The sequence below is a fragment of the Corvus moneduloides genome, chromosome 4 (assembly GCF_009650955.1).
Source record: "Corvus moneduloides isolate bCorMon1 chromosome 4, bCorMon1.pri, whole genome shotgun sequence".
Taxonomy (NCBI): Eukaryota; Metazoa; Chordata; class Aves; order Passeriformes; family Corvidae; genus Corvus; species Corvus moneduloides.
Genome location: NC_045479.1, coordinates 10,599,627 through 10,843,419, shown reverse-complemented (window position 1 = coordinate 10,843,419; position 243,793 = coordinate 10,599,627). Strand labels below are relative to the sequence as shown.

The 243,793-nt window shown below is 46.0% G+C and overlaps 1 protein-coding gene across 3 annotated transcripts; it reads right to left on the bottom strand.

Moving 5' to 3' along the window:
* Positions 1-2,066: 2,066 nt before the first annotated feature.
* On the bottom strand, positions 2,067-125,721 carry FAR2 (fatty acyl-CoA reductase 2). Of its 3 annotated transcripts, none has more exons than XM_032106201.1 (12): positions 125,615-125,721; positions 65,129-65,354; positions 31,094-31,269; positions 28,060-28,239; positions 23,232-23,409; positions 22,063-22,107; positions 17,227-17,345; positions 16,099-16,166; positions 12,615-12,786; positions 8,656-8,785; positions 7,676-7,803; positions 2,067-6,692 (listed from the first exon to the last, which is right to left on the bottom strand). In XM_032106201.1, exons 2-12 carry the CDS (start codon positions 65,315-65,317, stop codon positions 6,530-6,532), a joined length of 1,548 nt encoding a protein of 515 aa, XP_031962092.1. In that variant the 5' UTR covers positions 65,318-65,354; positions 125,615-125,721; the 3' UTR covers positions 2,067-6,529. The 3 variants fall into 3 exon arrangements, with proteins under 3 accessions (XP_031962092.1, XP_031962094.1, XP_031962093.1); XM_032106203.1 differs by lacking the exon at positions 125,615-125,721 and adding an exon at positions 125,159-125,265; XM_032106202.1 differs by lacking the exon at positions 125,615-125,721 and adding an exon at positions 92,109-92,202.
* Positions 125,722-243,793: the final 118,072 nt, after the last annotated feature.

Here is a 243,793-nt window from a genome sequence, read left to right as displayed (position 1 = left end):
AGTCATTGTTGAGCAAGTTAATGCTGTTTACACTTTCAAGTAGCCAGTTTTATTTATTACTCTACAATTACAATTGTGTTTTTACTTTATACAGCTGTAAATTTTTCATTGATTCCTCAAGTTCCATGATGCCTCCATTTTTAAAAGCCTGAGGCAAAGAGAAAGACAAATTTTAATTCACCTGCCTTTTGCTGGAAGACTTTGCCATACTATAAACTTTCTATTACTTTAGGTCAAAACCTAACTGCCAGAGGCACTGGGGTACTTGTCTGAATTTTGGGGGCTCTTCAGTGTCTTGCACAGCACATACTCAGTGACAAATGACAGTGGCAGTGGACCTGTGGTATCAGCAGCAAAACTGTGTGCGCCTCAAATCTTGCCTGTTTACTGATCCAAATACAGTTCCAACCTCTTTCTACAAACATTTCTGCTGGCGTTTTCACCAGCCCTGATTTCTCTGGTCAGTTTCTATACATTTAATCCAGTGTTTCATTTCTTGCAGCAGCTTTTCCCAGGTTAACCCAGTGGTTCTCAAGGGTTTGTATTCTCTGGAGTGGTTATGAGCCCCAGTTGGAGAGGAGGAGCTTGCAGTGAGAACTGAATCAGAAATGCAGAGGTCAGGGCACAAGCTGAGGTGGGAGCTCCTGTTTGAAAGCCCTCTGCTTACCTTGTTCAGGAAAAACTGGGAAAAGGTGGATCACACTGGCAGCTTCAGAGCTACTGCCTTGATCCCCTCTTGCCTAATATTTATAGAAGATGCATTTCTTACTCTGTACTTTTGCTGTGGCTTTTACATCTGGGGCTGGGTGTTATGTGCTGCTTCCCCAGGAGAAGCAAATCACCTCTGCGACTACAGTGAAGGCAGCTGCAGGAATTTGTATCATCGAGGCACTTGCGGCAAGAGACGAGTGTGTGCCCCTCTCCTGGCTCTGGATGGGCTCTGGGTTAATTCAGCCTCCTTTGCTGTGGTATCCATTCCATAGGTAGGGCCTGAGTCCAGAAATCCAATTTATCACTGTTCCACAGCACATTTCACAGCCAAATAATCCTGGGAGTTATGAAGTAGGACCTGTGGGGTCAGTTCTTAATGAACACCAGTTGTCCTTAGATGAGGGAGATGGGGAAAATTGAAAATTGGCTGGGATGCCTTCCCTTGAGAGCTGGTGCTTATTCTGTTGTGTGACCTACGGTCTATCAGCTAAGGACTTGTCCTACATTACATCACTCCCCCCCCTCCCTTTTTGCTTCCCTTAAAAAATGAAGATAAATGCATTTTCCCTCATTTATTTAATAGATTATTTGCCTTGATAATACTGTGCAATTAAAATGTCAGAAGAAAAACTTTAAATATTGAAGTCTGCAGGTTGCCCTTTATGTCTGTTCTTTGGAAAGAACTCCAACTTTCTTGCTGATGGCTTTAATTCATTGATGCACCTTAATGGAAAATTGATTTTTTTTCTCCATAAAGATCACACTTACATATAAAAAAGGGAAAATGATATTTTAAGGAAAGATTTGCTAACAAAATGGAAGTTACATCTTTGATGTATGCCCTGGATTTCAGGATTGGAAATAATTTTCATTAAGGAAAGGGTCATGATAATGCTGTGTCTTTTCCTCTCCTTAAAGTCTGCTATATTGCAAGGAAGTGAGAAATAATTACTAGACATTATCTACTCCTGCTTGACAGGAAACTAACAGAATGAGGTGAGGTCTCTATACTTAAAAACTAAAAATTTGGGGTAACATACTCAGGTACAAATGGGATGTTGTTCAGGGAAGTTGGCTGGGTTACTCCCAATTTTCCTTTGCTGCAGACCTGTCCCTGTGAGCTTCCACAGGACACTCACCACAGCAGGACCTTTCCAGTCTTCTGTATCTGGGTTAAAAAGTCTCATTGTCACAACTTTCAAAACTTGGGTTTCCCTCCTGTAGGTGGGGCTGCCGTTCCACCAACAGCGGTGCTGCAGATGTGAGCAGATGTGCTGGAGAGGCAGCCTCTGCTCAGCTGCGATGGCCAGCAAGTAACCACCTCCTCTAGCACACCAAGCAGTGCAAAGTGACCATAGCTTTAAAATATTTTGTTTTATTAAATGTTTCAAATAACATAAACATCATATTAACAATTTTATGGCTGAGGTTCATGTAATTTGTGGTTTGATAATTTTAACTGATTTGAGAGCTCAAAAGATTACGCCTTAACATTAGAAACTCTGTAATTAAGATTTTTAACAGGAAGTTGTCTCATAGCTAACAAGAGGATAGAAATAGCAGATAGAACCGTAGAAACTCTGGACAGTGGAAGAGTACACATTTTACTATAAACTGGGGTCTGCCAAGATCATGTAAGGACAAGAAACCTTTTGTAAGTGGCTTCATGTTCATCTGAAAAAACAATTCATAGTTGGCTTTTATGCAATAGAGAAAAGTGGGATAGTACATCTTTAATTATTCCCCAAATATGCTTTACTTTTTGGATTTTACTGCTCTTAAGTAAATCTGTACCACTTTCATACCAGTATTTAGCACCATGTAATGGGGTGTTCACCACTTACCTTCTGGGGAATGTTATTTGCTCTGTGCTAGAATAAGGGGTCCAATTGTACTAGAATTGTACAGAAAGTTCATCCTTGCTTTCAGCGGTAGAACATCAACGCTGGAAGAGCAACAGCATGCTTTCAACCATGAAGCTGTAGCTTATTTACAAACAAAAGGATGCCCCCCTCCCTCTTTTCCCAGTTGCTTATTCATGATAACGACTCCATTAACAACTACAGGTTAGGTTCCCTTTACACTGGAAATGAGGGTATGTTTTAATTGCTTTGTTGTGAACTGAAGTGGAACAGGGCACGCCAAACAAGCACAGCCTGGCATTTCAGGATGAGCTCCACTGCTTTTACCCCATCTGTTGTCTGGTGCTGGAAGATGCAGCTGTACACACAGGCAGATGTACTCATGTTTCCTTAGAAAATGTAAAAGAACGTTTCTGCAGGAGGTGGGTAATGGGCCAACAACCTGTGATTTATCAGTGTGTCTGTTACCCCTCCCTCCCTACTGTGGAAGAATTGTTTCTTAACAAGGAACAGAGGAGGGTGGAGGGGTAAGAAATTTTATTTTATAAGTAACAGACATGCTGGAGATAAACAGCTTTGGTTGTCACTCAAAAGGCAGCTAAAACATGGATTAATTGTAGGGATTTGCTGTGGTTTGTTTGTTATCGCTGTTAATTAAAAAAAGATACTTGTTAATTGCAAGCTTCTGCCCATTGCTGACAGTGAAATGATACTCAGTGTTTTCTTTCAGATGTTTTCCCCAAGGCTTGGGTTTCTTCAGAGCACAAACAAATCCACTGAGGAGCACAAAGTAAACCATCAAACATCAGCCACTGCTTGAGGTGAGAACAAGTTCTTATGCCCAGCTCCCTGTGCTGACAGTCACAACTGGCACTGAAGGGCGACTGCCACACATCAGCCCCCACACTGAGGCTTTCTGAAATATGTCTGTGCTTCAGACAATCACCTGGAAATATCTCAAGCCACAAGAAAATGGATTAAAGATTCAAGTGCCCCTGCATGTTACGTGTGTGTTAAGTTAACAGCTTGATCCGCCCCAGGCAAGGCCAGAGCTCTGGAGCCAGCTGCTGGCAATGCTGTGTGGGCTACGAAAGGTCTCCAGAAGAGCAGACACCATCTGCAACAGCTCTGTTTTTCCAACCCAAGCAGCTCCTGCTGGTTTTTCAGGACTGAGTAGCTGCTTTTCTGTGGCTGTTTCTTTCAGCAAAATGCTGAAGAGCCTTAAAATGCCACACCACCATTGTTCTGAGTGAAGCACCTGTTTGTGTGTTCAGAAGACCACATCTGGATATGCTCAGCGGAGCAAAAAATACACCTCAGACTTGTTGGGACAATACAGCCTGTGCACACAATTGTGAATGCCTACAGGCATATTGTCAGGAATGCCTGGCACAAGTAGGGAAGGGGAAGGAAAGGTGGGACACTTTATTCTCAGGAGAGCTGACTGATGTAGGTGTAGCAGCTCTGAACCTTTGACTTTGACTTTTCTGAGACCCGAACTTTTGTCTGTCACGTGCACAGCCCAAAACTTACGATCCCCTTTACTGTTGCTTCCCTTTATCCATAAGGCAGGCACTTGAAAAGACTTTTCAGGATATGAGTTGAAAGTATTTCCTAATGTTTGAGTGGAAGTTAGCTTCCAAGTGATTCCAAGTTTTGGTTTGCTTTTTTTTAGCCTTTCCTATGGGAGGACTGCAAGCTGCCTGATGACCTGATTATGTAACTGAGGAAATGCACTCTTCCTGGAAGAATCCCTGCAGCAACCTGCCTCAGCTCCACCAAGGTAGCGAAGTACAATGCCAAAACCTTCACCAAAATGTTGCTGTGGCAGCACTGGACAGGGAGCATGGGTTCCCAGCCCCTGAACGGACAGCTCCAGGTTTCCCAGACGGTGACACCTCGCAGAGCACGCCCTGAAGCTGAAAAAGGAACACTTAACGACCAGTTTCACTAAGGAAGCACATTTCCAAGGCAAGAACTTCAGAAATTTGCATCTTTGTAAACTGGGTGCTTGATCCATTTAAGCACAGATCGAAAGTCAGTCGTGTGTGACAAACACAGAGGTCTGTGGCAGGCAGTGCCAGAGCCCTGCCATCCTGGATGCCATACTTCTGGTCAGGTTCTGCTGCAGGCATCCTTTAGCAATTGCTTGGAACAAGACCTCTGGGGCATACGGGGGAAGATTAATTCCTTGCACGTTTAAAAAGATTTCTGAACCAGCTTGAAGGCCTCAGATATAAATACACTGTCATAATTTGCTCTTGCCTTCACTGCCAAAACCAAGTATAATTTTTGAGGAATGCCAGGTTTGTAAATATTCTGCTTTTCCCAGCTCACAAAAGAGCAACTGTGTCACTTTGTTGTGTTTTTTGTGTAGCATTACTTTTTCAGACAGCTGGCATGACACAAGACTAGAAAAACTGGGTGCTGCATTGTTTCAAAATCTAGCTGCTTTGAAGACTGATCATCTTAAAAGTGCTTATTCACTGTTATCTGAATAAAAAATATTTCAGGGTTAGATTTGAAAAAATCTAACAAAAATCTGAAAATCTGACAACACAGTAATTTGTTGCTGTTGTTGCACCAGCTACTTTGAAGAAGTCTCTTTCTCTCTGCCCCCACAGGAAATTTATAATTCACTACAAGAAACAAGGATCTCCAACAGCCATGAGCATTGGGAAGGTCCTTGGCTTCCTTTCTAAATCGCAATTTAATTCTATAATTCTGAAAAATTAAATTCTGAAAAATCTAAATTGCAGAAAAAAGTGTGTTACTGTCATAGTGCATGACTGTTCTGACGGAGAAGTCAAAGAATCACAGAGCTGTTTAGGTCAGAAAAGACCTTTAAGATCATCAACTCCAATATTTAACCTATTCTTAACAAAAGCAAGTTTCAGACTTTTTAATGCCTCCTGACAGGAGTGGCAGCAGAACAGGCCAAATGATGTTTCTTCCATGTGTGTCTTTACACTTTGTTTGCCAGTGGAAATGATCAACTGCAAAGTGATTTAGCTGTAATGAAAGCTCAGTATCAGTTTTGAGCTACAGGGAGAGAGATTTCCTGCAGGGGAAAAAAAGACCTATGCCTCAAAAGTAATGAAGAGTTTCTGTATTCTTCTTCCAATTTTTAAGAAGTCTTCTCTTCATTCTCAGGGTTAATACAGCATTTTTCAAGATCCCAAAAATGTTCCAAGTAAATGTGATAAATGCAAGACCAGGAATTTTTTAATAGACTGAAACGTTAACCACAGGGAGAAAAGAAGACCTCTCTGTAAGAAAGCAGCTTGTGAGTGAGCAGAGTTAACACAGGCGCATGAATTCTATGTGTGTCTTCAGGTATGGCTTGAAAGCATCAGTCCTCAGCAGCAATACAAGATCTGAAAACTGTTCCATGTGTTCACTGGCCTCATGTGACTGATCTTTCCCCCTCCTAAGTTTTGAAAAACTGAGAAGGTGCAATTTGTTTTTTCAATAAGGTACCATTTCACTGAATGAGAATGAAGGAGCAGCTGCTTTAGGAAGACCACTTACAGGTTAATTTCCTTGGCTGGGTCTTCTCTGGTGGCATCCTTTTCTTTCAAGGTCATGCTTTAAATTTGCCTCTTTTGAGGAAGAAGATGGGATTAAGATAGCCTAAGGAGTAGTACGTGGGAAGACAATAACTTTGGTTAATCCTTACTCCTGCACATCAGACTCTAGATGGGGGGTCCCAGCTTGACCTGTTCCTAAAGCTTCAGTTATGGCTTTAAAAATCGGCCTGGTCCTATGGAAGAAAAGACCACCATGTATTAAAGCATTAGTTAAATTAAAAAGGTGAGCATGTAACAGTGCACAATAAATCACAGCTGCTGTTGGAGGGAGTGGATTTTTCTGCTACTTTCAGACCCCAATGCCCACAGTTGCTGATTAGAGGAGATGGAGGTCCTTCTGAAGAGGCTGGTTGCTGACGGATGGCTTCAGTGCCTGAGGGTGCTGGATGCCCTGAAGTAGGACAGGAACTTGTAGCAGAGGCTGACCACAAAGTACCAGATGTTTCGAGCCATCTGAGACCTCGCGATGAAGATGCGCCAGATGATCACGAGGAGGGTGGTGTTGAACGCGTATCGGATGTTCCTCAGCCTGGGAAAGAGGCATCTTATCAAGAAACACACAAACAACAACCAGCCCCCTCCATTTCCTACAGTGAAATTCAGGAACAAATCCTATACACAAGTGGCCCTTGGGCTTTTTGCCATTCCTGTTTTAGCAGAGACGCTGTGCAGGAGTCCTTGGTCTTGCCAAGGACTGTTCTGAAGCTGGTGCACAGGGAATAGTTCATGGGACAGGTGGAATAGCTGTACTGGAATTCTTTCTTTTTCTGTACACGCAATTTCAAACCAGAGCAAAGTCACGTGGAGAGGTTTTTCTTTAGGACAGTCTGTGCCCAATACTTTCTGCTTTGGTTTCCTATATTGGCTATTTCTCACTTTGCAGGATTTGGGGCAGGCTAGAGACAACTTCACAGGAGTTGATGAGCAAGGTTCTCATATTTGGGTGAAACCTTGTCTTTAGAGCTGTGAAATTACATAACAATCATAAATGGCCTTCACTGTTGCAACACTGCAGCATTGGCATTTTTTGTTTTTTGGGGGGGGAGTGGGTTAGTTTACAGCATCAATTTCAGTGGTACTACTGAGTTTTTCAGATCCTCATGATCCTATCTTCTTTCTGTAAAGCAAAAGTTTCTGCAGTTCTCTTAATTCTCATGTTCCCAGTGCTTGACCAAGGGAAAAAAGACACCTAAAGACCTCAAGATTTGTTTCATTTTTATGAAAGCCCTTTTTATCACTGCACCACAGCACACCATCTGAGGCAGTTAGTAGTCCATTCCTGAGGTCCTTATAAACCTCCTAAAAATGATCCATGAGCGAGGAATTTGTTTAGGATTCCTTGCTATGGCAAACTATTCCCTTAGTCTACCTTTGTAAATACTGACAAACCGCTGCGATAAGAAGTAAGTTATTTATCTCCATTTTAACCAATACTAATTTTGCAACATAGCTAGAATTATTTTCCCCAAAGGTAGCCAGGAGCTCCTAACCTTGTCCCTGGGTGTGACTTACTTCCGTAGATGCTGCTTTGCTGCTGGAATGCCAGCCATGTCCTCATTTAGCAAGTACTTCTTAGCACCTATGCAGTAGCTCTCGATGTACTCTGACCAGTGCAGCTGGCGAACATCGAAGTTGTATAACTGGGATTTAAAGACAAAGAGCAAAAGTTGAACACCAGAGTTCAAAACCAGTTCACTTGAAGCATCAATTCTTCATTGATCTCTTTTCCTGACAAGGTCCTCTCTCTGAGATTCTCAAAGCCACCGAGTTCCCAAGCACTGCCAGACTGTGTTTCACAGCTGCTGATTAATGTTCCACCCAGCTGGGAATCTGGGCAAAGCAAGCAGAAATGTAGTGGTAGTTGGCAGAAAATAAAGGTGTTTATTTTACAGGTAGCAACTTTTCTATAAACACATGTATTTGCACACACACACACACACACACACACGTAGAATCATGGAAGAAAAATGGCATTCCACACAGGCAAACAGATTCAAATTAAAACTTCCACAATTTTAACGTGTCACTAGAATTATGTGTAAATAAATTAACTGGATATTGAGTCAACAGGTGCCTCTTCATTAGTGTTACTCTCAGCTGTGCTGCATTTTCTTTTGGCAGCTAGATCAACAGAAGTCCAGGAAATGGGTCACTTTGGTGTTTGACATAAACTTGTTGCAGAGCCAACTACCCCAGTTCATTTTAGGTGCTCATACTGGACAAATTGTTAGCAAGCTCTCAGGCATCTGTCTGCCTCTTACAGCAAAGAAAGGCTTTGTAGAGAGGAAGAAGTTTTCACAGAGTAGGTTGGGTTGGAAGGGACCTGAAAACATTCTCCTGTAATAAACAGAAAGCTACTGAAATAAATTATTTCAGCTTAAAATCAATTCCAATCATCTAGATATCATTTAAAAGCTCAACAATACCCCAAAAACAATTGCTGCAGATGAACAGAATCTGAGATTAGCAACCCATATTCAAGACATATCTACCTTTTTGTCCTCTGTGTTAAGGTGACTCATTAGCATATTCATATTATCTGAAGACCAGTTCCAGGACTGGGTGGAGAAATACTGCAGGAGTGTCATAGACTTGTGCAGCCGATTGATGATCTTCATCATTCTGAAACAAGGGGGAGCAGCAGAGGTGAGCAGAAGTCTGACCTTATGCAGAAGCTGTTCATTTGCATTTTCACCAGTCCAGGTGAATAAGCACTGCAATTCCTCCTGAGCACTGCCCTGCTGCTCACTCGGCTGAGAACTTGCTCAGCAAGTCTGAACTGCTCCAGCTGAGCTCTCCAGCCTACAGCTACCCAGCTTCTATTGTTGGCTCCAACACGGGTGCAAATTTGTTTGCCACTGATGTCCAACTCAATGGTCTGACCTAAACAAGGGCTGGAAGCTGCATCTACCTCATGTACCACTGTGGAGGGAAGAGCCTGTGTGAGCTAGGATGAAGTCTGCACCACAAAGGTGCAGTGCTTCTGTTCCCAAGGTGGATACTTCTCTTTCAGCCACAGGAATTCTCTTCTGCTCCCAAGCCTGAGTTGTGTACTGAAGCAAGGCTCTGATTTTTGGCATTAGCTCCAGTACAGCAGGGACCACATCCGCAGTATGGACACTGAGGTCAGAAGTCATTTGCTCAACTTTGGTTTTCAGACAGAACCAAAGAATCACAGAATGGTTTGGGTTGGAAGGGATGTTAAAGATAATCTCGTTTCAACCCCTGCCACGGGCAGGGACACCTTCCACTATCCCAGGCTGCTCAGAGCCCCATCCAACCTGTCCTTGGACACTGCCAGGGATGGGGCAGGCACAGCTTCTCTGGGCAACCTGTGCCAGGGCCTCAGCACCCTCAGAGGGAAGAATTTCCTCCTACCTAATCTAAATGTACTTTCTTTCAGTTTGAAACCATTACCCCTCATCCTATGATTATGATCCATTATAGAGTCCCTCCCCTTTTTTCCCACTGGTCTGCTTTGTAAGTACTGAAAAACTGTTGTTAGGTTTCCCTGGTGCCTTCTCTTTCCACGCTCAATGGTCCTGGCTCTCTCAACCCGTCCTCAGAGGAGAGGTGCTCCAGCCCTCTTGACCATCTTTATTAAGGCCCTCCTCTGGACCCACTCCAACAGCTCCAGGTCTTTGGTGGCTTGCTTCAGGGACATAACTGCTTAAGGACTTGGAAATGTAGGTTCAGGTCCTCTCATGTATCTTGGCCTTTTCTTACTAATTTTTTTATATAACAGTGGATGACAGTACTGCTGTCCTACCCTGCAGGATTATTTTAGTTGTCCTAGTGGTCATGAGTACAAAAGGCCTCTGGCAGTTGTTTTAAAGTGTGATGTACAGGGCTCAGTCAATTTTAAGAGGACACCACATCCTCTCAGACTGGGTAAGGGCAAGAGAAAGCATTAAAAGGCCGATTTTTGTGGAAAACAGAGCTGTTTTCATGCGAAATTTTGAGCTGTCCAGAGGGTAACACAGTTGCTGTGACAAATAAAAGGCAGCAGTCTGGGGGAGAATGGTGCCAGGCTGGCCTCTCCCCACGCAGACGTGACTGCCACGGCAATAAGCCCTCAGCAGAGCACAGAAAGACACAATGAGTTCATCAGCTCAGAGCAGAACTGTGCAACTCACCCAAAGCAACTGGAAAGAGCACTAAAACCTTAGATAGGCACTCCTTCTTAAAGTGGCTTTCATTTTAGAAGCAAAGCAGACCATCAGATTAAAGGAACCTTCATTCTGAATAATTACGTGCATGTTGACTGAATGCAGTTTATCTGAACTGCTTTAAAATTATTTCAGATTAATCTTCCTGTGTAGGGCAAGCACCATGGGGCAAAGCTTTGTGACTATTTTAATACATTTTAGGAACTTGGGAAAAAAAGTATGCAGCTAGATTGCAAAGATCTGAAGCTGCCCCTCAAGCTGAGTCCCCAAAATCTTTAAAGTGTTTAGGACTAATGGAAACTGCCAAAAAAAGAAAGGATAAGAGAATCAACTCTTTAATGTATCTGGAAAAAATTCTTCCCTGTGAGGATACTGAGGCCCTGGCACAGGTTGCCCAGAGAAGCTGTGGCTGCCCCATCCCTGGAAGTGCCCAAGGCCAGGTTGGATGGGGCTCTGAGCAAGCTGGGATAGTGGAAGGTGTCCCTGCCCGGGGCAGGGGTGGAACTGGATGATCTTTTAAGGTTCATTCCCATCTAAAGCAGTCTGTGATTCTATGATCTGAAGAGGTGTGTGTAAAAACAGTGTTTCATGTCAACTGCCTGAGCTCAAATGTTGTGACCGCTTTCCAAACACTGACTAATAATTAGTGCGAAGGAAAGGTCTTCTGAAAAACATCGACTGAGTAGAAACATGGCAAAGATTTCTTACAGAAAGCCTCATCCTCTGCTGTGGAGGAACTGAGAGGAATAAATTTATAAGTATTAGCTCTCACTGTAACCACACTTCAGACGTGCATTTTGTCTTCCAGAAAACTGTTTACAGCAATGATTTCTGTATTTGCTCCCATACAGAGCCTCGCACAAGCAGATCCTCAGGTGAGACAGGACTGCCCCAGGAGACTACTAAGGACATAAACCACATTATGCTCACAGTCATGGATGGATGTGCAGCACTCAAAGAAACCATTTAGGGCAGTTTTGCTTGACATCTGGTAATTTATGTGAAACGAGTTTACACCTAAATAAGTCTCTCTTTTTATTATTTGATGTGGTTTACTGCCCTTGGACCATAAAGGTCTGATAATCAGGCAGCTGAGAAAAGAAGAAACAATGAGCTACTACTGTGCTTTCTACCACACTGCCGCAATACCTGGATGAGCTGAAGTAGTGTGTAAAAAGAAAAGGAGAATTACATTAAAAAAAAAAACAAACCAAAAACTTGGAAAACTCACAGCTTCATTGGTGAGTCACCTCTGCTGAGGTTGCAAATCTTAAAAGTTCAGAAGATCATGCTGAGGTCTGTTTGACATTTAACTACAGCATTGCAGGCAGTGTCCACTGGTTAATTATGCCAATCAACTTCATGAAAAGAAATGTCAATTTTAATGGCAGTGCCAAGACCTTACTGCTGCCCATTTCAACAAAGACTGGATATTCCAGCTTCATTTTCAGTTTACCTCTGTTTCTAGGGTAATTCTTTCCTCCTGGATAACTGGAAGTCTTTTAATGGACCAATCTGCCTCCGTAGCAGAATGTCAGGGATAAATCAGAGCAATGCCAGGGATTTCCTTGCAAACGCTGAAACCAGCTTTCTAGCTAGCAGAGGAGCACAAGAGCAGCTGACATCCACACGGTGCTGGCATCCTGTTCTCACATTGCACAATAAATCCTGCTCTGTGGTGGCAGGGAGTAAAGGAGGACAATGTCTGGAGTAATGTTACTTACAAGAGGATTCCTTCTACATGGGACATGGATACTGGTGTTCCTCCAAGCCATACCACTGCCAGGGCTCAAATACCCCCTGTAACAGTGAACTGCCCTCCTAAACACAATTAGAATTTAATCATACTCAGAAACAGCTGCTTCCTAGATTTCAGGGCTGGAAACAGCTACTTAGGCATCTGATTTATGGGGGAAAAAATACTAACTGGTATGTTCTAAACCTTGCCAGTCTCAAGTCCTTATGCAAGCTCATGCCAAATAGGGGTGATCCCACTGGAAAGCTGAAGTGGTAGAGATCTGGATACAGAGAAGACAGAGGACTACCAGTCCTCCTCTGCCTTGGGAAGCTATGAAGTGTGTAAAACTGAGTTCAAAAGATGTTCTGTTCTCCAGGTGGTGGGAAGGGCGCAAGCCCTAGGCTGTGCTTAGCTACAGCTATGCATTTTCCTCATTTTCCTCAAGACAAGGGAACGGGAAGAAGCTCAAGGATTCCAGTTCTCATTGCTGGTTCAAGCTCTGCTCTCCACAGGAGTGCAGGAGGCTGAGGGCACCATTCCTTACCTGGGCTTTCTCCCCGTGAGCCTCATGTACAGGTCGTAGAGGATGGCAGGTGCCTTGTGGCTGACAGTGATCCAGTACTGGTTTATCAAGTAGCTGGAGGTCATGTGAGCGTTGGGTGTTCGGAAGGCCTGCTCCAGAGGGTTTCTTTTGAACGTGGACATGACGTACTGCCCTGCAAGGGAACAGGCATTTCTCACTGGCAATCACTTCCAGCTGGCCACAACCACGGTGCAGCACAGCCCAAGTTATTGCACTTCACACCTCCAGCCCATAGCTCTCTGAACTGTGTCACCAGAGCTTGGACATGCTTTTGTCCCTTCTGCCATGACAATTGATGGCTCCATCTATTGTCTATTTGAAACCCAATCCTGCTCCAGATGTAACAGTGGCAGAGAAAAACCTTGCCAAAGCACCAAAACATAAAGGAGGAAAAGCAGGCAGCTCTAGGAGCTTCAAGGAGCTGCAGTTCTTCTTTCACCTGCAGCAGATGTTAAAGAAATTGGTAAGCACTAACATTTCTTTAGATCACTGAAAGCAAACTTTGATCTGCTAGCATAGAATAAAAATGACATTTCTAATTTTCAATCAGATTTTCCAAAGGGCTGATGTCTGAGTTAGTCTGTGGCTTACACACACAGGGTGATACCTTTAAAAAGACTTCATTACATCCTTTCAGACCACATCTGAACCACCACCACGTCTCCCTGTTTTCAGAAGACCTCTGGATGCTCTAAGGCAGCAAACTGTCTGGCATTCTTAACTTGAAAACAAACGATAGGGTGGGAATCTCCCATTCCCTTTGCATGTTAAGGCACAAAATATGCTGGGTCTGAGCTCTGCCAATGGCAGAGTGCCACAAATTGCCATCTAGACGTGCATATCTGGGGCATTTGCATATTGCAGAGGCTTAATAGAACTGCAGTAGATAAGTATAAGACTGTCATCCTAGGGACTGATAAACAGATGGTGCTCCTATTCCTGAGCACCAGTGAGCTCAAGAAAGAAGAATATGTGGGCTTTTTTCACTTTTTAAAAAATTGATTTGAGAGTTAACGACATAAGTCTGTGCTCATATTATAGTTTAGTCTCTAAGCTTATGTTACAAATAGAAAATCAGATGAGAATTTGCAAGCCACAAGAAACATCCAGATCATCCTCAGATAAGCAGATTCCTATCATAACATTCAGACAGGACTCTCCAGTGTCTGTGGTCAGCTCATTACTGCACTTCAGGTAGTGACTTCTTCTAAGAACCCCAAACCAGAACTTTGTCACCTCTAGAAGCTACTGCAACAACTTAGTGGGTGGGTGGTCTTTCCCCTCCAACCTCAACACAAAAATGCAGCAGCAAATCCTACAGCTCAAAGGCAGGTTCTGCAGGGGGGAGAATCAGACACAGGTCTCACTCAGTTAGACTATCAAGAATAAATTGAACCTCATTTTTGCCACACTGAACACCATTTTCCAGCCTGTTTTAGGGTTTCGTTTTGAGGAGAAACTGCAAGAAGTACTTCACAAAGTCAGACTAACCAGATTCACACTGCAGCAAAGCAGAATGTGCTTCTTCAAATTAAAATTTAGTTGTTTGACCACATCTTTGTAACAGCAGGGAAAGTAATAAGAAAGTAAGGAAAAAAAAAAGCCCAAGGCATAGCATTATTTGGAAAAGAAATCAGTTAAGGTTCCTTTTAACACTAGGAGTTTTTATTTGTGTCTGGAGAGCTTTAGAAGGAACTGCCTTGCAATGAATGTTTAGGTATAAACTCTCTTCTAGGTATCTTTCTCTTCCCTCCCTCCCTCCAAGCTCATCACCTTGGTACTCAAAGCGTCACCATCTCAGTCACTTCTGTTCCCAACCCTCGGTATCCTCAGCCCAATCCAGCCTCAATTTCTCTGTTTGATCCTTCTCCCCATGAAAAATCCTTACTCTGTTGTGTCCACCTGTGACTCCTACAGCAGGTCCTGGTGTCACCTGGCCTAACCAGGTAGCCCAGGCACTCCCCTCTGCAAACCCCATGTTTGCTTTGCATTAAAATGCTCAGTCCCGTGCCAGCTGACTCCCATTCCCCTCCCTGGTTTCTCAGCAGCTTCCAGACACTCAGGACCCTCCACCCTGGTGACCAGTCACACACCCTGACTCCTTGAACAGAATTATGTCTATTCCCAAAAAGAAGTTGGTAGGAGACTGAATTGAGGATTCAGACTGGATGACTGCAGTCGTAACATTGTGACGCAGTAAATCTTTCCCAAACTCATTTCTTCAGCCATGCAACATCTCTAAAGGCAAAATTTTTCACTTTAATGCTCCCTCCTGATTCTCTGCAGCATGCTGCTCTCAGGAAAACCATGGCTACAACATGTGGTACAAAGAGCTTCATAGTGTCACCCAAGGAGAAAATTTTGCCTTCAGTCTCATCACACAGCTGAGCTGCTCATGGAAGCTGCTGCTGCTGCACCCAGGTGATTTCATGGCTAAATTCACAGTTATAAGCAGAGGAACAGAATAAAATCAAAGACAATGCACTAATACGTTGCTGTTTTCATCAGTAAATTTACACTGAAAAAGGGTTAAGAAAGGCAAACCTCAGAGAGTGGTGCTATGGTGGCTTTTGCTGAAGTAGCAGCTGAAGAGCTTTGCACCCACTCCTGTGAAAAAGCCACAGAAGATTTGTGACTAACCACATTTTATCTCTCATTTAAAAAAAAAAAAAAGCCAGGAACTGGGTGTGATGTTCTCAGCACTCAGCCAATTGCTGAAACCTCCTCCCTGCTAGGCCACTTGATCAAATATCATGGTTAAGACAATTATTCTGTAAATGCAATTATGGTCTGATTCTCTGCTGACTTAGTTTGCCATGTAAATAATGCAAGGAGAAAAGCAAAGCCAAGGCTGAGAGATGGAGTATTTAAAGCACAAAGATATGAATGCAGGGGCAACAGAAAGTAAACCAGGCCCTGTACATCTGTCCATGAATGTACTGACTGTACACAGTATTTCACAGTATACAGCTGAAACAAATTCTGCTGCTTGGCTTCAGCATGAGTTTTTCTCTGCAAGGGTGTCAGAATCTGTCTCCCTTTCTTTCACCCCTGCCTCCCTTGAAGAAAAGTCAGCCATGAAAATAATTTGATTTTTTTTCCACTGACAAAACTCACGATCAAAATACAAACTGTTCTTGAAGCCCACGTGTTATCTCAGTGTTTTCCTCCTCAAGTGCACACCTGTTATTTCTGTTCAGAATTTTCTGATGGGCAAGAAAGACCACTTCACCTCCATAATATCACAGAATCCTAGAGTGGTTTGGTTTGTAAGTGCCCTTTTCCTCACAGGACCCTCATCCACAGCAGCTGGGCCCCCCAAAATGCAGTTTGAATGGCAGACACTGAATGCCACCTAAACAGTGGAAACAATTCTTCAAAGCCTGTTTGATATCTGACAGTGCAAGGAACACTGTGGATGTTCTCCATTTAAATGAGACCTTACCCATTTCTCCCCAGAAGAAAGGGTTGATTCCCCCTGTTGTGCAGTTGTACACCAACAAGTTTTTTGGTCTGGAAAACAGAAAGAAGTATTATTTTGAGAAGTGAAGAAAAAGTCCATTTCTTAGGGAAGGGATTACAAAATCAATCAATTTCAAGAAAATTCCCAGTTTAATACCAAACAAAGTCTGGGTTTTGTGGTGTGGAACTAAACATGGATCACACTGGTTTTATTTCTTTCTTCAACATAAGTCAAGAATTAATCAAACAGTTTTCTTGACCTAAGCCTGCCTTGCCAAGGGTGTCAAGTGATGGCATCAATACAGCATTTTTCTTACTGTATACTTGAAAACTGCACAGTTTTAATCTGGTGGTTTTCTTAATAATGCTTTGAGGGGAAAGCTGGTGAGCTGCTTTTCAAGGTCCTTTTAGGATCCTTATTTAGCTTACTGGATGTAGCTCTACTCTCAGCTCAGAGGGCATACTCTGTCTTTCAAAGTAAAACACTTCTGCCTTTTATTTGCCTGGGTTTGATCTCTCAAGAGCTGCATAAACCTCCAGAATAATGCATGTGGTTTATTCTCTGTACTCCTACCTAATGATTAAACACCAGGCCAGAGGTTCACAGGACAGGAAAAGAGCCTAAATCCTTAATGTCACTTCTGCATACCCTTCTCAACAATGCAAAGAAGGGATATTTTTTTAGATCATATAACCTGTAAGCCCATAATATATTTATATTGTGCAGTGTTTCCAAAGGAAAACACACAGAGCTTTTTTACCAAGAAAACTCCTGAAGACTCTTGAAAAGCAACTCAGTGAAAAGGAGGCCCAAAAAACCACTGCTGCAAAGCTCTTGGCCTTCAGAAGAGTGACTTCTGAGAGGCAAGAAACAGGTTCTCACCCATAGCTTTAGAGATTTCCTAACTCCAAACCCTGCCTTTATTGCTTCTTCTACACTTTCAGTCCTTGCCCACCCACAGGGAGGAAATGCCAACCAGAAAATTAATCAACCAGCCTCTTGCATGGGTTTTTAATCAGCTCCTGGTTCCCTTTAAAGTGCTGGTGAAGGGACCAAACATTCCAGGTGTGTGGCCAAACAGGAATGCCACGCAGAGGGATGCCCTCCCACCTGTGCACAGCCGTGTACCACCCGGCTGCCAGCGTCAGGTTGATGGCGACGTCGACGGGAATCATGTCTGCCACTGCTTCGTTGTTGGCAATGACGGTCCTCAGGATCCCCTTGCCTGCCTGTGGGACACAGGGAGACAGGGAAACAGTCACCCACTTCAGGCTGGGCTGTGATTCAACTGGCAGGACTCCAGCAGCGTGCACTGGGGACAGGCCAGCATGGTAGCAGTTTTTTCTGCTGCCGATTATTTGGTTTCTGTGACAACAAAGAAGGATCTCCTGCGGACCCCGCTGTCCTGCACTGTCAGAGGAAGCCTGGAAACATGATGATGCCTGTGCTGTGTACAGTAAGAAAAGCTGGGGCTCTTAATTTAACTCATTATGAAAGAAATACCTTATGAAAGAAATGTATCTGAATTTGCTGATGTGAAATTCCCAGTGATGCCTGAAAGTTACAGGCATCTGAGTGTCCCTCAGAGACTGCAGTCACTTTGGAAATGACACCAGTGGGCTTTTTGAAAAGTTGATTACCTTTCCTTTGGATGTATTCACATTCTCCTCTTTTCCATAGCTGTCTCTTAAGCACAAAGATACAGTCAAAGGATGGCCCCTGCCTTGAAGGGCACATCACCCACCAAAAGTCAGTAAAAGGAATCAGTGGAAATACTAACAACCAAAAAGAAGAAATAGGCAAGAACAAAAAATGTTCACCTTGGTTTGGTTGGAAGTGCATTTGTCAGGGGATCAGTCTCCCCAAAATAATATACATTTAACCTGAATGCTTATCAAGGGGTTTCCGTGATGACCAATCAGGCTTTGGAGGTTCCACAGGAGAGACATGGCAACAGCATGGCAGACTGGATCAGAGAGGCCAAGGCAAAATACAGAAATATGGGGGTGAAATGGGGTGAAGGAACTTTACTTGGTGTGTCAGGGATGAGGGCTGAACAGAGCACCTAAGAAACCCCACGTGGCAGAGTCAAGGTTGCAATCAAGTTATTTCTCACGTGGGAAACAATGCAGTGAAGCTGACGAAAAAGCTTTCCTCTCAGGGAAAAACCTGAGAGGATAAAAGTGCTGGTGCAGCAAGGAAGGAAAAACACTCCTGTAATTTAGATCTGTGCAAAAGCAGAGGGACAGACTGAGTAAAGGAGCAAAAGAACATCTGCTACAGATCCATCAATATTTAAAAGTTAGGGCAAAGGAAACGTTACAGCTTTTCTTAAATTATTTTCATACAATCTGAAACTCCAATTTCATTTTAAAATAGATTAAGTTTTTCTACAGCAACTAAACAGGAAGTACCTAGCTGTGGAAAACCTCTTGCCTGAAGTCTGAGGAGACAGAAAATGTCATTAAAAAGCATTTAAGACTTGCTATTAACTTGTAAAGCACATGCCATTGGCTAGTGGTCATTGGTGGATTTTAAGGGACACTGTATCTGCTCTTTGGGAGGTGTTTATCTCTTGGGGTCTTTTTGGTTGGCCGTCCTCCTCATCCTTTCCCCTTCTGCAGTAAGATGCGTTTGCTACACTTCACAGATTGCAAGTAAGGGAATACCACTTCTGACTGATTTAATTTTCAGGAACTAAGACTTCTGAGCAGTCCCATCTCATCCTTGGTGCATCTGGCAGAGGGATCACAGACTCTGACACAGACAACAGTGCAAGATTCCCACATGGCTCACTCAATCCCTCTCAAACCTGCGTCATGCATTAACTTCTGCTGCCATGGTTAGGCTCAGACATTAAAATTTAACTTGCAACATCACTATGATTTTCTGTGGGTTCTCACTACCAGGTTTTTTCCAAGGGGGGAAAAAGAAAATGTCAGAAAGAAACAAAAGAGGCAACCAAGCTCAGCTCTGAATTTTCCACTGCTGTGAACACATGCCCACTAGAGACCACTGTGTGATCAACTATCACATTTTCACAGGTACACTAAAGACCTTTTGGAGGTCTTCAAAATGAGGATGTTTGATGGATCTGCTGCAAAATGTATTCAGAGCAGCATGTGATGGTCATACACACATAGATGATTTCAAGATTTCCTATGTTTTGTATTTAACAAAGGCTTCAGGTTTAATTTTTTGTAGGTTACTTATTACATTGAAAATGGTTCAGTGGTACTTTCATCAGGTATGGCTTGGTTTCTATCTGTAGATGCTGACATTTTTCTCTTTAGTGAAATAGAAGCTACAGCAAAGTGAAGCCTCCAAAATAATTTCCTGCTCAGAGTCTGATGTTTCTGGACAGCCTTTCAGCTGAGGTGCTTTGAGGCCAATCACTTGTCCAGACCACAAATGAAACCAGTTGTGCCCTACAGCTTCACTGCCTTGCAGGGAGGAAGGTCTTTGCTTGTAATAGGGAACAGTGAGACAAAATGCCTTAATTACACTCCAGCAGAAATGTAATTAATTTCATTTTGTTCCTCAATCAACAAACACAGCTCCCCACAGCAGCTGGAGCAACTGTAGGCAAAAGAAACATAATTAGATTATCAAGAACAACTTGGACTCCCATATTTAATGAATATTTAAAAGAAATGTGTCTGTTTATGGAATGAAATGATCAAACACTGCGACTGAAGAAAAAGTCTTTGCAAGGTTTGGAGTCCAAATTCTGCCCAAGTGACATCAAAGATCATCTGAACCAAGTCTGAATCTGGGGGATGTTCTCCCTATAGGATGAGCTTGGTTAGAAGTCCAAAGTGAGTATTTTGGTACGGAGGGACACTTCAAATGCCCAAAACCAAACCACCAAAACCACTTCCCTTTTGTTTTTTCAACACTTAATTAAAGCAAGTAAAGCTACTCATCTAATAACCACAGTTTAAAATACATTTGGCCAGGAGAGCTGGTTGTACTGACATGAAATCAAACTAATGCATCACTCAGATGTTCAAGGGTTCAGTTTCAAACAACTCACCACATTCAAGCACATTAATTCATGTACTTATTAATTCCCCCCCTCCAGAAGCAAAAAGTCTCTTGGGTCCCTAATAACAAACACTTTCCCCTTCTGGAAAACATCCCAAACAACTTTGTCTCTACACCCTGCATCCATTGTCATTGTTTTCTGTCTTTTTCTTGGCTAACTCTCAATGTAGTTACAGACCACATTTCATCACCCAAGAGCTCAGTGTAGATGACATGAATACTGAAAAACCTCAGAGCTTCAATCCTGGACCAAAAAATGCCATCTCTTTTTCAAATCTCAGCGCAAGTCTCCTCTTTTATATAAAAAGAGAAGCTACTTCCCACAGTGACCCTAGAATCTCCTAATCTTTGCTTTCCATGGACCTAACTTGGATCTAAAGATACAGGCTGCATCTGCATACAAAACCTGGCCCAAGGTTTCTTGCAAACCAGTTCTGGATAAATTTTGTGACAGACAGCATCAAAAGTTATGATTAAAAAAAATAAACAACAAAACCAAAACCAAACCAAAACAACAAACAAACAAACAAACAACAAGCAAACAACAACAAAAAATTGTGTCATTATAAAAGTTAAAACCTGACACATGAAAATGTAAGGAATGGAAATGCAAAATTAAGGAAATGCAAAACTTTCCTTGATCTTGATACCATCATGAAAGAACCCAGAAACCAGCACAAGATGCTGGGACCAGAGCAGAGAGGCAGTACAAGCTTCTTGAGTCATCACCAAGGAATAGAAGGCTTTTTTTTTAAGAAACTGTGACATAATTAGAAGTCAATAATTTGTGAACAAATAGTGAATGCCTCTGAAATGTACAGGTGGGGTTCAGATGAAAGCATTATCTGGGATATACACACTACTTGTCCTGTGCATTCCATAACTGTAATGGCTTCTATTTAAGCTCTATTTCAGATACAAATAAGCTTTTTTAACAAGACGATATTTGGATTTTATTCTGCTCTCCATGATTGCAGACCACTAATCCTTTTATACGCTGCACCAGGCTGATTTCAACATAGTTTTGACAAAATAATGAAGTTGGCCAACTCATACATGAACATAAATATCTGCCCAGAGCTATACAGCATTATGGATCGACAAAGAGACCTAAGGCAGTGATTTTAGTTCAGAAAAAAAAAATACAAGGCAGGAGAAAAGGTATGCAACTTTATTCTTTTCATGTATTAATTGTAATGATTATTTTTACCTACAGGAAATATTTTATCAAGTTACTATTTATTATTTACACCAGTGTTAGAAAAAAATATAGTGAATTATCCATCTGACTGGCAGAGTCTGAATCAATCACACACATTATTTAGGTGTAGTCTGTACAGGGAGAAATCCTGTACAAAGCAGTGGCAAGTGGAAGCCAGAATCTTTGGTATTGTGGAGGGATAACAAGTTATAGCAGTGGATTTAGAAACAATAAACACAGAGCCAAATGAAAGGATAAATACTGCTGCCTTGTATTGACAGAGTGGTAACCTGGCCTGAAAAATAAAGTTGTGTTAAAAGATTCAAGCTGTGACACCCATGAATTACCCCCATTTCAAGGATACATCTTCTGCCTTTTCTTTGAAAATTTGGCCAAATGTGTCCAAACCTTTAGTTTGTTTTCAAAGTTTTTAGAAACTGCAATTCACATTTAGTGAACCAGCAACAGGAATACTCTCGCAGTGTCCTTTTCTGAGCTCAGCACAAACCGACCATCCTCTGGATCCTACCAGCTGACAGGGGCGTTGCAAGTGTGTGACATCTTTCTCCCAGACTTAGAAAACTCCTGTGGCCCTTTACTGCACACAGTTTCTAAGGGGGGCTGTAGAGTAACATCAGAATTGCTACTCTAGTAACTCACTCTGCTTTAAGGGGAGCTTAAATAGTAACCAGACGTACCGCAATAAATATTCCGCTGGTCCCATTGAAGTTGTCAATCCAACCCTGTAGAAAAGAAGAATCATTAGTGTTCCCTTCAAAGATATGTTGCTTACACAGGCTTTGAAATGATGACAGTGGTGTGGTGTACACAAAGAAGGAAGAAGACACCAGTTTAGATGGATGCCAGCCCATCTGGGACAGCTGCCAGGACGCCAGCCAGTACCAGGGGATGCACTGCCTGCAATTTACTTGTCAACAACAGAATCTAAGTTTGTTCTTAGAAACCACTTCTTTCCTATTCCCTGGCCTCAGGAATAAAATCTGGCTTTAAACACCACAGTGCCTCAGTGCTGCCACACTTGCTGAAAACAGCTGGAGCGATATTTACCCTTGACAGACAACATGCAGCTGTCACCGAGAGTGATTTGATCACTCCCAACTAAGTTCTACAGCAAGAAAGAAAAAAAACCCAAAACCAAACCAAACCACACCACTCCTTTTGAATCCCATCCTACTTCAGGTGAGGGAATCTGCCACTTGTGGGAGCTGGAGTTCAGAGCAGTGATGAGCTGTTTGACCTGGAACAGGTTGTGACACCAAACAGAGCTCTTTGTCTTTCCAAGATGGGGATCTTGGCCCAGAGCCTTGGCTGTATCTCAGCCACCTCTGGCACACTTCAGGCTGCATGAAAGCCAAAGGTGACTTTGTGTTGCCTTTCCAATTTGGCTGCAATATTAGGGCACATTATTCCTACCAGTATATTTAGCTTAATGAATTATCTCACTGCAAAGTACAGCTGCATTTAATTACTGAGTGCCTGACATTTTTACTTTAACCAGAATGCACCAGAGTATGACTGACCCTCAGATCCCATGTTTTGAGCACAGAAACTCCCTTGGTGTGCCTGAATGGACAATCAGGTGCAAGTCCAGCATTTTGCACCGTAACCATCCCAACTCTTGTTATTATTGCTTAAATGTGGTCTTTACACAGGAATTCTTCCTGAAGATGCTGAAGAAGGCTTTCCGTTCTACTCCAGCACAGGTTCTCCACCTCTTCCACACACTTTCCTATGAACTGGACACCAGTTTCTCAAGACACTGCTACAAGGAGGGACAGGTTCCTGACTACCACAGCTCCAACTGCATCCAAAGGCTCTCAGTAGGGAATTGTGTATTCATGCTTACTGGGAAAGGCTCATGCCAGCTGGCTCCCACGATGGATGGCCTGATGATAGCAATGTTCAAGTTTCCTTTCTCTTGCTGAATCAGGTACTCTGACAAGGCTTTGGTGTAGGTGTAAGTGTTGGGCCACTCCCCAAGCAGCTTGGGTGTGATGTCTTGAATGATGGATTCATCCAACCACCTACAAGACACAAGGAGAACATCATCATCCACCGTGCAGGGAGAGAAAAAGACTCGGACAAAGCAAACCAGTGAGACAGGAATCCTCACCTGAAACAGAGGATAAGCCAGTCAAAGCTATTTAAGGTTTGGATTTATAACAGCTCTGTGGGAGAAGGTTACTTTTGTCTTCGAGGTGCAAAATAAACCCTGGTGAGCTTCATGCTAAAATGCCTGGCTCCAATTCAGGTACCTCTGCAAACTCACTTTAGAGCAACCTCTTGCATGGTTAATGCTTCACTGCAATCTGTTACATAAATATTGCCATGGTCCAGAGCCTGGAATCCCACTAGGCAGTGCTCATCCTCAGCCAACACAGTCCCTGTATACTCCCAAACATGTTCCTGGATATTCTGGGTAACCTTGAGTTAGCAAGTCATGTAACAATACAAAGGTCTCAAAAGCTGGAACAACATCCTACAGGGATATTATTCCAGCAGTGGATTTCCATCATTTACAGTGTTAGATGCTCCTTCTAGCAGGCTTTCCACAAGTTTGTTTACACAGGAAACTGTTGGTGCTTTAAAAAAACCAACCAAAACCAAACCACCAAAAAAAACCCCAAAGAACTCTGCCAAGTTGTTTTTTATTTTTAAGGTATTCAAGTACCTTATCCACCAGAAGCAGTTATGCAGATAGCTTTCAAAAAGAAGCCCTTACCCACCATGGAGCTGCAGGAAGGGCCTAAAGCCCAAAGGCTCTTCCCTGGCACAGCAACAGGACCTCACAGGTCCTGCCAGCAGCTCTGTCTGAAGGACAGGAACTGGCTGTGCTTCCAGAGCCCTCGCACACCACTGCCAGTCCCTGACAGGCTCTCAGCAGCCTGGCGTTACACCACGGAATCGAAGATTAGCTCCTGTGATCCAATTTGTAATTAAGTCAACAGACTTACAGCTCAGTCTGAACGTGGGGATTCTTCCTGGGGGCACTGCAAGGATACTGCTTCCTGCAGATCCTCACTTCACCCCTCCCTGTCTTGCATTTCAGAACAAGGCAGAGGTCAAGGGGAGAGAAATATGATGCTGACTCACACCTGAGGAATTGCTTGATCCTGTCAACCCTGCAAAGACCTGGTGGCTCAGGTGGCACAGCACTTTTCAGATGGCTCTCATTGGGCACAGATGGAAAATTGTTGTGTGAGAAAACACTGATTCACAGGAGAGGGCTGGATGCAGCAAATCTCTCAGTTTTAGAATGCATTAAAAATCTGACAATTTGTAGTATATAGAATTTTTTTCTTTAAATAAAAAAGCCCTATGGAGGCACAAACACCTTCCTTTGCAAGTCTGGTCCAAAGCTGCAGAAACAAGGCAGAAGAAAACATTTAAACATAAAATACGAACTATGCAGAGGTTTCAAGCAGCACATAATATTGACATAATTTGCAAAGCCTGCTTAGGCAGCCACTGAACCTCAGGGTCTCAGCTAAACTGCTGTTGTTTGAATCTGTAGCTAATTACGAGCCTACCAAAAGGAGAGGGCTATTTCTGCAGAGCCTGGAGGAAGACTAAGTTCATTTGGGAACTTGGGTTAAGCTGTGTGCAAGTTTTTTTCCCCTTCTCTTTTGTTTTTTTTTTTCTTTTCATAATAGGGGATGCAGGTTTGCATTCTCACAAAGCAAAGCCAGGTGTAGAAGTACAGAGGCAATTTCCGCACGCCCTCATCCTTCCAGAGAGGTCTCTGTATTACCTAAGGACCTGTCCCAAGGTACCAGCCTGCCAGGTGATTTGATAGACCAACATTCCCATCAGGGGAGCTGCGCTGACAGTTCAGCAAGGAGAACTGCTCTGTGACCTACTTGGAAGATTCTGGAATGCTAACTCACAAAAGCTGCTGCTTCTGCTCACTGCTGCAGTTGCCCCTTCCTAGCAAATGATGCAAATTAAACAATTAATAACTTCTCCATTATATGCACCAAATTACTCTGCTACAGGAAAACACAATTTTTTGTGTTAATGGCTTTGCATTAGTAAGAACCTTTCTTGTAAGCAATGATGAATCTCTATTTTCTGCAGCAACTAAACTTCAGCTTCAGCTGAGGCTTCGCTGTGTGCTGTGTTCCTTACCTCAGCACACCCTTCAAAGCTGATTTCCTTCAGCTTCAGATTAAGGCAAACCATGCTTGATGCAGCAGATTATATGTTTCCCCTATTGGCCTGGCAGCACTTAGAAGTGTGACTTTTGGTTTACACAGCTTAAGCCTCAGGGTTTACTTGCAGGTTAAATATCAGAATACTGAAACAGGAAGATGTAACAGGAGGATAAGAACAGAAAAAGAAACAGCTGGGAGTCCTCCTTGAGATTTCAGGTGAATAAGTAATCATAAGCATATATCAAGTGCATGGCCAAAAGCACTGTTAAATGTTATTGTGTCCAGTTGTTCGATTACCCCTCTTAAAGCATTTGCAGAGCAGCACTTTAAGACAAGGGCTGGTTGTGAACGGAATCATCCACAGCTGGCTGATGCAAAACATAACCTGTATTTCTCCCCATTTTTGAAGGCAGTTTGTATTTCCTTGTCTGCTTCCCCTCCCTCCCCTTTGAAGGTAAAATTCTGATACCTGTTACCTGTTACTCCCCTCTCTCTGAAACCTTCTGTACCCTGATATCCACACACTATTTCTTTCACTTAGATGGCAAATATTAAAGGTGCATCTCAAGTATCATCCCCTCTGCTGCATTTTCAAGCTATGATACATAAATTCTTAGTGTTTTATATGAAGCAGCTGAAGTAACAACCCCTGAGGTGGCCAGGCCCTTCTCCACACTTCTGATTAGCAATCTGTGACTGTACAGACTGTGCTGCAGTCTTTTCTTCAATTTGAGCCATCAACACTAATTGTTTTCAGAGTTGCAAGTGATGGTAAGCTTTTTGGGACAGTGAAATGGAGTCTTGACAGTGATGAACTCCAAAGGACATTATAAAACTGAGTCAGTGGGCAAAAAGGTGACAGAGCAGCTTCACTTTTAGGGAAAAGCAGTCTATCAGAACTGGTGTTAGAGTTTGCTGAGCTCAGAACTGGCAACTGTAGCTCAGCAAAAGCTCTTGAATCACAGCTGACAGCTCTGAAATCTCCATGTCAGTGAGTAGCAGCAGACAAAAAAAAAAAAAAAAATCGATGAAATGCTGCACATCATCAGGTACTGAGAACGAGACCAGCGGTGTAATTTGGAAGCTACTTAAATAGAACTTTGAGTGACCACACCTTGAGTACTGCATGAAGTTCTGTCTGACCCCCACACCTCAGGGAGGGAGTAGAGTTAAAGAACAGGTAGAGAGGAAGGACAACTAAAATCACCACAAAGACACATCCATCAGCACATGAGCAAACAGTAAAAAGGCTGAGACTCTTCAGGTTTCTGTGAGGGGAACAGAAAAGAGTATCCAGGCTGGTGCAGTTACCCTAAATAGCATCTCTCAGTGACACTCTTGAGGGCAAGATATTGGGCCAGGCAGCCCATTGCTCTAATGCACTAAGACATTTCTCAAGTTTTTATCATGCTCCACTTACTGAATAAATGATAAATGATTGATGACTACTAGCTGGAAGTAAACATATCCAAGAATATGAGCTACTAGAGAAATTCAAACAGAAAATACCAGTTTGTACTAACTTTTCTGGAGTAGCGTTTAGACAGTTAAATTGTTTCTTAAGACAAACTTTTTTTTTTTTTTAAATAAAAAATCAGCAGTTCTCTTAGTGGGCATTAATTGCTTTCATCTTCCATTACCCTAAATCAAGAAGATGAAAGATTTTATACCAGCTCTTTGGGTTAATAGTTCACAGATCAGTTGCTTATATTAACCACTAGCAAATGAATAAAAACACATTAACAGTTGTAGGAAAATTCTCCTAAGGAGAATGTTACCTGGGGCCTTTATCAGCTGATTTTGTTATTCTTTCTAATTACTCTTTGTTTTAGTAAATTCAGTTAACCAAGCTTTCTTTGTTGTTTCATCAAAGCCCTGTATTCTTGTCTGCGTTGAGAGGACATAGCCTCATTCTGTGCCAGGAGAGGTTCAGGTGGAAATCAGAAAGATTTTCTTCACTGAAAAGGTGGTCAGGCATTGGAAGGGGCTGCCCAGGGACATGGTGGAGTCACCAACCCTGTAACTGTTCAAAACCCAACAGGACGTGGCACTCAGTGCTCTGGTTTAGTTGACAAGGTGGTGATCAGTCAAAGTTTGGACTTGGTGATCTTAGAGGTCTTTTCCAACCTAAATGATTCACATCCAACTGTCTAAAAAAGCCTGTTTCTTACTCATCCCCATATAACTACAGCTAAATACCACAGGATTTCTGAAAGAAGTGGAAACAACATTGGAAAGCTGAAGAGATGAAAGAAATAAGGCATATGAACAAAATGAGTTCTTCCTAAGGCAGCAGCAGAACTGAGCGTTACAGAAACCAGCAACTCCACTCCTGGCAGAAAATACACTGCTGCAGAACTTAATACTGGACTCTCATGAAATCAGTGTCTTTAAAAGAACACAAACAGCAGTAACAGCAACTCTGAACAGAAATCCCACCCCGTTCTGTGAACAGCTCCCAGGTCTACCACAGGATGAAGGGAAGCCAACACTGGAAGGGGCAATGCAGTTCTTACTTACTCTACTAAATCAAAGAGCTTCTGGGGCTCGGCTGGGGGTGGGTAGATGATCTCCTCGATGCATTTCCGGACGCAGTTTGCATAGGCAGTGGAGATGTGGATGAAGGCCTCGAGGTTCCGCATCTGCCGGGCCAGCTCGAGGAGCCGCTGCGTGCCCATCACGTTCAGCTGCAGGGCATGTCTAAGGAACGCAGAGAAAACAAGCAAAAGGCATTTCACTGGGAAGAATGTATGAAGGCTGAGTCTTAGCCAAACCTCATCACGGAAAGGGAAGGCAGGGAAGGGCAGGGGACATGGTGGAGCAGAAAGTGTCAGTGAAATGCAAGTGTGAAACCAACTTTCAGAGCAATCCTGTTGGATTCACTGTTCTGAACACTGAATGTCTCTCAAATATTTTTACTCATTTTGAAGGGTTACAAGTAACTCTTCAATACCATCTCTAAATGTGACACATTGGCCACCCCTCCCTGGAACATGTATTTCTAACCATTGAGGCACTGTGGTTCCTACGGAACCCATTCAGTGTTCTCTGGAGGGACCACTGCTAAATCAGATGAACACATGGTTTCAGAAAGCGAGAAAGGGTCCTCGGGCCCAGAAAAACAGATTCATAGCCTCAAAGAATGGCCTGGCTTGGAAGGGACCTTAACGATTATCCAGCCATGGAGAGGGACACCTTCCACCAAACGAGGTTGCTCAGAACTCCATCCAACCTGGCCTTGGACACTTCCAGGGATGGGGCAGCCACAGCTTCTCTGGGCAACCTGTGCCAGGGCCTCAGGACCCTTACAGTAAGGAATTTCCTCCTAATATTTAATCTAAACCCACTCTCATTCAGTTTGAAGCTATTCATAATCAAAGAAACACAATTAGAGATAACAGCCTAAATTCCCAAGGAATGGAGACAAGAACTAATAAGCATAAGAGAAAGAATACCCTGGTTAGCAAGGCTGACCTTCAAGCACCCAGCATAGCTAGAAGTTGTCCTAGAGACAATCTGCAACAGATCTCAGCCAGCAGACTCTGTTGCATGCTTTGTACTGTCAAAAAACCACTTTCCTGCACAGAAGGGAAAAGGCTCAGGAATATGCAATCTGCTCAGCCCAGGAGTAGAAGCTTTCAAAGACATGTACAATGTTAGGAATTATGCCACCAAGCACAGTGTACACTAAAAAACCTTAATTATGTTGAAGAGAAATTGTAAATAGTCCAAAGGAATGAAAACATCAGCTAGAGTAGGATCTGTATTTGCATCACAGTATCTAAACCTAGAGATACTTTTCTCATTACATGCTGCTATTAAAGAATAGCATTTTCTGTCGATTTCTATTTCCTCCTGCCCTTCTAGCAGGATGAATACTTCTACTGAGCTACCCTTCAGACAAGAGTTACCTTTCCATGCACACTTCTGTTTGACTGCATCCCTTCTGAGAAGTGGTGATGAGAACTGTGCTCATAATTTGGGCCTAGCACAGATTTCTGCTGAGTTGCTCAGAGCTCCTTTAGCCTTCAAAGGAAATATCATCTAACCCTGGTGGTTTGTTATTTGTTTTGTCATCCTTTATTTTTTTCTATTTCTATTAAAACAGCATCTATTAATATTTCAGTGTAACACAACTTCTGAGATTTCTGCCCTCCAGAGTTCCATCTGGAGAATTCCCTAAATGTGCTGCATGTTGATGCCAAGAATTCATTTAGTGTCTCCATTGCTGCTTTTCCAGTATCTTCACAGCAATGCTTTTGCCCCTTCCTTATCTATTGGCTTTACATATTCTGTTGTAATCTTTGAGCTTCTGCCATGTTGAAAAAATAATTTTATTTGTGTAATCATCAAATTGCTGCTCGAAATTCTTAACTAAGCAGCAATATTGTGCTTTCACATTTAACTTGTTAAAACTTTTACCCATCTGATATATTTTATTATTCACTCAGGAATAATTTGATTTGAAGAACTTCTCATATTTTGCCTTCTAATCATCATTTTCCTTGTTCTGTTAGAGAGATTTTGACCGATCACATACAATCAGTCCTTAAATAGTTTCTACACTGCCTGAAAGCTGATGACCTTTTAAACTTCTTACTAGCTATCCTCCTTATTAAAAATGTGGTTTCCCTTTGATGTTTCATGCCACTGAGACTTATTTTTAAAGTGGGTTCATTTGTGCATTGATTTAAGAACATTTATGGCTACTTATGTACTGGCTCAAGATTACATCAAGAGCTGCTTCCTTTCTGGTGTTTCTCTAATTAGTTGTTCTAAAAAGCAGACATTTATGGTTCACATAGTGGATATCTATTTAGCCTATGAGCAAATAAAGATTGATATCATGAATTGTGTTTTCTACTCTCACAGATTTAATGTTTTTCAAAAGAACTGTGAGGATCTGGCAATGCAGATCATCCACCTTGGTTTGTTGAACTGGACAATCTGCACAGAAGCACTTACACATCTAATCTTGTTTCAGGGGCTTATTTCTGCTGGTTTTTCTTAATGGGAAAAGCCTGCCTGGACAGGCACTCCCAAGGGAACTCCTTCAGAAACTGAGCACTTATTGTAAACACTTAATTACAGTGAGAGCTGGGTGTTTTAAAGGTTGTGATGGGCTGTTTTCTCAAACCACAGCTCATTTCCTTCTCCAGCTACCCAGTGACAAAGAAAGGCCATTAACAACACCAACGTTAGAGACAGACACAATTTCACTTCAAGCTGTCTCCAGCTCTGTCAAAACATCTCCCTGTTGACCTAAGCCACCCTCTTCCCCACCCCAGTTTTAGGTCATACTTAACTCCCTTACAGTATTACAAGCCAATCTTGCAGTTCTTCCCTCTGTTCCCATGGGGATGTGCCAAGACAGTTTGACGTGCACACGCACACGACATTTTCGGGGCACTCCCCCTGCATGTTCAGTGCAGAACCATGTGGAGCATGAACATGGAGTGGGGAATTAGCACTGCAGACATGCGAGGGGATGCTCTGAGCAGTGCCATGGTGCATCCTGGATCACGCTCAGCAAACACAGGGAAGCAGGACGTACTTGAGGGGTTCGTCAAAGCGAACTGTGGCTGCACAGTGGAAGACAACATTGACCCGGGTCAGAAGCTCTTCCTCGTCTTCAGCACTGATGGCCAGCTTGGGCTGAGTGAGTTCAGCATTAATAGGCTTAATCTTCTCGTGGAAATTAGGGCAATCTTCTCGGACCCTGTCAAAGACCTTGAAGCACAAACAGAGAGAGATCAGGGACAGAATTAGGCTGCTGAGATCGCTTTGATTAGCAGCCAGTCTGATTACATCAATCAATGCAACTGGCACAAAAGAGAATTCCTGACTGGGAGGACACGGGTGACATGATAAAATAGTCCATTCACTTGTTCCCTCCCAGGAGAAACAGAACAAAAATATAGGGGGTAAATGCATTGCTCTGAAGAGATTAATGAATCTTCTCTGCCACCACTCATTTCCTTGGACAGCCATCGAAATTCCTCTATGTCCATATTTCCTGCAACCACTTGCTACTTGACCTTGAAGACTGCCTGTAGGACCAAAACAGGAGCTAAAGAGCAGGAGGGCAGAGTACAGAGCGGGAAAGCCTGTGCAGCATTACACTCAAGCCAGATGGTTCTACAAAGGACTTGCAGAGAGGAGGAGAATTGGACACATTCTTGCTCCTCCTCCTCTTCCTTTGCAGCTCCTTGTCTACTGTCACCCTGCTCCTGTCAGAGGAGTCCAGTGAGGGACCTGCTTTTGGGATGGAAGGATGGGGCATCTCAGGAAGCCCCACTGCTGAAGCTGTTGAGTGCCACCAGCAGTTTTGCTGCACTGAACATGTATGCAGCTGGCTGGCCTCTCAAGCCATCTTTCCAGCCCTTTTTTTCCTACTAATATGAGCCACAGCTCTTTCCAAGACATATTTCTGCACAGCATTATTATATTTGAGCCATTTCAGCTGAATTAATAGAAACTGTTAAGTCCAAAAAAAAACCTTCCCTTTTTTTTTTTTTTGGAGGGGGGGTGGAGCAGAGTGACAACACAAAAGGTAGAAAGAATCAATAGACTAGAAAGGCTGTGGGATCTGAAGAGGTATAATCTAGATTCCAAAGGATAATCACACCTCCAAAGTAACAAGTCTAGTGACAGGAACACCTAATACTGGGAGAGATTACTGAGGGATGCAAAGGACACATCACACCACCTTTGGACACCTTTAAGAGTTGTCTAAGCAAGCAGTGACAGGAAAGGCAGGGAACAGCTGAACCTGCCTTGGGGCAGGAGGGTGGACCAGCTGATTTTTCAGTAGCTCTGTGTTTTTGGGGTGTTTCCCCTCTGTAGCCTACTCACCCATAACACCGAGTTTGGAAATATCTTTGCTACCATGGCCTCTTGTTTTCCTAGAGATTCTTTTGCCTCTGATGTGCCCGGTGCTTACATACGAGCAGAAATTGTCTGACATAAACTAAACACACTAAGAGACACATGAAAGATTAAATTGATCCCAATAGCAGTATTTTTTTTTTTTTTGGACTAAGGGATTACCATCTTTCTGCTTATCTGACAAGCAGCATATCTAGATAAACCTTGAGGTTCTTAGGGATAAGAGGTGACAAGAGAATCATTAGCCTTCCCCATTATGCACCATACTCTGTACTTATTTTAAATTGCCACACAGCTGCACATCCTTCAGAAACCTGAAATTTTAGCCCAAGTTAGGACAAGACAAAGCCATTTCACTGTTCTCAGCTGCACCTGAGCGCACACATTTTTCATCAGTGTGGCTAGGCCAGAAAACAGATCTGTAGACAGAGAGTTATTCATGGGCAAAGGTGTTGGTGAGAGCTAGCTGGACTGCAGGAACTGAATTCCCAGGCACCAACAGCCTTAATGTCTGCAAAAGCTGGTTTTTTAACAAGATACTACACTGGCTCTCCAAATATGCATCATCTCATGAGGGATCACATGCCAGCAAACCCTGATGGGACACAAAATGGAAAGGTTTCTCAGAGAACCCACATGAGCTATTTTGTGGGATTCTCAGGAATACTAGTTTGTATTTGTTTGTTCTGTTGCAAAGAGAGTGCAAAATGCCACAAAATGGGAGTTATTTTCTACTTGTTTGGTATAAATAATGCAAAGGCAGAGAAAGAATGAATCAGCCCTTTACTTTTCAGTCACGGCTTATAAAGTAAGAGTAGTATTTCTGCAGTGCCAGCCTTGGACAGCTAAATTCTTCCTACATCTCCTCCTGACATTCCCTCTGCAGATAATGTCCCCTTCAGCTTCTGTGCCTGCTGCTACCACGTGCCACTCAGCTGCTGCAGTTTTTCATCCCCTCCAATGATTCACTGCATTCCTCTGAAGGATGAAGGCAATTTCTAAATGCAAGCTCACAAGTCAGCACATTGCTTTGGAAACCTTCTGCACCACAGGAACATTCAGTACATTGTCAACATTAAATCAGATAACGGGAGCAGCTGTTTAATCAAAGTCTGCTGCTTCTTTTATGGAAGCTGAAGGTTTCAGACTTGTCAGTGCTTTACAGGGAAATGAAGGAAGATTTAAAGGGAAAACAAATGCAGCTTATTTTATACTGCTTCCTGCAGTTCAAGGAGTACTTAACATAAAGATGATGCTTAGTCTGAAGGTGAACTGTAATTGCATCTCTAAATTCTGATGAACTCACCAAGAACATAAATAATAAATCCCCAGTAACTGTGTGAGGCCTAAGGATTGTTCTGTCTTTTCTTTTTAGAAGCCATCTGCCAATATGAAATACAGTCAGTGCACTGGCCTGATGTTGGAATTACATGAAAACACTGGCCAGGTCAGCAGGGATACAGGAATTGCCACAAAATTACAGTGAAGAGAAAGGAAAGGGCTTTGACTTCAAGTTGTCCAGTATTAATGAAATGGAGGGAAATCAGTAATAACATTACTGAGCATCCTAATGCATTGCAGGGACAGCACTGCTGCCTTTCCCAAACCAACAAATGAATCTAGTAGCTGCTATTCTCATTTTTAACCTCAAAATAGGATCCAAGTTCAGCATGGGCTGTGCTGTCCCTCAACAGAGAGGAGAATTTCTTATTTCTCATTTTATAATCAGGCAATTCCCATTTAGAATACTAGTCAAATCTCTGTGTTTTCACTTTACTCTGTCAAAAATGTGAAAACAGGACGTCTTTCTCCCAACATTCTAGTTGAGTGTGTTTGATGGACACTTTCCCTATTCCTGCCCTCCTAAGCTCTGACCTCCCTTTCCAAAGGACATCTGCAGCTCTTGGTGTTCCCTGCTCTTGCCTTAAAGCACATAATAATTCAGAGAGGTTTCTGCCTACCATCCCTTCAATCAGAAATTTTTCCATGCCACAAAGATACAAAAACCTCAAAGAAAGGGCAAATTGCACATCTATGGAACAGCACAGCTGAAAAATAAAGGAAGCACTGAACAGAGCAAAATGCCAACGGCTTCGCATCTTCCTCAGGCGGCATTTTCAGTGAAGCAAATACAAACTAATGAAAAGCAGAGTGCCTAAGCCATGGTCCACTTTAAAAAAGGAACTTGCACAAGTCTGGTCTTGTAAAAGCCTTTCAAAGGCCTGGGTAGTCCTTTCTTTCTTGGACAGCACTCCCGGATCTCCCCCTACCCCATCAGGCACTGGTGACCGACCCAGAAAGCATCAAGTTTTTAAGTGTGGCCAAGAAAGGCAACCTTTTTTCCTCAGGTGTGTTTAATAGGTGCCAGGAAATCAGGCTTCTCTAGGAGGATTGTAACTTACAATCTAGGAGGATTGATGTAACTTACATTATAACATGAACATTGCAAGGCATTACTGTATGACAACCTTTAAAACGGAGAAAATCCAGAGAATTCCCACAAAATGGAACTCCTATATGACAAACCAATGAGAACATTAAGGTTGAGGGAGCTCAATTAAAAAAAAAAAAAAAAAAGAAAGAAAAAAGGTAAAAAGCTTTTGATGTGTTTGTCTTGATCTGTTCAACTTCTGCTGTGTGTGACATCAAAGGATTTTTACCTCCCTTTATCCTTTCAATTAAGGTGCACTTTGGTGCCCACATTACTCGTGATCCTCTTCATGATCACATTCTCTGCTTTCTGCCTCAGAAGGAGGACAGGGTGAGTATGGAAGCACAGGACCTCTGTGGAGGTGGTTCCACAGGACCAGGTGGAAACCTCTCAGATAAATGGAAGGGACTGCTTAGCATGATTCAGGAGATTATAGGCAAGAATTGCTCCCTGTAAAGGAAATACATAATTTATCCTAAGAGAGACACAGGCCAAAGGGTAAAATATTGTGGCAAGAAAAAGGCATTCACTGGCTGTGTGGAACAATTTTAAACCCAGGTGTTTGAAATCCCTCTTCTGAACAGAGCATTGGTGTACAAATGCAGGGGAACAGCCTATATATAAATACACAAAATAACAACCCCCAGGGTGTGCATCTATCCCTCAGTGATTTCAATGACAGCATCATAAATATACAAGTGATCATCACAAATTTACACTACTGAAGGTACCAAAGTCATGAAAACAACTCTAAAAAAACCACCTGATGTCTGCAGTTTAGTCCTGCTGAAAGGGTTTATCAAGTCTGATAAACTTGTGTTTGCTGTTGATAAAATCCTCCAATACATTTAAGAAAGGAAGGTACACGCCTATTTTAGAATTGCCATTGTAGCAAATTTGAGATAGACCAGGGCAGCTTCTTGACATAAAGTAATTAGCCAGCAATTAATCTTCAGCCTGGTAGATTTCCAGCAATAAACACCAGGATTATTCAGTCAAGAAATGTGTGAAAATGCAGGTCAGGAAGCTTTAATTGGAATAGAGCTTTTTTCCCCCCCCTTTTTGCACTCTTTGCCTCATTTCCTCTTCAGAAAATTGCTTTTAAGCACAGTTCTTCTCAAGGCAAATAAAGCGTAATTCACCTCATCAGTTGGAAAGCAGGCAGCAGAGCATTCCTCATTACAGAAAAACAAATGGCTTATGCTTCAATTCAGAGCTATTACCTTCCCCTGAGCAGAGCTAATGTAGTAGAAATACAGGACCCACCACCAACATCTAGTAAACAAAGCAGCTGATTATTTAAAGATGAAGACTACAGAAACAAAGAGAGATACAGACTCAGTACAGGTCAGCTAAGACTAATATGTATATCCAGCTATTTGGGATGTGGTTTTGAATAGCCAGTTTCCTTGAAAATTGGCTGCTGACCAAGCCTGCTGTTTTCTAGCAAGAATACTCAAATTACACGCCAGTGAATCTGGAACACTTTCCGAGTCAGATGCCATAGACAGGAGTATGAGGGATTTGAGAGACATGGAAAAGCTTTCCATGGTTTCTAGTGCCATCTTATAGGTGGGTGGACAAGTCATGGATAGAAGATGGAGCTTTCTGATGTTTATCACAGATGTTCCTGGTGCCCCTGGGTGGTACTTCGAGATCAGGATCAGTGTTTAATGGGGAAGAATGTAAGTGCAGAGAAGAAGGACGGCAACACTTGGAGCTTTTCCTACAGGAACCACTGAAAATATTTCTTCCCACACATTTTCCAGGACTGTTTTCCTTCTCATCCTTCTCCATAACTATGCCCCAGCGAGGCCATAGGTCAGTAGGAGTCAATTCCCAAGGATGTCAGCAGTCACAACCGGAGTCAGATCCCTGTCCCCTTCCTCAGTTCCTGCCTTGCAGAATTAATTACCACTGGCTTTGAGAATCACTGAATGGACTTGGAAATGTCAGTAAGTATAAAGTTATCCAGACATGGGATCTTTATCTGCTTTTCCATACCCATTGCCTTAATCACAGATCTTTGACGTTTCACTGCCAGATTCTCTTGGATACCAGGGAACTTCAGGAGTGTTTGCTGACTTCCTGAGGATAACCAGCCAGGACTAAGGGCTGTGTCAAACACAGACTCTTGGAGATGTTGTTAGATATGACCAAGAAAGACTTGAAAAGATATTTAAAGAAATTACCAAAAATTACTTTCCCACTTGAGAGCATATTGGCTGTCACACAGACACAGAGGAGGCAGCACTGTATAAAACACAGTGCTGGGATGGAATACCAAGTTTTGTTTCAAGGACAAAACATCTGGGCCATTCAGCTCCTACAAGTACATGCACTCCTCTGAACTTGTGTCCCTCCAAAGAGCTCTTCCAAAGGAATGGCAACCTAGGGTGAGTGTCCTGTGCTTCCATACTCACCCTGTCCTCCTTCTGAGGCAGAAAGCAGAGAATGTGATCATGAAGAGGATCACGAGTAATGTGGGCACCAAAGTGCACCTTAATTGAAAGGATAAAGGGAGGTAAAAATCCTTTGATGTCACACACAGCAGAAGTTGAACAGATCAAGACAAACACATCAAACATTCGGAGCTACTCAAATAAAAGACAGAGATTCTTCAAACATTGCAGGGAGAGGGCACTCAAGTGTAGAGAGCTGAACATGTGCAAAACAAGTACAATAGAACAATAATTCACTCTTTTAGCATGAACTGTGCTAGAAGATTAACAGAAAGAACAAGTCACTGGTCACATGTGAGGAGTTAGCCTGGAACAGGGGCTTTTCCCAATAGATGCACCACCTGTGGCCATGATGTCTTGGAAGATAAGAAAGCTTTCTGGCATGAGTGCGAGCCATTTCCTGCCAGCTGGTCTCAGGGACTGAAATTCATGCCAAGAATATTCAATTTATGGATGTGTAAAACAGTACAATCAATTAAAGATAGAAGTTTTGCAGGAGGTTCCTGGAATGTGTTGATGAGAACTTCCTTCTCCAAATAACAGAGGAGTCAGTGAGGAGAGGTGCTGTGCCGGACCTTACTCTCAGCAACCTGTTGCTCTCATCAACATATCAGATTGACTATTCTTGGAAATTCCTCCCTGTGAGGGTGCTGAGGCCCTGGCACAGGTTGCCCAGAGAAGCTGTGGCTGCCCCACCCCTGGAAGTGTTCCAGGCCAGGCTGGATGGGGCTTGGAGCAACCTGGGGTAGTGGAAGGTGTCCCTGCCCATGGCAGGGGGTTGGAATGAGATGAGCTTTAAGGTCCCTTCCAACCTAAACCATTTGATGATTTTATCATTGGCCTAGGACAATTTCTCATTTCAGCATTTTTCTTTTGTGCTCACATCTGACACAAATATTTTGACCTTCTGATGTCATCCCACATATATTTTTGTTATCTTCGTTATTACAACGTAATTTTTTGAGTGGTGCTTAAAAGCCCTAAGTTGGGGTACCCCAGCCTTTTAAATACCTGCCTTTTTTCCTTGCTTAGGAAAAGCACTTAATTAGGAGCATATTCCCACAGCCAGGCTACAGGCAGCACACACAGTGAGAAAACAAACTGGGAGATTATCAGAAGCTAATGCAATTTAGAAGACCAACAGGAAGAGCAGGGACACTACTAGAAGTGAGAGCCCTTGCAAACAAGAGACCAATCCAGTGAAGAAGAAAACAGTTGATATTCTAAGAAAACATCTAAGAATGGATGTCTTAACCACTGTAAACCGATTTTCTGTAGTGTCACTATTCCAAGCAAGCAAGGAAGCAGCAAGTTACAAGTAATCCTTGATTTCCATCCAAGAAGCCTTCAGCTTAGGGAAATTAAAACTTCTTTAAGAAGATAGAACCATCTGTCCAAATAGTGTCAGCTACTTACAGCACAGTCTGGCTCTCCAGTGCCCCTGCTACTGGAGACAAACTGTAATCAATGCCTCTTATTATGGCCAGTTCTCAGAAGAATCCATAGAAACCTTTTGGATATGGTTGCAAAAGCCCCTCTGGAATCACAGCTCAAACCTTCTCTCTGAATCCAACCTCTTTGCATGTTATTCAAAACATGGACTCCTTTTTAATAATGCTTGGCTCAATTAGTTCTGCCCATAATGAACATTCTTAAAATTCACCAATTCCTGGCCATGGGTAAAAACAACAACAACAAAGTTACAAAAAAAACTAATTCCACTGAACTTTGGCAAATTATGTGGATGTAAAGGAAAGGCAGATTTGTCCCAGGAAGTCTGCAGCAGCCTTTTGGCATGCAGACTCCCTTTTCCAGTCGCTTGGGTCTCATCAAGCAGGAGGTGTTGCCTTATTTCACAACAAAGATACCTGCTGTCAGGAGGGCCATTTCCCGTCAGCCTGCCATAGTAACACGTCTGCCAGGAGCAGATGTCGCTCACTTCCCTGTACAAAGATCAGAGTGCTGCCACAGATGGCTCAGCTACACCCTCTGAAATGTTTCTCCCTCTCCTGCCATTGCAGTTGCACCCCAGTAGAATGTTCTGACAGGCCTGATGGTAAAAGACAAGTCAGATGATATTTCACACACCCTGCAAGACTGTTCCTCTTTAAGGCAGGGAAAGATGAGTTTTGTTTGCAGTCAGGTAGGAGTTTATCTGTGTTTTGTTATTTTGAGGTTTGTTTGTTTGTTTGGTGGGTTCTTTTGGGGTTTTGTTTTGGTTTTTTTAAACAACAGAGAAATTCAGGTATTTTAGTATGGAAAGAAACACGCACACATTTTAAACAGGATCAAGAAAGCCATATCAAGTGTCCTTAAGCCAGGCTCAGGTTTTAGCTTGCCCTGGCATCTCAGAGAGTGTTGAAGGGTAATCAACAAGCCGCACTTACCGTCTCTGACACTCTACTAATTCTTCTACCTAAAGCCAGAATGTTAGAACTTTCTGAGCACAGGATTTGTGGCTCAAGACATCTTTCACACTGACATGCAGTTTTCAATACATCTATAAAGAGAAAAGTTACTTTTCTCTGCAGGTATACTTTACACTCATGCTGCTTCCAAGGGAGACCAAAGAGGATAATCCACATAAGCTGAGCTGGAATTCATGTTTGCTGCCTTTAGCTTCCAGCTCTAGATTGAACCAATTAATTTTATGTTACCCAGTCCATACAAGGGAGAAAAGTGAGCACTTGGGCTAAGTATGCTACAGGTGTAACAAATCACTTGCCCATGTGTCACCAGAATAAGCAACATTTCCAACTAGGTTAAACTGTGCAGGGCCAGGAGTTGGATTGGATGATCCTTGCAGGCCCTTTCCAACTCAGGTTATTCTACAATTCTATGATTTTATGAACAACAAGAAGTTGTTCGTACACAAAAGCCTCCCCATCTGTCTGAGCAGGGATTACCAGTAATGAGCCTGTGTCCTTCGCCCTGGTCCCATGAAGTTATAAATTCCTTTAATGCTTTAATCTACCAGTGAAAAACCCTGGCAGAAGGAGTGGAGGAGAAACAAACAGAACATACCCCAACTCACCATCCTGAGGTACAGAAATGCACCTCTCACCCCACACAAATAAGAATACACAGTGTTCTGCAAATACTGCTTGCATGAGGCTATACTATACATCCTAACTACATATTTAACTGAGGGAAGTACAACTCATTTCTCCACCTGTCCTGCTACAGTCAGTGGAGACAGCCCAAGGGTTTCCCAGATTCCCTGGGGAAAAAAACGAACCCAGTAGTTAAAGATCTGCCCCAAACTACGTGATTGTAAAGTTAGGATCTCTAGGGCAAACAGTACAGCTACCACAGTGTGATAAGGTGTATGCAGGAGGTCCTGATGGAGCACCAAGAAATGCTGCTGCTGGGAATGAGGAAAGCAATTAAAACAGCTCAAGGACAACAACCTGCATGAGCACAAAAACAGAGTGTGAAAAACGGGTTACTCTGGTGCTGTGTTATGCAGGCTATGCACAAGAGGAGAAACAGCTTGTGCTTAATTAGAACTGGGTAGAAGAGTCAAGACTAAAATGAAATTTTCTTAGTGAGTGAATATGGTAAACAATATGATGCCAGTATGATACTGGTAGAGGAGTTTTGTGGTGCAAAGTCTTCCAAAGTCATCTGTACCCAGGCAACCATGTAAATAAAACTATCAAGAATAAAACACATAAAACAAATCAAGACTGCCTGAGTAACAGCACTGAAAAAATCCACCAAATCTGAGAATGAATGCAGCAGAAATGCGACAAACTAGGAAAAAAATGTAACTGGGGACAGACTGTTTACTGGAGAGGAGTTTGGATAGAGAAAATGAGGTGCAAGGTGGTCCAAAAACCAAACATCTGAAAATAGAAAACAGGAAGATATAAAATCAGGTACAGAATAAAAGAGGACAGGGTTTTTTTTGTCAGTGAGAGTGGGGACACCTACAGATGGTGATGAATCCAAGTCCACAGTGATGTTGAAAGGACCCCTATTGGATAACCTGCTGGAGCTCCCATCACGTCTTCATCTGAAAAGACTTGGTGTGAGACAGTGGAGAAAGGGGGGGATTGACTCGAAGTGGGAAGGGAGATAGATTTATAACTCAACAGAAGTTAGATGTGATTCATAATAATTATAATGATAATTAGCAGCTTTATAGTTGTGTGTGCTTTTAGATTAGCTATCATTTAATTGCTTTATTAGTCTCTTAGCAGTGTATTACTTAATTTAAAATCATCATAATCTCTTAATTCAGGTTTATGTCTCAAGCCTGGACCCTGAAGGGGAGAGTCAGGCTCATAAAGTAACCTATGGCTACCTGCTTTGGCTTACCAGCCTGAAAGACCAGCTCTATCCTTCAATCAACAGGGACAGCCTTCAACCCAAATCCAGATGGATGCTCAGCCTCACACCCAGCCAGTCTCTGTCTCCATCCTCCCACCAAATGACACCTGTAATTCCAAAGCACTTGCAACAGAATGAGAAAACACTGATCTTGGTGTTCTCGGATGTTCTGCGCTCAGCTCATGACATTTCTGCTTCTCACACTTGCACAGGAAAATGACAAGTCCACTGGTGTGTTTTGATCTAAGAGAGATTCTGGAATTGTTTCCTGGTGTCATCCCTGTCAGTCTGAGGGAACAACAGCATGAATGGATCTTCACCACTGAAGCTGTAACTGTGATGGGAGGACTCTTGTACCCCACTGGTCCTCCACCTTCCTCTGTGCTTTTCTTTTGCAGAACATTTTTTTGGTATTGCCATATCACTGAATCTCCACCTCTTTGGGACCCTTTGTACCACCCACCAGTCAGGGTCCCCCGAGCAGCTGTATGGGGTGCCCAAGCAGGAAAGGAGAAATATTTCTGTGCTGCAGCTGCAGAAAATGATCTCTGAAGTGGCACATGCCCCACTGGTGAACCTGTGTCTTGTATTCTCCAGTAGTATCCGGGTTAATGGCCAAGTACCTCACACACAGATTCCTCTAACTTCAGAGATACGCTGCTTTCAGACTCATTTTTACAGCAAAAAGCTTTTAGCTCACCAGGTCAGCAGAACTATGAGGAAAAGACAAGGAAAATCCTAGTCCATGCAATTTTCCTTATGTGGAACATGGCAACTCACCCCTTTCAAATGAAAGGCATTCAGATTTGGCATCTTCTCTCGGGGGGTAATAGCACAGCTATTATCTCCCCATCATTTGCCCAATTCATCACTCACAGCATTTTAATTTTGTCTAATTAAAAGAGTGCAAAAACATACTAAACCAAGAATATCTTCTTCCCTTTTACACTGGAAGAGATGACTCTCCAAAACACCTTCCTCCAAAACTCCTTCCCTCCCACATGCCTAAAAGCATCACCTGAAAAGGTTCAATTTATATAATAATATCTGATCATCCCTCTCTGAACCAAGAGAAATAACAACTAATATACAATGCTAGAGCCATCTGTGTCCTATAGGGTATGAAGATCAGTGATGTGCCAACATACAAACAGCAGCTCAGGAGATCATCTCCAAGATTAAAGCCCAATTTCAAAGGGATGCTAATCTACATTTATGATTGCAGCCATGGAAATCTGCATTTCCTTGCACATTGCTCAAAAGCCCTTACCAATTTAGGTATGATTTTACCAGGACAGATTCCATTTCTGAAACATTACTGCAGGATGTTTTGTATTGGATAGCTCATAGCCCTACAGTTTAATATCAGTTATTGTAGCTAAGAATGGTTCAGAGCATGTACAGTCATTTATTTTTAAAATGGACGTTTTTACTGTAATGCCAAAGGGAAGGAGAATTTAAGTCTCAGACTGCTTAGGACTGCTTCTATTAAACCCAAGTGAAACTCTGCCTTGTCTGCTACATTTTTAGTAGCAGTAGCAGAGTGTCCCGGACTACTGGTTACCATAAGAGGTTGGGAATTCCCTACTACATTGCAGTCAGCCCTGAACTGAAAAGTCTGCCATACATATGGACTCTTAAATCATCTCCCTTGAGCTGTGCTGGGTCTGCAGGCCAAACAGACCTAAAATCACATTTCAGTCAATATAGCTATCAAATGAGTGCTGGAAAAATACTGCCACATAAGAAAGGGCCTCTTCATCGAACCACTTTCAGTTGTCATGCTGGTAAAATTGAGATGCTAACTCCCAGCTGGTGGGACTGTTAAACACCCTGAAAATGAAACATCAGCATATCAAATGGCTGACAAGGAGCTCTTAAGAGATTATTCATGACTGAGCAGTAGTCCACAGAGCTGGGTACTTCTTTTGTAGAGGAAAACCTGTTTTCATGGGGAGAGACTTTAATTCACCCACCCAGAAATTGTTCTGTATTGGTCATGAAAGTCGTTATCAGCACCAACAACTAAACCATGACCTTTTAGGGGTGTGTTTTTATAAACACTAGTGGACTGAAATGAGCTTAAGTGAAGAATTTGTCCCTTCCAACTGTACATATTGGTGGGTCTTCCATCCTTAATGGTTCCTACCTTCAAGCAGACAGACCGAAAGTTTTACATTTTTATTTCATTCTGAGTTTTGAGTGCCTGGTTTTCTGCCCTTTTGTGCCCAATGATAAATACATTAGCATTTGAAAAAGAACTAGCTTAGAGAATCCCCTCCATAAGAGAGCTATTAAAAAGCAATTTCTTTACCAGGGAGAAATACTGCTGTCAAGCATACAACAGGCAGCCTTGCTTCATCGTTCATTTTTGTGTTTGTATTATGGTTATTTTTCCTATTTCTATTCATCAGCAAATCAGCTTGATAGATTAATTCTTTTCTGAGAGTCGGTCTTAGTCACTGGAGTCTGTTCACCAAGAACCATCTGTTCCCCAAGATTTCCCTCCCACACACCATGGCAGAATCACGCCTACAACCAGTTTCTCCTATTAGGAAAGAAACGCCTGTAACAATCTGGGTGACATGAGTCCCCCGGGAGACAACACAAGAACCTGTAACTTTGTTCATCGTTATTATAAAGCAGTACCCATTACTCAAGGACTGACTCTGGAGGGTAAGTGAACCTGTCTACCCCTTCCCTCCCACTCTCTTGCTGCAGTACCAAAAGGTCACGACCTGTCCAAGAAATGGGAATGGGGAGAGACTGGATGATGCTGTGGCAGCCCTTCTCTCCCTTCCACAGCCTGGGCCCCGATTTCATGGAGTGTGTTTATGTGCAAGTTAGGGGTGATGCTCCTCAAATTCCTTCCTCTGCCTCCAACCCTTTCATGATCATGCAGACGTCTCCTAATCTTTCTGACTCCAACTCATCCCATCTACCCTACCTAAGTAGGTGTCTGGGAGAGTTTAATCAGGTTAAACTGAACGAGCTAACTGATCACCCCACATCAAATCCATGACATCTGCCAAGTAACAGCAATGCAGTGGGAGCCTCATCCCAAGTGCAGGATGCAGACAGGCAGAAACTGGACTGTAGCCTGTGCCAGGCATTCCAAGACCAGAATCAAGTGCACCCTGGGTAGCTGTCACCTTCACTTCTGTCACTCAAGCAAGCAGCCAAATTGCCAAATTGCAGGAGGAGAGAGCAAGTAAATACACACCTTGCCTTCCACAGAAAAGACTCTCTCCTGGGAAGGACTGAGAAAGGGAATTGCTCGTTTCAGGTTAAAGACAGCACTTCTCTTCCCTCTCACCTATACAACATTTTCCCTCAGTCCCTGAAGTGACCTGCTGAACCAACTCCCTGGAGGCATGCTGCTCATCTCTTTTAACAAAAGGTTCATCTTTTCAGAACAGAAATGGCTTTTCTTGCCACTTCCTCTTTTCAGTGCTACAGCTCAGAAGTCCTGGCACCTTCCCAGTGCACGGGCTCGGCTGTGCCCTTGGAGCTGGAATCCATCTAGCCTTGCTGGCAGAATAAAAACTAACGAAAAGAAGTGAAAAGGACCAGTGAGTTAATTAAATACAGCTCCTGTCAGAGAATGGGAGAACAAAAGCAGGTGTAGGCAAAGAAATTATCCAGGGGCATAAGAACTACCACGCAGGAGCAGAGCAAAGATGTATTTGATTTGAGCCACCATCTGACATGAGCTACAAGAAATGTTGCAAAGAAAGACATAATTCAGCAAATTACATCGCCCCAGTCAGGTCTCATCATGGTTTATAGGAGGAAGGGAGTGGTTTAAGTGTTTCATTTACAACATTATCCTCTATATATATTAAAATATGTATTTTTAGCCATACAAATGTTAGGACAGCTTAAAGCCTCATTTCATTGACTAAACATCATACGTAATTAATTTTAAAATCTAGCTATTATTTAGCAAAATACTCTTTCCTTCTTCAGTGCTGAATTACTTTCACTGAACGTTCCCTTTCCTGGACACTGAGCTTATCTTACTTCGGGTTTCTTTATTTTTAGCACAGATGTCTCTCACCACTCTGGTTTCATGTTCTGCTGATTCCCCTGATGCCAGGGATTTGAACATCTATTAGTACCCGAACAATCTGCAGACACAAAGCTGACTGCTTTCCTAGAGAGCACCAGCACTCCAAGGAACTCACTGCTTCCATGGCTGCGCATGGGAAGCAAACTGGAAGAGGATGGACTCAAAGTTATAGCACTGACCAGGGAATGATACTGATTAAATGTCCCTCAACCTTCCAGATTAGATATCAGGCAGAAGGGAGAGAAGGGTAACTAAAGGTCTACAGACATGTATTTTGGATTTCGAATCGGGGTTTTTTTATTAAATATTCCATTAATACCTAACTACTGCATAGCCTTCTTCATCAGTAAGTTCTTCAATAAAGAAGAGGCATGTAATTTTTCACATGAGAAAACAGACACACAGATTTGAAGTGACTTACCCAAGGTCACACAAGTGGAAGAAGAACCTAGCTGTTTTAAAGCCCTTTAGAAGGCAATATGCCTTCCTTAACCAAGTGCTTCTTTCCTGAGAGCTGCCTTTTGAGGGCCAAATTAACATCAAAATTTTGGCACTGACTCAAAGCCTAATCTATGTTTAAAAAAAAAAATACAGCACACATTTAGTCTTGGGAATATTATCTCTCTGTAACTGGATCATAAGAAATTGTGTTTAATAAAGGCAAGATTCATTGGGTGAATAGTAAAAAACTGGGTAACAGGCTTGTGGAAAAATCTGCTTTTTTTTTCCAGAGGTGGTAGGGTCCATGTGCTCTCCTCTGACATTGTTCATTGCTTTACAGTCCTGTGCTGGGAGAGTACAGGTCCCCAGGGAGAAGGAAGGGAGAAGCACACAGGTGAGGCAGGGGAATGCCAGCCTCAGAGAGTACCAACCCTGGGAAAAGATGAACTGGAGAATGCCTCTTGCCTCCAAGCAGGCTGGGAACATCACTCTTTCCAGCTCCAAGCTTACAAAGAAGGAGGATACAAACATAACTGCTTTGCTCTTGATGCCTTTCCTACCCACCATAAACTGCTTTTGACCCATTGTAATCAGGAGCTAACATTCATCTGGAGGAAAGCTGCCCAGAGGTAGCAATCTTGATGTGTCCACAGAGTTAACATGGATAGGAAACAGAAATTGCCATTTGGTGATCCAGGGGTTTTATCTAAACCAAAGGAAAGCAATAAAAACTGTCCTCAGAGGACACATCTGAAGAGTGAGTGATGTGTGACCAAAGCAGAGGGTGGTAAATGGGAAAAACTGATGGACAGCAACTAAGGTAGAAAATCAGAAGAATCTTCTCTGCAATGCACTGATGAGCACAGAGGCAGCTGCGTCAACTCTCGTTTGATGCAGCACAGACCCCAAATCAGTGCTGAAATGGTACATGAAAAACTCTGACAGGAACAGTCCCAGATCTCAAAAGCACCTATTCCAGAGCTTTTCACAGAGTCTATTTTGTGCAGATGGATGGGTAGCACACAACTGGGTGAGGTTAAATGTATACCACCGCTATGAACAGCAGGAGGGGAGCAGCGCCTCGGGATTGCTGCTGCTTGTTTTTCCATGTCCGCTTCAGCAGCAGGTTAATTTTTATCACAGACATAAGCAAGGCTTCAGTTTAGCCACACCTCTGAGCCTCTGGCACAAAAAATGTTTGGTCTTAAATAGTTGCTCAGCCATCCCCTGCTCTTATTCCAAATAATGAACCCATCACATTCTCTAAAATCTGGATCCTTCCAGGGAAACTAACATTACACTTTATTTTGACAATTTACATACCAGTGAATTTCTTCTGCAACTGATTCTGTCCAGCACAAAGGGTAATTTCACAGCATGTATTTCTGTGTAAAAGTTGGGACTTCTACCTGAATCATCTGCTTTCTCCCACTGTTACTGGAGAAATGTTCACCTTTGAATCAAACCAATGTACAGATTCACAGGAACACAGAAACATACCCCATGTGCACCTACTTCAGGTTATGCCCCACTATTTAAAATACACAATGGCACACATGGAGAGTTAATATCGCACACAGCTGGCTTCTCAGTTAAATTGAAAATTTAACATGAGAGAATTTGGTTTTCAGCCCGGTTTCCTAGGAAACATTTCCAGCTACTATTGGTGGAGGCTACAGGTTGACTGTCAAGCCCACTATTTCCTTTGTTCCCAGTCCATCAGCTTGATTTCTTTTATCATCTGGTCTTCCCTACTGAAATACATCTAATATAGGGGGAAGGGTTTCTTAACACATGCAAAATAATCAGTATTTCCCAAACAGCCTCCCCAAAAGAGAGACACAAAGCAGCAGCAGTGATTAAAGAAGAACAAATGAAATGAAGTTATTTGAATTAATTTATAATGTGATATCCAGATTTGTATATGTTCGAGTCTGCACAGTGTTGATAAATATCTGCTAGAGATAATCTACAATTTTACTATTTATCCCTAACAAACAGATGGGCTTCTGCGTTGCCATTTACAACAGCATAAACACATTCTGAAAACAAAAACGAAACAAGGAAGAATTCAGAAATATGTGCACAGGTTTTTAACTGAATGTCCTGTACTTAGGTGAGATTTTATTACCCTTTAGAACACCTGCATGTTCTACAATTAAAGCATTACAGACAACGAGCACTGTAAAAAATCAATCCCCAGTGTCACTGCTCTTTGAAGACAAGAGGGAAAACACACTGGAGTGTATCTACAGGAGAGAAAACAGGTCCCAGCCTCACAGACAGGCACGGACCTGGGCACGGTGCCTTGGTCTGGAACCTTCCTGGCTTTGTCTCTTACCAAAAAAAGTGATTGCTCCAGAGAAAGAGAAGGCAGCTGGGTATTTTCATGCACACAGAAATAAACCCTTGCTTGCAGCGCTTAATGAAGTCATGCAGACTCAAAGATACATCACTGCTTCTGTTTCCACTTCTGTTGTGACTCGTGTTTCTGCTCGCTCTTTCTTTGTGCTTTGGCAGGGAAAAATATGGGCAACTCTGGTGGTTCCCTTCCTCTTCCCTGGTGGGAGGAGACTGGACCCCTCCCTTCTTCCCAGGACATTCACATGAGCTCAGACTGCAGTATTTTTGCAGCTCTTCTACCTGTTCCAAACCCACTGTAGTGGCAGGTTGGTATGGGTCTTTTTAAGGATGCTATTAATAACATCCTTCAGAACTAGAGAAAATTTCTAAGAGCTATTCCCTTTATGCCCACGATACCCGGTCTCCCTCCTCAGCTGTTTCAGTCATAAAAAATGGGCATACAAGCAGGTATTGCTTTTGTGGGGTTTTTTTTTGTTTAACAGACAACATTTCCAGTGTCCTTCCGTCGTACTTTACGGGACTCCTTCAGCTCATGCACCCAGTAATGATTAAGGCAATCAGGAGCAGAGATTAAAGACAGTGCTTTATGTTAATAACTGGGTGATGACCCAGGCCTAATAACCTCAGAACTGGAGCAAGACGTGCCCTGCTTGTGTAGAAAGCACAAACACCGCTGCTGCTACGAGCTGAACCTGCCCTTGTGAAATGGCCTCCTTGATTCCCACAGAGCAACGCTTGGTCCGTGAATTTTCCCTTTAGATGTCCATGATTTTGGATTATGAGGATAAAGGTGAAACTTTTCCAATCATGCCATTGAAACAGGAATGCCAGAGCACTGAAAGGGCTCGCCCTTGTCTCCTGAGCTAAACTACCTGGAGATATCACACTGTTACAAAAAAACTGGGTAGCACAAGAGCAGTGTAATCGTTTGATACTAATCAACACTGAAATTGTTGGAGAAATAAAAAGCTGTCATTCACTTAGAGCCTGCAGCAAAACTCGCCTAGTTGATAGGGAACATTACAAAGGTTCATTTATTTTATGCATTTCAGTTCTCAGCATGACACACCTTCTATCCAGGGATGTGAATGTATTTGTAGTGTACCTCAGGAGATGAATGTCCATCAACAAATTCCAGTGTTTATTTATGGTTAATATTTCACAGCAATAAACATTAAATACATTCCTATTTGATAAGATAACAATCTGAGGCCAACACCTTCCCTTTCAAGGCTCCCAGTAAAGTGATAACCTTTGAAACATATCAGCTGCCTCATGTAAAAACTGAGAACTGTCTCCACCAAGCAACTCAATAACTGATCTGTATCTTTATGACTACAACTTCTCATTATGGAGATAGAGATACCACCCAAACCACTTCAGTAAGATACAAGCAAACGTGGCATTAGCTCAGCATATCAAGACACTGATATGAGGAAGTTCTGCTGGCAAGTCCTCCCAGGTGGACAAATCCCAAACCACAGAGCATTTTTCTGGTTGGTATCCATGGGCTGGCATGGCTAATATTCCTGCAGTGCACCTCAGCTATGAACTTGAAGAGAGGCACACAGAAAACACAAGAATAAGAGAATATATAGTTAATCCCATTTGGGAAAAGGGCAGACTTTTCAGGAAGGAAAAAGGAATAAGAGGTTTGTATTATGCTGAGAGGAAGAAAGGATATACAGAGGGGTATGGAATAAAGGACTTTGCTTCCTAAAGGGAGATGGCCTTTAAGATCACCTGGTCTAGTGAAGGGTGTCCCTGCATGGCAGAGGGCTGGAATGAGATGAGCTTGAAGGTCCTTTCCAACCCAAACCATGCCATGATGACTCTATGGCTTTCCTTCTGAACATCCTATCAGCTATCAGACTATCAACTGTGCAGCACAGGCCAGCCCAAATCCAAGATACAAGATGTAATCTCATTTTCAGCTTTCTTTGACTACACCTAAAGTCCAGATTGCTGGTAGGAAAAGAGTGCAGCTCTACCACCCTGCTTAAAAGGTGACATCTGAAACTGGGAAAGGGGAGCTGTGGAGGTACATGTTGGTGAGGAAAGAGGATCAGGAAGCACTGTTGGCCACCACCCAAATGTGGTGGTGATCCATTTTAACTGGAACACATAGTTATCAGGTCCTGAATCTCAGCAAATTCACCTCTGGTTTTTCCCCTTTCTGCATCTGAGATGATGTGCTAAAATGGCAAAGAATTTACTTACTGTTGACTGTAGTTGCTGAGGAACATGGGAGGGACAGGTGACTGGACAATTCTGGGAGCTGAAGGAGGTATATGAAGATGGGATCAAGCAGGTCATGGCTGTAAGGATCTGCAGATCATGAAACAGAAAGGAGCAGTAGAGCTGCACAATGGATTTGGGTCAGAGCTGACCTGGAAAAGGTGCAGCTGGAATTGCTGATGACTGAGTGATGTTCTGATCAAAACCTTCCCTGGAGGTTTCTGGGGCTAGTGGAAAGTGGGGAAATGGGTTGCTAGGCCCCAGGGCAGCAAATCCTGTCTGTCAGAAAGAAATGGACGAAATAATAGGGGAAGGGCAGAAAGAATGATAATCTTCCAAGCTTCAAAAGGAAGGGCTGAAGGGTAGAATTCTGGAAGGATGACAAAATGATTTACTGCTTCCATGCCCTATGGAAGCTCAAGGTCTCCATGCTGCTAAGAATGGTTACTGTCCTCTCACTCAATGTACTGAGCACATAAAAAATTTGACAGGGAAGAATCTAATTACCATTCCCTAAAGGCTCAGAGATCCTCCATTGATAAAACTCCATCAAAATCATACAGGCACTACATTAACAATTCTGAATTGCAGCAAACTTGATTTATTCTGTATTCTTTTCCTGTTCAGGCTGCAGTGCAGAGTCCGGACGCCCTTTAGACATTACAACAGAACCCAGCCCATTGCCTTTGATCAGTTTGTATTCCTGCCCAGCATGAAACAGAAACAAGCAAAATCAGCACTCAGAATTTGTGGAGACATGAATCTTTTAAAGGATCAGGTTTAATGGGTTAAAAACATTAGAATGAGACTCATATCTACGTGCCACAACATATTTTTAGCACATATAAGCCTTCATGTACAAGAATTTTCCCTCCCTCTGAACTTCTATGCCTCGATCTCCTGTGCATCCTTTCTTAGTGTAAATCCTTTAAACGGATTATCTTTAAAGAACCACTTATTTGATGCTAGGAAGAGATGCCAAAGCAGTATTTTGGCAGTTGTTTATGAAGTGATTAAGATCTTCTATTTTTTCTATGCAGATATAATAAAGGATGGCCATTTATTTTGCTAATTGATACGAAATGTAAGGACTAGAACTTTAAATTGATGGAAAGACAGAAATCAAAACCTGACTGTCCTTTCTTCAGTGGACAATGAAAGAGCCCCATGCAGAGAAAATCCCGTCCTTGAGGGATGTGTATGGTGACAACATGCAGGAGATGGATGAATCCAAAAGGATGCAGAAGAACAAAAGAGTCTTGTGTCTCAGTCCTTTGAGCAAGTCTGTATTTTCCCTGCTTATCTTTCTGGATACACCCAGTGATGTTACACATCCCTCTTCAAATTCTTATCTACAATACAGGTTTTCTCCGCAGGCTATTTCTATGTTTCACCACACTCTTTATGACATTAATAGTTACATGTACATGTATTTACTGCTCTCTGCCCTTTCTGGAAAACAAAACAAAACAAAAACACAAACAACCAACCCCCTCGAAACAAAACAAACAAACAAAAAACCCCAAACCTATCTCAGCTTTTCTACTACCTTGAAAACAATAAAATAGCAAACCCTATTTTCACAGAGGAAGCCCTTGGGTATCTCAGAGAAGGCATGTTGTGGGATTAGGCCTTACCTTTCAAAAAGATGCATCACTTTCCTGATACATATATGTGGAGAGAATGTGACATGGGAAGTAGTCCAGTGAAAATGACATTTTACAAGAAGAAGTTACAAGCCCCACCTCCGTGTTCTTAGAAACTCGGGTAACTTGGATAGTGTACCTGGAAAGCTGAGCTGCACCTTGGGCACGAAGTTTGGTAGAGAAACCAGCTGGCAAGAGCATATTTGAACAAGCAGCCACATGAATGAGCTCTCAAACACATTCTGGGTATCTCTGGCAGTGCAACGTGGAATTCTGTGGCTGTGCTAGAACTTCTACCCACAGCATGAGAACAGATTTCATAGCTTAAGTATTCTACCTAGGGAAGATGAACCCTGCTCTTACAAGCCTTTGGGTTAAAAAAACCAGAACTCATGAGACACAAGCTCCTTGCTTGCTTTCTGCTGACACAGAGCAAATAAACCTTGCTCCAGGAAAATGCCTAAGCAGGTATTTTATTTAAAGCATGGCTGTTGAAATGGGAACTCACTGCAAGTTTCCTATGAGCTTTTGACACACTGCATCAGGAAGCCACACATCTGGTTCATCCCACATTAAAGAGGGAAAACGATTCTCATTTATTTGACAGAAGGGGTAACTGATTAATCTAGATATTTAAACAGTTGTTCTGAAGGAATAATATGAAGCTTTGATGTATCTCACATCTTCTCAAGTCCTTCTTCAGATTCTTCATAGGCCTCCTTTAGGCACTGGAAGGGCTTTGTCCTTCCTAATCTGCTCCCTGGGTGGTTGAAATCCCCCATGAGGACCAGGGATTGTGGATGTGAATATTAAGTGCTGTTAATGGCACTGCCTCCGTTTTAATCCCTTTGCTGCCAGCCACTTGCTTGCTTCACTATCACCAAGTGCAGTAGTTCCTGGGACTTAGAACACCCTGCCAGGACATGCTGAGACAGCTGAAGCGCTTCGCTCACTAAGGTTTGTTTAGGGACTGACCTCTGGAACACCGAAACTTCTTTGTAATGAACACTGCCCGGCAGAGGCAGGAGAGTAAAAGCCAAAGGATGTATAAAAAGACTAGGAAAGCTACCAGAACTCAGGAGCTCAGAGATCCAGAGCCTGTTTCCCTTCTCCAGCTTCCTAAATTAGGTATTTCTTAGCACTGCCAGGTGTCAGTAGAGACATAGTGGCATAAAGAATGCACTACAACCTGGAGGTTTGGGTTTTTTGCTCGGTTTGGGATTTTTGTTTTTTTAAGGTGCTAAACAAGGTAAGTTCCCAGATAAACTCTTAGGGAATTCTGCTTATAAGTGACCTCCAGGCAAAGCATGAACCATTAAACTCTTGCAGTCTGAATGTCCAGCCAGGTTTCTTTTCCTCACCTTGACCATAACACCTTTATCTGCATGTTGGCAATCTGATGGAGACAATGCTGACAGCTTTGCTTTTGTCAAGGTAAATGATATCCACAGCTTTCCCTCATCCACAGATTCAGTCATTTTATCACAGAACAGGACCAGATTGGTCCAGCTAAACATATCAAGGGTCAATCACAGAATCATGGAAGCGACTTTAAAGATCAGGGGTGGGGCAGCCACAGCTTCTCTGGGCAACCTGTGCCAGGGCCTCAGCACCCTCACAGGGAAGAATGTCTTCTCAATATCCAATCTAAACCTTCTCTGTTTCAGTTTAAAACTGTTCCCCTTGTCCTGTCACCCCAGGCCCTTGTCAATAGTGTCTCTCCATCTTTCTTGCAGGCTCCCTTCAGGTACTGGAAGGCTGCAATTAGGTCACCTTCTCTTTTCCAAATCCACGCTGACCTTCAAGTCACTCCCTTTTCCTTCATGTACCCAGAAATGTCAAGAAAATTCACTCTGTGATTTTTTTTTTTCAGGGACAGAAGCGAAACTGCCTGAAGCTGCAGCTGCCTGAGTTGTCCCTCTTGCCCTTTCTGACAATGGGTGAAGCATTTGCCCTTTTTTCCAGCCATAAGTGTCCTCTAGAATGTAGAAATCCTGGAGGCTTCTGAAAGAAATGGAATACATAGTCCTTCATGCTCTCTTTACAGCCCTGGGAAAGAAATTTGCTGCAAAACATACCTCCACATAGAGTTCTACTAAAGTCAGCTTCCTGGAGATCAAAGCAAGGGCAGCAGCTTGGGAACTGCCCACATCCAACAGGGAGTCAACCATCAGGGAGACAGCGTGCCTCCAGGCATGGATACAGCACAGCAAAGAACACATTAGCTTTTTGAACAGGTTATTGCCTTTCTGCAAGCAACCTCCCCAAGCAGAAATCTACCCATAAAAATGTTTTTCCCTCCTCCACCACTGACAATCTTGTCACACTTTGTATGGAAATGCCCTTCCCAGTGCTGAAATTATTTGTGGGTGGACAGTTCCGGTGGTTAATTCCTTGGGTGTGGGCACACATGCAACGCCAGAAGTGGCACAGTTGTATTCACCTGGTCTTCTGAAACATGAGCTTATCACTTGAAGAATGATAAACCCTTTTCTTACCCTCCTGCATCTCTATTGTTGTGTTCTCACAGCCTGCTTTATACTTGAACACCTTGAATAATGAGTGAGGTACTTCTAAAAAAGGTTTAAAGAGGTCAGACTGAGAGCTGTTACAGAAAGGATCATGAAACATTTGAGTGAAGGTGTAATTACCCATACTTACAGTGTGTGTGTGTCTTAGCAGATTTTGATATATCTTTAATAAATAAAACATTAATATAAACTTCAGACAAGTTCAGAGCCCTCTGGACACCCTAATTTTTAAAGATGCATTCACTAACAAAAAGAGGACCTAAATAACTTATTCTGGCTTCATCCAACAGGGAAATTTTCAATGTAGTGGAAAAAACTGTCAACTTAATACAAAATTTTGCTGTAATTTAGAGCTCTAGTTCTGCCATTATAAAAATAAAAAATGAAATAGTTAAAAATAAGTTGTTACTTTGGAAGAGATCACCTCAAAATATTTTGGCATTTGGGGCTTTTTTAGGGCCCTGGGGTTGGAGCTCTACCACAGCAATCAAGGTAATTCAAGGAAAAAGTCCATTTTGCCTGTCCTTACCCATATTTTCTTTGCCAAAAAACATTTGGGAGGCATTTTTTTTCCACTCCCAACTAGGAAGGTACTGACTGTTCACTGTAAACATTTTATTATACAGATGAAGTACCTGTAGTTTTATACACAACTGTAATCACAATAACACCCAGCTTGGAGCCAGATCCAGGCTTCTGTTTTGCTGAGCTCACCAGATTGAAGGCTTTAAAACACATTTTAGTGTTTTGCAGATACAAAACCAAAATAAAAGACCTTTTTCCCTAAACTAAGCTATGAAATCCCACTTTTAAGGTGAGATGGCAACACAAGGAGACAACCGGCAGAGACAAGAAGAAGGCACACAATAATAGAGATCAAAAGTACACACACAGTTAGTTAGTATCAAAGGTTTGTTTGGTTTTTAAACAAGCCACAAGTCAGTGCTTGTTTTTGTTATTCATATTTGTTATTTCTACTGCAGCAGTGCCCAGAAGTCCCATCCAGACATCCCATGGTCAGTCCCTCCTTTTAAATCTTGATGCAATCACACTGACTATCCCAAAGCTTCATGTATGAGAAGGAGATCACTCCAAGTTTTCTCTCTCATCTAAATCATGCCCATAAATAATAAGCCACACACTTGGCAAAACCAATTCAGATTGTACCAACACAAGGCAAGTTTCTGGGGCAGCCACTTTGGCACAACCACCTTGAATTTTGGATAAAACAGACCCAAACTGCAGCACAAGACTGATGCACCACTGAAGACACATCAACATTCTCCAATAACAAGTGAAAGCTTATAGTAACTGAACATATATAGGGTCAAAAATCAGTCTAATGATAATTTTTGATAGAATGAATAAAGCATGCCCTGATTTTAAAAATATTTAGCTAGATTAGCAACCCTTTCCCTCTCCAGATCAAACACAAATCAGGCCAGAACAGCAGGCTCTGGACAACCACCTCCACAGACCAGAGTGCGGCAGTGAATCACCCCTGTTGCCAGAATTAATAGGATTTCCCTCTGCAGTCAGACCAGCTCGTTCTGGGAGTCTGGCTGCAGTTAGTTTGTGCTGTTCACAGTCACACCATCGTTCACATTTAACTATGAATGGAAGAGCTGTTTCGCTTCAAGAAGCAAAATTAATTTACAACACCAATAATACTCTCACTCCCAGATCCCTTAAAAGAAAACAAAAGGCCTAATACAAGCCCCCAGAAAATTACCAAAGCCCAATTTTCAGGCTTGGGTTCCTTGGCACAATTCAGACATTTCGATTTGTGTATGCAACAACGCGAGTCAGAACTTCACAGTTTTTTAAAGCAATCTCCCTAGAATTTGGCAGCTCTTATAGGTCTGGTAAACATAATAAAAACAGCAGGTTGGATTTGCCAGAGTAAACTGCAGTCAAAGGTGACCTTCAGACAACTTTAAAGCTGTGTGATCCTCTGGAGGATGGATTTTGGGATCAATTGTAGGACACCCAGAAGATCAAAAGTTCTGGATTGTGAATATCAAGATGCACCACTGTGTCACAAGCAGGAGCTCTCTCAAAGGCCCAAAGGCTCAGAGTATTCCCCTCCCTTCTCCCCAGTATTTCCACAAATTTGTTTATCCATGTGCTAGTCAGGGATCAGGTTTTTACAGGGAAGTCAAAACAGAAGGTTAAAGATTCTGCCCCACTATATTTAGGATTTCTTCTTAAACTGCTGTGTTTTGTTCACAGCAAACTTTATTTCTTTGCAGGGTCTTGGAAGGCCAGAGTTCAATTTAGGAAAACAGAAAAGCTTCCTTTAAGAAAAAAAAACATTGAAGAAATAGCTGAGGATGGAATGGAATAAAATCAGGCACAAAGAACAAAACGTGAGTCAACTTTACATTGTGCTGAATGACCAAATAGCAAACTCTGCTTTTTGGGTGCTGACTGATGGCTCCATTGCCAACCCATTCCAGAAAAAGATGAGCCTGTGTTTTCTTAACTAAGATTTGCAGGCCCTCAGAGGTTGTTTGAGGTTAGTTGTCCTCATTCAGCCCCAATTCCAAGATGAGAACCCATGCCTGCAGATGAGCTGTGGTACAGGAGCAGCTCCGTCGGTGTCCAGAGCAGTTCTGAAGTGCAACAGCCCAAAAAGGAATTGTGCCAACTCGCACACATCAAGAGCCAAGTCCCGGGCTCCAGCAAAATGACAAACATTGTTTAAAAACATGTTTGCTGAAGGCCTTGTTGGTGAATGGGTCACTTGGCAAAACTGTGAACACAAGGCATGCTGTGCAGCTGCCTAAAAGCTCAGCTCTCCCATGTGCCTGAGCAAAACCAGGATTCAGGAGAAATCGGCAGCTTACAAAGGATGCCCAACAGGACTTCTCTAATGATGTTGCTCCATGGCCTTGCTGCCAGCAAAAGCTGCCAGGAAATGGCTCTGACTTCTGTTACTGGTGTAAAACTCTCAAGCCTGCGTAGGAAAGTTTTTCCTCTTCAACGCTCTTTGTTCTTTTCCCATCCTCTTTGAAAATGCCATGCTGGACTCCTCCATCCCTCTAACACACACTCTCCCACTTCCTCGACTTTTTCCTTTAGGACATGTAGACAGCAGTGGTGGTGATGCTGAAAGTTTTCTCCTGGCAAGGAGACCTGGAAAGGCACAACGTTCTGGATGGAGAGATCTCTGATTGGCACAAAAGTAAATTTTGTGGATTAGAGAATCTAAAGCTTCCGTTTAGTCACTTGAAAAAAAAAATCTAACATTAGGATACTATTTCCATCTCCAACTTAGCACACAAGGTCAAGTTCAGAAGCAATCACATGGGAAAAGAGGTGGGAAATCACATGGGAAAATGAGAGTCAGCAGTACCAAAAAACCAATTACTTCTTGGGTTTGTTAGCTTCCAAACCCAGAAACTGTCTAGCTTGCTTATGCTCCAAGGCTGGAATCAGACAGTGTTGGTTTTCCACATTTAGAAGAGTGATTAACTGCATTTTCATCTCTGTACCAAACACTTTTCCCCGTGTTTAAATCGTTATCATCTGAAGTTGAAATACTGGCAGGGAAATCAAACTCATGCTTGAAATTATCCAGAACAAAAAGAAAATCCACCAGAATGCCACAGAATTGAAAGAATGACTTGTTTGGGCTACTTATTTGGGGCCATCACCTCTCTGAAATCTACCCTTCACAAGATACTCAACCAAAGCAAAATGAAGGTACCAAGAGAAATTCTACTGATTCCAGAAACTGGGCCTTGGCTGCAAACCAGAAAGTATGTAGGCATAAATGCAAATTCAAGCAACGTTATGAAGATCCTTTAAAGGACCCAACTGCAATCTTAGTTTGCTAACTCCCTTATGAGATTCCCTCTTTCTTCTGTATGACACCCTTGCATATTAAAGAAAAAATACTGTGAAGTTACAGGCTGTAAGTGTACAAAAGTATCACTGCTTATGGAGCACTAAAAATGTGTTTCATTTTACAGACGACAGCAAATGCAGCCTAACTGCGACCTCCATGCTGTTACTGGCAAGAGAAAGTCTTATTGTTGATATTTTTTTTAATTGCATCATTCTCAAGGTACTGCCTGCTCATTTGCTTCAAGGGCTGAACTTTTATTTTGTCATTTATCAGCTGGTAGAATCTTCACTGCAGAATCTTCACTAACACACAAACCCCTTGGGATACCTGCCACTAAATAAAACAAAAATGACTAGCTTGAAAGAGAGTGCCATCATGCATGTGTGCATTTGTGTCTAATTGGGCTGCAGAGCAGAGTTTTGTGCTGGCTGCGTAAAAAGCTTGTCTGTAACATTCCTTGGACAAAATGAGGTCTCTGACCATCAGAGTTCTCAGAGCACACTACTAGCCATGATATCTTTACAGATTGAGCAGAATAACTGAATATTAATATTTAAACATGTGCATGTCTCTTGTTAGATATCTTACGTGAAACTGAGAAAATTCTCCTTTGTTTTCAGCTTTTTTTTTAACTTTACTGCATGAGCAACACATGCATTAGCATACAATTGGCTAAAGGGATTTTTCTGTAATGCCTCTATTTGAGGCTCTGTATTCTCCCCTGGAGGTGTTGCTGTTTACATCATGATCTACTTGACATCACAAAATGATTTTAAGGAGAAAAATCCCAACCAAACAAAAAAATCCTTCTGAAATCTGATGATTTCTTGCGATTCCAGACCAGGCCACAAAAAATTGCAAGAAAAGAAGAAGTAAAGATAAAAGTGAGGGATAGCTTTTACAGATTGTTCTGCAGGTGGTGGGTATGTGTGTAGAATGACATGAAGACAGAAACCATTAACCCCCTTGCTGTTGCAGCTCAGCAGGCAGGCACAGAGAAAGCCGAGCTGCACAAAAAGATCTTGCTCTACCCTTCATACAGGGCAAATTTTCTGTACACACACCTTGCAAGGATCAAGACTCTGCTGAGGTGGCAGCTGCTGCCAGGCCAGTGTACCCTGGTTGATGTTGGACCACCCTGATTCATGCTGGGTTTCTCTTTTCAGTGGAAGATGAGGAAACTGATGTGTCAGGTTTTGACACCAAAACATTTTTATTCACAGAATGACAAACACACTTGAAATTAACTGAGAAGCATTTTTGATTTCAAAGATTTACTAATTTCAGAATAATTTACCTTGTTTCTACAGTTCATATCGCACTGTGTTCTTGTTTTTCATTTAGAATCTTATGTCATTTAAACATTCTTAATTTCATTGTGATTTACTGTGTACCTTTGTACAACTGGAGGAAATTGAAAACTGCAGTCTATTTTATTTTAAAAGAGTTGACTTCACCCACTGTGAATACCTGCAGGAGCAGAAGGACTGAAGACAGTTTGCAAAGATGGAGTATTACACTGTGACCTCTTCTTGACAGCGATAAAACTGAGGTTTGAATTCTGTACCATCTGGCAGAGCTTGTGACCTGGAGACAAATGGCATCCCCAAGCCTTGTCTGGGTTTCAGCAGCATTGCTTTTTTTAATAAAAGACAACGTATCACACTATTAGCTCATAATCCTTCCTAGAGCTTCCAGTACTGCAAGTTCCGCTTTTAAGGGGCAAGATCCACAGGAACCATGCTGATAACACCACAGAACTGCATCTCTAAGTGATCAGAGACTGATGTTTCAGGTAGAGAGTCATGCAGGAGTACAGGGAGAAGCCACGTAATAAGGGACACAGCTTCTTGCAGTCGGATGCCTTCGGGAAGGGTCTAGAGCACAAGTGTTAGGAGGAGTGGCTTAGGGAGCTGGGGTTGTTTAGCTGGGAGAAAAGAAGGCTCAGGGGGTACCTCATTGCTCTCTACAACTACCTGAAAGGAGGTTTTAACAAAGTAGGGGTCAGCCTCCTCTCCCAGGTAGCAAGTGATAGAATGAAAAGGAAATGGTCTCAAGATGTGTCAGGGAAGGTTTAGATTGGATGCCAGGAAAAACTTCTTCCCCAAAAGGGTTTTCGAGCATTGGAATAGGCTGCCAAAGGGAGTGGTTGAGTCACCACTCCTGGAGGTATTTAAAAGATGTGAAGATGTGATGCTTAAGGACTTGGTTTAGTGGTGGACTTGGCAGTGCTGGGTTAACACCTGGACTCCATGATCTTAAGAGTTTTTTTCCAGGATAACTGATTCTATGACTCTATAACTCATTTGTTCTTCAAACACACAGAGATAGAAAAAATATTATTTCAGTCTTGGCCTTGAACACTTCCAGGGATGGGGCACTTATAGAATCAGAGAATCAGTTAGGTTGGCAAAGGTCTCTGAGAGCATCGAGTCCAACCTATGACCTAACACCACCAAGTTCCATCACCCTAAAAGCCTCATTAGCCCTGATCCAGGTACACACTGCTCTGCAGCGGTCACAGCAGATTTCAGGAATGCTGTTCCAGATGGAGTGACAGGGCACCAGTTTGGCAAGGAGAACTTTTATTGCTTATGGTGATGAGTGAGGGGGCAAAGACAGGGATAGTCATAGGAGGTGGGGAAAGATAAATCTGGAATGATTTGCTGAAATATACAGGACCTTGCTGGATGTTTGCTGATAAACACAGCACACTTCACAAGGAAATACTGAAGAGGCAAAGCTGTCTGACAGCACTGAGCATCTGCTTTTTGCAGTGGCCAGGCCCATCGCAATGTGCAGCTCCAGACAAAGCTTTGCAGGGAAGAGAAGGCCTGTCTGTAGCATCCACTGTAACTATAAGGGTTAACTGTGGATGGACGACAGGAAAAAGCAGCAGCATTTTACAGTCACACCTAATTCTCCATTTTAGGCAGCCTCCCCATTTTCTCTCTGAATTATCAGAGACATTAATAAGAGCCTTTTCCACTCCCCACTTTGCCCGATCTTTCTAATTAGGAACACTGAACAAATGTATCTGAGAAACAGCCTGGCAGCAGCAAGCAGCCTTGGTTCACTGCATGCAGGGCATGGAAAATGCTCTTCTCTCCCACGGACAACAGGAAAGCTACAATCGGTGACTCAGCATTAGCCCAGTAACTGCTCTCCAGGGAATCCAAGACAACCCCTCCAAGCATTCCTGCCTAGCTCTGTGCACAGAGGGATCAGACAGCAAAAGCGCTCCTTGAGACAATTCCCTACCTCTGATAAACACACACCTGCCATCAACGAACGATGATACCTCCCTGTCAAGCTTTGCCTCATGATCCCCATCTCTGGACACATCCAGGCTGCAGCCAATACTGAAATTTAGGGGGTTTTGTGTAACAGCTGTGCTCTGTGCAAGGCAGACGTGGCATTTCATAAAGCACAGGGTAATAGCTTGATTCCCTTAGGGACTTGCTGCTGGAAAATAGAACATCTCCTTTCATAAACAGGCAAGGTCACAATGCTTGTTTTGGATTTGATGCTGAGATAATTGAGTATCTGTTCATTATACATTGCATATTAATGCACTAACGCATCTGCATGTAAAACTAATTTTACTAGACCTGAGGAAAGCAGCTTCATGTCAACGCCTATTCAGCTACAGAATGCAGTCAAAGAACTCTGATTTATGCACAAACTATTTTCTGTATTTTCCTTTCCATGTTGGATTCAGAAGTTGAAAAATTCCAAGTAACCAACTGCTGAAAAGCACAAACTAAGCTATTTTGCCTGTTCACATTGTATCACCCTTTTGAAACTCACAGCTGCTCTTCTATTTAACAGGAGTCATCTTCCAGTGTATTCACATGTACACACAGTGACCCAGACAGGTTACAAACATGACACCTCAGTGTTTAAACCCTGTAGATATAATGATAAAAGCCACACAAATTTCACAGAGATATATGAAGAAGGATCAAAAGTCTAGGCAAGTTCTTTCAAAATATTTCTAAGTACTACCAAAAATCAGGAGTCCCACTCCTCCCAGAGGACCTTACCTGAAGAACCTAAACATTATGCAACTAATTCTAACCAATCTGCTTCACTTTGATCTTACTTCATCTCAAATAAATTTTATCTCTTTGTTTAGAATATTTGGAAGTTGGCAACCTGTTTCTCTCTGCTCCTTTGCTTCCTGGAATAGTTCCTTTCTGGATGTGCAAACAAGAAAATCCAAAGGACAATACTAGGTCACAGCTAAATACAAAAGAAAAAAGAGTTACTTGCAAAGTGAATGTGTCATGGATCAGTAGAGAAGATTACATAGGGTAAGATATGAAAGAAGAAATAAAGTATTTTCTCCTAAACCCAGATACAAGCACTGTTCTACATTAAATCCAGTAGTTTGGGGGGAAAGGAATAATTATGCACTAGAGTTTAGAAATTATAAAGGTACACAGAAACAGCACACATAAATAACAGAAAGAATTTTATTCTGAATTTTCCTGTGCTTACTCCAAAATATCTCGTCAGAGATTATGATCAGAAATTTCAAATGTGAATGCTGTCTGAAGATTTGGAACAAAGTTTTGCTGCATTTTTATTTGTTATATACCTCAGGAATTTCGCAAACTAGAGGATGCAAAGCTCAACCGTAAATGAAAGAGCAGTCTCTAGATTGTGATCAACTGGAAAAGATCTGTAAAAATGTTAAGAATAATGTTTCCTGCCCTCCTCATCTGTCATTAAATTAATAGCTAGTGGAATTAACAGTTTCATTCCTAGGAAAAAAAAAAATCTCCAAGTCTGTCAACATTTGTACATGGCAAACACCTTCAAGGAGTAAGGTTTCTGCCTTAGGCAAGGATTTTTCAGTAATTTTAAAATGATCAGCATCAAAAAGACACCTTCTTCCTTGAGAGGACCTGGATGACTTGTGAGAGTTTTTTCTTCCCAAGGCTGCAGCAGCCTTAGAGCCCTGCCTGCTCCTTTTGTTCATTTGGAACACGTTGGAGCAGGCTACCAAAGGTTCAAGGAGAGGTTATCAGGTCCTGCTTGCTGTTGGCACGTCTAAAACTGCTGACACATGCTAGGAAGAAAAATGGGTACATCTAATACCGCTGCAACAATAAAACAGCTACTAGGGAACCCCACCTAGAGCTAAAACACCTCCAAGCTGTGCTGGCCAACTGAAGAGATAAGCCAGTAGTATCTACACATAAAATGCAAACAGAGCTTACACAAGTCTTGATAAGTACCTAGGTTTATCATTGCCTCAGTGTTCTAAAACACAAGAGGCAAAAACATATGCAAAACGCACCACATTTGGGATTTTGTTGGTTGATGATGAAAATCATTATCCACAGTGATGAAAGCTGAGGGTGGACTTGGCAGTGTGAGGTTAAGGGCTGGACTCAAAGACCTTGAGGATCTCTTCCAACCTAAATCATTCTATGACAGACTTGCAAAAGGCAACCAATGGGATTGTTTTCTTTTGTATCACTCACAATTTTTCCTGAATATGAAAACAATCTACTCTCTGTCAAAACCACACCAAAACCAAACAAACTCTGTTCTTGGACATACATCAGATTTTTCTAGCTTAATGCCTCAAAACATTCAAAGGAAAAAAGCACATTTTCTGCCAGACTTACTTCTCTCAAAGTCACCTATTTTACCTCTAACTTCTGTAGAAGGAGGAGGATTCTTCCAGTCAAGTCTTGTTCAAACTTTTATTTTAGACCAATACTTTATAGCTATGTTGACATTTCTCAGATTAATTCCAAGTTATTCCTTGCCTGGTAGGGCCAGATCTGTCCCTTCCTCTCATTTCACATCAGCTATGTACAAATTCACACTAGCATTAAGCATGAGCTTGAACTCTGGCATTTATCATAGCTGGAGCATTCTGAGCGAGTTCACAACCTCACCACTGGCTTAAGAACCTCAAGAGACTCTTGAGGGCCTCAGGCCAAGTCAGTGTCTCCTTACAAATTTTTACATTAAATACAGCAAAGGGCTTTGACATCCTTCTTGCTACTAGAGATGTGGATTTCCTCACTGGGATGGCAAACTAAGCAGGATCAAGCCACATGGGTGGAGGTCATGCAAAAGGGAAGTAAAAGGATTACATTGTTACAGTGTAAAATGCTGTGGCACCTATCAGACAGACACAGGTTCGTTCAATTCTTTTGGCTGTCCTAGACATAGCAAAAATATACAGCTGTTACAGCAGAAGTCAGCCTTTTGTTCTTCATGAATGGAGTAAAACAGAAGCCCTTTGCTTCACCCACCTAAATGGCTTTCAGATTAGATTCCAGAATAAACCATGTGAACTTACCTTACATTTCAACATGTTGGCCACTCTCTCTTGCATTGACTGACCAGCCTTTGGCCTGACAAGAATATAAACTGCTTTCACTTCAGGGCTGGAGCGCAGAAGTTTTTCCACCAGTACTTTGCCCATGAAACCTGTAGCTCCTGTGATAAGTACAGTCTTTCCATTGTAATAAGCTGAGACTGAAGACATGGTGCTTTCTTGTTCCTTCCCTTCCTGCAGCAGGTACCTGAGAAGATGCAGAAATAAAGCTTTAAAGGCTTTTGGGATAACCTTTTTAGTCACCTATGTCAACTCAAATCAGTTCAGTCAATGGCAATTTAAAAAATGATTTTTTAAAAAAGTCTTTATTGCAAAAATAAACCACAAAAATCTGAGAAGCTTAAAAAAAAATCAAGCTCAGCCTTATCCTCCATATGACACCACAGCTGCATACAGAGGTCAAACACAGCTTGTGCTGTCCAAGGCTCCCAGCAGGAGATGCTCACTGCAGTGCTGAACCGTGTTTATCTGCTACTGTTAAGTGGCAGCCATGAAGATATGCAGCTATCCCTACAAGACAAAGGAGAAAGAGATTTCCTCACAAACACTGCTGTGTTTTCCACTTCAATTCCACTGTGCCTACGGCATTCCTTGTCAGCCATCACTCATCGACGTGCTCAGTCTTTGCTGTTGCCTTGGCTTGGAATGACACCATGAAGAAAGCTTTTCTTCATGAAAGATACAGTGCAATCACCTTGCTCTGCAGAACTGCGATACCACACGCAGGTCACCACCCTTTATGAGCTGTCAGGGCCAGAATTCAACCCACTTCACTCTAAGGAGTGCAGATGTGATAGGCTCCCTCTGGAGAGTTTCAGTTGTCTGAACTCCCCTCTGGAGACCCACTGACATGATGTGTCCCAGTTAAGTATTTTAATTAGATGCAATGGTTTCAGGCCTGAATGTCCCCAGCCATCCTGATTCAAACTCTTTAAGTTGATTAAATGCAAACAAGGCTTGGACTGAATCCTCTTAGAAAAGCCCCTCTTCTCCTACTAACCTAACGGAAGTAAAACAACAATCTTTGAAGTGGGGCAGACCACAGCAAGCACAAAACACACGCTGCAAGGGAAAGGCTCATGAAAAATACCAGTAAATGTTTTGAAAAAAGCCTACTGAATTTGACACAAAAAGAAACAAGAATACTATAATGCTGTCAATCACATATTCAAGAACCAGAACAATGATCTTGAAGTATCCCAGAAAAACTTCTCTTCCTCCAGCAGAAGCTTCAGAGACACAAAACAGGGAGTCAAGCCTGACAAAATATTACTCTTCTTTCCCAGTGCTTCCTGGGACCACAGTACTTAACATCAAACAAATGAAAATCCCCAAATTTCTTTATCCACAACAAATCATCAGGTGTAGAATCCAGTTTAGAAAGTGGGTCAAGCAGAGTAACTTCTCAGGGATGCTATTTTACAAACTAATAGCTGTGGGTATTCTGGCTCAGTGAATTTGGTTATTACCCTACTTTCAGATGTCGTCCAGATTGTAACTTAGATGAATGCAGAAGGCTCATCTAGGCCTATTAAAAACCTGTTCTTATTAAAGAGCTGGCCACTTGGGAAGTTAAACCAACAGGTTAAACTACTGGATAATTAACTTATTTATAATAAAATGTCACCTCTCGTTCCGGTTCGGAAAAACTGACTCATATTGCAAGATAGGAACTTGCAGAGCCTGTAAGTGTGTGAAAGGTGTATAGGGCCAGAAGAAGGCAATAGTTTAGCCAGATGGAAACAAAAGACCTCAGAAATTTGGCATGACATGCCCCGCAATGTAGAAAAATGAAGGAGAGAAGGCCTTAGTCACTAGAAGCCATATAAATCCCACTGAACAACAGGAAACAGAAAGATAAAATATAAGGACCACTTCCAGCCACTGGATACTTGCTTTGAACTTGTATTCAGAAGATCCTATCTGCACAAAGAGTACTTTGCACCATAAACTTGGGAGATTACCAGAGGAGTTACTCTCCTTCCCACACTTCAGGAGTGGAGAGCATTTCCAACCTGCACCACCAAGCACTACAGCTTTGCTTTATAGCTGCAGACTACGGCACAAATAACTGTGAAAGGCTTCCATGTGCGGACCTCAATTGATTATGTTGTTTCATTTGGGTTCCCTGCTTCAGTTATCTAAAAGGGGCTACACATTTGTTTTGGCCAGATGTTCAATGCCTGCTAGAATAGTAAAATAAATAAATCACACTACTTTGAAGTGTCCCTATAATTAACCGTGCAGCTACGTTTCATTAAGTATTTCTGACAAGGACTATGTGCACATAACTGACAGTTCTTCGCCATCTAGTCTGAGACCATTTTGAACGTTTGATTCCAAAAAAATCCAAAAATTTCATCTTCCAAGCCATTCTGGTATGATGAAAATGGAAGTACCAAACACAGCTACTGAAAAAACAAACTTCCAAGGCAATCTGCTGTTACTCTGGATTACTGGCTTAACCTCCTAGGGTTAAAAGGGAAGAAAAATCACATCCTTTCTATTTTCCATAATAAAGCAGTCCAAGTTAGGCAGCCTAGAGTTAGTAGGGCCACTTTCAGGGTTGCATCCAGTTGCTCAGGACCTCATCCACAATAAAAAGCCACAAAGAATGAGATGGTGTTATGGGATCAGATTTGTGTCTTCTTGCAGTACATTTATGTTTCTATTTCCTAAGTGAGTTTCAGAAAAAAATACAAAAATCTTGTACCCATCTGACGCCATGCTAATTACCAAGAAAGAAAATCTGTGGATTTGTTTAATGCACACAAACAAATCCATGTTTTGAGATCATGACACAAAAGCTGGAATGCTGCAATTTGGTATGTTCAGACAGACCCCTGAATCTCCACTGTTCAAGCAAATTTAAAGCGGCTTTTATTACATTCCAAGTTCAAAGGCAGATTCCAGTTTATATTCCAGATTGCTAAGATATTTTCCTTTCAACTTAGTCTTGATCTTTTTATTTTGTAAAACTATCTTTGGGTTTTTAAAATATTTTTAAGAGTGTTACTGATTTTTCTCTGTTTTTATTGATTTTGCTTGGCCTTTGTAAAGCGATTACTAAGGAACGTATGGAGACTTTAGGGAACCAGAGGATTTCTGAGGTCAAAGGGTGTGACCCAAGTAATGCCTGCTGACCTGACCCTTTGGAGGCCTACTTCAAATCAGAGAGAAAGATATGCATGCCTTTTGGCTTTTTACACTCGAATTGTTAGCTGCAGAAGGTTATACTTGGCCTTTCATTTTAAGGAATAAATAGTCAATACTGAGCACTGCCTATTTTCCAGTCAATTAAACTACAAGGGGTTAAGTGCCTGGTAGGACCATTTGAACTATGGCCAGAAGCTGCAGTGAGCTGACCCCTTAGTAAGGTAAAGAAGGATAAACACTATTTCATATAGGCTGAGGTTCCTGGCTCTTCCAAATCTGACTGAAGATGAGAAAGCCGCTGAATTGTGGAGAAAAGCCCAATTCAAGTGAGTAATTACAGGCAACTCAGATATTTTAGGCATTAATCGAAGAAGGAAAGCAATCACTGATGCCACGTGAATTTCTGAGTGCAGCATCTTTGCAGCAGCACAAATCTCTCTGATGCTGACTCATCTCCAGCCAGAGCATGAAAAAACCATGAGCCAGGAACCCCACTGAGCCAGGAGTCCCACTGAGCATCTCTGCAGACACAAGTGCACAAGCTGCTCTGATGGTACTGCTGCCTCTCAGAGTCTCCTCTGGATCAAACAGAAAGGACGAGTGACAGCACTGCGTTACAAACAAAGCCGTGATCTTGTGCCACAGGACAAGCAAAGGGAAAGGTGGGAATCCTAATCCTACCAACCTAATACTTCCCTCCTGCAAAAGAAAATCATTGTATCCTCAGTAGAATAGCACAGATGTTCCCCCTCCTGAGAGCAGGTACTACTGAGCTGATATTTAACAGAACAACTGCTACACTGTCCTCATCTTTCACATATTTCAGTGATGCCAAATCTGCATCCAGCTTGCAATGGTGTAATGCAGAGAGTTTGGCTGCTATCAGAGCCAGAATGGTGGGAAGGGAAATGTGGATCTGAACCTCACTGACTGCTGCCACTGCCCACGGCAGCTCCATGGCTGCAGGGGGTCAAGGAGGGACGGCAAAAGGGAGGATGAGCAGTGAAGGTGGACTGGAAGAGGTGAGTATTTCAGTATGGTTTGGATCACTGCCCTACTCAACCAGGACAGCAGCCATTTGAGAAGCTTATCTGTTGAGATACTTGTCTTTTCAACTCAACAGCATAAAATGAAAAAAACCCATTGTTTTGTGCAAGAGCGAAGGACCATATGCCTGCAAATGTACATCTAGATTCAAAAATGGCCTCTCTGGCATCTCCTTGTACTTAGACTGGTTTTGATGAGATTTTTCTTACACAGCTTTATGCAGGGATGTAATTTCCATAAACAAGAGGGTTGGCCTGTCCAGGTGAGTCTTTCAGACATCAAACTAAATGTAATAAACCAGCGTCAACCGAAATTACACTTAACAACAAGCAATAGTTTTTGAAACAAAGCTACAGACAACAAGAGTCCTGTAAGACAAAATAATTCTTGGCCACTTTCTGACAATAAATTTTTAATCTTGGGTGAAAATATCCAATCATACATAAGACAGTTTTCTTTCATCAGGATTCTGGAAGGGTTATAATTAATCTGGAACATGCAGAGAAAGAAAAATTCCTCTTTTGCTTCAGAGAACTTGTATAGCTGAGGTCAGAAAAAGCAATATAAAGTGGTCACAGACTATTTCTGTCTCATCAATTTATTTCTTCAGTCTATTAATTATTTTATGAGTTTTAAATGGACTGAACACTGGGGATGCCTGAACAATACATCTTCATATAATTATTTTCTCTTTTACATTTTGTCCCAGGATGTACTACAGAGACTCTCCAAAGAAGGCAAGTAATTATAATACATAAAAGCAATTATTTCTAATACGTGTTTTTTGCCTGAAAGCATTTGTTGCTAGTTTAATCATCAGAAAACAAAGACACACCGTGCATGCCGGAAATAGCTGAGATCGTGACTTGTTTTACATAATACTGACTTAACTCCTGGCTGCTCAATAACACCAGGAGAAGGTCACTCAGCTCCTTTGATTTCATTTTCTGGGCCCAAACTCACGACCAGGGAAGTTCCACTGCAACGACCAACATTTCAACTGGGATTAATGTGAATTAGCTTAGATTTGAGCCTTCGGATTTAAAATACTTTCTGCACTTTCAGTAATAAGCAACAGTGAATCAGAGCAGAAAATGGCTGTAGTTCAACACTGCACACCATTTGTGACAACAGCGCTGCTGACACAAACAAGCAGAAAGTACCAGCAAGGAGGCATTGAAGTTACATAATGTATTTCCAAAGGTCTTCAGGCACAGAAAGATTTGTGTAGCCTATGAAGTCAGGGAGATTTTACTGATGACAGAAAATGAAGCAAGGAGGATGATAAAAGAACAGAAAAATTAGAAGTTCCTTACACTTTGTTGAACTTCCACTGCTGTTTAACATCACCTAACAGCAACAACAGATAAACCTCCTCTCGTTCAGTTACAGAATTAAAAGGAAGGTCATAATCCACCCTTTGTACAGGCACTATAGAAGCTAATGCAGCATAAAGAAATAAAATCCTGTGATTCAAAGATGGGCACATTTAGAGCCAGACTGAACTGATGATAATCCTCTCTGAGAAAGAGATTTTGCTCCGAGCAATTTACACCAAATATAAATGTTGTTATTAGAAGCCTGAAGGTTACATCACTTTTCTCCAGCTAATACATTTCAAATCATTTTTTGTTTGCCAACAGTAGCAATTCAAATCCATAACAGCATCCCCAAGTAGCAACACGCAAAGAGAAATTCACTGCTCCCATGCAAGGGTTTCCAGGAAACCCTTCCTGCCTTGAAAATCCACACCAGGTTTGCAATCCATTTTAATTTATAGCAATTAAATCTAAAGAGACAGGGAAGTGTGACAGCATAATTAAGAGCTGGAGACAACAAGCAGCGTGCACAGCTGGATCCTGCAAACTGCTGAACAAGACAGGCAGACAGATACAGAAACTCTGGGAATTGTGGCTGCTGGGCCAAAGACCTGCCCCCAGGACAGATGTGGGCAAAAGCTGGAACTTCCACATTGCTTAAGCATTCCCTACACTCTCCTGAGCAGTACAAACTGTTTGACCACCATGAAGGACTAGAGAAGAAAGAAGGAAGCAGAAGGGCCACTAATGCAACACAGCCCAGGAGGAGCCTTTGATTTTTTAATGAAACCTGATAGTCTCACTCAGTCTCACTCTGTTCTCTCCAAAATTAAGGAAAACAAGCCTGTAAACATTTTAGAGTTGAGACGAGGCAATGGTGCTGAGGACATACCTACGTGTCTCATGTGGGATTTCAAAGAACAAATATTTCTCAGGAGCTCAAATATCAATGTATTCTGCCTCAACCCTATTTAATTATTCACTTGGTAAGAACAGCAGCTACCAGAGCCTTCAAAGGTGCAGCTTCTGCAGGCTCCTTTTGCATCACATAGTCCAACATCTGTGCCCACTTTCTTTTTTCGGAGAGCTCTCCCATTTTTTTAGAGCTAGTTGTTGCAAAGCCATTGAGCAGGTTACAGGATCAAAGCATAGATCAGGACTAGAAGAGAGTTTTTGCTTTGCCCCAGCACAATTAAATGCAGACATCTGATCATCCTTTTAAGACTCTTCTTGGTCTTAAAAGCTCTTCTGCAGGCAATCCTTCCCCTTCTTATTTCCCCAATTCACTCTTCACAGACATTTTCCCCTTGCTCTTTCTCCAGTGATCTGTACAACCAGCAGTCCTCTCCCAAAACCCTAAATCAAAATCCCTGCCATACCCACTGCACACCAATCACTCTGCACCCCAGCACTGCAGAAGGGAGGTCTCAGTGAAGTCAAGAGTTAACTCTGCATGATAACAGGCCTGTCTGGCACATTTATTTTATTTTAGACATCTCAGTTGATAACTTCTTATTAGCATGCAGCAGCTAATGTATTAACAAAGATTTTCTGTCCTTTTTCACTACTCGTCCTTGTTCCCCGTCAAAAATAGCGGCACCAGCTTTTATGACATTGTTTTTCCCCTGAAGCAGTTATCAAGCATTGGAACAGGCTTCCCAGGGAAGTGGTGGAGTCACCAACCCTGGAGTTATTTAAAGATGTGTAGATGTGGGATTTGAGGACATGGTTAAGTGGTGGACTTGACAGAGTTAGAAGCTAGAAGAGTTAGAGTTAGAATCATAGAATGGCTTGGGGTGGGACCTTAAGGATCATCCAGTTCCAACCCTCTGCCATGGGCAGGGACACCTTCCACTAGACCAGGTTGCTCAGAGCCCCATCCAGCCTGACCTTGAACACTTTCAAGGATGGGGCAGCCACAGCTCCTCTGGGAAACCTGTGCCAGGGCCTCAGCACCCTCACAGCACCCTATCTTCCTAATATCCCATCTAAACCTACTCTCTGTCAGCCTAAGGCCATTTCCCCTTGTCCTGTCACTATCTACCCATGTGAAAAGTCCCTCTCCAAGCTTCTTGTAGGCCCCCTTCACTCGAAAGTGGCTTTAAGGTCACTCCAGAGCCTTCCCTTCTCCAGGCTGAGGAATCCCAGTTCTCTCAGCCTTTCCTCACAGCAGAGCTGCTCCATTCCTCTGATCATCTTGGTGTCCCTGCTCTGGACTGGCTCCAGCAGCTCCCTGTCCTTCCTGTGCTGGGATTCCAGGGCTGGATGCAGCCCTGCAAGGGGGTCTCAGCAGAGGGGGGCAGAGGGGCAGAATCCCCCCCTTCCCTCCCCTGCTGCCCATGCTGGGGGCTCGGCCCAGCACAGGGGTGGGGTCACTGCCCACTCACACACTGCAGAGACACATCGAGCTCTGCAGCCACCAACAACACCCTCCAGGTCTCTCTCTCCAGTGATCTTTAAGGTCTTTTTCAGCCTAAATGATTCTCTGTCTGAGCCAGTTTAAGATACTCACATACAGTTTGAGGGTAACCAGTGGCTGACGTGTTTTGGTGTTTTTTCTCAAGCCCCACTTTTGGAACAGTCCAACTACCACAGCTGCTCCGAAGGACAGCAGCTGCAGGATTGCCACCTCCCCAGCAATTTCCACATTCCAGCACTCACAGAAGACTATCCCAATAGTGGCCCCAAAAAGGACTGGGTAACTAAAAACTGCGTACATTTCTGTAACAAATGGAAATGAAGTGGTGATTGTTGACAGCAGCAATGCAAATACTTTTGTGATTACAGCAACCACATTCCTCACAAAGGCACTGTCATGACATGAAGAAGAATGGTCTTTACTCAAGATTTAGAGTCAACAGCAATATTGATCCAAGTAAATCAATATCACTGATCATTATCTAGTAAGTAAATCTATGCCATGGAATGATGGAGAGACTGCCTTCCCGAGATTGCCCTTTTTCTACTGCCACTCCATCCAGTGCTCCTGGTCAGGTAAATATCTAAGCACAACGCTCCAAAGTCTTAATGAAATCAAATGAAACCGAATTTCTATGTTTTCGTACGAAAACCTTAAAAAAAAAACCCTGCGGAAAACAACAAAAGAAACTGAGGACAATGTGCAGGAACACAAAGTGATGACCCCCTAATGACCATGCTTTTAAAAAACCAAACAATTATCTAAGCCATGCTACCTTTCTATTTTTACTACTTTTTCCCCACAGCTATGTCCAGTGGAATATGTAAACAGAAAACACAATCCTGTGCAGATTTATCACTATAAATGTGTATTTTTGTTTGTATTAAGCTTCAAAACAAATGCAAAATAATTAATAATTGGCTGAATAGCACAAGCTTAAAGAAAGCAAGACAGCTGTAGGGATTCAAAGATACAACATGTATTTACCATTCCCAGTTTCTAATGACCACAGAGTCCCCGATTCAGTCTGTCTGGATTTCCCAGAGCATAAAGGCTTTTTCACTGGAGACTTTTCTTTAGGAATGAATACATGTGTACTTGTGCAGTGCACGCACAGAAAACTGGGTTTATGTTGAAGACAGAAAACTCTGCCAACTGCTTTCTTCCTTGAGTCTCATCCATTTTTGGATCATCAAGACCATGATGGCAGTGGCCACAGAATACCTCACACTGTGAACTTTTATAAGCTCTAACAGGGTAAATATTACTTTTCCTCTATCCTTCCATAACATCTGAATTTGTTTGTACCTTCCTTTTAAGACAGAGGAAACCACTTATCAGCTGAGAAGCTCTTGACATGTTGTGAGGGAAATGTCTTGATGAGTTCAGATAATACAGTAGCTGTGGTGACTGCACTAAGAAGTTTAGCAGTCCTGTGGCAGCAAGTTGAAATGAAATTTCACACTTTAGATCTCAGATCTAACAGAGTGGACAAAATTACCTTCTGTGTTCAGACATAGATTTAAGGTTAACTAAGTAACAGTAATTATTTTTCTTTCCAATAGGAAGCCAAGCTCAGCAGTCTGAGTAGTTTTATATTGGGGTTTTATTGAGAAGTGCAGTCCAGAACCGTACTCTTGTCTTGGTTGGAGCTGAAAGACAAAAATGCTTGAAATATTTCCCACCAAGAAGAGTCTTAAAAGGATGACCAGATGCATATGAGAGTCTGTACTATTAATTTAATAGCAAAGCATACATATAGACATTTATTTTCAAACCCAAGGATTTAAGATATCCGCAGGCTGGGATTTTTTAACTGAAACCTGAAAGAGAACATTATCAATGGAAAGACCACAGCTTTGCCTTTCCCCTCATCAAAGAAAAAGCATTTATTTTTTTCATTTTCCCTGTATTTCTCTATCTTTCAGGCTTAGAGTATTTGATGGCACCTGGCAAAGTTGTTCTGTCCAAAGCAGGATCAAACCCTTCAGAAGTAGGGAAGAAGTGTGACCAAAGACTATTTGATTCCAGGAAGTCCACAGGGAATTTTACACTGGTTATTGCACACTGCTAGCTGGCTTATTCTGCAGCAAGCCGGGAAATCAGCACCTGTGACCAGCTCTCCAGTAATTCCCTGCATCCCCGTTTGTTGAAGACAATTCTGGCACTACTGGAATCAGAACCATGACACACTGACAGATTTGCTGTTGGAAGTCCTTGGCACTGAGAAGGCAGCACAAGGTGCAGAGACTAGGGCAGCTCCAGCAGCAGACCTGAGGCAGGTCCAGCCTGGTTGCTGCCATGTCATGACTCTCACTGTGCAGATGTGATGGACTGACAAACAGCTCGTTCCTCCTTCGGAAAAGCAAGAAGCCACAGTGAGGAGAACCTAGGAGGCTGCCTCCTCCTACAAGGATCCATAGGTGGAGTGCTGGGAAGGGGCAATGGAGACACTGGTACGGGGCTTGTGGGCTTCTGGACAGAGGATGAGGAAAAGGCAGCAGCAAAAAATTAGACTTTATATGTACAGTGTAGAAAAATTATCAGGTGTAGAAGTTCTTAAGATATGAGCCAGCGAGACAGAAGGCACTTCCCAGATTCCGTGTGTTTCTGCCTCCCATTTCACCTCTCCATTCTGGGTAGACTTTTCCCACTGCTTTGTCTGACTGCCCCTGTCTGGATGCGTTCCCAACCTCTTTAATCCTCAATCTAGTGCTTCTAGCAAGAGAAACATGGAGTTACATCCACAGGTGATCCCTGCTGCTCCTCCTGAGGATGTGGGATAGCTCAGGGACAGGGAATGAAAGCTTAAGAGGTGACATGTGCCCAGAGAGACTACTGGTTTGGCCTTGGCCCCTTCCAACAGCAAATGTTATCCTAAGAGTCTGCAGTTTTCTTTTTCCTTGATATCTCAAGCCCAGCAGGCAGGCCTTCTTCTCTGGAAACTCTGACAGGGAATACAGAAGCAGCCCAGCTAACCCAGAACCTTCAGTAGCCATATGAAAGCAAGCCAGGTATTAATATGAAGCTCCACAGTAGCTTCTAGGATTTCCAGAGTAAAGATAGAGTAAAGCACTGTTTGATCAAAGTGGAAAACTGAAAAAAACCCACTGAGCATGGACAGGGTGAACGTGTCTTGGATGCTGTGATTGCAAAATGTACCTTTGTAAGAAAAAATAAGAGAGCAAAAAAGCAGAGTTTGTAGGACTCTGTGATTAGTATCTGAATCAGTGTGTTTGTGGAGGACTTTCCATTCAGCTTGTACCAGGATGCACCTCACAGTGAACTGAGAATGCCAGTCCAAGAGATCTCCTCACCATGCTACACCCAGAGTTACCCACAGCAGCTTCAAACTTCAAATAGTTCTGAGATCTCTAAACACACGGAGCCAAATTACTCCTGGAAGATATCCTGGCAATCTGCAACACTGATGAAGCAAAAACTGAACTCTTCCAGAAAACAGTTTCCTAAACACCAAGACCGATAGAGGAAAGAAATTAAAAACCACCTATAAGGGTCTCCTCCCATGCTTTGGAAAATTCATCCTTCTCACGGCATTTGCCCATTGGCGTGCTGTGGATAGCTAGCAACGCAGTCTGCTAACACAGGTGCTGACCAAAGCAGGCTTTGGTCAAGCAGGACACAGCTCACCAAGAAATGGGAAATGGACCTAGAGCATCTCACTTCACAGCAGCTGACAGCCACTGCCGTAATATTTTGTAACAGATTTTATAGGTGCAGTTTGCACCTTTAGAAGGTATCAAGAAAACACAGAAGTCATGGTGTTACTTGCACCTAGAAATGTATTAAACACTTCTTTTTCTACCCCCATCAGCTCTTCCCCTATTTGAAACTCAGTTACAAGTAAGCAGAACTCATTCTACTGCAAACATTTTCACAAAATCTTTCACCAGTACCACAGCAATGTTTATCCCTCCCTCATGCTGCTCGAAACGTTTTTAATGCAGTACTGTATTTGTTCAATCCTTGTTTTATACACCTTAATTAATGATCGCTGATATAGCCCAGACGTAAACATGTATTTTATTATTCCCATTATCAGAAACAAGGCCATTCAAGGGGCTGGTAATGAATTAGAGTGAATGATGCAGTGCCAACCAAATACCTTCCTGGTCGTCTTCTGGAGAGTTGTGTTTAATTCCTTGAGATTGTTTAGGTCACACTACAACAGGGATCAGAAGCAACTTCCATTTCACAAGCCAAAGAGCACACCAGCAAGACCATATATGCTGTAAGATACACTGATTTCATCAAAGTCATTGTTACAGTATTACAATTTCATCATTATCGAGTACATATGTTAATTTTAAAACATATTTTGTTGTTGTTGTTCTGGTTCTTGGTGGGTTGTCATTTGCTGTTTGATTTTTTTTGCCATGCAGTTACTCCTCTCACTCAAGAGCAAAAAGACAAAACTGTGGATTCAGGAGGGAAACTGATAATTAGATGCGGAAGAAGCCAAACTAGAAGATCAAAATGATATCCTACCAAATTACATTTTTTCACGAACTGCAAGGAAAATCTACCCCTAAAATCTCCTCGGTTTCTGTGGAAGACAGGCAGCACAGCCTGCAGATTCTTCTGCCCTAAGTCCTCCAAGAAACACAAACATTTACTCTTCAGATAAAGGGAAAAGAGCAGGAAGAGAAAACTAAAGAGAATTCCCTGGAGTTAGTGAAAGCTGCATTAAGGAACTTTCCTCTTCACATCAGCAGCTCTGAATAATGAGGCAGCAGAGAGCTTTGCAGCACTGGGAGCCTTTGAAACACACTTCTCCAGAAAGAAGAGACAATAAAATGTCAATAGAAAATGCCTCTTGGCTGGCACACACTGGCACAGTGAAAACTTTTCCTCCTTTTGCACATAGAGGGACCAATTTTTTTCTTCCCCTCCTCTCCGATACTTAGAAGACAAGCTGATGAGAGATGACAAGGCACATTTACAGAAGTTCAAAAAAAATCCAGCACTGAATAAAACATAAGTGCAGCATCAGAAAAGGATGGTCAGACTGTACCAATGTCATCTAACACATTCTGTGTGCACTGACATTCAAACAGGGAATGGAAAGATGAAATTCCATGATGATTTGGTTCTAAACATCTGAGAAAACTTTGAATTAAGTTTAAAGTACTTGAATAATCCTGTTGTAATCAGTGCCAGATTCAAGCTAGTGTACATGTTTTCCTTACCACACACTTCCTTCTCACCCTTAAGAAGCTCTGCATTCAGAATTTCCATGTTCCTATAGAGAATAAAGTTTTTAAATTACTTTTAAATTTATTTAACAATATCTTAATTATTTGATAAAGAAAAATACCCACAAAGTTTGCAGTGCTGGCTCACCCACCCCTCAATCTCATCTTAGCATGATCTGTAAAATAAAGAATAAATAAAATAAAATAAAATAAAGAAATCCTTCTTATTTCTAGGGAATCCCACACAGTCCTCTTAAAGTCAACTCAGTTTAAATTCTGAATTAATTTTAAACCTGAAAATGAGGTATGTGTGCTGACTTGACAGACCTCAGGAAGCCCAACTCCATGGAACAATCCAATGCCAATCCCTGCAGCCTGTCTAGTGGTAGTGCCACTGGATGGACTACATGTGCCCTGAGAACACACAGGACCACAAGAAGTTGGTATATTAGCATAGCTGCATGGAGCACAAAGAGGTACAGAAATATATATGCCTCCTAATTACTCTCTTTTTTAAGCCTTTTCCATTCTTGTAGGGACACAAAATTGCTATGTACCACAGTGAAGGTATTTAGGACCCATCTAAAAGGCAGGATTTATCCGTATCATTTGAGAAAAAATAACTTATTACTCAATTTTTGATAATAATTTTTTATTTTATTTTTCCAAGAAATGATGCTGTCTTTAACTTTTGTATGACTTCATGACCTTGGAGACAAAGCCCACAGTCTGAAGACAGAAATATCAAGCCAATGTTACTAGTTCTGAAGCACTACCAAGCTGCTTTGGCACTTTTCACTCCATCACACTAAGACATGCAAAGCAGGCACATTCCATCTTAAACCTCTCTGTTTTGTGTATTTTAAATTTTGATATTCAGAACAAGCCACATCTCCCTCTCTTAATTAATTTGCATCACGCAGAAATACAAAAGATCTGCATCTTAAGCCAGGTCTCTTAGCTCCCTGGATCTGTGCAATCACAGGATCAGTCTCAAACCCTGGAGATGCTGTGAAAACAAACACCAAGTGACTTGGTGTAGCAACTAAACTTTTACAAATCCCTGCTTCTCTGAACAGCAGCCAAAAGGCACCGGGTTCTCTTGCTGGTGTCACCACTGAATTATTGTCCACATTCTTCAAGCATGTATTATTCACCTCTAAGCCTTGTGACATCTGCTGGCTATCCCTCCCTTTGGATTTCTTCCTGCTAATTTAGGTCCAGATAAGAGTCCTATTAGGAAGGGCTGACGTGAGGTACACGCGGATTGCCAGGCTGGAAAGTGGCTGCCAAAATACACAACTCAGTTGGGCAGGGACATAATAAGTAGCACGTAGCCCCACTAGGCTTGCCCCAAGAAAGAAAAAACAGCCAAAACATACACTGACCTTGCCAAAGAGCAGTCTTTGAGGCAGGATACTTAGTGCAGTACCGAAATATTTAGTAAAATTAGCACATAGATTAGGGCTCCCACTCAACTACACCTCTTAGGAAAGTAGTAGATGTTAGTACATGGTAGCAGCACCAATATTTTTTCTACAGTTTAATAGCATAAAACAACTTCTCTGTTGTGAGAGCAAAGAAAAAGCAGGAGAGGTGTTTCACTCTGCTCAAAATTTTAGTTCTTGAAATCTCTGTAGCACAAAATGCTATTTTAGGGAAAACATATTTTCCCCCCCACTGGCACTGCAAAACAACCTGAAACTCAGTATATTTGGCTTCCTGAAAATTTTTCCTGGCTGAGTACTCACACCCTACAGAGATTCTCTGTTAAAATGGTTGCCAAGTCTCTTTCTTGACCCCTTTCCAACAGGATGAAAAGAGAAAAAAGGTGGCAGTCATAGAAACAGTAGAACCCAAGGATGCCTGTTTTATCAGAAGGGTGCTTGAAACCACAGTAAACAGTGCATCAAGGTGGCCTTAATTTGCACTGGAAGCCAGTGTAGGTTTTGGGAGATTGCCACCACATCCATCATAGCTTTTGCCACCACATCCCTCCTCTCTGATCTTGTACTTGAATGCATGCCAATAAACCTGGATTATAACAACTGAATGGCAGAGATGTCCTGCAAGAGAGAAAGTCCTTAATAACCAGAAGGGAAAGAAATCATGCCTGAGAATGCAGTGTGAGCCTTTTGACAGAAGGAAGTTTAAGCATAGATACAGGAGGGAGATGGTAGGTGATTTGTGCTGGGAGAAAAAAAATCTTGTTCAGATGATACTTACTCGGGAATTATTTCATCTAGTTGAAACTCCTAGAAACACAGAGGATAAACTAGTTGCTGTCAAGACATACAAGTTGAGGGGCTGAAGAATAAATGCAATACAGTGATCCTGCGTACCCCAACTTCAAATATAGAGAGATCAAGTTTAAGAAGATGGAATGATCTGCTTCTTACAAATTCAACTCAGGCATTTTTGTAGATTTTCACGCCCTTCGGAAAACTTCTGGGTCCAAATTCAGGTTAGAAAGTCACAGTGTTCAGTAGGCCAGAAAGAACATAATGTAAGTCTTTCATAGAACAAGTACATCATCTTAGAAACAGTGACAGAAGATGAAAAATGTTATCTAGTGATCTAGAAGTCAAATGGTGAACTCAAGGGAAAGTAGAAGAATGACACCTTTGCACTGCCAGGCTTCCCAGCTGGCTGTGGGATGCCAGGCTTGCCAGGTGCCAAACACTCCATAAAAGCTATTAGCAGCACTAATCACTGTACAGAACAGCACTGGCCACAGGTGATACTGAAATTCTTAGATCATCTTCACACTACAGTGAAGTTTTCTTATAGCCGGTTGATTCTTTCAGATTTACATCACCTGTAGTTTAACTCCAAGACAGAGGCTGGGCCAATTAATTTACTAAATGGGTACATTCGTAAGCCTTAATTTCACCACTCTTCAAGTCTGACAGCAAGCCTAAGATAATCAATGCAGTGTATTCACAGGATGATGTAAAATCACCCCAATCCTCTGCTGCTCTCTTTTATGAAACTCAAAATGTACTGTGCCTAAACACGGAGGGTTTGGCAGTAGCTTTAAGGTTTTCCAGAAGTTTTTACCTTTAGCAACTCAGGCCACATTTTTCCTGTCCCCTTACACGTGCAGGAAGAAATCTTGTGGGATCATGTTGTGAACTGAACAAATACACCAGACTGATTTATGATGTGGCTTGAGAAAGAGTTGTGTCAGCACTGCTGAGGGTGTTGTGAAGCAGCAGTGGGATGAGAAGCAGGGGCAGGAAAGAGCAAGAATTGGCTGGTCCTGTATCACTGCCAAAGCTTTCCCACAGTGAAACACTGGCCTCTCAGCAGGAACATTTCATCTATCATTTTTCAGCAAGTACTCCAGTTTTACTATTTAACAATCGTTAGTTACAACAACTTTCCCCAGGATTTGTGTGATGCCTCAAATAATTTCAGACTACCTCTCTATCTCCTTGTGGATGTTCTGCCAATACTCTACTAATTCTCCTTCAAAGACCTTCTTTTCTTTCTATTTATAGAATCATAACTTTGTTTAGAATGGAAAAGACCTTTAAGTCCAACTTGCACTTTTGTCTTCCGAACAGGGAAACTTATGGTAGGAACAGATCCTCCATGGCCACAAAGCAAGAAGGAATAAAAGAAATCCCTGAGAGCCACCATCAGCCTTAATCAATCACTTCTATGAGAGAGTCACAGCCAGAAGTGGGAAAGTGAGGACCAAGGATCACTTAAAAGAGAACATCCGAGCCCAACACTGAAGAGAAGGTCTAATACCACTTACAGGGCAAGGATTTAGGAACATGAGTCACCTGAAAATATCAGCTATTACCAAAGTTACAAGCAGTTAGTTTGGTCCAGAAAGTCAGCCAAACTCTCAGAAAACATGGGAACATTTACTGCATAGTGTGGGGATCAGCTAGCCCCTCCTTTCTGTTTGTCATGAGGGAGGTACTGTAAGGTTTGCAGTAGAAGACATTAGGTATTAGGAAATAAAACAGCTCTAAGGACACATGCAGTCATGGCACACCATGAAGCACACAAAAAGAATTGCAACAGCTACAGACAAGTTGACGCTGCAGCCTAGGTGAGCTTTTTGTTTGACAGCTATTTCTAGAAGATGTACCCTGCTCTTTCCACAATGCGTTTAGCGTTTTTCATTTTCAGTTGAATTGAAAGGTAAGTCACTTTATCACAGACCAGCTCCAGCATAGCTCAGGTTTCAGCCTCTGAGAGCAGACCTACTGTGCACAACATAATCTATTAAGACAATTTGACACTGCTTTCCTAATGCCTAGGAAAAACAGCCCCTTTATTCCAGAGTTTATTATATCTTTGTTTTCACTGAAATAGCCTAGTATCATGCTTTCATGTTCTTCTCCACATATCAGAGCGAACAGATCTCAGGCTGTCTTTCCTGTGCCCTATCATAAAGCAAAATCATTCAGTTCAGCAAGAAAGCAGAAGAAACACAGGATAAAAATAAAAATTCCTTTCTCTCCCCATAGGGAATACACTTATCTCAGCAGTATCCAACATATTTTTTCAAAAAGCATTGTAAAGTCCAAGTGAAAATATGTATGTTTTACTCATGCAACTTGCCCTCCCACTTACAAAGGACAATATTGACACAGTCAAGTCATACAAGAAGAGTTTGCTGCTGTTACTGTAAGGACCTTAATCCACAATCCTAAGCAAACAGACTGAGCAGCTTCTAACCTCCTATGGAAACCAGCCTCCCTTGACTACCAGGGCATTGTTGTAGGGAGGAAGGTGGGAGAGAAGGGCATGAAACACCTTGGAAAGAAAGATCAGTGATCTCCACCCTGTGTCTCCCATCTGTTGGCATCAGCACAGGGAACCTCCTCACCCCAAGGCCCAGGAAAGGGCCCTTGTTTCTAACGAGGGTCCCAAGATCTGCTGGAATGCCGGACCACCCAAACACAGCTGTGGATGGAGGGACCAGCCCCGAGCTCCTGGCACTTCATTATTCCCTATCCACTGGAACTTCCATTTCCCCTGCAGGAGTCACTTTAGCCCACAGGCTAAACACTAGTCATGTAACTAATCAAACTAGTCAAGTTTGATTATCTTTGGAGCATGACGCCTCAAATGAGCTAACTGGGGTTTTTTTTCCCCCTGTTATTGTGACTCCTAGGGCAGGTGTTTCATAGACTCTCAATGAAGAGAGAAATTTCTGTGAGCTCCTATGGAGGCCTTTTCTCCCTAAAAAATTACATAAAGAGCATCCCAATTAAATCCTATTCCACATGAATAAATTCCCCTTTCACAGAAGTATCTGTTGCAGAATAACAGCTGATGGCTGCTGTATAGCCAGTGGATGAAGCACACCTGCTGATCTGGAGTTCATCATGGCAAAGCTGAATTAAACATGAGCTTTATAAAGGATTGCATAAATGTCCTGCTTTTCTCTTATTATAAAACCTACTTGTCATCTCAGTAAGCTTCCATAAACGACGTATTTTACTTTCCCTTTTCTACCTAGAACACCACATGTGTCATGGTTTTCCTTTGAGAGCACATACCACCTTCCTCCATTTCTTACACACAACAACACGGAAATGTTCCCCCTTGTCACAACCTACAATCCATTATCACTATCAGTTGTGCCTCTTGACAGGCTGTATCTCCCAACAGAGACACTCTCATGTAAAATCCTGGCGTGTGCTGTGACCTCCACTCTGCCAGAGCCCTCTGGATGCAGAGCAGGAGGTGCATCAATACCACTCACCAGGGCAAAATGCTTGGTCAGTGACCCCAGCTCACAGTGATCAATGAAGAGATCTCTGAATTGCCATTCCCAGGACTCATTCAAAGTGGTGGGGGAAGACAAAATGTCAAGTTGGTCTTCTAAAAAAACCCCCTTACCACCCTTTTCAAAACCAAAATTTTCATAATCCTCCATCTCAGCACAGAAAATACAATTTATATTTTTTATTCCTGTCCAACATAAAGATTAATGCTGAAGTTAGGAGAATTCCCTGAGGGAAGGAAATGCCAAGTTTTAAATCAGCTCTAGTTATTCCTCCTCCTCATTTCTTCTCAATCAGTGCTTGCTATGCCTTCTACTATTAAACTGTTCCTCATATATCTTTCCCAGTCAAATCATTTTGTTTAGAAGCTGTTCTTTAAAAGCTCTCTCTGATTTGCTGACTGTTATCAGAGCGAGATGAGGTACGGAATTACAGTCCTCCCTCACAGGGAAGCATCACAACACCTTTGTCTAAATACATGAAACTTTATTGGGTTCACCTCCATTTCATGTTTCAGCAGCTTGGAGGCTTCTCCTGCCCGTTTACCACAGAGCAGCATCTGCCTTTTTCTCAGCCCTCCTCCTCCCTCCTTCTCACCATCATGCCACAAATGGTGGACTTCATTTTATTACCCTCTGTGAACGCCTAATTTCCTTGGAGTGCCTGTGCAGAAAGTAAAAATTGTTTTAGATTGCTCATAAAATCCACTGCTCATTCCGTCAGTGGGGCATCACGAGTTACAGAGGCTGGAGAATCCTAGGGCAGAACATGCTCCAGGCACTGCACTCTCCTGGCATAGCACAATCATAGAAGGAAAAGCAGTCAGAACTGCAAAGAGAGATTAAGGTAAAAGTCTTCACCTTGGAAGTGAAAAAAAAAACAAAAAACAACCAACCAAAACTTCACGAGCTTTTTAAAACCACTTCAGGTTTCCTGCAACCTAAAGGTCAAATGAAACTCTCCGTTTTTCAAGCTGCTTTAGATCAACTCCACATGGAAGTGTATTTAAAATTGTGTATTTTTATACAGTATGTGAAAGTACTTGAAATAGGTCTTCTTTTTCTAATTATCACTCTTTTGTTTTTTCTCAATTTTACCTTCTGCTCCCCTTTGCTTATGCACTGTGGCAAATCACTTATCATACTACAGTATAATGAAACCCTTGAAAAAATCTGATGAAGTAACAACTGGTTTTGCCCAGTTTGAGGGGAATAAGTCATTATTTGCAAAAATGCCAAACACTGATGCATGAGATGCAAGAAAACCGGGGTTCCATCACTTCTTTGTTTTCTTGCAAAATTACCTAAGTCCTGATGTCCATTCACAGGTATTTGGACAGAAACTGTAACTTCAGTAGAGGAAATTCTCTTAATTTCTGCTACATCTGTGTAGAAAATATGAATCTGCAAGTCTGGGCTCAAGACCTCTCAGGTGCCTGTGTCTCATAGAGGAATCTGAGGCAGCAAAGTGGTACCCCTGGTACAGGAAGATGGGAGTGTAGCACTGGATGGGAAGCATCTAAGGGGCCTGAATGAATTTGCTGATGTCACTGGAAGTAAACAATCTGGTCTTTTGGGAACACCATGGAGACTGAGAACAGACCCATGGATGATAAAAGGCAAATGTCGAGACCATCTTCAGGATGGGCAAGAAGAAAGAAATTTCCAGAGGTGGAAGATGAACCATTCTGTATTTCTGTAATTTTGTGTTTCATATTACTCTGATTGTAACCACATTTCATGGCATTTTTCCTTTGAAAAAGACAAGGAAGAAGAAAACAAACACATAAAAGGGGAAAGGAGAGCTGAACTTCAGTTTCTTTGTTGGGCTGGCATTTAGTTTTGCTTGCTATAAATGATGTGCTGGCCTCTGGCAAATATCCCCAAATACAGGCCTTAAAAACAGCCTTCATTAGCACTAATGAAGATGATGAAAAAAAATTAATCAAAACTCAATACAAATCATCCTGTAGCTTAGGCAAAAGCAACTTAGACATTACAGACATACAAATACAGCTAATTTTTCCATGTCGCTAATTTTTCCAAGCTATATAAAGAACTCTATCCAGAAAGAAATAAAAAGTACTTACAAGACCACTGAGTTTCATGGAGTTATGCAACTTCTTTACAGTGGTTTTTTTTTGGTGTACTAATCGAACACCTAGATTCTGAATATGACAATTCCTGGTTTTGAACAGTAGATTACCATGAAGCCCAATAATTATTTTGGCCAGAAAGGCTTTCCTGAGATGTCTCAGTCTCCTGCCTCAACCTGCTCCCCAGAAAACAATTCCTTTTCATCAAGGGAACACTGCCTGCTTAATGACAACCAAAACCAAGCATTTTTATCTTTCCAGCATTGGGAAAGCCTCCAAATAGCTACTGAATGACTAAAACCAGGGAGTGTCCGAGCAGGGAGACTGATTCAGAAAAAAAGGCTTTGTCTCTGCTCTCTGGAAGCCACAGCCTGTGAGCTGGTTTGCTCTATTCCTTTCGCCCTGGGAGCAGACTTTTACATCTTTTTGAAATGTTGTTTTATCAGAATGAAAACCTCAAATGTAACCTTACCACTCCAGTGATACTTCCATGAAGGTTTCTGTGGGAAGCCAGGATGAGAAGTGGCTCTTTCCCATGCACAGCCAAGTGCTCTTCCTTCTGGCTGCTGCTGTCACTCAAAGTCAGTAATGGGGAGAGCCCAAAATACAAAAAAAAAAAAAAAGAAAAAAAAGACAGCAAAAAAACAATGGAAAGAGACTCCGACTCTCCTTGTTGGACACTCCTCTCTCTGCCCACTGAAAACATGAGGAGCAAGAAGTATTTGGCCCTTAGCTCTGAGGTCTCAAATGCAAGAGCAGAGTGACTATGTAATACTACTTTACTATTACTGACACTAGCCCCAAAAGGGCCAAAAAGTGAAAAGGAAAGAGTACACAAAGTAAGAAATAAATCAGCACCTAGATAAGAGATGAATGAGAGTTTCAAATACATACCATATAAAGAAAAGACTGTTTAATTGAAGATATTCTGGTGTGTCAACAAAACAAAAATAAAAAGGCATTGGTTAGCAAATTGGTTTTTGAGAGGGTGTTTTGAAAAGTTCTTTAAGGGAAAATATTTTCCTGACCACCAAAAGATAAATAAAAATAAATTTTGTCTTTGTTTTGTGAAATATTACTTGTCTCGATCATTCTCTGTCTTTCCATCACACTCATGCTGCTCTGGGCTTTTTTCTCCTCCTCTGCAGATCTCTTTCCCTCTCCTGAGTGCTTTTTCCCTTAGCTCTGAAATATTTCACTTTTAAAATAGATATAGAGGAACTGCTGCTTCCCTAGAGCATTCCCAGAGGCAGCTGTAAAGGACTTTCAAGGCAATGCTGCTTCCTGGGTAATCCGCCTGATCTAGCCTTTTTTTACTTTTCTTCATGAAATCAAACCAGAAAACACGCAATATTTAAAAGCCCTGTGAAGTGGGAAACCTGCATAGCTAAAACTCAGAATTCTTGGGTTCTCTGTAAAAGACTGCAGAGAAATTGTACCATAATATAGCTGCCTGAATAGCTATGGTAGATTTGAATTAATTTACTTTAAAATGTACAAAATGCATCTTTTGCTGCTAAGAAAGTTATTTCATATCACCCTGCAGCTTTTGATTTTCATCCTCTGACTTTCCTACATAAAAGCACAGTTAAAGAATAAGGGACAGTACGTCCATCTACTTTCAGAACTGTTAAAGGTGCAAGGCAGCTGGCAGTATTTATTACAATATGCACTATAATAATTAATTTAACTTCATGATAGGGCTCTTAGTTCAAGAATGGCCTCTGGTAGACTAGACCCAACAACAATACACCCAACAACAACTGGACTCTATTTCTAGTCATTGCACTCTTTCTGGACAACCTTCCACAAAGTCAAACCCAAAAAAGCTTTATGATTTTTACTAACTTCTCCTGCCTTTTATCCTTTTCTAATCCAAGCCATACACAGCAGTTTCCAGCTCACTGCATCACTGTAAGGTAGAGAAATAGTGTTGTATTTTATTTAGATTGCTTAATCTAATAAAAGAGTAAGAACTCTGATCAAAGGAGACAGTCAGAAATCACATGGGGGGAAAAAAGGAGCAGAAAAAATCCACTCTGGTGGATTTCATTCTTCTACAGTGTTCATTCAGTGCTTAGTAATTCAGGCTGGAATGTGGATGCACCTGGGTTTGGGTGCATTCCCTCTGACATAACAGGAACACTGTAAGGCAAGAAACTTCAAGCAAACCATATGCAAAACAATTTTAGTTGCTGCCCAGCTATGAGAAAAACCTTGTTTTTAGCTGCTCAAATAGAGAAACTGAAAGCAGCGGTTGGAGTTGCTGAAGACGCTGAGCAATTGTTGAGTAAAGTTGCTGTGGCAATTAATAAAAATCAGACTGCATCCTGCAGGCTGGAGCTGTGTCAGGGAGGGTGAGGCTGGGTATCAGGGAAAGGTTCTTCCCCCAGAGGGTGCTGGGGCACTGAACAGGCTCCCCAGGGAATGGGCACGGCCCCAAGGCTGCCAGAGCTCCAGGAGCGTTTGGACACCGCTCTCAGGGATGCACAGGGTGGGATTGTTGGGGTGTCTGTGCAGAGCCAGGAGCTGGACTGAATGATCCTTGTGGGTCCCTTCCAACTTCGGATATTCTACAATTCTATGGTTCTAAGGAGGGATTCCAGAGAAAACTGAAGGAGGAACAAATCTGGAGTGAGAAGCAGAGGACAAGGCATTGTTAACCAAGCAGACAGTTTAACACACCAGCTGTGTCCTCCAGGGAACTTGTGAACAGAGTGCAGGAGGCCACATGGTGAGCGGAGAGGAAAAGAGAGGGTGACTACAAGTGCAGCCAGAGCTTGCTGAGTACTAAAAGGAGCTCGTGGGTTAAGGGAGGACAAGTAAAGGCACTGACCTCTGAGGGGTCTTCAGAAAAAAAAGCATTTTTCTGTGCACTCGAAGTACTGATTTTCTAATTGTACCAGAATGACCACTTAAAAGAGCCTGTCCTGCAAACTTAATAAGCTCAAAGGACATCACTAAGCACCCAGCTTCTAAAAGTGTTAGATCTCTTTGGAAGCAGAAAAATGGAAGAGGATGATAATAAGACTCATGACTTTCCACTATTAGGTATGACAATTCTGTAGCTGTAGTGGCTGAGACTTATGTAAACACCTTCTTCCAACTCCAAAACTGAAGCAGCCAAAATTGCCAGTGCAGCTGCACACAGTGTGAACTGGTTTGTCCATTCTTTCTCCAAAACCACAGTTAATTTAGAAAGGTAACAATAGAAATCAGTGTTAAAGTGCAATCTACACTTCATCATTATCATCTGAAACAGGACTTCCTCACCTGTCCTGGTTAAGGCACACTTAAAGCCATCAAAAAAAGCCCTTACCTCCGGCTTCTTGGCTGTTGCTACTCCCAGAGAGCTGGTACACAGATTTCACCGAGCTTAAGAGTGGCAAAAGAAAAATCTGTACATCTTAAAAATAATATTAAAGCACAGTAACACCAGAGTGATGTTTCCTTCAAATCCCTCACGCAGCATCAAATCTGTTCTTAGGCTGCCTCTCTCTTCAGTGAGGGGTGATGGGATGAATTTGGCTGGGCATTGGGAAGGGAAGCTTGCTGCACTGTGCAGAATTAAGCACTGATACTGCATTAAAGCCAGGGAGGGGCAGGAAGCATGGAAGGGTGGGGAACACAGGATACATGCTGAGGAGACACATAACAGACAGAAAATAAGGGTGGTTAACAGCATTCACCTGGAAGCTCAAGAAGGTTGAAAAGCCTGACGTTTACTGTCAGTGAAGCTGCTCTGGAGGCACCAAACTCCACCCAGAGCTAAGCTCCAGGCAGGCCTAGGAACAGTTCTGAGTCAATCAGTCCAACTAATCCAAGCCTAGACTTACAGTTCCTCTAATTCACAAGTCAGAAAGGCATCTATTTAGAAATAAAATTTGCTGGATAACCACTGGCAGAACCTGTACAAGCCTCAGACTGTCTTCACACATGCTGAGGAGCCAGGCTTTTTCTCTGTCACCAAGTATATACTAAAAATACTGGTTTTAATCTTTTGGCAGTGTTAAGGGAACATGTTTTCTTTAAGGCCAGGTTCGTTTATTGTTTTATATGGGAACAGTTAAGTAGGGAGCTCTTTGAAAAACCTGATACAATATAAATATTTAATCCTTAAGTAAATCCTTTGGACCTTGCTCCTCTGCTCTCAAGCTTAGCATCTACCAAAGCCAGCAACAGAAATTACAAAGTTCTGTGCTCATTCCTAAGAAAACAAAGGAACTTCTCCACAGGCCAGGTGTTTAGCAAGCACATTCAAAGAGAGCAATAGACATGCACATCAGCAGAGGTTAAACCCACACACAGACACCCGTGGGATGCAGAGGATGACAGCTGGAGTTAGAATTCACTGCAAGGGTTCGGGTGGCAACAGCATGTTCAAGCAAGTGAGGTACTGCCTTTACAACTACTTTCAGAGACAAAAAAAAAATCAGCTTTTAAAGAAATACATCAAAGGTTGGAAAGCTTAAAAATTGACTTATTTCATAATGGTGCAATATTTATCATTTCAATTTCACTTGAGCATATATTCTCAATCTTTCATTGAACTTTTCTATTCCAAACATCACTACAAAGTAAAATACTCATTACTTCATTAAAATAATCTTCTTGCTGTATCTTGAAAGAGACAGAAATAGAATAAAATCCTATGACAGGCCTGTCACTTTTAATTATTTCATAGTAGGGTGCTTTTTGTATTTCTAATTGATTAAATTAGAACAACAGTAAAAGTAACTTTAAGAAGTTTTCCATTCTCAAAATTATTGATTTCTCTGACATGAAAGTCAGAGCCATTAAACACGGTGATCTAGTTATACACTCCAGTCAGAGGATCTTTCCAAACTTGTTTGTGCAAAGGAACGTCTGTTCCGGCAGGGCGGCTTTCCCCATTTGTTCGTCTGTCTGGCTGCCCTAACAGCTACACTGCCATCCGTCACCTGCCACCAAAGCTGCAAACGACCAGGAAGTTCATGAGGGAAAATTGTTCTTATTTTACAGCTGCTCATTGGCAATTCTCAGCTGTACTGCAAATATCAGCGATGCTTTCTTTCCCAGTCCCCTCCCGAGATTAACGGATGGTAAAATACAGAAAACGCCCCAAATCCTGTCACCAGTGCAGACACTGGTGAAGGACAGCTCCTTCCAACAGAACCAAGGATTCAGGCTGTATCTCCAAGCCACCTGACCATCCTATCACCATCAGAAACACCTCCTCATTTTTTCATAATAGGCTGGAAAAAAAAGGCGTGGATTTGCCTGTTTTCAATTGCAACAGTCATCTAATTGGGAAAGGAATTGAAATCTTTGTTGCCCAAGACAGCTATGTGGTATGGAAGGCATTACCTCCTTCTCTTCATCAAGAGAAGAAGGTAACACCTTCATCTCCCCCCTTGGTCCAGGGGACAGTGGCCTTCCCTCCACGCACGTCTTTGACTCTTCCTGTCAGAGGACGCACTTGTTTTGCCGAGCACCAGCTGCGCTCTTCAGAAATCTGAGGTCACCAAAAATGACTGAATTGCTGCCATTCTCTGCAGTGAATCTCTGCGGTCCCTCCCAGAGCAGGGTAAGGCAAGTCCCGTGTCACTGCATGGGAGTGACCGTCATGTCCACCACTGGGCCACTGGCCAGTTTTAAAATCTTTCACACAAATACAAATTAATTCAATCTGTCCCCTTGCTGCTGGCATTCTTGCCTCTTCTGACTAGATACCTGTAACCTTCCTCCTTCTCTCCCAGCTATCAGGCTTTTTTTATCTGCTTCAGCTCAAAATGTGGTGAGGTGTGGAGCCAAAGCAGCAGGAAGCACGCAGGAGTCCTGGATGACTGCAGAGCTAAGAAGGAAAGCACAAAGCTCTCTGGCACTGAACAATGAATATTCTAAAGTATTTCTAGATTATAGGAAGAAAGGAACAAAGAGAGATAAAAACTGACCTTGCTTCTTCAACTGAATCAGCAGATTGCAGCTAGAGAGGAGGGGCATGTTTGTTTTCAAAACAATAAAAGGCAACTACCATCCTTAATAGCATTCTTCACACAATGCTCTTCTGTCACACACAAAAACCAGATCCTTTGTTTTTACTAATAAAAAAACAAAACAGCAGTGTAAGAAAACAACAGACCAAATCAAAAAAACAATCCCTTCTTCCCACAACACAACAAAAATGCCCAAAGGCAATCCCAACATTGTTAGTGCTCTAAAGACATGATACACTCACCAAAGCAGAACAGACAGAGATGTGTTTACCAAACCCTTTCACTTTTAGCATCCAAACCACCAGCCAAGGGGAGAACATCCTGAAATTACCCTGCAGCAGCAGAGGACTGCAGGGATAACCTGGTCTAACTGTGATCAAGCTGCTTCCAGCACCAGGAGCGCTAAAATCCACTCCAGACAGCACTGTTCCTCAATTAATTAACACTGCTTGTTTAAGCCATGTGCCAGCTGACACTTTGGATGTCCCTTTGAAGCTCTCAGCTCACACGGTGCCACGGCGCTGCCAGACGAGGCGCAGCACACACGTGCCCTTAGCTAACACAACCTCTTGGCCCTCTTTCTTTTAACATCTCCATCTAACAGCAATCTCCTTGAAGAAGGGAAAGGCAGCACCTCACCCAGCAAAAGTAATAGGCTTGGAGCAAACTGATCCCGCTGCTTGCCCGAAGTCAAGCGGAGCAGTGGAGTTGAATGCTGGGGCAGTCATTTTGGATCTGCGTGAAGAAGAACCCTATGTGATTTGAAAGGGAAAACACAAATGTGAATGTTTAGGGCTGCAAAAGACTTCAGAGCTGTGGGCAGTACCTTCGTATTTTGACCATTTTACATTCAGGGCAATGGGTCTTTGCAACAGGGAGACAATTCCTCTTCCTCACGAGGAAGACTCTTAATTTTTAATCAGTCAAACCGTATTTTGACTAGATGAAGCTGTTACAGGATGAAGGTTTCAAATCAGAATTCATGCCTCTGCCTTTTCCTGTGCCTACCTGTTGATTGTCAGCTTGACCTATGCACCAGCAACACCAAAGAGCAGAGTTCTGTGAGGACAGCTCAAAAACCCACTAACACACACCAAAAAAACACCCCAAAACTTGTCAGATTCTGCCAGGAACTTGCCAAGCCAATAAGAGGGAGGGAGGGGGTGGTGTGTGTTTTCTCCTCTTTGCATTGTCAGAACAGATTTTGTCAGCAATTCAGAGAAAGTTTAAATAACAATACTTCTTTTTGCTTTGTCACAACTTTATTTGAATCAATGTTCTGATGAGGAAGAGTGTGTGACTACAGGAGTAAATTCTGCCTACTAGAAGTCTTTCCACATGGGTACCATGGCAATGGGACAGCAACATAAGATTCTCCCAAGGAGAACAAATGCAGCTTGGTTAGGAGAAATGCAACCAGGAGAAAAGATCAAATCCATAGCATTAGTATTATAAGAAATTGCCAAACAATTGAGTTTTACTCAGTGCTGATACTTGAAGGGTTTTGGAAAACCTGCCATTTCCTTTTTCAAAGTCTATGATATTTTTAGATAAATCTGTTAGAATTTTGGTGATTTTCTCATAACAAAATGAAAGGTAGAAGGTTTGTTTCATTTCTGGAATATATACTTAGGGGGAGTTTTCCCATCCTAAAGGCTGCATTCCAGTTGGCAGCAGTGTGAGCAGTGTTAGTGTGTTAAGCCTAAGATAATGTCTATTTACTGTATTATCAAGGGCACGGTGACAAGGGGAAGTAAAGCTTGTCATTACAGGTCAGCTCTCATCCTGAGGGCTCTCCCCAACTTGACTCACCTGGAAACAGGTATCTCAGCTATTGTGTCTGATCTGCTTTTGGCTACAGAGATTAACGAGCTTTGTACCCATTGCAAACTAATACTTCACTGAAACTGACCTAGGACCTTCCTCCTAGATTGGTTCCTTTAACAGGAACCAGTGCTCTCCTAACAACAGAGCAGGAGGAATCCCAAGCAGAAGTGAGAGGGAGATGAAGTTTTGCAAGAAAAAAGAGTGTAGGAGCAGGGAGGCATCTGTGATGCAGGAAGGCACTCTGTAATGAAACATCACTGAGGTGCAGGAAGTGAGACATATGCTCCCACTCCCAGCTGGCTGACAAACGCGTTTCCAGCCCTGAGGCTCAGGACTGTTTCAAAAGGAGCTGGCTGGCTATATAGGAAGCTCTCCTAAGGTGAGAATTTTTCCAGGACTGACCAAAGAACAGAACTGGTGCTCCTTATTACCTGCTAGGATGAGTCAGGTCTACAGGCTTGATTTAATGCAAAACCTGGGCAAATGTGTTTACTCGAGCAGCCACAGCATTGTGCTGGTGTGGAAGGAAGACAGCCCAACACATGATGCTCCCACAAGGCTTGGTATCTGCTCCTCGAGCAGAAACTGAGAAGCAAACCAGAGAAGATCTTAGAGAGTCACAATCTCACTTGCAAAACCAAGACAGAAAAGCACCTAAACTGTCACTGCAATCTCTGTAAAATGAACAAATATTCTCAAAACTATCTTAATTATATGTCATATATAATATGACATATATATATGTCATAGGTTTAGTACTCCAGGGTGATGAGTGGATTTTCAAAAGGACAGAGAACAGTAACTCTTAAAAAGTGAAACAGCTTTGCTTTAAGTATTATCACTTCAGTTTATCACTTGGGGGAAGGTGGGTTGACAACCTGGACAGTTTAACCAGAACAGTTTTCCTCCTCAAATTCAAAGACCAGTGATTTTTGCTCTCTGATTTTTCAGAGATAGCACTGAATTCTATTGGCAAATAATCCTTATCCAACAACTGCACCTTCACCAGTGTAATATGCCCAGAGATGATTTGTTTTATTTTACGTTTCAAAGTATTGTAGAAAACCAACTAATTCTTGCTTAGGAAAGGAAAAGAGAAGGAGAACTTGTATAAGGAGTTTCTTTTTGTTCTGCCCAGCTCCCACCTGCACGCGCAGACAAAATTCAGGAGCAGAACTGCGGAAGCTGGCCCAGAATGAGGGATAGAAATGTTTTCAGCATCTGAGTTGCAATGTGCTACCTCCTCCCCCTCGCCACATGGGTGTGAAAAACCAAAACGTGGAGTAACTGCTCGGGCTCTAGCTTCTCCCTCCCAATCCATAAAGGAATGCAGCCTCTTCATTTATCTCCAGGCTTTTCTTACCTGCCAGCGCATGTGTTGTGGTGTAACAAGGTGGAGGACACTCAATAAATGTGCTATTTTCTGCAATCTTTGCAAAATGCTATCAAGAGCAGGACTCTCCCTTTCTGTATGTCCTATGTCAATTAAACATTCCTTTAACCAATGGGAAATTTAGAAATGATACTATTGCTTCTGCTACTTTAGTTTCTTGGAATAACATGCTTATATTACATATGTGCCTTCAACTCTAGTTTAAGACCATGGAGACTCCAAGGATGCAACCATTTTAGTAATAATTTTAAAAACCCTCTTGATTTCAAAAATATTATTCTTAAGTATTATTAATACAGCCTCAGTGACATTTCCTGCTGCACATAAATAATCAGAGAAAAGAAGGACAAGACTTCCCTTCACTGGAACAAGATGAAGTGCTACAGGTACCTATCTACAGACACTCATTTTGCCTTTTACACTGCAGCCCGTGACTGCACACGCCGCAGAAGACACTCATTTTTCATGTATCTTTCACTGACAGGGCTGTTGAAAGATGAACTATCTGCTCCCAACTGTTATATTATTCAAATTCTCTTAGCCTCCTATGAGGAAAGGCTGGGAGAATTGGGATTTTTCAGCCTGGAGAAGGGAAGGCTTTGGGGTGACCTCAGTGGAGGCTTCTGGTACCTGAAGGAGCCCACAGGAAAAGATGGAGAGAGACTCTTGACAAGGGCCTGGAGTGACAGGACAAGGGGCAATGGCTTCAAATTGACAGAGAAGAGTTTTATATTGGATATTAAGAAAAAATTCTTCCCTGTGAAGGTGGTGAGGCCCTGGAACAGGTTGTCAAGAGAAGCTGCTCTATCCCTGGAAATGTTCAAGGCCATGTTCGTGGGGCTTGGAGAACCTGGTCTAGTGGAAGGTGCCCCTGCCCACGGCAGGGGATTGGAACAAGATGATCTTTAAGGTCCCTTCCAGCTGAAACCATTCTGGGATTCTATGATTCCATATCCAACATCTGGGAAGCATCTGCTGAGCAGAGCAGATGGCTGGCTAGAGACCCTCAGAATAATACAGTTCTCCCAATAGTTTTCCTCACTTGGCATACAGGACTCCACAACCGAGATTTGGTAACAAAAGCAGTGTTTCCCCAGGAAGCTGCAGGAAAAAGGGGCTGCTGGAAGCAGGTTCCCTGGCTGCATTGCTTCCCCATGCCATCACACCTTTGACACAAACATGGTGGAAACCTTCACATTACATGAGCAAGGGAATGATTGTGACACTGCCCTCAAAAGTCCCAGAGAGGCACAGGGAGTGCTCCAGAGCTCACCTGCAGTTCATGTAACTTGTTTGGCCTGCACCTATCTTGCAGTATTTGTTACATCCTCCCGTGTTTCACAAGTGCCCCAAATTATGTTAGGAACTTTACCTTATCGTGGGTGTGTGCTGCTGCACCCACAGAATGTGGATAGACGGAAAGGTAATTTTTTTTTTTCCAAGCAATCCCAAGGTGGACTGAATCCATGCATCAGCATCTTTGTAATGTAGTTTATAGTGCACTGCCCAGTGAAGACATCCTTGTCTGGCTGGTGTGCAAGGATGAGCAGTTTCTTTGTGACAGCTACATCTAGATCACTTTCTCTCTTCATGGAAAAGCAAGATAACAAACCCCTGCATCATACAAGGATTGTGGCTCCTATTCAAGAGCTGCCTTGGGGCTCTTGCCTCAAGAACAGCTGTTACCTTCACCTATTCTACCAAGCTCTATTCTACTGCAGAATTCACCTGGCAAAAGGAAAGGCACTGTACCATGGAAAACATAAGCAACCAGTACAACATCAAAGCTGCAGATTACCATTTTGAGGCTGATATAATGGCTGTGATGATAGCAGCTGATAAAGCCATAGAGTGGTAAGAGCATGCATAGCAACCAGTGATTCCTACAGAAGGGCTGTCAGAGACTGAAAATGCTTCATGCCTCAAACACTGATATAAAGTTTTGCTCATTATAAAGAAGCTACAACCAAAGAAGCTTCCCTGAAGACTGGGACTTTGGACTGAAAGTCAAACTGTTGGTTAGATAAAGGGAAATGCATTGTTCAGTCATCTCAGGCTGAGGGAAAGGTATGCATCCACAAAAGGCCAATGCCACCAGCTTTGATGGTCCCCGGCTGAGTTTGGGGTGGGAGGAGGTTTTGAGGGCATTGCATAACCTCCGGTGAGAGGCAGTAAACACCCATCCTCCAATTACACAAACCAGCCCAGCTGTGGAACCCCCCAATCCCACAGGCCACGGGACTTTCACATGAGAGACAGCTGAGGGGGAGTCACAGCCCCCCAAAGTGCTCCCCAGAGGTTTTGCACCACCGGATGCAACAGATCCCCAGTCTGCTGTAGGAGACTGCCCCCCTCCCCCAGGGGGACATGCCTGGACATTTCCACCTGGTTCGAGGGTATATTAAGCCATGGGATTCTATGCTTTTTGGGGGGACCTTCACCACCAAGAAGACCAGCTGGAGAGGATCAACAGAACATCATTGGGATCCATGGAGTGGTGATATTTATATTTTCCTTCACTCTCTTTCTGTCCTCCCCACCTATTTTCTATTTCTTTCTCTTCTTCTCTCTCTCTCTCTCGCTCTCTCTCCCTCTCATCAAATAAAGCCCTTACTATTGCCACTGGCATATGGTCTCGTTTGCACCTTAATTTGGGCAGAAGAATTTCAAAAGAACCTTAATAATCAGATCTTAACAAGGGCGGAGGATGACAAGATGAAGGGTTTATTATGAAGGCTTTGTTATTGCTGTTGCCTGACATCAGGAGGAAAAAAAGGGTGGAAGAATATATTACAGATCTCTGATACAAGAGGCATAGCCCTTCCCACTTTACAGCCCCTACAAACTTAATTTTTAATTACAGTCTTACTACTAGATTGATCAGGTTGGAAAGCAAGAAGAAAAAGAGTCAGCAGGCAGAGGTTTTTATACTAACACATATCTACTGATATTTTAAGAAAAAAAGGACAAAGAAAACAACAGGAAAAATGTAAACTAAGTGCACACAAAGTTCGTTAAACATAAATGTACTTTTTCCCAGTGAGTACCTTTAACTTGTAGCTCTTTCTTGGAAGAAAGAGGAACAACTTACAGTTCCAACTTTGGTGCTACTAATTTTATCAGTGATTTAAGAAGTTCTCCTTGGTATTCCTACAGGTTGGCATTCTGTAGGTATTTGGGCTTCAGTGCCTAACAAATGGAGATAACAGTGAATCAGGTAATTTCCTCTGTGTGATTTAAGACTGCAATTTCCTTATAGGTACATTTATAGGAGCAAAACTATCCCTCCCAGGTGTGAAAAGGTGCAATTCTCAGTCTAAGAATCCACGCAAATCTAAAAAGCAAGGAGGCGACATCAGGGCTGGCAGAAAAAAACCAACCTGGTTTTTATCAGAGAAACAGTGTTTTTCATTCTGTTAATCTATTTCAGAAAGTTTATCTGCTTGGTTCAGAAAGCTACAGAAAACCCCATTTTCCAATTGACATAGCTAAATTGCAGCCATGGGCCCAGAACTCCTCATTTAAGTCTGCACCAACATAAAGCAACGAAACAGCTCTTGACCAAAAAAGCCCAACTGTTTAAAGCAGTACCTGGAAGGAAGAAGTTTTGACAGTGAAAGTATGCATATCTGGAAGAAAATATATTCCAATTAGCTCAACACAGTATGGCAGGAACAATAATTTATGTGTGGCAGTTTTGTAATTAATTATGTGTACCTGACACACCCAGCGTGACACAGGATCTCATGAGCTTTTATAATAAGCTACCTGGGGAAAAAAAAAAGAAGCATACCTCTAAATTTCATGCATGTATTTGTAATCTTCTTTTGCTAGTAGGAAAACATGCATAGAAATGAAGAATCTGTTCTAATATTTGCTGTTCAAAAATTTAAAAAGAGGCACAAACTAGCAATCTACAATATATCGTCTTCTGCTTATTTTAGGATATTGGAGTGGAGGGGGAAGCAAAGGAAAAACTTTCTGTAGATCTTATTTATGGAAAATGTGGCATTACATAAAAAGCCAATCGCAGCAGGATTCCTGCCATTTCTCAGATACCTTGAAATGCTTCTAGGAAGCCAAATTAAGAGCTATTTTTAAGAAAGATTTAGGACTTGTTAAGAACTTCTAATTAAGCTTCCCACTCTTCCATGGTATTTCTATGAAACATCTTTAAACAGCATTGAGCAAATGCCTCCAGCTGTCCCTGTCTGGCTGCTTTTTAGTTTTCATCTTTCCAGCTACTATGGAAAAGGAACTTAGTTTTTCTCTCAAGTTTAAAAAGCCCTCACTCCTTTTCCCTTCCTGCTGGTGGGCAGACAGGATAGGTGACAGAAACAGTTGAATTCTTACCATCTCCAGCAAGGGGACTTGGTAGCTGCACATACTGCACGTGAATGATAATAAAACTGCAGGTAGTAGCATCTGACCTGCAAAATCAGTGGCTTTGAAGGAAGGAGAGCCAGGAAAGGAGAAGCTGCTCAGTTTTCTCTGCTGGAAATCACTCTTTGCATAGTTTACAATAAAGATGTTCTCAGCCTGACACTATCAAATTAGCAGGTAACAAACTCTATTATATTTTCCTGACATCTTTGATTTCCTGCCACTGATCCAGGTCCCTGACTGTGGCCACACACACAAAGACTCCTACGGGAGTCTCTGAATCACTGCAGGTAGAACAGACAGAGAGAAATATATTGTAATACAGGTAATATATTGTAATTTCCACAAATATATTTTAATTTCCACAAATGAAAAAAGGTTCAGAAACACTGCTTATGCCAATTCCCTCAATTTACTGCTTGGGAAAGGAAGGGGTTTATACTGTGTACCACACCAGGTGCTCAGACTGGAAGGCCCAGAACATCAGGTCCCAAGCTGAAGATTTTATAGATGCTGATACCTTCTGCTGTTTTCCACATCATCCTAGCTTGGGGCAATATGAAACACATAAAACAGTCAGTAAATTGAGAAGATGACAAGTCCTGGTACTTATTTGAATTTTCCATGTCTTTGCCCTTAGGTTTGATGCTGTAATTCAAGATTGCTCTCACGTTACCACTCCTACATACTCTTATCTAAACTAGCCTCACCCCTTGAAGCTTTCACGCCAGCATTTAGTAATAAATAAAAAAAGAAAATACTCTAATTTTTCTATATTTGTAGATACACAGTTTAAAGAAAAACATAAAATCAAACAGAGTTCAAGATGAAAGAAAAACCCCCCAGAAAACCAAACAAACAGCTACCAATAAATATAAACACAGTTAGCTTTTTAGGCTCTCTGACAGAGAGGTCACAACAACCTTGATATATTAGCACCACTGAGACACAAGATGAAGTTCCTGTGGTGTTCCTGTTGCCACATGGGGTGTACTTTTCTTTGAGCCCGTCGTGCTAGGATGCTGCATACACATTAAGAACTACTGCCTTCCACCAGAAAGGTAAAATACCATGTCTGGTAGAAGCCAAGACAGTTCTTACTGCCTAATACTTGAATACAAGAAAAAAAGTAAGATATTCCTTCTCTTCTTTCCTTTTCTGTGGTGAAAATTCTTCAAAAGATGGCAAAAGAAGGCATTCATCATCATCTTTTCTTATGCTTACCAGTACTAACAAGATAACCCCTAAATAAATAAATAAAATGTTTCATGAAACACATGACATATAAAAATATGGAACAAACCCAAATGAAAAAATGTGTATACAACTTTCCTAGCTGATTAATCTTTGACTTTGCAGCAAGTATATTGCCATCCCTGAGACCTGCTAGAGGGCAAAACATGTGGAAGGATAATGGGACAATTAAAGTTTTATCAGGATTTTTAAAAAGAAAGACAAAGCAGTATGTGTGAAAGAAGACAAACGTAGTAAGTCAGCCTGCACACAGAGTCATGACTGCACGGTGGTTAAGCAGTACATTTACCCCTAATTCCAAAGATCATTAATTTGAACAACTGTTCAACTGAGACAAAAACCTTTAGAGTTTAAAAAAAAAAGGTTAGTGCCATGGCAGGGATGGAAAAAAACCCCACCTTCCATCCTCTTACAGATGTTAGACAAATCAGGAAAGAGGTATTTATCTTACATGCAGGACACATACACATTGTATGGTCATAAACTCACAGAATGGTTTGGGTTGGAAGAGACCTTAAAGCTCATCTCATTCCATCCCCCTGCCATGGGCAGGGACACCTTCCACTAACCCAGGTTGCTCAGAGCCCCATCCAACCTGGCCTGGAACACTGCCAGGGATGGGGCAGCCACAGCTGCTCTGGGCAACCTGTGCCAGGGCCTCCCCACCCTCACAGGGAAGAATTTCTTCCCAATATCCAGTCTAACCCTCCTCTCTGTCAGTGTGAAGCCATTGCCCCTTGTCCTGTCACTCCAGGCCCTTGTCAAGAGTCTCTCTCCATCTTTCCTGTGGGCTCCCTTCAGACACTGCAAGGCCACACTGAGGTCACCCCAAAGCCTTCTCTTCTCCACACACAACAATCCCAATTCTCTCAGCCTTTCCTCACAACAGAGCTGCTCCATCCCTCTGGTCACCTTGGTTCCTCCTCTGGACCTGCACCAACAGGTCCATGTCCTCCCTGTGTTGGGGACTCCAGATTCTCTACTCAAGTTTGCAGCACTACTGTGCTGCTGTAGGTGGATAGTCAGTAATTCCTAGGAACTTCTTAAATTATTTGTAATTACTATTTTTATCAGTATTGGTATTCAAAGATGCTACTGTATATTCACAGCAAGATGTAGGAAACACCCAGCAGCTCTTGGCTGCAGTACCCTTCCAGGAAGACTAACACACTGTACCAGGAGTAAAACAACCCCCAAAATCCTTTTAAATAATTTTAAAAAGGACAACAATAACCACAAAAACTTCTTAAATGATTGTAAAACCTGTTATTTCAGCTTTTGACACTATGCCCTTCCCACAAAAAAACCACAAATATCTTAATACACAGGTCAAGGATCCTCAGGAATGACCCTCACAGCTGTCTGCTCCAGAGAACCTTGAGGGCTTGAGGTCACAGCCTCCCACGAGCTGTGGCTCCCAGGGTTTTATCCCTTTCCCTCTCCATGACAAACAGCCTACTGTCCTGGGCCAGGCACTGCCCACAGAGCAGCAGTGTTGGGATGCTGCAGATCCTTCAGAGGCAGGCAGAAATGTCCCAGAGCACAACATTTGCAAAAGTTGTTTTATTGGAATTTTTCCAACTAGATCTGATTTTATCAGATCTCCTTTTGCCATATATGTAAATGGATTGGCTGAGGCTGTGAAACCCAGTGCCTGGATGCCTGGCCAAGTGTCAAAACAGTTTCAAAGACACAATTTTGAGTAACAGTGACAAGGTGGTTGTTTTGATTCTCCCTGGCACTTACAGGGAGCAGGTCTTGGTCAGATGAAATGCAGGACAAAAAAATTATCTGATGTTCATAAATTCAGTAACAGTTCAGAGTTAAAAATCAGAAAGACAGCATGACAAACCAAGTTAATATATTCTCAAGCAAGCCTGAAAATTTACTTTCCCAAGGAATTTTTCCTTCTTCACAGCTCCACTCAGAATTAGCAAAATACAAATTCCTAACTTTTCCATCTCTATTCAGAGCCTGACTTGTGAAATGAATTTTTAACAGTAGCTTTAAAAAACTTCTGAGTTGTCTGAAAGGAAGCCTGTTAGAGAGAGGACTATGTTCCATAATGTTATTAGGTTTTAGCTGTTCTCATGAATCAAAGAAATGATACAGGAGTGCTCAGCTCAAAAGCCAGTTAGGAATCATGGAGATGGTACTGCCCTTTCCAATTCTCAAATGCACATTTATCAGGTCTTGTGGGCCTATTACAGTCTAGTGAAGCTTTACTTCTAAAAGATACAGACATACAGCTTAGTGGAAGTGGCAGCTTCAGTCTCTGTTTTCTTACCTTCTCAAAAACAGCTTTGAGAGTTAAGCACATGGATTTTGCAGAGGGCTGCGCTCTCATCCCCCATTTTTATCAGCTGTTCGGCTTTGAATAGCAGCTCAGTATTCGCCGTGTTGGCAGTACTGCCCTCCAGGAGCTGCATCCCCAGCCAAACCTCAAAAGAAAGAATCACTTCTTGGCATAGGCAGCTCCCCACAAACTGCTCTGCTTCCTGCCAACCACTTTGGGTTGAGGCTCAGCTTCCAGCACCCAGCCACAGAAGACGCTGCTGACAGGAGCGCAACTGATGCTCTTGACCCGCCCAGCTCCTCTCATCTCAGAGCAGTATCCAGAAATAGCTGCAAAGATCTGCAGTGGCTTAGGAGAAGAGCCACTTGTGCTCTGGTAGGATTTTTAGGGCACAACTGGAAGGCATCTTCTCACAGTGAGAACTTCGGCCTCAGAGGGAAATGCTCAGTGGAAACTGGTTTCTTTTAACACCATTCCACAATGTGGTCAGTGGCACCCGAAGTTTAGCAGCCCCACAAGCATGGAGCAAAAATTCCTCTTGGTTGTCAAGTATTTGTCTGACTCAGATCACACTGAAGCATGTTCAGCATGACTGGGATAAAAGAGATTTTACTTTAACATACTGCTTAGCAAGGGGAAAAAAACCCCTATAAACAACCAAAACGCCAACCACATCCAAAATTAGATTTAATTGCAAATTAGCAAGGACAAGTGAGCAGCACTTAGTATAGCCACAACTCGAGAGGAGATTCAATGGTTCACCGAAGGCTCCCCAAGATACCCAATTTTGTAATTAATGACGCTGTTTTCTGTACTTTAGGGTGCAATGTGTATCACCCCTCCTGGAGTGAAACGTAGGTTTTGTTTTGTGGTTTTATTTAAGCACACTGTTGACCACAATTACAGGAAAAGAAATTATGCATTTATACGTCATCTAAATTAATGGTTTTTTGAGAAGTCTTCCAAATCTGCCAACTACCAAATCAAGTCCTGTAAGTAATTCAAGCATGCCATACCCTACATAACAAAGAACATGCCACTTCTTAAGAGTAAAACCAAACCTAACCAGAAAAATATCATCAGGTTAACTCTGTTTCCACTGGAAGATCCCTGCAGAAGCAAAGGGGTGAGCAGCAGCAGCTTCTCTCAGGCAGGCTGGTGAAGGCCTTGGGGCATGAAGTGCAAGGATTTTTCCAAGTGCATCATGAAGTCGTAAGCTCAGCGCTATTAAAAGCTCTTATGAGTAGAAGATGAGGAAATAAGGCCATTTATATGGGAATAAAGCCCTTGGTGGTCCATGTTCTGAGTAGTACTGAATTCCCACAGCTGCTGCACCAGAATTGTAGCATCCCTAAGTCAGCTTGGCTTTACCTTCTTTCTCCTAGGAGTGCATGTCCTTTAATTATTTCTGGGCAGACCACAATAATCTATAAGACAGGTGATGTTACCTACACCTGCTGTAAATGCTCCTTAACTGTCAGGATGGCTTTTCACTTCAAGTACTATTTTCTGAACTAATTTCTTTTAAAAGAAACAATGAATCTGAATTTCTTACATCTAGAATTCATGCTAGAGCATAATTTTTTAAGCTTTCTATGAGCATAAAGAGTTTAAAAAAACATTACATAAATGAATCTGTTGTTAGGAAACCTCTTCAAAACAATTACAGAGAAATTTCGTAACACTCATTTTTGGAACATACTCTGTTTGCTTGACTACATTTCTTAAATTACAAATGGGCTTAATTTTATTGGCCTCATTCGAAAAATCATTGTTAAGAGTTTCATAATGAATGAGCTCGTAAGAGAATTACAAGGACATAATGCATGCCATAACATAGTAAAGAATAAGACAGGCTGACCTCATTAAATCCATGAATTTGGAAAGTGTTCGGGTTCAGGACAGCATGTGAAGTGTTTCTTTCAACTGGAAACAGCTTACAATGTTCTAAAAGGTTACCACTTCAAAGAGGTTTAGGACTACATGTACCTGTTTAGATAACAGGACTTCAGCTGAATTCAAATCACAGAAAAAATATCCAAAAGCCCAAGATGCTGAAACGCAAAATATTAATAAATAGAACACAACACTGTCTTTAACTCCTATGAGAATTCACACCTTAAGTGAACTTCAGATCTTTTCACTTCACTATCAGATACAGACTGTAAGTACCTGCACAAGTCTGCATGAAAAGACAGACACTCACTGGGTTGTTGTTGTTGTTGTGCATGCCATGTTTCCTTTCCCTTCCTCCTGAAGAACACCCATCTGCTTTCACTTAGAGGAAATTTGTCAGACAGCAAAATTAAGATGTTCCAAAATATTTCATTTCACTTGGGCTGTGGCAAATAGTCAAAAGAAAGATTACAGCACTACACGCCTGTCCAAATTTGCAACTAAAAACCATTACCCTCCACGATGCTTTTAATGAAAATTCAAATGCAAGTGAATTGTTTTGTAAATCAAAATGCTACATATTAGACGTGGAAGTCCTGGGAACAGAGACAATAAACATTCCCTACTCAAGAGAACAAAAACCAACCAAACAAACCCCTTAGGAGATGCTTATGTATAGGACTGCTAGATCTTAACTTAAGTTCACGATGACTGTGTTGAAACACAATTCCAGGAGCTGTAACATTAATTAAGGTTAAATCACCAGCAGTTAAATGGTGTTTATTAGATAATAAAACTGCACAATGCCCACAAACCCACACATAAAGCCACATAAAGTTAATCTCGTTTGAAATGCTAACTACCCAGACAAAATTTGCTAAACTCTTTGGACATATACTACTAAAATCTGAAGTTTACAGATGATTGCCACATGAGGCTGAGGGAAAACTTGTTGTATTTCCCTTTCTATCTTCAGCAACATCAAAAGACAAACTCAAAATGAAAACTGAGGAAAACAAGGGGTTGTAAGATGACTGATAAATTAAAATTCTTGCTCATGCATGAGCCAGTCCTCATCCCTTTCTACTTCTAACATACAAGCACCCAAAGTCTAGGGAGCAACTGGACTGCATATCACCAAAAATTTGGTATTCTGGTAAAAGCTTTGAGCTGACACCATCGATGCAAAGCACACTGTGCCCAAAGGAAACAAGGTGCTTAAATGTCCCTAAACCAAACAAACCAGAAAGATCAAAAGGAGAACTACACAGAGTTCAACTAAACCTTGTCATGATCTTTTTGGGTGAGCTGTGTTTATATTTCGCATCAAGAAGAATGGAGAAGATTAAAACAGCTACATTTTCTGGCAAGTTTTGTACCCATAGCACAACAATTTTTGCCATAAATAAACCCCTATGTGATTTCAGTGGCTTATGCCTTCAACTAAGTAAAAGAAAGAAACACTGCCCTGCCTGTAAGCAAAATGAATTGACAGCTTATGGAAAAAAGTTGAATATGGAAGAACCAGTAGACATCATTCAACACATCATATATTGGTTTTAACTGTGGCTAAAATCTGTTACAGACTATGCCCATATTACAATATTCCCATCCTTAGCAATACCAGAACAATACTTGCAGTAATATTTTTGTTGAACAGCCGGCTCCTGGACTCTCTGATTACATGTGAATTCTGCTCTTCTAGCCTCAATTACTGCAGAGAGAAGACTAAAGCTCATGAATTCAAATAGATTTGCTCATTTGTCTGATTGTTTTCTCACTCAGTGCTTTCTCATGGCTTTTGAGGACATGATTTATGTTTCCTAAATAGGCAAGCTTGGCAAAACTAGTGCCATTTGAGGATAACAGAATCTAAGGAGAATCATCCCTGAAGCTAAATCAAAATGTCTATGAGTCAGGCACAGAGGAAGGGTTCCAAGGTTACGCACAGCCAACTCATCTGCTCAGTTTATAGGCTTCATTAAACAAAACTAAATTTACAGTGGGCAAATTTAAAAAGAAAAGTGACACTTCACTGCCCAGTTGTATGTACGCATACAACAGGAAAATGAAGCATTTTCAACAACTTTAAAAACCCCTAAACTAATACAGTTGACAAGCCTAATACCTGAATGAAAACCATTTACTTGAGTCATTTAATAAACTTACATTCAGCATTATAATGCATTTCCCTTTCAGTCTGCAGCATACAGGAACTAATACCCTCTGGCGTTTGGAGGATACACAAGGCAGTTTTGAGGCATTAGATCTACCCAAGTAACTACCATGTAGGACAGTACAGCCCCTTTACTGAGCCTTTGAATTACTCTGGTTCATAAAAACTGAATGCCTTCACAATTAGGAGATTTAGTAAGATGGCATAACACAGAAAACTAGAGAAAGCTTTGCCTTCAAACTTGGCCAAACTGTGTTTCTGCAGTTTGTTGCACTTGCAGCATGACTCCATCCCATGGCAGGACGCCACAGAAATGCAGACTGCTGCTCTGGTAATGCCTTGTGGTTTGGGTTTTTGCTGTTGCTTAGCAGTTATGAAAACAATCCACTTGACAAGGTCAGAATTCATGACCAAGAAACGTGGTGAGCAGAGCAAAACTTATATATAGAGACCCATCTTTTGAAGTACCAGCTAAGCCTTAAAAAGAAAGCTGCTGTAGTCATGATATTAAGGTTACAAATAATGTATTGCCTAGTAGGAAATCAGAACAAACCCTGACACTTTTTTGTTCCCCTAAGTTATCCTGCACCAATGCACAGAAAAAGGCTTCTGCTGGTTACCAAGTCCTCTGCAACTCCAGTTTACTTAAACACCTTTTTTAATCATGAAAAAAGTAAACAAAAGTAAACCAAAATCTTCATAAACCAATGCACATTCTGCTGGACTTCCACTGCAGATCTAATCTGTAATAATAATAATCTAAAAATAACACCAAAATATTAAATGACACCATCCAGCTTATTCCAGCACCAATGGGAAAGACAGACTCCACACTAGCATAGCAGAAAGATGTGACAGATCAGCGTCTTGAGGGCACATGTTATGCTTCCAGGTCATGAAGAAAGTGAGCATTCCATGCCCCACATCTCACAGGTAGGCTTGGCTGGGACACAAAACCTGGCTTGTCCTGTGTAATGGTGCCTCCCCAACCTGGCCAATTCACCATCAGCAGCAGCTTGGAGCCAGGGAGAAACCATCCACAAACACAGAATTTTAGAGAAGAGAGGCCAATGGACTGAATCTTACATGTGAAGCATGAGACTCAACAGGCCTGTGCCAGAAGTGGCTCACAGCCTTTGGAACCCCTTTGCACAGAAAAAGTTTTGCCTACAAACACCACGTTATACTTCGTAATCTCATGCTGGTGTTCATATAAAATTTCCACTAGGAACAGCATTCCAAAACCAGAACAGACTGTATGTTTGTTGTATGTATAAAGTTCATGCCGACTCCTGGGTTAAGTAGCTTGTAACCAACTTAACTACAAGATTTAGAGGCACTGGTGTGTTTCCAATAACTCCTGGATGCCCACACAGGGTGATGACAGTAGTCACACATCAACCAGCTTTGTTTTAAACGTGTCTAGGTTCAAAAAAATCATCTGTGCAATGTGATGCTCCCTGATGATAAACCTTTAGCCATACCCTTCACTCCCTCTCCTTCTCTCCAGCAACACAAGTGTTTTTACCTCTACCCTGCATATTTTTATGGCATAACAACAGTCTCTTCATTCCTTTCAGTTTAGGACACCAACCACCCAAAGAGAGGTATTAGCAGGGCTCTTCTGCACAGGCAATTTCAGGAGAGGGGCAACCAAGTTACAGCCTGAGGTAGAGATGAGCCTGTTCTCAGAACTCACTGAAAAACAAAAAGGGTGGGATCATATTAATACCATGACTTTGGTACAAGGGGCCCAAAAACACTTCTCACTTGTTCCATGGAGACAAAGGCCCTGCAGTAAACTGTATTTATACCACACCTCAAGAGCCCTGAATCTCTCAAAACCCAGTCTAAAGTCTAAGCACAACGCAGAATTTAAAATGAACAAGCCACTTACTACAAGACAAACAGAACCAAGAAATCCAGGTAAAGCTACAATTTATTTCAAAGCTATGTAACTGCAAACTCAGTTCAGAATTCCCAGTTGCGCTGCTCAGAGAATAAAGAGCAGATCATATCCAAGGTATTGAAACTGATTTATGCTTTTGTTTTCATAACAATGACCCCTCAGCTTCTTGAGCAAAGTATGATTACACGTGATTGATTGCACTCTTACCTTGGCTGCTGTCATTCTGCAGTTCTTAAGTTCATTTCACAAATGCTCTTGCATAATGTACGGGGTTTAACCAGAATCAGGTTTGTATATTCTAATTCCCAAGGGCTTGTGGGTTTATGCATGTAGTCTAACAATGAGATTTGCTGGCTCCAGTCAAACACAGTTCACTTTCAGGCAGCATACCCAAGAAGATAGGTACAGACCTTCCCATCCTGTCTCCTTGGGCACCCCTTGCTGTGCATGTCCTTATTTCTGATTGCTGCTCCTACTTCTAGACTGGAAAGAGAAGTATGAACACAGACATATTCCTATTACATGAATAATGTGACTTACACAAGAAATGTTTATCAGGAACATCTTCTGTTTAAAATATATTATCAAGATACTCCACATGTAAATAATTTCCTTTTTTTTGTAGGCCTCCTCTGAGATCTATATTAGGTCGTAATTATCCCCCCAATACATCCAGCAGAGGCAGAGACATTCCTAACAAGAATCTTTCCAGTAAAACTGGCACAGTGAACACTGATGCTTAAATTCAGCTACAATAAACATCTGAAATCCAGAAACTGAAAAACTGTGTTCACATCTAAAGACAACTTACTGGAAAACTGAACTCCTAAAATAAAATTATTTTGTTGAAAATTGAGGCTTGGTGAGGGATGAATAGAAAAAGCAGGTATTTATTTAATTTAACATTAGGAGTTCATTGCTAAATACAGATATAATTTACTACATGTAAGACCAATAGCAACTTTTGTAATTGCAGTCATGGTTTGGAGGGAAATGTTGCTATAGCAATACCAACCATAGGAAGGAAATCCACATCTACTCAGAGCAGCATTTCTACATTGCATTATTTTTATAGCACAGCCCTTTAGCACAGATGAGTGCAGTAAATCAAGAGTAACACCAATTTTAATCACATAGACATAGTCTGGGAAAGTATTTCACAGAAATATCCTGAATGAGGAAATCATGACCACACATCAAGTAAGGTTTTGTTCAGTTTACTACTTTCATTCAGTTTAAGTCAACTGAAGTCAAGAGTTTATTTTCTAAGCCAACTTCTGGATTCAGAACACTAAATATTTAGGGGTTGGCTTTTTTCCCCCCCCCCGGTTCTCTATATAATCCCCAGCAACCTAAATGAGATCTGATCCTCCTTAAACTGGCTTGACTTAGGTCTGCAAGGTTTCTTGGCTCAGGCAGTAAGTGAAAGCAATAAAACTGGTTTGGGACTGGAATCATTCCTGAAGTGATACAGGCACATTTACATGTACCTACCCCTGATGCAGCTGGCATCAGTGTTTATCTGAGAGTCACGAAGGGTGAACAAGATACCATTGCAACACCTTTTTCCTGGCCAGCCTCAAGGGAGGGAATTCCCACCCACAGGTTTCTGGCAATGGGACTTGGGCTGTGGGTTTGGGGAACCAGGACTTTGGGTGTTTCTTTCTAGCTTGTCAAAGGTTGACCCCATTCTGTCTGTCTCCTCTCCTACCTTGGATTACTGATAAAATCATGCTTCCAATTATCCTGTCTTTTAGCTAACTGCTTTTTCACCTTTCCATGAGTTGGCCTCTTCAATTAAATCTTGCAGCACTTGCAATCAATCACAGTCAGTCCTTAAAACAAGGATCAACTCAATCATCAACACTGATCTGTAACAACGGATCTATTATGATTCTGACAGCTGATTTTCTCACGTCTCTTTCTCTCTTACTTTTGGCAAATTAAGTTTCAAAACCAGATTTCTATACATTTCTACAGCTCCTAGAACACCTACAGAGAGAGAAGCAATGACTACAATAAATGCAACGCTCAATAAATAATTCAAATGAAATAATTCAGATTAAATACAAATTACCTGGCTTCCTATAGTCATGTGAACATTGTGGTATTTATTCCCAAGGCATGTCAAAAGAACAGAAAATTTGAAAATGGCTAAGCAATATAAACCCACATGTCATACTTAAGGACTCTGTATGAGCACATGGGTGCATTCAGAGTACATGGGCACATTTCAAGCTGACAGTAAGGAGGAAATCTTTATAGAAAGACTTCCATTGTCCACCATTCCAGATTCACGCTTGTGCACACATGAAACGTCACAGCCATACAAAATTCTTCCTCTGCATTGCACAGCCCTGATGTCCCGGGCAGAATCATAGAAAAACACAAAACCCCCCACTGTGATTCTTTGCAGATCAGCAGTTAGGTTCTCTGCTTGGAGAAGGACTCTCATCAGTGCTACATGAGGTCTCTCACAGCTTGGTCCAGCTGAGTCTTTGAAAACCTCAAAGGAAAGATTCCGCCACCTGTCTGGGTAGCATGTTAAAACTCTTGTGCTACTCAGTGGTGAAAGACTTTTTCCTAATGGCCAGTCTGAGCTGCAATTTGTGACAGTTGTTCCTTGTTTCTACGATCTGCCACTAACAAGCTCCATAGTCATCAGAACTTGTCTTCAAGAAGCTACAGGCTTCTGTAAGATTGCCCCTTTGCCTCTTTTTTTGCCAGACTAAAACAGCCCAAGGATCCTAATCTCTCCTCATTACTTATGGCTCCCATGGCTCAGAATCACCTTGGTAGTCCTTTCTGCATCTTCTAAACATTGTGTTTTCATTTGAGGAACTGACTGACTGAAGAACCAGAGTACTCAGCAGTGCTGGGAAGGACAATTACTTCCCCTAACCTGCTGGCCACGGAGACCACTATGCTGTTTGCCTTATTTGCAATGAAAATGCATCACTAACTCGTTTCCAACTTGGCAGCAATCATCATATCCCATAGCTTTCCCACAAATGTTCTGTTCAGCCAGTTGCTTCCCAGACTATGTTGCTGCAAGGAGATGATCTGCATGGGCACGGAACTTCATGTTTATCCTCACTGAACTTCAATAGGTTTCTGTTGGCCAAATCTCAGGCTTCCCAAGATCCAGCTGAATTGCATTTCTACCACTTGGTGTACTGAACTCTCTCTCCTGCCAATTTAATGTGATCTGTGACTTTTCTCTTCGCATTCCATCTCACCATCTAGATAATTAACAGAGAGGTGACATTGCTAGCCCAATCCCTCACAGGCCACTTGCTATTTGTCTCCAATGAGACACGGAGCCATTGGAGACTACACCTTGAACTCTGATACCCACACAATTTTCAATTAATCTAACAATCCATATACTTGCACAGCTTCCTCAATGAGAGATGATAACAAAAACCTCACTGGAGTCACAGAATAGATTGGTTTGGAAGGCCCTTAAAGATCAGCTAGTTCCAAACCCCCCTGCCATGGGCAGGGACACCTTCCCCTAGACCAGGTTGCTACGAGTTCCATCCCTGGGATGGGGCATCCACAACTTCTCTGGGCAACCCATGCCAGTGCCTCACCACCCTCACAGCAAAGAATTTAGCGACCAATATGCCCATATCTACATATTTGGTCATTTAATTACAAAAGGCATTCAGGTTTGTCAAATACTTCTTGTGCCTGGTACACCTGGGTCAACTATTCTTGACTACCTTCTCATTCTTCTCATATTTGGAAACAAATTCCCAGAAGACATGATACATAATATTTCCAGGGATCGTGGAAGGCTGACTATCCCTGAACTACCCTTCTTTCTCTTCTTAAAGATGGGTGTAATAATAGAGCCTTTCCCTAGTTTTCAGGGACCTCTCTGATATATTTTCATAGAGAATTGCAACTGCAGAATTGCAACTGCATCACCTATGTCTTCCAGCACCCTGGCATCAATCCCATCCAGCCTGATGGATTTGAACATAACCAGTTTTTTAAAGCAGTTCTGAGCAATATAATATTCTGTTTCCTGTGCTGCACTGCTTATTTAAGATCTCCTAGTCAATCTTCGCTTTTGTACAAAAGCGTATTTGGAACAAGAACATACCATGCCTCTTGCTTGGTGGGTCAAATTGCAAGACAGGCCACCTCTTTCCCTTGAACTCAATCCCACACTGCTTGGGCTCTGAGGACACAATATTTATACTCACCTCACCCTTATAAAACAGGGAAGGGCTCTACCCTCAAGCTCCATGAGCAGCCATCTACCAAAAAGTGCTTCTCACAAGTAGCCAGTGATATGAAAAAGAAGAGAACCTAAACATTCAGAGTACTAGGCCTCCAAACACTGATTAAGGGAGAAGAACAGAGAGCTGAGAAATGCCCACAGGACAAAGAAAATTTTCAACCCTTCCCTTCATAGTATCTCCAAAGTAACTGAAGGAATGAAGAAAAAGAGTAACTCACCTTTCTGACACATGACCTTATACTTACTTAACAGGATTAAAATTACTAGATTCCATATGGATTCTGCTAGGATGTGGTTCCTCCAGGGGAACAATGGAGACCCAGTGAGACTCCCCTTCACTGACATTAAAGAATCTCACTGCTGTCTTGACAGATCAGCCAGGTTACCTTCCTGAATGCTCAGTGCAAGACTGCTACCTACCCTTTCCTCTGACTCTATCAGGGACCTACAATCTGCTGCAGACTTGTCACTACTTGTTTCTGAGTTGAGAAACAAGAGGACCCAAATGCTGTCTAATGGCAGCATTTCCAGAGCTCTTCAGACAAAGCCCACTGTGCTATTGCCAATTCTCAGCATTCAGAACAAAAGAAGGGAAGCCATTTCCACCGTATACAGTTTTTGAACACTGCTCCCTACTCCATACACTCTGTTACAGAATCCCAGGATGGGTCAGGCTGGAACGGACCACAGAGGGGCAGCTGGTCCCACTCCCTGCTCCAGCAGGGCCATCCCAGAGCACACAGCACAGGATTGTGCCCAGAGGGGTCTGGAATATCCCCAGTGAGGAGACTCCACACCCTCTCTGGTCTCTGTTCAGGGCTCAGTCACTGCCCAGGGAAGAAGTTCTGCCTCCTGTCCGGGTGGAACTTCCTGGGCATCAGTCCCTGCCCGTTCCTCTGGTGCCATGGCTGGGCCCCACGGAGCAGAGCCTGGGCCCTGCTCGGAGCCCTCCCTGCACACAGGGACACACAGGGCTGAGGGCCCCTCTCAGCTGGGGCTCCTCTCCAGGCTGGACAGCCCCAGCTCCCTCAGCCTTTCCCTGTCAGGGATGCTCCAGGCCCTAAATCATCTCCTCAGCCTCTGCTGGCCCCGCTCCAGGAGCCCAGAACTGCACACAGCATCGGAGATGTGCATCACAGGGCAGAGCAGAGTTAATCTCATGTTCTTTGTTAACAGTGAAGTGGAAAACACAAGCACAAAGCACTACCCTGCTCCTCTTCATTCAGCCTGTGGCACACTGGCAGACCTTGGTATCTGATTTCAAATCTACCACATTTACCTAATTTCCACATACTTTGTACCACGGAGCATCACTCGTGTGCTTTGCTATGTTCCCTTTGCTTTCAAGTACTAATGCCACACTCTTACGCAGAAAATGCACATCTCCAACGAGTGTATGAGTAAACAAGAAGTGCAGACTTACTGGACCAGTAAAATCACCGTGTTCTGGCAGAAAACATTCTCAAGAGGATAGAGACCACGGCACCCGTGGCCCAGCATATCTTGTTCTTGTAGCATGAAGTTCTGGTGGAGAAATATTAGTAGAACTTTCATGTTTATGCTAAAACATCAGAACATATGTTCCCTTGCTAACACTACACCAGATATTTATTATTAAAGAAATTATTTAATCAAAGAAGAAACACGAAACACAAAAAAAAAAAAAAAAAAAAAAAAAAAAAAAAAAAAAAAAAAGAGTTCTACAGTTGTAGGTTTACAACTTACGAATAGGAGGACAATGAAAATAGAAAATTTATATATTTTATCCTACTAGTGCACTCAGATTCCATCAGAATTTGCTTTTTAAAGGAACGAAGGTAAATTTCCATAAAGTATGAAAAACATGGCATTTTAAAAAGCTAAGGCAATGAAGTATGACCTTTTCATCACGAAATTAGTTATCCTTACTGTATTTTCCTGGCCTTAATCTTCCTGAATTTTCATAACAATTACCAAAGAGATGCAATATCTCTATTAGTGCAAGTGGAACTTTCTTGTTTTCTAAGATTTTTGCACAGCACTGTAGAGAATAAAAACCCATCTACCTATGGGACACTCCAGTGAAAACTCTGTACATGATTTAAAGGAAGCTACTGCTAGCAATTATGAGCACTTTAGATAAAAAGCATCTCACACAGGATATTTTGGGCACTATATTTTGCATGGAAAGGACATAAGGTTGCACATAGCAGGTAAGATTTTTGAAGTCTGAAAGACAGGAAAAAAGAAAAAATAAGTGCAAGGACATGCCCATTTTATTTTATAAATGAGTCAGCAGTACTGGGTGATATTTTTACAAAGCTGCATGGAGCAAAGCACCAAATGCTACCAATGCTACTCTAGAGTGATAATACAGACAACACACTGAAAATGATACGTTTAGAGTAAAAATCCACATGAGGACTTGCATGCATCTCACAAACCCAAATCCTACTGTCTTAAATTCCAACAATCAGATGTAATAAATTCAGCTTACTCTTCTTACCCAGGAGACAAGGCACAAGTTTCCTGCTCTGTATCTAGGAATGCTATGAGACCTACTTCTAGAATTCCACTTTTTATTTAAGGGCTCACAGTCACAATCACATTAGTCACACTCAGTGTAGGCGTATGTAGAAAAATAAGAGAACTACTCTCTTTGAAGGCACCTGTCATTTAATGAAAGACAGTATTGTGACTGTTCTAACATTTTGAACACACGAATCTCAGATCAGAAACAAGTTCCTATGAAGGGCTCCAGATCACCTTACTTCATCTCCCAGAACAAGACTTACCTAGGCTGCCAGGGAAATTAAATGTTAGTGACAAGCAGAGGAGTTGGGTTTTGATAAATGCAGATTATGTCACTTCAGAAGGCAAGAACTTCCCCATCTTTAAAGATGCAATCTATTGCCAGCAATGGAATCTCTGGCATTGCATATTATTTTTTTCTTTTTTTCAACATGCTTATCTAATTTTTAAGGTTAAATACCAACAGCTAAATGTGCCAACCTATAACCTTTAAGACTGGAAGTTTAAAATCATATTGAACTTCAAGAACAAAGCAATCGGTCCTCCTGTGTATATCCTTCCAGAAAAGGTGACAGAAATGTGTTCAGTATTAATGCAATTTCAGCCTGTTGATGATTCACCAGCAGAGGGGTGACTACTGAAGCACAAATATTCATTACTTGAAAACCAATGCTGCAGTAAATGTAGCATTGACAGGCAAAGGTTTCCAAGAGGAACCTGAGAATTAAGACACACACCCCCTGTCCAAGTGGAATAGTATGAGCAGCGAATGCATCTGTAGGCTGTGACTGACTTGCTGCCAGATCACAGTTTAGCTTTGCGTATGTGGTTGGTTCAACAGTATTACTGTGTTGGCAGAGTCCAGAGATCTCATCTTTAAAATATGGGTGGGTTGTCATCACATCATCTTGGAAGCACACACTTCCACCTTCTCCTCGATCTGCTTGCTGGGAACTCTCTGTGGACAAGTTCATCAGCAGCAAGCAATGCCTAATCAGTTCTTGAAAACCCCTAAGCCAACTAAAGCGATAGGCTTTCTCTCGGTGGAAAATTCAGTGCTTCCAATGGCAGAAAAACAATCTCAGCTGTATATGGGCCAATACAAACATCCAGCAGAAAAAAAAATGCTGGGCCGAAACACCTGAGGCCCCATGTATGGAGCATTCTAGTACCAGGAACTCAACATCTCAACATCTCTTGATTTGGACCCTGTAGCAAACAGCAGGATTTGAGACAGGAGCCTGTAAAGCACTTATTTTAGTGTAAATACAGACAGCTTTAGAACTCGGTGGAGATGGGTTCAATTCTACGCTGAGCCAAAGAGATTAATACACAGCTAGCAGTCTGCTTGACACTACGGAAGAATGAGGGGTCAGGAATAGGCCAAAATAAAGGTGAAGGGATACATCTCAGGCAGGAAATGAGTCTTTGTGGACACAGTCTGAGCTCTCTCAGCTGAGTAAAGTGATAGCAGAACTAGGCAAAGGAACAAAACAAAATGCCTGAGAAAGGACACAGAGATTAGGAAACAGGGGAAATGAAAAAAAATATTAACTGAGAAATGAATCAAGATCCAGAATTTCCCTTCAAATCAATGTATTGTTTGGGGTACCTTGAAACCTTGAATTCAAGTATAGCAGAAACCCACTGGCTGCTTTGAGGATGCACAGGACAAGGCAGTAGCCACTGAACATAAATGTAAGAATATGGAAAAATTAAAACCATAGCTAGACAGTATTATGGCAAATGTTATTGGTTATCTGCAAAACCACAGAGGTTTTCCACTGAGCTGGAAGGTTTGAGCACATCTAGGTGCAAGATTTGATGGTTGTTTTGCTACACACAACAGAGCATGACATAAACACCCTGGTACCCCCTGGGCTCTTCGCCCTCTCCTCTCTGCAAGTGTCATCAACTTTATTTCAGATGCAAAGAAAGGCACAAAGAAGTGCAGAGGGGATCACTGACATTTTGTTCCGTACTAGGAATGTATTGCTCTGGAGTATCTAATGAAGATAGCAGCAATGAGGACTCAAAGGAGGTCACTGGTAGAAGCCAGCGTCATTCAGTGTCTGTAACATCTTGACCTGAGATTTCATTTCTTCCTGCAGCAGGGCTCCACAGGGAAGTAGAAGCAGAACCACATCAAAGTAATAATGTACATTACTGGAGAAAGGATCACAGGGCATGTAAAGAGCTAGGCTGAGAAGTTCCAGCTGCAGTCACAGGAATAAAGAAGAATCTACTGCACATACTGCATGGCTATCAGAGCTCCAAGGCTGCTTATACAGATCTTTTATCAGAAAAGCAAGCAGGTTGCTTCTTTGCAGTCTGCAGGGTCACAAGTAAAGCACCGAGGATGAGTTGAGGGTTAACTAAGGGTATAATTCTGTCTGTCACATTCAATTTAGGAATGTGAATACATGAGAGTTTGGGTGTCTTATTAATGGCCTGGGGACCAATAGCCTCAGCCTCTTCAAAAATTTTTTGTCCAACAAAAGAGTTGGGTCCTTAACAGCAATGACATTTAATTCAATAGCCAAAGGAAATCTAGAAGCAGTCCTGGACTCTGATGTTCTCCTTAACTTAAAGCTAGAAGCAATGAATAAGCTGATGTCAGTATATGCAATAGTTTTGCTAAGGGCTCCTTCTGTAACAAAATTTCACCCTCAAAATTGTCCTTAAAATTGGGTTTAAACAGAATCATGCCATGGATTTCAGACCAACTGATAACAAAAATAAAAGAGCTCTGTGTGCATGTACTACATCAGAAAGTGCTTTATGTCAGGCAGGCAAGTCCTTTTATCTTTTTCTCCCACCACTCTCCCTCACAACAGAGCACTTCTGAAACTCCTCCATTATATATCCATAGCCCAAGTAGGGGACTGTAGAAGAAACCTATTAATTTCTGTACTTACAGAGAAACATTTCTAATACTAATGCCCAATATGACCACGAGTTAGTGAATAAGCAGTGACAGGTGGTAAAAGCAGATGGTTTTGAAAAGATTTGCGGCAGTCCCTGGCTCCACCATCCTAGGAGCTCCACAGGCTACTGGCAGAAGAAGTTGTTCCCTTCCTTTTCTTTCCTTACTCCAGAAAACCAGCAGCTGATCTCACTGGTCGCCACAAAGGCAGGAAAGGACAGGCAAAACTCACTCACTCATGTTCTTTGTCCCACCTCCAAACTGGTTTTGCCTCTCTGCAGAAGCCCAGCTGAACGCAAGCGGTAGAACTAGGCTGAGCAGCCAGGTGCCCATCTGACACGAGATATAACCCACCCCCATGTTTGCTGGTCCCAGCCAGGACCAGAGTGGGCAGAGCTCCTGGGTTTTGCAGTCACTCACCACAGACCACAACCACTTTGCTTCTGACCACACCGGAGGATGGTACCATAAGAGAGAGCATCACAGCACGCTCCAGTGCTGAACCCCGGCATGCACACCTGCCTGCAGGCCAGAGCTCTGCTCAAAGCACCAGCACCTGTTTCTGAAGGCCCTAGTGATGAAGGAGGCATCTCAGATGCTGCAACCCTGCCCAGCCAAACTTTGACAAATGGTGAATAACTTCATGTCAATTAATCATAGAGCAATACTGCAATGGGAGCAAAGCTCAGGGAAGCGTAACCACACACATTACATCTCAAAACAGAGAAAGTGGGCAAAAAACCATTATTTCTTGTGTAAACAACAGCAGTAACAGAAAAATATAATTCCAATGAGTGTTGTGTGTTTGGCCAAAGCAATGTTGATTTCTACAGATACAACCTTCTCCAAGTTATTGCTATTTATGCTCAGAGAGCAAGGACCCACTAATGACAAAGAGACACCACGAGCGTCATGCTGTCATTTTGGGGATGCTGCCTCAGCTGGAGCACAGCACCAGCTCCAGTCAGCTGTAACTCTCCTCTGAGTTATCACTGCACACCTATAAAGATGACTCAGACAACTTCTTATTCTGCCAATGAATCATTACATGGTGCCACCTCTGGCTACTGTCAAAACCACCTATAACCACCTTAGCCATTAACTCCACAGTACATCCATTCCAAAGAACCTTTCAGAACACTGCTCTGCTCTGTTAATACCCACACATTTTGTGAGTAAATTAAGAATCCCTCTTTCAGGATTTACTGAAGTGTAGGGTAGGAGCTACACTCCTGAAGAGGGCTGGTACTTTTCCTACACAGCATCTCCATTTTTCAGATTTTCCTCAGAAACAGGAGTGATTAACTCAATATCAACATAACACTTATTCTTGTTTTACATTTCTGTAAACAGTACAACTGCATAGCTTTGTAAGAACCTTTCTCTTGTTATCTATTGCACTGCTTACAAAATTGCAGTCAATTAACATTTTTATAATTTCACTCACACTATCAAGGTAGTTTTTGAAGGAATATTCTAGAGAGGGTTGTAACACTACAGTGTAATTATATTCAGCATCCCCTGAATAAGAAAAGGTCCTTTTGAACTATCTACAGCGAAATAAATCCCTATTCTTTACATGAAATAGGGAATCTTTCTTTCCTTTAAACAATTAGGTTTATCGTTTCTTTCAGGAAGCTAAAACAGAAAACAAACAAATAAAAAACAAAAAAAGGACCTGTCAGTCCAGCCAGTCCCAATTTCATACAGCACTGCAGAAACAGCAGTCTGCTACAAGGGTAAACACAGGCCATTCAAAACTGGAATCAAAACCTTGTATTTGTTTCCAGAGAACACCCCATGGTAAAACTGCCTCTTACCTTTGGACACAATAAAACACGAATCTGGGCTTGGATTAAGGCAAGGCCAAAAGATGGCTTTAGAAATCACATTGCAAGTATCCAGGTGTGCAACCAGTGCTGCCATTCTTGAATGCATTAACCAGTCCTCAAGCTTTGTATTTGTTCTGTTAACCACAGAGGACAAGCACCTGCTTCTCAAAGCAGATTTGGAAGATGGATACTGGTATAAAGGGCTAAAAATTAAATGAAGTATGAGGAAAACCTATTATACACGTTTTATGGGCAGAGCTGCACCACAATTACATTTGGGAGGGAGAAGACTTTGGGAGTCAAACACAACAGCGCATTTTTGAGGCACAAGATACCTTTTTCTGTGAGCATGGGTGGAAGAACAGACCCCATACAATTTCCAGCCACTTAAAACTGCCTAAGCAGAGGTACACACAAAGAGAAACACATTCAAGCAACTCTTGCAAAACACAGCTAATATAAGCTTGGAACAGAACACAATTATAGCTGAATTACAGGTATTTTTGCCAAACCTTCAATATGCCTCATGCTTTAACAACAAATGTAGCCACAGATTTGAGGGAGAAAGTTTTCAATAATTATCAACAGAACATTAATTACATGCCTACTATTACTATTTCGTTATGTAAAGATCTAGTTAGCCGTAATTTTAATGCTGCATGTCACTCAAAGACAGCTCCATTTTCTAAAGAAAGCCTTAAAGAACTACGAAAAAAGAATTTAAAAAGAAATACAAAAAACACCACAGACAGTCTACCTCAGATGGCGTTAAAAAATGGGAAAGAGAGGCTTACCATTCAAAAACTAAATGGAAAAGAACTGTAGTAAAGAAAAAAGAAAAAGCATCTGCTGTAGTTCTATCTTGAAGGACATACACTTTCCTCTTTGACTCAGCTCATCAGACCCTTGAAGGGTATGTCTACACAGGTGACTGGAGACAGGCAGGCACCGCACCTCCCTCTCCAAATTGGCCACACAGGAGCCAAATCTGGAGGCCGTGCAGAAGCATCAGCACAGCACCAAGCGAGCTCGTGAGGCTGAACATCCCCCGCTGCGAGGGGGAGCAGCCCGCTCTTCCCCCAAGCGCACGATCTCCGCTGATTCCTCGGCGCGTTTTAGTCAGGCGTTGAGTCAGACCCAGGAACTCATCCAACTGAAAACCAGGCCAAGAGCAACAACAAGAGCAGATTTCCATTTGGCCAGGAGTGACAGTCCCATCCTAAGCAGGAGGTCGGGAATGCATAGCCAGAGGTGAGGCAGGCAGGCAGGCTGACCCCCTGGTCAGGCAGGAGCCCACATTTAGCAGCTCCACATGAGCACAGGTGAAGAGCTCACAAAACAAGGGCTGCCTTTGTGAAACAGCTGCCTGAGCCAGGCAAGTGAACGTCCTTCAGATTATCCTTATTTCCAGGTACATCTGGTGATGCCTGTCTCTTTCCATTACTACTCCCAGTAATTTAGATTAACATTTTAATCTCATTGGACAATATTCAAACTTCCATTTCTTAAGCCTCCTTTGTGGACTCAGGACCCTCAGGTAAACAGAATGCTGTAATTTCTCATAGTAATAATGGGAAATAATGCAACTATGGGACAATGCTAACATTATTCCCTGCAGCTGTTATTCCCAATCTTTTCTTCCAAAAACAGCAAAACCAAAAAACACAGTAAGATAAGCAATAGTCCCCAGATGAGTCAGGTACTCATCAGTACAGTTTTCTCCACCTCACTGAGTTATTCACATGGTCTGTCCCTTGTATAGGTCAAAATGACTTGCTATTGGGGAAAAACCTGGCAAACTCTTCAGAATTAGGAGCTTTCTATGTGAAATGTAGGGGAAAAAAAACCAAAACAGAAAAGTTTTTTTCCAGTGACAGTCTAACTCTGCAGACTGCTCCTCTGGAGCAAGGATCTACACTCTGCCACTGACTTGAAATCATCAGTATCCAGAAGATTTCTGAAGACAATGACCACTTGTTCATCTTCTGTACTGCACCATGCAGACAAATGACAGTTTCTGTGCCCTTGGTCCTATTGCCAACAGTCCCTGTCCCAATCCTTCTGCCCTGTCATCATCCATGTTCTCCCTGCCTGCACTCCCACACCTTCCCAAATCACCCACTCACCCAACTCCCCAAGATTCAGGTTTGTTAGATCTGAACTGACTTTGGGGAAGGTACAGGAAGTTGATCAGTCAAAGCTGCCTCCTGTAACAGAGCCACAAACTTTGTGCTCTGTTAACAGTCCACTTCCTATTACTTTTCTAGCAGTTGATATCTAGATTATTCTTCTTTATTTTTTCTCCTTTTTTTTTTCCCAAATGACAACCTATGGGTTCAATTTACTCAGCCTTTTCTCACATGGTCTTCAAGATGTTTTAAAACTACATTTCCCGACCAATAATTTAAACAAGCCTAGGGATTAGACTTGAATCCTGAATTGGAAGAACTGGAGAATTTGCAGCTTTGTTACAATATCAGATGCATCCTCAAACATACTCTAAATAGAGTAGAAGGCTGGCCTAAATCTGCTATTGCTTCATGTTTAATTCAGATACCTTTGAGTGAATGCATCCCCATCCCCCCAGTTTTGTTATCCCCAGCTCTTATCACCTATGTACTGAAACTGATGGTGGCTTTCACTTAGACAAACACCCCAAAACACAGAGGGAAGTGTTTTAAAACACTATAGTTATGCAGAAACAAGTTGTCAGAACAAAACAATAGATGCAGAGATTAAAGCACTCAATTGCAACAAGGATTTTATAACTTTACTAAATCAACTATCAGTACAATTTTTTAACTATGTAGTTCCTTCAAACAGAAGACAAGTACCTAACTCAGTAATGAACAGAACTTGCACTTTTGTAGTCAAGAACATTACAGGTAAGCAGGAAGCAATGATGTTTTTGATACTGCAGTGCAAATCAAAACAAACTCCAGTAGCAGATCTCTGTGCCACCAGCTTCTTAACAAGTGGGGATGAAGGTTCCCAGAATGCCAGCACACACAGAAAGCTACACTCCAAACTAACAAGCCGAGATAGTGTGAGCTTTGGTATGGGAAGCTTCTGAGACGCCTTTAATTTTGTTATGTTTCTGGGATCATCGAATAGTTCAACCATACACTTGTTTTAATACAAATTCCAAATTCAAGTGAACCAGCATTAGAGATGATACGGATTTTGAAACACATTTTTCTAGCCTAGCAATGACCTTCAGAGATAGCAAACTCTCAGTCTAAATAAAGATGCAAAACTAGCCTTTTGACTGAATTTATAGTGCAATAGTTCTGGGTGAAAACACAGAAATTTAGTTTTATTGCATCCCCCCGCAAGATAATGGTCTGTCATTAGCTGTTTCCCTAGTTATGCCCTTAAAAGGCTCCGAGGCAAACACGTAAAAGCAAATTGTTCTGAGTAACAACATTACTGTAAAGGACTGTATAAGACAAGGCAAGGTCACATGTGTCTAGTTTCCAGAGAACTGAGGATATCCTCGCAAGATCCTGTACCAAAATTTGCGTTAAATCTTTGTGGTGCCCTGCGGGTGCGGGGCAGTAGGGATATCCAGTCATTTCCCAGTCAAGAGACAGAAAACAGCACCAAGGCTCCGAGTAAGGCACTTTCCTCATATGATTAAAACTCTATTGCTGTCTAATAGCACACTTCTATTAAAGAAACCAAGAACAACGTATGGGCCTAACAGCAGGAAAACAAAAAGGCAACCCTCCCCTACAATTAGATTAGATCTTCCTTTATTTTCAAGAGCATCGCACTGATGATTTACCCGTACCCGGAGCCAACCCTGCGGTGAGGCAGGGCGGGAGCCGCTCGCCACATCCTCTCCTGGTTCGCAGGGTCGCACCCCGGCTTCAACTCACCAAGGAAGAGCCGAAGCGCCGGCGGGGCCGGGTCCGCCGCTGCCCCCGGGCCACCGCGCGGTGCCAGGGGCCCGCCCCGGCCGCTCGCGGCTCCCCGGCCGCGGTACCTGCCCGGCACGGCCCCGCCGGAGCCTCACGGCCCCGCGGCAGCCGCTGCAGCCGGCCCGGCCCCGCCGCCTCCCGCGCATCCTCCCTCTCCAGCGTCGCCTGCTCCTCTCCCTCGCCCCCACACCACCTTCCTGGGTGCTTTTTGGATGGTGTGGGGTTTTTTTTCTTTGCTTCCCTCCGCCGTGCCCTAGCGGGTTGTTACCTTCAATCGCCGCTTTTCCGACCAATTCCTGTTTCCAAAGCGCTGCCCCCCACCCTCCCCAGCACGCAAGCAACTCCCGGCAAAGAAAAGGAGAAGGAGGAAAAGAGAAAAAGCAAGGGAGAAAAAAAAAAAAATCCCAACCAAATAAAATTAACAAACCTCTCGTGGCTCTCCGGGTGTGCCAGTGTGTATCCGGCCGGGGGAGGGAGGCGGGGAGCAGCAGCGCCTGCCCCGCCGCTCCGAGCCCGGACCGGGGGAGGATGCGCGCCCGCCCGGGGTGCGGGCCGGGGCCGGCCGGCTGAGCGCCGCGGGCTCTGCAGCAGGAGCCGCCGGGCACCGCCGGGGCGGGAGAGCGGGCCACCCCCGGCAGCACTCAGCCCCGCGTGTGCCCGTGAACCCCCGCCGCAGGCTCACGCCCCTTCCTCCGCGGCCCTCGCCGCTGCCAGCATCGCCCCTCAGCTGTGGGGCACCGGCGCTTTCGGCGGCCCGGCCGCTCCCCGCCGTGGCCGTGCCGCAGGGGTTGCGGGCACGCCACGCCAGCCCTGCAGGAACCAGCAGGGCAGGAGAGAAAAGGCTCCCTTTCTCCCTTCCCTCCCCGAGGTCTCCCCTCCTTACCGGGCTGCCGGGGCTCTTCTGCCGCCTCCGGGTTTGCTGGGGCCGGGCCGAGTGGCGGCGGCGGCGGCGGCTCCTCCTCAGCGCCTCCCCGAGCCCCTTCCCCACCCTCGTCCTCCCCCGCTCCGCCTGCGCCGGCGTAAGCCGGTGGCCGGGAATGCGGGAAGCGGGCCGGGCTGTGCTGGAGCCCCCCCAGGCATTCAGGGGAGGGGGGGCCCCGAAAGCTCCTAAATGCGTGGCAAAGGGGCAGGGCGAGTGGTCTCTCGAGTGTCCTCCAAGGTTATTCCACCTCCTTACTCTCTTCAGTTTACAGCAAAATTAACGGCTGCGATTAAAATGATCAGGAAGAATATCGTGCACAGAAACAGAGTTATAAAATAGGCATATTAAGTTAATTGCGTAATTTGTCTTACAAGCGTTAGGGGAAACCCGAGATATGCAACATACCTACTCAGCCAGGAATATCTACCTTTGCCACCAATATTAATTTTCTCACTTTGGCAATAGAAGATACACCCTCAGACCTTTTCAACTCAAGATCAGAATCAGCAAGACGTGACATTTTTATATCCTCTTACTACACTTACAGCATGTATGAGCATTAATTAATTTTACAAGGTTGCATTTATCTCATTATTGCCTCAGTTTATTAGTGCTGGGGAAAAGCCAGCCCCAGAGAGATTGGGTAGGCTGCCCACTGATGACTGAATCGGTATGAGAGCTGTCAGCAGAACACCCCACACAAAGGGATTAGGTACTGCACCCACAGCTACAGCTCTCCCACCTCTAGCTCCTTCCTTGGGGAGCTTATAGGCTACAGGTGCCTGCCACTTCCACATGAGACCTACCAGTGCCTCTTGGCACATCTCAGCACGATCTAAGTCTAGGAGGAGTCTCCACAACCTTCCCATTTCCTCATCTGCTAGGTGTCCTTGCAGTACACGTGCCACTCCCCTTCATGTGGACACAGGGCACAGGGCTCTAAGACCCAGGTGGACCATAAAAATCCAAATTGCCCAGGACACAAGATCTCTGTCAACTGCTCTCTACATTACACCGATGGGATTGGAGTAAGGTTATACAGAGTTGTGCAGGCAATTCATCCCCCAGAAATGGGTGGGATGCAGAGCACCTTGCCTTCATAATTCATAGAGATGGAAGAAAAGCTGCTGCCTTCTCCAATACCCAGGTGTTGTCACAATGGTCAACAGAAGAGTGGAAGCTTTGTTTCAATTTCATTTTTGCATTTAAAACAATCTACAACTTCCTTTATGGTTTGACTTGGTGATCCTAAGGGTCTTTTCCGACCTCAGTGATTCTGTGATTCCAGCAAAGGAGTTTCAGATTCATTCACTGGAAATGTAGCAGGAGGAAACTTGCAAGGAAAGAAACCACAGGAAGTGATTCTACCAGAGGAGGCCCCAGCTGTCTGCAGAAAGTGACTGATGGTTGCTGGGATGATTCTGAGTAAACAGGGGTTTGGTTGCCTCCATCACAGGCATATTCTTTAACATAACCATCTGCCTTGACAGGCTGGCCAGGCCTCTGTCTAAACTGAGAAAGCCATACCTGAACTGATGATGACTGTTTGACACCAAAATGAGGAACAAGTAGACAAGGAAGTGAATTAATAGAATAGTCAGTGAGGGGTGGCTTGTTCAAAGACCATGATCTTGCAGTTTGAAAACTAACCAGAAAGAAAGTTTTTCAGAAGCACAGAATGAGAGAGAGCTATTGCTACTATTATCTTTCAGGACATTGAATAGAGAGCTTGGTAAGCATCAGTTCCTGCAGAAACTCTTCCAAGAGACATTGTATAGGAGACATACAAATCTGCAAACTTAGCAAAATTCCTTTGGGAAGTTTCCAAAAAGCAGGCAGGCTAGAAGAACTGTTCCCAAGTAAGAACCAATTAGGACATTAAATTGCTCGCGTGTCAGAGTCAGGTCATGAGAGCTTCCCAGAAATCTCTAGAAAGAAAATGCTGAGAGCATAATTTTATTAAGGAGATGATGAAACAACAGGGAATTGTGCCAACCAGAGGAGGCTGCCCTTTGAACCCAGGAGCTGAAGGTAGCATTTGAAGATCTCAAATGTGTCAAGGCCTGGGGAGAATGTGGAGGCTTCAGCTCGAGAAGCAATAATAATCTGTCTGAAGTCTTGTGGGAAAGTGTAGGAAAAAAGTGTTACATGCTTTTTTGGAATGAGATGGACAAGGATGAACTGCGTGAGAACAGAACGGAGTCAAAACATCTGCAGTTTCCTCTAAAGAGGACTGCAAGTAGTTTGATACACTGGAAAATATGCTACAGGTCCTCAAAACTCACTCTGGAGCATCTATTTTTTTTGGTTGCTTTTATTTCATTTAATTAAAAGATAAGCTTTCCTTGGCTCCTTCCCAGATGTCAGTTTTTCTCTAAATTCTTGCCAATGCAAGCGATTCAATCTTGGTGAGGTACTCACTTTGAGCAAAGCAATCATTTTTCCATTAAGCATCCAGAGGGGAAAAGAAGTATAACAGAAAACGTGCAAAAGTAATTAACCTTGGTTTTTCCCCCAGAAATTTCTACCTGTAGCTTTACAAAGTAGCACCTTGACCTATGATATTTGTGTTGCTTCAAGGCTGACCAAAAAAAAAAAGCAAAAGACAAATGCAATAACTATTAAGTTTATTTTTAAAAAATCATGTCTCTATTAAAATAATTTTTACCTGCCATTCACTCCAGCTTAAATGATCTGAGGGGTTGAATTGAAATCTTTTTTACATAATGCTTATTTAGCAACAAAATGTTAAATGGACACCTGTTATCTCTATGGCTCCCAGTACACACTTCTTATATTTCTGATTTAGCAAGTCAGCTTGCCCTCTAAACTTTTCTCCAACTTGATTGTTACTTGGGATTTGGAAAGGGTCTACCTTCTGCAGTTTTTAGACAGCCCGGACTAAATGATTCCATGATTCTGTAATACAGACCAAGTGAAGCAAACTGAAACATAATGGAAGATGTTGATGATTTTCAAATCATCTATTAGACAACTGCTAAAATTCTGATTAATGGAGTAACATGTGTTGAAGAGTCACAAAGGAGTCAAATGGTGAACAGAATATTAATTGCCACATATTGTAAACATGTTTTGAAAAATCCTATTGCTACTGATATATATTTATTTCTTTTTCCTTGTGAGAGGGAGAGAATTAATTAATTTAAGTAATGTTATTTTTATTTTCTTAATACAAGGAATTCGCATTTCTCACTTTCACTTTTTTCCAATGATGTGTTAGCCTTCAGCCAAAGTACAGGTGAAGATTAGGGACTCTGAGAAGAAAATTTAAAAATTAAGCCTACAATTAATGCAATTGATGTTTAAAAGGAAGAAGATGTTATTAACAGATCTTGTCACCTTTCAGCCTGATTGAGTTGTATTCAAACCTGGTGTTTATGATGAAGGAAAATAACGGCTATGCATGAAAAGCTGCCAAAGAGACTTCGGACAGGTTGATTTCTTAAATAACAGTAATTTAACCCGCTTACAGCTTCCTGGACATAATACCTGAGGAGAAAGAGAAGGCGGCAAGTTGTTGAGTGCAAATAAAAAAAAAAAACCTACAGATGTTGATTTTTTTTAAAAAGGATCCTACGTGTGCAAGAACTGCAGTGCACAGAGGGGATCGTGCTCTGCCCCCAGGGAACAAGGGACAGGCAAGAGGAGACAGCCTCAAGCTGCACCAGGGGAGGTTTAGATTGGATAATAGGGAAAATTTCTTCACTGAAATGGTTATCGAGCATTGGCACAGGCTGCCTGGGGCCGTGGTGGAGTCACCATCTCTGGGAGTGTTAAAAAACATGTAGATGTGGCACTTGAGGACGTGGGTTAGTGGTGGACTTGGTAGTGCTGGGTTAAGGGTTGGACTTGGTGATCTTACAGGTCCTTTCCATCCAAAACAGTTCCATAATTCTGTGGTTTGAAATTCGTTGCTGCTTTTCACCGATTTAGTGGCAGCACTGAGTGATGAGTAACCAGCAGTGAAATGTCATAGTGCTGCAAATAATTAATTAAATACCTCACGTTTTCAGGTCGAATTATGCCTAAACAAATAACAGTCTGTGCATGTCTGAAGTGCCTCACATCACAAAATGCCAAGCCACTTTGCATTAAGTGATTGATGCCAGGCACAAAATAGGCTCCTTGTCACACGAGCCTTAATCTTGCTTTTTTAACCAGAGACCTTACAATGTTTGTACTGTAATCTTGCAACTTTTTAATAGGAATCCAAAGGTAGATTGGTTATTTCCTGATTGGCTGATCTCTAAACCTGTAAATCTGTGTGTGTGAGCAGTTTGCTGCTATGACAAATTTTTTGTTATTTTGATCTGTATCCAAAACAGTTGGATCTGGAAATCAGGACAGAAATGTGAGCTGACAATGTCCCAGTATTTCCTGTGTTTCAGATATGAAACTGAGCTTCCTTTCAGAAGTCAGGGCAAAAACCAGTTCTGGGGTATGCACTTACAAGACTTTTTCATTTTACTGGATTTTCCCATCCCTGAATACAAGAAATTAAATTAAATACAAGAAATTAATTAAAGAAATATTACTATGGTAGAATACCTAGTGGTGTTTTGCAGACAGTCAGAAATTTACACTACATTTTCTGAAGGCACTCAATTTTTTTTTTTGTATGAGATCATGCTATCCATTATTCCCTACTGATGTCTGGTCTATGATATTCCAGATATTCCTTGAGAGTACTAGAGAGAGTGCAGACACCTTGGCAACCCCTCTAAAGAAAGTACAAACCCAGTTTATTAATAAAATTACTACAGAACTGTATCCTCATAATATCAGCTACAATATTCTGGTTCTCATTTCTGTGTCTCATTTGGTAGTATTAATTTTTTACAAGTGCAGATGTTTTTTCTTTCTGCAGTTTGATAGCACAGGCTCTTCCTTCATATATTTTCAATTCCTTACTGACATTTCTTCCTGAGATAATCCTTGCCATAGACTGTCTTTGCATGAGTAGGAAGTTTCACCATTTCAGCAAAACATTCAGTGTGACAAACTTTTAGTAGATCATTAGAAGCAGACTTAAACCCCAAACAGCTGCTAAATATTATTAATTAATTATTAAATTTTGGGCTCCAAAACACTTACAAAGTTCCAGAACAAATGACTGTGCCATGATTTACTGTAGAGGGGCTTAGCTCTGAAAGATTTTTTTTTGCTGAGCTTTTGTTACATCTCGCACAATGTAAGAAAAGACTGAAGTGAAATTGAGACAGTGACAACAAGCGAAAAAGAGGATCAAGATTAAAAATAACAACATGGAAAATAACCTCAAGCTATAACATTGTAAAGTCAGAAGTCAACTCAGCAAGAATTAGGATGATCCTGTTTAAATAGCACAGGGCAATAGTTTCCCAATGGATTGCCAGCTGCCTAGCCAGCAGGCCCAAGATCTGTGTGCATGGGGGTGGCAGGCTTTTAGGAAAGGCAGAACCTGTGGGGCAGCCTTCTCAAGAAGATCTATAGGATTCCTTTGCCTCTGGAGATCTCTATTCCCAGAATTTGCCCAATCTAATTCATCAGTAAGAAGAAAGGAGCATCTTTGAGCAGATCATCATCCTTTTGTTTAAAAGTAATCTAAATGAGTGAAAAGATGTGTGGTTTATGTTTTATGAAAGCTGCACTTCCCAACAGTCAAATCCTCAGGCTGTGTAGAGAATTTAACAAAATAGAACCCTTTAATAGCAAATGATTCAACCTAAGGAATCAAATTTTTGGGCAGCCTAAATTGCTCTGATGAGCTCCCTTCATGCATTGTTTTCACTGCAGGAAGATACTCAATCCTTATGCAGATCACAGTAAACACAGCTGAATTAAGATAGCCATAGTTCAACAAAAATGAACCTTCCATTACTAATTATGCAGGACTGCAGAAATGAATGGTCAGAAGAAATCGAGACCAAAGGTTTTTCAGTTTTCAATTCTCAGCTATTTTAGCTATTCCTCTTTCAAAGACCTCTGATTGTGAGCTGGCAAAAATAAATATGAGAACCACAACAAGAAGAAGACACCACATCCAATCAATAGTGCAACTGAGACAAAGATCAAAGAGTTCAAGTACCTGTGGTAATCTAGGCAGTTGGACTAAGATGTTGAAAGATGACTGGATGGTTTTGTTCTGTCCTGTTAACTACCACATAACAGCAACACAGAGAAAATATGTATGTAAAAACATTTAAACACAGACACGACCTTCTAAGTACAAAGGGACAATAGCTAGATATTAATATTTATTTCTCACATTTGACCCAGGATCTATTTTCTTTCAGTCTGGTAGGAATACAACCAACTGCCATCAGAAGACACACGCTACGCTCTTTTCACCGACGGTTCTTGTCGCATCGTAGGGATGAAACGAAAGTGGAAAGCAGCCGTATGGAGTCCCACACGACGGGTTGCAGAAGCTACTGAAGGAGAAGGTGGATCAAGCCAACTCACTGAACTCAAAGCTGTTCAACTAGCCCTGGACATTGCTGAAACAGAGAAGTGGGCAAAGCTGTACCTCTACACTGATTCATGGATGGTAGCCAATGCTCTGTGGGGATGGCTGGAAAAGTGGGAAAAAGCTAATTGGCAGCGTAGGGGAAAACCAATCTGGGCTGCTGAAGAATGGAAAAACATCGCTGCCTGAGTAAGAAAGCTGGTTGTGAGAGTCCGCCATGTAGATGCCCATGTCCCCAAGAGTAGGGCTAATGAGGAACACCAAAACAACAAGCAGGTAGATCAGGCTGCAAAGATAGAAGTGTCACAGGTAGACTTGGACTGGAAACACAAGGGGGAGTTGTTCCTAGCTCAATGGGCCCATGGTGCCTCAGGCCATCAGGGCAGAGATGCCACCTATAGGTGGGCACGAGACTGAGGGGTGGATCTAATCATGGACAGTATCTCCCAGGTTATCCATGATTGTGAGACATGCGCTGCGATCAAGCAGGCCAAGCGGGTGAAGCCCCTGTGGTATGGTGGGCGATGGTCCAAATACAAGTATGGGGAGGCCTGGCAGATTGATTACATCACACTGCCTCAAACCCGCCAAGGCAAGCGCTATGTGCTCACAATGGTAGAAGCCACCACTGGATGGCTGGAGACCTACCCTGTGCCTCACGCTACTGCCCGGAACACCATCCTGGGCCTGGAAAAGCAAGTCCTTTGGAGGCATGGTACCCCTGAGAGAATTGAGTCTGACAATGGGACTCATTTTAAGAATAACCTTATTAATACCTGGGCTAGAGAACATGGCATTGAGTGGGTGCACCACATCCCTTACCATGCACCAGCTGCAGGCAAAGTGGAACAGTGCAATGGATTGTTGAAAACCACCCTGAAGGCACTAGGTGGGGGAACTCTCAAGAATTGGGAGCAGCATCTAGCAAAGGCCACCTGGTTAGTTAACACCCGAGGTTCCACCAATAGAGCTGGTCCAGCCCAATGTGAATCCCTGCATACAGTAGATGGAGATAAGGTCCCAGTAGTGCATGCCAGGGGTCTGTTAGGAAAGACTGTGTGGATGAATTCTGCCTCGAGTACAGACAAACCCATCCGTGGGGTTGTCTTTGCTCAGGGACCTGGTTGCACATGGTGGGTAATGCAGAAAGATGGAACAACACGTTGTGTACCACAGGGAGATCTGATTGTTGTGTGAAAACCATCTGTAGTGTGAAATGCTTGTATACCCCCGCTTGCTGAGTGTCACTGTTTGTACATAGCTGTGTATATATATATGTATGTATTGATGTGTGTGTGTAGAGTTAGAATATATTAGTTCGGGCATTGAGCCAACAATATGGGATAAGGGGTGGAATGTCTTGGGGTGACTTTGTGATATATATCCCATATCGCTGCCCTATGCCCAAGAATTAATGTTGTGCCTTTCTATGCCTTTAAACTGAGCCTGAGAGGGGAGAAGAAAAACCTGAGCAAAACTTTTTCAAAGCAGTTTGCAGCTTGTTCAAGGTCACACAGAGATAGAGACCTTTTTTTTCCAGCTGCGGGAGGAGAGTGAGAAGGAAGGGAAGCACCCGGCTTGGTTCCTTTCCAGCCAGCTTTCGGCAGTTTTTTTTTCCCCAGCTCCTTTTCCTCTGGAGACTTGAACTTTTGTTTTCCTGGGACTTCGGGTTTTTTTCTTTTCTATCTGCTGGACTCTTTCAACATCAGAATACATTGGGAGGACTTTCCACCGAGGCCTTGGCCCTGGAGGTGGGCCCACCACCTCGTCCCAGCTCCAAGGAGGGAGAGAGAGATCTACGGAAGGACTCTGAATTTTCCCCCAGGTTTCTCTCAGCAGAGCGGGAGGTTTTATCATTTAGCATTATCATCCTTTTCCTGAGTGTTTGTTAAATAAATAGTTTTTATCTCTTTCACTTTCCTTCGGGGAAAATTTTTTTGCCCCCGAACCTGGTGGGGGAGGGGTGGTTGTAGCCTGCCTTCTCTCAGAGGATGTATTTCTAAATTTGGCCAAACCAGAAAAATATCATATCAACAAATCATTATTTTGCCTTCAGAAAATCTCACTGATAGCTTACAGTGATAGTTCATTTCCAACAAGCTGCTTCATTCTCTTCTATGCCACTGTATTTAATTACTACAGAATGGCATTACCTGGGGTAATACTGCATTTGGAATAAACAATAACAATTTATTGAAGCATGAGATGATGTTATTCATTTCCATCTCAGGCTGCCATGTGCACACATGAAGTAACAGAGCATTGAGCCCAAAATACCTGAGAAGGTCATGTGTGTGCATGGATTTTCAGTAATTCCATTGTCTACTAAATCCTTCCACCTCTTCAGCTTCCAGTGATGTGATCAGATTTGTGATGACCTTTGTTTCTCAAGCCCTCATTTTCACTACCCTGTGTTGAAATGTTCTGCTACAACAGAAGCTGATAGGATGGCACATCCAGTTAAATCTTGTGGGCAATACAGCAAGGTACTTCCATAAAGCCATTTTCATAAGGCAAGAGAAGAGAAATGTATCAACCTCCTCTATGCATAAATACTCTCTTAGCAAGTGCTTTTTGGACAATCAGTATGTTGGCCTCTTGCACAACTGGAAACACCTTCACTGATAATTGTGGTGCTTGTCAGGCTCTACCATTTTGGCCCTGCAAGCACGGCCCTCAGGAGGTTTCTGAGTGGGTGAATTTGGATTGAGTTTTAGCACTTAAAAATGTTAAAAAAAAAAATCAAAGCAAAATAAAACAAAAAGGAACTCCAAGCTGCCTGTGTGATTTTGTGATTGGTCACTGCGAATGCTCATTTTTCTCACATAAAAAGTTATTTGTTAGTGTGGAAAAGAAAGAAAGCTTGAGAGAATGGTAAATTTGCTTGTCTATCATTAGACAGAAAAACAGAGAGAGGAAATTAACTTTCAGAAATTACAAATAACAAGTATAGAAAGCAATGAAACTAACAAAGTCATAATCTTCTACTGATTTCACTACTTGTGGTTAAACAAAATTATAAAGAAAAATTATATTTGAAATTACACTTGAAGAAGATTTGTTGCTATTTGCAGCTCTTTTTGAGTTTAGAAGTCCTTATATAATGGATTCTGGACACCAGAAGTAGTTTCAGCAATCCAGGCTTTTTGAAGGATTACTTTTCCTACTTCTGAATTAAGTTTGGTAAGAAGATCAGATTTCATAGCAACGATGAATATGTGTACAAATTTTGGGAAGAGAGACAGTACGTGAGCTGAATTATTCCATCATGTCTAAAAGGATGCAGGGAGAAAAAAAATATCACCAACACCCCCAGGAAACACTGTTTGAGTGTGGAGTAGGAAAGGCAAAGGCTTAGTTTAATTAAATGATTTAATGGGGGGAGAGACCCATAGAAGATGCTAGACAACATCAGGGATGGCTGGTGGATTTGTGGATTATCCGATGTGGACAGAGCATCCCATCTCTATCCACTCCTTTCTCAAACAACACCTAGGCTAAGCTTTGCAATACATGGCTTAGAAATTGCCCCCCTTGAAATCTGCAATGCAGGAGGCCGAGCGCTCTCCTTGCTGAAGTTAGGAGTTCTGATGCAAAAAGGAGGGTTATTTATCATCCAGCTTTGAAAGAAGCTGGAGAAAACAATTGCCCTCCCCTTCAGATGGAAAATGCATTGCATGATTCAGCCTCCCTGTTTAGAGCAGTTTGGATCTGAAGGCAGCGACACTGAAAAAAAGAAAAATGGGTATTGAGCAGCCCCACAGGTGTCATTCAAACCCTGCTTGTAGCAGCGAGTTCTGAGTCTTCAGGACAAATGCAAATGTCTGACAATTAGTGGACCTGCAAAGTTGTTTAAAAAGCATTGTTTGAGCGCTCATCAACGTTAGGCAGAAGAGAAGGGAAGTCCTAATGGAGGCAGGATGACAGCTTTCCACCCTGAGGGGGAGATTTACTTGGCAGCAGGAGCCTCTCTTTTCCTGAACTCCTTGCAATCCTCATCCATACCAGTCATCTGGCTTTGAAACCTCCAGTCATCATTATTCACTGTATTCCTAGCATGACATTTTCTTCAGCAGAATTTCATATGGCTTCTGTGGCATGTTATTGGTTTTTTTTTATGAGTGTTAATAAGATTTTTCTGAAGGGAACTGGGGAAAATAAAAAAAAAAGAAATTGAACAATTGAACTCCTGGCGAAAACAGAAAGGAATAAAACAAAAATCAAACAATAAAAATAGCTCTAGATTTTATATTTAAAAAGTGTCTTTATCTACTTTACTAAAAGATTATCCTAGCATCTTGAAATGTTAATGTGGAGGACTAGAGAATTAGTATCACGCTGACAATGGAAGACATGGGTAACTGAGAGGAAGGCTGTTAAAATGTTTAGAATGGAATTTGTCTTCCCTCATTCTTACTACTTTCAAGATTGAATTCACATGCAAGAAACGATCCCACTGCTAAACACTTATTACTACCTTTGCTTCAGTAAAAATGTCAGCGTTCAGGGGACATATATGGAATATTGCAGCCTGAGGAGGAAGGGAAGGAAAAACTAACATAATGCTCCTGGGACTTCTGAGGGAAAAAAAAAAGCACTCCTGCCATGACTTTGAACTGTAGTGAAAATATATGCTGTCTATTAATCACTGCAAAGTTCCAAGTATGAAAAAGAGATCTAAAACCTTCTGCATATAAAAGAGCATTATTCATTGTTCTACAGAAAAGCAAAAATGCATGTACACAACACTGGCTTGCAATTGTGCATCAGGTGGTGCAGCATTAACTCTGTTTAGTAAGGGTTCTGCCAGCATCAGTTCTCTGGGGGAGATACACCTCTCAAGCTTTCTGCTGTTTCCAAAGCAGCACTTCTTACAGGGGATGGAGCATGTCTTTCTCAGGTGATGTGCTGCCAATGTTGGGGGCTGCAAAGTGACACTGACTTTGTGCTATGATGAAAAGATACCTGTGGGGGTTAGTGTGCTCACATAATTAATTGCTCCTCATATGTATTTTCTGACTATTAGCCAGAGCTTTGATTATTCTTGAGCGCTGAAGAACCTTTTACGTGGTGAATGATGAGGTAAAGTACCCAGTTGTTTATTTTTGATTGTTGTACATTAACTATGATCTCTTCACTTTGTTTTAGTCAAACCTCAGTTTCTCCCAATGGAAAATGAATATATTAAAATATATCATCCTCATAAATGTGGCAGGAGGACTAATCAATCTGATTTTACAAGAATCCTGAGAGACTAGGAGTTTTTGAAACTATTTACTTCCAGAAATGTTTTTCTTCTTCAGCTGCCTACCATTTTTCAAATATGTTGCTCCAGCTTTTCAGAAACTTTTTTAAAGTTGCAGATCATTTAAAGCAGATGAAAATTCTAAAAATACTCTCAATGTGTGAATATAGTCCCTCAAAGTTTGTTTTCTTAGCTGTATTTACTAAAGCCATAGCACTTCAGGAATGATGTAAAAATATACATGAAGGCTTGCAGACATTTTTCTGATGTGCACTTTTCCTGACAAATAAAAACTGTGAGCCTTTACCAGTGTATTAGCTAAAACTGCACACCTGGGTACAATTTAAATCATGAGGATTTAAAGGTCTGTTAGATCAAGGTCCACATTCTTTTTGAAAACAGGTGTTGCTATAAAAAAGCAAGACTCCCTCCATTTTGTAAGAAGTAAATCTGTGCATATACCTGACCAAGCAGATTGTCAGCATTTTGCAAAAAGTGTGAAATATCTTTTTTACATCATTCTTTCTGAAACTCCAAGGAATTTCCCCAGGAGACAGTACACCTTTGTGGACATGCACGTCCCAGCAGGGCTCTAAGTAAAGCTACATAAAAATGGTCTTATGATTTCAGTGGAAATATTAACAAAATCTTAACTAAATATTTATCTTAACTAAAATATTAATTAAATCTTGAACATGATTTTTAAAACTAGGACTTTGACATCTCTGCCTAGTGGTAGCTTTGGCAGCTTGAAAAAGGAGCTCGTAAAATCTGCTTCAAACTCATTATTAAAGGGATCAAGGAAAAAAATACGTACATCATGTAAATAAATTTTTTTAAAGAGGCTTTAAAAAGCATCATTGGGCACAAGATGCCCAAATGTCTTGAAACAGGCCCCAAAAGGAAGTACCAGATAAAGATGATTTTGAAATGTTGCTGTGAGTTCAAAGGAACAGTTAGCAGAGCAAATTAAACACACCACTTGAGGGGTGATGTTTAGCCATACATTTTGGCAACTTCCAGCTACCACAAACTGCATCACATTCTCAGAGTCTAATTTAATATTTTATGCTGGGGCATCTTCTGTCCTTGGAGCCCCATTCTTCTGGATTCTGTAAGAAGGGCACTCTCCTACTCTAGATTAATATCTTAATGGCTTTTTTCCTAATTGTTCTGCTTGTTGCTGTGAGTTAGATTGCCTGGAAGCAAAATTTGTGTGATTCAATCATTTGTATATTCTAAACAGAGGTGGAGAGAGGGGAAGGAAGTAGCATGAATAAAATATAAAAATAAAATGCATTGCTTTGTCTGACCTGCTTTAAATGCCAGATTAATGTCTGCTTGATTTAGCTCTATTTTTTTTCCCCTTGTTCATCTAACAAATGGTTTCATGGCACTGTGTTGAACACAGTTTATTTTTACCACTAAAGCCTTGGATCCCAGTCAGGGTTATTAGTACTGTGACATGAGTTCTAAAAGCTCAATACCATGAACACAAATCTTTTTAAAGAGAAAAGATTTCACGTGCATCGCTCCTGAATCAATTCAACTCTAAAGCACCTTCTCTAAATTGGAATATGTTTCCTATTCATTTCTTGAGCTATTGTGTTTAAATAAAAGCTTCCTCACGGTCCATTTCGTTTTACTACCTGTACTTTAACCACTGGGCCAAGGAACACAAAGACCTGGAAGTTATGATGCCTGCTCTCTGTGCCCAGCTCTGTCATTCTCCTAGCACTCCCTGCTGTTTCAATTTCCTCAGCAGAGAGGGAAGAGGTGATAAAATTTTCAGATATTTAAAGCAATTTATACCAACTCTGTGGCTGTTATTAAGTTTCTAAAGGTGGCTTGTACTTTATCTCTTATCATAATAAATTCCAGCACAGGAACATTTTATAAATGATGAAGTTATTGCAGCCCTTCTTTTACAAAAAAGCCAGAAGGGATCCCATCCTGTCTGCTTCTTTTGCCCAGAGAAGCTGTGGCTGCCCCATCCCTGGAAGTGTTGCAGGCCAGGTTGGATGGGGCTCTGAGCAACCTGGGATAATGGAAGATGTCCCTGCCCATGGCAGGGAGATGGTTGGAACAAGGTGAGCTTTAAGGTCCCTTCCAATAGAATATGTTTCTGTTATATAATCTAGCTATAAAATAGAGCAGAGATTCATTAGTAGAGCTGATTGAAGTTTTTATTCCTATTTTTTGGTTAAGTTTTGAAATTTGTCTTTGGTTAAAAGACGAATGAAAATCAGTTTGTGGAAACCAGTTTTCCTTTGGTTTTGTTTTGCAGAGCTCATAAAATGTCACTGAAGAAAATTGCTTTAGGGAATTTGCCATTTTTAAATTGTACTTTGAAATATGAAGTGTCAACCAGAACTTAGCATTTTTTTTTAAAAAAGTTATTCTTTAATGATTTTTCATTAGTAACAATAACATTAGAGTAATAGTATTGCCAGTAGTCTACTTTAGTATGAAATAAAACATTCGAGGGTTTTTAAAGTATTATGGACAGTTGTTTCTTAATGATAATTGAGATACCTTCTTTAGTATATTAGACTGAGTGTTACTTGTATTACTACAGCATAAATGTTAAAGTTTTTGAGGAGGGGATATTTTACCTGGTACAAATTAGCTACTGTATATAATTATCTTGTGAAGAAAAGGAATATTTCAGTATTGTAAGAAGACACTGAAATGATGCAATACATCATGAAGATACAAATCATGCAAAAAATAAAACCCCATGCATAAGCCCCGAAGCTATTTATAGACAACTTTTGAAATAAACACTTTTCCTCTTTATGTGATCTTCCCAATCCTCTTGAAAGACACCGATCATTCATCCCTTTCACTCCTAGCTCAGAAAGTTTCTTTAGCTGGGGTGCGTGGCATTCTCACCTGGATTCACACGATTGCCAAATGTGTCTTTCCAAGTAAGGAAGCAGTAACATGAGTTGGAGTCCTGGCCTCCATCTGCAGCCACCTGATCTCATCTCCACATTTCCCTTCAGCCAATCCTGATGCCTCTTAACACACACTGACTTCGTAAGGAAATAAATTTGTCACTTACAGAGCACTGAGGAAACAGCGAGGTCACTTTAACTACACATAGTTCAGAGTTCAGAGGTGCTTAAAGTGTGTTACAAAAGATGATGAGTCCAGAGAACAGCTCATGTGGTGATTGTGGTGTCCTGTGTCTGATCTGAGTAAGGCCAGATGAAAGAGAACAAACAAATGAGAAAAACAGGGTAGGATAGCCCTCATCTCTGCCAGTATTAATTAGATAAATAAGAATTTGCACTGAGATAATCTGTGAGCATGTTGTTCATTCTCAGGAAAGGAGAAGGATGGGGGCAGTAGGGAGTGTGTGTGTCTATTAAATTTCTGTGAAGTTCACATCGTGATTAGAGTGAATGATTAGGACAGTAATTAATATAGTTAGGCTTCCTCCTTCTCCAGTGGGCAGCTTCAGCCAGAGCAGACCTGTCTTCACAGAGCCCTTCTGCAGTCCCTGAAAAGAGGGAGGCCTGTCCAGAGGCTGGCACAGCGCATCCCTTCAGTCCTGAAAGGCACACTGGGACAACTTCTCCATTCCTCCTCAAACATACAGCAATAATCTTATCCTGTAATGCACGGGTACCTCTAAGGGTGCTGCAAGGTTTACCTCAGAGCAGCAAACCTTTTCACAGTGTATTTGAATTCTGCTTACAGGATTTTTCACCCGCAGTAAGAAATTGTTAAGCGCTGCAACGAAAAGAAATTGAAAATCACTGCTCTAGATGCAGCCTAATAAGATTGTCCTTGTGGATCTAAAGTTAGCTGCTGTGAAAAAGCATTATATGCTGTTTTCCATTTTCAAAGCTGTGCAAACATGTGAGATTTAATCCACTGAATTAGCTCTGTGAAAGCTTAGATCTTCGTGCAGCATTGCACTGCGTGGTCTGACACACTTACATAGCAGTTCTAGGATGCACCCAATTACCAATGCCTTACTCTGTACTCTGATTTCGGCTTATTGCCCTGCACTGCTTTGGCACATTGTCTCCTTTTATTTCTCCTTTCGAAAGGGTTCTTTGCTGCCATCTACTTGGCACAGTCAATCACAGCAGCACAAAATGCTACTGAAGCAGAATAGTAACACTCAACCTTCACTTGAGTAAGGTGCAAAGCAACTGTATGAGGTATTTCTCTGTTCTTTTTCTTTTCTTGAACATCTTTTAATGACAGTCAAATTCTTTCAGCAGAACACTGAGGTGACCATACTGCTGCTGCATAGTTCATCAAAAAGGGGTTTTGGAAAGTCCTGGAGCAGGGCACAGCACCTTTGAAATCTATGACAATTTATAGTGGTGTTCTGCAGTTGGGTTTGGGGAGATTTATTTTCCATTTTGCTTTGTTGCGTATTCAAATTTATTTTGTTGATAATGAAGGAGAATATCTGTGCATGTCAAGATCTCTATTTCTTCCTGAAGCTAAGGAAAATAATATCAGAGGGGTTAAGTCACCTTATTCACCAGGGAGGAGTGGAGACACAGTGTAGGCAAGGGATTCACCAGTGAACTGCTTTCTCCATCCTGAGGTGCTGAAGGTGCACCCAGGAAATGCTAATGAGGGATGAGAAGGGTGTAACAACTCCCTGACTCTGGTTAACTCAGTCCCAGCCCAGACAAATCAGCAACCTTCCAGCTCACTCATCCATCAGCAACACAGCTGGCTCTGCCAGTTTTTGCAGTGAGCTCTGATTAAGCTGGATGTAACAAAATACATCAGTCGAGGAAACAAAGGCACCTTTCCCCTTGCTGGGTGTGTGTTTGCAGAACACCAAGCATGTCAGAACAGCCCTGCATGGTGGCTGTGGCTTGTTCTGTGCAGGCAAGAGGATGAATGAAAGGCAGTGTTTCAGGGTATGGCTGCTTGAGAAACCATCCACCCAACCAAAAAACAGCCCCAAACAGAAGCAGGAGGTGTTCATGCTCCATGGCTTAGTAGCCAGCTCATGTTAAATGACGGGGATCAGGCAACTCCTGTTTTATCAGGGGTTAAAAGCTTGAGCTGTCATAATCAATTTGATGTGGTTGATGGCTGGTGAGAGAGGAGGTTGTGCCTCTTATCAGTTCTCTAAAATGATATTCAGGAGTCTGTAGTTTTTTTCAACAATAACTCTCAGTCTAAAGAACAGGAATAGCAAGAGAGCTGTATCACATGTGCTGGCTGTATTGCCTGTTTTATGATTACCAGGAATGGATTTGATGCGTGCTATCACTAAGCAGCACCAATGACAAGTAACTGGTTTTGAAATGACTGGCTTTGAGTGACAAGGAACTTGAAGAGTTAAAAAATTATTTTAGGAAGGGGTGTAAAGGGTACTCTCCCTTCCAACCTTTTTTTTTTTAGCTTACTTAAATCAGTAGTTTCAGTTTATCTGGTATGTTCCTTTCTTAGCAGGGACATTCTGTGCAAAGAGGATGCTTGTCATCATCTAGACCTGTTGTATCACCCTGGTTGGTGATATCCCACAATAGACTCCGGAGGGAGTTCCAGAAAGAAAGCTCTCAGACATCTCAGTAGGCTGATGAACTTCTTTACTTTCCTGATTTGAGCGTTGTACGTGCAGCATAAAAGAAGACAGACATGACCAGCTTCTTTATAGGATTTGTGTGTGAGGAGGGCAAGAGGAGGAAAGAGGGAATGACAAAAAGCCCACAAAATTATAAAGACAGAAAAGCCCCACAAAGCATCCAGAAAAGCCCTCAGCGAAACAGGAAAAGGGAAGATGGTTAACAAGCATGAATTGCCCAGGGACTGGCAGGAGGAGAGTGTTGCACAACACGCAGACTCCATGCAACCTGTGAAGGAAAAGCTGACACACAAGAAAAGGTGTTCTGTAAGGGATGTGCTGTGGTCTCTCTTCTCCTGCATCAGGTCACACCACAGGTGGCTGACTAATGCACAAGTGCTGCTGTCAGATCTCATTAGACTTTTATCCCTCACTGCAGGATCTCTTCTTTGCTCCTGGGGGTCCCCAGAGCCACAGGAGCTCCACAGCCTTTCTCCAGAGCTGCCTTTGGAGTCCAGGGCTGGAGACGGACATGGAATGCGCCAGGTTTAGGACTTTCTGGCAGCTCAACAGATGCTCAGAAGGTGGATCAGATGAGCGATTCCAATGCAGAGCACAGAGACAGATCCTGGCCAGATCTCAGAGGCGCCTCCAGATGTTCCTCAGTGCCCTCATGTCTTGGGGTGACTTGATGTTGTATTCCCTGTCGCTGCACTATGCCCAGAAATTAGTATATACACCTTTCTATGCTTTTAAACTGAGCCTGAGTGGAGAGAGAAGAAAAAAACCCTCAAGGTTGCAGACAGAGATAACACACTCTCGTTCTCTGCAATTTTTTTTTGCTTCTGCATTCTGCAGGTGGGAGAGCGGGAGTGGAGAAAGCACCCTGCTTGCTTGTTCAGCCATTTTTTTGGGTTTTTTTTCCCTCCAGAGTTGAACTTTGTTTTTCCCGTGTTCCAGTTTGGGCAAATTTAGAAATATATCCTCTGAGAGAAGGCACAACCACCCCTCCCCCACCAGGTTCGGGAAAAAATAAATTTTCCTCGAAGGAAAGTGAAGAAGATAAAACTATTTATTTAACAAACACATGGGAAGGAAAACAATGTTAGATGGTAAAATCTTTCGCGGTAGAGGAAAAAACCTGGGAAAGTGTTCGAGTCCTCCCTTTGGTCTCCTCGGAGCTGGGGCTTGGGCCGGGGCCAGGCCCTCTGTGCCCGGTGGAAAGTCCTCCCGATGTGCTCTGATGTTACAGCAATCAAGCAGTCCAGTAGAAAAGGGGAAAAATCCGGAATTCCAGAGAAGGAAATCCAAAGTCCAACTCTCAGTCTCTCTCCAGAGAACAAGAAGAAGAAAAAACTGGCCAAAAACTGACTGGAAAAAAAACAAGCCGGGTGCTTCCTCCCTCCCCTGCCCCAGCTAGGGAAAAAAAAAAACCTGCTATCTTTTTGTAACCTTGAACGAGCTGCAAACTGCTTTGAGAAAGTTTTGCTCAGTTTTTTCCTTCCCCCTTTCAGGCTCAGTTTAGAGGCATAGAAAGGCACAAAAATTAATTTCTGGGCATAGGCAGCGATATGGGATACACATCATAAGGTCACCCCAAGACATTCCACCCCTTATCCCATATTGTTGGCTCAATGCCCAAACTAAGATATTCCAATTTTACACACACATTAATACATATATATATATATATATATATACACAGCTATATATGAACAGTGACAGTGATAATCAGCAAGCAGGGGTATACTGGCATTTCACACTACAGGTGGTTGTCACACAACAATCAGATCTCCCTGTGGTACACAACGTGTTGTTCCATCTTTCTGCATTACCCACCATGTGCAACCAGGTCCCTGAGCAAAGACAACCCCACGGATGGGTTTGTCTGTACTCGAGGCAGAATTTATCCACACAGTCTTTCCTAATAGACCTCTGACATGCACTACTGGGACCTTATCTCCATCTGTTGTATGCAGGGATTCAGATTGGGCTGGACCAGCTCTATTGGTGGAACCTCGGGTGTTAACTAACCAGGTGGCTTTTGCTAGATTCTGTTCCCAATTTTTGAAAGTTCCCCCACCCAGTGCCTTCAGGGTGGTTTTCAACAATCCATTGCACCGTTCCACTTTGCCTGCAGCTGGTGCATGGTAAGGGATGTGGTACACCCACTCAATGCCATGTTCTCTAGCCCAGGTGTTAATAAGGCTATTCTTAAAATGAGTCCCATTGTCAGATTCAAGTCTCTCAGGGGTGCCATGCCTCCAAAGGACTTGCTTTTCCAGGCCCAGGATGGTGTTCCGGGCAGTAGCATGAGGCACAGGATAGGTCTCCAGCCATCCAGTGGTGGCTTCTACCATTGTGAGCACATAGCGCTTGCCTTGGCGGGTTTGAGGCAGTGTGATGTAATCAATCTGCCAGGCCTCCCCATACTTGTATTTGGACCATCGCCCACCGTACCACAGGGGCTTCACCCGCTTGGCCTGCTTGATCGCAGCGCATGTCTCACAATCATGGATAACCTGGGAGATACTGTCCATGGTTAGATCCACCCCTCGGTCTCGTGCCCACTTATAGGTGGCATCTCTGCCCTGATGGCCTGAGGCATCATGGGCCCATCGAGCTAGAAACAACTCTCCCTTGTGTTTCCAGTCCAAGTCTACCTGTGACACTTCTATCTTTGCAGCCTGATCTACCTGCTTGTTGTTTTGGTGTTCTTCATTAGCCCTACTCTTGGGGACATGGGCATCTACGTGGTGGACTTTCACAACCAGCTTTCTTACTCGGGCAGCGATGTCTTTCCACTCTTCAGCAGCCCAGATTGGTTTTCCCCTACGCTGCCAATTAGCTTTTTCCCACTTTTCTAACCATCCCCACAGAGCATTGGCTACCATCCATGAATCAGTGTAGAGGTAGAGCTTTGGCCACTTCTCCCTTTCAGCAATGTCCAGGGCTAGTTGAACAGCTTTGAGTTCAGCGAGTTGGCTTGATCCCCCTTCTCCTTCAGTAGCTTCTGCAACCCGTCATGTGGGACTCCATACGGCTGCTTTCCACTTTCGTTTCATCCCTACGATGCGACAAGAACCGTCGGTGAAAAGAGCGTAGCGTGTGTCTTCTGATGGCAGTTGGTTGTACGGTGGAGCTTCTTCAGCACGTGTCACTTGTTCTTCTTCATCAGTGAGACCAAAGTTTTCACCTTCAGGCCAGTTTGTAATTATTTCCAAAATCCCAGGGCGATTCAGTTTTCCGATACGGGCGCGCTGTGTGATGAGAGCAATCCATTTGCTCCATGTGGCATTGGTGGCATGGTGGGTAGAGGGAACCTCTGCTTTGAACATCCACCCTAGCACTGGTAGTCAGGGTGCCAGGAGGAGTTGTGCCTCAGTGCCAATTACCTCTGAGGCGGCTTGGATTCCTTCATAGGCTGCCAAGATTTCCTTCTCTGTTGGGGTGTAGTTGGCCTCAGACCCTCTGTAGCTTCGGCTCCAAAATCCCAGTGGTCGACCTCGAGTCTCACCGGACACCTTCTGCCAAAGGCTCCAGGACAGGCCATGGCTCCCGGCTGCAGAGTAGAGCACATTCTTCACTTCGGGTCCTGTCCTAACGGGGCCAAGGGCTACCGCATGAGCGATTTCCTGCTTGATCTGGGCAAAAGCTTGTTGCTGTTCAGGGCCCCAATGGAAATCATTCTTCTTGCGGGTAACCAGGTAAAGAGGACTCACAATCTGGCTGTACTCAGGAATGTGCATCCTCCAGAAACCTATAGCGCCTAGGAAAGCTTGTGTTTCCTTCTTGTTGGTTGGTGGAGACATTGCTGTGATCTTATTGATGACCTCAGTGGGAATCTGACGCCGTCCATCTTGCCATTTCACTCCCAGGAACTGGATCTCTCGGGCAGGTCCCTTGACTTTGCTCTTCTTGATGGCGAAACCAGCTTCCAGGAGAATCCTGATAACTTTCTCTCCTTTCTCAAACACTTCTGTTGCGGTGTTCCCCCACACAATGATGTCATCAATGTACTGCAAATGTTCTGGAGCCTCACCTTTTTCTAGTGCAGTCTGGATCAGTCCATGGCAGATGGTGGGGCTATGCTTCCACCCCTGGGGCAGTCGGTTCCAGGTGTACTGCACGCCCCTCCAGGTGAAGGCAAACTGAGGCCTGCACTCTGCTGCCAGAGGAATGGAGAAGAATGCATTGGCAATGCCAATAGTGGTGTACCACTTTGCTGCTTTGGACTCCAGCTCGTACTGGAGCTCCAACGTGTCCGGCACGGCAGCGCTCAGCGGTGGAGTCACTTCATTCAGGGCACGATAGTCCACAGTCAATCTCCATTCCCCGTCAGACTTGCGCACAGGCCAGATGGGGCTGTTGAAGGGTGAGTGGGTCTTGCTGACCACCCCTTGGCTCTCCAGCTCACAGATCATCTTGTGGATGGGAATCACAGCATCTCGAGTTGTCCGGTACTGTCGGCGATGCACTGTCAAGGTAGCAATTGGTACTCTTTGTTCTTCCACCTTCAGAAGGCCGACTGCAGACGGGTTCTCTGATAGCCCAGGCAAAGCGTTCAATTGCTTAATGCCCTCTGTCTCCACAGCAGCTATTCCAAAAGCCCACCTGAGTCCCTTTGGGTCTCTAAAATACCCGTTCCGGAGGAAGTCTATGCCCAAAATGCACGGGGCCTCTGGGCCAGTCACAATGAGATGTCTCTTCCACTCATTTCCAGTCAGGCTCACCTCGGCTTCCACCAAGGTCAAATCTTGTGATCCACCTGTTACACCAGAGATAGAAACAGATTCTACCCCCACATGCTGCGATGGAATTATTGTACACTGCGCACCAGTGTCAACCAAGGCATCATATTTTTGTGGTTCTGATGTACCAGGCCAACGAATCCACACAGTCCAAAAAACACGGTTTTCCCTGGCCTCTACCTGGCTAGAGGCAGGGCCCCTCTATGCCTGGTTATCCTTCTTTCCCTGGGCCTGCACCTTAGAGGTTCCTTCATGGGAATTGGACATGCCATCGTCTTTTCCATCATTTCCAGCAGTTTGGCTACAGGCAACTGGAGCTACTTCCTTTTTGGTAGATCCTCCTTTCTGAGACTTGCGCTCCTTCAATTCACTCACTCGTGCTGCCAGAGCAGACGTGGGTTGTCCACCCCACTTCCTCATGTTTTCCCCACTGTCACACAGGAAATTCCACAGCTCACTTCGTGGGATGTACCTTCTCTCTGGGGAACGTCCGCGGAGAAGGCACTCTTTAATCTCCTGGTGATTCTTCTTCATTTCATCTTCAATTTTCTGCATACGTGTTTCCACAGCTGCAATTCTTGCATGTGTTGGGCCATGCACAGAGTCTGCATATGCTCTGAGCTTCACTGCCATATCCCGCACGGTCTCATTCGCACCGTAGTCCGGTTTCATTATTGCTAAAGCAGAAGCATATTCTGGTGGCCCAAGATGTATGAGTTTTCGCCACATGTATGGAATAACTCTGGCCCGGTCTGGACTTCTCAATCCTGGGTCATTTGTGAAGACAACCTCTACCACCCCTAGTTCTCTCAGGCGCTGGATCCCTTGTTCTATGGTCTTCCACTGGGTTTGCTGCATGTAGAGATCATCTCCGCACATATATCTTTCAGCCACGCCTGTCAAAATCCGTCTCCAGAGACTGGTAGAGTTAGCCTCCCTTTTCATCTCTTGGTCGATCACTGGATCATGTGACAGGGATCCCAAATGCCTCGCTTCAGCACCGTCCAGCATCACATCATCACCTGCAGCATCCCAAATACGGACCATCCAACTTATTATGGATTCATCGGACCGTCGGGTGTAATCCTTTCTTAGGCTGTGAAGGTCCTTTATGGACATGGACTCAGTAATGGTTTCTGTGCCTGAGTCCGTTGGTGGTTTTGAGGTTCCTTCCCCTGCATCATCATCATCTTTCACTGGGCGATCAGTTTTGGTTGTGTGCTTTTTCCTCGTGACAGGAGCCACTGTCAATGGCTTAGACTCTCCATCTGGTTTGGGCTTGCTGTCTGGTTTATCTGCAGCCTGAGTGACTGGGGTATCTGCAGGCTTTGCTGATTTATCTTCCTGCCTCTCTACCTTTACTTGCTGCTGCAGTGTGCGATAGGCATATGCCAAAGCCCAACATATTGCAAGGAGCTTGTTCTCATTAGAATTGTCATTGTATTTCTCTTTCAGATATTTTCCCACCTCAGCTGGTTTCTGAATTTGTTCAGATGGGAAATCCCAAACTATCGGGTCAGAGAATTTCTTTAGGGTTTGGCCGATGTCCTCCCATTCCCCACACCACTCAAGATGTTCCACCTCTGGGTCAGGTGTCTCAGCAGTCACCCTGGAAATCTGAGCTCTCATTCTAGACAAGCTATGAATTACATGGAGGAAGATTACCAGATTAAATACCAGGAGGGTGGTCTCTTTAACATCAAGGGGATACTGAACATTCTCAAAAGACAACCTATCAAATTTAAAGGGAAGGGAAACCCCATCTCCTCCTCCTCTAACAATCTGGGTACAATTACTAATAAATTCCCAAAACAGGCTACTGAAGCTAGGACTGGGGTTAGGACGGAGAAACCACTTATCATACACACCTCGAACAGCTGCTTGTACCTCTATCAACTTCTTATAAATCATTATCACCGAGCACAGCAAAATAGAAATCCTGGTTCGTCTCCCTTCTCTGTAAAATTTACATACCAGGGACAAGATTGGAGCAAGTTGTGGATAGGTAAACAACCCTAGGGACCAAAAAAGCACTAGTACCTCAATGAAGCCTAAGGACCAGAAAGACATGAGTACATCGAGCCAGAGAGACATTATGAACTCAACCAGCATGGTGACTACTTTACTCCAACACAGAATAAGTAAATTCAACCCAAAATGTAATTAGCACAAGTTTTTTCACTTTCCTTCGAGCCCCACATTGGGCGCCACTAAATTTGTTCCAGTTTGGGCAAATTTAGAAATATATCCTCTGAGAGAAGGCACAACCACCCCTCCCCCACCAGGTTCGGGAAAAAATAAATTTTCCTCGAAGGAAAGTGAAGAAGATAAAACTATTTATTTAACAAACACATGGGAAGGAAAACAATGTTAGATGGTAAAATCTTTCGCGGTAGAGGAAAAAACCTGGGAAAGTGTTTGAGTCCTCCCTTTGGTCTCCTCGGAGCTGGGGCTTGGGCCGGGGCCAGGCCCTCTGTGCCCGGTGGAAAGTCCTCCCGATGTGCTCTGATGTTACAGCAATCAAGCAGTCCAGTAGAAAAGGGGAAAAATCCGGAATTCCAGAGAAGGAAATCCAAAGTCCAACTCTCAGTCTCTCTCCAGAGAACAAGAAGAAGAAAAAACTGGCCAAAAACTGACTGGAAAAAAAACAAGCCGGGTGCTTCCTCCCTCCCCTGCCCCAGCTAGGGAAAAAAAAAAAAAACCTGCTATCTTTTTGTAACCTTGAACGAGCTGCAAACTGCTTTGAGAAAGTTTTGCTCAGTTTTTTCCTTCCCCCTTTCAGGCTCAGTTTAGAGGCATAGAAAGGCACAAAAATTAATTTCTGGGCATAGGCAGCGATATGGGATACACATCATAAGGTCACCCCAAGACACCCGGAATTTCAGATTTTTTCCCTTTTTCTGCTGGATTGCTTCAATATCAGAGCACATCGGGAGGACTTTCCACCGAGCACAGAGGGCCTGGCCCTGGGCCAAGCCCCAGCTTCGAGGAGGAGGGAGACCAAAGGGAGGACTCTAACATTTTCCCAGGTTTTTCTCCACAGTGAGAGGTTTTATTATTTAGCATTATTATCCTTTTCCCGTGTGTTTGTTAAATAAATAGTTTTTATCTCTTTTGCTTTCCTTCGAGGAAAAAGTTTCTTTTTTTTCCTGAACCTGGTGGGGGAGGGGTGGTTGTGCCTTCTCTCAGAGGATATATTTCTAAATTTGGCCAAACCAGCACACCTCATCTTGGGAGAAAGTGGCTTCCTGATCTCTCTGTAGGCCTATAAGGTGTTGACCTGAGATCACTGGAAAGCTGAGAGAATATTTTCATATGGCCACTGTCCATGAGCTGTAGAGGGGCTAGAAAAATACAAGAGGATCCTGATGCAGTTTTAGGGCAGGAGCAATAGAGTGTGCTGCTGACCAAAGAAATTGTCACCCAGTGAGGGACTGCAAGAAGAAAGGGCACCACGGCACTTTTCCTAGTTCAGGAAAGGTCTAGAGTCGGAACGAAGCCCTGGAAGAGAAACTGCACAGAAGGTGGGGGCAGGAGAAAAACCAGGATTCCTGCTGAGTGAACCCTGACATTCAGGACCTGCCTGACCCTCAGGCCAGGTGAATTAACAGCGGGGAATAAGTCTCAAAGAAAGCCAGCTTGTACTCCAGAGTAAGTCACACTTCCTCTGCACAACCTCAGTGCAGTGACTGAAATAAAACCATGCTGGCAGCAGTGAGGTAATGTTTTCAACTGCAAGGCTGGAGAATGCCAGGTCTGCTGTCTTGGCACAAGTGTCTAGTACACAACAACTTCCAGATCTGTGGAGATACATACGGGACCTTGCTTTTACAGGAAGACTCCTAAAATTGCCTTTGGAACAACAATAAAATAAAGATATGTTTGTTTGGGGTTTTTTAATGGAAATTAGTAGTATCATGTAGTGTACTATCTTCTTCTGTTTAGTTTATAGATATACAGAAGACAAAATAAAATTTTATACCACCAAATAGTATGGAAAGAAACATATTGGAGCATAAAAGTGAGTTTTGAGCTCATTAGTCTGATAATTAGATGGCTATTCTTTATCTTCATGCTTTTGGGAATATTAGAAAAATAGTCTAAGCCAATACAGCAGAAATAAACATTAGGCTTGTGCTTATGTAAAGCAAAAGATGTACATTAAACAAAGACAGATATTACTTTTACCCTTTGTTATAAAAAGTCCAAGCTGCAGTATTAACTGAAAGAAACTGGACAACTAGTGAAATTTCAGTGACAGATCTAGATCTGCTTTTAATAACAGTGTTCCACACCCACCCCTACCCCACCATGTAACAAGTGATGAACAAGATGAGTAACAGGCACCACCTCTTACAATAATCACCTGTAAAAGCTCTGGAAGTGAAACCAACACAATTACATCAGTGATGATTTGCACATCCCTGGTGGATGCTAACAGACAAGCCCTGACACAGAGCCCAAAGCCAAAAAGTGCCAGCTGCTCTCAGAATAGCTTCAGCATGCGTTTCCTTGGACAGGTACCCAGGAACAACCTTCTCCTTGCAAGGGATAAGTAGCTCTGAAATGCAGATGCCAGGGCAAGCACAACAGAGTCATGCTGAAGATTGCATGAACTCCCTTGTCAGAAAAAGGGGGGAGAAAAAAACAAGGAGGTGTGAGAAACAGAAAGCTGCTAAATGATGTCATAGGTTAGCAAGCATAGTCCCGGAAGGGATGTCCTTGCTGAGCTTCCTCTGGGACCTGATAGAACCTATCAGCTGGCCAGTTTGAATATGGACAATTCTTTAAGCCACTTAAAGTTGTGACCGCCTCTGTGATACACACTTGAGAATAGACAACCCCCCCACAGCTCTCTCTCTTGTTTCCGGCGCTGGAACAGGTGGCTGCGAGGCCCGAGCGGGGGCCAGCGGGCCCGGCCAGGCCCTGCTCAGGCTAGGCCTGGCCAGGCCACAGCTCCAGGATGACCCCTCCACTGCGGCCAAGATTTCAGCAAAGCGGCACCTCTGTCCAGCAGAGGTCAGGTGACCAACAGCGATAAGCCACACAGCTGCAAGGCCAAGGTGAGATTAACCCTTTTATTGCTGTGAAGAGCTGAAAACCTGAGGGAAGAGAAAGAGGAGCTGCTTAAGGCTGAAATTCTGTTGTGAAGCTATGATATATCAGAGTATCCCATTATAATTTCATGAAGATATGGGGGGTTAGAGTGTTCAACTTGCAAGCAAAAGTACCTGTGCTGAGATAGGCAGATGCTGACGCAGCTGTAATTTCATGAGAAGTTTGGACTGGGAGAGATGGACCAGATGAGGACTTTTGCTCCAAATGGGAAAGGAGAAACCTCAGTTCCTAGAGATGCTCCCAGAGATAGTCCTAAAGATGAAGATGAGGAAGACCCTTTGCTCCCAGGGAAGGAGAAGGGCCTCTGTTTTTGTTTCTGAACGGCTCAACCTTAAAATTGTACCCCAAAAACCTTCAAGAGTGGACCCTTGAAAGCAGTTGCGGGAAAAGCTGCAAGTCGGGGGAAGGGACTCACATGTGAGCAGAGAGACTCCTCTTCCTAAATGGACTGAACAATATTTGGAAGTGGGCGGCTGTCTCGTTGTGATACTGTTTTCATAGCACGAGCAAGAAGAGACTTCTCTTTCTAAATGGACTGAACAAGGTTATTATGGAAGTGGTAAACAGACTGAACATCTTAAGGGTTGTCTTTTTACATTGTCAGTGGGAGAAGAGAGGAAGGTTGGGGGAGGAGGAGAGTTCTGAAGGTGTGGTATAATTTTTTTTTTTCCCTTCTTTTAGGTCTGTTAATAAACTTCTTTACATTCTTGCAAAGTTGGTGCCTGCTTTGCATTTCTCCTAATTCTTATCCCACAGAAGATAAACAGTAATGAGTATTTTGGGCCAAACCACTACAAAAAAATGTGAGATAAAGACTTTCCTGCTTCAAGTATCCTTGTTTCTGCAAAACCATCTCAGTTTCCCTGCCACTGGCAATCAGAGTCAATTGATTCAAATACTAATCTTATAAATGGAAATGGAAAATTAAATCCCCGATGATTGTAAATAACTAAAGTGCTGCCTGCTGAAACATATGAAACACTAAGCAACACACTCATTTTCTGGAGAAAAAAAATCATAGAAATTCTAATTTGAGCATGAAATTATTCCTTTTAGATATGATTCCAGTGTAACCAGTGGGTGAAATACTATTCCTTAAAGTCATGTGTAAGTGAAAGAAGAGGCCTGACCCTGATGCCTCGAGGAGCTATAAAAATAATAAACACTAAATAATCATCAGAATCTGCAAAACCAAGTACATCTGTCATTAATTCATAGCCTAGTAATGGTACTTGAAAAAAAAAGAAAAAGACTAAGACATGAAACAAGAAGCCACAAAACCTGATGAAATCCATATGTTCAGCCAGAGATTTTTACAGTCTCTTTATGTCACTCAACCTGGCACTGTGTTGGATAAGCCAACACATCATCACTGCTGTCAACTACCATAAACAATAAAAGTACCTGCATCTCTCTTTGAGTGTTTAAACGTCTCTCTCTCTCAAAGACCTTGTTCTTCTGCAGTTGTCCTTCATTTCCAGAGCCTGGAGCAGTGCTAGGTTTAGTTTAGCAAGCTGCAGCTTTCCCTGGGAGCTCCGCGGGGCTGCTTAGGGCAGGGCAGCCATTCTGTCCTTTTCATTTTTGGATGGCCCCGCACTTTTGCTCTGGCCAGCTATCAGCTCTACAACCCAGTGATGGTGAAGGAGGCAAGAAGGGTCCCTCCCTGAGGGTTTCAGAGGACCTTTAAAGGTTACATCCCATCCTGGTGATCCCCAAAGGCAGAGAGACCTCCTGATTCAGGCGCAGGGGGTTTGCTCAGGGGCTCAGGGGTGGTACATGGGCGGAGTTGGGGTACAGGAACAGTAGGGAAAGCCCAAGGGAGTGGCCAGGGCTAGGGGCAGGGGAAAGTGGGGGGAACAATATGGGATGAGAAAAGCAGTGGGTAAACAGATCACCACGTCTCCCCCTTTCATATTAAATTGAAAAGGGAAAGGCATAATTTTTATACAACAGAAAAAATGGTAAAACAATGCAAAATAGTTAAATTTAAAATGATGAGGCGGCTGGTTATTGTTGACTTTGGAGATTGGTGCTGGTTGAGTTCTCACACAGCAGCTGCTTTTGTAGCTTATCGCGTTCTTTCTTCTGCTGGGGCGGCATCTTTTTGGTTTCTCTTTGTTTCACTTCTGGTCCATGCTGATCCTCGGGGAAGGCTGGGTCGCACGGTCCCCAGGCCAGGCCCTTTTCCCTGGCGCAGCCGCCGCTCCCGCACCGATACTTACTCCTGGTGGCTGGGCCCGCCCCGCGCAGTCCGCAGTCCTGGGGCCGGGGCCGGCAGGGAGGCAGGCTGGGGCATCTCTCGCCAAGCCACTGCCACTTTTTTTTTCCTTACTTTCGGCGCTGGCGCTGCTCTTGTGCCACAGTCCCGAGCCGGCCAGCAGAGGGGGAGGGAGGGTGGCCCGGGGCAGGACTGCAGCAGGCTGCGCGGCCCTGGCGGAGCAGTGCCAGCGGGGGCCAGGGGGTCTCACGCCGGGCCAGCGCCACACGCACTTCCAGGTTCGGGAAGTGAGGAAACCGGCGGATATGGGAGGGAGGGGCTGAGATAGGGATGGAACGGGATGGGCTCGCGGGTGAACAGGGGCGTAAACATGGGCGCTGCCTGCTGCTGGCAGGGAAGAGGCTTCCACGGCAGCCCGGGCGGCCCGGGGGAGGAGGGGGGGCCGCGGTCAGAATGGGAAACCCAGTGACGGGGGGAGGGGCTGCCGGGGGCACACACATCGCTCCGGGGAGGGGACCGACGCAGGAACACCGAGCGACACATGGGACAGGGCTAAGGAGGGGCCAAGGGTTTTCGCATGCACGGGAAGATACGGAGTACAAGAAGAAAGAAGCGTGGCGTGGCTGGCTATGTGTTGCCACCATCCTGGCTTCTGTTTAGAGCCGACACGGCAGGAGTTTGGGAGGTCGGGATAAGGGTTTAGGGAGGGCTCCCGGGCCGGGGTGATCAGCCGTAGCTCGGTGAGGGGACAGGGGAGATACAGAAGGGTCAGAACATTTCCCGATCTCTCCTGAGGGTCAGAGGGAGAGAACCAGAGGTTTCTGTTTCCAGATGACTGAGTGAAACAAAACAAAGGTTAGTTCTTTTTATCTCTCACACGCAAGGGCCTCCCACGCACTGCTAATCTTAAAAAACCCAAACTGGGGTCACTGAATTTGCATCTTCTCTTGTTAGGGATGGGTTTTTTTCTTGCCAGGGGCTTCACATGAGGCGCGACCTCCTTCACCTCGACAAGAACCCACCCCCAACCCTCCACCCAAACCAAGGCAAAAGGATAAAACTAAAAAGAAAAAAACCATCCTCCGAACCAGGCCTTTCCCGACTCCCTTTTGAGGCTTACCAGCACAAAGAGTCTCCCACTCTCTTACCAGTCCTGCCAGGCTCCTCTTCAGGGCTTTCCAGAATGGGGAATCAACTTAAGGCACTTGGTGTGATCCGTCACTGTCCAGCTGACCCCTTTTTAAAAGCGCTACTTTTCTCAAGGGGCTACCGGCTGTCCCTTCGGTTGTCTCACTGAAATGCAAGCTTCATGTCGGGGAAATGGCTTCCCAAATGTGACTAGGCTCTCCAGGGCACTTCTTCTCAGATGCCTCACTTTGGGATGCCATTTGTTGCAGTGCTAGGTTCAGTTTAGCAAGCTGCAGCTTTCCCTGGGAGCTCCGCGGGGCTGCTTAGGGCAGGGCAGCCATTCTGTCCTCCAGGAGTCCTTTTCGGATGGCCCTGCACTTTTGGTCCGGCCAGCTATCAGCTCTACAACCCAGTGATGGCGAAGGAGGCAAGAAGGGTCCCTCCCTGAGGGTTTCAGAGGACCTTTAAAGGTTACATCCCATCCTGATGTCTCCAGAGGCAGACAGACCTCCTGATTCAGGCGCAGGGGGTTTGCTCAGGGGTGGTACATGGGTGTAGAGGGATTCCTTATGGAATAGGGGCATATGATACCCCTGGAAAGATTGGACAACCCAGGGTTGCTGAGGAAAAGCCCCTGAACAGGCCCCTGGCTACAGGCAGGCTTGGAAAGCACCTGGCTGCAGGCAGCCCTGAGAGTCCTTTGCAAGGTATACACTGGTCACTTCCCCCGTTGACTAGAGGCCATCTAGCGGGACTGGGCATGAATCTTTGCAAAAGTAGATATAAGCTTGCATAGTTGAACAATAAAGGGAGAACGGTGCTTAATCGTATCGGTGTACGTGTCGTTTATCCGGCCAGCTCTCCGGACTCGGTCCCTAACACATGGGCAGAGTTGGGGTACAGGAACCAATAGGGAGATCCCAAGGGAGTGGCCAGGGCTAGGGGCAGGGGAAAGTGGGGGGAACAGTATGGGATCAGAAAAGCAGTGGTTAAACAGATCTCCACAAGAGCCATCAGGGTAGAGGTGTGCGTCCAGCTCAGGGGAGACACACTCTTTACACAGCATGAGCAGAGACTCAACTCCAACTGATAGCACTCAGCTGGGGCACCCAATTTGCCAAAGAAAACTGATGCTTTTATGATGTATTGCATTGGGTTTGCGTGGCCAGGTTTTGGTAGCAGTGAGACTGCAGCGGTGGCTTCTGTGTGGAGCTGCTTGTCCAGCAGAGTCAATTTCAGCTGGCTCCAGGATGGACCCACCGCTAGCCAAGGCTGAGCCCATCAGGGATGGTGTGATGACGCACTTAGAAGGAGAAAGAAGTTGCTGTGCAACATCAATTGCAGCCAGAAAGAGGAGTGAGAAGATGTGAGAGGAGCAGCCCTGCAGACACCCAGGTCTGGGCAGAAGGAGGGGCAGGAGTTGCTCCAGGCGCAATAGCTGAGTTTCTGCCTGCGGGGCAGCCCATGGTGAGGCAGCTGTGTCCCTGCAGTCCATGGAGGGCACAGGGGTGCAGAGATCCACCTGCAGCCCATGGAGGAACCCAGACTGGAGCAGGTGAATGCCCAAAGGATGCTGTGACCGTGTGTGAAGCCCACACTGGAGTAGACTCCTGTAGAGAGAGGAGCCCACACTGGAGCAGGTTTGTTGGCAGGACTTGTGACCCTGTGAGGGACCCACTCTGGAGCAGCCTGTTCCTGAGGGACTGACCCTGTGGAAGAGACCCACACTGGAGCAGTTTGTGTAGAACTGCAACCATTGTGAAGGACTCACATTGGAGAATTTCCTGGAGGACTGTCTCCCTTGGGACACAGTCTTCTCCCTTGCACTGGAGTAGAGGAAGAGTGTGAGGAATCCTTGCCCTGAGGAGGAAGGAGTGGCAGAGACAACCATGTGATGGACTAACCACAATGTTCTTTCCTCATCTCCCTATACTGCGGCAGCCAAGGAGCTAGAGAAGATCAGGAGTCACTGAGCCAGGGAAGAAGGGAGGGGTGGGAGTAAGGTGTTTAGAAAATTTGGTTTTGTCATTATCCTAATCTGATTTGATTGATAATAAATTCAGGAGAAATAAAATTAACAGAGAACTGTCTCCTGTGGGAGGGACCTCACGGGACAGCAGGGGAAGGACTTCTCTCCCTGAACAGTGGAAGAAGATCTCGGGTGACGAACAGCCAACAAACTCCCATGCCCTGACTCCCTGCACTGTCGGTTGGAAAGAGGAAAGGGTTGTGGGAAAAAAAAGGTGGTTTTAAGGGCTTCTTTTTCTTCTCATTATCCTCCTCTGATTTTCTTAGTAATAAATTCACTTTCTACTTCTAAGTTGAGCCTGCTTTGCCCTTGGAGTATTTTTTCCCAGTCCTTATCTCAACTAAGGAAGTCTTCATTAAATTTTTCTCTCCTCTGCCCAGCTGTGGCAGGGGTGATGCCGGAGGGGGCCACCTAAACCACAGAGACTAGACAAGAATAAGAGAATGAAAGGATGTATTTATCTGAAGGCCCTTCAAAGGTACACACTGGGCAGTCAAAAGGCTACACTGAAGATGGACCCTGGGTCACGGGTGAAAGGGTTAAAACTTAGGCATGCTTTAGTATCCTGAGGCTAGAATTAGATACACTGGAAGCAGTGTAGAAGCTCGCTGAAGAACTTGGCAAAAGATAGGGAACAGAAGCTTGCTACATCCAGTGAAGAAAACTCTGAAACAGGCAGCAAGAGACTGCGCATGCCCAGGAAAGAAAGGTGGAAAGCGCAAAGCGAGGAAGACGTTCAGCCTTCATCCAAACCAGCACCGAGCCTTCCTCAGCGCGAGCACCAGGGAGCAGCGCGCCTGCGCTCCGCCTATGCTAGTGCTGATAACAAGTTCTAAGACATAGTTTGCATAACCACACCTTTTCTGGGGAAAAGGATGAAGATGCATAAATTGCAACCATATCTTGCAAACTGCTGTGTGCCTGGGGTGTGTGCGTGTTCAGAGGAGCGATCCCCGCACGGCCAGCGCGCTGAATACAGCAAATACCCGCTTCTTGGACTTTGTCTCAGAAGTGTCTCTTGGCCCGGTTTGGGGCCAATCACCCTTGCAGTGCCTAAAGGGGCTCCCACAGAGCTGGAGGGGGGCTGGGAGCACCCGGAAGCGGGAGCACCCGGCACCGGGAGCAGCCAGAGCTGGCAGCACCTGCATCTCGGCCCAGCCAGCTGCCCCCAGGTTTGGTGGTGCCTGAGCAGGGCGGGGACGATGCCAGGGACATCCCGCAGTGACGTCTCCCCTGTTCCGCTGGGCGTGCGCTCGGTCCCAAACGGCACGCCCATCCTGATCTCAGTCTCACTCCATGTTTAGACACGCTCACAGCCCCGGATTTCATCCCATGCCAGTGGCAGACCCGTGCAGCCCCAGACCCAACGCCAAGGCCAGGCCGAAGGCAAATGCCACATTTAGCCTTCACGCCAATGGCAGCTCTAATGTAAAACCCAGCCCTAACGCTGAGGCCAGTCCCAATTCCAGCCCCTTCCTAAATGCTCAGCCCTAAACCAAATGCCACAGTGAGCTCAAAGGCCAAAGCCAGCCGCAACTGCAACTCTAAGATTTCAGTTCTGTCTTAATTATTTCAGTTATAAAACAGGGAGTTATAAAATGGGATTAATTCTTATTGTGAGGCCTTCAGGCCAGCTGCTGACCACCAAAAAAATCCCCCCTTATTTTTTAAATATGAAATATATCTTGCTCTCTATATTTTTCCTCACATGGGGAACTACCTGCCTGTTGTATTACTCCTGTTAAAACGAGGGAATGGTATGAGAATTGCTGTATTGGTTTATTATGTCTATAGCATAATAACCTGCGAGGCGATGAATACCATTCGGAATATATACTCAATTTTGTTTGGCTGTCCTAGTCTGGGCTCCTATGTCTGGGACCTCTTCAACAATCACAGCCAGCCCCTGGTGGGAGGAGTAGAGAGTGGTTTCTTCCAGCCTTTCAGGCCAGGCACAGCAGTTTTTGAAAAAATTGAGTTCCCTCTGAATGTTAAGGATGGTATAATCTTCTTGTCAGTTCTCTTCTCTTTTTTCTCTATGGCCTGCATTGTGTACACCATGCTTAGAAACAAAACACTACTTAGTGTGGTGTAACATCTGCTTGAGGAGGAGGTAAAAAGGAGCAAAGCAGCAAATACCATGTCTACACAGACTGTCACACAGAAAGGAGCCAAAAGCAAAGCAACCGCATCCATTTCTACGCAGACCGTCACAGAGGAGAAAGGAACCAAAAGCAAAGCAACCGCATCCATTTCTACGCAGACCGTCACAGAGGAGAAAGGAACCAAAAGCAAAGCAACTGCATCCATCTCTACGCAGACTGACACAGAGGAGAAAGAAACCAAACAAAAAGCAACAGTGTCCATCTCTACACAGACTGTCACAGAGGAGAAAGGACCCAAATGTAAAACAACAGCGTCCATGTCTACGCAGACTGACTCAGAGAAGAAAGGAACCAAAAGCACTGTCAGCGTCTCCATGCAAACCATCACTGAACCAGAACAGCCTAAACCGATTGCAGTTGCCCCCGTACAGAAGAAGAAATCAAAAAGCAAATCAGTCCGCATAGTGGCTGACGAGGATGCAGCAGGACCTTCGCACCCAGCAGAAGAGGCAGAGCCAGAGATCATCACTCGGTCGCTATCCCTGGGTGAGCTGCGTGACCTGCAGAGGGAATTCACCCGCCAGACGAACGAGTCTATCCTGACCTGGCTGCTCCGCATTTGGGACGCTGCAGCCAATGACACCGTTCTGGACGGAAGTGAGGCCAGGCAACTGGGATCTCTGTCCCGGGATGTGGTCATTGACCAGGGGATCGGGAGAACCCAAGAAACCCTCAGCCTCTGGCGGCGACTGCTTACAAGTGTAAGGGACAGGTACCTTTGTAAAGAAGACCTCCAGGTGCACCAAGGAAAATGGAGCACAATGGAACAAGGTATCCGGTGCCTGAGGGAATTGGCTGTGCTGGAGATCATTTTCTCAGAAGACGAGAGATTTCCTAAGAGCCCAGATGGTGTCCGGTGCACGTCACAGATGTGGTTGAGGTTTGCACGCCTTGGACCAGAGATATACTCCCGTTATCTGGCAACGCTGCAATGGAGGGAAGGCGAGGACAGGGTGGGCGTCTTGGTGAACAAACTGAGGATTTACGAGGACACCGTCACAGCCCCGTTTCGCACCCGTGTCTCATCCGTGGAAACAAGTCTTTCGGCTGAGCAAGTCCGGAGCTTGATTGAAGAAGGCCATCAGAAATTGAAAAAGGAACTTAAGGAAGAGATTTACCAGATCTCACCAGAGCCAACAAGAGTCTCTGCCATTAGGAGCCGGCGTCCCCCAACCAGGGAGAGAGGATACACCCCACGAGGTAACCTCTGGTTTTTCCTTCAGGAACATGGAGAAGACATGAGTAAGTGGGATGGAAAACCCACCTCCTCCTTAGCAGCTCGGGTACGTGAACTAAAAAGAGGGACAACTACCACGAGAAGCACATCTAGAGTCAACATTGCTCCGGTCTCTCGCACACAGAACTCCAGACGGTATAGGAATGATAATGTGACCGATCCTCTTGAAGGGACCTCAGGAACGTATTCACTGGAAGGGAGCAACATGCACCATGACCAGGAATAGAGGGGCCCTGCCTCTAGCCAGGTAGAGGAAAGGGAGAATCGGGTCTTTTGGACTGTGCGGGTCCAATAGCCTGGCACATCTGACCCACAAAAATACACGGCTTTGGTTGACACCGGTGCTCAATGTACTCTGATGCCATCAAGGTATGTGGGAGCAGAACCCATTTCTATTTCTGGGGTGACAGGAGGATCCCAGCAGCTGACTGTACTGGAAGCTGAAGTGAGTTTAACTGGGAACGAGTGGCAGAAACACCCCATTGTGACTGGCCCGGAGGCCCCGTGCATTCTCGGCATAGACTATCTCAGAAATGGATATTTCAAGGACCCAAAAGGACATCGTTGGGCTTTTGAGATAGCTGCTGTGGAGACAGAAGATATCAGACAACTGAGTACATTGCCTGGCCTCTCAGATGACCCCTCTGCCGTGGGACTGCTAAGAGTTGCAGAACAACAGGTGCCAATCGCCACAGCAACAGTGCACCGTCGGCAATACCGCACTGACAGAGACTCTGTGGTTCCCATCCATGAGATGATTCGCAAACTGGAGAGCCAAGGGGTGGTCAGCAAGGCCCATTCACCTTTCAACAGCCCTATATGGCCAGTGTGTAAGTCCAGTGGAGAATGGAGGCTGACGGTGGACTACCGTGGCCTGAATGAGGTCACGCCACCATTGAGCGCCGCTGTGCCGGACATGTTGGAACTTCAGTACGAGCTGGAGTCCAAAGCAGCGAAGTGGTACGCCACTATTGACATTGCCAATGCCTTCTTCTCCATTCCTTTGGCAGCAGAATGCAGGCCCCAGTTTGCTTTTACCTGGAAGGGTGTGCAATACACCTGGAACCGACTGCCCCAGGGGTGGAAGCACAGTCCCACCATTTGCCACGGACTGATCCAGACTGCATTGGAAAAGAGTGAGTCTCCAGAACATCTGCAATACATCGATGACATCATCGTGTGGGGAAACACAGCAAAGGAAGTGTTTGAGAAAGGAGAGAAAATCATCCAGATTCTCCTGGAAGCTGGCTTTGCCATCAAAAGGAGCAAAGTCAAGGGACCTGCCCAAGAGATCCAGTTCCTGGGAATAAAGTGGCAAGATGGACGACGTCAGATTCCCACCGAGGTCATCAATAAGATCACTGCGATGTCTCCACCGACCAGCAAGAAGGAAACACAAGCTCTCCTAGGCGCCATAGGTTTCTGGAGGATGCACATTCCCGAGTACAGCCAGATCGTGAGTCCTCTCTACCTGGTTACCCGCAAGAAGAATGATTTCCACTGGGGCCCCGAACAGCAGCAAGCCTTTGCCCAGATCAAGCAGGAAATCGCTCATGCGGTAGCCCTTGGCCCAGTCAGGACAGGACCAGAGGTGAAGAATGTGCTCTACTCTGCAGCCGGGAACAATGGTCTGTCCTGGAGCCTCTGGCAGAAGGTGCCTGGTGAGACTTGTGGCCGACCACTGGGATTCTGGAGCCGAAGCTACAGAGGGTCTGAAGCCAACTACACTCCCACAGAGAAGGAAATCTTGGCAGCCTATGAAGGAGTCCAAGCTGCCTCAGAGGTAATCGGCACTGAAGCACAGTTGCTTCTGGCACCCCGACTACCGGTGCTGGGTTGGATGTTCAAGGGAAAGGTTCCTTCCACGCATCATGCCACCGACACCACATGGAGCAAGTGGATCGCCCTCATCACACAGCGTGCCCGTATTGGAAACCCGAATCGCCCTGGGGTTCTAGAAATTATAACAAACTGGCCTGAAGGTGAGACTTTTGGATTATCCTCTGAAGAAGAGGAAGAGCAAGTGACTCGTGCTGAGGAAGCCCCACCATATAATGAGCTACCGGAGACTGAAAGACGTTATGCCCTCTTCACTGATGGTTCCTGCCGAATTGTAGGCACTAACCGAAAGTGGAAAGCTGCAGTATGGAGCCCCACACGACAAATTGCACAGGCTACCGAGGGACAAGGTGGATCGAGTCAGTTTGCAGAGCTTAAAGCCGTCCAGCTGGCTTTGGATATTGCTGAACGAGAGAAGTGGCTGAGGCTCTATCTCTACACCGACTCATGGATGGTAGCTAGTGCTCTGTGGGGATGGCTGGATCGCTGGAGAAAGGCCAACTGGCAGCGCAGAGGGAAACCCATCTGGGCCACTGAGATTTGACAGGACATTGCCACCCGAGTAGAGAAGGTGACCGTGAAGGTTCGACACGTGGATGCGCACGTACCCAAGAGTCGGGCTAATGAAGAACATCGCAACAACGAGCAGGTGGACCGAGCTGCCAAGGTGAAAGTATCACAGGTGGATCTGGACTGGCAGCACAAGGGAGAATTATTCCTAGCTCGTTGGGCCCATGATGCCTCTGGTCATCAGGGGAGAGATGCAACATACCGATGGGCCTGTGACCGAGGGGTGGACCTTTCCATGGACAGCATCTCACAGGTCATCCACAGTTGTGAGACCTGTGCTGCAATCAAACAGGCCAAGCGGGTGAAGCCTCTGTGGTACAGTGGGCGATGGTCAAAGTACAGGTATGGTGAAGCCTGGCAAGTTGACTACATCACCCTTCCCCAAACCCGCCAAGGCAAGCGCTACGTGTTGACCATGGTTGAAGCAACCACTGGATGGCTGGAGACCTACCCTGTGCCTCATGCTACAGCCCAGAACACCATCCTGGGCCTGGAAAAGCAAGTCCTGTGGAGACATGGCACCCCTGACAGGATCGAGTCAGACAACGGGACTCATTTTAAGAACAGCCTCATCAACACCTGGGCCAGAGAACACAGTATCGAATGGATATATCATATTCCTTATCATGCACCAGCTGCTGGAAAAGTTGAACGCTGCAATGGACTACTTAAAACCACCCTAAAGGCACTTGGTGGGGGGACCTTCAAAAATTGGGAAGTGAACTTAGCAAAGGCCACCTGGATGGTCAATACCCGAGGGTCCATCAATCGAGCTGGTCCCGCCGAGTCTGAACCCTTGCACACAGTGGATGGAGATAGAGTCCCTGTGGTACACCTGAGAGGTATTTTAGGAAATTAATTATTTCCTAATTGGTGGATTAATCCCACCTCAGGCAAAGACAAACCCATCCGTGGGATTGTCTTTGCTCAAGGACCTGGTTGCACTTGGTGGGTAATGCAGAAAGATGGGGAAACCCGTTGTGTACCACAAGGAGACCTAATCTTAGGTGAGAACTGTGTGTAGGTTTCATTGTGTATATATATATATATATGTATGTGTGTTTTAGAGTTTAAGAAGGTATTGATTTGGGATGATGTAGATGGTAATAGAATAAGGGGTGGATAATGTCCTGGGTTGCAGTGTATTCTATTACCATCCTCAGGAGCTGTTGAAATCAGGTGGGGCAGTGTTTCCTTGCCTCCTCCCCCCAGACTATCTTTCTGTTAATTGCCCATCATTATCCTGCCGCCTGACTCAGAGATAACTCCCTCCGGACTATCTTCTGTTAATGAGCCTAATCAACACTTTGCCTCATGACTCATTACCCCATTGTGAGATGCTCCACCCAGAGGGAGGAACCAAGCAGCCCATCCTGGATATAATCTGGGACTCTGACCACCAGAGACACCCCTTCCCACTGGATTTCCAGAGGACAGGAGCTACACAGCCACCATTGGACTTTCTGAGGAAGAGCAGACTCTTTTACTACAGGATCACTGCTTCAGAGGACTGCAGCCACCATTCTACCAGACTGCTACCACCACCCTGCCTAACAGGGTGTCAGGTTGTACCTTGACTCTGTCAGTTTGACAGTGTTTTCTTGTACCATTTTTTTCCCTTTTCTTTAATTTCCATTAAATTGTTATTCTGACTTGGTGCCTCCCACTGGTTTGTTTTCAAACTAGTACACTCAGCAGTGGCCAGAGACTTGGCAGCAGCTGGACGTGGCCCTGCGGTGGCCAGCGCTAAGCGCTGCCCTGCAGCTGTGGGAGGCAGGGCACGGAGGGGCTGGAGGACACTTGTTTAACGCAGCGCGGCCGCGTGGGACAGCAACCCCCGTTTGGTTCGGTGGCAGCACTTTCCGGGGTTAAGGTAGGGCCCGAGCAGCGCCGGGGCAACGAGGGACAGCAACCCCGGCTCAGCAAAGGTAGGGCCTGAGCAGCGCTGGGGCAATGCGGGAATAAATCGGAAGAGTTTGGACAACACCCACAGCCCGCCAAAGGTAAAACAAGGTAAACCGAAATAAAATTGGCAAAAATTACATCAAATGCCTTGAGTGATCTTTGCTTTCCCAGCGAGTCGCTTGCGATGCAAACAAATCCCAAAGCCCCCGCCCTCCCCGTGGGAGAGGAGGCTGGAGCTCCCCCAGCCTCAGCTGGGGTGAGGAGCACGGATGGCCCGGGACTGTCTCCATCCCTCTCCGTCCTTGGGGATCCTGGGGGGCCCTGGGGAGTTTTCATGCCTCTCCTGTCAGGGAACGATCAGGGGTGGGGGGATCTCTGTCCCTGTCATGCCGCGGGATGCTCGGGGTGGTCAGCCCAGGGCTGAGAGGGACAGAGACCCCCTGGCCCCCAGGCCCCACACGCATTTCCCAGGGCGAGAGGGACGGACACCCCTCCAGTGTCCCCCGGGTGCCTGGACACAATAAAAGTGGCAGAAATCAAACGTAACAGCACACTAAATGCCTTGGCTGATATTTGCTTTGTCGAGGCCGTGCTGTGTCACAATGGACGCTGGGTTCCGTGAGGTTCCCCGTGGGTGACAACGCTTCCGAATAACCACTCGAGAGCCAAGGGCTGTCGGAGCTCTGAGACCGCTCTTTGCAGCGTCCAGCGGGGAGTTAAGGGCAGCGTTGAATCGAATGACATCAATGCAAAAGGATGCAAAGCACAGCGTGTGAACAGGAGCTTTGGAGCCCTCGGCACAGAGGATATTTCAGAGGAGAAATCCCCTGGTTCACCTGGCCCCAATCAAGAGCGGCCACTGCTGAATGCCACACTCCGGTGGCGTTTTTTATTTAATTTTTATATTTGATAGGGTTCCATTGTTGCTGAGTTTTGGTAATGCCCGGGGTGTGATGTCATTGACCCACCGCCTCTCGACCAATCAGATCGCTCCGCTACGTTCTGGCCCCGCCCCTCATTGTTTCCTCACAATGTGGAACCTTGGAACTCGATTCCCATTGGCTGCCGCCCGGGGGGCGGGGCTTAGGCTGCCTATATAAGGCGGCGGTTGTGGCAGGGCCTCAGTCGCGGTCCTGGCGCGGAGGCGGCAGCAGTGGAGTGGAGCGGGCGGAGACAAGGAGAAGCCCCAAGGCCGGAGACCCGGGAGCCGCCCGGCCCTCAGCGCCGCGGCACTGGAGCCCCGGGGCGAGGCGTGTGTGTGGGGGCGGCCGGGAGGGAGATGGGATGCGCCGCTGCGCCGCTTCTCGCCGCCGATGCGCCTTTTCTCGCTGCCACCCTTCTCAGGTACCTGCGCCGGCCCCTCCAAATGGGAGTGGGAGCGCCAGCAACCCCGGCTCGGCAAAGGTAGGGCCCCAGCAGCGCCGGGGCAACGAGGGACAAAATCAGAAGAGTTTGGGCACCCCCCACAGCCTGCCAAAGTTAAAACACGGCAAAACAAGGTAAAACACGGCAAAACAAGGTAAAACACGGCAAAACACGGCAAAACACGGTAAAAGACGGTAAAAGACGGTAAAACACAGTAAAACAAGGTAAAACACGGTAAAACAAGGTAAAACAAAATAAAGTTGGCAAAAATCACATCAAATGCCTTGAGTGATCTTTGCTCTCCCAGCGAGTCCCTTGCGATGCAAACAAATCCCAAAGCCCCCGCCCTCCGCCATGGGAGAGGAGGCTGGAGCTCCCCCGGCCTCAGCTGGGGTGAGGAGCACGGATGGCCCGGGACTGTCTCCATCCCTCTCCGTCCTTGGGGATCCTGGGGGGCCCTGGGGAGTTTTCATGCCTCTCCTGTCAGGGAACGATCGGGAGTGGGGGGATCTCTGTCCCTGTCATGCCGGGGGATGCTCGGGGCGGTCCCCCCAGGGCTGAGAGGGACGCAGCCCCCCTGGCCCCCAGCCCCCGCACGCATTTCCCGGGGCGAGAGGGACCGAGCCGTGCAGTGTGCGGAAAGGCCGCTCGGCCGAGGTGCTCTCTTGCGCGCCCGGTGCTGCGGCCACGCCTCCCGCTGCCTCTCCCGGTGCCCTCTCCTCGCTGCCGGCCTCAGTGGGCGGCGCCCGCTGTGTTCCCACCGTCATCCTTATAATTTTACCAGCCTGCTTCAACTTTTCCAAGTCCAGGGACGTCCCCTGGCAGCCGTCTAGTCTGTGGCTCTTACACCATGTGATTAAGGCTCTTAAAGCCTGTTTGTCGTATTTTATGCCTTTTTTTTTTTTTTTTTTTGTTAAAAGCAAGTCCATACCTGTAGTACGGGGTCTTCTGGTGCCAAAACTCATGCACCCATGCTGGCAATGTCTCCCAATTACAAAAAAGAAAAAATAAAAAAAAAAAAAGTAGAAGGGAAGGTCCAGACCAAGCGCCAGCACACTGTGCTACCTTTAGTGCTGCCGTGATGGGGTGGGGGGAGCGAAGCAGTTTGAAGCGTCTGATCTGCCTCCTCTGCTCTTGGGAGCAGTTTGGCTGCAATGCAGTTTTACACTTAGTTGCATCTGCATAATGCAGGATGGTGATTTTTGCCTTAGTATTTATTGGAGTCCCATGGACTGGGTAGTGGGTAAAAGGAACTCTACATGAGTTGAGAAGGTATTTGTAGGAGGAGTTACAGGACTCATCTTGATTTCTCCAGCCTTTTGAGGGGTATCCCCAACAAGTACACACATCTGTTATTAATGTTCGAATTCTAAGTGAAAACCATGTTTCTGGAGGATCTCCTGGTCCTTCTTTGCACGTTATATAACCTTTGAGCAATTGAATAGAGGACTATCTTCTTTTTTAGTCACGGTAAATTTGGATTCTCTAAATTTTCCTTTAAGATATGTTTGTACAGACCATGCCCACCTTAAATGTTGTTGGTCGATTGGGGTTATATTTGTTATGTTAGGAAGTTGAACACACCAGGAAGGGTTAAAACCTGTGCTATATTTGCCTCCATCTACATCTGGTGTGTAGAGTGGGTCAAACCGTGGATCCCATGGGTAAACAAGGCAGGGCTGTTTAGCGTTATATTCCTCAAAGGTTATTGTCTCAGGGCCGCATTTACTTTTACTGAATTTGATGGCTGGATGAGGGGATTCAATTTGAGATAAGATGGTTATATTTACCTTTGGATGCCTAGTTCTACAATATTTCTTGTGCAACTGTCCTTCATGAGGTGCATCAGAAGGTGGGTCATACGTTTGGTAAACGTTATGTACTATAGGGGTACCTCTGCACTCAACTTGGGCTCCATTTTTCTTACTTGTCCCCTGTTCAGGTAGAGGCAATGGAGCTGCCACACTAGTCATATTGAGGACAAAAGATAAATTCAAGGGTATTGTGAAAGGTCGCAATCCTTGTTCAGCAGATTCAGGTAATGTTACACATACACCTTGATCAGTAGGATTCCATATTTTTGCAAACCCTTTTGCTAATTTCCAGGCAAGGTTCCTTTGATCCTCATTTTTAACAGCTAGCTCCGCTGAGCACATGCACAAGGTAAATAAGCATAAAAATATAGCTAACATGTTACAATCACAGTTACCAGTAAACCAAACCATAGTTCATATGTGAGGTTTTTCATGCACAGTTGTGAATATTTTCTCTCCTGTTGATCAGTTGTTCTAAAGGGTGACGCTCTAATCGGGTCCGGCGCTGCTCGCATGAAGATCTGCAGGTACGGCACATTTCCCGAGTCCCTGGCCATCCTCTGCTTGCTGCTTCCTTGTGTCCCAGAAGGGGAGCCATTCAGTACACCCTTGGAACACAGCAAAAGAATCAGTGTAAATATATACAGAGTCTGAGGTTTCAGGTGCATGGTTAAATACACTCCAGACTGCTACCAGTTCTCCCACTTGTGCACTACCTTGCCCTTCTGTTACCATTTGCTTGCCTGTATTTTTTTGTAAGGCTACAGCACGATATTTCCAAGCCTTACCTTCTCGCTTTGCTGATGCATCCGTAAACCACACATTCTGCAATCGTTCTGAGGACGGGGGAGCAACTTGGATCATAGAAGGTGAAAAGTCAGTGGTGCTATTTAGGGTTACCTCATCTTGTAGAGGAAGATTTTTGCGAGCTCCTTCTGTTACTTGAAAAATGGTGCAATAATGTTCCATTTGAGCATACCATTTGAGAACAGAGGCACGCTGGGCCACCCCGTCAGGGGGTGGGGTTCCTGCCAAAACTGACTTGATGACTTGAAAAGGTCCCCTTAAAATCAGTGGTTGTTTGTGGGTAGTTTTCTCTGCTTCCTGAAAAGCAGTGCTGACCACGAATAAGCCTTTTCCCCCGGTAGAATATAGTTTTTCTGCATCTTTAAAACTGCGTGAGTAAAACCCTATGGGTCTGGTAGGACCATCAGGTCCTTTCTGCCATAAACGTATAGACAGTCCAGAGCTTGCAAATGCCCATTCAATGTGTACTGGATCAGTGGGATGTATAGGACCTAGGGTTTGGTATGTGTTAGCTTCAAAAATTAGGAGTTGTAGGGCCTCATCGTGCAAGGGAGTCCAATCCCACTTTGCTTTTTTTCCTAGCAAATCATACAGGGGCCTTGCAATTATTGAAAAGTCAGGAACGTGTTTCCTCCAAGAAATTAGCAGGCCTAAAGCATGCTGCATGTCTTTTTTAATCTCTGGTGTTTTAATTTGGTCTAGGTGGCTGAGGGTGTCTGGGGGAATACACACCATTCCTCCTTTCCACCAGATTCCCAAGAATTTCACTTCTTGCGAAGGGAGTTGTACTTTTTCGGGAGGAATATGTAAGTCCAGGGATTCTAGATGTTTAATGATGTTGGTTTGTGTTGTTTGTACAGGTGTTATCTCATCTCCTGCCTCCAAAATGTCATCAATGTATTGGTATACTCTTACTCCTGGTGCAGGAGGAATGAGTGACAATTCTTGTGCCAGTGCGTGATGTGCTTGAGCGGGTGAGTGCTTGAATCCTTGTGGGAGGCGAGTGAAAGTATATTGCTGGCCCCCATGTGAAAGCAAAACGCTCCTGATCTTGTTCCTGCGAGGGGACCATAAAAAACATGTCCTTGACATCAATAGTGGCCGTAATTTGATGAGCTTGTTCTTGTCTAGTAGCTCTCAGCTCAGCAATGTTTGGGACTGCAGCAGCGAGAGGCCCTGTATTTGAGCTAAGCCGCCGATAGTCTACTGTCAGTGTCCAGTTGCCATTAGGCTTGCGGACTGGCCACACAGGAGCATTGTAAGGGGAATGTGTTGCAATCACCATTCCTTTTTCTTTCAAATCTCCAATAACTGGTGTGATTCCTTCTTTGGCTCTTAAAGGTAAGGGGTAAGGTTTGACTTTGCTTCCTAGGGTGGGGGGAAGAGCAGGAGCAGAACTTAACTGACACAAATGTGAGGTTTCCTGCCCAAAAGTCCATCTTTTTCCTTCTTCATCGGTCCAAGGCCTTCCCTTCAGGAGGTCCAGACCCAGTGAATTTGTAGGAAATTCACCTGTAATCATTAGGGTGTCAACTGCTTTCTCTTCTCCCGGTAAGCAGCATCTTACCTTTGCTGTCATCTGGGCTTGGGTATTTCCAAAAACATCTATGACACGTATACTCTCATGTGAGGGCGTGATTCCACGTGAGGAGGCATCTTCAATTTTAAGGGCAGACCCCTGAGCACCAGTATCTGCTAAAAAAGTTACAGGGGTTTTGTGGGGACCAATAGGACAGGTTATTAATAGGTCTCCTCTGGAACTGTTAGAAAGGCGCCTGATGTGAATCCACCCTTCGCCCCCCTGGCTTCCCTTCTGCAGACAAAGATAAGGGCTTTCTGTCACCTTCCCTTTCTTGTGGTTCCTCCAGGGGAGGGGCTGTAGCAGGGACAGCTTTTAATGGTTCCTCTTTTGCTGGCCACTCTTGGATTAATAGTTCTAATTTATTAGTGGGCTGGCCATCCATTAGGGTCCCTGGGACTCCCTTTTGTAAGCCTGCAACCCACAGGGCATTTCTTTTCTCCTTGTGTTCTTATCCTGTATTTGTTCATCTATCCAGCCCAGGGGAGACCATTACCTTTTGGAGTTTTGCTGGGGACAGGGTTTTGCACTCTGTGCGCCGAATTGATCTAGAATCAGTTGTATTTGAAGGAATTGGGCCATATTTTCTCCCATAATTAATTCATTCTTGTGCCACCTCCCCCCAGGTCCAAACCTTACCTTTTGCCCGGTTAAGACTGGGGGAAATAGCTGCTGCCTCCAAGGTGGCTACAGCTCTTTCTGCAATTGGGAGACTTTCTATTCATCCTTTTAGCTGCATGCCTATGGGTTTCACAGCTTCAGGGAGGCCTCTGATAAGAGGTATCATTCTCTCAGGATCTACAGGCACCATCACTGGAGATTGACCTCGTGGTGTTAATTTCCTGTCATGCATCATTTGTAAACAAGCCGCTTTCTGTACACTTTCTACAATTTGACTGACATTCCCTACGATAGCCAGGGGATCTCCTCTTTCTCAAGGACTGAGTCCGCCAGCCCAATAAGCAGCTCTCTGGGGAGGGACCAAGGAGCACGGTTATCTCCTGTGCTAAGGAAGACTCCTGCCCCCCAGTACCCTTCTGCCTCTTTTTCTGAGAACAGAATTTGGTCACCCCCTGTGAGAGAGAGTCTCCAAACATACTGAGTTTCAGATTCTTTGCAACTTGGGCTATATTCTTTCTTTAGTTTGGCCAATTCAGTAGCTGTAGATGGGATTTCTTCTGTGGTTATGTCGGGTGTGTCGTCGTCCGAGCCCTCATGGTTGTGTTCTGTTTTAATTAAGGGACGGAGTGAGGCTGAGGGCTTTTCTGAGTGATTACGCAAGGATTCTAAGTCCGACAGGGGGTATGTTTCTTTAGGTAGTTCCAGCTCTGACTCCTTTTTTCCCTCATTTGCTAATCTTGCATACAGCTCCTCTCGGAGCACACGGGTAGTAGCCCTTTCATTCCTTATCTCTTCCTGGAGGAGGTGGGTGTTAGCTCCCGCTGAAATTGCAATGCTTTAGCCAAATCTTGTAATGAAGCAATAACTTCCCTATCAGCTTTCTGCTGGTGCTCTCTGTGTTCTACTGCAGCTAGCACAGCAGCAGCTAAGGCAGAACATACCATTGGTTTTGCTTTACCTTTTTTGAGTCTCGCTCCTGTGCGCAGGACAGAGACTGAATCAACAAGTGCTTGGATATTATACCAGTACTTTTGTGCCCAGTCCGTCCCTGGAGGAGATGGCCTGGCACCAAATTCATCCAACAAAGTAAACAAAGCTTGTGTATGATGTCCCATGTTACTTACAAATGTCGGAGTGATCATTCCCAGAGGGTGCCCAGCGTAAAGTAAATTTACAAAAGTCTCACCCCTGCACTCTGGGAAGGTTCCTCTTATAGCAAACCAAACAAACTTACAAACACCGGAGTAGTCTCTCTTGAGGGACACCCCTTAAAAAATATTTTCCGGGGTCCTACTCCTTACACCTCGAGAGCACCTAGTGTTTACCAAAGTTACAAGTCTCAAAATTACTTTCCAAACTCCCAGGTCTTTTACCTACAGGAGTGCCAATTTCCCAGACCTTGGGCCTCCGGAGCACCGTTTTTAGCACAGGTGCATGTGCAAACACACAAGCAAATAAACAAACAAACAAACAAAAGAGTAAGACAGAGTAAGAAAGGTAGAGAAGTGTTAGGAAATGTGGAAAGGTACGTTGTTTTATTTTTCTAAAATGATCCAATCATAAGAATTAGCAATTCATGGATTTTTTGGAAACAACACTCTCATTTTACGGGGATCCTTCCGACAACGCCATTAAAATGTTACGATCTGGTTCAGACCCAGAAAAGCAAAGCAAGCTAAGTCTCTGAGCATAAACCGGAAAGAACTTAGAAGGTTCAAAATATTCCCCGATATGAGATTAAAACCAGACGAGATTAAATGTTGATGCCAAAAAACGGATGTATTTTATTTGACAGTAAAAGAGTCAAAGAGAAGGAAAGAGGAAAGTAGAGGGAAGTTAGAAAAAGCCAAGGTTACTTAACAAGGAAAGCATAGGATAGGTCACCAGCACACTGTGCTACCTTTAGTGCCGCCGAGATGGGGTGGGGGGAGCGAAGCAGTTTGAAGCGTCTGATCTGCCTCCTCTGCTCTTGGGAGCAGTTTGGCTGCAATGCGGCCGCCCGTCCTCCGAGCTGCAGGCGCGGTGCCCGCTCGCTGCAGCCGAGCCTTGGCCCACTCACGGTGCTCTCAGCACGGGACGCAGGAGCAGGGCAGGGGTTCCACAACTCACTCGTGGTTCCGCTCCAGGGGTGCAGGTTCGGGGGGTTCTCCTCAGGCGGGCGGCGTCGGCTCCAGGAGGCCTCAGAGAGTCTTGCAGCAGGCGATGGTGGTGGGGGGGGAGAGGCAAAGGCCAGGGACTCTGCCCCTGGCTTTTCCCTCCGACTTGCACCGCTTTTGCCTTCCTTTTTATGGGCCTCAAGGTGAGCTAGCAATGGTCCAAACTGCCCGTATAATGAGAAGCAGACAAAATGAGGAGGCATTGTTGGAGGATTTCAGCTTTAGAGCAGTCATGATGGAAAAGCACTTTTGGAGCCTTTCAGGTGTTGAGCAGCCATAGTGATGAAGCACTTTTTGGAGCCTTTCTGTTATTGTTAGGCTCCTACAGCAGGCCTGCCAGAAGGACCTGGGCGTGCCGCTGGGTGAGAGCTGGCCCTGCTGCGGCCTTGTGTGCTGGGAGCCAGAACCGCCCTGTGCTGGGCTGAGCCCCCGGGGCGGGAATCCTGCCCCTCTGCCCCGCTCAGGTGAGATCACCCCTCCCTGCAGAGCTGCCTGCAACCCTGGGAGCCCAGCACAGGAAGGACAGGGAGCTGCTGCAGCCAGTCCAGGGCAGGGACACCGAGATGCTGAGAGGGATGGAGCAGCTCTGCTGGGAGGAAAGGCTGAGAGAATTGGGACTGTTGTGCCTGGAGAAGGGAAGGCTCCAGCAGGACCTTAGAGTGGCCTTCCAGGACTTGAAAGGAGCCTACAGGAAAGACCGAGAGAGTCTCTTTAGCAAGGCCGCAGCTGCTGTTGGTGACCAGAAAAATTAGGAGCCGGCAGCGGCCAGGACCGAGATGGAAACGAAAAGAAACACTGCCCGACATTGTTGATTTGGGCTAATTTAGGTCACCTCCCACATCTCCCACAATGGGTGCAGTGCGGAACCGGGCACAGCACTGGGATGGCCTTGGAGATCCTGGCATTTCTTGGATGCTCGGGGAAGCGTAGGGACGCTCATCAAAAGCTGGCCAGGCTTTAGGCAGCACCTTCATGAGCTTGGGATAAAACTCCCAGATGGCCCTTCCCAGCAGCTCCAGGGCCGCGTGGGGTAACGCTGCGGAAAATGAACACACGGGAGGTGGCTGAACTGGCTCCGCAGGGATTCCAAAGCACTTCCGGGGTGTCCTTTACCTCTTCTCTGTGTTTGCAGGGGTTTGCTCCTTCCTTCTCCTGGACCTTCTTCCTTCTCTCGGGCTGATCCCCTGGCGTGGGCAGCAGCTGCAGGGAGATCCTGCCCCTCGGCCCCGCTCAGGTCAGAGCCCACCTGCAGAGCTGCCTCCAGCCCTGGGAGCCCAACAGGAGCATGCTGAGCTGCTGGAGCGAGTCCAGAGGGGACCACGGAGCTGCTCCCAGGGCTGGAGCTCCTCTGGAGCCAGCTTGGGAGAGCTGGGGGTGTCCAGGTGGAGAAGAGAAGGCTCCACGGAGACCTCAGAGCACCTCAAAAGGGTTAAAGCCTTGGTACGTGGGCACGCTTTAGTATCCTGAGGCTAGAATTAGATACACTGGAAGCAGTGTAGAAGCTCGCTGAAGAACTTGGCAAAAGATAGGGAACAGAAGCTTGCTAGATCCAGTGAAGAAAACGCTGAAACAGGCAGCAAGAGACTGCGCATGCCCAGGAAAGAAAGGTGGAAAGCGCAAAGCGAGGAAGACGTTCAGCCTTCATCCAAACCAGCACCGAGCCTTCCTCAGCGCGAGCACCAGGGAGCAGCGCGCCTGCGCTCCGCCTATGCTAGTGCTGATAACAAGTTCTAAGACATAGTTTGCATAACCACACCTTTTCTGGGGAAAAGGATGAAGATGCATAAATTGCAACCATATCTTGCAAACTGCTGTGTGCCTGGGGTGTGTGCGTGTTCGGAGGAGCCATCCCCGCACGGCCAGCGCGCTGAATACAGCAAATACCCGCTTCTTGGACTTTGTCTCAGAAGTGTCTCTTGGCCCGGTTTGGGGCCAATCACCCTTGCAGTGCCTAAAGGGGCTCCCGCAGAGCTGGAGGGGGACTGGGAGCACCCGGAAGCGGGAGCACCTGGCACCGGGAGCAGCCAGAGCTGGCAGCACCTGCATCTCGGCCCAGCCAGCTGCCCCCAGGTTTGGTGGTGCCTGAGCAGGGCGGGGACGATGCCAGGGACATCCCGCAGTGACGTCTCCCCTGTTCCGCTGGGCGTGCGCTCGGTCCCAAACGGCACGCCCATCCTGATCTCAGTCTCACTCCATGTTTAGACACGCTCACAGCCCCGGATTTCATCCCATGCCAGTGGCAGACCCGTGCAGCTTCAGACCCAATGCCAAGGCCGGGCCGAAGGCAAATGCCACATTTAGCCTTCACGCCAATGGCAGCTCTAATGTAAAACCCAGCCCTAACGCCGAGGCCAGTCCCAATTCCAGCCCCTTCCTAAATGCTCAGCCCTAAACCAAATGCCACGGTGAGCTCAAAGGCCAAAGCCAGCCGCAACTGCAACGCTAAGATTTCAGTTCTGTCTTAATTATTTCAGTTATAAAACAGGGAGTTATAAAATGGGATTAATTCTTATTGTGAGGCCTTCAGGCCAGCTGCTGACCACCACAAAAATCTCCCCTTTTTTTTTAAATATGAAAGCAGCATCTGTCATCCTGTCTGCAGGGCCCTTGGAGACAGGCTTACAAACACGGCCCAATAGGCCGAGGCCCTTTCAGCCAGAGATGGATCCCATTGTATCATTGGCGATGTAACAATCCTATCCAAAAGCTGTCAAATGGGGTTACCGGCGATCCAAACTCTCAAAGTGGCATGCGGCAGGCTTCTTAACTTAAGAGTTACAACTTAACCACTTAACTCTAGGAACGGGAAACTTTAGAACCATGGGAAACTTAGAGCTCCAACACCTTGATGGAAGAAGGCGTGCAAGGCTTTGGCTTGTGCAAGTGTGTCTGGTTGTGGGGCCGTCCAGGCAGGGCGGTCAGCAGTGTAGGGACGGTGACGATATTGCGGTGTTCCGAAGGGGAGCGATGGCTCTGGGTCTCTCTTCTGGTCTCTCTCGCGTCCTTTGTTGTTATACAGGCTGGGGACAGCTCCAGCCCCGCTAATAGCGGTGTGTTTGCTGCTGCTGCTGTGGCAGTGGCGACATTAGCACTTCCTGGCCAGCCGCTATTTCCAGGCATGATGCTTAGGTGTGGATCGGCCGCCTGTGATAGCGTGTCTGCCTTGGGCGAGCGTTTTTGTGATGGCTGTGCAGGCGCGTTGGATACAGCTGCAGGACGCTCTGTTTCCACAGAAACTTTGTGGCCAGCACTGCCAGGCATGGTCGCAGGATGCCTGCTAGTAGCGGCTCAGCAGTGGCCAGAGACTTGGCAGCAGCTGGACGTGGCCCTGCGGTGGCCAGCGCTAAGCGCTGCCCTGCAGCTGTGGGAGGCAGGGCACGGAGGGGCTGGAGGACACTTGTTTAACGCAGCGCGGCCGCGTGGGACAGCAACCCCCGTTTGGTTCGGTGGCAGCACTTTCCGGGGTTAAGGTAGGGCCCAAGCAGTGCCGGGGCAACGAGGGACAGCAACCCCGGCTCAGCAAAGGTAGGGCCTGAGCAGCGCTGGGGCAATGCAGGAATAAATCGGAAGAGTTTGGACAACACCCACAGCCCGCCAAAGGTAAAACAAGGTAAACCGAAATAAAATTGGCAAAAATTACATCAAATGCCTTGAGTGATCTTTGCTTTCCCAGCGAGTCGCTTGCGATGCAAACAAATCCCAAAGCCCCCGCCCTCCCCGTGGGAGAGGAGGCTGGAGCTCCCCCAGCCTCAGCTGGGGTGAGGAGCACGGATGGCCCGGGACTGTCTCCATCCCTCTCCGTCCTTGGGGATCCTGGGGGGCCCTGGGGAGTTTTCATGCCTCTCCTGTCAGGGAACGATCAGGGGTGGGGGGATCTCCGTCCCTGTCATGCCGCGGGATGCTCGGGGTGGTCAGCCCAGGGCTGAGAGGGACAGAGACCCCCCTGGCCCCCAGGCCCCACATGCATTTCCCAGGGCGAGAGGGACGGACACCCCTCGAGTGTCCCCCGGGCGCTGTGTCACAATGGACGGTTCCCCTTGGGTGACAACGCTTCCGAATAACCACTCGAGAGCCGAGGGCTGTCGGAGCTCTGAGACCGCTCTTTGCAGCGTCCAGCGGGGAGTTAAGGGCAGCGTTGAATTGAATGATATCAATGCAAAAGGATGCAAAGCACAGTGTGTGAACAGGAGCTTTGGAGCCCTCGGCACAGAGGATATTTCAGAGGAGAAACCCCCTGGTTCACCTGGCCCCAATCAAGAGCGGCCACTGCTGAATGCCACACTCCAGTGGCATTTTTTGATCTAATTTTTATATTTGATAGGTTTCCATTGTTGCTGAGTTTTGGTAATGCCCGGGGTGTGATGTCATTGACCCACCGCCTCTCGACCAATCAGATCGCTCCGCTACGTTCTGGCCCCGCCCCTCATTGTTTCCTCACAATGTGGAACCTTGGCGCTCGATTCCCATTGGCTGCCGCCCAGGGGGCGGGGCTTAGGCCGCCTATATAAGGCGGCGGCGGTGGCGGGGCCTCAGTCGCGGTCCGGGCGTGGAGGCGGCAGCAGTGGAGCGGAGCGGGCGGAGACGAGCGCAAGCCCCAAGGCCGGAGCCCCGGGAGCCGCCTGGCCCTCAGCGCCGCGGCACTGGAGCCCCGGGGCGGGGCGTGTGTGTGGGGGTGGCCGGGAGGGAGATGGGATGCGCCGCTGCGCCGTTTCTCGCTGCCGATGCGCCTTTTCTCGCTGCCACCCTTCTCAGGTACCTGCGCCGGACCCTCCAAATGGGAGTGGGAGCGCCAGCACCCCCGGCTCGGCAAAGGTAGGGCTGGAACAGCGCCGGGGCAACGAGGGACAAAATCAGAAGAGTTTGGGCACCACCCGCAACCTGCCAAAGGTAAAACACGGTAAAACAAGGTAAAACACGGTAAAACAAGGTAAAACACGGTAAAACACGGTAAAACAAGGTAAAACACGGTAAAACACGGTAAAACACGGTAAAACACGGTAAAACAAGGTAAAACACGGTAAAACAAGGTGAAACATGGTAAAACACGGTAAAACACGGTAAAACAAGGTAAAACACAGTAAAACAAGGTAAAACAAAGTTGGCAAAAATCACATCAAATGCCTTGAGTGATCTTTGCTCTCCCAGCGAGTCCCTTGCGATGCAAACAAATCCCAAAGCCCCCGCCCTCCGCCATGGGGGAGGAGGCCGGAGCCCCCCCGGCCTCAGCTGGGGCGAGGAGCACGCATGGCCCGGGACTGTCTCCGTCCCTCCCCGTCCTCGGCGGTCCTGTGGTGTCTTCAGGCCTCTCCTGTCGGGGAACGATCGGGAGTGGGGGGATCTCTGTCCCTGTCATGCCGGGGGATGCTCGGGGCGGTCCCCCCAGGGCTGAGAGGGACGCGGCCCCCCTGGCCCCCAGCCCCCGCACGCATTTCCCGGGGCGAGAGGGACCGAGCCGTGCAGTGTGCGGAAAGGCCGCTCGGCCGAGGTGCTCTCTTGCGCGCCCGGTGCTGCGGCCACGCCTCCCGCTGCCTCTCCCGGTGCCCTCTCCTCGCTGCCGGCCTCAGTGGGCGGCGCCCGCTGTGTTCCCACCGTCATCCTTGCATTGTTCTCCTTTTTAAATTGCTTTAGCAAGCCCGCTAGAAGCCTCCAAGGCTTTAGCACATTAATAGCTGTCTCATCTCCTGTGGGAGCCGCTTCGATTATAATTTTACCAGCCTGCTTCAACTTTTCCAAGTCCAGGGACGTCCCCTGGCAGCCGTCTAGTCTGTGGCTCTTACACCATGTGATTAAGGCTCTTAAAGCCTGTTTGTCGTATTTTATGCCTTTTTTTTTTTTTTTTTTTGTTAAAAGCAAGTCCATACCTGTAGTACGGGGTCTTCTGGTGCCAAAACTCATGCACCCATGCTGGCAATGTCTCCCAATTACAAAAAAGAAAAAAGAAAAAAAAAAAAAAGTAGAAGGGAAGGTCCAGACCAAGCGCCAGCACACTGTGCTACCTTTAGTGCTGCCGAGATGGGGTGGGGGGAGCGAAGCAGTTTGAAGCGTCTGATCTGCCTCCTCTGCTCTTGGGAGCAGTTTGGCTGCAATGCAGTTTTACACTTAGTTGCATCTGCATAATGCAGGATGGTGATTTTTGGCTTAGTATTTATTGGAGTCCCATGGACTGGGTAGTGGGTAAAAGGAACTCTACATGAGTTGAGAAGGTATTTGTAGGAGGAGTTACAGGACTCATCTTGATTTCTCCAGCCTTTTGAGGGGTATCCCCAACAAGTACACACATCTGTTATTAATGTTCGAATTCTAAGTGAAAACCATGTTTCTGGAGGATCTCCTGGTCCTTCTTTGCACGTTATATAACCTTTGAGCAATTGAATAGAGGACTATCTTCTTTTTTAGTCACGGTAAATTTGGATTCTCTAAATTTTCCTTTAAGATATGTTTGTACAGACCATGCCCACCTTAAATGTTGTTGGTCGATTGGGGTTATATTTGTTATGTTAGGAAGTTGAACACACCAGGAAGGGTTAAAACCTGTGCTATATTTGCCTCCATCTACATCTGGTGTGTAGAGTGGGTCAAACCGTGGATCCCATGGGTAAACAAGGCAGGGCTGTTTAGCGTTATATTCCTCAAAGGTTATTGTCTCAGGGCCGCATTTACTTTTACTGAATTTGATGGCTGGATGAGGGGATTCAATTTGAGATAAGATGGTTATATTTACCTTTGGATGCCTAGTTCTACAATATTTCTTGTGCAACTGTCCTTCATGAGGTGCATCAGAAGGTGGGTCATACGTTTGGTAAACGTTATGTACTATAGGGGTACCTCTGCACTCAACTTGGGCTCCATTTTTCTTACTTGTCCCCTGTTCAGGTAGAGGCAATGGAGCTGCCACACTAGTCATATTGAGGACAAAAGATAAATTCAAGGGTATTGTGAAAGGTCGCAATCCTTGTTCAGCAGATTCAGGTAATGTTACACATACACCTTGATCAGTAGGATTCCATATTTTTGCAAACCCTTTTGCTAATTTCCAGGCAAGGTTCCTTTGATCCTCATTTTTAACAGCTAGCTCCGCTGAGCACATGCACAAGGTAAATAAGCATAAAAATATAGCTAACATGTTACAATCACAGTTACCAGTAAACCAAACCATAGTTCATATGTGAGGTTTTTCATGCACAGTTGTGAATATTTTCTCTCCTGTTGATCAGTTGTTCTAAAGGGTGACGCTCTAATCGGGTCCGGCGCTGCTCGCATGAAGATCTGCAGGTACGGCACATTTCCCGAGTCCCTGGCCATCCTCTGCTTGCTGCTTCCTTGTGTCCCAGAAGGGGAGCCATTCAGTACACCCTTGGAACACAGCAAAAGAATCAGTGTAAATATATACAGAGTCTGAGGTTTCAGGTGCATGGTTAAATACACTCCAGACTGCTACCAGTTCTCCCACTTGTGCACTACCTTGCCCTTCTGTTACCATTTGCTTGCCTGTATTTTTTTGTAAGGCTACAGCACGATATTTCCAAGCCTTACCTTCTCGCTTTGCTGATGCATCCGTAAACCACACATTCTGCAATCGTTCTGAGGACGGGGGAGCAACTTGGATCATAGAAGGTGAAAAGTCAGTGGTGCTATTTAGGGTTACCTCATCTTGTAGAGGAAGATTTTTGCGAGCTCCTTCTGTTACTTGAAAAATGGTGCAATAATGTTCCATTTGAGCATACCATTTGAGAACAGAGGCACGCTGGGCCACCCCGTCAGGGGGTGGGGTTCCTGCCAAAACTGACTTGATGACTTGAAAAGGTCCCCTTAAAATCAGTGGTTGTTTGTGGGTAGTTTTCTCTGCTTCCTGAAAAGCAGTGCTGACCACGAATAAGCCTTTTCCCCCGGTAGAATATAGTTTTTCTGCATCTTTAAAACTGCGTGAGTAAAACCCTATGGGTCTGGTAGGACCATCAGGTCCTTTCTGCCATAAACGTATAGACAGTCCAGAGCTTGCAAATGCCCATTCAATGTGTACTGGATCAGTGGGATGTATAGGACCTAGGGTTTGGTATGTGTTAGCTTCAAAAATTAGGAGTTGTAGGGCCTCATCGTGCAAGGGAGTCCAATCCCACTTTGCTTTTTTTCCTAGCAAATCATACAGGGGCCTTGCAATTATTGAAAAGTCAGGAACGTGTTTCCTCCAAGAAATTAGCAGGCCTAAAGCATGCTGCATGTCTTTTTTAATCTCTGGTGTTTTAATTTGGTCTAGGTGGCTGAGGGTGTCTGGGGGAATACACACCATTCCTCCTTTCCACCAGATTCCCAAGAATTTCACTTCTTGCGAAGGGAGTTGTACTTTTTCGGGAGGAATATGTAAGTCCAGGGATTCTAGATGTTTAATGATGTTGGTTTGTGTTGTTTGTACAGGTGTTATCTCATCTCCTGCCTCCAAAATGTCATCAATGTATTGGTATACTCTTACTCCTGGTGCAGGAGGAATGAGTGACAATTCTTGTGCCAGTGCGTGATGTGCTTGAGCGGGTGAGTGCTTGAATCCTTGTGGGAGGCGAGTGAAAGTATATTGCTGGCCCCCATGTGAAAGCAAAACGCTCCTGATCTTGTTCCTGCGAGGGGACCATAAAAAACATGTCCTTGACATCAATAGCGGCCGTAATTTGATGAGCTTGTTCTTGTCTAGTAGCTCTCAGCTCAGCAATGTTTGGGACTGCAGCAGCGAGAGGCCCTGTATTTGAGCTAAGCCGCCGATAGTCTACTGTCAGTGTCCAGTTGCCATTAGGCTTGCGGACTGGCCACACAGGAGCATTGTAAGGGGAATGTGTTGCAATCACCATTCCTTTTTCTTTCAAATCTCCAATAACTGGTGTGATTCCTTCTCTGGCTCTTAAAGGTAAGGGGTAAGGTTTGACTTTGCTTCCTAGGGTGGGGGGAAGAGCAGGAGCAGAACTTAACTGACACAAATGTGAGGTTTCCTGCCCAAAAGTCCATCTTTTTCCTTCTTCATCGGTCCAAGGCCTTCCCTTCAGGAGGTCCAGACCCAGTGAATTTGTAGGAAATTCACCTGTAATCATTAGGGTGTCAACTGCTTTCTCTTCTCCCGGTAAGCAGCATCTTACCTTTGCTGTCATCTGGGCTTGGGTATTTCCAAAAACATCTATGACACGTATACTCTCATGTGAGGGCGTGATTCCACGTGAGGAGGCATCTTCAATTTTAAGGGCAGACCCCTGAGCACCAGTATCTGCTAAAAAAGTTACAGGGGTTTTGTGGGGACCAATAGGACAGGTTATTAATAGGTCTCCTCTGGAACTGTTAGAAAGGCGCCTGATGTGAATCCACCCTTCGCCCCCCTGGCTTCCCTTCTGCAGACAAAGATAAGGGCTTTCTGTCACCTTCCCTTTCTTGTGGTTCCTCCAGGGGAGGGGCTGTAGCAGGGACAGCTTTTAATGGTTCCTCTTTTGCTGGCCACTCTTGGATTAATAGTTCTAATTTATTAGTGGGCTGGCCATCCATTAGGGTCCCTGGGACTCCCTTTTGTAAGCCTGCAACCCACAGGGCATTTCTTTTCTCCTTGTGTTCTTATCCTGTATTTGTTCATCTACCCAGCCCAGGGGAGACCATTACCTTTTGGAGTTTTGCTGGGGACAGGGTTTTGCACTCTGTGCGCCGAATTGATCTAGAATCAGTTGTATTTGAAGGAATTGGGCCATATTTTCTCCCATAATTAATTCATTCTTGTGCCACCTCCCCCCAGGTCCAAACCTTACCTTTTGCCCGGTTAAGACTGGGGGAAATAGCTGCTGCCTCCAAGGTGGCTACAGCTCTTTCTGCAATTGGGAGACTTTCTATTCATCCTTTTAGCTGCATGCCTATGGGTTTCACAGCTTCAGGGAGGCCTCTGATAAGAGGTATCATTCTCTCAGGATCTACAGGCACCATCACTGGAGATTGACCTCGTGGTGTTAATTTCCTGTCATGCATCATTTGTAAACAAGCCGCTTTCTGTACACTTTCTACAATTTGACTGACATTCCCTACGATAGCCAGGGGATCTCCTCTTTCTCAAGGACTGAGTCCGCCAGCCCAATAAGCAGCTCTCTGGGGAGGGACCAAGGAGCACGGTTATCTCCTGTGCTAAGGAAGACTCCTGCCCCCCAGTACCCTTCTGCCTCTTTTTCTGAGAACAGAATTTGGTCACCCCCTGTGAGAGAGAGTCTCCAAACATACTGAGTTTCAGATTCTTTGCAACTTGGGCTATATTCTTTCTTTAGTTTGGCCAATTCAGTAGCTGTAGATGGGATTTCTTCTGTGGTTATGTCGGGTGTGTCGTCGTCCGAGCCCTCATGGTTGTGTTCTGTTTTAATTAAGGGATGGAGTGAGGCTGAGGGCTTTTCTGAGTGATTACGCAAGGATTCTAAGTCCGACAGGGGGTATGTTTCTTTAGGTAGTTCCAGCTCTGACTCCTTTTTTCCCTCATTTGCTAATCTTGCATACAGCTCCTCTCAGAGCACACGGGTAGTAGCCCTTTCATTCCTTATCTCTTCCTGGAGGAGGTGGGTGTTAGCTCCCGCTGAAATTGCAATGCTTTAGCCAAATCTTGTAATGAAGCAATAACTTCCCTATCAGCTTTCTGCTGGTGCTCTCTGTGTTCTACTGCAGCTAGCACAGCAGCAGCTAAGGCAGAACATACCATTGGTTTTGCTTTACCTTTTTTGAGTCTCGCTCCTGTGCGCAGGACAGAGACTGAATCAACAAGTGCTTGGATATTATACCAGTACTTTTGTGCCCAGTCCGTCCCTGGAGGAGATGGCCTGGCACCAAATTCATCCAACAAAGTAAACAAAGCTTGTGTATGATGTCCCATGTTACTTACAAATGTCGGAGTGATCATTCCCAGAGGGTGCCCAGCGTAAAGTAAATTTACAAAAGTCTCACCCCTGCACTCTGGGAAGGTTCCTCTTATAGCAAACCAAACAAACTTACAAACACCGGAGTAGTCTCTCTTGAGGGACACCCCTTAAAAAATATTTTCCGGGGTCCTACTCCTTACACCTCGAGAGCACCTAGTGTTTACCAAAGTTACAAGTCTCAAAATTACTTTCCAAACTCCCAGGTCTTTTACCTACAGGAGTGCCAATTTCCCAGACCTTGGGCCTCCGGAGCACCGTTTTTAGCACAGGTGCATGTGCAAACACACAAGCAAATAAACAAACAAACAAACAAAAGAGTAAGACAGAGTAAGAAAGGTAGAGAAGTGTGAGGAAATGTGGAAAGGTACGTTGTTTTATTTTTCTAAAATGATCCAATCATAAGAATTAGCAATTCATGGATTTTTTGGAAACAACACTCTCATTTTACGGGGATCCTTCCGACAACGCCATTAAAATGTTACGATCTGGTTCAGACCCAGAAAAGCAAAGCAAGCTAAGTCTCTGAGCATAAACCGGAAAGAACTTAGAAGGTTCAAAATATTCCCCGATATGAGATTAAAACCAGACGAGATTAAATGTTGATGCCAAAAAACGGATGTATTTTATTTGACAGTAAGAGAGTCAAAGAGAAGGAAAGAGGAAAGTAGAGGGAAGTTAGAAAAAGCCAAGGTTACTTAACAAGGAAAGCATAGGATAGGTCACCAGCACACTGTGCTACCTTTAGTGCCGCCGAGATGGGGTGGGGGGAGCGAAGCAGTTTGAAGCGTCTGATCTGCCTCCTCTGCTCTTGGGAGCAGTTTGGCTGCAATGCGGCCGCCCGTCCTCCGAGCTGCAGGCGCGGTGCCCGCTCGCTGCAGCCGAGCCTTGGCCCACTCACGGTGCTCTCAGCACGGGACGCAGGAGCAGGGCAGGGGTTCCACAACTCACTCGTGGTTCCGCTCCAGGGGTGCAGGTTCGGGGGGTTCTCCTCAGGCGGGCGGCGTCGGCTCCAGGCGGCCTCAGAGAGTCTCGCAGCCGGCGATGGTGGTGGGGGGGGAGAGGCAAAGGCCAGGGACTCTGCCCCTGGCTTTTCCCTCCGACTTGCACCGCTTTTGCCTTCCTTTTTATGGGCCTCAAGGTGAGCTAGCAATGGTCCAAACTGCCCGTATAATGAGAAGCAGACAAAATGAGGAGGCATTGTTGGAGGATTTCAGCTTTAGAGCAGTCATGATGGAAAAGCACTTTTGGAGCCTTTCAGGTGTTGAGCAGCCATAGTGACGAAGCACTTTTTGGAGCCTTTCTGTTATTGTTAGGCTCCTACAGCAGGCCTGCCAGAAGGACCTGGGCGTGCCGCTGGGTGAGAGCTGGCCCTGCTGCGGCCTTGTGTGCTGGGAGCCAGAACCGCCCTGTGCTGGGCTGAGCCCCCGGGGCGGGAATCCTGCCCCTCTGCCCCGCTCAGGTGAGATCACCCCTCCCTGCAGAGCTGCCTGCAACCCTGGGAGCCCAGCACAGGAAGGACAGGGAGCTGCTGCAGCCAGTCCAGGGCAGGGACACCGAGATGCTGAGAGGGATGGAGCAGCTCTGCTGGGAGGAAAGGCTGAGAGAATTGGGACTGTTGTGCCTGGAGAAGGGAAGGCTCCAGCAGGACCTTAGAGTGGCCTTCCAGGACTTGAAAGGAGCCTACAGGAAAGACCGAGAGAGTCTCTTTAGCAAGGCCGCAGCTGCTGTTGGTGACCAGAAAAATTAGGAGCCGGCAGCGGCCAGGACCGAGATGGAAACGAAAAGAAACACTGCCCGACATTGTTGATTTGGGCTAATTTAGGTCACCTCCCACATCTCCCACAATGGGTGCAGTGCGGAACCGGGCACAGCACCGGGATGGCCTTGGGGATCCTGGCATTTCTTGGATGCTCGGGGAAGCGTAGGGACGCTCATCAAAAGCTGGCCAGGCTTTAGGCAGCACCTTCATGAGCTTGGGATAAAACTCCCAGATGGCCCTTCCCAGCAGCTCCAGGGCCGCGTGGGGTAACGCTGCGGAAAATGAACACACGGGAGGTGGCTGAACTGGCTCCGCAGGGATTCCAAAGCACTTCCGGGGTGTCCTTTACCTCTTCTCTGTGTTTGCAGGGGTTTGCTCCTTCCTTCTCCTGGACCTTCTTCCTTCTCTCGGGCTGATCCCCTGGCGTGGGCAGCAGCTGCAGGGAGATCCTGCCCCTCGGCCCCGCTCAGATCAGAGCCCACCTGCAGAGCTGCCTCCAGCCCTGGGAGCCCAACAGGAGCATGCTGAGCTGCTGGAGCGAGTCCAGAGGGGGCCACGGAGCTGCTCCCAGGGCTGGAGCTCCTCTGGAGCCAGCTTGGGAGAGCTGGGGGTGTCCAGGTGGAGAAGAGAAGGCTCCGCGGAGACCTCAGAGCACCTCAAAAGGGTTAAAGCCTTGGTACGTGGGCACGCTTTAGTATCCTGAGGCTAGAATTAGATACACTGGAAGCAGTGTAGAAGCTCGCTGAAGAACTTGGCAAAAGATAGGGAACAGAAGCTTGCTAGATCCAGTGAAGAAAACGCTGAAACAGGTAGCAAGAGACTGCGCATGCCCAGGAAAGAAAGGTGGAAAGCGCAAAGCGAGGAAGACGTTCAGCCTTCATCCAAACCAGCACCGAGCCTTCCTCAGCGCGAGCACCAGGGAGCAGCGCGCCTGCGCTTCGCCTATGCTAGTGCTGATAACAAGTTCTAAGACATAGTTTGCATAACCACACCTTTTCTGGGGAAAAGGATGAAGATGCATAAATTGCAACCATATCTTGCAAACTGCTGTGTGCCTGGGGTGTGTGCGTGTTCGGAGGAGCCATCCCCGCACGGCCAGCGCGCTGAATACAGCAAATACCCGCTTCTTGGACTTTGTCTCAGAAGTGTCTCTTGGCTCGGTTTGGGGCCAATCACCCTTGCAGTGCCTAAAGGGGCTCCCGCAGAGCTGGAGGGGGACTGGGAGCACCCGGAAGCGGGAGCACCCGGCACCGGGAGCAGCCAGAGCTGGCAGCACCTGCATCTTGGCCCAGCCAGCTGCCCCCAGGTTTGGTGGTGCCTGAGCAGGGCGGGGACGATGCCAGGGACATCCCGCAGTGACGTCTTCCCTGTCCCGCTGGGCGTGCGCTCTGTCCCAAACGGCACGCCCATCCTGATCTCAGTCTCACTCCATGTTTAGACACTCTCACAGCCCCGGATTTCATCCCATGCCAGTGGCAGACCCGTGCAGCTTCAGACCCAATGCCAAGGCCGGGCCGAAGGCAAATGCCACATTTAGCCTTCACGCCAATGGCAGCTCTAATGTAAAACCCAGCCCTAACGCCGAGGCCAGTCCCAATTCCAGCCCCTTCCTAAATGCTCAGCCCTAAACCAAATGCCACGGTGAGCTCAAAGGCCAAAGCCAGCCGCAACTGCAACGCTAAGATTTCAGTTCTGTCTTAATTATTTCAGTTATAAAACAGGGAGTTATAAAATGGGATTAATTCTTATTGTGAGGCCTTCAGGCCAGCTGCTGACCACCACAAAAATCCCCCCTTTTTTTTTAAATATGAAAGCAGCATCTGTCATCCTGTCTGCAGGGCCCTTGGAGACAGGCTTACAAACACGGCCCAACAGGCCGAGGCCCTTTCAGCCAGAGATGGATCCCATTGTATCATTGGCGATGTAACAATCCTATCCAAAAGCTGTCAAATGGGATTACCAGCGATCCAAACTCTCAAAGTGGCATGCGGCAGGCTTCTTAACTTAAAAGTTACAACTTAACCACTTAACTCTAGGAACGGGAAACTTTAGAACCATGGGAAACTTAGAGCTCCAACACCTTGATGGAAGAAGGCGTGCAAGGCTTTGGCTTGTGCAAGTGTGTCTGGTTGTGGGGCCGTCCAGGCAGGGCGGTCAGCAGTGTAGGGACGGTGACGATATTGCGGTGTTCTGAAGGGGAGCGATGGCTCTGGGTCTCTCTTCTGGTCTCTCTCGCGTCCTTTGTTGTTATACAGGCTGGGGACAGCTCCAGCCCCGCTAATAGCGGTGTGTCTGCTGCTGCTGCTGTGGCAGTGGCGACATTAGCACTTCCTGGCCAGCCGCTATTTCCAGGCATGATGCTTAGGCGTGGATCGGCCGCCTGTGATAGCGTGTCTGCCTTGGGCGAGCGTTTTTGTGATGGCTGTGCAGGCGTGTTGGATACAGCTGCAGGACGCTCTGTTTCCACAGAAACTTTGTGGCCAGCACTGCCAGGCATGGTCGCAGGATGCCTGCTAGTAGCGGCTCAGCAGTGGCCAGAGACTTGGCAGCAGCTGCACGTGGCCCTGCGGTGGCCAGTGCTAAGCGCTGCCCTGCAGCTGTGGGAGGCAGGGCACGGAGGGGCTGGAGGACACTTGTTTAACGCAGCGCGGCCGCGTGGGACAGCAACCCCCGTTTGGTTCGGTGGCAGCACTTTCCGGGGTTAAGGTAGAGCCTGAGCAGCGCCGGGGCAACGAGGGACAGCAACCCCGGCTCAGCAAAGGTAGGGCCTGAGCAGCGCTGGGGCAATGCGGGAATAAATCGGAAGAGTTTGGACAACACCCACAGCCCGCCAAAGGTAAAACAAGGTAAACCGAAATAAAATTGGCAAAAATTACATCAAATGCCTTGAGTGATCTTTGCTTTCCCAGCGAGTCGCTTGCGATGCAAACAAATCCCAAAGCCCCCGCCCTCCCCGTGGGAGAGGAGGCTGGAGCTCCCCCAGCCTCAGCTGGGGTGAGGAGCACGGATGGCCCGGGACTGTCTCCATCCCTCTCCGTCCTTGGGGATCCTGGGGGGCCCTGGGGAGTTTTCATGCCTCTCCTGTCAGGAAACGATCAGGGGTGGGGGGATCTCTGTCCCTGTCATGCCGCGGGATGCTCGGGGTGGTCAGCCCAGGGCTGAGAGGGACAGAGACCCCCTGGCCCCCAGGCCCCACACGCATTTCCCAGGGCGAGAGGGACGGACACCCCTCGAGTGTCCCCCGGGCGCTGTGTCACAATGGACGGTTCCCCTTGGGTGACAACGCTTCCGAATAACCACTCGAGAGCCGAGGGCTGTCGGAGCTCTGAGACCGCTCTTTGCAGCGTCCAGCGGGGAGTTAAGGGCAGCGTTGAATTGAATGATATCAATGCAAAAGGATGCAAAGCACAGTGTGTGAACAGGAGCTTTGGAGCCCTCGGCACAGAGGATATTTCAGAGGAGAAACCCCCTGGTTCACCTGGCCCCAATCAAGAGCGGCCACTGCTGAATGCCACACTCCAGTGGCATTTTTTGATCTAATTTTTATATTTGATAGGGTTCCATTGTTGCTGAGTTTTGGTAATGCCCGGGGTGTGATGTCATTGACCCACCGCCTCTCGACCAATCAGATCGCTCCGCTACGTTCTGGCCCCGCCCCTCATTGTTTCCTCACAATGTGGAACCTTGGCGCTCGATTCCCATTGGCTGCCGCCCAGGGGGCGGGGCTTAGGCCGCCTATATAAGGCGGCGGCGGTGGCGGGGCCTCAGTCGCGGTCCGGGCGTGGAGGCGGCAGCAGTGGAGCGGAGCGGGCGGAGACGAGCGCAAGCCCCAAGGCCGGAGCCCCGGGAGCCGCCCGGCCCTCAGCGCCGCGGCACTGGAGCCCCGGGGCGGGGCGTGTGTGTGGGGGTGGCCGGGAGGGAGATGGGATGCGCCGCTGCGCCGTTTCTCGCTGCCGATGCGCCTTTTCTCGCTGCCACCCTTCTCAGGTACCTGCGCCAGACCCTCCAAATGGGAGTGGGAGCGCCAGCAACCCCGGCTCGGCAAAGGTAGGGCTGGAACAGCGCCGGGGCAACGAGGGACAAAATCAGAAGAGTTTAGGCACCACCCGCAACCTGCCAAAGGTAAAACACGGTAAAACACGGTAAAACACGGTAAAACACGGTAAAACACGGTAAAACAAGGTAAAACACGGTAAAACAAGGTAAAACAAGGTAAAACACGGTAAAACACGGTAAAACACGGTAAAACAAGGTAAAACACGGTAAAACACGGTAAAACAAGGTAAAACACGGTAAAACAAGGTAAAACACGGTAAAACACGGTAAAACAAGGTAAAACAACGTAAAACAAGGTAAAAAACGTAAAACAAGGTAAAACAAAATAAAGTTGGCAAAAATCACATCAAATGCCTTGAGTGATCTTTGCTCTCCCAGCGAGTCCCTTGCGATGCAAACAAATCCCAAAGCCCCCGCCCTCCGCCATGGGGGAGGAGGCCGGAGCCCCCCCGGCCTCAGCTGGGGCGAGGAGCACGCATGGCCCGGGACTGTCTCCGTCCCTCCCCGTCCTCGGCGGTCCTGTGGTGTCTTCAGGCCTCTCCTGTCGGGGAACGATCGGGAGTGGGGGGATCTCTGTCCCTGTCATGCCGGGGGATGCTCGGGGCGGTCCCCCCAGGGCTGAGAGGGACGCGGCCCCCCTGGCCCCCAGCCCCCGCACGCATTTCCCGGGGCGAGAGGGACCGAGCCGTGCAGTGTGCGGAAAGGCCGCTCGGCCGAGGTGCTCTCTTGCGCGCCCGGTGCTGCGGCCACGCCTCCCGCTGCCTCTCCCGGTGCCCTCTCCTCGCTGCCGGCCTCAGTGGGCGGCGCCCGCTGTGTTCCCACCGTCATCCTTGCATTGTTCTCCTTTTTAAATTGCTTTAGCAAGCCCGCTAGAAGCCTCCAAGGCTTTAGCACATTAATAGCTGTCTCATCTCCTGTGGGAGCCGCTTCGATTATAATTTTACCAGCCTGCTTCAACTTTTCCAAGTCCAGGGACGTCCCCTGGCAGCCGTCTAGTCTGTGGCTCTTACACCATGTGATTAAGGCTCTTAAAGCCTGTTTGTCGTATTTTATGCCTTTTTTTTTTTTTTTTTTTTTTGTTAAAAGCAAGTCCATACCTGTAGTACGGGGTCTTCTGGTGCCAAAACTCATGCACCCATGCTGGCAATGTCTCCCAATTACAAAAAAGAAAAAAGAAAAAAAAAAAAGTAGAAGGGAAGGTCCAGACCAAGCGCCAGCACACTGTGCTACCTTTAGTGCTGCCGAGATGGGGTGGGGGGAGCGAAGCAGTTTGAAGCGTCTGATCTGCCTCCTCTGCTCTTGGGAGCAGTTTGGCTGCAATGCAGTTTTACACTTAGTTGCATCTGCATAATGCAGGATGGTGATTTTTGCCTTAGTATTTATTGGAGTCCCATGGACTGGGTAGTGGGTAAAAGGAACTCTACATGAGTTGAGAAGGTATTTGTAGGAGGAGTTACAGGACTCATCTTGATTTCTCCAGCCTTTTGAGGGGTATCCCCAACAAGTACACACATCTGTTATTAATGTTCGAATTCTAAGTGAAAACCATGTTTCTGGAGGATCTCCTGGTCCTTCTTTGCACGTTATATAACCTTTGAGCAATTGAATAGAGGACTATCTTCTTTTTTAGTCACGGTAAATTTGGATTCTCTAAATTTTCCTTTAAGATATGTTTGTACAGACCATGCCCACCTTAAATGTTGTTGGTCGATTGGGGTTATATTTGTTATGTTAGGAAGTTGAACACACCAGGAAGGGTTAAAACCTGTGCTATATTTGCCTCCATCTACATCTGGTGTGTAGAGTGGGTCAAACCGTGGATCCCATGGGTAAACAAGGCAGGGCTGTTTAGCGTTATATTCCTCAAAGGTTATTGTCTCAGGGCCGCATTTACTTTTACTGAATTTGATGGCTGGATGAGGGGATTCAATTTGAGATAAGATGGTTATATTTACCTTTGGATGCCTAGTTCTACAATATTTCTTGTGCAACTGTCCTTCATGAGGTGCATCAGAAGGTGGGTCATACGTTTGGTAAACGTTATGTACTATAGGGGTACCTCTGCACTCAACTTGGGCTCCATTTTTCTTACTTGTCCCCTGTTCAGGTAGAGGCAATGGAGCTGCCACACTAGTCATATTGAGGACAAAAGATAAATTCAAGGGTATTGTGAAAGGTCGCAATCCTTGTTCAGCAGATTCAGGTAATGTTACACATACACCTTGATCAGTAGGATTCCATATTTTTGCAAACCCTTTTGCTAATTTCCAGGCAAGGTTCCTTTGATCCTCATTTTTAACAGCTAGCTCCGCTGAGCACATGCACAAGGTAAATAAGCATAAAAATATAGCTAACATGTTACAATCACAGTTACCAGTAAACCAAACCATAGTTCATATGTGAGGTTTTTCATGCACAGTTGCGAATATTTTCTCTCCTGTTGATCAGTTGTTCTAAAGGGTGACGCTCTAATCGGGTCCGGCGCTGCTCGCATGAAGATCTGCAGGTACGGCACATTTCCCGAGTGCCTGGCCATCCTCTGCTTGCTGCTTCCTTGTGTCCCAGAAGGGGAGCCATTCAGTACACCCTTGGAACACAGCAAAAGAATCAGTGTAAATATATACAGAGTCTGAGGTTTCAGGTGCATGGTTAAATACACTCCAGACTGCTACCAGTTCTCCCACTTGTGCACTACCTTGCCCTTCTGTTACCATTTGCTTGCCTGTATTTTTTTGTAAGGCTACAGCACGATATTTCCAAGCCTTACCTTCTCGCTTTGCTGATGCATCCGTAAACCACACATTCTGCAATCGTTCTGAGGACGGGGGAGCAACTTTGGATCATAGAAGGTGAAAAGTCAGTGGTGCTATTTAGGGTTACCTCATCTTGTAGAGGAAGATTTTTGCGAGCTCCTTCTGTTACTTGAAAAATGGTGCAATAATGTTCCATTTGAGCATACCATTTGAGAACAGAGGCACGCTGGGCCACCCCGTCAGGGGGTGGGGTTCCTGCCAAAACTGACTTGATGACTTGAAAAGGTCTCCTTAAAATCAGTGGTTGTTTGTGGGTAGTTTTCTCTGCTTCCTGAAAAGCAGTGCTGACCACAAATAAGCCTTTTTCCCAGGTAGAATATAGTTTTTCTGCATCTTTAAAACTGCGTGAGTAAAACCCTATGGGTCTGGTAGGACCATCAGGTCCTTTCTGCCATAAATGTATAGACAGTCCAGAGCTTGCAAATGCCCATTCAATGTGTACTGGATCAGTGGGATGTATAGGACCTAGGGTTTGGTATGTGTTAGCTTCAAAAATTAGGAGTTGTAGGGCCTCATCGTGCAAGGGAGTCCAATCCCACTTTGCTTTTTTTCCTAGCAAATCATACAGGGGCCTTGCAATTATTGAAAAGTCAGGAATGTGTTTCCTCCAAGAAATTAGCAGGCCTAAAGCATGCTGCATGTCTTTTTTAATCTCTGGTGTTTTAATTTGGTCTAGGTGGCTGAGGGTGTCTGGGGGAATACACACCATTCCTCCTTTCCACCAGATTCCCAAGAATTTCACTTCTTGCGAAGGGAGTTGTACTTTTTCGGGAGGAATATGTAAGTCCAGGGATTCTAGATGTTTAATGATGTTGGTTTGTGTTGTTTGTACAGGTGTTATCTCATCTCCTGCCTCCAAAATGTCATCAATGTATTGGTATACTCTTACTCCTGGTGCAGGAGGAATGAGTGACAATTCTTGTGCCAGTGCATGATGTGCTTGAGCGGGTGAGTGCTTGAATCCTTGTGGGAGGCGAGTGAAAGTATATTGCTGGCCCTCCCATGTGAAAGCAAAACGCTCCTGATCTTGTTCCTGCGAGGGGACCATAAAAAACATGTCCTTGACATCAATAGCGGCCATAATTTGATGAGCTTGTTCTTGTCTAGTAGCTCTCAGCTCAGCAATGTTTGGGACTGCAGCAGCGAGAGGCCCTATATTTGAGCTAAGCCGCCGATAGTCTACTGTCAGTGTCCAGTTGCCATTAGGCTTGCGGACTGGCCACACAGGAGCATTGTAAGGGGAATGTGTTGCAATCACTATTCCTTTTTCTTTCAAATCTCCAATAACTGGTGTGATTCCTTCTCTGGCTCTTAAAGGTAAGGGGTAAGGTTTGACTTTGCTTCCTAGGGTGGGGGGAAGAGCAGGAGCAGAACTTAACTGACACAACTGCGAAGTTTCCTGCCCAAAAGTCCATCTTTTTCCTTCTTCATCGGTCCAAGGCCTTCCCTTCAGGAGGTCCAGACCCAGTGAATTTGTAGGAAATTCACCTGTAATCATTAGGGTGTCAACTGCTTTCTCTTCTCCTGGTAAGCAGCATCTTACCTTTGCTGTCATCTGGGTTTGGGTATTTCCAAAAACATCTATGACACGTATACTCTCATGTGAGGGAATGATTCCATGTGAGGAGTGTGGGAGACAGAGGAGTAGAAACTCCTGCAATTAAAGGAGGCTTTTATTTACAACCCTGGAAGAGACTAGGTCTGGCTGACCTGAGAGAGATTTATAGACTTTAAGCAAAAGGATTACAAACTTGTTTTCCTCTCATTTTACGGGGATCCTTCTGACAACGCCATTAAAATGTTATGATCCGGTTCAGACCCAGAAAAGCAAAGCAAGCTAAGTCTCTGAGCATAAACCGGAAAGAACTTAGAAGGTTCAAAATATTCCCCGATACGAGATTAAAACCAGACGAGATTAAATGTTGATGCCAAAAAATGGATGTATTTTATTTGACAGTAAGAGAGTCAAAGAGAAGGAAAGAGGAAAGTAGAGGGAAGTTAGAAAAAGCCAAGGTTACTTAACAAGGAAAGCATAGGATAGGTCACCAGCACACTGTGCTACCTTTAGTGCCGCCGAGATGGGGTGGGGGGAGCGAAGCAGTTTGAAGCGTCTGATCTGCCTCCTCTGCTCTTGGGAGCAGTTTGGCTGCAATGCGGCCGCCCGTCCTCCGAGCTGCAGGCGCGGTGCCCGCTCGCTGCAGCCGAGCCTTGGCCCACTCACGGTGCTCTCAGCACGGGACGCAGGAGCAGGGCAGGGGTTCCACAACTCACTCGTGGTTCCGCTCCAGGGGTGCAGGTTCGGGGGGTTCTCCTCAGGCGGGCGGCGTCGGCTCCAGGAGGCCTCAGAGAGTCTTGCAGCAGGCGATGGTGGTGGGGGGGGAGAGGCAAAGGCCAGGGACTCTGCCCCTGGCTTTTCCCTCCGACTTGCACCGCTTTTGCCTTCCTTTTTATGGGCCTCAAGGTGAGCTAGCAATGGTCCAAACTGCCCGTATAATGAGAAGCAGACAAAATGAGGAGGCATTGTTGGAGGATTTCAGCTTTAGAGCAGTCATGATGGAAAAAGCACTTTTGGAGCCTTTCAGGTGTTGAGCAGCCATAGTGACGAAGCACTTTTTGGAGCCTTTCTGTTATTGTTAGGCTCCTACAGCAGGCCTGCCAGAAGGACCTGGGCGTGCCGCTGGGTGAGAGCTGGCCCTGCTGCGGCCTTGTGTGCTGGGAGCCAGAACCGCCCTGTGCTGGGCTGAGCCCCCGGGGCGGGAATCCTGCCCCTCTGCCCCGCTCAGGTGAGATCACCCCTCCCTGCAGAGCTGCCTGCAACCCTGGGAGCCCAGCACAGGAAGGACAAGCTGCTGCAGCCAGTCCAGGGCAGGGACACCGAGATGCTGAGAGGGATGGAGCAGCTCTGCTGGGAGGAAAGGCTGAGAGAATTGGGACTGTTGTGCCTGGAGAAGGGAAGGCTCCAGCAGGACCTTAGAGTGGCCTTCCAGGACTTGAAAGGAGCCTACAGGAAAGACAGAGAGAGTCTCTTTAGCAAGGCCGCAGCTGCTGTTGGTGACCAGAAAAATTAGGAGCCGGCAGCGGCCAGGACCGAGATGGAAACGAAAAGAAACACTGCCCGACATTGTTGATTTGGGCTAATTTAGGTCACCTCCCACATCTCCCACAATGGGTGCAGTGCGGAACCGGGCACAGCACCGGGATGGCCTTGGGGATCCTGGCATTTCTTGGATGCTCGGGGAAGCGTAGGGACGCTCATCAAAAGCTGGCCAGGCTTTAGGCAGCACCTTCATGAGCTTGGGATAAAACTCCCAGATGGCCCTTCCCAGCAGCTCCAGGGCTGCGTGGGGTAACGCTGCGGAAAATGAACACACGGGAGGTGGCTGAACTGGCTCCGCAGGGATTCCAAAGCACTTCCGGGGTGTCCTTTACCTCTTCTCTGTGTTTGCAGGGGTTTGCTCCTTCCTTCTCCTGGACCTTCTTCCTTCTCTCGGGCTGATCCCCTGGCGTGGGCAGCAGCTGCAGGGAGATCCTGCCCCTCGGCCCCGCTCAGGTCAGAGCCCACCTGCAGAGCTGCCTCCAGCCCTGGGAGCCCAACAGGAGCATGCTGAGCTGCTGGAGCGAGTCCAGAGGGGGCCACAGAGCTGCTCCCAGGGCTGGAGCTCCTCTGGAGCCAGCTTGGGAGAACTGGGGGTGTCCAGGTGGAGAAGAGAAGGCTCCGCGGAGACCTCAGAGCACCTCAAAAGGGTTAAAGCCTTGGTACATGGGCACGCTTTAGTATCCTGAGGCTAGAATTAGATACACTGGAAGCAGTGTAGAAGCTCGCTGAAGAACTTGGCAAAAGATAGGGAACAGAAGCTTGCTAGATCCAGTGAAGAAAACGCTGAAACAGGCAGCAAGAGACTGCGCATGCCCAGGAAAGAAAGGTGGAAAGCGCAAAGCGAGGAAGACGTTCAGCCTTCATCCAAACCAGCACCGAGCCTTCCTCAGCGCGAGCACCAGGGAGCAGCGCGCCTGCGCTCCGCCTATGCTAGTGCTGATAACAAGTTCTAAGACATAGTTTGCATAACCACACCTTTTCTGGGGAAAAGGATGAAGATGCATAAATTGCAACCATATCTTGCAAACTGCTGTGTGCCTGGGGTGTGTGCGTGTTCGGAGGAGCCATCCCCGCACGGCCAGCGCGCTGAATACAGCAAATACCCGCTTCTTGGACTTTGTCTCAGAAGTGTCTCTTGGCCCGGTTTGGGGCCAATCACCCTTGCAGTGCCTAAAGGGGCTCCCGCAGAGCTGGAGGGGGACTGGGAGCACCCGGAAGCGGGAGCACCCGGCACCGGGAGCAGCCAGAGCTGGCAGCACCTGCATCTTGGCCCAGCCAGCTGCCCCCAGGTTTGGTGGTGCCTGAGCAGGGCGGGGACGATGCCAGGGACATCCCGCAGTGACGTCTTCCCTGTCCCGCTGGGCGTGCGTTCGGTCCCAAACCGCACGCCCATCCTGATCTCAGTCTCACTCCATGTTTAGACACGCTCACAGCCCCGGATTTCATCCCATGCCAGTGGCAGACCCGTGCAGCCCCAGACCCAATGCCAAGGCCAGGCCGAAGGCAAATGCCACATTTAGCCTTCACGCCAATGGCAGCTCTAATGTAAAACCCAGCCCTAACGCCGAGGCCAGTCCCAATTCCAGCCCCTTCCTAAATGCTCAGCCCTAAACCAAATGCCACGGTGAGCTCAAAGGCCAAAGCCAGCCGCAACTGCAACGCTAAGATTTCAGTTCTGTCTTAATTATTTCAGTTATAAAACAGGGAGTTATAAAATGGGATTAATTCTTATTGTGAGGCCTTCAGGCCAGCTGCTGACCACCACAAAAATCCCCCCTTTTTTTTTAAATATGAAAGCAGCATCTGTCATCCTGTCTGCAGGGCCCTTGGAGACAGGCTTACAAACACGGCCCAACAGGCCGAGGCCCTTTCAGCCAGAGATGGATCCCATTGTATCATTGGCGATGTAACAATCCTATCCAAAAGCTGTCAAATGGGATTACCAGCGATCCAAACTCTCAAAGTGGCATGCGGCAGGCTTCTTAACTTAAAAGTTACAACTTAACCACTTAACTCTAGGAACGGGAAACTTTAGAACCATGGGAAACTTAGAGCTCCAACACCTTGATGGAAGAAGGCGTGCAAGGCTTTGGCTTGTGCAAGTGTGTCTGGTTGTGGGGCCGTCCAGGCAGGGCGGTCAGCAGTGTAGGGACGGTGACGATATTGCGGTGTTCTGAAGGGGAGCGATGGCTCTGGGTCTCTCTTCTGGTCTCTCTCGCGTCCTTTGTTGTTATACAGGCTGGGGACAGCTCCAGCCCCGCTAATAGCGGTGTGTCTGCTGCTGCTGCTGTGGCAGTGGCGACATTAGCACTTCCTGGCCAGCCGCTATTTCCAGGCATGATGCTTAGGCGTGGATCGGCCGCCTGTGATAGCGTGTCTGCCTTGGGCGAGCGTTTTTGTGATGGCTGTGCAGGCGTGTTGGATACAGCTGCAGGACGCTCTGTTTCCACAGAAACTTTGTGGCCAGCACTGCCAGGCATGGTCGCAGGATGCCTGCTAGTAGCGGCTCAGCAGTGGCCAGAGACTTGGCAGCAGCTGCACGTGGCCCTGCGGTGGCCAGTGCTAAGCGCTGCCCTGCAGCTGTGGGAGGCAGGGCACGGAGGGGCTGGAGGACACTTGTTTAACGCAGCGCGGCCACGTGGGACAGCAACCCCCGTTTGGTTCGGTGGCAGCACTTTCCGGGGTTAAGGTAGAGCCTGAGCAGCGCCGGGGCAACGAGGGACAGCAACCCCGGCTCAGCAAAGGTAGGGCCTGAGCAGCGCTGGGGCAATGCGGGAATAAATCGGAAGAGTTTGGACAACACCCACAGCCCGCCAAAGGTAAAACAAGGTAAACCGAAATAAAATTGGCAAAAATTACATCAAATGCCTTGAGTGATCTTTGCTTTCCCAGCGAGTCGCTTGCGATGCAAACAAATCCCAAAGCCCCCGCCCTCCCCGTGGGAGAGGAGGCTGGAGCTCCCCCAGCCTCAGCTGGGGTGAGGAGCACGGATGGCCCGGGACTGTCTCCATCCCTCTCCGTCCTTGGGGATCCTGGGGGGCCCTGGGGAGTTTTCATGCCTCTCCTGTCAGGAAACGATCAGGGGTGGGGGGATCTCTGTCCCTGTCATGCCGCGGGATGCTCGGGGTGGTCAGCCCAGGGCTGAGAGGGACAGAGACCCCCTGGCCCCCAGGCCCCACACGCATTTCCCAGGGCGAGAGGGACGGACACCCCTCGAGTGTCCCCCGGGCGCTGTGTCACAATGGACGGTTCCCCTTGGGTGACAACGCTTCCGAATAACCACTCGAGAGCCGAGGGCTGTCGGAGCTCTGAGACCGCTCTTTGCAGCGTCCAGCGGGGAGTTAAGGGCAGCGTTGAATTGAATGATATCAATGCAAAAGGATGCAAAGCACAGTGTGTGAACAGGAGCTTTGGAGCCCTCGGCACAGAAGATATTTCAGAGGAGAAACCCCCTGGTTCACCTGGCCCCAATCAAGAGCGGCCACTGCTGAATGCCACACTCCAGTGGCATTTTTTGATCTAATTTTTATATTTGATAGGGTTCCATTGTTGCTGAGTTTTGGTAATGCCCGGGGTGTGATGTCATTGACCCACCGCCTCTCGACCAATCAGATCGCTCCGCTACGTTCTGGCCCCGCCCCTCATTGTTTCCTCACAATGTGGAACCTTGGCGCTCGATTCCCATTGGCTGCCGCCCAGGGGGCGGGGCTTAGGCCGCCTATATAAGGCGGCGGCGGTGGCGGGGCCTCAGTCGCGGTCCGGGCGTGGAGGCGGCAGCAGTGGAGCGGAGCGGGCGGAGACGAGCGCAAGCCCCAAGGCCGGAGCCCCGGGAGCCGCCCGGCCCTCAGCGCCGCGGCACTGGAGCCCCGGGGCGGGGCGTGTGTGTGGGGGCGGCCGGGAGGGAGATGGGATGCGCCGCTGCGCCGTTTCTCGCTGCCGATGCGCCTTTTCTCGCTGCCACCCTTCTCAGGTACCTGCGCCGGACCCTCTAAATGGGAGTGGGAGCGCCAGCACCCCCGGCTCGGCAAAGGTAGGGCTGGAACAGCGCCGGGGCAACGAGGGACAAAATCAGAAGAGTTTGGGCACCACCCGCAACCTGCCAAAGGTAAAACACGGTAAAACACGGTAAAACACGGTAAAACACGGTAAAACACGGTAAAACAAGGTAAAACAACGTAAAACAAGGTAAAAAACGTAAAACAAGGTAAAACAAAATAAAGTTGGCAAGAATCACATCAAATGCCTTGAGTGATCTTTGCTCTCCCAGCGAGTCCCTTGCGATGCAAACAAATCCCAAAGCCCCCGCCCTCCGCCATGGGGGAGGAGGCCGGAGCCCCCCCGGCCTCAGCTGGGGCGAGGAGCACGCATGGCCCGGGACTGTCTCCGTCCCTCCCCGTCCTCGGCGGTCCTGTGGTGTCTTCAGGCCTCTCCTGTCGGGGAACGATCGGGAGTGGGGGGATCTCTGTCCCTGTCATGCCGGGGGATGCTCGGGGCGGTCCCCCCAGGGCTGAGAGGGACGCGGCCCCCCTGGCCCCCAGCCCCCGCACGCATTTCCCGGGGCGAGAGGGACCGAGCCGTGCAGTGTGCGGAAAGGCCGCTCGGCCGAGGTGCTCTCTTGCGCGCCCGGTGCTGCGGCCACGCCTCCCGCTGCCTCTCCCGGTGCCCTCTCCTCGCTGCCGGCCTCAGTGGGCGGCGCCCGCTGTGTTCCCACCGTCATCCTTGCATTGTTCTCCTTTTTAAATTGCTTTAGCAAGCCCGCTAGAAGCCTCCAAGGCTTTAGCACATTAATAGCTGTCTCATCTCCTGTGGGAGCCGCTTCGATTATAATTTTACCAGCCTGCTTCAACTTTTCCAAGTCCAGGGACGTCCCCTGGCAGCCGTCTAGTCTGTGGCTCTTACACCATGTGATTAAGGCTCTTAAAGCCTGTTTGTCGTATTTTATGCCTTTTTTTTTTTTTTTTTTTTGTTAAAAGCAAGTCCATACCTGTAGTACGGGGTCTTCTGGTGCCAAAACTCATGCACCCATGCTGGCAATGTCTCCCAATTACAAAAAAGAAAAAAGAAAAAAAAAAAAGTAGAAGGGAAGGTCCAGACCAAGCGCCAGCACACTGTGCTACCTTTAGTGCTGCCGAGATGGGGTGGGGGGAGCGAAGCAGTTTGAAGCGTCTGATCTGCCTCCTCTGCTCTTGGGAGCAGTTTGGCTGCAATGCAGTTTTACACTTAGTTGCATCTGCATAATGCAGGATGGTGATTTTTGCCTTAGTATTTATTGGAGTCCCATGGACTGGGTAGTGGGTAAAAGGAACTCTACATGAGTTGAGAAGGTATTTGTAGGAGGAGTTACAGGACTCATCTTGATTTCTCCAGCCTTTTGAGGGGTATCCCCAACAAGTACACACATCTGTTATTAATGTTCGAATTCTAAGTGAAAACCATGTTTCTGGAGGATCTCCTGGTCCTTCTTTGCACGTTATATAACCTTTGAGCAATTGAATAGAGGACTATCTTCTTTTTTAGTCACGGTAAATTTGGATTCTCTAAATTTTCCTTTAAGATATGTTTGTACAGACCATGCCCACCTTAAATGTTGTTGGTCGATTGGGGTTATATTTGTTATGTTAGGAAGTTGAACACACCAGGAAGGGTTAAAACCTGTGCTATATTTGCCTCCATCTACATCTGGTGTGTAGAGTGGGTCAAACCGTGGATCCCATGGGTAAACAAGGCAGGGCTGTTTAGCGTTATATTCCTCAAAGGTTATTGTCTCAGGGCCGCATTTACTTTTACTGAATTTGATGGCTGGATGAGGGGATTCAATTTGAGATAAGATGGTTATATTTACCTTTGGATGCCTAGTTCTACAATATTTCTTGTGCAACTGTCCTTCATGAGGTGCATCAGAAGGTGGGTCATACGTTTGGTAAACGTTATGTACTATAGGGGTACCTCTGCACTCAACTTGGGCTCCATTTTTCTTACTTGTCCCCTGTTCAGGTAGAGGCAATGGAGCTGCCACACTAGTCATATTGAGGACAAAAGATAAATTCAAGGGTATTGTGAAAGGTCGCAATCCTTGTTCAGCAGATTCAGGTAATGTTACACATACACCTTGATCAGTAGGATTCCATATTTTTGCAAACCCTTTTGCTAATTTCCAGGCAAGGTTCCTTTGATCCTCATTTTTAACAGCTAGCTCCGCTGAGCACATGCACAAGGTAAATAAGCATAAAAATATAGCTAACATGTTACAATCACAGTTACCAGTAAACCAAACCATAGTTCATATGTGAGGTTTTTCATGCACAGTTGCGAATATTTTCTCTCCTGTTGATCAGTTGTTCTAAAGGGTGACGCTCTAATCGGGTCCGGCGCTGCTCGCATGAAGATCTGCAGGTACGGCACATTTCCCGAGTGCCTGGCCATCCTCTGCTTGCTGCTTCCTTGTGTCCCAGAAGGGGAGCCATTCAGTACACCCTTGGAACACAGCAAAAGAATCAGTGTAAATATATACAGAGTCTGAGGTTTCAGGTGCATGGTTAAATACACTCCAGACTGCTACCAGTTCTCCCACTTGTGCACTACCTTGCCCTTCTGTTACCATTTGCTTGCCTGTATTTTTTTGTAAGGCTACAGCACGATATTTCCAAGCCTTACCTTCTCGCTTTGCTGATGCATCCGTAAACCACACATTCTGCAATCGTTCTGAGGACGGGGGAGCAACTTTGGATCATAGAAGGTGAAAAGTCAGTGGTGCTATTTAGGGTTACCTCATCTTGTAGAGGAAGATTTTTGCGAGCTCCTTCTGTTACTTGAAAAATGGTGCAATAATGTTCCATTTGAGCATACCATTTGAGAACAGAGGCACGCTGGGCCACCCCGTCAGGGGGTGGGGTTCCTGCCAAAACTGACTTGATGACTTGAAAAGGTCCCCTTAAAATCAGTGGTTGTTTGTGGGTAGTTTTCTCTGCTTCCTGAAAAGCAGTGCTGACCACAAATAAGCCTTTTTCCCAGGTAGAATATAGTTTTTCTGCATCTTTAAAACTGCGTGAGTAAAACCCTATGGGTCTGGTAGGACCATCAGGTCCTTTCTGCCATAAATGTATAGACAGTCCAGAGCTTGCAAATGCCCATTCAATGTGTACTGGATCAGTGGGATGTATAGGACCTAGGGTTTGGTATGTGTTAGCTTCAAAAATTAGGAGTTGTAGGGCCTCATCGTGCAAGGGAGTCCAATCCCACTTTGCTTTTTTTCCTAGCAAATCATACAGGGGCCTTGCAATTATTGAAAAGTCAGGAATGTGTTTCCTCCAAGAAATTAGCAGGCCTAAAGCATGCTGCATGTCTTTTTTAATCTCTGGTGTTTTAATTTGGTCTAGGTGGCTGAGGGTGTCTGGGGGAATACACACCATTCCTCCTTTCCACCAGATTCCCAAGAATTTCACTTCTTGTGAAGGGAGTTGTACTTTTTCGGGAGGAATATGTAAGTCCAGGGATTCTAGATGTTTAATGATGTTGGTTTGTGTTGTTTGTACAGGTGTTATCTCATCTCCTGCCTCCAAAATGTCATCAATGTATTGGTATACTCTTACTCCTGGTGCAGGAGGAATGAGTGACAATTCTTGTGCCAGTGCATGATGTGCTTGAGCGGGTGAGTGCTTGAATCCTTGTGGGAGGCGAGTGAAAGTATATTGCTGGCCCTCCCATGTGAAAGCAAAACGCTCCTGATCTTGTTCCTGCGAGGGGACCATAAAAAACATGTCCTTGACATCAATAGCGGCCATAATTTGATGAGCTTGTTCTTGTCTAGTAGCTCTCAGCTCAGCAATGTTTGGGACTGCAGCAGCGAGAGGCCCTATATTTGAGCTAAGCCGCCGATAGTCTACTGTCAGTGTCCAGTTGCCATTAGGCTTGCGGACTGGCCACACAGGAGCATTGTAAGGGGAATGTGTTGCAATCACTATTCCTTTTTCTTTCAAATCTCCAATAACTGGTGTGATTCCTTCTCTGGCTCTTAAAGGTAAGGGGTAAGGTTTGACTTTGCTTCCTAGGGTGGGGGGAAGAGCAGGAGCAGAACTTAACTGACACAAATGTGAGGTTTCCTGCCCAAAAGTCCATCTTTTTCCTTCTTCATCGGTCCAAGGCCTTCCCTTCAGGAGGTCCAGACCCAGTGAATTTGTAGGAAATTCACCTGTAATCATTAGGGTGTCAACTGCTTTCTCTTCTCCTGGTAAGCAGCATCTTACCTTTGCTGTCATCTGGGTTTGGGTATTTCCAAAAACATCTATGACATGGATACTCTTATGTGAGGGAATGATTCCATGTGAGGAGTGTGGGAGACAGAGGAGTAGAAACTCCTGCAATTAAAGGAGGCTTTTATTTACAACCCTGGAAGAGACTAGGTCTGGCTGACCTGAGAGAGATTTATAGACTTTAAGCAAAAGGATTACAAACTTGTTTTCCTCTCATTTTACGGGGATCCTTCTGACAACGCCATTAAAATGTTATGATCCGGTTCAGACCCAGAAAAGCAAAGCAAGCTAAGTCTCTGAGCATAAACCGGAAAGAACTTAGAAGGTTCAAAATATTCCCCGATACGAGATTAAAACCAGACGAGATTAAATGTTGATGCCAAAAAATGGATGTATTTTATTTGACAGTAAGAGAGTCAAAGAGAAGGAAAGAGGAAAGTAGAGGGAAGTTAGAAAAAGCCAAGGTTACTTAACAAGGAAAGCATAGGATAGGTCACCAGCACACTGTGCTACCTTTAGTGCCGCCGAGATGGGGTGGGGGGAGCGAAGCAGTTTGAAGCGTCTGATCTGCCTCCTCTGCTCTTGGGAGCAGTTTGGCTGCAATGCGGCCGCCCGTCCTCCGAGCTGCAGGCGCGGTGCCCGCTCGCTGCAGCCGAGCCTTGGCCCACTCACGGTGCTCTCAGCACGGGACGCAGGAGCAGGGCAGGGGTTCCACAACTCACTCGTGGTTCCGCTCCAGGGGTGCAGGTTCGGGGGGTTCTCCTCAGGCGGGCGGCGTCGGCTCCAGGAGGCCTCAGAGAGTCTCGCAGCAGGCGATGGTGGTGGGGGGGGAGAGGCAAAGGCCAGGGACTCTGCCCCTGGCTTTTCCCTCCGACTTGCACCGCTTTTGCCTTCCTTTTTATGGGCCTCAAGGTGAGCTAGCAATGGTCCAAGCTGCCCGTATAATGAGAAGCAGACAAAATGAGGAGGCATTGTTGGAGGATTTCAGCTTTAGAGCAGTCATGATGGAAAAGCACTTTTGGAGCCTTTCAGGTGTTGAGCAGCCATAGTGACGAAGCACTTTTTGGAGCCTTTCTGTTATTGTTAGGCTCCTACAGCAGGCCTGCCAGAAGGACCTGGGCGTGCCGCTGGGTGAGAGCTGGCCCTGCTGCGGCCTTGTGTGCTGGGAGCCAGAACCGCCCTGTGCTGGGCTGAGCCCCCGGGGCGGGAATCCTGCCCCTCTGCCCCGCTCAGGTGAGATCACCCCTCCCTGCAGAGCTGCCTGCAACCCTGGGAGCCCAGCACAGGAAGGACAAGCTGCTGCAGCCAGTCCAGGGCAGGGACACCGAGATGCTGAGAGGGATGGAGCAGCTCTGCTGGGAGGAAAGGCTGAGAGAATTGGGACTGTTGTGCCTGGAGAAGGGAAGGCTCCAGCAGGACCTTAGGGTGGCCTTCCAGGACTTGAAAGGAGCCTACAGGAAAGACAGAGAGAGTCTCTTTAGCAAGGCCGCAGCTGCTGTTGGTGACCAGAAAAATTAGGAGCCGGCAGCGGCCAGGACCGAGATGGAAACGAAAAGAAACACTGCCCGACATTGTTGATTTGGGCTAATTTAGGTCACCTCCCACATCTCCCACAATGGGTGCAGTGCGGAACCGGGCACAGCACCGGGATGGCCTTGGGGATCCTGGCATTTCTTGGATGCTCGGGGAAGCGTAGGGACGCTCATCAAAAGCTGGCCAGGCTTTAGGCAGCACCTTCATGAGCTTGGGATAAAACTCCCAGATGGCCCTTCCCAGCAGCTCCAGGGCCGCGTGGGGTAACGCTGCGGAAAATGAACACACGGGAGGTGGCTGAACTGGCTCCGCAGGGATTCCAAAGCACTTCCGGGGTGTCCTTTACCTCTTCTCTGTGTTTGCAGGGGTTTGCTCCTTCCTTCTCCTGGACCTTCTTCCTTCTCTCGGGCTGATCCCCTGGCGTGGGCAGCAGCTGCAGGGAGATCCTGCCCCTCGGCCCCGCTCAGGTCAGAGCCCACCTGCAGAGCTGCCTCCAGCCCTGGGAGCCCAACAGGAGCATGCTGAGCTGCTGGAGCGAGTCCAGAGGGGACCACGGAGCTGCTCCCAGGGCTGGAGCTCCTCTGGAGCCAGCTTGGGAGAGCTGGGGGTGTCCAGGTGGAGAAGAGAAGGCTCCGCGGAGACCTCAGAGCCCCGCAAAAGGGTTAAAGCCTTGGTACGTGGGCACGCTTTAGTATCCTGAGGCTAGAATTAGATACACTGGAAGCAGTGTAGAAGCTCGCTGAAGAACTTGGCAAAAGATAGGGAACAGAAGCTTGCTAGATCCAGTGAAGAAAACGCTGAAACAGGCAGCAAGAGACTGCGCATGCCCAGGAAAGAAAGGTGGAAAGCGCAAAGCGAGGAAGACGTTCAGCCTTCATCCAAACCAGCACCGAGCCTTCCTCAGCGCGAGCACCAGGGAGCAGCGCGCCTGCGCTCCGCCTATGCTAGTGCTGATAACAAGTTCTAAGACATAGTTTGCATAACCACACCTTTTCTGGGGAAAAGGATGAAGATGCATAAATTGCAACCATATCTTGCAAACTGCTGTGTGCCTGGGGTGTGTGCGTGTTCGGAGGAGCCATCCCCGCACGGCCAGCGCGCTGAATACAGCAAATACCCGCTTCTTGGACTTTGTCTCAGAAGTGTCTCTTGGCCCGGTTTGGGGCCAATCACCCTTGCAGTGCCTAAAGGGGCTCCCGCAGAGCTGGAGGGGGGCTGGGAGCACCCGGAAGCGGGAGCACCCGGCACCGGGAGCAGCCAGAGCTGGCAGCACCTGCATCTCGGCCCAGCCAGCTGCCCCCAGGTTTGGTGGTGCCTGAGCAGGGCGGGGACGATGCCAGGGACATCCCGCAGTGACGTCTCCCCTGTTCCGCTGGACGTGCGCTCGGTCCCAAACGGCACGCCCATCCTGATCTCAGTCTCACTCCATGTTTAGACACGCTCACAGCCCTGGATTTCATCCCATGCCAGTGGCAGACCCGTGCAGCTTCAGACCCAATGCCAAGGCCGGGCCGAAGGCAAATGCCACATTTAGCCTTCACGCCAATGGCAGCTCTAATGTAAAACCCAGCCCTAACGCCGAGGCCAGTCCCAATTCCAGCCCCTTCCTAAATGCTCAGCCCTAAACCAAATGCCACGGTGAGCTCAAAGGCCAAAGCCAGCCGCAACTGCAACGCTAAGATTTCAGTTCTGTCTTAATTATTTCAGTTATAAAACAGGGAGTTATAAAATGGGATTAATTCTTATTGTGAGGCCTTCAGGCCAGCTGCTGACCACCACAAAAATCCCCCCTTTTTTTTTAAATATGAAAGCAGCATCTGTCATCCTGTCTGCAGGGCCCTTGGAGACAGGCTTACAAACACGGCCCAATAGGCCGAGGCCCTTTCAGCCAGAGATGGATCCCATTGTATCATTGGCGATGTAACAATCCTATCCAAAAGCTGTCAAATGGGGTTACCGGCGATCCAAACTCTCAAAGTGGCATGCGGCAGGCTTCTTAACTTAAAAGTTACAACTTAACCACTTAACTCTAGGAACGGGAAACTTTAGAACCATGGGAAACTTAGAGCTCCAACACCTTGATGGAAGAAGGCGTGCAAGGCTTTGGCTTGTGCAAGTGTGTCTGGTTGTGGGGCCGTCCAGGCAGGGCGGTCAGCAGTGTAGGGACGGTGACGATATTGCGGTGTTCCGAAGGGGAGCGATGGCTCTGGGTCTCTCTTCTGGTCTCTCTCGCGTCCTTTGTTGTTATACAGGCTGGGGACAGCTCCAGCCCCGCTAATAGCGGTGTGTTTGCTGCTGCTGCTGTGGCAGTGGCGACATTAGCACTTCCTGGCCAGCCGCTATTTCCAGGCATGATGCTTAGGCGTGGATCGGCCGCCTGTGATAGCGTGTCTGCCTTGGGCGAGCATTTTTGTGATGGCTGTGCAGGCGCGTTGGATACAGCTGCAGGACGCTCTGTTTCCACAGAAACTTTGTGGCCAGCACTGCCAGGCATGGTCGCAGGATGCCTGCTAGTAGCGGCTCAGCAGTGGCCAGAGACTTGGCAGCAGCTGGACGTGGCCCTGCGGTGGCCAGCGCTAAGCGCTGCCCTGCAGCTGTGGGAGGCAGGGCACGGAGGGGCTGGAGGACACTTGTTTAACGCAGCGCGGCCGCGTGGGACAGCAACCCCCGTTTGGTTCGGTGGCAGCACTTTCCGGGGTTAAGGTAGGGCCCAAGCAGTGCCGGGGCAACGAGGGACAGCAACCCCGGCTCAGCAAAGGTAGGGCCTGAGCAGCGCTGGGGCAATGCGGGAATAAATCGGAAGAGTTTGGACAACACCCACAGCCCGCCAAAGGTAAAACAAGGTAAACCGAAATAAAATTGGCAAAAATTACATCAAATGCCTTGAGTGATCTTTGCTTTCCCAGCGAGTCGCTTGCGATGCAAACAAATCCCAAAGCCCCCGCCCTCCCCGTGGGAGAGGAGGCTGGAGCTCCCCCAGCCTCAGCTGGGGTGAGGAGCACGGATGGCCCGGGACTGTCTCCATCCCTCTCCGTCCTTGGGGATCCTGGGGGGCCCTGGGGAGTTTTCATGCCTCTCCTGTCAGGGAACGATCAGGGGTGGGGGGATCTCTGTCCCTGTCATGCCGCGGGATGCTCGGGGTGGTCAGCCCAGGGCTGAGAGGGACAGAGACCCCCCTGGCCCCCAGGCCCCACATGCATTTCCCAGGGCGAGAGGGACGGACACCCCTCGAGTGTCCCCCGGGCGCTGTGTCACAATGGACGGTTCCCCTTGGGTGACAACGCTTCCGAATAACCACTCGAGAGCCGAGGGCTGTCGGAGCTCTGAGACCGCTCTTTGCAGCGTCCAGCGGGGAGTTAAGGGCAGCGTTGAATTGAATGATATCAATGCAAAAGGATGCAAAGCACAGTGTGTGAACAGGAGCTTTGGAGCCCTCGGCACAGAGGATATTTCAGAGGAGAAACCCCCTGGTTCACCTGGCCCCAATCAAGAGCGGCCACTGCTGAATGCCACACTCCGGTGGCATTTTTTGATTTAATTTTTATATTTGATAGGTTTCCATTGTTGCTGAGTTTTGGTAATGCCCGGGGTGTGATGTCATTGACCCACTGCCTCTCGACCAATCAGATCGCTCCGCTACGTTCTGGCCCCGCCCCTCATTGTTTCCTCACAATGTGGAACCTTGGCGCTCGATTCCCATTGGCTGCCGCCCAGGGGGCGGGGCTTAGGCCGCCTATATAAGGCGGCGGCGGTGGCGGGGCCTCAGTCGCGGTGCGGGCGTGGAGGCGGCAGCAGTGGAGCGGAGCGGGCGGAGACGAGCGCAAGCCCCAAGGCCGGAGCCCCGGGAGCCGCCCGGCCCTCAGCGCCGCGGCACTGGAGCCCCGGGGCGGGGCGTGTGTGTGGGGGTGGCCGGGAGGGAGATGGGATGCGCCGCTGCGCCGTTTCTCGCTGCCGATGCGCCTTTTCTCGCTGCCACCCTTCTCAGGTACCTGCGCCGGACCCTCTAAATGGGAGTGGGAGCGCCAGCACCCCCGGCTCGGCAAAGGTAGGGCTGGAACAGCGCCGGGGCAACGAGGGACAAAATCAGAAGAGTTTGGGCACCACCCGCAACCTGCCAAAGGTAAAACACGGTAAAACACGGTAAAACACGGTAAAACACGGTAAAACACGGTAAAACACGGTAAAACAAGGTAAAACACGGTAAAACAAGGTGAAACATGGTAAAACACGGTAAAACACGGTAAAACAAGGTAAAACACAGTAAAACAAGGTAAAACCAAATAAAGTTGGCAAAAATCACATCAAATGCCTTGAGTGATCTTTGCTCTCCCAGCGAGTCCCTTGCGATGCAAACAAATCCCAAAGCCCCCGCCCTCCGCCATGGGGGAGGAGGCCGGAGCCCCCCCGGCCCCAGCTGGGGCGAGGAGCACGCATGGCCCGGGACTGTCTCCGTCCCTCCCCGTCCTCGGCGGTCCTGTGGTGTCTTCAGGCCTCTCCTGTCGGGGAACGATCGGGAGTGGGGGGATCTCTGTCCCTGTCATGCCGGGGGATGCTCGGGGCGGTCCCCCCAGGGCTGAGAGGGACGCGGCCCCCCTGGCCCCCAGCCCCCGCACGCATTTCCCGGGGCGAGAGGGACCGAGCCGTGCAGTGTGCGGAAAGGCCGCTCGGCCGAGGTGCTCTCTTGCGCGCCCGGTGCTGCGGCCACGCCTCCCGCTGCCTCTCCCGGTGCCCTCTCCTCGCTGCCGGCCTCAGTGGGCGGCGCCCGCTGTGTTCCCACCGTCATCCTTGCATTGTTCTCCTTTTTAAATTGCTTTAGCAAGCCCGCTAGAAGCCTCCAAGGCTTTAGCACATTAATAGCTGTCTCATCTCCTGTGGGAGCCGCTTCGATTATAATTTTACCAGCCTGCTTCAACTTTTCCAAGTCCAGGGACGTCCCCTGGCAGCCGTCTAGTCTGTGGCTCTTACACCATGTGATTAAGGCTCTTAAAGCCTGTTTGTCGTATTTTATGCCTTTTTTTTTTTTTTTTTTTTTTAAAAGCAAGTCCATACCTGTAGTACGGGGTCTTCTGGTGCCAAAACTCATGCACCCATGCTGGCAATGTCTCCCAATTACAAAAAAGAAAAAAGAAAAAAAAAAAAAGTAGAAGGGAAGGTCCAGACCAAGCGCCAGCACACTGTGCTACCTTTAGTGCCGCCGAGATGGGGTGGGGGGAGCGAAGCAGTTTGAAGCGTCTGATCTGCCTCCTCTGCTCTTGGGAGCAGTTTGGCTGCAATGCAGTTTTACACTTAGTTGCATCTGCATAATGCAGGATGGTGATTTTTGCCTTAGTATTTATTGGAGTCCCATGGACTGGGTAGTGGGTAAAAGGAACTCTACATGAGTTGAGAAGGTATTTGTAGGAGGAGTTACAGGACTCATCTTGATTTCTCCAGCCTTTTGAGGGGTATCCCCAACAAGTACACACATCTGTTATTAATGTTCGAATTCTAAGTGAAAACCATGTTTCTGGAGGATCTCCTGGTCCTTCTTTGCACGTTATATAACCTTTGAGCAATTGAATAGAGGACTATCTTCTTTTTTAGTCACGGTAAATTTGGATTCTCTAAATTTTCCTTTAAGATATGTTTGTACAGACCATGCCCACCTTAAATGTTGTTGGTCGATTGGGGTTATATTTGTTATGTTAGGAAGTTGAACACACCAGGAAGGGTTAAAACCTGTGCTATATTTGCCTCCATCTACATCTGGTGTGTAGAGTGGGTCAAACCGTGGATCCCATGGGTAAACAAGGCAGGGCTGTTTAGCGTTATATTCCTCAAAGGTTATTGTCTCAGGGCCGCATTTACTTTTACTGAATTTGATGGCTGGATGAGGGGATTCAATTTGAGATAAGATGGTTATATTTACCTTTGGATGCCTAGTTCTACAATATTTCTTGTGCAACTGTCCTTCATGAGGTGCATCAGAAGGTGGGTCATACGTTTGGTAAACGTTATGTACTATAGGGGTACCTCTGCACTCAACTTGGGCTCCATTTTTCTTACTTGTCCCCTGTTCAGGTAGAGGCAATGGAGCTGCCACACTAGTCATATTGAGGACAAAAGATAAATTCAAGGGTATTGTGAAAGGTCGCAATCCTTGTTCAGCAGATTCAGGTAATGTTACACATACACCTTGATCAGTAGGATTCCATATTTTTGCAAACCCTTTTGCTAATTTCCAGGCAAGGTTCCTTTGATCCTCATTTTTAACAGCTAGCTCCGCTGAGCACATGCACAAGGTAAATAAGCATAAAAATATAGCTAACATGTTACAATCACAGTTACCAGTAAACCAAACCATAGTTCATATGTGAGGTTTTTCATGCACAGTTGCGAATATTTTCTCTCCTGTTGATCAGTTGTTCTAAAGGGTGACGCTCTAATCGGGTCCGGCGCTGCTCGCATGAAGATCTGCAGGTACGGCACATTTCCCGAGTGCCTGGCCATCCTCTGCTTGCTGCTTCCTTGTGTCCCAGAAGGGGAGCCATTCAGTACACCCTTGGAACACAGCAAAAGAATCAGTGTAAATATATACAGAGTCTGAGGTTTCAGGTGCATGGTTAAATACACTCCAGACTGCTACCAGTTCTCCCACTTGTGCACTACCTTGCCCTTCTGTTACCATTTGCTTGCCTGTATTTTTTTGTAAGGCTACAGCACGATATTTCCAAGCCTTACCTTCTCGCTTTGCTGATGCATCCGTAAACCACACATTCTGCAATCGTTCTGAGGACGGGGGAGCAACTTGGATCATAGAAGGTGAAAAGTCAGTGGTGCTATTTAGGGTTACCTCATCTTGTAGAGGAAGATTTTTGCGAGCTCCTTCTGTTACTTGAAAAATGGTGCAATAATGTTCCATTTGAGCATACCATTTGAGAACAGAGGCACGCTGGGCCACCCCGTCAGGGGGTGGGGTTCCTGCCAAAACTGACTTGATGACTTGAAAAGGTCCCCTTAAAATCAGTGGTTGTTTGTGGGTAGTTTTCTCTGCTTCCTGAAAAGCAGTGCTGACCACGAATAAGCCTTTTCCCCCGGTAGAATATAGTTTTTCTGCATCTTTAAAACTGCGTGAGTAAAACCCTATGGGTCTGGTAGGACCATCAGGTCCTTTCTGCCATAAACGTATAGACAGTCCAGAGCTTGCAAATGCCCATTCAATGTGTACTGGATCAGTGGGATGTATAGGACCTAGGGTTTGGTATGTGTTAGCTTCAAAAATTAGGAGTTGTAGGGCCTCATCGTGCAAGGGAGTCCAATCCCACTTTGCTTTTTTTCCTAGCAAATCATACAGGGGCCTTGCAATTATTGAAAAGTCAGGAATGTGTTTCCTCCAAGAAATTAGCAGGCCTAAAGCATGCTGCATGTCTTTTTTAATCTCTGGTGTTTTAATTTGGTCTAGGTGGCTGAGGGTGTCTGGGGGAATACACACCATTCCTCCTTTCCACCAGATTCCCAAGAATTTCACTTCTTGCGAAGGGAGTTGTACTTTTTCGGGAAGAATATGTAAGTCCAGGGATTCTAGATGTTTAATGATGTTGGTTTGTGTTGTTTGTACAGATGTTATCTCATCTCCTGCCTCCAAAATGTCATCAATGTATTGGTATACTCTTACTCCTGGTGCAGGAGGAATGAGTGACAATTCTTGTGCCAGTGCATGATGTGCTTGAGCGGGTGAGTGCTTGAATCCTTGTGGGAGGCGAGTGAAAGTATATTGCTGGCCCTCCCATGTGAAAGCAAAACGCTCCTGATCTTGTTCCTGCGTGGGGACCATAAAAAACATGTCCTTGACATCAATAGCGGCCGTAATTTGATGAGCTTGTTCTTGTCTAGTAGCTCTCAGCTCAGCAATGTTTGGGACTGCAGCAGCGAGAGGCCCTGTATTTGAGCTAAGCCGCCGATAGTCTACTGTCAGTGTCCAGTTGCCATTAGGCTTGCGGACTGGCCACACAGGAGCATTGTAAGGGGAATGTGTTGCAATCACCATTCCTTTTTCTTTCAAATCTCCAATAACTGGTGTGATTCCTTCTCTGGCTCTTAAAGGTAAGGGGTAAGGTTTGACTTTGCTTCCTAGGGTGGGGGGAAGAGCAGGAGCAGAACTTAACTGACACAGATGTGAGGTTTCCTGCCCAAAAGTCCATCTTTTTCCTTCTTCATCGGTCCAAGGCCTTCCCTTCAGGAGGTCCAGACCCAGTGAATTTGTAGGAAATTCACCTGTAATCATTAGGGTGTCAACTGCTTTCTCTTCTCCCGGTAAGCAGCATCTTACCTTTGCTGTCATCTGGGCTTGGGTATTTCCAAAAACATCTATGACACGTATACTCTCATGTGAGGGCGTGATTCCACGTGAGGAGGCATCTTCAATTTTAAGGGCAGACCCCTGAGCACCAGTATCTGCTAAAAAAGTTACAGGGGTTTTGTGGGGACCAATAGGACAGGTTATTAATAGGTCTCCTCTGGAACTGTTAGAAAGGCGCCTGATGTGAATCCACCCTTCGCCCCCCTGGCTTCCCTTCTGCAGACAAAGATAAGGGCTTTCTGTCACCTTCCCTTTCTTGTGGTTCCTCCAGGGGAGGGGCTGTAGCAGGGACAGCTTTTAATGGTTCCTCTTTTGCTGGCCACTCTTGGATTAATAGTTCTAATTTATTAGTGGGCTGGCCATCCATTAGGGTCCCTGGGACTCCCTTTTGTAAGCCTGCAACCCACAGGGCATTTCTTTTCTCCTTGTGTTCTTATCCTGTATTTGTTCATCTACCCAGCCCAGGGGAGACCATTACCTTTTGGAGTTTTGCTGGGGACAGGGTTTTGCACTCTGTGCGCCGAATTGATCTAGAATCAGTTGTATTTGAAGGAATTGGGCCATATTTTCTCCCATAATTAATTCATTCTTGTGCCACCTCCCCCCAGGTCCAAACCTTACCTTTTGCCCGGTTAAGACTGGGGGAAATAGCTGCTGCCTCCAAGGTGGCTACAGCTCTTTCTGCAATTGGGAGACTTTCTATTCATTCAAACTTTCATTCAAACCCATATGCCTATGGGTTTCACAGCTTCAGGGAGGCCTCTGATAAGAGGTATCATTCTCTCAGGATCTACAGGCACCATCACTGGAGATTGACCTCGTGGTGTTAATTTCCTGTCATGCATCATTTGTAAACAAGCCGCTTTCTGTACACTTTCTACAATTTGACTGACATTCCCTACGATAGCCAGGGGATCTCCTCTTTCTCAAGGACTGAGTCCGCCAGCCCAATAAGCAGCTCTCTGGGGAGGGACCAAGGAGCACGGTTATCTCCTGTGCTAAGGAAGACTCCTGCCCCCCAGTACCCTTCTGCCTCTTTTTCTGAGAACAGAATTTGGTCACCCCCTGTGAGAGAGAGTCTCCAAACATACTGAGTTTCAGATTCTTTGCAACTTGGGCTATATTCTTTCTTTAGTTTGGCCAATTCAGTAGCTGTAGATGGGATTTCTTCTGTGGTTATGTCGGGTGTGTCGTCGTCCGAGCCCTCATGGTTGTGTTCTGTTTTAATTAAGGGACGGAGTGAGGCCGAGGGCTTTTCTGAGTGATTACGCAAGGATTCTAAGTCCGACAGGGGGTATGTTTCTTTAGGTAGTTCCAGCTCTGACTCCTTTTTTCCCTCATTTGCTAATCTTGCATACAGCTCCTCTCAGAGCACACGGGTAGTAGCCCTTTCATTCCTTATCTCTTCCTAGAGGAGGTGGGTGTTAGCTCCCGCTGAAATTGCAATGCTTTAGCCAAATCTTGTAATGAAGCAATAACTTCCCTATCAGCTTTCTGCTGGTGCTCTCTGTGTTCTACTGCAGCTAGCACAGCAGCAGCTAAGGCAGAACATACCATTGGTTTTGCTTTACCTTTTTTGAGTCTCGCTCCTGTGCGCAGGACAGAGACTGAATCAACAAGTGCTTGGATATTATACCAGTACTTTTGTGCCCAGTCCGTCCCTGGAGGAGATGGCCTGGCACCAAATTCATCCAACAAAGTAAACAAAGCTTGTGTATGATGTCCCATGTTACTTACAAATGTCGGAGTGATCATTCCCAGAGGGTGCCCAGCGTAAAGTAAATTTACAAAAGTCTCACCCCTGCACTCTGGGAAGGTTCCTCTTATAGCAAACCAAACCAAGTTACAAACACCGGAGTAGTCTCTCTTGAGGGACACCCCTTAAAAAATATTTTCCGGGGTCCTACTCCTTACACCTCGAGAGCACCTAGTGTTTACCAAAGTTACAAGTCTCAAAATTACTTTCCAAACTCCCAGGTCTTTTACCTACAGGAGTGCCAATTTCCCAGACCTTGGGCCTCCGGAGCACCGTTTTTAGCACAGGTGCATGTGCAAACACACAAGCAAATAAACAAACAAACAAACAAAAGAGTAAGACAGAGTAAGAAAGGTAGAGAAGTGTGAGGAAATGTGGAAAGGTACGTTGTTTTATTTTTCTAAAATGATCCAATCATAAGAATTAGCAATTCATGGATTTTTTGGAAACAACACTCTCATTTTACGGGGATCCTTCCGACAACGCCATTAAAATGTTACGATCTGGTTCAGACCCAGAAAAGCAAAGCAAGCTAAGTCTCTGAGCATAAACCGGAAAGAACTTAGAAGGTTCAAAATATTCCCCGATATGAGATTAAAACCAGACGAGATTAAATGTTGATGCCAAAAAATGGATGTATTTTATTTGACAGTAAGAGAGTCAAAGAGAAGGAAAGAGGAAAGTAGAGGGAAGTTAGAAAAAGCCAAGGTTACTTAACAAGGAAAGCATAGGATAGGTCACCAGCACACTGTGCTACCTTTAGTGCCGCCGAGATGGGGTGGGGGGAGCGAAGCAGTTTGAAGCGTCTGATCTGCCTCCTCTGCTCTTGGGAGCAGTTTGGCTGCAATGCGGCCGCCCGTCCTCCGAGCTGCAGGCGCGGTGCCCGCTCGCTGCAGCCGAGCCTTGGCCCACTCACGGTGCTCTCAGCACGGGACGCAGGAGCAGGGCAGGGGTTCCACAACTCACTCGTGGTTCCGCTCCAGGGGTGCAGGTTCGGGGGGTTCTCCTCAGGCGGGCGGCGTCGGCTCCAGGAGGCCTCAGAGAGTCTCGCAGCAGGCGATGGTGGTGGGGGGGGAGAGGCAAAGGCCAGGGACTCTGCCCCTGGCTTTTCCCTCCGACTTGCACCGCTTTTGCCTTCCTTTTTATGGGCCTCAAGGTGAGCTAGCAATGGTCCAAGCTGCCCGTATAATGAGAAGCAGACAAAATGAGGAGGCATTGTTGGAGGATTTCAGCTTTAGAGCAGTCATGATGGAAAAGCACTTTTGGAGCCTTTCAGGTGTTGAGCAGCCATAGTGACGAAGCACTTTTTGGAGCCTTTCTGTTATTGTTAGGCTCCTACAGCAGGCCTGCCAGAAGGACCTGGGCGTGCCGCTGGGTGAGAGCTGGCCCTGCTGCGGCCTTGTGTGCTGGGAGCCAGAACCGCCCTGTGCTGGGCTGAGCCCCCGGGGCGGGAATCCTGCCCCTCTGCCCCGCTCAGGTGAGATCACCCCTCCCTGCAGAGCTGCCTGCAACCCTGGGAGCCCAGCACAGGAAGGACAGGGAGCTGCTGCAGCCAGTCCAGGGCAGGGACACCGAGATGCTGAGAGGGATGGAGCAGCTCTGCTGGGAGGAAAGGCTGAGAGAATTGGGACTGTTGTGCCTGGAGAAGGGAAGGCTCCAGCAGGACCTTAGAGTGGCCTTCCAGGACTTGAAAGGAGCCTACAGGAAAGACAGAGAGAGTCTCTTTAGCAAGGCCGCAGCTGCTGTTGGTGACCAGAAAAATTAGGAGCCGGCAGCGGCCAGGACCGAGATGGAAACGAAAAGAAACACTGCCCGACATTGTTGATTTGGGCTAATTTAGGTCACCTCCCACATCTCCCACAATGGGTGCAGTGCGGAACCGGGCACAGCACCGGGATGGCCTTGGGGATCCTGGCATTTCTTGGATGCTCGGGGAAGCGTAGGGACGCTCATCAAAAGCTGGCCAGGCTTTAGGCAGCACCTTCATGAGCTTGGGATAAAACTCCCAGATGGCCCTTCCCAGCAGCTCCAGGGCCGCGTGGGGTAACGCTGCGGAAAATGAACACACGGGAGGTGGCTGAACTGGCTCCGCAGGGATTCCAAAGCACTTCCGGGGTGTCCTTTACCTCTTCTCTGTGTTTGCAGGGGTTTGCTCCTTCCTTCTCCTGGACCTTCTTCCTTCTCTCGGGCTGATCCCCTGGCGTGGGCAGCAGCTGCAGGGAGATCCTGCCCCTCGGCCCCGCTCAGATCAGAGCCCACCTGCAGAGCTGCCTCCAGCCCTGGGAGCCCAACAGGAGCATGCTGAGCTGCTGGAGCGAGTCCAGAGGGGGCCACGGAGCTGCTCCCAGGGCTGGAGCTCCTCTGGAGCCAGCTTGGGAGAGCTGGGGGTGTCCAGGTGGAGAAGAGAAGGCTCCGCGGAGACCTCAGAGCACCTCAAAAGGGTTAAAGCCTTGGTACGTGGGCACGCTTTAGTATCCTGAGGCTAGAATTAGATACACTGGAAGCAGTGTAGAAGCTCGCTGAAGAACTTGGCAAAAGATAGGGAACAGAAGCTTGCTAGATCCAGTGAAGAAAACGCTGAAACAGGCAGCAAGAGACTGCGCATGCCCAGGAAAGAAAGGTGGAAAGCGCAAAGCGAGGAAGACGTTCAGCCTTCATCCAAACCAGCACCGAGCCTTCCTCAGCGCGAGCACCAGGGAGCAGCGCGCCTGCGCTCCGCCTATGCTAGTGCTGATAACAAGTTCTAAGACATAGTTTGCATAACCACACCTTTTCTGGGGAAAAGGATGAAGATGCATAAATTGCAACCATATCTTGCAAACTGCTGTGTGCCTGGGGTGTGTGCGTGTTCGGAGGAGCCATCCCCGCACGGCCAGCGCGCTGAATACAGCAAATACCCGCTTCTTGGACTTTGTCTCAGAAGTGTCTCTTGGCTCGGTTTGGGGCCAATCACCCTTGCAGTGCCTAAAGGGGCTCCCGCAGAGCTGGAGGGGGGCTGGGAGCACCCGGAAGCGGGAGCACCCGGCACCGGGAGCAGCCAGAGCTGGCAGCACCTGCATCTCGGCCCAGCCAGCTGCCCCCAGGTTTGGTGGTGCCTGAGCAGGGCGGGGACGATGCCAGGGACATCCCGCAGTGATGTCTCCCCTGTTCCGCTGGGCGTGCGCTCGGTCCCAAACGGCACGCCCATCCTGATCTCAGTCTCACTCCATGTTTAGACACGCTCACAGCCCCGGATTTCATCCCATGCCAGTGGCAGACCCGTGCAGCCCCAGACCCAATGCCAAGGCCGGGCCGAAGGCAAATGCCACATTTAGCCTTCACGCCAATGGCAGCTCTAATGTAAAACCCAGCCCTAACGCCGAGGCCAGTCCCAATTCCAGCCCCTTCCTAAATGCTCAGCCCTAAACCAAATGCCACGGTGAGCTCAAAGGCCAAAGCCAGCCGCAACTGCAACGCTAAGATTTCAGTTCTGTCTTAATTATTTCAGTTATAAAACAGGGAGTTATAAAATGGGATTAATTCTTATTGTGAGGCCTTCAGGCCAGCTGCTGACCACCACAAAAATCCCCCCTTTTTTTTTAAATATGAAAGCAGCATCTGTCATCCTGTCTGCAGGGCCCTTGGAGACAGGCTTACAAACACGGCCCAATAGGCCGAGGCCCTTTCAGCCAGAGATGGATCCCATTGTATCATTGGCGATGTAACAATCCTATCCAAAAGCTGTCAAATGGGATTACCAGCGATCCAAACTCTCAAAGTGGCATGCGGCAGGCTTCTTAACTTAAAAGTTACAACTTAACCACTTAACTCTAGGAACGGGAAACTTTAGAACCATGGGAAACTTAGAGCTCCAACACCTTGATGGAAGAAGGCGTGCAAGGCTTTGGCTTGTGCAAGTGTGTCTGGTTGTGGGGCCGTCCAGGCAGGGCGGTCAGCAGTGTAGGGACGGTGACGATACTGCGGTGTTCCGAAGGGGAGTGATGGCTCTGGGTCTCTCTTCTGGTCTCTCTCGCGTCCTTTGTTGTTATACAGGCTGGGGACAGCTCCAGCCCCGCTAATAGCGGTGTGTCTGCTGCTGCTGCTGTGGCAGTGGCGACATTAGCACTTCCTGGCCAGCCGCTATTTCCAGGCATGATGCTTAGGTGTGGATCGGCCGCCTGTGATAGCGTGTCTGCCTTGGGCGAGCGTTTTTGTGATGGCTGTGCAGGCGCGTTGGATACAGCTGCAGGACGCTCTGTTTCCACAGAAACTTTGTGGCCAGCACTGCCAGGCATGGTCGCAGGATGCCTGCTAGTAGCGGCTCAGCAGTGGCCAGAGACTTGGCAGCAGCTGGACGTGGCCCTGCGGTGGCCAGCGCTAAGCGCTGCCCTGCAGCTGTGGGAGGCAGGGCACGGAGGGGCTGGAGGACACTTGTTTAACGCAGCGCGGCCGCGTGGGACAGCAACCCCCGTTTGGTTCGGTGGCAGCACTTTCCGGGGTTAAGGTAGGGCCCGAGCAGCGCCGGGGCAACGAGGGACAGCAACCCCGGCTCAGCAAAGGTAGGGCCTGAGCAGCGCTGGGGCAATGCGGGAATAAATCGGAAGAGTTTGGACAACACCCACAGCCCGCCAAAGGTAAAACAAGGTAAACCGAAATAAAATTGGCAAAAATTACATCAAATGCCTTGAGTGATCTTTGCTTTCCCAGCGAGTCGCTTGTGATGCAAACAAATCCCAAAGCCCCCGCCCTCCGCCATGGGAGAGGAGGCTGGAGCTCCCCCAGCCTCAGCTGGGGTGAGGAGCACGGATGGCCCGGGACTGTCTCCATCCCTCTCCGTCCTTGGGGATCCTGGGGGGCCCTGGGGAGTTTTCATGCCTCTCCTGTCAGGGAACGATCAGGGGTGGGGGGATCTCTGTCCCTGTCATGCCGCGGGATGCTCGGGGTGGTCAGCCCAGGGCTGAGAGGGACAGAGACCCCCTGGCCCCCAGGCCCCACACGCATTTCCCCGGGCGAGAGGGACGGACACCCCTCGAGTGTCCCCCGGGCGCTGTGTCACAATGGACGGTTCCCCTTGGGTGACAACGCTTCCGAATAACCACTCGAGAGCCGAGGGCTGTCGGAGCTCTGAGACCGCTCTTTGCAGCGTCCAGCGGGGAGTTAAGGGCAGCGTTGAATTGAATGATATCAATGCAAAAGGATGCAAAGCACAGTGTGTGAACAGGAGCTTTGGAGCCCTCGGCACAGAGGATATTTCAGAGGAGAAATCCCCTGGTTCACCTGGCCCCAATCAAGAGCGGCCACTGCTGAATGCCACACTCCGGTGGCATTTTTTATTTAATTTTTATATTTGATAGGGTTCCATTGTTGCTGAGTTTTGGTAATGCCCGGGGTGTGATGTCATTGACCCACCGCCTCTCGACCAATCAGATCGCTCCGCTACGTTCTGGCCCCGCCCCTCATTGTTTCCTCACAATGTGGAACCTTGGCGCTCGATTCCCATTGGCTGCCGCCCAGGGGGCGGGGCTTAGGCCGCCTATATAAGGCGGCGGCGGTGGCGGGGCCTCAGTCGCGGTCCGGGCGTGGAGGCGGCAGCAGTGGAGCGGAGCGGGCGGAGACGAGGAGAAGCCCCAAGGCCGGAGCCCCGGGAGCCGCCCGGCCCTCAGCGCCGCGGCACTGGAGCCCCGGGGCGGGGCGTGTGTGTGGGGGTGGCCGGGAGGGAGATGGGATGCGCCGCTGCGCCGTTTCTCGCTGCCGATGCGCCTTTTCTCGCTGCCACCCTTCTCAGGTACCTGCGCCGGACCCTCCAAATGGGAGTGGGAGCGCCAGCACCCCCGGCTCGGCAAAGGTAGGGCTGGAACAGCGCCGGGGCAACGAGGGACAAAATCAGAAGAGTTTGGGCACCACCCGCAACCTGCCAAAGGTAAAACACGGTAAAACACGGTAAAACAAGGTAAAACAAGGTAAAACACGGTAAAACAAGGTAAAACAAGGTAAAACAAGGTAAAACACGGTAAAACACGGTAAAACAAGGTAAAACACGGTAAAACATGGTGAAACACGGTAAAACACGGTAAAACAAGGTAAAACAACGTAAAACAAGGTAAAACAAAATAAAGTTGGCAAAAATCACATCAAATGCCTTGAGTGATCTTTGCTCTCCCAGCGAGTCCCTTGCGATGCAAACAAATCCCAAAGCCCCCGCCCTCCGCCATGGGGGAGGAGGCCGGAGCCCCCCCGGCCCCAGCTGGGGCGAGGAGCACGCATGGCCCGGGACTGTCTCCGTCCCTCCCCGTCCTCGGCGGTCCTGTGGTGTCTTCAGGCCTCTCCTGTCGGGGAACGATCGGGAGTGGGGGGATCTCTGTCCCTGTCATGCCGGGGGATGCTCGGGGCGGTCCCCCCAGGGCTGAGAGGGACGCGGCCCCCCTGGCCCCCAGCCCCCGCACGCATTTCCCGGGGCGAGAGGGACCGAGCCGTGCAGTGTGCGGAAAGGCCGCTCGGCCGAGGTGCTCTCTTGCGCGCCCGGTGCTGCGGCCACGCCTCCCGCTGCCTCTCCCGGTGCCCTCTCCTCGCTGCCGGCCTCAGTGGGCGGCGCCCGCTGTGTTCCCACCGTCATCCTTATAATTTTACCAGCCTGCTTCAACTTTTCCAAGTCCAGGGACGTCCCCTGGCAGCCGTCTAGTCTGTGGCTCTTACACCATGTGATTAAGACTCTTAAAGCCTGTTTGTCATATTTTATGCCTTTTTTTTTTTTGTTGTTAAAAGCAAGTCCATACCTGTAGTACGGGGTCTTCTGGTGCCAAAACTCATGCACCCATGCTGGCAATGTCTCCCAATTACAAAAAAGGAAAAAGAAAAAAAAAAAAAGTAGAAGGGAAGGTCCAGACCAAGCGCCAGCACACTGTGCTACCTTTAGTGCTGCCGAGATGGGGTGGGGGGAGCGAAGCAGTTTGAAGCGTCTGATCTGCCTCCTCTGCTCTTGGGAGCAGTTTGGCTGCAATGCAGTTTTACACTTAGTTGCATCTGCATAATGCAGGATGGTGATTTTTGCCTTAGTATTTATTGGAGTCCCATGGACTGGGTAGTGGGTAAAAGGAACTCTACATGAGTTGAGAAGGTATTTGTAGGAGGAGTTACAGGACTCATCTTGATTTCTCCAGCCTTTTGAGGGGTATCCCCAACAAGTACACACATCTGTTATTAATGTTCGAATTCTAAGTGAAAACCATGTTTCTGGAGGATCTCCTGGTCCTTCTTTGCACGTTATATAACCTTTGAGCAATTGAATAGAGGACTATCTTCTTTTTTAGTCACGGTAAATTTGGATTCTCTAAATTTTCCTTTAAGATATGTTTGTACAGACCATGCCCACCTTAAATGTTGTTGGTCGATTGGGGTTATATTTGTTATGTTAGGAAGTTGAACACACCAGGAAGGGTTAAAACCTGTGCTATATTTGTCTCCATCTACATCTGGTGTGTAGAGTGGGTCAAACCGTGGATCCCATGGGTAAACAAGGCAGGGCTGTTTAGCGTTATATTCCTCAAAGGTTATTGTCTCAGGGCCGCATTTACTTTTACTGAATTTGATGGCTGGATGAGGGGATTCAATTTGAGATAAGATGGTTATATTTACCTTTGGATGCCTAGTTCTACAATATTTCTTGTGCAACTGTCCTTCATGAGGTGCATCAGAAGGTGGGTCATACGTTTGGTAAACGTTATGTACTATAGGGGTACCTCTGCACTCAACTTGGGCTCCATTTTTCTTACTTGTCCCCTGTTCAGGTAGAGGCAATGGAGCTGCCACACTAGTCATATTGAGGACAAAAGATAAATTCAAGGGTATTGTGAAAGGTCGCAATCCTTGTTCAGCAGATTCAGGTAATGTTACACATACACCTTGATCAGTAGGATTCCATATTTTTGCAAACCCTTTTGCTAATTTCCAGGCAAGGTTCCTTTGATCCTCATTTTTAACAGCTAGCTCCGCTGAGCACATGCACAAGGTAAATAAGCATAAAAATATAGCTAACATGTTACAATCACAGTTACCAGTAAACCAAACCATAGTTCATATGTGAGGTTTTTCATGCACAGTTGTGAATATTTTCTCTCCTGTTGATCAGTTGTTCTAAAGGGTGACGCTCTAATCGGGTCCGGCGCTGCTCGCATGAAGATCTGCAGGTACGGCACATTTCCCGAGTCCCTGGCCATCCTCTGCTTGCTGCTTCCTTGTGTCCCAGAAGGGGAGCCATTCAGTACACCCTTGGAACACAGCAAAAGAATCAGTGTAAATATATACAGAGTCTGAGGTTTCAGGTGCATGGTTAAATACACTCCAGACTGCTACCAGTTCTCCCACTTGTGCACTACCTTGCCCTTCTGTTACCATTTGCTTGCCTGTATTTTTTTGTAAGGCTACAGCACGATATTTCCAAGCCTTACCTTCTCGCTTTGCTGATGCATCCGTAAACCACACATTCTGCAATCGTTCTGAGGACGGGGGAGCAACTTGGATCATAGAAGGTGAAAAGTCAGTGGTGCTATTTAGGGTTACCTCATCTTGTAGAGGAAGATTTTTGCGAGCTCCTTCTGTTACTTGAAAAATGGTGCAATAATGTTCCATTTGAGCATACCATTTGAGAACAGAGGCACGCTGGGCCACCCCGTCAGGGGGTGGGGTTCCTGCCAAAACTGACTTGATGACTTGAAAAGGTCCCCTTAAAATCAGTGGTTGTTTGTGGGTAGTTTTCTCTGCTTCCTGAAAAGCAGTGCTGACCACGAATAAGCCTTTTCCCCCGGTAGAATATAGTTTTTCTGCATCTTTAAAACTGCGTGAGTAAAACCCTATGGGTCTGGTAGGACCATCAGGTCCTTTCTGCCATAAATGTATAGACAGTCCAGAGCTTGCAAATGCCCATTCAATGTGTACTGGATCAGTGGGATGTATAGGACCTAGGGTTTGGTATGTGTTAGCTTCAAAAATTAGGAGTTGTAGGGCCTCATAGTGCAAGGGAGTCCAATCCCACTTTGCTTTTTTTCCTAGCAAATCATACAGGGGCCTTGCAATTATTGAAAAGTCAGGAATGTGTTTCCTCCAAGAAATTAGCAGGCCTAAAGCATGCTGCATGTCTTTTTTAATCTCTGGTGTTTTAATTTGGTCTAGGTGGCTGAGGGTGTCTGGGGGAATACACACCATTCCTCCTTTCCACCAGATTCCCAAGAATTTCACTTCTTGCGAAGGGAGTTGTACTTTTTCGGGAGGAATATGTAAGTCCAGGGATTCTAGATGTTTAATGATGTTGGTTTGTGTTGTTTGTACAGGTGTTATCTCATCTCCTGCCTCCAAAATGTCATCAATGTATTGGTATACTCTTACTCCTGGTGCAGGAGGAATGAGTGACAATTCTTGTGCCAGTGCGTGATGTGCTTGAGCGGGTGAGTGCTTGAATCCTTGTGGGAGGCGAGTGAAAGTATATTGCTGGCCCTCCCATGTGAAAGCAAAACGCTCCTGATCTTGTTCCTGCGTGGGGACCATAAAAAACATGTCCTTGACATCAATAGCGGCCGTAATTTGATGAGCTTGTTCTTGTCTAGTAGCTCTCAGCTCAGCAATGTTTGGGACTGCAGCAGCGAGAGGCCCTGTATTTGAGCTAAGCCGCCGATAGTCTACTGTCAGTGTCCAGTTGCCATTAGGCTTGCGGACTGGCCACACAGGAGCATTGTAAGGGGAATGTGTTGCAATCACCATTCCTTTTTCTTTCAAATCTCCAACAACTGGTGTGATTCCTTCTCTGGCTCTTAAAGGTAAGGGGTAAGGTTTGACTTTGCTTCCTAGGGTGGGGGGAAGAGCAGGAGCAGAACTTAACTGACACAAATGTGAGGTTTCCTGCCCAAAAGTCCATCTTTTTCCTTCTTCATCGGTCCAAGGCCTTCCCTTCAGGAGGTCCAGACCCAGTGAATTTGTAGGAAATTCACCTGTAATCATTAGGGTGTCAACTGCTTTCTCTTCTCCCGGTAAGCAGCATCTTACCTTTGCTGTCATCTGGGCTTGGGTATTTCCAAAAACATCTATGACACGTATACTCTCATGTGAGGGCGTGATTCCACGTGAGGAGGCATCTTCAATTTTAAGGGCAGACCCCTGAGCACCAGTATCTGCTAAAAAAGTTACAGGGGTTTTGTGGGGACCAATAGGACAGGTTATTAATAGGTCTCCTCTGGAACTGTTAGAAAGGCGCCTGATGTGAATCCACCCTTCGCCCCCCTGGCTTCCCTTCTGCAGACAAAGATAAGGGCTTTCTGTCACCTTCCCTTTCTTGTGGTTCCTCCAGGGGAGGGGCTGTAGCAGGGACAGCTTTTAATGGTTCCTCTTTTGCTGGCCACTCTTGGATTAATAGTTCTAATTTATTAGTGGGCTGGCCATCCATTAGGGTCCCTGGGACTCCCTTTTGTAAGCCTGCAACCCACAGGGCATTTCTTTTCTCCTTGTGTTCTTATCCTGTATTTGTTCATCTACCCAGCCCAGGGGAGACCATTACCTTTTGGAGTTTTGCTGGGGACAGGGTTTTGCACTCTGTGCGCCGAATTGATCTAGAATCAGTTGTATTTGAAGGAATTGGGCCATATTTTCTCCCATAATTAATTCATTCTTGTGCCACCTCCCCCCAGGTCCAAACCTTACCTTTTGCCCGGTTAAGACTGGGGGAAATAGCTGCTGCCTCCAAGGTGGCTACAGCTCTTTCTGCAATTGGGAGACTTTCTATTCATCCTTTTAGCTGCATGCCTATGGGTTTCACAGCTTCAGGGAGGCCTCTGATAAGAGGTATCATTCTCTCAGGATCTACAGGCACCATCACTGGAGATTGACCTCGTGGTGTTAATTTCCTGTCATGCATCATTTGTAAACAAGCCGCTTTCTGTACACTTTCTACAATTTGACTGACATTCCCTACGATAGCCAGGGGATCTCCTCTTTCTCAAGGACTGAGTCCGCCAGCCCAATAAGCAGCTCTCTGGGGAGGGACCAAGGAGCACGGTTATCTCCTGTGCTAAGGAAGACTCCTGCCCCCCAGTACCCTTCTGCCTCTTTTTCTGAGAACAGAATTTGGTCACCCCCTGTGAGAGAGAGTCTCCAAACATACTGAGTTTCAGATTCTTTGCAACTTGGGCTATATTCTTTCTTTAGTTTGGCCAATTCAGTAGCTGTAGATGGGATTTCTTCTGTGGTTATGTCGGGTGTGTCGTCGTCCGAGCCCTCATGGTTGTGTTCTGTTTTAATTAAGGGACGGAGTGAGGCCGAGGGCTTTTCTGAGTGATTACGCAAGGATTCTAAGTCCGACAGGGGGTATGTTTCTTTAGGTAGTTCCAGCTCTGACTCCTTTTTTCCCTCATTTGCTAATCTTGCATACAGCTCCTCTCGGAGCACACGGGTAGTAGCCCTTTCATTCCTTATCTCTTCCTAGAGGAGGTGGGTGTTAGCTCCCGCTGAAATTGCAATGCTTTAGCCAAATCTTGTAATGAAGCAATAACTTCCCTATCAGCTTTCTGCTGGTGCTCTCTGTGTTCTACTGCAGCTAGCACAGCAGCAGCTAAGGCAGAACATACCATTGGTTTTGCTTTACCTTTTTTGAGTCTCGCTCCTGTGCGCAGGACAGAGACTGAATCAACAAGTGCTTGGATATTATACCAGTACTTTTGTGCCCAGTCCGTCCCTGGAGGAGATGGCCTGGCACCAAATTCATCCAACAAAGTAAACAAAGCTTGTGTATGATGTCCCATGTTACTTACAAATGTCGGAGTGATCATTCCCAGAGGGTGCCCAGCGTAAAGTAAATTTACAAAAGTCTCACCCCTGCACTCTGGGAAGGTTCCTCTTATAGCAAACCAAACAAAGTTACAAACACCGGAGTAGTCTCTCTTGAGGGACACCCCTTAAAAAATATTTTCCGGGGTCCTACTCCTTACACCTCGAGAGCACCTAGTGTTTACCAAAGTTACAAGTCTCAAAATTACTTTCCAAACTCCCAGGTCTTTTACCTACAGGAGTGCCAATTTCCCAGACCTTGGGCCTCCGGAGCACCGTTTTTAGCACAGGTGCATGTGCAAACACACAAGCAAATAAACAAACAAACAAACAAAAGAGTAAGACAGAGTAAGAAAGGTAGAGAAGTGTGAGGAAATGTGGAAAGGTACGTTGTTTTATTTTTCTAAAATGATCCAATCATAAGAATTAGCAATTCATGGATTTTTTGGAAACAACACTCTCATTTTACGGGGATCCTTCCGACAACGCCATTAAAATGTTACGATCTGGTTCAGACCCAGAAAAGCAAAGCAAGCTAAGTCTCTGAGCATAAACCGGAAAGAACTTAGAAGGTTCAAAATATTCCCCGATATGAGATTAAAACCAGACGAGATTAAATGTTGATGCCAAAAAATGGATGTATTTTATTTGACAGTAAGAGAGTCAAAGAGAAGGAAAGAGGAAAGTAGAGGGAAGTTAGAAAAAGCCAAGGTTACTTAACAAGGAAAGCATAGGATAGGTCACCAGCACACTGTGCTACCTTTAGTGCCGCCGAGATGGGGTGGGGGGAGCGAAGCAGTTTGAAGCGTCTGATCTGCCTCCTCTGCTCTTGGGAGCAGTTTGGCTGCAATGCGGCCGCCCGTCCTCCGAGCTGCAGGCGCGGTGCCCGCTCGCTGCAGCCGAGCCTTGGCCCACTCACGGTGCTCTCAGCACGGGACGCAGGAGCAGGGCAGGGGTTCCACAACTCACTCGTGGTTCCGCTCCAGGGGTGCAGGTTCGGGGGGTTCTCCTCAGGCGGGCGGCGTCGGCTCCAGGAGGCCTCAGAGAGTCTCGCAGCAGGCGATGGTGGTGGGGGGGGAGAGGCAAAGGCCAGGGACTCTGCCCCTGGCTTTTCCCTCCGACTTGCACCGCTTTTGCCTTCCTTTTTATGGGCCTCAAGGTGAGCTAGCAATGGTCCAAACTGCCCGTATAATGAGAAGCAGACAAAATGAGGAGGCATTGTTGGAGGATTTCAGCTTTAGAGCAGTCATGATGGAAAAGCACTTTTGGAGCCTTTCAGGTGTTGAGCAGCCATAGTGACGAAGCACTTTTTGGAGCCTTTCTGTTATTGTTAGGCTCCTACAGCAGGCCTGCCAGAAGGACCTGGGCGTGCCGCTGGGTGAGAGCTGGCCCTGCTGCGGCCTTGTGTGCTGGGAGCCAGAACCGCCCTGTGCTGGGCTGAGCCCCCGGGGCGGGAATCCTGCCCCTCTGCCCCGCTCAGGTGAGATCACCCCTCCCTGCAGAGCTGCCTGCAACCCTGGGAGCCCAGCACAGGAAGGACAGGGAGCTGCTGCAGCCAGTCCAGGGCAGGGACACCGAGATGCTGAGAGGGATGGAGCAGCTCTGCTGGGAGGAAAGGCTGAGAGAATTGGGACTGTTGTGCCTGGAGAAGGGAAGGCTCCAGCAGGACCTTAGAGTGGCCTTCCAGGACTTGAAAGGAGCCTACAGGAAAGACCGAGAGAGTCTCTTTAGCAAGGCCGCAGCTGCTGTTGGTGACCAGAAAAATTAGGAGCCGGCAGCGGCCAGGACCGAGATGGAAACGAAAAGAAACACTGCCCGACATTGTTGATTTGGGCTAATTTAGGTCACCTCCCACATCTCCCACAATGGGTGCAGTGCGGAACCGGGCACAGCACTGGGATGGCCTTGGAGATCCTGGCATTTCTTGGATGCTCGGGGAAGCGTAGGGACGCTCATCAAAAGCTGGCCAGGCTTTAGGCAGCACCTTCATGAGCTTGGGATAAAACTCCCAGATGGCCCTTCCCAGCAGCTCCAGGGCCGCGTGGGGTAACGCTGCGGAAAATGAACACACGGGAGGTGGCTGAACTGGCTCCGCAGGGATTCCAAAGCACTTCCGGGGTGTCCTTTACCTCTTCTCTGTGTTTGCAGGGGTTTGCTCCTTCCTTCTCCTGGACCTTCTTCCTTCTCTCGGGCTGATCCCCTGGCGTGGGCAGCAGCTGCAGGGAGATCCTGCCCCTCGGCCCCGCTCAGGTCAGAGCCCACCTGCAGAGCTGCCTCCAGCCCTGGGAGCCCAACAGGAGCATGCTGAGCTGCTGGAGCGAGTCCAGAGGGGACCACGGAGCTGCTCCCAGGGCTGGAGCTCCTCTGGAGCCAGCTTGGGAGAGCTGGGGGTGTCCAGGTGGAGAAGAGAAGGCTCCACGGAGACCTCAGAGCACCTCAAAAGGGTTAAAGCCTTGGTACATGGGCACGCTTTAGTATCCTGAGGCTAGAATTAGATACACTGGAAGCAGTGTAGAAGCTCGCTGAAGAACTTGGCAAAAGATAGGGAACAGAAGCTTGCTAGATCCAGTGAAGAAAACGCTGAAACAGGCAGCAAGAGACTGCGCATGCCCAGGAAAGAAAGGTGGAAAGCGCAAAGCGAGGAAGACGTTCAGCCTTCATCCAAACCAGCACCGAGCCTTCCTCAGCGCGAGCACCAGGGAGCAGCGCGCCTGCGCTCCGCCTATGCTAGTGCTGATAACAAGTTCTAAGACATAGTTTGCATAACCACACCTTTTCTGGGGAAAAGGATGAAGATGCATAAATTGCAACCATATCTTGCAAACTGCTGTGTGCCTGGGGTGTGTGCGTGTTCGGAGGAGCCATCCCCGCACGGCCAGCGCGCTGAATACAGCAAATACCCGCTTCTTGGACTTTGTCTCAGAAGTGTCTCTTGGCCCGGTTTGGGGCCAATCACCCTTGCAGTGCCTAAAGGGGCTCCCGCAGAGCTGGAGGGGGACTGGGAGCACCCGGAAGCGGGAGCACCCGGCACCGGGAGCAGCCAGAGCTGGCAGCACCTGCATCTCGGCCCAGCCAGCTGCCCCCAGGTTTGGTGGTGCCTGAGCAGGGCGGGGACGATGCCAGGGACATCCCGCAGTGACGTCTCCCCTGTTCCGCTGGACGTGCGCTCGGTCCCAAACGGCACGCCCATCCTGATCTCAGTCTCACTCCATGTTTAGACACGCTCACAGCCCCGGATTTCATCCCATGCCAGTGGCAGACCCGTGCAGCTTCAGACCCAATGCCAAGGCCGGGCCGAAGGCAAATGCCACATTTAGCCTTCACGCCAATGGCAGCTCTAATGTAAAACCCAGCCCTAACGCCGAGGCCAGTCCCAATTCCAGCCCCTTCCTAAATGCTCAGCCCTAAACCAAATGCCACGGTGAGCTCAAAGGCCAAAGCCAGCCGCAACTGCAACGCTAAGATTTCAGTTCTGTCTTAATTATTTCAGTTATAAAACAGGGAGTTATAAAATGGGATTAATTCTTATTGTGAGGCCTTCAGGCCAGCTGCTGACCACCACAAAAATCCCCCCTTTTTTTTTAAATATGAAAGCAGCATCTGTCATCCTGTCTGCAGGGCCCTTGGAGACAGGCTTACAAACACGGCCCAATAGGCCGAGGCCCTTTCAGCCAGAGATGGATCCCATTGTATCATTGGCGATGTAACAATCCTATCCAAAAGCTGTCAAATGGGGTTACCGGCGATCCAAACTCTCAAAGTGGCATGCGGCAGGCTTCTTAACTTAAGAGTTACAACTTAACCACTTAACTCTAGGAACGGGAAACTTTAGAACCATGGGAAACTTAGAGCTCCAACACCTTGATGGAAGAAGGCGTGCAAGGCTTTGGCTTGTGCAAGTGTGTCTGGTTGTGGGGCCGTCCAGGCAGGGCGGTCAGCAGTGTAGGGACGGTGACGATATTGCGGTGTTCCGAAGGGGAGCGATGGCTCTGGGTCTCTCTTCTGGTCTCTCTCGCGTCCTTTGTTGTTATACAGGCTGGGGACAGCTCCAGCCCCGCTAATAGCGGTGTGTTTGCTGCTGCTGCTGTGGCAGTGGCGACATTAGCACTTCCTGGCCAGCCGCTATTTCCAGGCATGATGCTTAGGTGTGGATCGGCCGCCTGTGATAGCGTGTCTGCCTTGGGCGAGCGTTTTTGTGATGGCTGTGCAGGCGCGTTGGATACAGCTGCAGGACGCTCTGTTTCCACAGAAACTTTGTGGCCAGCACTGCCAGGCATGGTCGCAGGATGCCTGCTAGTAGTGGCTCAGCAGTGGCCAGAGACTTGGCAGCAGCTGGACGTGGCCCTGCGGTGGCCAGCGCTAAGCGCTGCCCTGCAGCTGTGGGAGGCAGGGCACGGAGGGGCTGGAGGACACTTGTTTAACGCAGCGCGGCCGCGTGGGACAGCAACCCCCGTTTGGTTCAGTGGCAGCACTTTCCGGGGTTAAGGTAGGGCCCAAGCAGTGCCGGGGCAACGAGGGACAGCAACCCCGGCTCAGCAAAGGTAGGGCCTGAGCAGCGCTGGGGCAATGCGGGAATAAATCGGAAGAGTTTGGACAACACCCACAGCCCGCCAAAGGTAAAACAAGGTAAACCGAAATAAAATTGGCAAAAATTACATCAAATGCCTTGAGTGATCTTTGCTTTCCCAGCGAGTCGCTTGCGATGCAAACAAATCCCAAAGCCCCCGCCCTCCCCGTGGGAGAGGAGGCTGGAGCTCCCCCAGCCTCAGCTGGGGTGAGGAGCACGGATGGCCCGGGACTGTCTCCATCCCTCTCCGTCCTTGGGGATCCTGGGGGGCCCTGGGGAGTTTTCATGCCTCTCCTGTCAGGGAACGATCAGGGGTGGGGGGATCTCTGTCCCTGTCATGCCGCGGGATGCTCGGGGTGGTCAGCCCAGGGCTGAGAGGGACAGAGACCCCCCTGGCCCCCAGGCCCCACATGCATTTCCCAGGGCGAGAGGGACGGACACCCCTCGAGTGTCCCCCGGGCGCTGTGTCACAATGGACGGTTCCCCTTGGGTGACAACGCTTCCGAATAACCACTCGAGAGCCGAGGGCTGTCGGAGCTCTGAGACCGCTCTTTGCAGCGTCCAGCGGGGAGTTAAGGGCAGCGTTGAATTGAATGATATCAATGCAAAAGGATGCAAAGCACAGTGTGTGAACAGGAGCTTTGGAGCCCTCGGCACAGAGGATATTTCAGAGGAGAAACCCCCTGGTTCACCTGGCCCCAATCAAGAGCGGCCACTGCTGAATGCCACACTCCAGTGGCATTTTTTGATCTAATTTTTATATTTGATAGGTTTCCATTGTTGCTGAGTTTTGGTAATGCCCGGGGTGTGATGTCATTGACCCACCGCCTCTCGACCAATCAGATCGCTCCGCTACGTTCTGGCCCCGCCCCTCATTGTTTCCTCACAATGTGGAACCTTGGCGCTCGATTCCCATTGGCTGCCGCCCAGGGGGCGGGGCTTAGGCCGCCTATATAAGGCGGCGGCGGTGGTGGGGCCTCAGTCGCGGTGCGGGCGTGGAGGCGGCAGCAGTGGAGCGGAGCGGGCGGAGACGAGCGCAAGCCCCAAGGCCGGAGCCCCGGGAGCCGCCCGGCCCTCAGCGCCGCGGCACTGGAGCCCCGGGGCGGGGCGTGTGTGTGGGGGTGGCCGGGAGGGAGATGGGATGCGCCGCTGCGCCGTTTCTCGCTGCCGATGCGCCTTTTCTCGCTGCCACCCTTCTCAGGTACCTGCGCCGGACCCTCTAAATGGGAGTGGGAGCGCCAGCACCCCCGGCTCGGCAAAGGTAGGGCTGGAACAGCGCCGGGGCAACGAGGGACAAAATCAGAAGAGTTTGGGCACCACCCGCAACCTGCCAAAGGTAAAACACGGTAAAACACGGTAAAACACGGTAAAACACGGTAAAACACGGTAAAACACGGTAAAACACGGTAAAACAAGGTAAAACACGGTAAAACAAGGTAAAACACGGTAAAACAAGGTGAAACATGGTAAAACACGGTAAAACAAGGTAAAACAACGTAAAACAAGGTAAAACCAAATAAAGTTGGCAAAAATCACATCAAATGCCTTGAGTGATCTTTGCTCTCCCAGCGAGTCCCTTGCGATGCAAACAAATCCCAAAGCCCCCGCCCTCCGCCATGGGGGAGGAGGCCGGAGCCCCCCGGCCCCAGCTGGGGCGAGGAGCACGCATGGCCCGGGACTGTCTCCGTCCCTCCCCGTCCTCGGCGGTCCTGTGGTGTCTTCAGGCCTCTCCTGTCGGGGAACGATCGGGAGTGGGGGGATCTCTGTCCCTGTCATGCCGGGGGATGCTCGGGGCGGTCCCCCCAGGGCTGAGAGGGACGCGGCCCCCCTGGCCCCCAGCCCCCGCACGCATTTCCCGGGGCGAGAGGGACCGAGCCGTGCAGTGTGCGGAAAGGCCGCTCGGCCGAGGTGCTCTCTTGCGCGCCCGGTGCTGCGGCCACGCCTCCCGCTGCCTCTCCCGGTGCCCTCTCCTCGCTGCCGGCCTCAGTGGGCGGCGCCCGCTGTGTTCCCACCGTCATCCTTGCATTGTTCTCCTTTTTAAATTGCTTTAGCAAGCCCGCTAGAAGCCTCCAAGGCTTTAGCACATTAATAGCTGTCTCATCTCCTGTGGGAGCCGCTTCGATTATAATTTTACCAGCCTGCTTCAACTTTTCCAAGTCCAGGGACGTCCCCTGGCAGCCGTCTAGTCTGTGGCTCTTACACCATGTGATTAAGGCTCTTAAAGCCTGTTGGTCGTATTTTATGCCTTTTTTTTTTTTTTTTTTTGTTAAAAGCAAGTCCATACCTGTAGTACGGGGTCTTCTGGTGCCAAAACTCATGCACCCATGCTGGCAATGTCTCCCAATTACAAAAAAGAAAAAAGAAAAAAAAAAAAAGTAGAAGGGAAGGTCCAGACCAAGCGCCAGCACACTGTGCTACCTTTAGTGCTGCCGAGATGGGGTGGGGGGAGCGAAGCAGTTTGAAGCGTCTGATCTGCCTCCTCTGCTCTTGGGAGCAGTTTGGCTGCAATGCAGTTTTACACTTAGTTGCATCTGCATAATGCAGGATGGTGATTTTTGCCTTAGTATTTATTGGAGTCCCATGGACTGGGTAGTGGGTAAAAGGAACTCTACATGAGTTGAGAAGGTATTTGTAGGAGGAGTTACAGGACTCATCTTGATTTCTCCAGCCTTTTGAGGGGTATCCCCAACAAGTACACACATCTGTTATTAATGTTCGAATTCTAAGTGAAAACCATGTTTCTGGAGGATCTCCTGGTCCTTCTTTGCACGTTATATAACCTTTGAGCAATTGAATAGAGGACTATCTTCTTTTTTAGTCACGGTAAATTTGGATTCTCTAAATTTTCCTTTAAGATATGTTTGTACAGACCATGCCCACCTTAAATGTTGTTGGTCGATTGGGGTTATATTTGTTATGTTAGGAAGTTGAACACACCAGGAAGGGTTAAAACCTGTGCTATATTTGCCTCCATCTACATCTGGTTTGTAGAGTGGGTCAAACCGTGGATCCCATGGGTAAACAAGGCAGGGCTGTTTAACGTTATATTCCTCAAAGGTTATTGTCTCAGGGCCGCATTTACTTTTACTGAATTTGATGGCTGGATGAGGGGATTCAATTTGAGATAAGATGGTTATATTTACCTTTGGATGCCTAGTTCTACAATATTTCTTGTGCAACTGTCCTTCATGAGGTGCATCAGAAGGTGGGTCATACGTTTGGTAAACGTTATGTACTATAGGGGTACCTCTGCACTCAACTTGGGCTCCATTTTTCTTACTTGTCCCCTGTTCAGGTAGAGGCAATGGAGCTGCCACACTAGTCATATTGAGGACAAAAGATAAATTCAAGGGTATTGTGAAAGGTCGCAATCCTTGTTCAGCAGATTCAGGTAATGTTACACATACACCTTGATCAGTAGGATTCCATATTTTTGCAAACCCTTTTGCTAATTTCCAGGCAAGGTTCCTTTGATCCTCATTTTTAACAGCTAGCTCCGCTGAGCACATGCACAAGGTAAATAAGCATAAAAATATAGCTAACATGTTACAATCACAGTTACCAGTAAACCAAACCATAGTTCATATGTGAGGTTTTTCATGCACAGTTGTGAATATTTTCTCTCCTGTTGATCAGTTGTTCTAAAGGGTGACGCTCTAATCGGGTCCGGCGCTGCTCGCATGAAGATCTGCAGGTACGGCACATTTCCCGAGTCCCTGGCCATCCTCTGCTTGCTGCTTCCTTGTGTCCCAGAAGGGGAGCCATTCAGTACACCCTTGGAACACAGCAAAAGAATCAGTGTAAATATATACAGAGTCTGAGGTTTCAGGTGCATGGTTAAATACACTCCAGACTGCTACCAGTTCTCCCACTTGTGCACTACCTTGCCCTTCTGTTACCATTTGCTTGCCTGTATTTTTTTGTAAGGCTACAGCACGATATTTCCAAGCCTTACCTTCTCGCTTTGCTGATGCATCCGTAAACCACACATTCTGCAATCGTTCTGAGGACGGGGGAGCAACTTGGATCATAGAAGGTGAAAAGTCAGTGGTGCTATTTAGGGTTACCTCATCTTGTAGAGGAAGATTTTTGCGAGCTCCTTCTGTTACTTGAAAAATGGTGCAATAATGTTCCATTTGAGCATACCATTTGAGAACAGAGGCACGCTGGGCCACCCCGTCAGGGGGTGGGGTTCCTGCCAAAACTGACTTGATGACTTGAAAAGGTCCCCTTAAAATCAGTGGTTGTTTGTGGGTAGTTTTCTCTGCTTCCTGAAAAGCAGTGCTGACCACGAATAAGCCTTTTCCCCCGGTAGAATATAGTTTTTCTGCATCTTTAAAACTGCGTGAGTAAAACCCTATGGGTCTGGTAGGACCATCAGGTCCTTTCTGCCATAAACGTATAGACAGTCCAGAGCTTGCAAATGCCCATTCAATGTGTACTGGATCAGTGGGATGTATAGGACCTAGGGTTTGGTATGTGTTAGCTTCAAAAATTAGGAGTTGTAGGGCCTCATCGTGCAAGGGAGTCCAATCCCACTTTGCTTTTTTTCCTAGCAAATCATACAGGGGCCTTGCAATTATTGAAAAGTCAGGAACATGTTTCCTCCAAGAAATTAGCAGGCCTAAAGCATGCTGCATGTCTTTTTTAATCTCTGGTGTTTTAATTTGGTCTAGGTGGCTGAGGGTGTCTGGGGGAATACACACCATTCCTCCTTTCCACCAGATTCCCAAGAATTTCACTTCTTGCGAAGGGAGTTGTACTTTTTCGGGAGGAATATGTAAGTCCAGGGATTCTAGATGTTTAATGATGTTGGTTTGTGTTGTTTGTACAGGTGTTATCTCATCTCCTGCCTCCAAAATGTCATCAATGTATTGGTATACTCTTACTCCTGGTGCAGGAGGAATGAGTGACAATTCTTGTGCCAGTGCGTGATGTGCTTGAGCGGGTGAGTGCTTGAATCCTTGTGGGAGGCGAGTGAAAGTATATTGCTGGCCCCCATGTGAAAGCAAAACGCTCCTGATCTTGTTCCTGCGAGGGGACCATAAAAAACATGTCCTTGACATCAATAGCGGCCGTAATTTGATGAGCTTGTTCTTGTCTAGTAGCTCTCAGCTCAGCAATGTTTGGGACTGCAGCAGCGAGAGGCCCTGTATTTGAGCTAAGCCGCCGATAGTCTACTGTCAGTGTCCAGTTGCCATTAGGCTTGCGGACTGGCCACACAGGAGCATTGTAAGGGGAATGTGTTGCAATCACCATTCCTTTTTCTTTCAAATCTCCAATAACTGGTGTGATTCCTTCTCTGGCTCTTAAAGGTAAGGGGTAAGGTTTGACTTTGCTTCCTAGGGTGGGGGGAAGAGCAGGAGCAGAACTTAACTGACACAAATGTGAGGTTTCCTGCCCAAAAGTCCATCTTTTTCCTTCTTCATCGGTCCAAGGCCTTCCCTTCAGGAGGTCCAGACCCAGTGAATTTGTAGGAAATTCACCTGTAATCATTAGGGTGTCAACTGCTTTCTCTTCTCCCGGTAAGCAGCATCTTACCTTTGCTGTCATCTGGGCTTGGGTATTTCCAAAAACATCTATGACACGTATACTCTCATGTGAGGGCGTGATTCCACGTGAGGAGGCATCTTCAATTTTAAGGGCAGACCCCTGAGCACCAGTATCTGCTAAAAAAGTTACAGGGGTTTTGTGGGGACCAATAGGACAGGTTATTAATAGGTCTCCTCTGGAACTGTTAGAAAGGCGCCTGATGTGAATCCACCCTTCGCCCCCCTGGCTTCTCTTCTGCAGACAAAGATAAGGGCTTTCTGTCACCTTCCCTTTCTTGTGGTTCCTCCAGGGGAGGGGCTGTAGCAGGGACAGCTTTTAATGGTTCCTCTTTTGCTGGCCACTCTTGGATTAATAGTTCTAATTTATTAGTGGGCTGGCCATCCATTAGGGTCCCTGGGACTCCCTTTTGTAAGCCTGCAACCCACAGGGCATTTCTTTTCTCCTTGTGTTCTTATCCTGTATTTGTTCATCTACCCAGCCCAGGGGAGACCATTACCTTTTGGAGTTTTGCTGGGGACAGGGTTTTGCACTCTGTGCGCCGAATTGATCTAGAATCAGTTGTATTTGAAGGAATTGGGCCATATTTTCTCCCATAATTAATTCATTCTTGTGCCACCGCCCCCCAGGTCCAAACCTTACCTTTTGCCCGGTTAAGACTGGGGGAAATAGCTGCTGCCTCCAAGGTGGCTACAGCTCTTTCTGCAATTGGGAGACTTTCTATTCATTCAAACTTTCATTCAAACCCATATGCCTATGGGTTTCACAGCTTCAGGGAGGCCTCTGATAAGAGGTATCATTCTCTCAGGATCTACAGGCACCATCACTGGAGATTGACCTCGTGGTGTTAATTTCCTGTCATGCATCATTTGTAAACAAGCCGCTTTCTGTACACTTTCTACAATTTGACTGACATTCCCTACGATAGCCAGGGGATCTCCTCTTTCTCAAGGACTGAGTCCGCCAGCCCAATAAGCAGCTCTCTGGGGAGGGACCAAGGAGCACGGTTATCTCCTGTGCTAAGGAAGACTCCTGCCCCCCAGTACCCTTCTGCCTCTTTTTCTGAGAACAGAATTTGGTCACCCCCTGTGAGAGAGAGTCTCCAAACATACTGAGTTTCAGATTCTTTGCAACTTGGGCTATATTCTTTCTTTAGTTTGGCCAATTCAGTAGCTGTAGATGGGATTTCTTCTGTGGTTATGTCGGGTGTGTCGTCGTCCGAGCCCTCATGGTTGTGTTCTGTTTTAATTAAGGGACGGAGTGAGGCTGAGGGCTTTTCTGAGTGATTACACAAGGATTCTAAGTCCGACAGGGGGTATGTTTCTTTAGGTAGTTCCAGCTCTGACTCCTTTTTTCCCTCATTTGCTAATCTTGCATACAGCTCCTCTCAGAGCACACGGGTAGTAGCCCTTTCATTCCTTATCTCTTCCTGGAGGAGGTGGGTGTTAGCTCCCGCTGAAATTGCAATGCTTTAGCCAAATCTTGTAATGAAGCAATAACTTCCCTATCAGCTTTCTGCTGGTGCTCTCTGTGTTCTACTGCAGCTAGCACAGCAGCAGCTAAGGCAGAACATACCATTGGTTTTGCTTTACCTTTTTTGAGTCTCGCTCCTGTGCGCAGGACAGAGACTGAATCAACAAGTGCTTGGATATTATACCAGTACTTTTGTGCCCAGTCCGTCCCTGGAGGAGATGGCCTGGCACCAAATTCATCCAACAAAGTAAACAAAGCTTGTGTATGATGTCCCATGTTACTTACAAATGTCGGAGTGATCATTCCCAGAGGGTGCCCAGCGTAAAGTAAATTTACAAAAGTCTCACCCCTGCACTCTGGGAAGGTTCCTCTTATAGCAAACCAAACCAAGTTACAAACACCGGAGTAGTCTCTCTTGAGGGACACCCCTTAAAAAATATTTTCCGGGGTCCTACTCCTTACACCTCGAGAGCACCTAGTGTTTACCAAAGTTACAAGTCTCAAAATTACTTTCCAAACTCCCAGGTCTTTTACCTACAGGAGTGCCAATTTCCCAGACCTTGGGCCTCCGGAGCACCGTTTTTAGCACAGGTGCATGTGCAAACACACAAGCAAATAAACAAACAAACAAACAAAAGAGTAAGACAGAGTAAGAAAGGTAGAGAAGTGTGAGGAAATGTGGAAAGGTACGTTGTTTTATTTTTCTAAAATGATCCAATCATAAGAATTAGCAATTCATGGATTTTTTGGAAACAACACTCTCATTTTACGGGGATCCTTCCGACAACGCCATTAAAATGTTACGATCTGGTTCAGACCCAGAAAAGCAAAGCAAGCTAAGTCTCTGAGCATAAACCGGAAAGAACTTAGAAGGTTCAAAATATTCCCCGATATGAGATTAAAACCAGACGAGATTAAATGTTGATGCCAAAAAATGGATGTATTTTATTTGACAGTAAGAGAGTCAAAGAGAAGGAAAGAGGAAAGTAGAGGGAAGTTAGAAAAAGCCAAGGTTACTTAACAAGGAAAGCATAGGATAGGTCACCAGCACACTGTGCTACCTTTAGTGCCGCCGAGATGGGGTGGGGGGAGCGAAGCAGTTTGAAGCGTCTGATCTGCCTCCTCTGCTCTTGGGAGCAGTTTGGCTGCAATGCGGCCGCCCGTCCTCCGAGCTGCAGGCGCGGTGCCCGCTCGCTGCAGCCGAGCCTTGGCCCACTCACGGTGCTCTCAGCACGGGATGCAGGAGCAGGGCAGGGGTTCCACAACTCACTCGTGGTTCCGCTCCAGGGGTGCAGGTTCGGGGGGTTCTCCTCAGGCGGGCGGCGTCGGCTCCAGGAGGCCTCAGAGAGTCTCGCAGCAGGCGATGGTGGTGGGGGGGGAGAGGCAAAGGCCAGGGACTCTGCCCCTGGCTTTTCCCTCCGACTTGCACCGCTTTTGCCTTCCTTTTTATGGGCCTCAAGGTGAGCTAGCAATGGTCCAAACTGCCCGTATAATGAGAAGCAGACAAAATGAGGAGGCATTGTTGGAGGATTTCAGCTTTAGAGCAGTCATGATGGAAAAGCACTTTTGGAGCCTTTCAGGTGTTGAGCAGCCATAGTGACGAAGCACTTTTTGGAGCCTTTCTGTTATTGTTAGGCTCCTACAGCAGGCCTGCCAGAAGGACCTGGGCGTGCCGCTGGGTGAGAGCTGGCCCTGCTGCGGCCTTGTGTGCTGGGAGCCAGAACCGCCCTGTGCTGGGCTGAGCCCCCGGGGCGGGAATCCTGCCCCTCTGCCCCGCTCAGGTGAGATCACCCCTCCCTGCAGAGCTGCCTGCAACCCTGGGAGCCCAGCACAGGAAGGACAGGGAGCTGCTGCAGCCAGTCCAGGGCAGGGACACCGAGATGCTGAGAGGGATGGAGCAGCTCTGCTGGGAGGAAAGGCTGAGAGAATTGGGACTGTTGTGCCTGGAGAAGGGAAGGCTCCAGCAGGACCTTAGAGTGGCCTTCCAGGACTTGAAAGGAGCCTACAGGAAAGACAGAGAGAGTCTCTTTAGCAAGGCCGCAGCTGCTGTTGGTGACCAGAAAAATTAGGAGCCGGCAGCGGCCAGGACCGAGATGGAAACGAAAAGAAACACTGCCCGACATTGTTGATTTGGGCTAATTTAGGTCACCTCCCACATCTCCCACAATGGGTGCAGTGCGGAACCGGGCACAGCACCGGGATGGCCTTGGGGATCCTGGCATTTCTTGGATGCTCGGGGAAGCGTAGGGACGCTCATCAAAAGCTGGCCAGGCTTTAGGCAGCACCTTCATGAGCTTGGGATAAAACTCCCAGATGGCCCTTCCCAGCAGCTCCAGGGCCGCGTGGGGTAACGCTGCGGAAAATGAACACACGGGAGGTGGCTGAACTGGCTCCGCAGGGATTCCAAAGCACTTCCGGGGTGTCCTTTACCTCTTCTCTGTGTTTGCAGGGGTTTGCTCCTTCCTTCTCCTGGACCTTCTTCCTTCTCTCGGGCTGATCCCCTGGCGTGGGCAGCAGCTGCAGGGAGATCCTGCCCCTCGGCCCCGCTCAGATCAGAGCCCACCTGCAGAGCTGCCTCCAGCCCTGGGAGCCCAACAGGAGCATGCTGAGCTGCTGGAGCGAGTCCAGAGGGGGCCACGGAGCTGCTCCCAGGGCTGGAGCTCCTCTGGAGCCAGCTTGGGAGAGCTGGGGGTGTCCAGGTGGAGAAGAGAAGGCTCCGCGGAGACCTCAGAGCACCTCAAAAGGGTTAAAGCCTTGGTACGTGGGCACGCTTTAGTATCCTGAGGCTAGAATTAGATACACTGGAAGCAGTGTAGAAGCTCGCTGAAGAACTTGGCAAAAGATAGGGAACAGAAGCTTGCTAGATCCAGTGAAGAAAACGCTGAAACAGGTAGCAAGAGACTGCGCATGCCCAGGAAAGAAAGGTGGAAAGCGCAAAGCGAGGAAGACGTTCAGCCTTCATCCAAACCAGCACCGAGCCTTCCTCAGCGCGAGCACCAGGGAGCAGCGCGCCTGCGCTTCGCCTATGCTAGTGCTGATAACAAGTTCTAAGACATAGTTTGCATAACCACACCTTTTCTGGGGAAAAGGATGAAGATGCATAAATTGCAACCATATCTTGCAAACTGCTGTGTGCCTGGGGTGTGTGCGTGTTCGGAGGAGCCATCCCCGCACGGCCAGCGCGCTGAATACAGCAAATACCCGCTTCTTGGACTTTGTCTCAGAAGTGTCTCTTGGCTCGGTTTGGGGCCAATCACCCTTGCAGTGCCTAAAGGGGCTCCCGCAGAGCTGGAGGGGGACTGGGAGCACCCGGAAGCGGGAGCACCCGGCACCGGGAGCAGCCAGAGCTGGCAGCACCTGCATCTTGGCCCAGCCAGCTGCCCCCAGGTTTGGTGGTGCCTGAGCAGGGCGGGGACGATGCCAGGGACATCCCGCAGTGACGTCTCCCCTGTTCCGCTGGACGTGCGCTCGGTCCCAAACGGCACGCCCATCCTGATCTCAGTCTCACTCCATGTTTAGACACTCTCACAGCCCCGGATTTCATCCCATGCCAGTGGCAGACCCGTGCAGCTTCAGACCCAATGCCAAGGCCGGGCCGAAGGCAAATGCCACATTTAGCCTTCACGCCAATGGCAGCTCTAATGTAAAACCCAGCCCTAACGCCGAGGCCAGTCCCAATTCC

What these genes read in the sequence shown, in the direction of transcription:
- FAR2 (XM_032106201.1), bottom strand. Translation starts at nt 65,317, where the DNA reads ATGTCTTCAGTCTCAGCTTATTACAATGGAAAGACTGTACTTATCACA. An exon ending in AAGCTCTTTGATTTAGTAGA is followed by an intron (nt 23,410 to 28,059) that starts GTAAGTAAGAAC and finishes TGTGTCTTGTAG; the next exon opens with GTGGTTGGATGAATCCATCA. An exon ending in CCAGCGGAATATTTATTGCG is followed by an intron (nt 17,346 to 22,062) that starts GTACGTCTGGTT and finishes TGTGTCCCACAG; the next exon opens with GCAGGCAAGGGGATCCTGAG.